This window comes from Ovis canadensis, chromosome 20 (assembly GCF_042477335.2).
Source record: "Ovis canadensis isolate MfBH-ARS-UI-01 breed Bighorn chromosome 20, ARS-UI_OviCan_v2, whole genome shotgun sequence".
Lineage (NCBI taxonomy): Eukaryota > Metazoa > Chordata > Mammalia > Artiodactyla > Bovidae > Ovis > Ovis canadensis.
The window spans coordinates 63,203,874-63,492,231 of NC_091264.1; the positions used below are offsets into that span (position 1 = coordinate 63,203,874).

At 47.2% G+C, this 288,358-nt stretch overlaps 2 protein-coding genes, 1 long non-coding RNA gene and 1 pseudogene across 5 annotated transcripts; 3 read left to right on the forward strand and 1 right to left on the reverse strand.

The window, feature by feature from the left end:
* Nucleotides 1-54,909: 54,909 nt before the first annotated feature.
* On the forward strand, nt 54,910-195,932 carry F13A1 (coagulation factor XIII A chain). Its single transcript, XM_069562899.1, has 15 exons — nt 54,910-55,125; nt 57,085-57,232; nt 70,229-70,417; nt 100,838-101,089; nt 116,375-116,493; nt 118,681-118,788; nt 134,687-134,861; nt 137,597-137,735; nt 156,228-156,331; nt 157,889-157,977; nt 167,372-167,525; nt 172,859-173,146; nt 177,853-178,013; nt 189,096-189,232; nt 194,170-195,932. Exons 2-15 carry the CDS (start codon nt 57,103-57,105, stop codon nt 194,321-194,323), a joined length of 2,199 nt encoding a protein of 732 aa, XP_069419000.1. The 5' UTR covers nt 54,910-55,125; nt 57,085-57,102; the 3' UTR covers nt 194,324-195,932.
* A 46,490-nt stretch (nt 195,933-242,422) lies between these two features.
* On the forward strand, nt 242,423-242,798 carry LOC138425189 (small ribosomal subunit protein eS17-like; annotated as a pseudogene).
* Nucleotides 242,799-262,886: 20,088 nt separating this feature from the next.
* Nucleotides 262,887-271,626, forward strand: NRN1 (neuritin 1). 2 transcript variants are annotated; one of them, XM_069562643.1, is made up of 3 exons: nt 262,887-263,072; nt 267,066-267,210; nt 270,453-271,626. In XM_069562643.1, the coding sequence occupies exons 1-3, from the start codon at nt 263,018-263,020 to the stop codon at nt 270,679-270,681; spliced, it is 429 nt and encodes a 142-aa protein (XP_069418744.1). In that variant the 5' UTR covers nt 262,887-263,017; the 3' UTR covers nt 270,682-271,626. The 2 variants fall into 2 exon arrangements, with proteins under 2 accessions (XP_069418744.1, XP_069418743.1); XM_069562642.1 differs by lacking the exon at nt 262,887-263,072 and having other exon boundaries at nt 266,759-267,210.
* LOC138425057 (uncharacterized) lies at nt 266,484-270,011 on the reverse strand. Of its 2 annotated transcripts, none has more exons than XR_011251073.1 (3): nt 269,772-270,011; nt 268,825-268,878; nt 266,484-267,587 (listed from the first exon to the last, which is right to left on the reverse strand). It is a non-coding gene; the product is annotated as an uncharacterized lncRNA (long non-coding RNA). The 2 variants fall into 2 exon arrangements; XR_011251074.1 differs by lacking the exon at nt 269,772-270,011 and adding an exon at nt 269,050-269,263.
* Nucleotides 271,627-288,358: the final 16,732 nt, after the last annotated feature.

Below are 288,358 nucleotides of genomic sequence, written 5' to 3' on the forward strand. Positions count from 1 at the left end.
TAGGTTGAAAATGATAGATAAGCTAATTGAGGCTTAATATCCTTTTAAATGGGCTTCCCAGGTGGTGCTAGTGGTAAAGAACCCACCTGTCAATGCAGGAGACATAAGAGACACAGGTTCAATCCCCAGGTCAGGAAGATCCTCTGGAGAAGGAAATGACAGCCCACTCCAGTCTTCTTGCCTGAAAATTCCCATGGACAGAGAGCCTGGTGGGCTATAGCTCATGGGTCATAAAGAGTCAACAACAGCAGCAGCAACATTACGTCACTCTCCCTGAAAATAAATTTATTTCCATCTATGCAACACGTAGTTATTAATCAGCTAGTCCATTTAGGTGCCCGGATGGACTAGTCACTTCAACAGCAGTGACTGAACTGACATTTAAGAATGTCTCAGTGACTGGGGGGTAAAAGCCCACACTGGATGGAGCGAGCTGGCATGCCTTCATCTCACTTCTTTGTTATTGATGAGGAGAAGGTGACGATCATGCATGTATTCATTAAATGGACATAGAAATTTGCATTTGACCCAAACTGACTTCTCCCTCCCCTGTGGGGTACACACACCGGGCTGTGCATCCAGTCTTTATAAGCCTCCCTGACCAGCTTGGGTTAAGGCTTTATTTTTTTGGCTGATCACAACCTATCCTGTTCATCTCACGTTCAGAATCCCAAGTGCCAGCTTATGCGTGATCATCGAGAAGCCGGGAGACTGCAGCAGTGGTTGTCAAACCACTGAAACAGAGAAATTGGAGGGAAGGCTGGTCTGGAAGGTAAGATGGGCGGGGTGCGGTGGGGGGCTTGGGCTTAGCGATTTCACAGTTGAAAGACACTGAACTTTCCAGTTAGAAGTTCCAGCCTGGAATTGGAAATACGGGCTTGGCAGGAAGAGTCCGTCCTGGAGGCAGTTTCCCTGTGCGGAAGCGAAGGTTGAAATCGTCAGTGAACAAAATATCGGAAAGAGGGAGCACTCAGAGAGAAGCTCAGGGGCTCCAGAGCTTCAGCATAGGAACACACATATTTATGGGGAGAAATAGCTTTCAGTTCAACTGAACACACCGGTACACAAGTGCTTACTATGTGCCAGGCGCCACGTTAGATGCGGGCACAGACACAGCCAGCTCAGGGACAGTTACGGGCTCTGCTTTCGTGGAACTTATGGTCTAAACTCATTGAAAATATCAAAGATCCAGACATGCCAGAGGTGGAAGCCAGTCCACAGGCTGTTCATTTCAACCTTTGTCTGACGGCTTAGTGGAGCCTCTGTTCCAGCCTGACCCCTCCAGGGGGGCAGCAGGCCTTCCCACTCCGGGGAGGAACTAAACCCGGCCCTCTGACAGCCCTGGGAGGCGCGAGGACAGACAGACGGCACGCCCCACACGTTCCACGCCACGGGTTTCCTGATCCTCTCCATCCTGCTGCTTCCCTCTGAGACCTCTGCTTGCCCATTCATCTTTTTTATTTATTTATTTTTAACGTGGGCCATTTTTAAAGTCTTTATTGAATATTGCTGCTGGTTTTTTTTTTTTAATGTTTTGTTTTTTGGCCACCAAGTATGTGGGATCTTACTTCCCCAACCAGGGAGCGAACCTGCATGCCCTGCATTGGAGAGGGCAGTCTTGACCCTTCCTCGCTAATGGCGAGGGAAGTTCCGCCACTGTCCATCTCAAAGTGCTCGCCCAGGAGGAGTCCATGGAGCTGTGGCTCTGGTCTGGCCAGTGAGGAAAGAGAGAACTGCCTGGCATTGGATGCACGTGCCAGGCAGGCACTCCACTGATTTACCGGCTGCTTCCCAGCCACTGAATCAATCATTATCTCAACTGATGAGAAGAGTTAGACTCCCTTGTTCTATATCCCAAACGTCTCTTAGCAAACCCCCAGTTTCACTCACATCATTTTCCTCATTAAACTCACTACCGTCTTACACTGCTTTTACCCACTTCTCTTTTCCCCACCCTTAATGTGGACCTTGTTTTGGAGGCAGGGAAGATGAAGATTTTGCAATTGGTTTATTGTTCCAATCTTCTGATTCCTCATTGTCCTTATTGTGTAATCCATCGCTTTAGGGAACCTCCTTAGCTTTACAGCAACCAAAAACGTGACTAGCCTACTATCAACATCTTGTATCTGAAATACTATTAAATTTTAACAGGACAACATCCCTTTGTAACCCAATCTAGAAAGTTCTAAAGGCCAGGAGCAGAAACAAAGCTGTGAATTCAGAAGATGAATTTTCAAGTTGGTTAGCAATGGCAACCGTAACAGAGAAGTCAAACTGTAGTATTCCTGGGAAGGTCCAAAGAGTAATTTCATCAGGATGGGTGGAGCAGAAGCTGCACTACCGGGGGGTGAAGGCACGAACAGGTGGAGAGAGACGGCCCCCTGAGCCCACTGTGTGCATGCGAGCTCAGCCATCGTGGTCAACCGTCCATGACTCCATGGACTACCGTCTGCCAGGCTCCTCTGTCCATGGAATTTTCCAGGCAAGAATACCAGAGTGGGTTGCCATTTCCTCCTCCAGGGGATCTTCCTGACTCAGGGATGGAACCCAAATCTCTTGGATCTCCTGTGCTGGCAGGCAGATTCTTTCCCACTGCGCCGCCTGGGAAGCCCCTGAGTGCACTGGGATTCCTTCATTGTGAACCCACTCCATCAGCTCTGATTTCCAGCCACATATGAGTACAGACTTCAGCAAGAAGCTGGTCCTTCATGCGCTTGGAATTCTTGAAAGAGTTTGGATGAGATCCATAGTGCTTCCAGATAATAAAGGGGGTGTTGCTTTTCATCACCAATTTGATTCTTGCTAAAGGAAAGCCGTTTTAAAAAGAAAGGGATGAGACAGAGGGAGCAACGTAAATTCAATTACTTCTATCTCAGATTGGTGTCCTAAAACAGGCTCTGTTCTTTCATAAAAGAAGAGCAAGAGTTGTCTGAATCTAATTACTTACTTGCTTGTGCGCTGCTATTCAGCTTACTCCTAGTCTTTAGCTATGGAGGAAAAGCAGTGAAGCAAAGAACAGGAAGTTTCACCACGTGGCAGAAACTGTCACACTGGTTATCCAAGCAAGAAGCTGCATCTTCACACAACCACAGCCCTGGTCCTGCCGTTTCACTTCCTCTGCAGAATGATTGGCCAGAAAAGAAAAGACGACGCTGAGAATAAAGGCAGAAAGGAATTCTTTCATGTTTTTGGACCCTAAATACCACCCTTAGTAATGATACTGAACATAAATAGGCTGATTATTAAAATAACGTTTTTGACTGTTTAATGTATGATAGCCTTTGTGTTAGGAACTGCGCATGTTAGCTCATTTCACTTTCTATCTTTTTGCATTATTTTTTATTGGGGCGCAGTTGCTTTACATTGTTGTATTAGTTCGTGCTGTACAGGGCAGTGAATCAGCTCTAGGTATACATGTAGCCCCTCTGTTTGGATTTCCTTCCCATTCAGGCCACCACGGAGCATTTAGTAGAGCTCCCTGTGCTCTACAGCAGGTGCTTATTTAAGTTTCACAACCCCATGAGGTCTATGTTGTTATTCTCACCTTGCAGATGAGAATATGAGAGACCAGGCAGGAAAGTGACGGAACCAGACAGAGGACACTGGGGTCCAGATCCTCAACATCACGTTAGGTTGTCTGTATATCACACTCCGTAAGCATGGAGTACACACCCTCCATGAGTGCCTGCTGAACAAAGGAAGAGTGGTCCAACTAGTCAAAGCTAAGGTTTTTCCAGTAGTCCTGGTATGGACGTGAGAGTTGGACTATAAAGAAAGCTGCGAAGAATTGATGCTTTTGAACTGTGGTGTTGGAGAAGACTCTTGAGAGTCCCTTGGGCTGCAAGGAGATCCATCCAGTAAATGCTAAAGGAAATCAGTCCTGAATATTCATTGGAAGGACTGTTGCTGAAATTGAAGCTTCAATACTTTGGCCACCAGATGCAAAGGACCGACTCATTTGAAAAGACCCCGATGCTGGGAAAGATCGGAGTTGGGAGAAGGGGATGACAGAGGATAAGATGGTTGGATGGCATCACCAACTTGATGGACATGAGCTTGAACAAGCTCCAGGAGCTGGTGATGGACAGGGAGGCCTGGCGTGCTGTAGTTCATGGGGTCGCAAAGAGTCAGACATGACTGAGCGACTGAAATGAACTGAAATGGATGAATGTCAAGAAGAGGCAAGCAGCTGGATATAGAACAAAGCTTAAACATTAAGTTCTGTTAACCACGCAAGCAAATCATATTGGTGAAATAATAAAGACACCAGTCAAAAACCTGGCAGGGGTATTATTTTGTGAATCAACTTGATAAGAGCATCCAAAACACTAATGCAAATTAAACAAGCCTTGTAGCCAGAGATCTTTCATTATTAGACCAACTTCGTGAGTGTGGTGGGAGGACCACAGGGGAAAAACACGTTTTACGATCAAAGTGCAGAAACGCAACAACTGAATCGGTGATTCCTTAAGAGCTAACTGGTAAAAAATTTTTTACAAAACTGGAAATATTCCATGTTTGCTTGTTCAGCATGGTAGCTACTAACCACGTGTGGCTGACAACGTGGCTACTGTGACTGAAGAACTGAATTTCAATTTTATGAATTTTAATTAATTTAAATTTAAATTGTCACACGAGGATAACTGCTATTATACTACACTGTGCAGAAATTGAGAATGCAATTATCGTTTTGTAGAGCCATGTTGTCCATTTAACAACGACGAAAAACTTGATGAATTAATTTAGCACCAAATCTGAGCTTGACAATCCCAGAATTCTCTCACTCCCACTAAAAGAGGTAGGGCTGCCTGTACACAAATGCCCAACTGAAACCTGAGTGGAAAGGGGGAAAGCAACGATTGCAAGCTATTCAAACATCATCTGAAGTCTGGAAAAGGGCAGAATTAAGACCCTGAATTGGCTTATTAGGGAGACAGTCCTGGAAGCCAGGTGGGAATCACGACCCAGAATTAAGCCGGTATTTGGTATCATTGTGGGCTTCCCAAGTGGTGCAGTGGTCAAAACCCCAGTGCAGGAGACATCAGAGATGTGGGTTTGATGGCTGGGCTGGAAAAATCCCCTCCAGGAGGAAATGGCAACCCATTCCAGTATTCTAGACTGAGAAATCCCATGGACAGAGGAGCCGGGCAGGCTACAGTCCGGGGGTCACAAAGATCAGACATGACTGAGTGACAAGCACACACACTCCTATAAGAAGAGGAAAGATCACATGAGAAGACAGGGAGACGACCGTCTATAAGCCCAGGAGAGAAGCCTCAGAAGAAACCATCCCTGCAGACAGCTTGATCTCAAGCTCCTAGCGTCCAGAACTGTGAAAAGATGCATTCTGTTGTTTAAGGCCCTCCGTGTTTATTATGACTACCCTAGCCAACCAATACACTCCCAGCTCGCCCCCAACCTGTGTGTTCTTGCTGACCTTCTAGCACCTCGCCTCACCTGCCCACAGGTCCTCAGCCCTGACCTCACTGGCTCCTGCAGGATTCATGGTCTCTGACTTTCTGTCCTGGCTCTGAGGACCCCTCTACATAAATTTTCCTTCCCTCCACCCTTGTCCCAGGATGCAGTTCGTGTCCCACCCCTGTAACCAACTCATAATGCATCCTGGATGAACACTTGCTCTCTGCCCTGCATTTGATCCTCCTGCTCCAAATCCAGTCTCCTTTCCACCTCTCCTTCTCAACTCTGTTGGAGGGGTGAGCAGCCCAGCACCTCGGTAAAATATTCACTTCTCAGCCTCTCTCTCAACAGGTGGTCATGTGGCACTGGCCGGTGAGATGCTAGTGGAAGTTGTTGGGTGGCATTCAAGAAGAAAGCCCTAAAATGGGCTATAGCAACAGCAGCCAAAATGGAGCGTATGTGCTGGGGGTCACAAGCCTGAGACCAAGGTGTGGGCAGGGTTGGGGTCTCCCGAGGCCTCTCTGTGCGGCCTGCCAAAGGGTCCCTCTTGCTGTGTCCTTTCTCGGTGGTTTTTTGCAAATGACACCAAAAGCAAAGGCAACAAAAGCAAAAATGAAGAGATGGGACTACCTCAAACTAAAAAGCTCTGCACAGTGAAGAAAGCCATCCGCAAAATGAAAAGGGAACCTACGGAATGGAACATAATGTTTGCAAAGCACGTATCTGGTAAGAAGCCGGTGCCCAGAATACAGAAGGAACTCAACAGCAAAAGAAGAGAAAAAACCCCAAAACACAACACCCGCAAACATCAACAATCCAATTTAAAAATGGGCGAAGAACTGACTGGACATATTTCTAGAGAAGTCGTACGGACAACCGACAAGTATAAGAAAAGGTGCAAGACGTCGCTAACCATCAGAGAACTGCAAACCAAACCACAGTGAGGTGTCACTTTTCACCTGCTAGAATGCTATCATCAAAAAGACAGGCAATAACACATTCTGGGGAAGATGTGAAGAAAGACGGAATCCTTGTACCCTGAAAGTAAGAAGGTAAACTGGTACAACCATTTTGGAAAACCGGATGGAAATCCCTCAATAAATTAAAAATAGAACAAATATGTGATCTATCAATCCCATTCCTGGCATGTATCCAGAGAGAATAAGAGTCACTGTTTCAAAGAGATAGCGGCCGTCCCACGTTCATTACAGCACTATTCACAAAGGTTTAGGAGCCACCTAAGGCTCTGTTAACAAATGAATGGATAAAACGTGGTGTGAGTACACGAGGGAATAGTATTCAGCTTCTTAAACTGGAATATAGTCGCTTTACAACACTGTGCTGGTTTTCTGCTGTAGGACAGCGTGAAGCAGTCATGTGTGTACATGTGTCCCCTCCCTCGGGGGCCTCCCGCCCACCCCACCCACCTCCCCAGGTCACGGCAGCTCGCCGGGCAGAGCTCCCCGTGGTGCACAGGCAGATTCCAGCTAGTTCCCTGTGTTACACAAGGTAGTGTATGTGCTAGTAGATTTTGTTTCGGGCAACAACGTGGGTGAACCTGGAAAGTATTGTGCTAAGTGAAATAAGCCAGACAAAGACAAATACTGTTACACGTGGACCCTAATATGAAGTCTGACATAAAGTGGCAAAGAGTGGGATGGCGGAGCTGGGGCTGGGAGTGGGAGCAGTGGCGGGGTTGGTAAAAGGGACCAGGCTTTCCCTTAAGGCATCAAGTTCTTGATGCCCTCGTCTGTTGATGGACATCTAGGTTGCTTCCATGTCCTGGCCATTGTAAATAACGCTGCAATGAACATCCGGGTACATGCGTCTTTTAGGATTGTGGCTTTCTCTGGGCACATGCCCGGTAGCAAGGTTGCTAAGTCATATGGGGGGAGAGGAGGGCGGCCCTAGAGGCAGGGGTGTATGGATGACTACGGATGATTTGCGTTGCCGTAGGGCAGAAACCAACACATCGTAAAAATGAAAAAACACAAACTAAAAAAAAAAAAAGAGTAAGTTCTGAGAATCCAAAGTATTAGCATGGATACTCTAACTATAGACTGTAATGTAAAATGAAAATTTGCTAAAAGAGTGGAACTTATGTGTTCCCTCATACACACAAAGTTAAATATGTGAGGTGATGGATGTGTTTATGAAATGTTGAAATGTTGAGAATCCTTGCATAATGTGTACATATAGCAAATCATCAAATTGTACATTTAAGGGTATGTACAATTTTATTTGTGCATTATAACTCAATAAAGCTGAAAAAAATAACATCGTGCTCCATAACAGCTGACTTAAATATAAAACATATTTAACGAATGGAGTAAAAAAGAATGAAGAAAGAAAGAGGAAACGAAATTTGTGGCTGTTTCTCTCTGAACTTGGTTTAACCCACAGAAGACTTGTCCCACAGATAAGATACACCTTTTTCAAGGGGTGGCCCCTGCGGTGGAATAGCTGTGTAGGTGGCATTTACACCTGCAATTCCTGTTTTATAAGGGAAATAAATTTTCCTGTTATGTGAGAAACAGTGGAAAATGAGCAGTTTTTACGGCACGCTGAGATCTCACCTTGAAGTCACGAAGGATAATGGCTCCTAAAGCTCTGGAGAGGGAGAGACGAAGCAGCAGCCAGCCCTCTCCTGATGTGCTGGGCTGGGAAGCGCCTGAGACCATGGAGGTCACGGCACCTGTGACGGCTTGCTCAGCACAGGTCATGAGACAGTGGCCGCCTCTGGTGATGAAACACGAGAGAACTTGTCTGGGATCTTTGGCTCACGTTAAGGGGACGTTATCTATCTAACTCGGCTCTTTTTGGACATTTGTCAAGGGGAGAAGTTGAAGCCAACAACATTTACACATGTCTCCTTGCTTCTCTGAGAGCTCACTTGGTAAAGAATCAGCCTGCAATGCAGGACACCCCAGTTTGATTCCTGGGTCGGATAGATCTGCTGGAGAAGGCATAGGTTACCCACTCCAGTATTCTTGGGCTTCCCAGGTGGCTCAGATGGTAAAGACTCTGCCGAGACCTGGGTTCTATCCCTGAATTGGGAGGATCCCCTGGAGGAGGGAAAGGCTACCCACTGCAGTGTTCTGGCCTGGAGAATTCCATGGACTGTATAGTCCATGGGGTCGCCAAGAGTCAGCCATGGCGGAGGTACTTTCACTTTCGCTTTGCTTCTGCCTTGAGGAAAGCCGTAATCTCAGGTTTAGGGTGGCCCCAAAGCCATCGGTCCTCGCATTCTTGCAGTAGTAGGTGTGGACATCGACCATCTTGAGCTGGGCTTCATCACAGCTCCAGCTCACACCAGCTTGAATAGCGCAATCCCCATCCTCTGTCTCACCAGCCCTTGGAGCAGTCACATCCCTCTGCTGTCGCTGGTCTCTGCATGCCTCAACAGCCCTGTCCACAGCTAGGGATGCAGTCCCTCATTTTAGTTCCTTCTTTGGAGCCATCTGAGTTGAATTCTGTCTCCTGATGAGACTATAGGAGATATGCCAATAAAGTCAGTTTCTGAGAACAGGAGCCTGCTTTTTTATTTCCCTTTATTTTCATTTTAAATTGTGGTAAAATAGTACTGTTCTTTAGTCGCTCAGTCATGTCCTATTCTTTGCAACCCCATGGACTATAGCCCTCCAGGTTCCTCTGTCCATGGGATTCTCCAGGTAAGAATACTGGAGTGGGTTGCCATTTCCTTCTCCAGGGGATCTTCTCGATCCAGGGATCAAACCCACGTCTCTGTCTCCAACATTGGCAGGTGGATTTTTCACTAAGCCACCAACGAAGGCCCAGTTTCTATTTCTTAATAGGACCCAGTCGAGGGGAATAGAATTCTTTTACCACTCCCAAGAACTAGATAAGGTAACCAGGGAGTTGTTACAAGACCAGGTTCCTAATGCTGGCTGTGCTGGTTACCTGTGTTACCTGAAGCAAGTCGCCGGGTTTCTCTGGCGTGTCTTCATCTGTGAAGTGGATAATTACACACACGATCACTCAGCCCTCTAGACCCTATACATCAGACATTCTGTAGGCCACTTTCATCCATCTGCTAAGGCAATGATTCTCAATTCAGGGGTGATTTTACTCCCAGGAAACAGCTGGCAATGTCTTGAGATGGTTTTGGTTGTTCAACCTGGGGGAGGGGTTGCCACGGAATCTAGCAGGTAGAGGCCATGAATGCTAATAAACAGCCTTCCGTGAGCAAGACAGCCCCCACGATAAAGAACTATCCAGCTCCAATGTCAGCATGGCCAAGAAAGAGAAACCCTGTTCAAGGGGGGGAAACCAGTACTCCACAGAGAATGACTCTGCCCTTTCCTTGTATAAGCCTGACTGGGGGAAGTTATGGCGGGTCCCACGCCATGATATACGGAGGAGTACCAGCATGTCACGGGTAGCACGTTGATATGCTCGTCCCCCCGTGGAGAGTGTACACTGTTAAAACGAACTATCATTTCTCAATAGGTTTCATTTAAGATGCTGAGAAGAGCTCTGACTGAATGTACCATCTGGAAACATTGAACTCCATGGTGAGAGCAGTGGGACCAATTTACATCCTCCTCCACACCCCCACTGGGTAAGTCTGAGTGTGAAATGCCTCCTCTAAGGTTATCAGGCCGAGTCTTTTGAAACACGTTTCTATGAAGAAGATCAGAGTGCTACTTTTATGGCAGGAACACCACTGCTCTGATCATCTTAGCGCTCCACGTTGTATTTTAAGGGGAACTGAAGGACAGACGGTATTGCTGAGGTCGCATCACAAAGGCGGTGGTGGACCTGGGATTGGGAATTGGCTCTGTTGGTTCTTGGCTCCAGGTGGACCCATTTGCACCTCTTACCCATCGCCAGTGTTTCTAGCATATGCGCGTGTTCCTTATACGCTGTGTCTCCTCAAGATAGGCTGGTACAAATCCTACGTGGGAGGTTTCAATGAGGTCATGTGTCAGAAATCAGCTCGTGTCTGGTAGATGCTAAGAAGATATTTGTACTCTTTGAAAGGAGCCTGCCGATGCTGAGTGGCAGTGGCAGGGAGATCTTGAAATTAAATGCCACCTCCACGTTGCTCTGTCTCCTCAGCCTGTCTCCAGAATGAAAGCAGGTGGTCCCTGAAAGTTAAGGACGTTTGTTCTGTCTCAGTTGGGATGGGTTTCATGCTTGGTTACTATGGGGGAGTAAGACAAGTAACACCCAAACTGCCTTGTTTCAATGCTCCAGTGACCGTGAGGACTAATTGCTTTGCTAACAAGAATGAGACTTTACCCAGACTTGCTGGGTGGATGGACACATTCAATCTTCTGTGGACACAGCTCAGTTCTGGTCCTGCCTCTGGATGTGTGTTCTGAAGAGGCACTCGGTCAGGGCACCTGTGTGGGATGTTCCTTCTGCCACAGAGAGCCCACAGGCTGGTTTCAGCCCTTGCCATTTTTTTTCCTATTCACTTCTAACTTCTCATCTGTATCCTTCTAGCTACAGAGTTTTTTTTTTCCCCCAGATTTAAAATAAGTTTACTCTAAGTAGGATAACTCCTGAGAGGCTATGTGAAAATCCAGTTCTCTTCTTGCCTGCTGATGGAAGGAAACAAGAACTTGATGGAAGGTTAGGGAAAAAAAGAGAAGAGAAAGCAGCTAGTGTGGAATTTGAAAACATCTCATTTCCTTTACAGAGATGGCCCTCAGCTTGGTTCTGGGTGGATAGTCCAGCCATTCTGCTGACAGCACTTGACCAGGCAAGACCTTTGCTTTTCATTTTGCTTCGGTTCGTTTTTCACCTGTTTGTTTCTGGCTGCCCTGGGTCCTCACTGTGGCGCGCAGGCTTTCTCTGGTGGTGGCAAGGGGAGCTGCTCCCCAGGTGTGGCGCACAGGCCTCTTGCTGTGGTGTCCTCTCAAGCTGTGGGCCCAAGGTGCACAGGTGCCGGCAGTTACAGCGCATGCGCTTAGCTGCCCTGCAGCGTGCAGGTTCTTCATCCCCAGACCAAGGATTGAACCCATGCCCCCTACATTGGCAGGTGAATTCTTAACCAGTGGACCACTGGACCACCAGGGAAGTCCCCAAGCAAATATTTTGTTGTTGGATTGATTTCAAGAAGACCCCCCCCCCCCCCGCCACCCGCCCCAGTGTTTCATAGAAGCAAAGCTAATTTCTAAAGAAGTAGCTACGGCATTGCTTTTCTTGCAGATTGATTTTTACGGGTTGCTCAGATATCAATACCAACTCATTGTCAACACATAAAAAATCCACCATGTGATCCTAGTCACCAGTTGAAATGCTAGTACAAGTAAATGCTCTGCAAGGCATTGACTTGAACAGCCTTCCAGTGTGGCAGGGAGAGCAGACTGAGTTTAATCTATCTTTCCGTTCAGTTCAGTTCAGTCGCTCAGTGTGTTCAACTCTTTGTGATCCTGCAGCACGCCAGGCCTCCCTGTCCATCACCAGCTCCCGGAGCTTGCTCAAACTCATGTCCATAGAGTCGGTGGTGCCATACAACCATCTCATCCTCTGTCATCCCCTTCTCCTCCTGCCTTCAATCTTTCCCAGCATCAGGGTCTTATCCATTGAGTCAGTCCATCAAGGGGCCAAAGTATTGGAGCTTCAGCTTCAGCATCAGTCCTTCCAATGAGTATTCGGGACTGATTTCCTTTAGGATGGACTGGTTGGATCTCCTTGCAGTCCAGGGGACTCTCAAGAGTCTTCTCCAACACTGCAGTTCAAAAGCATCAGTTCTTCAGTGTGCAGTTTTCTTTATGGTCCAACTCTCACATCCATACATAACCACTGGAAAAACCATAGCTTTGACTAGACAGCCCTTTGTCAGCAAAGTAAAGGCTCTGCTTTTTAATATGCTGTCTAGGTTACCCCTCACCCAGACATGTCTGGGTGTATCCAGGACACTGGTGGATTATAGTCCACAAGGATCTACTTACATAAGGGAAAGATTGATCTGGATTATTTGGGGATTGTAAATTTGAGAAAACTAATTTAAGTTTTTTAAGGTGGAAACAGTGTCAGACTTTATATTTTGGGGCTCCAAAATCACTGCAGATGGTGACTGCAGCCATGAAATTAAAAGACGCTTACTTCTTGGAGGGAAAGTTATGATCAACCTAGATAGCATATTAAAAAGCAGAGACATAACTTTGCCAACAAAGGTCTGTCTAGTCAAGGCTATGGTTTTTCCAGTGGTCATGTATGAATATGAGAGTCAGACTGTGAAGAAAGCTGAGCGCTGAAGAATTGATGCTTTTGAACTGTGGTGTTGGAGAAGACTCTTGAGAGTCCCTTGAACTGTGGGGAGATCCAACCAGTCCATCCTAAAGGAGATCAGTCCTGGGTGTTCTTTGGAAGGAATGATGCTGAAGCTGAAACTTCAGTACTTTGGCCACTTCATGCGAAGAGTTGACTCATTTGAAAAGACTCTGATGCTGGGAGGGATTGGGGGCAGGAGGAGAAGAGGACGACAGAGGATGAGATGGCTGGATGGCATCACTGACTTGATGGACATGAGTTTGAGTGAACTCTGGGAGTTGGTGATGGACAGGGAGGCCTGGCATGGTGTGATTCATGGGGTTGTAGAGAGTTGGACACGACTGAGTAACTGAACTGAACTGAAGTTTTTTAAAGCGGGTATGGGGAAAATATCATGATGTTCCAGTTAACATGAGCTTTAGGCTTATCTGGATCCAAGTGCTCAATGTTACCATCAGGAATTTCCATCTCTTGATAGAGTGTTCTCTGTTGCCTTCATTGCTTGACCTCAAGTTAATGGCAAAGTATTTGTCAGTCATATTCACAATTCTAGCAGCTACAAGCCTAGCAGAAAGAGGTGGAAAAAGACATCATTTTTCTTTCAGCATTTGAGCAAGAGTTTGGGGATTGAACTTCACAGGTATAGTTCTCATCTCTATCACTCCACTCTCTTGAAACTGTTCCACTCAGTCACCAGATGAGGATGAACATAGATCTCTGTTTGCCTGAGACGGTCCTTTGTTTATATTAGTTGTCTGGGCATAAATACTAATTACACCCTCTTCTGTAAACAGCCAGAGAGTAATGGTAGAAACAGTCCTCTAAATAGGGTTGTCAGCAAGGGCTGCTATGACAAGGTGACCTTTGAACTGAGACAGAATAAAGTGAGGAAGGGGCCATATGAACAGCAGTAGGGCCAGCATCCTCAGATGATGGCAGCCTGGGCAAGGCCCTTTGCCATTTTGACAGGTGTGCCTCCAGCCTGGGGGCAGTTTGCTCAGCGCCTGCAGAGCAGCAGTACACTTTCCAGGTGCTGTCAGCAGAGCTGGTTGTGTAGGTGTTGGTAGCCCTCATCTCCAAGGCAAACAGGACGGGAAGGGGAGAACAGTTGCTGTCCTGGCAGCCAGCAGAACCGACCCTCAGGTGGGCAAGCCAAGCCAAGCCCTAGGAGAACCCAGAACCCTGCACTAGGGTGTTAGCTCCTTGGGGCAGACTGCTGATGATCCTGCTCACCCCGTGAGTTCACACCATGAACTGAATGTTCACACCATGATAGGTGCTTTCTAGTTGCGGAGACAGTCTAAGAACAGGTTGGAAAACAAGTTCCACGCACAGAGCATTTCAGAAGGGAGTGAGCTTATCAGGAACAAGCAGCAGAGATGATGTGGGCATTGCAAGAACAGCGGGGAACCCTGACGCAGCAGGGAGAGTCAGTGCTTTCCATGGGTTAGTAGCCAATTTTTATAGCCTCAAGACAAAGAAAATTTCTGCTGGAAGGTTGGCATTAGGTGATTGGTTAGGGCACTGTAGGGTGACTTCTGGTTGGGCATTTTTGCTTAATTTGGCATCAGGAAGGTGGGCTGGTGATGGTCAGGGGATTTGGGACAACGACTCCAAACGGGCTTAATTCTGAGCTGATCATGGTTCTGGATTCTGTGTCTGTGGCCCTGGGGCAGGACTCAATAGATACTTAGTCCTGAGTCTCAATAGATACTTATTGAAAATGATCAATAGCTCTCCATGAAGAGCTTGAGGGCAGCCAGAAGTCCACTAGAGAATGGAGAGGTGGGGACCCAGAAATATTCTTTAAAATATCACAAATTGTTGCTTACATCCCACTCTCACGCCCAGATAGATTTGCTCAGAAACATACAGGTATGCTGGAAAGATAATTATGAAAAGTCCTTTCTATTTAAAATCTCTCCCCTTGTGGATTCATAAACAAGGAGTTGTAGTTCATTACCTTTAGCCTTGAAAGTGAAAGTGAAGTCGCTCAGTCGTGTCTGACTCTTTGCGATCCCATGGACTGTAGTCTACCAGGCTCCTCCATCCATGGGATTTTCCAGGCAAGAGTACTGGAGTGGGGTGCCATTGCCTTCTCCAGGGGATCTTCCTGACCCAGGGATTGAACCCAGGTCTCCTGCATTGCGGGCAGACGCTTTACCCACCGAGCCACTGGGGAAGCTGCACCCTTAGCCTTGAAGTTGTGTTCTACTCCTCTTTATACTGTGGCTATCCCTTGGTTTTCAGTTCAGTTCAGTTCAGTTCAGTTCAGTCACTCAGCCGTGTCCAACTCTTTGCAACCCCATGAATTGCAGCATGCCAGCCCTCCCTGTCTATCACCAACTCCCGGAGTTCACTCAGATTCACGTCCATCGAGTCCGTGATGCCATCCAGCCATCTCATCTGTCGTCCCCTTCTCCTCCTGCCCCCAATCCCTCCCAGCATCAGGGTCTTTTCCAATGAGTCAACTCTTCACATGAGGTTGCCAAAGTACTGGAGCTTCAGCTTTAGCATCAGTCCTTCAAAGAACACCCAGGACTGATCTCCTTTAGAATGGACTGGTTGGATCTCCCCACAGTCCAAGGGACTCTCAAGAGTCTTCTCCAACACCACAGTTCAAAAGCACCAGTTCTTCGGCGCTCAGCCTTCTTCACAGTCCAACTCTCACATCCATACATAACCACTGGAAAAACCATAGCCTGACTAGATGGACAGTTGTTGGCAAAGTAATGTCTCTGCTTTTCAATATGCTGTCTAGGGTGATCATAACTTTTCTTCCAAGGAGTAAGCGTCTTTTAATTTCATGGCTGCAATCACCACCTGCAGTGATTTTGGAGCTCCCCCAAAATAAAGTCTGACACTGTTGGTTTTACTGAGTTGAAATAAGACTACTCCATTTCCTTTCTTTAAATACTGTGAAACTTTTGGTGTTTGCTGGGCAACTAGTTGACTCATGCTACTGGAAATCTGAGGATTAAAGATATGAACAGATAACTAAGTCGGAAATCTGTCAAATAAACAACTTCCCCGCTTTCCCTTATTCCTTCCTTAACTGTTTATTGTCAACATGTCCCAAGCAATACATGATACACTAGGACTACAGTGATAAAAGATATCTAATTTTTTAACAAATTTTCTCTTGCTGAGTAAAAACAAAAGGCTGAATCACGCAAGGTGCTTGGAAAGAAAACACAAATTGTCAGTTTAGACTCTGAAATTCTCCCCTGGATTTGGCCTGTGTGTCAAAAGCTAGATTTTGTGAAGTGAGAAAGAGAAATGAATGTACATGGGATAAGATCCTTAATGAGATTGCCATCTAGATGTTAGATCAAAGAGACTGTGATTCATTCAACTGGGAGCTTCTGAAGGCTGAGCCAAGTCTTGGTGACTTTGAGGGTTTGCTTGTTACCATTTATAACGTGCGTGGCTCGTTCCGTGTAAATATTATGCAATGATTTGAAAATGAATACCAGATTGAGAGATGTACTCAAAATGGCTTGTCCCACTGAGCTCCACCTTTGTAAGTAGAGGTTACCCAAAAGACCAGGCTGAATAAACAGCAGCCCACAGGCCAGACTGCGAGTATAACAGGGCTAAATCCTGCCATTATTCCCAGAGTTGGCTGCTAGTTAGAGCACTCCCTGGGTGCGACCAGACTGCGGTATTTCCCTGATTTATTACTTACCGCTGCTTCATTCCTTGTCCATTTCTCTTTACTGACTTCTGTCTGAGGTAGCATTTCTGTGTGCCCCCATTAAAGTATTTCTGTGCCCACATTTTCTACTCAAAATACCAGTCCTTATGATGACGATCAGGTATCCTACTGATGTCTTCCCAGACCTGTATAATTATGAGCCAGTTCTTAGCCCCAAGAAAAAGAAATGCAAAAAGGCAAGATGGCTGTCTGAGGAGGCCTTACAAATACCTTAGAAAAGAAGAGAAGCTCAAGGCAAAGGAGAAAAAGAAAGATATACCCATTTGAATGCAGAGTTCCGAGTATTAGCAAGGAGAGATAAGAAAGCCTTCCTCAGTGATCAGTGCAAAGAAATAGAGGAACACAATAGAATGGGAAAGACTAGAGATCTCTTCAAGAAAATTAGAGATACCAAGGGAACGTTTCATGCAAAGATGGGCTCAATGAAGGACAGAAATGGTATGGATCTAACAGAAGCAGAAGATATTAAGAAGAGGTGGCAAGAATACACAGAAGAACTATACAAAAAAGATCTTCATGACCCAGATAATCACAATGGTGTGATCACTCACCTAGAGCCAGACATCCTGGAATGCAAAGTCAAGTGGACCTTAGGAAGCATCACTTTGAACAAAGCTAGTGGAGGTGATTGAATTCCAGTTGAGCTATTTCAAATCCTAAAAGATGATACTGTGAAAGTGCTGTACTCACTATGCCAGCAAATCCAGAAAACTCAGCAGTGGCCACAGGACTAGAAAAACTCAGACTTCCTTCTAATCCCAAAGAAAGGCAATGCCAAATAATGTTCAAACTACTGCACAATTGCACTCATCTCACAAGCTATTAAAGTAATGCTCAAAATTCTCCAAGCCAGGCTTCAACAGTATGTGAACCATGAAATTTCAGCTGTTTAAGCTGGATTTGGAAAAGGTAGAGGAAGCAGAGATCAAATTGCCAACATCTGCTGGATCATTGAAAAAGCAAGAGTTCTAGAAAAACATCTACTTCTGCTTTATTGACTATGCCAAAGCCTTTGACTGTGTGGATCACAACAAACTGTGGAAAATTCTTCAAGAGATGGGAATACCAGACCACATGACCTGCCTCCTGAGAAATACGTATGCAGGTCAAGAAGCAATAGTTAGAATTGGACATGGAACAACAGATTGGTTCCAAATCAGGAAAGGAGTATGTCAAGACTATATATTGTCACCCTGCTTATTTAACTTATATGCAGAGTGTATCATGCAAGATGCTGGGCTGGATGAAGCACAAGCTGGAATCAAGATTGCCGGGAGAAATATCAATAACCTCGGATATGCAGATGACCCCACCCTTATGGCAGAAAGTGAAGAAGAACTAAAGAGCCTCTTGATGAAAATGAAAGAGGAGAGTGAAAAAGTTGGCTTAAAACTCAACATTCAGAAAACTAAGATCATGGCATCCAGTCCCATCTCTTCATGGCAAATAGATGGGGAAACATTGGAAACAGTGAGAGACTTTATTTTGGAGGGCTCCAGAATCACTGCAGATGGTGACTGCAGCCATGAAATTAAAAGATGCTTGTTCCTTGGAAGAAAAGCTATGACCAACCTAGACAGTATATTAAAAAGCAGAGACATTACTTTGTCAACAAAAGTCCATCTAGTGAAAGCTTTGGTTTTTCCGGTAGTCACTTACAGATATGAGAATTGTACCATAAAGAAAGCTGAATGCTGAAGAATTGATGCTTTTGAATTGTGGTGTTGGAGAAGACTCTTGAGAGTCCCTTGGACTGCAAGGAGATCCAACCAGTCCATTCTAAAGGAAATCAGTCTTGAATATTCATTGGAAGGATGGATGCTGAAGCTGAAGCTCCAATACTCTGGCCACCTGATGTGAAGACCCAGCTCACTAGAAAAGACCCTGATGCTGGGAAAGTTTGAAGGTGGGAGGAGAATGGGATGACAGAGGATGAGATGGTTGGATGGCATCACCGAAGTGATGGACATGAATTTGAGTAAGCTCCAGGAGTTGGTGATGGACAGGGAAGCCTGGCATGCTGTAGTCATGGGATAGCAAAGAGTCAGACGTGACTGAGCGACTGAACTGAACTGAGCTCTTAGTCTTTCACATTAGAAGTGACTGGAGTCACGCTTTTCTGAACCCAAATTAGGCTGAGCATCAGTAAGATGCGTGGTATACTCAAAGCCCTAGACCTATGTGAGAAAATCCAGGGGTATTACTGCTCTAGGTTTAGTTCAGAAGATTTGAGGTAAAAGCAAGGATGTTGAAACTGTTAGGACCAAACTGAAGCCAGGACAGGCTCTAAGGGGCAGGCTAGGCCTGAGGTTTAGTCTCTAGGAAAGCTGAGGCACTGGTAACTCCCGTAGGCAGTGTAGCTCGACCAATCAGAAAAAACCCAGGTAGCCCCCCCTCCCCCCTCCCCGGCGCCAGACCTGAGCCAATCGGGATAGGGATGCGAGGTTAAAAGTTCCGCGCGTGCGTATGGTTTAACCAATCAGCTATGCTGTTACAAGAACAAAGAACCATCTGTATAAAAGTAGATGTGATTCAGTGCTCAGGGCTCTCCTGGAGACTCCACTGCGCTGAATGAGACTTGAGCCCTAGCTAGCAATAAACCTCTTCATGCGTTTGCATTGCTGTGGACGTCTTATTCTCTCAGTTTTGGAGACTCTGACTCTGGGCATAACAGAAGCGTCACAGACATCAAGAGGACAACCTCCACTCTGGACGCCAGAAGTTTCTTTTTCTGCTGAGAGTCCGGGTCAGCCCAACACTCCCCACACGCCTGAATTCTCGTGTTCTGTCATCCAGTGCTTTTCCAGATGACACGTTTACCTCTTAGACTGACTGCAGTCGCTGCTTTCAGCTCTCTACTTTCATCAGTGCGACATGACCAAAATATTTCTAGAGGAGCAAATTACTTGAGCGAAGCTGTGATAAGCCTGTCTTTAAACAAGCTTTTGTAACAGAGCAGGACCCTATGGTCACCTAACTGGTGGCTCAGATGGTAAAGAATCTGCCTGCAATGAAGGAGATCTAGGTTTGAGCCCTGGGTCGGGAAGATCCCCTGGAGAAGGAAATGGCAACCCACTCCAATGTTCTTGCCTGGAGAATTCCTTGGACGGAGGAGCCTGGCGGGCTACCATCCATGGGTTGCAAACAGTCTTACACAACTGAGCGACTAACACTTTCAGGACCCTAAGCGGCTTTCCTGGAACAGACCTTCCTCCAAGATCCGCTGCTTTAGCTCCTCTCTGAAGTACCTAGATAATAATGCTTGATGCGCATTTTCTGAGCTGTTTTGCAGACGTAAAAAAAGTCCCACCAAAGGGAAGATGTTAACTACTTGATGACCTTGAGCACAGAGCCCCAGGTCTCCTGGAGCCTAAGTGCTGATTCAGTTCACCCTGTGACACCACCCACTACCTTACCATCAGCCAATCAGAGAATGGCGCAGGAGCTGATCACAGACCCAGCGACCAGCTCTCCCTCCTCTGGCTTTTAAAGGTGCTTTACCAAAACCCACTGGGGAGCTTGAGGTTTTTTAGGGCCTGAGCCCCCTGTCTAATTCCATGACCCAGTAATAACCCTTTCTCTGCTCCAAACTCCAACTTCTCATTTTGTCCAGCCTCCCTCTGTATCAGGCACAGGAACTTATGTGAAATGCTTTGACTATCTAAGGACAGAGCCTCAGGAAACACTATAGACCAACGTTTTTTTCAAATGGGTTAGAGTTGAAGAGCAATTATTTAAAGTTGAATCATACAGAAACATTTTATAGAATATTTGCATATTTTTATTCTATAGTATTCAGTATGTGATAAAGAAATCAGGTTAGTAAACCATTCAATTAATGCAATCTCTATGTTTAAAGACCTATTTCATATAACTTCTCTGCTTTTGATGTTTCCTGGAATCACCACAGACAGTTAATACAAAATGACTTCAATCCAATGTGTTTTCAATGAATTTCTGAGCTTTCTGGTCGTGACACCCTCACTCTATTGACAAATAATCTGCGCACAGATGACTGCACAACTTTACCCAAAGAAGAACTAAGCGCAGAGAGAAATGGAATAGTTCCTGCCTTATCAGTAGACAAAGGATGTCAGGGTCATCAACGACTGCAGCCACCTCCAAAGGTGAGCTGGTGAGTCCTGAGGGAACTCAGGATGTAAAAACACGGGTTCCTGGCCCCAGAGCTGAAATGCATATCAAAGAAATGATGTCAGGTAGCCAGACTTTTGCATCTTCCCATACACAGCAAAGTGCTAAATTCCCTAACTTCTGATTTCTAGTTTTCTGTAATTACCAATAACCTTTTGACTGTGAGACCACCTGCCCTTTCTTACAAAACTTCTCTGTGTCTCGCCCCACCCCCTGCACCTCCCTGGAGCAGTTTTCTGAGGGTTAGTTGAGATGCTGCCTCTGGGCTTGAAGTCCGAAAAAACTTCTGCCAGATTAAAACACAACTCAACTTTAAGGTTGTGCTTTTTTTTTCCTTTGTCGACAGCATGCTGAGTTTAAGATTCTCTTTCTTACAAAGCTCCTCCAAGGCTACATTCAAAAGAGGTGTGAAAATGTGTAGTAAAGCGTCTAATGTGGATGTACAGGACCCCATTTTATCCTTTTTAATGATTGCATAGCTTTCCACTGTTGTGTGTGCTGTAATTTATTTCAACAAACCTCTCGGTTAATTAACATTTCAGTTGCTTTCTCTTTTATGTAATTTGTAAACAATGACATTTAACATCCTGGGAAACATATCTTTGCACACTCAGACAAATATTTCTACAGGAAAAATTCCTGTAAGTGGAATTTTTGGCTTGAAGAAAACATACATTAAAGCTATAATAGGTATCACTAAAAAGTTGTTCCTTTTCACATTCTTGCCAACTCTGGGTATTAGCATATTAAATCTTTGCCAATTTGATATGTCAAAACCATACTGTTGTTTAAATTTGCATTTATTTGATTAGTAAAGAGGCTGAATGTCTTTCCATATATTTACTAGCCACTTTTGCTTCATTTGAAAACTGTCTACTCATGAGCTTTGCTGAGGATTCCATTGGATTGCTCTTTTTCTCATAAAGTCATTTGAGCTCCTTAATGTTTTAGAGAAAGAAACTGCTTTGTCACACTGTTGTAACTATTTTCATATTGATCAGTTGTTGACTAAATGAAGTATTTTTCTAGTCCACTTTCTTATCAAAGTCACCCTCACCTGGCTTTCTGGGAATGCCCTGTATATTTTTGTGAGAAAATATAATAAAGACATTTATTTTAACATTATTATCAAAAAAGGAGCAAGAATGATTGTATAAACATAAATCAAGTGAGGAAGTGTAAGTTTTTTTTTTTTAAATCAAGTGTGCAAAGGCTATGACAATGCCAGAAAGAATAAAACACATACATTTTTCTAGAAGATTCTTGAAGCCTGGAAATTCTCCAAGGCAGAAGTCTTGCACCTCTAAGGGGAACACCTCCCCTGAGTACATAGACTTCTCAACTCCAGCAGGTGTGGGTCATATCACAGAGATAACATGGGCCATTCAAGCTTTCTGGCTCATCATTTGTCAGTCTTGTGACCTGGTGTCCTAGAATGCTTCCTCATGCGTAAAATGCATATGATTATACCTGACTTGTGGGGCTACTGTGTTTATTAAATTGGCTACAATATGCAGAGGAGATGCTCATTAAATACTTGTGTTCCCACCCAGCCCCAGGAGTTTTGTTCAAGAAAAATTGTACCTATAACTACTCAGCTGTGACAGAGACATCTGAAAATGTAAGATCACTAACAAGTCAAATGTCAATGTTCAGCAGCTTTTTATTAAAACATGGAAATGTCAAGAATCTTCACACATAAGTATGAAGCCAAATCTGGCCTCTGTACCCCAACACCAAATTAATTCTCAAAGGCAGAGTTTTGGGTGAAGTAGAAAAGAACAGCTTTATTGCTTTGCAAGGCCAAGGGGGCCGCAGCAGCGAATGCCCTCAAAACTGTGTCCCAGCGTGGAGGAGGCAGAGAAGTGTTCTACAGTAACGGTTCAAAGAGGGCGTGATCAGCTTGTGGACACTCTTCTGATTGGTTGGTGATGACATAAGTGGGAGTCAGCATCACCACTCTTCTGGTTCCACCGGTCTGGGGTCTACAGGCTCGTGGGCAGCATACAGCTAACTTCTCCCACCTGATGGGGGTGTCAGAGTCTGCAAAACAGCTCAAAGAGATTGTTGCATGTGTCCCTCAGGAGGAACCAGGACTCTACCCCAGGGTTTCACTATTGCTTCTCCTGACTCTTCCTCGGTTGTCTAGAGCCCCCTTCCTTGTCTAATTAGCAACTGTTTGAACCTGTCTGATGGAACTCAGGGAAGGTTAAGGAGGCTGTTTCCTATAAACAAGAAATGGGGGATGCAGACCTGCTTTTGTGTCCAGGAGCCCCACAGGGTCCTGCTTGGTATCAAGAGTCAACTTCAATAGGTGCTTGCCGAGGGCATCTGCCTTCAGCCTCTGCAGAGACTGGATCCCGTGCTGCTGAGGCGGTTGACCTTTGACGTGGGCTGAAGGCAGTTCAGGGTGGAGAGTGAGGCACCCTGTGCTCCAGGGAAACTGGTGGGACAGGTCTTTAGATGGAAATTTTCAGGAACTGACTTCATGATCCCAATCCTTGCATCTCCTCATATCCAGAAAAGCAACCATGATATCTCCTCATGTCTAGCAGAAAACCTCTTATAAACCAAGTGCTTGATTGTGCTGAATTCCCCCTTCACCAAAATCTATGTGTTGACCTTCCCCCAGTACCTCTTTGGAGCAGTTTCTCAGAAATACCTGAGGCGCTGTCTCCGGGGCTGCAGCCTTCATTTTGCCCCCAATATAGCATAACTTGCAACACTCATGTTGTGCCTCTTTTTTTTAGTTGACATAAGTATGTGAACATGTACTTGATTTTCTAGAATGAGTTTGAAACTATATTCTTTGTACAAGAGTAAACAACCTCTGTGCATCCTAAATACTTAAGGTTTGTAATGAAAGATGTTTTCTAGGAAAAGAGCAGGCTGCAGGATACATATTAGGATTCATGAACAAATGAAGTGAAATAAGACTCCAGCTTTAGTCCAAGAAGTGGATCGGGGAGCTTGTGGCAGTGACAGACCCCTTGTAGAACTACTTTTGCCAGAAGGGGCTCATATATTTTTAGGCCATAGCCTACTGGTGGAGGAAAACAAATTGCTTATATGAGAAGTTGTGCTGATATATAGTGGAGATGACACTTGACCTCTGTGATCTTCCGCCCCAAAACACGTAATCCCTGTCTGATCATGAGAAAATCATCAGACAAATCCCAATTTAATTTTATCAAATACCTGATCGGTATTCCTGATTGTTGAGGCCAGCAAAAATAAGCCAAGTCTGAGAAACTGTCAGAGGAAACTAAGGAGACAGGAGGCCTAAATGCAATGCGGTGTCTCGAGTAGAATCCTGGCACACGAAAAGGACCAGAGGCAAAAACTAAGGAAACTCAAATAAAATGTTGATTCTGATGAATAATGATGTATCAAGCTTGATTCATCAATTGTAGCACATGTACTACCCCGGTGTAAGATGTTAATAATAGAGGAAGCTAGATACAAGGCATATGGGAATTCTCTGTACTTTCACACTTTTTCTGTAAATCTGAAGTTGTTCTAAAATATTGTTTATTCTTTTTTTTTTAATAAGGAAGGCTTCTTAGATCACCATCCATTCTACTCCTGCTGCTAAGTCGCTTCTGTCGTGTCCGACACTGTGCGACTCCATAGACGGCAGCCCACCAGGCTCCGCCGCCCCTGGGATTCTCCAGGCAAGAACACTGGAGTGAGCTGCCATTTCCTTCTCCAATGCATGAAAGTGAAAAGTGAAAGTGAAGTCGCTCAGTCGTGTCCGACTCTTTGCAACCCCATGGACAGCAGCCCACTAGGCTCCTCCGTCCATGGGATTTTCCAGGCAAGAGTACTGGAGTGGGGTGCCATTGCCTTCTCCTACTAGCTACCCTAAAAAGCAAAAATGAAACTTCCCCAATATGCCTGAAAGAACAGTATGCTTTTGAGAAGGTTAGCGTCCCAGCCCCACATACGAGTGTTTGATCCTCTCTGAATGCATCTCAGGCTCTCTGCTCCGTCTGGGTTGCTCACTGCTTTGTGAGCTGGTGTGGATGAGGGACATCAGTGGATGCTCAATAAATACTTAATTGATAGAGTGATATGATACTTAAGCCTTCTTTAAGTGAATTCTGAATCCGGGTCAAACCAGAGCTCCTGCCATAGAATAACAATTTTCTAAGAAGCCAGCCTAGAGACTGAGCCGTGGGGTCAACACCCGGGGTCAGCCTGCACATCTGCCCACAGCCAGCTCTGCTCACATCCGCGTCCACACACGGCAGCCAACCAGTCCTGGAAGAGTCAACAATCCACCAAGCTTGGCTTTGAACCGTGGACATGGCGGGGAATCTTGGTCGGGTATGACACCACCTTAAATATAACCAGTTCAGGCAGAAATCACAAACCCAACATTTAAAACCAGCAAGTCAATAGCAGAAGTCTATCTTCTCTCAGCTACATGGTGTGCTAGGAATTTGTCAGCATTTTATTTAAATTAGTGAATCAAATCATGTATCTAACTGACTAATAGAAATTGGCGCCTTCGGATGAATGCATAGTCTAAGCCAGTTTGCCGTATTATCCATCTGCCCAGAGCGTTGTACTGTTTGCAGAGGACGTGAAATACAGAAGAATATCAAGCACGTGTGTGTATGCGTGTGTAAGTGTGCTAGTGAATCCATGTATGCGTTGACGTGATGTTGATTACTAACAAATCTTCCCAGAGGAAGCAATAAAGAGAAATATCTTATATTTAGTGGTCTCGCCAAATCAATTTTAAATGAAATTGTTGCCTACTGCTTTCTTTTACATTGGTAATAACAATGGTGGGGGTGACGACTGAGTGCTGACTTTCCAGGCCCGAAGATGGTAACAGAAGGCGCCCAGCAGGCCTGCCCACTCCTGTGGTTAATTAAAGTGTTTTCACATTCTCCAGGGTATAATGCACTGTGGGCACCGAGCGCCAGAGAGACTGGTGTCGTCTAATGATCACACATTCAAATAAACACGGTGGGGAACGGGGGGAGCACCAGGGAACAGATCACTTCCCCCACCTCATTAACCACCGCAAAGCTCGCAAGTGTCTGAGATGCACTGACTCCACGTCTCATGAATAATAAATATTAGTCAGGCTTCCAATTGCTCAGAGGTTCAAGGTAAGGAGGACCCCTACCTGCTCAGCGGAGACCGATTCGAGGTGGGGAGGGACATTTGCGGCTCAGAGCGGTCTTGATTGCTTCCACTAAGTGATTCTCGCCAAAGCACTTTTCCTCTGACTTATGACATCTCTTTGTCTGAATTGCACTGAAATTGTCACTTGTCGGCACTGTTAACAAGCTGGTCTGCATGTGAAAGATGAAGAGCTTCACAAAGCTGGTTCTGAGTTATCAGAGGGTGGATCTGCACACACCAACGTCATCTCGAGGAGCTCACAGCTTCCGAAGAAAAGACACGTTTTAAATATCAAACGTCCTTCCAAACTGCTAAACTACACTGCATATAAGATTCTCCGACACTTTGAATTTTAGTTGAAAGAAAGCAGGGGAAATTTTATTTCAGAGAGGTATACAGTCAGAAAACGCTCTGTAGGAAATAGATGACAAAAATAATGCCATGATTTTGACACTTGGGGTATTTTTCTTTCAGTTATGATGTCACAAATGCAACTTTATTTACACTGCATATTACACTCTCCAAAGTGCTATTGTTGCTGCTGTCCTTGTTCAGTCACTAAGTTGTGTCCAACTCTTTGTGACCCCATGGACTACAGCACACCAGGCTTCCCTGTCCTTCACCATCTCCTGGAGTTTGCTCAAGCTCATATCCGTTGAGTCGGTGATGCCATCCAACCATCTCATCCTCTGTCATCCCCTTCTCCTCCTGCCTTCAGTCTTTCCCAGCATCAGGGCCTTTTCCAATGAGCCAGATATTCACAAAGGTGGCCAAAGTATTGGAGCTTCAGCTTCAGCATCAGTCCTTCCAACGGGTATTCAGTGTTGATTTCCTTTAGGATGGACTGGTTGGATCTCCTTGCCATCCAAGGGACTCTCAAGAGTCTTCTTAGCATCACAGTATGAAAGCATCAATTCTTTGGCGCTCAGCCTTCCTTATGGTCCAACTCTCACAACCGTACATGACTACCGGAAAAACCATAGCTTTGACTACTTGAACCGTAGTCAGCAAAGTGATGTCTTTGCACTATTTGGCAACATTTTAAAATTGAATTAGACCATTTCTATTTTTACCTGAGGCAAATAAATGTATAGCTTAAATGAAATCTTGCACATCAAGTGCAGCACTTTAACAGCATCATCTTTTAGGATTTGAAATAGCTCAGCTGGAATTCCATCAACTCCACTAGCTTTGTTCATAGTGATACTTCCTAAGGCCCACTTTACTTTGCACTCCAGAATGTCTGACTCTAGGTGAGTAATCACACTACTGTGATTATATGGGTTATAAAGAAATTTTTTGTATAGTTCTTCTCTGTATTCTTGCCACCTCTTAATATCTTCTAAACTCAGCAGTGGCCACAAGACTGGGAAAGGTCAGTTTTCATTCCAATCCCAAAGAAAGGCAATGCCAAAGAATGTTCAAACTACCACAAAATTGCACTTACTTCACACACTAGCAAAATAATGCTAAAAATTCTCCAAGCTAAGTTTCAACAGTATGTGAACTGAGAAAATCCAGATGTTCAAGCTGGATTCAGAAAAGGCAGAGGAACCAGAAATCAAATTGTTAACATCCATTTGATCATAGCAAAAAGCAAGAGAATTCCAGAAAAACATTGACTTCTGCTTCATTAACTACACTAAAGCCTTTGGCTGTGTGGAGCACAACAAACTGTGGAAAATTGTTAAAGAGATGGGAATACCAGACTGGTTCCAAACTGGGAAAGGAGTATGACAAGGCTGTATATTGTCATCCTGCTTATTTAATTCATATGCAGTATTCATCATGCGAAATGCCAGGCTGGATGAAGCACAAGCTGGAATAAAGATTGCAGGGAGAAATATCAGTAACCTCAGATATGCAGATGACACCACCCTTATGACAGAAAGCAAAGAGGAACTGAAGAGCCTTTTGATGAAAGTGTAAGAGGAGAGTGAAAAAACTGGCATAAAACTCAACATTCAGAAAACTAAGATCATGGCATCTGGTCCCGTCACTTCATGATAAATAGATGGGGAAACAGTGGAAACAGTGAGACACTTTATTTTCTTAGGCTCCAAAATCATTGCAGATGGTGCTGCAGCCGTGAGATTAAAAGACGCTTACTCCTTGGAAGAAAAGCTATGACCAACCTAGACAGCATATTAACAAGCAGAGGCATTACTTTGCTGACAATGTATGCATAGTCAAAGCTATGGTTTTTCCAGTAGTCATGTATGGATGTGAAAGTTGGACCATAAAGAAAGCTGAGCTCCAAAGACTTGAACTTGCTTTTGAACTGTGGTGTTGGAGAAGATTCTTGAGAGTCCCTTGGACTGCAGGGAGATCAAACCAGTCAGTCCTAAAGGAAATCAGTCCTGAATATTCATTGGAAGGACTGATGCTGAAGCTGAAACTTCAATACTTTGGCCACCTGATGCGAAGAGCTGACTCAATAGGAAAAACCCTGGTCCTAGAAAAGATTAAAGGCAGGAGAAGAAGAGGATGACAGAGGATGAGATGGTTGGGTGGTATCATCGATTCAATGGACATGAATTTGAGCAAGCTCTGGGAGCTGATGATGGACAGGGAAGCCTGGTGTGCTGCAGCCCATGGGCTTGCAAAGAGCCGGACATGACTGAGTGACTGAACTGAACTGAAATGAAATCTTGAGGAAGTAGATTTCGTATGACTTTCCATACACTTTCATATAAATTACATCACAATTAACAGAATGCTGAGCACGGAAGAACTGATGCTTTTGAACTTCAGTGTTGGAGAAGACTCTTGAGAGTCCCTTGGACTTCAAAGAGGTCAAACCAGTCAATCTTAAAGGAAATCAACCCTGATTATTCATATATATATGAACTTTACACACTCATACATAGACCCGTATATAGATACATAAACTTTATTTTTAAATGAAGCACAGGATCCGGTGTAACAGAGATTTCTGCATTCCCACCCCAGGTGGCACTAGTGGTAAAGAACCCATCTGCCAATGCAGGTTAGATGTAAGACACACTGGTTCGATCCCTGGGTCGGGAAGATGCCCTGAAGAATGAAATGGCAACCCTCTCCAGTGTTCTTGCCTGGAGAATCCCATGGACAGAGGAGCCTGGCGGGCTATGGTTCATAGGGTGGCACAGAGTTGGACGCGGTTGTTACTATCTTACAGAGGAGCACCTCTAGCCATGTGGACACACCCCGAGCTAGGCGACAAAGCACTTGCCTAGGCACACGGCCCGAATGCCCCCAGCTCCTGCAGAACATATGGCTTGGCCACAAGCAGGGCGCTGCCCTCCTTTCAGTCGGGCTCACACCCGGGAGGGCTCGGCGCACAGCGCCAAGTGAGCCTCAGACTGACGTGTTCGCGGGCAGCTTCTGCAGGCGGCGCTGCTCCCAACCCGGAGGTCGCCGCAGCCCCTTCGGAGCAGAAAGGCCCTGGGACGCTGACGCCTGCGGGCCGGTGAAAGCGCTGGTCAGCCGCAGCTCGGACAGCTTTCCAGAAGTGCGATCCAAGCCGCCTCGTGTGTGAGAGAGAAGGGCTCAGCACTGCTGCTGCTGCCTGGGGCACTCTGTGGGACTGAAAAGAGTGTGTGTGGTGTGTGAGGTGGAGGTGTGGTGTGTGTGTGTGTGTGAAGTATGTGTAGGGTGTGTGTGGTGTGTGTGGTGGAGGTATGTTGTGTGTGTGTGTGTAATGTGTGTGTAGGGTGTGTGAGGTGAGTGAGGTGGAGGTGTGTGGTGTGTGTGGTGGACGTATGGTCTGTGTGTATGGTGTGTGTGTGTGTGGAGGCGTGTGAAATGTGTGTAGGAGGTGTGTGGATGTGGTCTGGGATGTGTGTGGTGTGAGTGTATATGTATGTGATGTGTGTGTGTGTAGGTCATGTGAGGTGGAGGTGTGGGGGTATATGGGTGTGTGTGTAGGATGTGTGTGGTGTGTGTGGTGGATGTATGGTGTGTGTGTGTGTGGATGTGTGTGAAATGTGTGTAGGAGGTGTGTGGTGTGAGTGTACATGTATGTGATGTGTTTGTAGGGTGTGTGAGGTATGTGAGGTGGAGGTGTGTGTGTGTATGGTGTGTGTGTGTGGAGGTGTGTGAAATGTGTGTAGGAGGTGTGTGGATGTGGTCTGGGGTGTGTGTGATGTGTGTGATGTGTGTGCGATACATGTGCAGGTCGTGTGTGGCGTGTGTGGTGTAGGTACACTGTGTGTGGGTGTTTCCTCGGCACGTACATCTGTGCTTTTTTCATCTGTGAGCAGTTGGCCTTGCCAGGCTGAGGTTTCGTTTCCAGAGGCATCGCCCCAGCTTCTCTGAAACCCCTGGTAGAATCGAGGGCTCGTGCTGCACTTTGGGGGCACGTCCACAGCACGCGCAGCAGGTTTGAATTACTCACCAGCCAGTCTGTGGTGGTCCTGATACCAGCTCTGAGCAGCGTTCAGGGGCTTGGCTACAGAAGCGCTGGGGCTGATCTCAAAGGGGCAGTCCTCGCGGACACAGCTCTGCAGGGAGAATATGAGCAGTCACAGCGCTCTGACTCTTGCAGAATCGAGGCTGCAGGCCCAAGTCCTGCCTGCCCACCTGAAAGAATCAGCCCCTTGAGGTTTTCCCTAAGTGTGGGTAGATGGCTTCCTTTGCAACTTGGAGAAAGCCTCTTATGGATGGATGATGGCAGAATGAGGCTAAAAGGGTTCCCTCTTATGCTTGGCTGACTTTAAAGAGGGCTTATGAGGACAGTTTGGAATCTGCCACTGAATTCGTATTTAAATGTCAGCCCAGCTGGGGGTGGGAGCAGCTCTCAGCTGGTAGACCAGTTGCCCAGTACGACTAGTCCTTACATAAAACAGGCATAGGTGGATTCTCACAGGGCCAACTCTTTGCCCACCTTATGCAACACACACGCCTCTCGCTCCTCTTCTCTCCTGCCTGATGGACTGTGTGGACCCTGCCCTCCTCGCAGGCTGGTAGCCGTCACCCCAGCCATACGCGAAACTGCACCTGTTCCCTCATAAGTGCAGCCTTCGGGATTTACTGCGTAGGATTTTTGCTTTGCTGTCAGCAACATCAGTGTGCTCCTGTACTTGTGGAAATGCGTGCTGACAGCGTTTGGAAAAATCCCCTGAGTTACAGCCACCTCTGCACCATTTTCTTAGGACAGATGGTATTTTGTGACAGCTGCCAGATTTACAAGACCTTCTGAGTCTATAAAAAAGATTCAAGGAAAGGCAGAAAGCTGACTAGGGAGGGGAGACCTCGCAGGTTTCAGTTCTCTTTTAATTTCACTGCAGATGCCTGGACTAAGGGCCTGTGGCTCCACCCATTCCTATCCAAACGCTCTTGGGGAAAGGGCTTTGCAAAAGGGCCGTCGAGGCATTTCATTCTATTTGATTTGCTGTTCCCAAGGTGAATCCTAGCACTTTTTTTTTTTTACTTCTGGAAATGAATGGGCCAACTCATCTCCATTTTGGGATTTTCTTTCAAGGGAAACGTATTCTGAAGTATCTTCCTGTTTTCGGCCTATCTGAAGTACTATACTAGAAATTACAGTCGCTTCTCACCCTACTTATTATTCCAGGAGAATCTCAGACTGCAACCCTCTTTTAAGAGTCCAGAGACCAGGTGATTGCCTCTTCTCGCTTAGGCCACATGTGATTTGACCAGGAGGGGACAAGTGTCCTCAAGCACTTCTGTACATAACTGCAGTCAACTTAAGTCCTTTCCTAAAAGTATGAGTGGGACCAGTCAGACGTGAGCACAGATCGAAGGAGCCCATGGCATGCTGGCTCTGCTACAGAGGCTTGGTAATCGGGGACGCTGTGTGCACTCATCTGCGGGGCAGGGATGTATGGGAAACAGGACCTTGACAGTTCTGAAAGACGGGCCGTGTCCTTCAGTTTGAGCTTGTTTCAAGTTGCCTCACAATGAGGTCTATTTTGGCAGCAATACCCCAAAGCTGACGTGTTCTCAGAGTATCATATTAGGAGGTGTATGGTGTTGATTTGTTCTATTTCTGGACTTTGATCCCTTGATGAAGGGGGTGTCCACCAGATTTCTCCACTGTAAAGTTACTGATTTTCCACTTTCATCATTCGAGAGCTATTGCTACTGGGGGCTTGTCTGTGCGGCTGTTCCTTTTTTAATGGCCAGCTAGTAATAAAGGATTGTGCAAGGGTAGTTTGCTCTGTGAGGCTCTGTTAGATCATTTCAATGAGCTGGTTGAGCAATCATTTAAATCCTTAAATCACTTAAAGTCCGTGACTGCTTTGTTAAACAGTTTGTTTTAGTGCTATGCTGGCAGCAATGAAATAAGCAAGAGGCCAAGAGACCCTCACTAAACAACTCTTTATTTTCACAAAAGCTACTCTGGGCCAACTGTATATTTGGTGAATGCAGCATTTGCGGCCGAATCCAGCCTTAGTACCCCAACACTGAATTCTCAGAAACAGAGTTTGGGGGTGAAGCAGAAAAGAATAGCTTTATTGCTTTGCAATAAAGGGGGGCACAGCAAGTAATGCCATCAGAGCTGTGTGTCCCAGCCTGGAGGAGGCAGTGAGGAGGTCTATAGGAATAGTTCAGAGAGGGCGTGATCAGCTCACGGACATTCTTCTGATGGGTTGGTGGAGAGGTAAGTAGAAATCAGCATCCTCAACCTTCTGGTTCCACTGGTCCGGGGTCTACAGGCTTGTGAACAGCACACAGCTAACTTCTCCCACCTGATGTGGGGTCAGCATCTAAAAACAGCTCGAAGATATTGTTTCGCGTATCCCTTGAAGGGGAATGAGACCCTTCCCAAAGCTGCACTAGTATTTCTTTTCACTGCTCCCCCTAGTCCCCACATCCTCTCCCTTCCCTACTTAGCATCCGTTTGAACTTGCTCCTTGGACTCAGGGAAAGTCAGTGGAGTCTGAGTGAATCCCATTTGCTATAATCAAGAAATGGAGTACACACAAAGGCTTTTGTTCCCAGGACACCCCACAGGGTCCTGCTCGTTATCACATACATATGCAGAAATAGAAGAGAAACAATGAGGAGAGGATTCTCCAATGACTCAAAGGGTCAGAAATGCTGATGAGGACTGCACTTAGCTTCCAGGGTCCTTTAACCATCAAGGAGGTACTAGATGGACGTTTGTCTGCACCACAAGTGGATGTACAGACACGTAAAGATTATTACTATGTTCGTAATAAAGGGCTTCCCTTGAGTAGCGTACTGTTAGTCACTCAGCCTTGTCTGTCTCTTTGTGACCCCCCCCCCCCCAGAATGTAGCCCACCTGGTTTCTCTGTCCATGGTATTTTCCAGGCAAGAATACTGGACTGGACTGGCACTCCCTTCTCCAGAGGATCTTCCTGGACCAGGGATAGAACCCGGGTCTCCTGCACTGCAGACAGATTTTTTACTGTCTGGGCTCAGTGGTAAAGAATTCAACTGCCAATAAGGAAACGCGGGTTCAATCCTTGGGTCAGGAAGATCCTCTGGAGAAGGGAATGGCAGTCCACTCCAGTATTCTTGCTTGGGAAATCCTATGGACAGAGGAGTCTGATGGGCTACAGTCCATGGGGTTGCAAAGAACTGAACCCCACTAGGCAAATAAACGACAACAATCAGTAGCAAACTATTGCTTCTTAAATTCTGCCCCCATCACCTCTGATTCCTTTAAGACACAAACCTTATGAGGGTGAAAGAACCCGTATCAATATGACTCTCAATTTCTAAAAAATTGCTAAAAATTGTGATTAAGATTGGCAGAGCCCATGCAGAAAGCAGTGCCTGAAGGCGTTTTTGTTTTCAGTCTTCATCTAAGTCAGAGTAGAGACAGAAGAAAGGGAGAAATATTATTTGTCCATTTATAACTCCGTGGTAGAGCAGGAGGTGAAATGGCGAAATGCGTCTGGCAAATGGGTTTAGCAGACCTCCTCCAGCACTGCGCTGCACAGGACACTTAATTATCTGCAGCAATTTTTAGCCAAGCCAGTGGTTTGAAGATGAGAAGTTAAAAGTTCAGCAAATATGAAATTCTCAAATTTCATAAACTTAATGGATACAAATGCAAAGAATACGTTGTCAGAGAGTTCTGTATTCCAAGTACAGCGACCACCAGATCAGAAGAGTGACTGTTTAAACACACTTTGCAGTGTTCATTGTGTTGTTTAGTTGCTAAGCTGCATCCAGTCTTTCAGGGCTCCCTACACAGTAGCCCGTGAGGCTCCTCTGCCTGTGGATTTCCCAGGGAGGAATACTGGAGTGAACTGTCATTCCCTTCTCCAAGGAATCATCCCGACCCAGGGATCAAGCTCGCATCCCCTGCATGGCAGGTGGATCCTTTACCACTGAGCCATTAAAGAGGTAGCATTTGAGCCATTTTGAGAACATATTTAGCTATCTCTATCCAAAATGTATTTCCCTGGAATAATCGAACAAAATCAATATAGACTCTTGATCAAAATCTTTGAAAATATATGCTAAGGAGCAGTGTGTACTTCATTTCTTTAGAGTCTTGTCATTAGGACCATTTAAAAGTTTAATTTCTCATAGTTACTGAGCACAAAATGCAGCCTAAGGATTATCTGGATATTCTCCTACATTGTTGGCTTTCTTTTTTCTTTTTTTGGCCTTGCAGTCTGCAAACATACTCTCTACAGAGAACTCAAATAAGACACCATTTCTATTATTTTTAGAATTCAGAAGTGCTTCTTGAAGAAATTACTACCTAACCAGAGACTACATTCTAACTACAGAATTGGTCTAATTATGAAATTCATTGTAATATCTTACCTAATTACATGACAAGATGGTTGTAAGATCAATAACACGCATTAAATAGAAGTTACATTGAGGTATGGTGAAAAGAGAACTGAAAACCTGCTAGTGTTACCCATTATTAGCTGTGCGGTACCTAGTCAGATCCCTTTAACTTTCTGAGCTTAGATTTTCTCATCTGAAAAAATGTGTATGTGAGTCTTTGTCCTTTCTATCTTGCAGAATTCTTTACAATGACAAATAATACATAGGAAAAGGTGTTCAGTACCCACAGACTTAGAGAACAGATTTATGGTTTCCAGGAAGAAGGATAGAGGGAAGGGATAGTAGGGAGTAAGGGATGGACATGTACACGCTGCTATATTTAAATATATATAACCAACAAGGACCTACTGTACAGCCGAGGGAACTCTGATCAACGTTATGGGGCAACCTGGATGGGAGGGGAGTTTAGGGGATAATGGATACATGTATATATATGGCTGAGGCCCTTTGCTGTCCACCTGAAACCATCACAACATTGTTAATCGGCTATTCTCCAATATAAAATAAAGAGTTGAAAAGGGATTCTGTAGATGAAAAAGTGCTACTTAAATGTGATTTCATACTATTCACTGGTGGAAACTCTTTGAAAGGTTAACAGCAGAGATCAAACACTGATCATTATTGAAACTAAACGTGTTCACAACGTGCTTCTTTCACGTGGGCACTCTCAGCGGCTTTGGTTTGTGTGATGATAAATCATGAATGTGGCACCAGATGCTCCTTGGTCCTGAGGTCTGGGAAGCAAGTCAGAAAACGTCAGGGGTAACCACGGAGAGGCACTCGGAGTGACCTCGCAAAGCTCTTGGTAGCTAATGACTTGGTAGCTAATTACGGTGAAGAAGGAAGATGGTTCTAACTGTTTAGTGCGTAATTTATTGATGCTAACACACTGTGCTTATTTGGAAACTCCTCTATCAAGATATAAGACTTTCCAAATGAATCCTTAATGGATAATTATCTAAATTTACCTCTACAAAAATTATGTGTTTTTTTTAAAATTCTGTTAAGATTTGTTATTTAATGTACAGCTTCTCTCTTCAAAAGTACAGTTGATATAAAACAAGCTAATTTCCTTATTTGCTCGCAAAGCACAGATGCGGGTCTATCCCACTATATTTTTACAAGTGACCTAGTTTGCAAAGGAAAGGTTGAAGAAGGAACAGAGATGACATCATGTCCATCATCACTGAAAAATTAAGAGTTTTCTTTCAGCCTGTAAGAAAACAAAAAAAACCACACACACACACACAACGTATCTTGCACAGAACCCCGAAGTGTTTCATGATAGAAGGAGCTAAATTCCCAGTTGACATGTTGGCTCTTCCAAGCTTGTAAGTCATAAACCCTCTTCGCTTAGCTGTCTCCACGTGAAATTCAAAACTGCCATCTTCCTTGAGTGGCACGAGTTTACTTTTTTCTCCCATGAAGGTGAAAGTTTTGCTATGAAGTTCCCAAATCTTGTGCCCAGTCCCCCCTGTATTTGCAAGGTGAATGGAAAAGGCATGGGCACACTCTGAAGCCATGGCATAGAATTTTGTGGTTATGGAACCCTGGTTTATTCATTTGTCTTATTTTCATAAAAGTGTCATTAAATATACATGCCTTCATAAACCCATGTGTGGAAGAGGTTCAATATGCAAACTGCATAGTGGGCTGCTCTCTCTGCATGGGCAATCAGGTCACAGGGGTGTCAACAGCCCCTCTAGAGTCAGACTCTCTCTCCAGAAAATTGTACAAATATTTAACAGTTTTATTCCACTTGTGAATCCACCAGATCGCAGGTGACCTCAGAGTAAGAAACCCTGAAGAATCAGGAAAGTGTGTATGTCAGTCTCCCAATTTATCCCCCACGCTACTATATATAAAGTAGATAACTGCCTGTAGAGCCCGAGGAACTCTACTCAATACACTGTAATGACCGTTATTGGAAAAGAATCTCAAAAAGAGTTGTTGTTGTTCAGTTGCTCAGTCATGTCTGACTCTTTGTGACCGCATGGACTGCAGCTCGCCAGGCCTCCCTGTCCATCACCAACTCCCGGAGCTTGCTCAAACTCATGTCCATCGAGTCGGTGATGCCATCCAACCATCTCATCCTCTGTCATCCCCTTCTCCTCCCGCCTTCAATCTTTCCCAGCATCAGGGTCTTTCTGAGTCAGTTATTCGCATCAGGTGCCCAAAGTATTGGAGCTTCAGCTTCAGCATCAGTCCTTCCAGTGAATATTCAGGACTGATTTCCTTTAGGATGGACTGGATATACAGTCTCATCAATTCTGTTTCTCACATCCCACTAAGAGGTTCTTGTTTTCAAAGAAAAATAGCTCTGATGTTTTAATAAAGTGTCTAGCTTGTTCATATTTAAACCGAAGGCACTAAATATTCCTTTCTTATCCTCTATGTTTTTCCACTGCATACCGTACCATCTCTAAATATTTGATGAAGGCCATAAAGTGGATTAGCCTGCCACACATCAGTGACTGGTGGATTTACTCCCAGTTGGAAGCATTTCTGTCCTAGGAATTTCGAAATCAGTGACCTTTCAGAAGTCAGTTTGTTACTCCATCTGGCTCACGATGTCGATGTGGGAAATCAGACTGATGCCGTGGAGCCATGTTTCTGCCTTTTAGGTGTCAGCATGCTGAGTCCTGTGTATGAGCTTTGGCAGTTTTTCAGACATGCTCTTTCCCTTCACCTGAGCAAAGATGGACCGCTAGTGAAGAGGGCTCGTGAGGATGGAGCCTAAGATGTGTGACCCATTCCTCCTTTTCAGTACATGGCCTCTCTCGTAGTCTCTTCCTATCCTCTAGCTCTTAACTAGCCTAAACCAAACTATTTTTTTTTCTAGCTAGGTAATGTTAATTTGCGTACTACGACTAGAAAAAGGAATAATGTCAAAGGAAAAAGTGTTTTAATTTTCTAAACTGTTGTCCGTTTGTCATGTGAGGAGTTGGCGCTAGACTGTCTTAACAACAGTGTAGGCCATAATGCTGTTTACTGGCCAATAGTTGAGGATTGAAGGGACCGGATGCATTGCTAATAATTTCCAAGATCACATCACTGATTTCTTTTTACTTTTTTACAGATTTTTTGATGCGGATCATATTTAAAGTCTTTATTGAATTTGTTACAATATTGCTTCTGTTTTAAGTTTCGGTTTCTTGGCTTTGAGACATGTGGGACCTTAACTCCCTGACGAAGGGATCAAACCCACACACATCACTGATTTAAATTAAAGGGGACTTGAACCAAGAAGATCATCAGCATGAGGCTTTATTATAAGTCCTGATTTTATGTCATTATTTTGAGCCTTCTATTTTTGAGTAGATGGATGGGAGGAATGAAAATCACCATATCATTTCTAGCTATTATCCTTCCGGATTTTGGTATATAACACACCAGACATTAATTTCACTTCACCTCACTTAAAAAAATTTAATTCTGTTTCTTATTCAGGTTACTCCTTGTCCTATGCTTCAAAGACTGATGACTTATCACTTTGTATACCTTCAGTTCAGTTCAGTCGCTCAGTCGTGTCCGACTCTTTGCGACCCCGTGAATCACAGCATGCCAGGCCTCCCTGTCCATCACTATCTCCCGGAGTTCACTCAGACTCACGTCCATCGAGTCCGTGATGCCATCCAGCCATCTCATCCTCGGTCGTCCCCTTCTCCTCCTGCCCCCAATCCCCTCCCAGCATCAGAACTTACATAATATTGTACGTCAATTATATTTCAGTAAAGCTGGGAAGGGAGGGGAAAACCTGATGGCTTGCTGTTTGAATTTGAAACTTTAGTTCTTGAAATTAGGTATCTATCCCCGGTTTCATCCCTGACTGTGCCTGTCTTGTTTGTCTGGAACTCGGGGTTTGGTTTCTGATGTGGTCACTCCTTTAGCCTCCACGTCTCAGGTTAATCTCAAAGATAACCTTCCCAAATGATAGCTCCTCATTCTAGGGAGACATTTCAGGTTTTCAAAGTCATCGTACAGGTGGAAATCTTGCTTTCTTCCCCTCAACTACAAACTTCTTGAAGCCTAAGATCGTGTCTTGCCCCAAGAATGAAATCTACCGTGAGAATAATGTGTTAGCCACTCAGTCGCGTCTGACTCTTTGCAACCTCATGGACCCTCTGTCCATGGAATTCTCAGGCAAGAATACTGGAGGGGGTTGCCATTCCCTTCTCCAAGGGATCTTCCAGACCCAGGGATCGAACCTGGGTTTCCTTCATTGCAGGCAGATTCTATGCTACCTGAGCCACCAGGGACGTCCAGAATCTACCATATCCAGATGCAAATGATGATCACAATTCACCAGCGCACATCTGGGGCTTCCCTGGGGGCACTAGTGGTAAAGAACTCGCCTGTCAACTCAGGAGACACAAGGGACACGGGTTCAATCCCTGGACCGGGAAGATTCCCTGGAGGAGGGCACGACCACTCACTCCAGTATTCTTGCCTGGAGGATCCCACAGGCAGAGGAACCTGGTGGGCTACGGCTCGCAGGGTCGTGAAGAGTCGGACATGACTGAAGTGACCTGGCACGCAAGCGTGCGCCTGTTGGCTCAGCTGTAGGATCAACCTACAGACCTGTTTATTTGACCAGAAGCATGTTTTCGAGAAGGAAACATGGAGAAGGAAATGGCAACCCACTCCAGTGTTCTCGCCTGGAGAATCCCAGGGATGGGGGAGCCTGTTAGGCTGCGGTCTATGGGGTCGCACAGAGTCGGACACGACTGAAGCGACTTAGCAGCAGCAGCAGCAGCATGTTTTAGAGAGGGCCTCCCTGGTGGCTCAGTGGTAAAGAATCCACCTACAATGCAGGAGACGAGAGCTCTGTTGCTGGCTCGGGAAGATCCCATGGAGGAGGAAATGGCAACCCACTCCAACATTTTTGCCTCATAAATGTCCTCAGCAGAGGAGCCTGGTGGGCCACAGTCCATGGGGTCGCAAAAGACTCGGACTCAACTTAGCAACTAAACAAAAGCATGTTTTAGAGAAACCTGAGTGCCTTTAGGCAGAGCGTGGATTCTCACGCTTTGAGCATGAATTCCTCCACTCCAGTAGTCTCAGATCACAGCACATTTATATTACCTGCTTGTCCCTGAAGGTATTTGAGATGGAAATGGTAAAGCCTGGCATTTACCATCCAAGTATTTTATGTTAACCCTCTTCTGTTTTTGCTGTTGTTTGTTTTAAAGAGAACTCATCCTTCTATTATTTCTTTTTTTTTTTACTATAACTTTATTTATTTATTTATTTATTTTTAACCCCCCCTCCCACCTCCCTCCCCATAACCTGAGGTTTTCTTGGTGCTGTGACCACATCATGGCTGACATATTTAATATGACTTGACTTTATTCTTGGAAAATACCTGTATCATCCTGTGGGTGTCTACCCCTAAAGCCTATGAGTGTGATGGCTTCCTCCAGAGAAGGAAATGGCAACCCACTCCAGTATTCTTGCCTGGGAAATCCCATGGACAGATAAGCCTGTTAGGCTAGAGTCCATGGGGTCCCAAAGAGTCTGACACGGCTGGACGCAGCAGCAGCAGCAGCATGAGGACTTACTATCTGCAACTCCAGTGAATACGTTTCTGGGTTAATTTAGTCTGACAAAGGCAAGAACAGTCTTACATAGCATAAATGCTCCTGCCATCCTTCTAAGGAAAATGCCGATTTGTTTCTTGCCTTTTTATTATTTCAGTGTACGTATTAGCTAGGATTAGGTTTGGCTGCAAGTGATTTTAAAAAATAATAATGATAACAGCATTTTAACTGGACACTTGTTCATTTCAGTCTTACTTTAAGTGTCTGACTGGGCGCTCCAGGGTTGGAGCAGGAGCCACGGGCGCTCAGACTCTTTCTAATTTGGCAGCTTCATTCGCCACCTTGAAGGCTTCCACTTTGTGATTCATGAGGCTTCTCTGGCTCCAGCCATCACCTTCACATTCCATCCAGCAAAAGGGAAGCTAGAGCAAGAAAGGGTGCATTGCACCTTTAAGGACTCACGCAAAAATACTTCACACACATCTGCATTTATTTCTCATGGGCCAAGGTTCAACCACCTGGACATAACCAGCTGCAAGAAAAGTTGGGAAATAGGATGCTTTAGATAAAAATTGGAGATTTAATTACTGCAGAAGAAAGGGAACATGGGTATTCAGGAACAGCTAGGAATCTCCATTTCAATATATACCACAGAATCACTACTTCCATACCGTACCTTTTCATCTCTTATGGAACAAACGCAAAAATAGTTTTTCCCTGAAAAAAAAAACAAAAAACCTATGTCCAAACATACTCAACACATCTGAAGTCAAAGCTGAAAAGCCCTAGTTTCCAGCTGTATTATTTATTTTGAAAATATCTATGTTCATAGTAAAGAATAAATCTTTGCTATGGATTTTCTAAATGCTAAAGTACTTTGTGGTGAGTGCCTAGGGCCATTTTTCTTTACTGGATTAATCTAATATCTGATGGATTTACCTGTTGAATTTTTCCATGAAACTGAGTCTAAGTGCTGCAAATAAGCAACTGAGAGAGAAAAAAGAAAGGAGGCACCAACACATGACTCTCACTTAGCGAATTGAGTTAGGGGCTTACAGTCCACTGGAGAGCCTGGAGCCACAGCGGGGGTTTCAGAGAGCAAAAGGCAATGGGATAAAGAAAGATGATGGAACTGCCCACAGAAGCAGGCGGGTGGCTAACGTGTTATGCTGCTGTTGTTGTTGAGTTCCTAAGTCGTGTCTGACTCTGAGACCCCATTGACTGTAGCCTGCCAGGCTCCTCTGTCTTCCATTATCTCCCAGAGTTAAGCTGTTGTGTGCCATCATCAAAGAGCTGGTCAAGAAACCTGAAGGAAGGGCATCTCTGATGCAAGATATAAAGTGACCGCCTAACCCTGAGGCCAAAGCATCTGCCGGCAGACGGCGAGAGCAGAGGGAACTCCCCGAGAGCCCCACTGTGGCGTCTGCGGGGCACTGCCAGGGCTACCAGGAAAGCAGGTGGCCTCGTCATCGTCTGGGGCCTGCAGAACTGTAGGATGTCGGCTTGGGTGGCAGAGGATGAGACCTGCGGGATTGCCATTTCCTGCCATCAGCAGAGGCATGGGGCCTGTGGCCACAACCACCCTACAGGAATCCATGGGACTCCCCTCTGTCTGGAGGCCGAAGAGCTTCTGCAGAGAGAACTTGTATGTCTTTTCCCACAAGATCAAGGAGAGAACCGTGACCTTTAGTCCCTGATGCCACCCCAGCAGCCCAGTCATCTCTGCAGAGAGAAGCCACATGTGTGCGTGCTCTAAGTCGCTACAGTTGTGTCCAACTCTCTTTGCAACCCCACGGACTGTCGCCCACCAGGCTCCCTTGTCCGTGGGATTTCCCAGGCAAGAATACCGGGAATTTCCTTGCCATTTCCTTCTCCAGTGGATCTTCCTGTCCCAGGGATCGAACCCACATCTATTACGCTCCTGCATTAGCAGGTGGGTTCTTTACCACTAGCATCACCTGGGAAGCCCATAGCTTTCACTCTATGAGTAGCAATGCAGCCCAAGAATTGGGCTTTACTTGGGGGCAATCAGCCTTGGGGATTATAGCATGAACAGAACATAGAGAGGGCTCCTCAGTACTCAGAACAAAAAGGAAAGGGGCTCCCAAAAGTCACCACCAAAGTGGATTGAAGGTAGAAGCCTGTATTCATAAAATAGGAACAGGAAAATAAAAATGAAGGGGTGGATGACATCAGGACCATCCACAAAGCCCTAGAGTCTAAAACAGAAATGAGAGACTGAATATGTGAACAGGCAATGGCCAGACCACACGTAAAAATAGAGCTCTGAGCCACGACCAGCAGCAAACTGCCCAGGAAACCAGCCCCTTATCTGCAGGGACCTTCCCAGGAAGGCAGTGGCTGGAAGTAGACCTGCGGGAAGTCTGAAGGCCATCTTGAGGAGCAATCCAGGAAGTCAAACAGGGGCCTCTGTGACTATCAGCCCCAAGTGGTCAGGGCTTAATTAGAGGCAGCTTCTCTAATTTTTAATAATGTTTCTTTGTCAAAAACACTCAAGTACTTTATTTGACTGCATCGGGTCTTAGCTGCAGTATGTAAGCACATGGCCTCAGTAGTTGGGCCTACGGACTCTTTCGTCGTGGTCTGTGGGGTCTAGAACTCAGGCTTAGTCGCTCTGCACCATGTGGGATCTTAGTTCCCTGACCAGGGATCGAACCTGCATCCCCTGTGTTAGAAGGCAGATTCTTAACCAATGGACCACCAGGGAAGTCTTAGCGTCGCTAGTTTTTGTCTCCACTTCCAGCTTAGGGGGCTGCCGTGGTGGCTCAGTGGTAAAGAATCCACCTGCCAGTGCAGGAGACTTGGGTTTGATTCCTGGGTTGGGAAGATTCCTCTTGAGGAGGGAATGGCAACCCAGTCCAGTATTCTTGCCTGAAAAATCCAATGGACAGAGGAGACTGCCGGGCTACAGTCCGTGGGGCTGTGAAGAGCCAAACATGACTGAGTGTTAGACTCACCAGCTTAGGAATAAACAGGGAAAAACGGATATGCATCCCTAGTGAGTCACCTAGGATGCCACGCTTCTAACTGGCCATCTGCGGCTCCCTCATGCCCATAGCCCCCCATCAGGGCTCGCCTGAAGCCTCCACTCCACAGCTGTCTCACTCCTCCACCTGCCTCTGAGGCTCTGGAAAAGCCCAAGTGATGGGGGCTGACTCCCTTGCCAGCGCAAGCTCAGAACAAATGACCTGCGTCTGCTCTCATTTGGTTGGTCTTCATTTATTTCCGCAGAAACTGTGTACCCTGCAAAACTAACCTCATCAGCTCTCTGTGCAAACTCCCCATTAAATCATCACCTTTATTATCATTAATTATCACCTCCATCCTCCTCTTCTGGAAAGCCTTTCCCTCTCTTCTCCATCCATCCATATCATGCCCTTTCTCAAAACCCTGCCACCTCTAAGACTAGAGGCCCTTTGTCTGAGACCTTTGCTGCTGCTGCTGCTGCTGCTGCTGCTAAGTCATTTCAGTCGTGTCCAACTCTGTGCGACCCCATAGGCGGAAGCCCACCAGGTTCCCCCATCCCTGGGATTCTCCAGACAAGAACACTGGAGTGGGTTGCCATTTCCTTCTCCAATGCATGAAAGTGAAAAGTGAAAGTGAAGTCGCTCAGTTGTGTCCGACTCTGTTCAATCCCACGGACTGCAGCCCACCAGGCTCCTCTGTCCATGGGATTTCCCAGGTGAGAGCACTGGAGTGGGGTGCCATCGTCTTCTCCCTCTGACACCTTTAGGCCACAGTATTCTCTCACCTCCGGGAGGCGCTTGGCATCCCGTCTCTAGAGTGCCTTTGGGGTCTTGGGTTGTTCGAGTCTGTATAATTGGTTGTTCTTGTTTTCTGATTCGAATGTGTTTGAATGTCTTCCCCCAGAACCCTGCACGTTCATCGAATGGTCTCTTACAGCAGCGCCTCTCTAACAGGGTCTGCAGACCATACCGGCAGCTTGGAGAAATGCAAACAGATCGGACCTGCCCCTACCTGTCCATTCAGAGCCCCTCCGGGCCTCTCTCATGCACACGGCAGTCTGGGAGGCACTGCTCTTCAGCTTCTGGCGCTGCTCACAGGTCACAGGGAGTGTTCAGTGAATACTTGCAGAACCGAATTGACCGCTTCCTTCTGAATGAACCAAGGGTTCAAATAGAAGCTCTGCCTTTCACCTTCAAGGACGGAACAAATGCAGCTGAACCACAGCTCCTTGCCCTGAGAACACACGTTTGGGGGCAGTCCTTCCGTATGCATCCCACCTTCACACACTTGAGAGTCTTCATGCAGCAGAAGCTTTCCTGATCTGTGATAAACGAGTTAAATACCAGCAAATTCGGACTTAGTGGTGCTGAGGCTGCCCACTGGATGGGAGGTGCTTGCAGAGAAAGCAGGCTAATGACCATGGACAGGACTGGTCCTCACCAGAGACTGGATCAAAAGACTCAAGGGGATGAAGTCCCTGTGCCTTTGAGCTGTCACTGCCTGAGAAGGGGAATCTCCAGACACCTAAGGTCCACTCACTCCGGGGAGCAGTCAGGAAATGAGGGAGTTGTGTCAGCAAGGCAAAACTGCCCCAAATGAGGTCTTTCTCCCCACAATACCCACTTATGCCGAATCTGGACTCTATACATAGTTGAAACCAACTGGAGACGCCAAGGATGTGAAGTTCTCTTCCACGAGGACCTTGCCTGCAGGCTGCGCAGAGTCTGCAGCTACAATCACCATCAGGAGAGAACCAGCTGCAGAGGCAGGTCCCCGTGTGCCTCGGAGCTTCACCGAAAGGAAGGCAGGCCAGACGACCAGGGCTTTTCCGCCTTACCTTTCAGAAAGTGTATGAAGGGGGTAAGAAAAAGGACATCTGAAATTAGAGAAAGAGATGGTAGCGCTAGCCAGTGTGTAGACCCTTGGTAACTAGTGACTCCAAAGTCTCTCCTTTTTACATCAAGTGCGTGCATGTGAGGGATCAGTTGCCCAGTTGTGTCCGACTCTTTGCGACCCTGTGGACTGTAGCCCACCAGGCTCCTCTGTCCATGGGATTTTCCAGGCAGGAATACTGGAGTGGGGTGTCATTTCCTACTACTGGGGACCTTCCCAGCCCAGAAATCGAACCTGAGTCTCCTGCACTGGCAAGTGGATTCTTTACCACGGTGCCATCTAGGAAGCCCCTTTTTCATGATGGTGTATTCTGTATTGCCCATGGGGAGCTTTGGTGGGGGGAGAGGGGAACAACAGACAGGATTCAGGGCCAGACTCTGAGAGCTGCTGGCTGGTTGCTTGAAAGGATCCAGAGACAATCGAAGCTGCCGCTGAGGGAACCAAAGGTGTCCGTCGGGTCAACAGACTTCAGGTCACACCCGCCCACAGAAGCACGGTTCATTCCCAGGCCTCAGTTTATTTATTATTTAATTTGTTTGTTTGTTTTCGGCCACACGCCATTCAGCTTGCGGGGACCTTGGTTCCCTGGAGCAGGGGATTACACCTGCGCCCCCTGTATTGGGAGCCCAGAGTGTTAACCAGGGAAGTCCCAAGCAGACTGCATTTTAAACAGGCCTGGCCTCTGTGCACAGATTTCCTGCTCATCTTAAGAATCACATTGAAATCAGAGACTAGAGTCTGAGGTCTGTTATTGGCAGCACTTTCTATGTTAGGATATTGGTGTGGAAAACTGATTTTTTAAAAAAGCAAATATATTAATTGCCCAATAATTCCTTCTTCTCCCCTCCAAAGGGAAAACATTAAAATTCCGCACACAGATGTGAGGCGGCCTCCAGATGAGACGGCTAGTAAATACACCAGAACCGCCTTAAAATGTGAGTCTTATCAAGAAACCATCTCAGCAATTAGACAGGACAGTGCAGAATAAAGAACTAAAAGCCAATTACGGGTCCCCTGGGCCCCAGAGAGGGTTCATAAAAATTTAATGCAGGGTAAAATAGAGAGCATCTAAACTGCAGCTGGTCAACACGTGCCGTGCACTTTGATCGCTGAGACCCGGCGGCAAAGAACATTTTCCGTTAGCATTTGTTAGGCTGGAATGTTCTTCTGTCATGCTTCTTGCCTGTGCTGAAAGGCATTTTTAAGTTAGAAAAGAAGAGATGGGAAGAAAGATTGGAGGCAAGATGGTAGTTGGCCCAGGGTGCTCAGCATAAGAGGCTGTTCTAACCTACTCTGTGTGCCTAAGGGTCCAGAAGATGAGCAGAAATGAGCCAGATTCCATGAGGCTGAGCCATGGGAAAGAGCTCTTGGGGGAGGGAGTATCCGGGTTGAAGGGTCCAGGACTTGGGGTAAATGCTGCTCTTTCCCTTCACTGGTGAGTTTAGGGGCTGAGTATGAGCCTTGACCTCTCTCATAGCTCAGTTGGTAAAGAATCTGCCTGCAATGCAGGAGACCCCGGTTCGATTCCTGGGTTGGGAAGATCCACTGGAGAAGGAATTGGTTACACACTCCAGTATTCTTGGGCTTCCCTTGTGTCTCAGCTGGTAAAGAATCCATCTGCAATGCAGGAGACTGGGGTTCATTCTCTGGGTTGGGAAGATCCCCTGGAGAAGGGAAAGGCAACCCACTCCAGTATTCTGGCCTGGAGAAGTCCATGGACTGTATAGTCCACAGGGTCACAAAGAGTCACACACGACTGAGTGACTTTCCCTTTTTCACTTCAGGAGCCCTTGAGGGAATGGCAGTCCCGCTCCGGCTCCCCTCAGAATCCCCTGTGGCACTGAGCAAACCCCTGGCCCATATGGGCACCCAATAAAAACTAGCTTATCAGCTGACAAGGGTGGGTCGAGGTCCCCCACCCCAGGACAGCCTCCCCCAGGTGCAGGCTGGCCAGCTCACCATGTGTCCCTTACTTGCTGCCCCGAAGCCTGGGCAGGCGACTGTCACCGCTCAGAGGATGTGGACACTGGCGGCCGTGCCTTCCAGGAGCGGGATGGGACCCATGCTCGAGGGACCTTAGAAAAGGTGAGGCTGGGGCTTCGCTGCTGGCTCAGGGGTAAAGAATCCACTTGCCAATGCAGGAGACGTAGGCTTGATCCCTGGTCCAGGAAGACCCCACATACTGCAGAGCAGCTAAGCCCGGGCCCCACAACTACTGAGCCTGAGCTCTAGAACCTGGGAGCCGCGACTCCAGGACTGTAAAATACATCACGGCTGTTAGATTCCAACGGCTAGAGGGCTTCTTTTCAGAGTGATTCTAGATTATTATGAACATTGTACACAGAGTACAGGAGGTAGGGAGGACCACTCAAGACCTCTAATGTTCTAAGTCACAATATTTGAATTTATTGCAAGTGAATCATATATATTTGTGTGTGTGTGTATATATATATATATATATAAACACATACATACATAAATACATACATATAAAGTGTTTTTTTTGGGAACTATTTCTGGCGGATCATGATATGGGTCCATATGGTACAGCTACTGTTTCAGATGCTACTTTCACAACTTCTAGTTGCCATCGTGATAGGAAAGCCACACCGAAAAGATACGCGTTCACAGGGAGGACTCTGGCGCAGTTACCTGCAAGCCTCACTGCAGAAATTGCAGAATGAGCATTGGAGAAAGGAGAACGTGCTCCATTCGCGGGTTTTGTCTTAGCGCCCACACGTGCGGTGATGTGCTGGCCTCTGGCCCACTTTAGAGATTCATCGAGCTGATCCAGAAACTCTGCTACAGCGCGGACCTGCAGGATGTCACATCCATCTCCACTTCCGGCCTGACCTCGTCGGAAGCTCTTCTTCCAGTCTCTACGGTTAGTTTGTCTCTTCGTTGCTCCCTTCAGAATTGCCCTCAGGCTTGGTTCTGGTGCTTTGCTTCATGCCCAGGCAGATGTTGGCGTGTGCCCTCATCGACATCCACATCAGGAAGCGGTGGGGCCCTTGGCCAAGTGACTGCTGTGAGCCGGCTCACACAGGCTGGCATCCTCAGGCCTCATCAGGAGAGGCCAGTGAGGTGCCCAGGGAAGTGGGCCCTTTGACCTACCGGCTGGATGCAGGCTTCCAAAGAGAGCGGGCATTCACTGTCCATCCACTGTCTCACTTCATCTCAGATCCTTCTCTGACCCACTCCCCTGACAGCTCCCTTGTGTCAGCAGGGTTTTCATTTGCTTCGTTTAGAAAGGCACCCATATGATAGCTGGGGAGTTCGGGATGGACAGGTACACACTGCTATATTTAAAATGGATGAGCACCCTCATGCACAGCACAGGGAACTCTGCTCAGTGTCGTGTGGCAGCCTCGATTGGGGGTGGGGGTGAAGAAAGAATACATGTGTGTGTATAGCTGACTCTCTTTGCTGTCCACTTGAAACTATCCCAACATTGTTTATCAGACATAACGATAGCTCCAATACAGAATAAAAAACAATTAGAATACCCCAATACAAAGTAATTTTTTTTTAAAAAAAGAAAGACACCCATATATATATGTTCACATACACAATTCAGTTTAGTCGCTCAGTCGTGTCCAACTCTTTTCGAGCCCATGGACTGCAGCATGCCAGGCCTTCCTGTCCATCACCAACTCCCGGAGTTTACTGAGACTCATGTCCACTGAGTCAGTGATGTCATCCAACCATCTCATCCTCTGTTGTCACCTTCTCCTCCCACCTTCAATCTTTCCCAGCATCAGGGTCTTTTCCAATGAGTTTGTTCTTCGCATCAGATGGCCAAAGTATTGGAGTTTCAGCTTCAACATCAGTCCTTCCAGTGAATATTCAGGACTGATATCTTAATTATTGGCAAGTTAAATATTCACTTCCCTGCTAATGAGGTAAAGATGACACCAATTTTTAGGAAAAGTTAAAATATTCATGAGTTGAGGTTGTTCAGTTCACACCTGCCATTATGGGCAATAGTTAGCATTAGCTTCAAGCCAGGGGCTACACAAAGTGTTTTGCATGTATCCTCTTTTTTGATCTTCATAACATGTGAGGTAGACACTCTGATGATCACTGCTCCACAGGTGAGGGAACTGAGGGGCAGACGCATCAAATAACTCGCCTCCCTACAGAAAACAGGCCGCACAGGAGCGTATGCAGAAGCCAGAACTCTAACTCCAGCTGTCAGAGTCTCTGTGGGAACCTGCAGAGTTCCTGTTGAACTGGAGCCCCCCACACAGACGTGTGAGCGCGTGAAGGTGTACGCATGCACACACACAGGTAGCTGGCATTCTGGTAATTGTAGTGAAGCGAGCCTTGTTTGCAGCGCATCCGGGTTGCGTTTTTCCATGGCTACTGTTCTTTCAATTGAAACCTTTGTGGTACGTGTGTGGCATTACTCTTGGGTTTCACTTCTGTGGGTCATTATGCGCCTATGCATTGCTGTGTTACCATTTTATTTGCTATTTTTCCACAGTGCACTGTTACCAGTGAATGCTTTTTATCCCAAGAAGCAAGCTGAGTGGGAAGGGTGGACATGAGGTCCCTTATTTTCTTCTGTGGTCGTGGAATCTGGGTACCACCAGAGAAAGAGATGGTACTGAACAACACAAGGAGGCTTTGCTGTGTGTTTGTGCTGGTAAAGCTGGTTATAGCTTTGTGTGGGCATTCCTCTCCAATCTTGATCTTTAAGTCATCAACATTTCACAAGAAGATCTCCCCCCTGCAAACTTGAAAGCCTTTATTTGTAAGCTATCCAGTCCTACTTGACTTTCCTTGTAAAGTCTTTCAAAGTTTAAAAACATCTTGAAGTCTCTTTAAACAAGTCTGGTTAGAACTCTGGAGATGCTTGGAAGCCAACGCAGGGCTGAAACATCTTCTGGGTGGTCCTGCAGCCCTCCTGTCACCCCCGGGGCACACACACATCACACACTCACACCGACTGGCACACATTCGCAAATACCTTATACACACACACGCACATGCTCATGTGAGTTGTTCAATGAGTGGAATTTCAACTTTGCAAGATGAAGAAATTCTGTAGGTTGGTTGCCAACAATGTGGTGTGCTTGCCGCTACCGAGTTCCACAGCGGAAAATAATTCAGATGGCAAACTTCATGTTATGAGTTCCTTGCCACAATTAAAACTACCAATACCAACCGAGACAGAGATATTTGCGCCAGTGATGTGACTGCAGGTGCGTTGGTCCCATCTTTCACTCTTAAGGAGGAAACGGCTTTCCTGTGTTTGCCCTCCTGCCACGCGCTGAACCTAGGGAAGGTAAGCTGAGGGCGACGCGGAGCCTTGGGCAGAGAGGACCACACCCAGGAACGCAGACGCAGGGGAAATTCTGTCGTCTGGAGCTGTCACCGGCATGGACATCTCCCCAAGAAGGAGGAAAAGAGCTGTCAGAAAAATGGTCCTTTCTCAGAGCCTGAGCTCTATCGTGGCAGCGGCTGGGACTGTGCTTTATAGATTCCTTCTCGGGGCTTCAGACGTTGTTGTCAGCATCATGAAAACTCCCCTGAGGCTCCTAGGAAGACAAGAACAGAGGCGGAGGGCCACTCCTGCGCCAGCTGCTCACGACCGTGCTTCAGCGTGATTGTAAACTTTATGCCCAGCCTCATCTCACACTGTCCCCAACCCCATCTCCTTCCGGAGTGGAAAGTTTCTCCCCCCAACACCTGCAGCTCAAGGGCACTGGACTTTGGTTTGGCCTCTTTGAAAGTTGACTGTTATTTACATCCACTCACCTCCCCCTGCCACTACATCCATAAAAGCCAAAAAAATCCAGATCCTGTTTCAGCTGGAAAAAACCAGCAGGGTCCAGATGTGACTGAGATTTTTGTTTGTTTGGGTTGTGAAGCTTTGCATGTAAATCAAATAGAGTTTGCTGGAAAAGTCACCCCCTGCGCGAACAGTCTGCTTTCTGTGTATCACCAAGTAGGAGAAGACGGCTATTCATTTGGAGAGAAGAGGGTTGGTATCATATAAATGAAAATTCAGAATCAAAGAATCAAATGAAGGGAGCATGGAAACCCTTCACTCACGCACCTTCTGTTTACTTAAACTCCCAAAGGCTGCAGTGTATTTTCTGACAGAAGCCAGGACCCCTGGGTGATGCGTTCTGGCTTTCTTGCCCTGCCCCTTGAAGAGAGAGGTATGCGCACATGTGCCAAGTCGCTTCAGTCGCGTCTGACTCTGTGACCCCGTGGACTGTGGCCAGCCAGGCTCCTCTGTCCATGGGATTCTCCAAGCAAGAATACTGCAGTGGGTTGCCATGCTCTCCTCAGGGGATATTCCCAACCCAAGAATTGAATCTGGGTCTCCTGCATTGCAGGAAGGTTCCTTACCATCTGAGCCACCAGGGAAGCCCCAACAAGGTGTAGATTGCAGCTTTCCTCAAGGTTCAGGTCACAGGACATTGGGGCCATGGCCCCTTCAGCTGCAGACAGTGAGCTGTGCCAGGGCTTCTGCCCCAGAGAGGATGTCCATCTCCCCAGAGGTCCCAGCCTGAGCCCGTGAGGCCAGGGCCCATGGAGGACCACCATTCCCCAGAGACCTTCCTGCTGGAGCTTCCTCTGTCTCCAGGCCATCATCATGGCCCTGCAGCAAGGCTGGGAAGCGGGAGAGAGGGCCTGGCCATGCTGTGACGAAAGGACCACTGCTGGGTGCGCCAGTCCTGACTGTCTGCCCTGAGGCCACCTTGTCTCTGCTTGAAACTGCCTGGATCCGGATGGAGGAGGCTGAGCAGAAATGGGCCAGCCCAGCAGCACCGACCGCTCTCTTTAGGAAGACACCCCTGTGAGGCTGAGCTGGCTGCATCCTGGACCTTGGATTTCAGGAGTCATCCTCTCCCCATTCCTTGACCTACAGGCGCGGCTGTCAGGGCCTGTAGGGTACAGTCAGATGAGCTTATGTCCAGCCGCTCTTCCTCCTGAGAACCTGGGCACTGGTCCTGCCAGGCAGAGGGGGCCGTGCGACCAGCTCCAATACCATTCCCGGGCTCTGGGTCTCTGACGGCCTCTATGGTGGCAGCACCTCACATATGCGGCCATAGCCCATGGCTGGGAGTCCAGCTGGACTGTGACGCCGCCATTGCACCTTTGCACCTGGCTTCCTTTGACCTTTGCTTTTTCCCTTCGCTGATTCTGATTTGTATCTTTTCACTGCCATGAGTCATGACTATGAGGCTGGCAGTCTGGTGGGTCCACCTTGCGATTCACTGAATCTTGGGTGGTCTTGGGACACTTCCCGCAACACTGGCATGGTAAGGCCATCTTTGCAGGCTGTGTTTCCCTGACTCCTCTGTTAACTGATTTTAGTTGACTTTAGCAAATGGCAGACAATGGAGGGAGTGAGGATGAGGAAAAAAGAGACAAGCTAGAGCGGCCCTTCAGTCCCACTGGACCTCAGTGTTTCTGGTGCAGCTCAGGTGGCTCCAGTTTCCGCCACGTAACCTGGCTCATGTACTGTGAGGACCCCAGCTCCCCCCTTGCTCCTGCTGGCTCACCTTGCCTTGTTCAGCACCTTGTATCTTCCTTCACCTGTGTAACCAATCTTCTGTGTTAAGTTCCCTCTTTAGAAACACCTCAAGGCATTTTTGTTTTTCTGGCTGAATCCCAAATGCTAAGTTCCTTAAATACATACACTGTGCCACTTTCAAGCCAAGCAAGGGACATTCAGAGACAAGACGCTATAGAAGGAGGGTGTGTTCAGTTGTGACCGACTCTTTGGGACCCCGTGGACTGTAGCCCGCCAGGCTCCTCTGTCCATGGGATTTTCTAGGCAAGAAGATGGGAGTGGGGTTCCATTTCCTTCTTCAGGCAGTCTTCCTGACCTGGGGATCGAACCCATGTCCCTTGTCTTCTGCATTGGCAGGTGGGTTCTTTACCACTTGGGCCACTGGGAAGCCCAGACACTCTAGACCTGAATCTCTGCGTCCAGTTGCTCCTGTAGAAGTCCAGCAAGGGTTTGCCCTGCAGTCAGAAAACCTTGGGCTGATTTCTAAGCCACAGGACTGTGGGGAAAGGTCTATGACATGGATGGGCTTCGACCACATGCCAGGGCTTGGTGCCCTCGGACACTCTCCTATTGGCACTAACTGTTGGGCACAGGGAAAGCCATCGCATGTTCAGTGCTTCTGGGTTGGTGGTCTGGTAGAGTCAGAACGTTAAGCAGCACGCACGCATGTTCGCACAATACTCAGTGAATCTCGGGCCAAAAGCATCACTGGGATGGTAGTTGTGAGGGTGGTGGGCTGGTCTCAGATGCACAGCACAGCCAGGAGTCCCAGGGGGTCTGGCGACTGTGGAACCTAGTCTGGAGGGTACAAGGCCGACCGCTCTTCTATAGACCCCACATGGGCAGGGGTATCTAGGAACCAGGACATTTCTGGTCCAGGGTTCTTATCTCATCTTAGACACGAGTGCAAGTTATCACTGGGGCATGCCAAGTGAAGACGGCTGGTGGGCGGTTAGAGAGGGCAGGCTGAAGTCCATGGCTAAAGACCGAGAAGTGGGAGGAGTCAGGACGGAACCTGGCAGCACAGGGGTTGCTGAAATGATTGAGGGAGCCTGGGTAGCTCAGAGCAGAGTCCTGGCAGTGCACTTTGCAGAGGCGAGGGCAAAGGCCTCCCAGGCAGGAGCGGGCAACAGAGCTCAATGCCTCCAAAGGTTAGATAAACGGGAACTGAATCCTGCCCTTTGGGTTTAGCACAGGCCCCCGGTGGTGGCTCAGAAGGTAAAGCGTCTGTCTATAATGCGGGAGACCTGGGTTCGATCCCTGGCTTGGGAAGATTCCCTGGAGAAGGAAATGGCAACCCACTCCAGTACTCTTGCCTGGAAAATCCCATGGATGGAGGAGCTTGGTGCAGGCTACTGTCCATGGGGTCGCAAAGGGTCAGGCACGACTGAGCGACTTCACTTTCTTTCTTTCACTTTCCTGGTGACCTTGAACTACAGTTTCAGTGGAATGAGGTGAACAGAAGCTTGCAGTGAAGAAGGGAAGAGAAAGGGCAGTAGCGGGGGGGTATGGGTTGAGGAAAGGATTTTAAAAACCCTGGAGAGAAGTGACGTTGAGGACAATGCCCATGGGAAGCAGTTGTTCGAGGCATGGAGCACAAGGCCCAGGAGAAAGAGTGGAGAAGCCCTACAGGGGCCTAAAGACGGTGACGGGAACCCAGGGCGGGCGTCAGGGGACACAGCGCGCTTGGCCACAGGCAAGGGGTGGGCGGGGCAGTAACAGGGAGAGACAGAAAGGACGGGAGTCTGCAGGCGAGCTCACAGACTCGAAACTTGAAGCGTTCTCACGATGGCACCTTTTCAGTTTTCTATTAAATCAGATCAAGCAGCAGGGTCAGAAACTGGAAGACAGTAAGGGCAGTCAGAAAGAGCCATGGCTGAAAGAAAGCGTGGCTCAAGACAGGAAGACTCGGGAGGGAGAATACATGGAAAGTTTTAGAGGGAAATGTGTCTTTTCTTTTTTCTCCCATCATTTCAAAAGAAACCAAAATAGTTTTCAGGGGGAAAAAATTTAAAAAACAAACCAACAAGTGTTATTTTCTCATCTTTGCGCAGCGTTCAGGGTATTCTCACCTTCCTTCTGCCCGGCAGCCCCCCTCCCCCACCCCCGTGCCGCCAGCAAAGCTTGTGGCGGGTGCTGGGTGCTGGGTGGTGGGTGCTGGGTGCTGGGTGCTGGGTGCTGGGTGCTGGGTGCTGGGTGCTGGGTGGCAGGTGGTGGGCCGGGGGCGCCAATGTTTGTCCCTTCAGTTTTACACATGCTGCGTGGTCACTGCTGTCTGTGACCAGACCCCTCCTCCTGGCCAGCCAAGCTTGGAACTCTGGAGGGCAAAACTGTCCCCTTGAGTGCGGAGACCCTTCCCCCCCAACCCTCTGACCTAAGGGCCGGTGCGGTCTCCCAGTGGCCGGGGAGGGGCGGCAGATTGCAGGTGGGCGAGGTGAGAAGCAGGACTGGAGGGAAGGGGCGCAGGGAGGCAATGCAGGGGAGAGACGGCAGGACCAGGACGGCGGGGTAAAGAGAAAGTCTCAGAGAGCGCCGCTGGCTCCAGCTGTCAGGCAGTGGGAGGAGAAATCGCTGTGGGACGGGAGGGGGGGCGTTCTTAGGAAGTTATTTAAGAACCAACTTTCTGGTCGGTCCTGTGTCCTTTTGAGGAAGTACCCCAGAGACGCCCAGAGCCGGCCCGCGCTGGGGCACCTCGGAGGGAGCGCAGGTAGGCCGCCCGCCGCCGCCCCTCCTGCCCGCACGCGGGGGTCCCGGGCCGCCGCCTCCTCGGTCCGCCCCCGCCCCTGGGTCTCCGGGCCAGTGCTCCGGTGGTGCTCGGAGAGCAGGGGCCGGGACGGAGGCAGCCCGGCTACTCCACTTGGTTCTTCACCCCTAACTGTGCATCCACTCAGCCCCGCCGGCTTCTGAGCTGGGGCTTCCCTCAGGTACCCGTCCTGGGAAGCTTTCCTAAAGGCGCTGCTGGCTGACCCCTAAGCGGCTCCTAAAGGGCAGCTGGGGTCTCCCCCTCAACACACAGGGGAGCAGACTAAGGAAAGAGGATGCAAAGGGCAGGGAGGCGGAGGGGGCGGGGAGGGTGGAGGAGACCCAGGTAAGAACAGCTTCCTGCTGCAACTGGGGTCCAAGGCTTAGCTCTCCGTCTCCGGAAGCCCCTCCCAGGCGGCAGGCAGAGCCGACCTTGAGCACCTCCCCCGCCCCCCGGACCTGGCAAGGGGGCAGGGCCTGTGCCCACCTGCACCCACCCAGCCCGGCCTGCACTGGCCTCTCTCTCTCACCTGGCAGGCACTTGGGGGTCCCCAGCCTCCAGTCCTCCCTCCCCAGAAACTACTGCTCAGCACCCCTCTCCTGGAGCCCCCACCCCACCCCCGCCCGCACCGGCCCATAGCCACCTTGCAGCCCCCTGGCTGCTCCTCACCAGAGGACGCCTCTGTCCTGCCTGGTCTGTTAATTCTTCTTCTCTCCCCCACCGCATAACCCACAAGATACTGTAAATAGGGCTGCAGGTATTTACGGCCCCTCCGCTCAGACTTGGCACTTCCAAACACTGCTGTCTCCTTCCAAACCCCCGCGCCCGGGGAAGGGGCTCGGGGCCTCCAGTGCCGCAGTCTTTGCTCCGCTAGCCCCTGGGCAGCTTACCCCCAACCCCGGTCCTCCCCTCCCCTCCCACCTTCTCACACCCTTCCCTGGAGCCTCCATAAGGCTGCGCTTCATCTTCAGAGGGTGTGCCTGGCTTTTGGAAACAGCCAGAGAACCCGGAGTCCTGACTGGATAACCCAAAAGCTGGAGACAAAGTCTCCCTTCATTTGGCCCCTCAGTCAACAAGTGCCGACTGGACCCCGACGGGGAGGTGTGGCGTTTAAACTGGTCGTTTGTCTGCCCAGACTCAGAAGGAAAGGGAAGCAGTCTTGGGGCAAGGGCAGTGTAGCCCCGTGGAGGGAGTCCTTTTAAAACGGGCTCTCTAATATTGCAGGCGCCTCCGGGTTACCTGCCCAAACTCTCCTCTCCCTAGTCCTGCTCCCTGGGGTCCCGGCTCCAAAGCAGTGACCACCACGTTCGCACACCCTCCCGGCTTCACTGCTGCACCATGTCAGGCTCGAGTGTAAGCATCCCTAGACTGGAAGCTTTGAGGGCAAGCATCCTTCTCTATGGTTCTCTGCGCATCCCAACTGGCCAAACCGCAGCCTGGCACAGAGGGGACTCTCGATAAATACTGGCTGCATTAACTTGCAGGCATGAATGTTTGAAAGAATGCCACTTATCTGGCGTGAGTGTGTGAGTTTATTCTTCCAGTGAGGACACCTCACCAGTCTACAGAAAATGGGCAGAGGTACCTGCATAAATGTTTCTTCCAAGAGATACCCTTTGGGGGAATGAGAAAAAGACCCCGCTCTCCAAAATCTTTTACAGCTTTCATTGCTCCAAATAAGCCCTCTTTCTTCTGCTTTCCGTGTTTTCACAAACACGAAATCCCCCCGAGGCCTCTGGGGAGCTGTTCTCTGTCATTAGACTGACCCTTCCTGCCACGTCTCAGGGTTTATTTATGCGAAACTCAAAATGAGTTGCTCAAGAGCCGTCACGGACAGATATATCTGTTTCTCCCCTTTTGAATCCTTGTCGCAAAAGTAACTGGCTTCATGTTCCTGTCTGTGTCTCCATTGCTCCCCCCAAGGAACCTGTGAGGCTGAGGATGTCGGAGTCCTCCGAGACCGCTTTCGGAGGCAGGAGAGCCATCCCCCGCAACACCTCCAATGCAGCAGAGAACGACCCCCCCACCGTGGAGCTGCAGGGCCTGGTGCCCCGGGGCTTCAACCCGCAAGGTACGGGCCCCTCCCTCGGCCCCCAGAGTGCTGGGTCAGCCCCCTCCGTCTCTGCCGAGCTCCCACCAAAGCTGGCCCCCTGCCAGTCTCTTGTTTAAAGAAGGGCCTCCAAAACCCTCTCTTAGTGGTAAAAGCACCAAAGATCAGGATTTGTATCCCAGTTCTGCTACTTCATCGCTTTGTGATGTCAAGAGCTTCCCTGGTGGCTCAGTGGTAATGAATCCACCTGCTAATGCAAGGGAGGAGGGTTCGATCCCTGGGTCAGGAAGATCCCCTGGGGAAGGAAATGGCAACCCACTGCAGTATTCTTGCCTGGAGAATCCCATGGACAAAGGAGCCTGGCGGGCTACAGTCCACGGGGTCGCAAAAGAGCCAGTCATGACGAAGTGACTAAACCACCAGAACAGCAATGCCAAGGAGGTCACCTCTTCGAAGCAAGGCCATTAGCGGAGGCCTCTTGCTGCCCTACTGGTCTGTTTCTAAGAATGTTCTCTCGCTGGAAGTTTCCACTTCCGAAACCCCGTGGCCGTTTCGATTGTTTGGCTCCCACCTCCTTCCTACCCTGGGCCGCGTGTCCACCGCTGTGCTGGAGAGAGAGGCTGGGGTCTGCTGTAACAGGGACAGGGGCCCCGGGCACAGGCGCTGTGACTGTGCCCCCTGCTCTCACCTCTACCCGTCCAGAGGGACCTGCTCTGGGAACAGTCGGCCGTGCTGATCCCCTCCCAGCCCTGGCTGCTGTCAGGGGGCCCAAGTGCCAGCGGTGGCTTGGTGACACAGACACCATTCCCTTGGGAACGGCAGGGACACTCAGACTCATGTCCCTGAGCAGAAACCTGCAGGGAACACCCAGGGACCCAAACCCGATTCTGCTCCTGAGGGGCTCTGTGTTGGTTTCTCCCGGGAGTGAACACCCCCTTCTAGGGGAGGTGTTCACGATCACCCTGTGGGGTGTGGTTAACCTGCTCAGCCCGAAAGAGACCAGAGCTTGAAAGAGAATGGCAAGGACAATGCTGGTTATGAGCAAACCCAGCAAGTTGGAGAACAGCTGGGCATGATGGCAGGTTCGATTGTGTTAGTATCATGTCCAGATGACGTGATATCTAATTGTGAAGACGGAGAGAAACCCCAGGACCACCCGTGGGGCTCCATCCAGACTGGGAGCTTGGGCTCACAGAACTGAAGGGCGTCTTCGGCTGAGTTCTGGGGCTGAGACACGGTGTTAACGTGGAGTTCTGAGCCCTGTCTCCCTTCCAGCTTCTGCACACTGTACCGTTAGAGCCACAGAACTGAGTTTAAAAGGACTTGCTAATCCGCTCGCCTGAATCGCCGTGTTACAGGTTGGGAGATTGAGGCCAAAGCAAGCGCTTGGTGTTCACATCTTCACTGCTTAGTCTGGGAGCCCGCCTGCCTTCTTTCTTCTTTTTAAAAGCAGATACAATTGGAAAGCGTGCAGATGTTAAGTTACCAACCAAGGTACCTTGGTGTAACCAAACAAGTTATCTTGTTTCAGTTTTCTAGCAAAATTCCCCTCCTGCAGAGAAGACTCTGGGACCCAGGAGAGGGGGGCAAGGTGCTAAGAAGTGGGCTGGGGGAGCAGAAAGTGAAAGGGGTACAGAAGTGGGAGATGCCACAGAGGCAGTGAGGTGTCACAAAGTGTCCCCTGGTCCAGGACTCAGAAGACCCAGGGTCCTGTCCAACATCTTCCACTTGCTCACTTTTGGGCCATGGGGGCACATCATGAAAATGACCAGAACCTCAGTTTTCCCATCAGCAAAATGGAGCAATATCCACTTCACAGTCGTCATGAGGCTCAATGACCAGTGGCTGTGGGAATCTTGATTAATATGTGCTCACTGATTCAGACGATATAGATTATCACACCTCTGCAAAGTCTGGAACCCACACATGGGAACCTTGATCTAAGGCTAATGTGTGTAGCCTGCAACCTTCAGATATAAAAAATGCAACAAAATGTTGCCAATAAGAAAATTGCCAGAGAACCTGAGTGGTTAGTTCAGTTTTTAAAAATCTAGAAATACTAATTTTTTGGTTGCTTATTTTTGGAGGCAAGGGTGGGGAGTTATTTTGAACTGACTTATTTGGAAGTATCAGTCATTATTTGCTTGGCAGTCAGATGTGTTCACAGCCCGAGTGACATTCTGGGATACTTATGACAGGCCCTGGTATGGGGGTGTGTGTGTCCAGTGAACAGTCAGTCCCTTGAGAACTGAATGACTCATCAGTCCTAGAGTCATTGTAACCTTCTTATTAATAACAGGTTTCTGATTTCAAAACATGTATCCATTTAGTAGTTCTACAGATGAGCTAAGTGCCGCATGCACCGAGGAAGGACCTGTGAGCCCAGGAGGCATAGAAATAAGTTCCAGATGAGTCGAACAGAAAAAAAAAAAAAATTTATATATATATATATATATATATATATATATATATATATCATCTGATCAAGGAGGGCCAGTTCCCAATATCCTTCATATTTCAAAAGTCTGTTTAATTGTACTAAAAGTGAGTTTTCTGGGACTAAATATGTCTTCTTTACCCCAAGTCCCTGCTAAGACCTGGTCACGTGGGTTTAAGTGCCAGCTTCTTGTAGCTTTCTCGGCCACCAGTGGAGGACTTGTATCTTCTCGATCCCATCTGAAGATGACTGCTTCTAGGACTGTTGTTCAGGCGCTCAGTCGTGTCTGACTCTTTGTGACCCCATGGTCTGCAGCACGCCCCGCTTCTCTGTCCTTCGCTATCTCCCGGAGTTTGCTCAAACTCACGTGCATTGAATCAGTGATGCCATCCAACCGTCTCGTGCTCTGCTGACCCTTTCTCCTCCTGCCCTCAATCTTTCCCAGCATCAGGGTCTGCTTCCAGGATAACAAAGTCCTAAGCCACACTCTCTTCATTGGCCTCATGGTAGTTTTCCAAAGTGTCCCTTTAGCAAGCTGCTCTTGTGAGATGGATTGAGAAGGGTGGAGAGGCAAGAGGAGGAAGAGGGGGGAAATGCCAGATTTTCCCCTTTGCATACTCTTGTGGCAGCGGATGTAGACAATATCTATTGAGTGTATGTAATACCTTTACTAGGGATTCCCAGGTAGCTCAGCAGTAAAGCATCCATCTGCCAGTGCAGAAGATGTGAGTTCAGTCCCTGGGTCGGGAAGATCCCTGGAGAAGGAAATGACAACCCACTCCAGTATTCATGCCTGGGAAGTCCCCTGAAAAGAGGAGCCCGGTGGGCTACAGTCCATGGGGCTGCAAAAACAGTCGGGCACGGCCAAGCTACTAAACAACAACGCTTTTAATGCAGGGCTTCAGTGCACATTTGGTTAAGAATGATTTTTGCCTGTATTTCAAAATGTACAAACAAACATAAGGTTCCTCCCATATGGCAGCACGCGCTGTAAGAAACATTGAGATGTTTGAGCTGACGGTGGAGCCCAGGCCGTGGTGGTGTTTGATGTTCTCCTGTATTTTTAGGGATCCTTCGTGGCTCCCCTTTGAACTCAACTGTAGCTGAGAGAAATATCTGGAAATCCCCTCAGCTTGTTTGGATTTGCATCTCTTTCTAATAGGCTGTGCTGCGTGCTCATTTGGTGTTTTTGAAAATCGCTCCACAGCCTTCCCGGTCTCAAAGGTTATTTCAGCAGGAGATGTAATGTTCCGGAAGATAAGCTTGTATTCTTGCTCTGGTTCGACTCTCTGTTGGCAACAATAGGGATCATTTGCAGCAGTAATTATAATTCTCATTTGACAGGTCTAACGCAATTTGAATTCAAACTGGAAAGCAAGCTCAATCTATAAAAAAAAGATAATCAAATGCAGGCAGGATCTAGTATTTTCAGGCTAACGTGGTCTGTGCCTTTCTGATCATCTCCCCCCTCCCTGTCCCTCCCTCCATGTCAGAACTAAATCAACTAATTGACTAGTAGGTCGTCTCTCCTTTGTGCAGAGGAAACCTCTCTGGGTTCAAGATTACTGAAAGAATAAAAAAGACCCTCAGTGTACGATTAAGAGATGATGCTGTGTAGAACCAGTTCACACGTCTCCTCTTGATTTGTGGGAAAATGTTCAATGATTGTGTCAGGAACTATGCCAAGATCTCTCTGGGGGCACACAAATGAACAAGTCAACCCCTGGCCTCAAGCAACTGTCCATCGTGTGGTTGGAACAAATAAGTGAGAGGAGTGACCAGTGGTGTCAGTGGACTGGGGAAGAGGTTGAGGAGCGCTTCCTGATGGAAGGACGCCTGAGTTAGGGCATAGAAGATGAGTAAGAGTGTTCCAGGCAGACGAGTGTGTGGAAGGGCATTTCTAGCGGAGGGAACAGCGTATGTTAAGTAGTGAGGACAAGAGAGGGAAGAGGCGCCTGGGAAAGGTAGCCGAAGTCTCATTCTAACAGGCTTTGAAGACCTTACCTTTCCTTCTCCAGACACAGGACACTTGTCAAGGATTCTAATTAGCAAGTGACATGATCAGAATTATGTTTATTAAAAAAATGCTAATGTTGAGAAAATGGGGAGAAAGAGGCACATTTGGGGGCTGTTGAGATACCTCAGGCCAGAAGAGAAACAGACGAGAGGGGTTTAGCCCCTGGAGAGAGCATTAGACTCAGTTTTCTCATTCTAGCTTTTGCTGAGCATATCTTACGCATTCAGGATACAGGGCATCTTTCTTCTTTTTTCTTTTTTTCTTGGCCATGCCACACGGCATGTGAGATCTTAGTTCCCCAACCAGGGATTGAACCCATGTCCCCTACATTGGAAGCACGCAGTCTTAACCACTGGGGAAGTCCCTCAGAGTACAGGACATTTTAATATTAATAGCCACAGTTAAAAAACAATAAGCTGTTTAAAAAAATGTTGTTAATGATTCTAATGAATGATGGTTTAAAATTCTGGGTATTCAAAAGGAATATGAGGAAGGAAACTTTATCCTGTTGTTTTCACAATAAAGAGACCTAGCTCCCCATAGACAGTATTTATACCTATCGTTTGGTAATAATATTATCAGAGATTGCATGGAGAACTCAGTTCACTAGGGAATTCCTAGAATATGAACCTAAACACTTAACTTATTTAAGGGTTCCATCTGTGACAGGTATAATCATTCTCTGAAGAATATTTTTACAAACTAAGGAGAAAATAATCTACTTTTAATCCAATTTTTTCCTATTAGGAGAAGGGTAGGAGGACAGGGAGGCAGCTGGCTCATGAGGAGAGTTTTTTTTTTTTAGCAGTCCATTTTCTGATGTTTTGGAATTAGGCTAAATTGTGTTAGGTAGACTTTTTGAAAGCTGTCACTTTGAAAGAGAAAGCTGCCAAGTTTCCAGCTACAATATCTCTCTAAAAGACAAAAAATAAAAATAAAAAAAAAGAACGTGGCTTAGCAATGAGTTGCTCCATTCTGCCAGTAAGTGGGCTTGGCCAGGGAGAAGCAAATTCATTTCCTGTTTGTGGCGAATGGAGCCTAGGTGATGAGAAGTTTCCTTCAATCTAAACCGTGTCTTGTTAAGCCAGTAAACAAAGGACGAATCAATATGCCAGCTTAATAAGTGTTTACGGAGGCCCTGCTACATGCGAAGGAGCAATACCAAGCAAAAGGTTCAAGAAAAATATACCACTTTCTTGATATCTTATGACAACCTGTGCTCATATCTGCAGACAACCATCTGCAGAGTCCTTGCAATTATGAGGTATTAAAAGAAAAAAATACTTGATTGATCTGGGAGTGACGAGCTGTGAGCAGTAAAGGAAAAGGGGTTCCTTCAGTGGTGCTGGGGACCTCATCTCCTTCTCCAAGACTTGGGGTAACTCTTAGTAAATCTATAGATTGTTGTTGTAGTTCAGTTGCTAAGTCATGTCCAACTCTTTGCAACCCATGGACTGCAGCGTGCCAGGCTCCCCTGTCCTTCACTATCTCCTGGAATTTGTTCAAACTCATGTCCTGAATCGGTGATGCCATCCAACCATCTTATTCTCTGTCATCTCCTTCTCTTCCTGCCCTCAATCTTTCCCAGCATCAGGATCTTTCCCAATGAGTCGGCTCTTTGCATCAGGATGTTTTCCAGTGAGTCAGCTCTTCGCATCAGATGGCCAAAGGATTGGAGCTTCAGAATCAGTCCTTCCAATGAATATTCAGGACTGCTTTCCTTTAGGATTGACTGGTTGGATCTCCTTGCTGTCCAAGGGACTCTCATGAGTCTTTTCCAGCACCATAATTCAAAAGCATCAATTCTTTGATGCTCAACCTTCTTTATGGTCCAGCTCTCACATCCACACATGACTATTGGAAAAACCATAGCTTTGACTATAGGGACCTTTGTTGGCAAAGTGATGTCTCTATCTTTTAATATGCTTTCTTGGTTGGTCATAGCTTTTCTTCCAAGGAGCAAGCAGCTTTTAATGTCACCATCCATGGTGATTTTTGAGCCCAAGAAACTGAAATCTGCCACTGATTAGGAGATTACATTGGCGAGAGAGCAACATGTCTACCACTTCCTTCTCCTTCTAAACAAAACTCTCCTGCTCATTGCCCTTCTGCAGGTCATACCCATCTAACTGCAGTCTAGAAAATTATTTCTTTAAACTCTCAACTTTTCAGTGGAGCATTTAATCTTCCATATCTTAGTCATTTTATTTTTTAAATGGAAGATTTCTCTTAGTTTCGATGATTTTAGCATGAACTTTTTTTTTTTTTACATGTTATTAGTTTTTTATTTTTTTTAATTTTAAAATTGTATAGGAAAATTTTACTTACCATTGACTTAATTTTTTCCCACTTAGGGTACCACTGTGATTCCCTATAATTTTTTTCTTTCTTTCTGAAGGCATTGACTTAGAATGATATTGCAATAGAAAAGATAAAGATCACTTAGAAAGAACAATGTTTTTTAAAAACGACATGTTTTGAATTAAGCATTGTCAAATACACAACAATGTAGGCTACATTATTTTAAAACAAACTCTTCATGTATCTCTTAGCATATATTTAGTACATATGCTTGTTTTCACTATGAAAAAGGTGTAAAACTACGATCGGTGGGGGTGGGAGCTGAAGTTTTGCAGATGCAAATGAGTTCGTTAGCACTTTTTTTTACCCTTTGCAATGAGTGGTCCAAGTGAGCTGTGAAGGCAGGGCATTTTTATTCCAGTCTGAAACAAAACTGCTGGTCTGGAGCTTCCTGTTTTAAAACCCCTGCATTATCTTTGGCACTATTTATATACTACCCTGAATATTTTGAGAATGCAATTGTCTGATAAATAACATTTAAAGCACTCGTATGGTTAATACTATGATAAATGGAATGCTCTATTTTAGAATGAGCAGCCAGCTCCTCGTTTCAGATTTTCAGGTTTTATTACATTAGTTTGAAGTGAAAAGTGGCATATTTGCTAGGAAATTTTAAAGTATTACCCCAGGCTCAGTAGGGCTTCCCCTGTGGCTCAGCTGGAAGAGAATCCGCCTGCGATGCGGGAGACCTAGGTTCGATCCCTGGGTTGGGAAGATCCCCTGGAGAAGGGAAAGGCTACCCACTCCAGTATTCTGGCCTGGAGAATTCCACGGACTCTATAGTCCATGGGGTTGCAAAGAGTTGGACAGGACTGAGTGACTTCAGGTCTTCAGGCTCAGTAACAAGATGATTAAGACAAAGTCCGGTCCTTAAGGGGTTTACAGACCCCTAGATAAAATCACCTGTATTAGGATGATACTAAGTGGCTGTGATAATAGACATTTTTAAAAAGAAAAACATATTCTGAAAATCTGGACGAGAAAATGACTCCCTCCACCTGTAGAAATTCAAGAAAAGAAAGACAGGCCTGTCTGCTGAGAAGCATTGTCTTACTGAATATGCACACTGTCGTCATTCTGCAGATGGGAAAACTGAGGCACCAGTTTCTGTAACTTGTCCAAAGTCACAAAGATAGTCAGTGTCGGAACTGAGATCTGGGTCCAGGCAGTCTGGTTCCAGAATCCATACTCTTATCCATTGTGCTATTCTACTTCTCCTAGCATACAAATAACAATATAATAATAATTTTTAGATTTTACTATGTGCCAGATACTGTGCTAAAGTGTTTTATATATACTTTTTCTTTTTCATTTAACGCTTACACCAACCCTATGAGGCATTTCATTGCCTTTCTAAAAATAAGAAAACTGGACTCAGATTAAATAACTTCGCAGAGTTCTACAATTAGTGATGTATCTCCCAAAACATATTCTGAAAAATCCTCCACACACACGAAAATACTTCTCATGGCCATTCGACTTTGGAAAGCAGTCTACTATAGGAGATTTGCAGTGCACAGCAGCATATGACAGTCCCGCATAAATTTTGCAAGAACCCTGATTGTGTGTGTGCATGCTAAGTCGTTTCAGTCTTGTCTGACTCTTTATGACCCTACGGATGGTAGCCCGCCAGGCTCCTCTGTCCCTGGGATTCTCCACGCAAGAATACTGGAGTGGGTTCCCATGTCCTCCTCCAGGGGATCTTCCCAACCTAAGAACTGAACACATGTCTCCTGCATTGGCAGGCAAATTGTTTACCACTGAGCCACCGGGGAAGCTCAGGAATCCTGATCAACTCTGGTTAAACCAGCACTTCCCAAACGGATTTAACCCTGGCTATTCCTTCAATCCCCCATGTACATCCCATAGAACTAGAACTTCATGGCACCACATAAGGATGAACTGACTTCAGTCAGACACACTAGACACTAACCAGGTTCACCAGACTGGGGTGTGGAACTGGAAAGCCAGGGTTTTCATTTGCAATGGGAACGAGAGCCACTGAGAGCCTGATAGCAAAGAAGGACTTGCTTCTCTCTCTCTAGCTTTGTTCTTCCACACAGGCAGACCTGCTCGGGAAATCACTTATTTTTAGGGGCAGGTCATCATGCAGGGAGGGGTGGCAAGAGCTGAGGCAGATCCTGGCGGTGCCCTGGGATCAGGTATCGCTCTACAGGCAGACTGGACTCTCCCCCCCTCACCTGGAAGGCCACCCCGACAGCCTGCCAGCTGACCTTTCTGCCGCCAGCACCACCACCCTCCAATCTGTTTTCCTCTCTGTCACCAGGAGAGGCAGTTTCAGTTTGTCTCTGCACCCATCTAACCATATTCATTTGCTAGTTCAGGTTCTTCACTGGGTTCCCAGTGCAGTTAAGAGTCCAAACTCCCTGACAGGGACTTCAAGGCTTTCTGCTTTCTCTTCCACGGTGGTCGCATTGCAACCCTCCAGTCAACCAATCGCTTCAGCTTTGTTTCAAAAAAACATTGATTGATTTTGACGGTGCAAGATCTCCGTTGCCGCATGCGGTATCTAGTTGCCTGGACCAGGGATTTCACCTGGGGCCCTGCATTGGGAGCGTGGAGTCAGCCGCTGGACCATCTGGGACGTCCCCACCTTTCCACTTTCAAAGTGACCCATGCGCTCTCTCCCCTCAGTCTCCGCTCATCCTCCTTTCTCTCCCACCCTTCTTTCTACCTGGAAAACTTGCTTGGCTTTCAGACCCCTGTTCACACCTCAGTTCCTCTGGAAAGCTTCCTTAGTCCGCCCTAGTCTGGGTTAGGGGCCCCTTGCCAGAAACCCTCCCCCACTCATCATTCATTTCATTTATCAGAGTGTTTTACTTTTTCATGACACTGTATCATAATTACCTGTTCACTTTTCCATATCTACCACTGTGCATTTGTATTTATTTGGCAGTGACCTAATGTATCTATATCCATGTCTTGAATGACAGCATAAAATTGCATACTTCCTGGAGGACAGGAAGTTAGGAAGGACATTAAATGTATTGAATATATGTGCCTGCATGCTAAGTCACTTCAGTTGTGCCTGACTCTTTGCTACCCACGGACTGCAGCCAGCCAGGCTCCTCTGCTCTGTCCATGGGACTCTCCAGGCAAGAGTACTGGAGTGGGTTGCGTCCCCTCCTCCAGGGGATCTTCCCGACCCAGGGAAGAACCTGCGTCTCTTACGTCGCCTACACTGGCTGCCTTCTGGGTGGCTAAGATGGTAAAGAATTGAATATACACTTAGGGTCTAAAATTATCTTAAGAATTTGGAACAATTAACCTAATACGATAAGATAAAATTAAATTGAAACTAGTAAGGCCCTAAAATTAGGCTAAAAAGAAAAAAGAATTGCATTGATAGAAATGGTTAGATGACAACATGAGTAAGTGACTTACAGGGATCTGACTTATAGGGATCTGAGTTTTAATCCACTGCTGACAGAAGTGACATCAGAATGTAGTTTTAAAAGTTTTGCTTCACCACATGCTTAATGTAAATGAACAATAAGCGTATCCAAAACACTAATGGTATTTTGGACTGAAATCACAGAAATTTATTTTGGAAGATGCAGTGGTCTCATTGGTTTTCACTGGAAAAATCATAACTAAAGATGTATTTAATTCTAGGAAAAACACTACAAGAGAGAATTTCATAAAATGGAGCATATATATTTCAGAGCAGGTAAAAGGTCTAGAAATAATTTCTTAAAGAACGCTGACGGCTTAGAGAATGCTTTACTCAGAGGAACACTCACAGTCATCTTTATATACAGAAACAGCACCAGATGAAATGAATAGAACATAGTCTATGTTTATGCAGAAGTTAGAACCAGAATCTATGGTTAGAAAAATTATAGGGAAGCAGATGTCTGTTCATCTTATAAGGATTTTTCAAATAATTGGATTATATAAAAATGAACAGTTTGCTTTATATGACAATGGGTTCCCTGTTCAGATGGAGACTAAAGGCTTAAGTACGAGGATTTTCATGGAGGTGTTTCGTACGGCAGGTCTACCAGATGGCCTATCAATACCTCTGCCCTCTGAGAGTCTGTGATGCTGTAATATCAGTATATTCCTTCCACTGGTGCTGATGAATGGAGAGCGGTTAAACTCTTCTTTGAGGAATTAGGTTTTAGACATTAAAAAAAAATAAAACATTATTAAAAGTCAAGATGTTAAGAAAGAGGGCCGAATGAGTTGATTCCTGAGGTCCTTCTCAAGTGGGACATTCATGATTCTTCAGCTCTTTCTGAAGCTCGTTTTACCCTGGGGATTGTGACCTTAATAAGACCAGAGAACTTAGGGGGCAGGCAGCTTGGAAGAGAGAGGTGTAGAAATAAACGTCTTCGGCCCACAGCCTCCTAAAGGAATGAAACTGCACCTCCGGGGACCAGGCACTCAGCAGGGCTCTGAGATGCTGCAAATGCAAAGCTGCATCTTGGGCTCTCCGTGCGCCTCCGTGTCACAGTCAGAACAGCTCGCTGAGGACCGCACCACGCGAAACACAAAGTAACCCCATCACAGCTCGTAGTCAGTGAGCCACAAAGAAGCCTCTGGTCCCAGGCAGAACGTCAGACCCATTCTCCCGTGAGGACGTTGACTCTTTGTAGACCTTCCCAAGAAATTAGTGTCTTTGTTTTAAAGGTGAGAAAACTCAGCTTCTGGGAGGCAACCTCCCTGACCTAAGTAATGGTGAGAGCTGAGATCAAACTCGGGATTACCTGGACTTTGAATTAATTCCAGGTGTTTCCGGGACTCCTAGACTTCAGAACTATAGAGAATCTTAGTGAACCCAATTTCTCTATTTTGCCTATGAGACAAAATGAGCTCGGAGGGGACCAGACATCCTGCTCAAGACTCCTGTGTAAAAGCAAAAGAAGCCACTGAGTCTCACAGGGTGAAGCCCCAGCACCCCATCTACACTGTGTGAGCACAAACCACAGCTGGCACAGTCAGGAAAAGAGAGGGAAGTCAGGATGGCAGGACTCCCTCCCCTGATGGTCAGGAAAAGAGAGGGAAGTCAGGATGTCAGGATGCCCTCCCCCACCCCTCGCCCAATTTTCTCTCCCGCGTGGCCCTTTAGAACCCTAAATGCATACACAGAGCTCTATTTTTAGATCCCATGGGAGCCTGTGAGGCTCCTCTGTCCATGGAATTCTCCAGGCAAGAACACTGGAGTGGGTATCCATTCCCTTCTCCAGGGGGATCTTCCCAACCCAGGGACTGGACCCAGCTCTTCTGCTTTGCAGGCAGATTCTTTACCACTGAGCCACGAGGGACGCCCATCTTTAGACCAGATCTTCTAAACTGCACTGAAGATGGGTAACTAGAGTTACCGTCACATCAGTAATCGTTGCAGACAAATGGGGAAAAAACCTAAAAGAGATCTAACTTTCATCCAGTGTTATCATGTCTCAGATAAATATATAACTGACATTTACACTCCCGATTCCGCACATCAGAGGAAAAACCTGAAGATTTTGGCATCACACCAGGGTTTGCTTCCAGACTGGTCGGTTGGTAGCCAGGCAAACGCGAAGCTTGTTTCTGCCTGTTCAATGTGGAAACAATCCTGCCTCCCTCACAGAAACACCGACACGCTTCCCCCACACCTGTTCCCTCTGATCCCTGCTTTCGAAGGGCAAGAGCTCCTTTTAGAATTATGGAAGGGGAGGTTTACCCTTCCTGAATAAGAGGAGAATTTTGGATTAATGGTCTACTCTGTCCTTAGAACATCCCTTGGAAACTTTGTCAGATTTGATCCCTCCCCTTTTAAAGATAAAAAATTGAAACCTGTTATTCCCTGCTTTTTCCACCGTAGAGACGCTATAGTCACTGTGGGAAGCAGCTGACTGTTTGAACACCAGTGTGAGACATGGACATGAAGCTTTGACTTGAGTCCTGGTTTCTCTGTATCTAGACCTGTACGCTAGGCATCACCATCACTGCCCTCTTACACCCGAAGTGGGATCTGAAGTGGGGTCAGAAGGGGAAAAGGCTTTTTAAAAATCTTCTTTCAATGCAAGGATGTCACAAGAGACCGATTCGGAAATCTACCCACCCCCTGTATAGAGTTTTATGTAATAAACCTATTACCTCGCATCTTCGGGAAAAATAATCTTGTTTTTCTGAGTGTGTGTTTAAACCAAAATTACTCAATGTTTTCCTTGATTGTTTTCTTTGTCTATAGACTACCTTAATGTTATGAATGTTCACCTGTTCAAGGAGAGGTGGGATAGCAACAAAGTGGACCACCACACCGACAAATACAGCAACAACCAGCTGATTGTACGTAGAGGACAGTCTTTCTACGTTCAGATCGACTTCAATCGTCCCTATGACCCCAGAAGGGATTTCTTCAGGGTGGAGTATGTCATTGGTGAGTGCCTTGTGCAAGCTCTGCTCAAAACAGTCATGATACCATGGCTCATAATTGCAAAGTGGTACAGGTGTATTTCCTGGAATCACACTTTAACAGTTGGCTGGAACTGGGGTTAATCACATACAGTCCCTGTACCACTCTACATTCTAGGGTGGGTCTGACACAATGCCAAACATCAATAAATCATTTGCCTAGTCAGGCAAAGAGCTGGTATAGTAGAAGTGAGCTCAGTTGGCATAAAATGCTAATGTATGTAGAGAAAAGCACGCAGTGCTGATATATATGCAATTTAATAACCTGGGAAACAATTTGGCATATCTGTTCATATTAAAAAGATGTATGTCCTTTGACCCCACAATTTCACCCTTAGAAATCTATGCCAGTGATATTTAAAATCTTCAAATCCACTTTTAAAAAGTGGGCATTATTTACTGCAGCGCTGTGTATGGTGACAAAAACATCCTCAGAGTGAGCAACTTTCCACAGCGGAAGGGCTGGCAATACCGTGGCATAGTCACATAATGCAGTGTGAATTCGACCTAAACCAGAAGATGTCAAGAGAGGTGGTGAGGAAACGAAACACAGAGGCGTGTATGCCAAGCCTATGTGTGTGTGTGTAAATGTGCAAGTGCACAGATCAGTAAAGCATTGTGAGTTCAGGGAAAAATTATGAAGCACACACATTGGTGTTGATGTGGGCTCCATGGTGGAAATACGGCCAAAATGAAGGCGAGTGAAGCAAAAGGGAAGGGAGCCAAGTAGGAAAAGGAGGGGAAAAAAGTGAGCACAATGTGACTATATGGAGACGTCGATGTAAAATCACTGATCTGTAGGAATAACTATAAGTAAGAGTATTAAATCACAACTAAAAATGCATGCTGCCCTAGGGAAAAAATCTAAGACTGCTGATCACTTGAGGAATATGGTTTGTGCTCACTTGAGCTTACAATGTGAATTTGCACATAAATGTGGGGAAATTGTTTGAAGAGAGAAGAGAAGGGGGAGAGGAGAAAAGAGATCCCTGAATCAGAATAAAAAATATCAGTGCGGCGATTGAGTTCTACACAGACTTGTTTGTTATCCCAATTGTGCAATGAGAAAAGGAAGAACTAAATTAACCATTCTGGCGTGTTAGGCAAAGTGAAATAACAGTTTAATTACACTTAGGGAGTAGACTCTTATTGTTAATATTTTTTAATAATGGCTACTTCAGGTGAGAGAAGAATCCACAGCTGATTTTTAAACAGTATTTTGAAATACAGAGAAAATTTATTTTTGTTTCTTTCCCTAAGGTCATTCAGTTTTCTTCTGTGTATAGGTGTGCAAGCTTGTGTGGACTAGATATGATTAAAACCTCCTCGACACATTTATAATAAAAGGATCACTCCACACATGTCAATAAATACCCAGTTTTGTTTCACCTTAATAGGGATTTTTTTTTTTTTGCCTTCATCTTTATAACCAAATATTTCAGGCAGTGAGGGGAGAATAGGGAAGCTTGGTCCCTAAACTGGAGGTGTCTGAAGTCTCAGATCTCCCACAATCACTCATAAAAGAATTATAATAATGAAAGTCTCAGGAAGAATAAGATGACCATCTTAGATCAGGTTTCTAAGACACAGACTCTGAGAAGGAGAGCTGTGTGAAACGAGATTTCTGGGGTGCGATCTCGGGGTCACCATCTGAGCAGGAGTGCAGGGGTCAGTGCCGGACAGAGGGAGGAGCTGAGCTCTGCTGGGCGAAGGCGTCAGGGGGTCCCACCATGCCTGCTGGAGCTGGACTGTGTCTTCAGGGTTGGCCAGTCTTGAGGCAAGGGCATAGGCCCTTTATATTCTAGCATGGACTGTCATTGACCATAAGCTACTCCCAGGGAGGGGGTACTTAGTTAGCTGGGGCTCTATGGCAGTGGGTAAACCCCTGAGGGCCTTGAGCCGCCAGCGCTCCCAGCATCGGGGACAAGGATGCCTCCGTCCTAAACGCAGTCTGGACAGAAGATCACAGCATCCACTCTAGTAAGCACTTAGTCTTGCCTTTTTATTTAAAAATAAAAAGAGTACTACATGTGTTCCTTCAGCAAAAGGGGAGGGGGGAAGCATAGCAGATTTACCTTTGAGATAAACATCTGCGTGTTTTAAAGAACAGTACATCTCACATAACTCAATGGCAAGAAAAAGCACTGAATTCAATCCAAAATGGGCAAAAAGACTTGAACAGACATTTTCCAGAGAAAACATAAGAGATGGTCAACAGGCACATGAAAGGAAGCTCAGCACCCCTGCTTATTAGAGAAATGCAAATCAGAACCGCAGTGAAGTACTGTCCTACACCGAACACAGTGGCCGTCACTGGAAGTCTGCAAATAAGTGTTGAAGAGGATGTGGAGAGAAGGGAGCCCCCCGACACTGTCGGTGAGAACGTATGTCGGTGCACCCACGGTGGAAAACAGTATGGAGCTTCCTTAGAAAGATTTTTAAAATGAATACTGCCAAACGATCTAGCAATTCAACTCCTGAATATGCAACCCCCAAACACTGGAGAACACTAACCTGAAAAGATACACACTCCCCAGTGCTCACAGCAGCACTATTTGTATACAATAGGCAAGATGTGGAAGCAACCCAAATCCCCGTGGACAAATGACTGAATTAAGATGATGGGATGTGTATGTGTGTGTGTGTGTGTGTGTGTGTGTGTGTGTGTGTGTGTGATGGTGGAATACTACTCAGCCATAAAAGAGAGTGAAATACTACCATTTGAAAGTGGAAGTGAAGTCACTCAGTCGTGTCCAACTCTTTGCGACCCCATGGACTATAGCCCACCAGGCTTCTCCGTCCATGGGATTTTCCAGGCAAGAGTGCTGGAGTTGGGGTGCCATTTCCTTCTCCAGGGGATCTTCCCGACCCAGGGATCGAACCCAGGTCTCCTGCAATGCAAGCAGACGCTTTACCCTCTGAGCCACCAGGGAAGCACCGTAGACGGACCTAGAGAATATTATGCTTAGTTAAATGTGAGACAAAGACAAATCCTGTGTAATATTACTTATATGCAGAATCTAGAAAATAAGACAAATAAGTGTATATGCAAAGCAGAAGCAGCGTCATGCGAAAAAAGCAAGCCTTGTGGTCACCAAAGAGGAGAGAGAAGAGGGAAGAGAGACAAACAAAGGGCAGGTGATTAACAAACTGCTACATTTAAACTAGGCAAGCAGCGAGGTCTTGCTGCATAGCCGAGGGGATTATACCCACAATCTTGTAATAATATTTGATAGAGTATATTCTGCAAAAACAGTGAGTCCCTACACAGTATTCCTGTAACTCACACCGTGTTGTAAATCAACTCTACTTCAATTAAAAAAATTATTGCCATAATAAGAAGAGACGAGTATTGAATGTGAATCAGAAATGCAATTCAGTGCTCAGACGTGTGTATGCAAGTGTACTTCAGCTTCAAGAAACCTGGAATGTGACGAAGTGATTTAAAAAACAGAAAAGAGAATACTTTGTAAAAAATATGGGACTCATAAGAGTCTTCAGATATTTATCTTAGGGTGTTTAAAGCAGATTTATCAACAAAAATCAATTTATATACTATTTCAAAGAGTGTAACTGTTGCATAGAGAGACCTATTGTCTTATTAAAAACACAGAGAAAATAACCACACATATGTGCTTCCAGTTTGCGCTTCTTTGTTATTGCTCTTTTCTTTCCCTGTGACTTTATATAAGCTGAGCTGGGTTGCCTTAATACCCTGGAGATTTCTTCTGTGGCTATCCTCAGAACCTAGGGTCATGGGATTTATTTATAAGTGATTTTGCCTTCAAATTGAGTTTCTTTCTTTTTAAATATTTAAGTAAATAGCCTCTCAGATGGTCCCAGATTTAACCCATTGCATGCGGGCTTCCCCAGGCAGAGAAAGAAGGTGAGCACAGAGCTGCTGCTTTTCCTGGGCCAGCGCTCCCCTCTCTTGTGCTCAGAGCTTTGATAGCTCATTCATTAGTGGCTGGCGGTGCACAGCCGTCTCTGAGAGTCACGTGGGAGGTGTTAATGACTTGGAGGAGGCGGGTATATGTGGAACATGTGCCCGGTCGTCTATGGGGCCTTTTCCCTCTCTCCACCTCTAGCCTGCAGCCACCACACATCATGGAAGGCAGGGGTTCAGTTCAGTTCAGTTCAGTTCAGTCACTCAGTCATGTCTGACTCTGCGACCCCATGAACCGCAGCATGCCAGGCCCCCCTGTCCATCACCAACTCCCGGAGTTCACCCAAATTCACGTCCATCAAGTCAGTGATGCCATCCAACCATCTCATCCTCTGCCGTCCCCTTCTCCTCCTGCCCTCATTCTTTCCCAGCATCAGGATCTTTTCCAATGAGTCAGCTCTTTGCATCAGGTGGTCAAAGTTTCAGTCTCAACATCAGTCCTTCCAATGAACACCCGGGACTGATGGGGCAGAGCACTAATTATAGGCTTTGTTAGTCTGGAGCTGGAGCTGTGAAAACCTGGGAAGAGCCTGTGGTGTTAATATGCTGTGACTTTAGCCCGGGCTCCCTACTTGTTTGAGACTTCTTTGAGACAGAGTCATTCCGAGGAGAGAATTTTTTTTAAATTTATTTATTTTAATTGGAGGATAATTACTTTACAATACTGTGGTAGCTTTTGCCATACATGGACATGAATCAGCCACGGGTGTACATGTGTTCCCCATCCTGAACCCCCTCCCATCTCCCTCCCCATCCCATCCCTCAGGGTCATCCCAGTGCACCAGCCCTGAGCACCCTGTCTCATGCATCGAACCTGGACTAGTGATCTGTTTCACATATGATAATATACATGTTTCAATGCTATTCTCTCAAATCATCCCACACTCGCCCACTCCCACAGAGTCCAAGAGACTGTTCTATTCATCTGTGTCTCTTTTGCTGTCTCACATGTAGGGTCATCGTTACCATCTTTCTGAATTTCATATATATGTGTTAGTATACTGTATCGGTGTTTTTTGAGGAGAGAATTTGCAGCTCTCTTCCTCTCCAGCTCTCCCTCCTCAAAACAAAAAGATTGACTGCGAGGTCCTCAGGCACATTTCTTTCTCCCTGGAGTCCAGTCACAGGCACACAGGGGCATTGAGGCCAGCACCTCGGATGCTCTCTTGACCTTTTTAGCCCCTCCACGGCTCTCACAGCTCCAGGCTTCATATTTCTGGGCCCCGCAGAAAGAAGAGGGGAAGGATGGTGTCCAAAAAGCCTATTCCTTTTGTCAGAACAGCAGTTTCCCCCGAAGCCCCAGCAAGCTTTTTATGGCTCATGTACTACCCTCCCCTGTAAGAAGAGCTGTGAAGCTAGTCTCAAAGACAACTAAGCTTGGCTGCTGTAGATGCCCAGGGGTGTTTGCTGGAAGTCCCTTCAGCCCAAGAGTCCAAAAGTGCAGCCTTTCCTGAGAACAATGACAGAGGTCATTCATGATCACGGTCATCACGTGCCCGAGCAAGAACGGGACCCTAGGCACTGCATATATTCTGTGTTATTAATCCCATTCAAACCCTGAAATAATCTCTACACTTCAATATTTCTATTTTATCTATTTCTTTTTTATTAAAAAATAAATTTCTTTATTTGACTGCATATGGAATCCAGTTCCCTGTGTGTGCATGCTCAGTCATTTCAGTCCTGTCCAGCTCTTTGTGACCCCATGGACTGTAGCCCTCCAGGCTCCTCTGTCCACGGCCAGGGGTTAAACCTGGGCCCCCTGCATTGGCAGTGTAGAGTCTTAGCCACTGGGCCACCAGGAATTTGTGCCTGCTCAGTCATATCCGATTCTTTGCAACCGCATGGACTGTAGCCCACCAGGCTCCTCTGTCCATGGGATTTTCCAGGCAAGAGTACTGGAGTGGGGTGCTGTTTCCTTCTCCAGGGGATATTCCCAACCTGGGAACTGAACCTGTGTCTCCTCCTGCTTGGCAGGCAGATTCTTTACCACTGAGCCACCCGGGAAGCCCATGAGTTTTATCTTAAGTCATCAAGGGTGTCAGACTGTTGTGTATTCAGGATGGGAGCGACTTGAACGATTCTTAGGGGATTTGAGACTGGAGAGGAGGTGTTCAAAGGAGAGAGGGCGAGAGCCTGAATTCGGGCACCGGTTGAAGAGTTGGAGAGGAGGGTGGGACTTGGGAGACGTGTTGGAGACGGAAGCCTACTGGGCTTGTAATTGGCAGTCTGGGTGGAGTGAGAGGGAGGTAGTCAGATAGCCTCCTGTGTTGCTGGCCTGTGTGCTGCTGACGATAGATGCTGGCATCCTCAAAGGAGACAAGTGCTTGCATGCTAAGTCGCTTCAGTCGTGTCTGACTCTTTGTGATCCTATGGACCAAAGCCTCTTACATCTCCTGCACTGGCAGGCAGGCTCTTTGTTATTACTGCCACGTGGGAAGCCCAAATGAGATAAGGGATGGAGGAAATTCAGGGGAGAAAACCTGAGTGGGAAATAATACTGATGCTAGTGACTCCCACTGACAACGCGCTTACAGGCTCAGGGACTGGGCAAGGGCGCTGCCCTGGGTGGTGCTCATCACCTGGAAAGCGCTGGGCTGTAATGCAAACCCAGGCATTCTCCCCTAATCACAATGCACAGGACCTGTGCCTCCAAGACAGTAGACGTGTAAGGGATTCTGTTTGTTCCTGCTGAGTTTGAAGTGGTAATACTACAGAGACTTCCAGGTAAAATATGTCCAATGGATGATCCCATATATGAATCGGAAGCTTAGGGGAAGAGCTTGGGTTGACATATGGAAACGTGGATATCATTCATACATAGATCATTCAGAAAAAGTAAATCAAGGGAGAAATGGATGGAGGCACAAATTCTGGGGGAAAATAATTTTTAAGGAGTCAGTCCAGGAGCTGGCACCCCTGGAGGAGACAGAGACCATGTGATTAGATAAGATGAAGGGACACCAAGGAAGTGCAGTGTTACTAAACCTGGAAAAAAAAAAAATCGGGTGCTTAAAGAGGAAATTGTTTGAAGTTTTTAGAAGAGAAGATAATTTAGATAATATTTAGAGAAGACTGTGGGTAAGAGGCGGGGTATTTTGTCTTGGGTGTCTGTCTTAGGATTGAAGGTACTTGAACTTGCATGTGGGCAGAGGAGGCGGAGCCAGTAGAGAAAGAGTCCAGAAGATTCTGGAGAATGCCGGAAAAAGTAGAAACATCTTAAAGTGGCCTGGTTGAAGTGTTGATTGGCAGAAGAATTCCTTATCTTCTGAGGATGTTGGGAAGGGGATTGGGGGTGGGTGCTACTATGTTTGGTAGAGAGACAGGAAGCTGATTATCATGCCTGATGACCTCATCTTTCTCAAAGACCTAGGAGGTGAGCAGGTGCTGCAGGAACCTAGGGAGGCAAAGGACCATTTCTTATATCAGAGAGCATCACCCAAGTCCTTTAAGACTAGATGTCCCCATGGATTTGGAGTTCAGACAGTTTAGGAGATATCACCAGCTTTGGTGGGGATGAACATACTCAGTTTCTCTGCTGAGAAATGTTTTGCCCCCAGTCAGACAGCTGGTAGGATGTAGAGAAAAGTTCCCTAGCCTATGCTTTTCCCAATATTTTATGAGGCATTTTTGATGAGAATGGGTTACCTGTTCCATCATGTTAAAGCCACACTGATATGGGATGTCATTTCAGATTTTTGCTGCCGTATGTTACTGCTTGGACGGTCAGCATGTTCTTTCTCAAGCACCTCTGTGAAGTGACTAATAATGGCAGCTGAGAATCTAGGACACTATTTCCCAGAGCGTGCTCTCTGTGAATACCTCTCATGTGAGATGTTCCTTGGAAAAAAAAAAGGTTCTGTGGTCAAACGCATTTGGGCCGTGCTGTATCTCATGCCTCTTCTTGGAGAGCTCCAACACACGTTAGTGTATTACAGGCTCTGAGGAGACACATAGTCAAAGAAAGCAAGCATCTTCTTTAGCCTGACTTTCCCAACATTGTTTGACTCCAAGCACTACTCCATCATATTTTAATTTTTATTTAGTAAAATGCAGAACTCACTCCAGGAAATGGTGTACTACGGTAAAAATAACCTTTATTCCGTAGAATACTGAGGAAGACGGATAGATGGGTTTGTAGTCAGTATGCTCTGGCAACTTAGCAGAATATCTGTTTCTTTTTCTTTTTGACACTTTAGATTTTGTGCCAACATTAAAATAACTCTATCAATTTGGCATTAATATTCAGTAACTTTTCAAAAATGATTACTTTCCTTTTTGATATTTATATATTTACTTTCCATGCTTTTATTTGGCTTCTTTTATCATGAAGCCAATTTGCTTTCCTTTTGAATGTGTTTATTGAACCCTTATTGATAACTTTGTATGTGCAAAGCACTACGCTGGGATTAGAGTAGTAAGATATGTTTATACTTTGCCCTTGAAGAGTCTGGAGAGGACAGCCTGAACACTAGAGGTTGAGTTCAATGCCAGCCTCTAGGGCAAGATGCCTGGAAAGCACCTTGGGAGAGAGATTGTGTGGCTAGTTGGAGGAGATGCCCTGGAAGTGCTATTTGAGCTGGATATCAAAGGAAATGAAAGGAAATTAAAAGATGCTTACTCGTTGAAAGAAGAGCTATGACAAACACAGAGTATTTAAAAACAGAGACATCACATTGCTGACAAGGGTTTGTATTGTCAATGATATGGTTTTTCTAGTAGTCATATATGGATATGAGAATTGGACCATAGAGAAGGCTGAGATGCTTTTGAAGTGTGTTGGGTAAGACCCTTGAGAGTCCTTTGGACTGCAAGGAGATTCAACCAGTCAATCTTAAAGGAAATCAACCCTGAATATTCATGGAAGGACTGATGCTGAAGCTGAAGCTCCAAAACTTTGGCCACCTGACATGAAGAGCTGACTCATTGGAAAAGATCCTGATGCTGGGAAAGATTGAAGGCAGGAGGAGAAGGGGACAACAGAGGATGAGATGGTTGGATGGTATCACCGACTCAATGGACATGAGTTTGAGTGAACTCTGGGAGGTAGCGAAGGACAGGGAAGCTTGGTGTGCTACAGTCCATCAGGTCACAAAGAGTCAGACACGACTCAGTGACTGAACAGCAGCAATCAGAGGATAAGTAGTGGCTGACCCAGTGGAATGGGAAAGGTCAGTGGAGAAGAAAACCTTGGAAGCATATTGACAACCTTGTATACCCAGATAAATCTCTGCAGAAGAGTATTAAGCTGAGTATTAAAAAATCTAAGTTTCTAATTTCTGGATTACTGTGGCAGGGTAAGGAAGATAAATTGGAGATGTGAGGTCATTGTCAGGGACGTAAGTAAGAGACTCAAGGGGACAGTCTTACTGACAGATGCCAAGGTGAATGTGTGATGCGCCAGTCTGTGTGACTTTTCCCCCAGTAAGTTGGTGTGTGTTTTTTTTTCTTTGCACACTCAAATCTTTGATAGTGAAGTCTAGGTGGCTGAGCGATCAGGAATCCCCCTGCCAATGCAGGAGATGAGGGTTTGATCCCTGGGTTGGGAAGATCTCCTCAAGAAGGGATTGGCAACCTACTCCAGTATTCTTGCCTGGGAAATTCCACGGACAGAGGAGCCTGGCGGGCTAGTCCATGGGGTCACAGAGTGGGCCACGACTGAGCGACTTAGAAACAACAATAGTACAGTGATGCCCTTTGGTCAGAGGAGGCAGAGTGCACTGCAGAGCCTGGCCCTTCAGAGTCAGTTCAGCGGTGACAGTTCTGCAATGAAAGGGCTGGGAAGTAGCGCAGAGGACGGGGAGAGTCTTGGAGTCAGAATCCTAGTTACGCCACGTGGAGCCGTGATGGTCTCACTTGACCCCCCGGGTAACCAATTCCTCAAGGCAAACAGGGATTATAATACTTGAAACAGTTCCTCATGGACTGTGGGAGATAATGTCCATGAAAGCACATTTTCATTCTCACAACACAACTGAAAAGCAGGGTGGATAGGAGCAAACCTGGCTGGACGTCTGGAAACCGGAGTTCACAAGGAGTGAAGGATTTATGTGGGGCGGCACAGTGGTGGGGAGTGCCCCTGCGCCCCTACTCCCTGCAAGACCATCAGAAACTTAGTCCAGTGGGCTGTCCACCTTGGCCCTCTAAAAGAGGCCAGACACACTGTGCCAAGCTTGCAAGAAAGGGGTAAAGTTAATCCTAGTTATGCTGTTTGGTAGATTAATCCATTTATCTTGCTCTAATCTCCTTGACTGTCTGCCTGTAAGTGGAGACGTTTGCTGAGACATCGGGCTGGCCTGACTCTTTTAGCCGTTTTCTGTGAGATCCACTTCTCTGTTTTAACTCTAAATATGCCCTCTGTAATGCCCCACCCGATTTGGGGTCTGAAGGGAGGACAATGGAAGAGAAGGCTCCCACCTCTCCCCTTTCGGGTGAGCCCTTCATGACCTTAGGCAGAACCAGCCGCCTTGGGCTAGGTTCTCTGATGAAACGCTATAACAAAATGGGGAAAGGCTGTCAGAAAGGCCAAGAGAAGGCTACTGGGCTCTGTCTTCTCTCTCCTGATAGCAGAGGAAAGGGAAGAGTCACTGAACCTCTAAACAAAACTCTCCAGTGTCTGCACATCCATGCTGACAGCTTAATTAGTCAAATGGGAACCCTGACAAACCACAGACCAAGTTCCACCGAGAACCATTTGCCCGCAGTTCTCGCTGTAGTGACAGAGGCTGTTCAGTCTCAAAGTAGGATGGATTGCCATCTGCATTCTGGTGCCAGAGACCTACAGGGAGCCCCCTTTCCCAGTGCTGTGACCCAGCCCCATCGTACAGAGCTTGAGGTTCTCAGCAAACCTTCGTGCCCGGAGGGAACCAGCACTGTCTGTATGTCTCGTGGCATCCAGGGTCCCCAGGGCCGCACATACAAAGGACCATGGATGCTGAGATGGGAAACCTCACAGACGCCTGACTCCCTCCCTCCCTCCCTCCCTCCTTCCCCCGTCTCCTTTTCATTCCCCTACTTTGCCTTCCCCTTTGCTCCTCTGTTTCTCTCTCCGTACTTGTGTCTTAACATTAACCTCTCTCACTTATGAGAATTCACAATCTTGGCTAATTAGCACTCACATCATTGAAACTGTCCTCTTCCAGCACTGGTGATCTGAACTCAGGGATTGAACAGCGTGGGCATCCCTGGTTTTCCACAAAAATTCTAAGACACTCTTGTAGTTTGTCAAGTTGGGGCTGACGAAAGTGCATGGGGGGAAGAAAAAAAGTAACGAAAACGAATGTGCCGACTGTCATACCTTGCTCTTCAGTTTCCAGCCTGTGAAAAGAGAGAGCAACCAAGAGGAATTAAACCCACTGAAAAAAGGATGAAAGTGGACTAATTATTCATAACCCGCACCCTCTCGTTACTCCTCGAGCGTGTTGTAAGAGCTGATGAGGGAATAACTGGAAAGCTCTCGGAGCTCTGTAGTGATAGTTGGTTGCTAATAAGGTGACCCAGTTACCAGCCTTATTTTGGATATTGCAGCTCTATAGGAAAAGTGAAAGTGTTAGTTGCTCAGTCGTGTCTGACTTTTTGCGCCTCCATGGACTGGAGCCCGCCAGTCTCCTCTGTCCAGGGAATTCTCCAGGCAAGAATACTGGAGTGGGTTGCCGTTTCCTTCTCCAGGGGGTCTTTCCAACCTAAGGATCAGACCTGAGCCACCTGCACTGCAGGCAGAGTCTTTACCACCTGGGCCACCAGGGGAGCCCAGTCTGCATAGGAAAGCTCAGTCTTTACAGCAGCCCTTAAGCAAGTATAACCTTTATAAAGTCTTGCTTAGCAGCAGCCAGAGCCAAACAGGCATCAGGGGACCATAAGACAACCCATAAACAGCTGCACCTCTGTTTGTTATTCTTTAGATAAGAAAAGCTTTCTTCTCGTCGTCTCAGCCTCTCCGATCTTTTCTACCCTTTCTTATCATTTCTCTCACTTCCATTTCCGTTTCTCTCTTGCTGTCTCTCTGTACACACGGACAGTGTCCTGGGGGTGAACGTTTCGGTATTTCTCCTTTAGTTAGGAGAGGAACGGGAGCTATGGCCCCCAGGAGGTGGGAGCAGCAATCTCTGTCTGTCTGGATGTTTCTTCACGCTTCAGGGAGCTGGGCTGATGCTCTACACGCACGGTCCCGTCTCTGGCTGAAGCTTGCCGTAGCCCTGGGTCTTTGCTGTCCTGTGGGAGCTTCTTCAGTTTTGTGTCAACCTCCTCTCCGAGTCTGTTAAAGTGCCTTTATAAGGCCTCATCTCATGTCTGGTCCAGTGAGTTTCTGATGCAGAAACCTCTGCTGTATCTGGCGCCATGAGAAGCAGGATTTAGGATGCTATTCCCATCTGTAAAGAGCTGGCTGGAGTTGGGATGAGAATTCTACCAAGAGTTAAGGAATATAACTGTCCAGTACATGTTCTAGAGCTGGGCTGTTCCGTTATCTACCCAGAAGTATGTCGTAGATGCTGGTCGGCTGGACAGTCAGGAGGGACCCAGGATGCAGCAGAAAAGGAAGGTCTCAGGACCAGGCAAGAGTCCCTGAGGAGGGGGTCCTGAGGCATTGGCAGCTTCACGAGAGGGCCTGGGAGTGTGCACAGAGCTTAGTGTTCTGCTGATATACGCATGTTCTTTTTTTTATTTTGAAAAATGTTTAATGTGGACCATTTTTTAAAGCCTTTATTGAATTTGTTACAATTCTGCTTCTATTTTATGTCTTGGACTTTTGGCCACGAGGCATGTCAGATCTCAGCTCCCTGACTGGGACAGAACCTGCACCCCCTGCCCTGGAAGGAGGAGTCTTAACTACGGCATTGCCGGGGGATGTCCCCACGTGTTTCTAATGAAAAGGAATCCTTAACTGAGTCAGACCTGCCAGTTATGTTGGGGTTTGAGCCCTGCTCACTCCTGAGGTTCCTGAAGTGATATGGAGACAGCAGCGGTGTGGGAGACCCATGCTGGCAGGCCTGCGAGGGATGCTCCTGCCTTATGGAACCAGTCTTCGCTAGCTGGGATTCAGCCCTCAGGTCCTCTGTGGCTGTGGAGGCGGCCTCTGAATCTCTCCACAGCGGAGTCACCCTCCTTCCTCAACAGCCCATTTCATCACGTTCAGCCCTGAAAACCTAGCTTTTGTCAAAGATCAGAACCTCATTAACATGATCAAATGCAACTAAGTCACCACTAGTTTTCGAGAACAGTTTAAAGGGGGCTCGACAAATGGTACATGTCTCGGCACTCTAGAGATCAAGAAATGATACCCACCCCCTTTATCTACCCACCAAAAATGCCTCTGGGGAGAGCGGAGAGCAGAGATGTGTTACCCTGCTTTCCTGCTAATCTAGAGACTCTCACACTTTGAACCGTGAAACCAGCTTCACAGTTCAGGGAAGTAATGTGTAGACTGTTAATAAGATGGATGGAATTAGCTGAGTGTTCAATCAGATCCCCTGGGTGACAGGGTGGGCACTAAAAGAAACTTGGAGCAAATGGGGGAATAAATGGGCCAGAATCCCCATCAGAGTGGCTGGACCAACCTGGAAGCCAGGTCCGAGGTCGTTCTCAGACGTAGGCAATAGTTACAGTCATAATCGACGTCATCAGATGAGGAAACTGACACAGTGGTCTTCAAATGTATCAAGAATTTTGCATCTCCCACTGAGGGGCTCAGAAACACTGATCCTGGGACATCCTCCGGACCTGCCTTCCTTGGTGACAGTGAGCATCTCCACACTGCACCCTGTAAAAGCCTTTGACAACTTATTCAGGGAACTGGTCTTAGCTAACAGCTAACGCGTGCACACTGTCACTCCAGTTGTGTCCGACTCCTTGCGACCCCAGGGACTGTTGCCCACCAGCCTCCTCCGAGTATTCTCCAGGCAGGAATACTGAAGAGGGTTGCCATTCCCTTCTCCAGGGCTAACAGCGAATGACAAGATTCTAATTAATTCATTGTTGCTTAAATTTTAATATCTGATATGACTAATTGCATTTCCTTTTACCTCCACAATTACTCCTTATGGAAATAATTCCCTAACACCTCAAATTAATAAATTGCCATAGTTAAATTCCATTCATTACCTACAGTTTGGAGAGGGGATGGGTTCGTTTCCCATTCAGTGGGCCCTGTATTCTTCTGAGACCTTTTAAGAGCTCAGGTCCAGCATCTAGTCGAGGATATTAGGACCAGCCAGTGATTAGGATCTGAATTCCACTGGTTCCTCCCTGGGGAAACAGGAGCGGCTGGGTTAAGGTGTGACCTGGGCAGGACAACTGAAAGGCCTTTAATAAGGGAGAGGGGATGGAGAAGAAGAGGGAGACACTGATATGGATTGAATGTTTTTGTCTTCCCCGCCCCCCACCAAATTCACATGTGTTGGTATTTGGAGGTGGCACCTTTGGAGAATAATTGGGTTTAGATGAGGTCATGAGGGTATGGCTCCATGATGGGATTTGTATGCTTTTAAGAGGAGGAAGGGGGCTTCCCAGGTGGCTCAGTGGTAAAGAACCCACCTGCCAATGCAGGAGATGGAGGTTCAATCCCTGGGTTGGGAAGATCCCCTAGAGGAGGAAATGGAAGCCCACCCCAGTATTTGTGCCTGAGAGATCCCATGTGCAGAGGAGCCTGGCGGGCTACAGTCTATGCGCTTGCAAAGAGTCGGACAGGATGGAGCCCGCACACACTAAGAGGAGGGAGCGAGATTGGAGCTTGCTCTGCCCACCGTGTGGGGACCAGCAAGCAGGAGGCCAGCCGGAAAGAGAGCTCTCCCCAGGAAGCCAGCCTGCCCACACGCTGATCTTGTACTTCCCAGCCTCCGAGCTGTGAGAGACAAATGTCTGTTACTTAAGCCACCCAGTCAGTGGCATTTTGTTACAGCATCGCCCACAGACTAAGGCAGACCTCGGAGAAGGGCGATCTTTGGGGCCTGACGCTTAAGCAGTCAAGCAGCTAAAGGGAGTGTGTGCAGCGCTTCATGCTGTGGCTTGACCTGGGGAGAAACACGTGTGCAGGATTCTTTGGGGAAGCAGCCGTTAGCTCAAGGCTCTCAGCTCTTCCAGTGAAGGTGCCATGCTTTCCATCTGGACTTGCAATAACTACTGTTATATTTCCTTGACCAGGAAAATACAGAGACAAACTAGCTTTCCCTCTCAACCCCGTAACCTGCTCCCAAAGGGACAAGCCATGTTTGAGGTCCAGCATCTCAAAGTTAGGTTGCTGTATATGCTGTAAGTTTGGAAAAATTAGTGCACAGAATAGACAAGAGCCCCTGATATTCTGAAGCAATTAACAAGACAAAAACAGCCCTTCTCTCACTAAAATGATGGCAGTGAAGCAGTGGAGAGACAGCGAGGGTGGCATTTTCCATCAAACAACTTTTTTTTTTATTTGTGCAGCATATTTCCAAGTGATAGGAAATGACACACTGTCTCCATTACTTCCTTCCCATCATCTCAATCTCTTCTAACTTTCATATTTGTGAAACAAATTGCTTTAAACATGTCAAAGACACTTGAGTGGAGTGTTAGCCAAATTTTAAAAATAAAGATGATTCACAAAGACAGCATTTGTGTTTATCACCATCATGGTAAAATTTCAAGAAAGAAATCACAGTCCTGATAATTTAGGGCACAACATAAGGTAGTCATCTTCAGAGGCTAGAAGGCAGTCTCTTTCTATTCTGCCTCATGTCCCTAGATTTTTACGGCACAGGGAACCTGGCCTTGGGGGAGCGCAGTAGTCCCCGCTTCAAGGATTTACTGAGTAGTCACCGCCATATTGATTTCTTCAAACTTGGGTTCCGTTTCCATTAGCAGGCAAGGAGTTGAGTTCCTCGACATTTTGCCCCATATCAGTCCTAAATTCTCTTGCACCTGTTGCTTCTTGAAAGGTCAGGTTGTATTTTGCCCTTGGAGAGACAGGAGGTTGCCTACTGCAAGGCACCTAGAAGGCCTCCCTTTAGCACATACTTTTGAAGAGTTGATACTGGTGTTCCAAAAACAGAAAGCTCAAAAAGCACTGCTCATCTTAAGAAACTTAAAGACCTACATCAGTGACGTTTTCTTTTCTTGTTTTTTAAAGGGGAACTAAGCTCTAATATAAAATTTTAAAAGGAGAATGTATATATACAAGATAATTGTACAAATGATGGCTACCCATGTTGTCCTGTTGTTTGCTGTTTAAAACATTTTTTTTTTAAATTTCAGAAAAAACTCCATTTTACAAAAAATTTACAAAAGTGATACAGAGAATTCCTGTTTTTCTTCCAGAGCCACTTAAGAGTTTTCAACCCAATGTTCCATCATCATTGAATTCTTTGAATACTTCAATGTGTATTTCTTTGGGGCAAAGACATTCTCCTGTATAACCACCAAAATCAAGACATTATAATTGATGTGTTAGGATCATCTAGTCTTCAGACCCCGTTTGGGTGTCACCAGTTGTCCCAGTAGCACCCTTTATAGCAAGGGCATCCAGTCCAAAACCATATGTTGCACTTCGTCATCATGTCTTATCTCTGCTGCTGCAGCTGCTGCTGCTAAGTCACGTCCGACTATGTTCAGTCATGTCTGACTCTGTGTGACCCCATAGACGGCAGCCCACCAGGCTCCACCATCCCTGGGATTCTCCAGGCAAGAACAGTGGAGTGGTTGCCATTTCCTTCTCCAATGCATGAAAGTGAAAAGTGAAAGTGAAGTCACTAGTTTCCTTCAATTTGGAACACTTCCGTAGTCTTTCTTTGACTTCAGTTCCTTGACACCTTTGAAGATGGCAATGCGTTAATTCTGTACAGCTACTCCCAGTTGGGGTCTGTTCACCCGATGCTTCCTTGTGACTGCAGTCAGGTTATGTGTCTTGGACAGTGATGCCACAGAAGTCGTGTCGCGATCTTCTTGGTGAATCCTACCCAGTTGCACGTATTATTTTGCAGATCTCCTTCCTGATGGCATTAATGTTGGTTACTTGTTTGTGGCAGAGTTCTAGGTCAGTGTCCTAGTCTGTTCTGGCTGCTGGAGCAAAATGCCACAGACGAGGTCCTTATAAACAAGCCTCTCACAGTTCTGGAGTCTGGGAAGTCAAAATTGAGGCCCTGACAGATTTCGTGTGTGGTTGAGGACCTGCTTACGGGTTCACTGCCAGCTGTCTTCTCACTGTGTACTGACATGAGAAAGGACAGGGGAGGTCTCTCCAGGGTCTCCTTTATAGGCACACCAGTCCCACTCATGAGAACTCCACCCTCATAACCTAGTCACCCCTCAAAGGCCCCACCTCCAAATATGTGGGACTCGTAGCAAGCTGTTTAAATGCTGTAATACTAGTATTGAGTTTCTATAAGCTCCCATGAAGCTGTATTTAGCACAGTGTTCTAGGAGTGTGTATAAGTGAAGTCTTTGTATCTACAACATATAAATTTCGTGGGGTTAATACAAATATTCTGTCTATAATAGCTGGGTTCCCCTAGACAGAAGATTTTGAAATTAGCAGGCAAGAAGTCGACTAGGGAGTCATCTTGGGATTAACTTTTGTGAAGGGAGCAGAACTGGGCCGAGGAAGAAGCTGAGCTTCAAGTAGTACCAGTAAAGGCCTCAGCTGACCATTGAATGAGAAGTGAAGAGAGGCATCCATCCCCTCTCCACACTGATGCAACGAACAGAATTCAACTATGGCTACTTATTCATGTAAGATGCTAGGGAATTATTTCCTATAAGGAGTAAGTATGGACATGAGAGGAAGTACAATGTCTTATCATTTATTAAAATTTTAAGAAGAATGGATTATTAGACTCTTGCTATTACCTGTTAGCGGATATCAGTTCCCTTAGAATGAGCAGCCAAATGGCTTTTTTAGGGGGTGCCACATGGCTAATGTGCAGCCAGGGAAGGGAAGCCCAAAGTGAGGATCCTTGGTCACACAGCAAGCAGTGTGAAACTGCAGAGTACATGCTCTGAATTTGGAGTCTTAGAGCAGTGAGAGATGTTTAAGACAAAATTCCCTCACTGTGCCATTTCCCATAGGACTGGGCTTGGTGTCATTCATGGAAGACCAAATTGTACAACTTCAGTCCACAAATAAAGAGGTGCCCTACAATTACCTCTATTTAAAAAGACGTTAGGCAAATCGGTGGAGTTTTACTGATTTAAAACAGTTTACTGGAGGAAATCAAGGAAACTCAAAATATTCCTTAAAGACTTGGGGAAATATCAAGAACAATCTCCCTTGCCCACAAGGAGCCCCTGGCTGGGGCAAGTGGGTGTGATTCCTCATGTCTGTGTGTTGAAACCAGGTCTTCTACGTGGTCACTTAGGTAGTTGTGTATCCACTGGGGTTTCCTAGGCAGCTCAGTGGTGAAAAATCTGCCTGCCAAAGCAGGAAACGCAGGAGACTCAGGTTAGATCTCTGGGTTGGGAAGATCCCTTGGGGGAGAAAATGGAAACCCACTCCAGTATTCTTGCCTGGAAAATCCCAGGGACAGAGGTGCCTGGTGGACTGCAGTCTATGTGGTCACAAAGAGTCAGACACGACTGAGTGACTGAGTGTGAACACACACAAGCAAGCATTGTGGAAACTTGGCTTGAGTACAAGACATTTCATGATGCCTTTCCATGTCATCAGGGATCAGTTCAGAAAGCAACTACAAACATCTATTGTAAGCAAATGAACATCCACACATAAATATATGCATAAACTAATAAGATACCACAGACACGGCACTCTTTCAGCCTTTAGGTTCTTTCTTTGCTGTTATGTCTTTAATAAAATCATCCTTGGCTTCAGTAGCAGTCCACTGCTCTTGGTTTATTAGTCTCACATTAGTCTTCTGACTTGAATTACAGCCTCAACTTGGATATTTGGTTATGAACTCACTGAGGACAGAGAGTATATCATATACACCTTATATACTCACCCTCGTCACCATCAAGTTAAGTGACATGACTTTGCTTATACTAAGAATTAGTAAATATCCTTTTAAATAAGTGTTTATTGAGCTTGTGTTGTCTATATCCTCCTGAAGACTAATAGCAATAATAAGACTGCCTCTTATTTCTTAGAAGCCTTTTGCCTCTAAGCTCTACCAAGCGTTGGTTTACCCTCTGGAGATGTGACATCATTTAACACTTCCTGTTACGTATCACATTCATATTTGCATTCCAAAGACAGGCACGAATTTTTTTTTAGAATTATCAATGATTTGTTCTTATTCCTATTATTGTTGCCATTAAATTATTAACAAGAACCAACTGTTTTAGTGAAAACTTTATCAGAGTTCTGTTTGGTGTTTCAGCTAAACTTTTGATCTTGTCTTTGTTGGCTAATGACATTGCTTCTTAAATCTGCTAAGACCCTTAAGCCTCAGGCTGCCTGCGTGATGGATATAGTGCAAACAAACAGAACTTTAGCTTCACAGAACTGGGGTTTGCTGAGGATATTCGGTTCCCATCAGAGAGACTTCCTTATGGCTTGCTTCCTGAAGCTGACTGAGAAGCTGATAAGACCCGAGCTTATGCCTGGCCGTGCATCTCGTCAGTGATTCTTACCTTCACTCCAATGTGTGTTTCCCAGCACAACCCCCCATCCAAACCTTCCTTCGGCTTCCAGAGCCCAGCTTGAGGATGGCAGAACCAGAGAGATGAGCTGAAATTGTTCCATAACAGTTGGAGTGAGGGGCGACTCTATAGCACCTTTAGCTGCTTCCTTCTCAGAGTTCAGGGCTTCCCGGGGGCCCAGTTGGTAAAGAACCTGCCTGCAGTGCAGGAGACCCAGGTTCAATCCCTGGGTTGGGAAGATCTTCTGGAGTAGGAAATGCCAACCCGCTCTAGTATTCTTGCCTGGGAAATCCCATGAGCAGAGGAGCCACGCGGGCTACAGTCCATGGGGTTGCAAACGTCAGATACGACTTAAGGACTAACCCACCACCACCACCTCTGGGTCTCTGTCACAGCCGACAGCTGTGAAGATCTGTCTTATAGAAGTCCTCGCCACACCCGCTTCCTTGTGGTGGGTGATCCCAACTACAGCTTAGCGTGCTGGGGGCACACTTAAAATGTAAGCAATTTTGTTGAAGGAGTCAGTCCTATTTCACCAACAAAGAGATGACCCTCTCTCCATGTTGTTGACGTTCCCTCTGAATTTTTCCCCATGTCCTTTGTTCCTCTCTGTGCTGTTGGCAACACCCTGGGCCAGGCTCTGCCTTCTTATGTCCAGATCATTACCTTGGTGGGTCATCTGTGGTGTGTGCTTCGTAATGCTGGTCCTCATTGGGCATGGCCTTGTTATTTTTCTGAATCACTCCAAGAGCCTTGCCCAGTGCTGGTTTCATGTATATTTCACAGAATTACACCTTACTCCAAAAATAGTTTAAGAGTCTTAGTAAGGACTGAAAGTGGAATGAGGTAGATAAGACACTTTAAAGAATATAACTATCAAGAAGTTGCCAGACTTATTAAGGTTGCTATGTTCCAAGATGATGCAAGGCACTGGATGTACAAAGTTAGAACAGAAGTCAGTTCGTGTCCTCAAGAAGATTCCCCTTGCCTCTCTGGTTTGCTGCAGTCCATGGGGTGGCAAAGAGTCACAGAGGACTGAGCAACTGAACTGAACTGAGAGCCCCAGAATTAGCACCGCCAGGCTGCTTTCTTCCTTTAGGAAACATCCAAATAAATAAGTACAGATAGGTGAATTATATATATGTGAGAATTGGACCGTAAAGAAGGCTGAGCACTGAAGAACTGATGCTTTCCAACTGTGGAGAGTCCCTTGGACTGCAAGGAAATCAAACCAGTCAATCCTAAGGAAATCACTCCTGAATATTCATTAGAAGGACTGATGCTGAAGCTAAAACTCCAATACTTTGATCACCTCATGCAAAGAGCTGACTCATTAGAAAAGACCCTGATGCTGGGAAAGATCAAAGGCAGGAGCAGAAAGGGGCGACAGAGATGGTTGGATGGCATCACTGGCAATGGACATGAGTTTGAGCAAACTCTGGGAGCTGGTGATGGACAGGGAGGCCTGGTGTGCTGCAGTCCATGGGGTCACAAAGAGCCAGGCACGACTAAGCAACTAAATAACAACATATATACGTGAATACATACACACACACATACACACACATACACACTCTCACCCCTCTGGCAAGGTATTAAATAGAAAGCATAGGTTCCAAGGTCCTTAATGAATGATTCTCTGTTGAACGTTTGTGTTTCTCTCGTTTTAATTGTCATCATCCAAGATTATCATTATTTCTTTGCCTTTTTGATTGCTTCTTTTCTGGTGCTGTTGCTTTGTTTTTGTAGTTAGCAACCTGGTGTTTCTAAAAGTTGCTCAGGGACTTCTTCGGCCTTGCCCCCATGCCTTCTCATTCCACTCTAAGACTGTTGACACGAGGCTCGCTTCCCTCTCCCAGGCTGCTGTGCTCATGCCGCCAGCCTTGCCGCACGCATCACGCTGTCGCGGTAATACTTCAGGGCCCGTTTGGAAAGAGATGGATGATTTTGAACACGAAAGGTGTTTCCTGGGAAAAACAAATGAATCAAATGGAAAAATGAATTAACATCATGAAATTTACCTTCCCAGCTGGCGATATGATATATGCATGAGTTCCTTAGAGACAATCCTCTCATAAGAATTCACTATTAAAAATGTCTGCAGTGATGTGGAGTCGGAGCTCAGCCTGCAATGTATTTATACACAAAAGGAAAACATCCCTTGAAGGAAAAAGTTTAGAACTATGAATGTTTGTTTCTTGTGAGGGCCTCATGGACTTGACAAGTGGTTGCCACAGGCATCTTGTTCGAGGGCTTCTAAAGCCTGTGTGATGTTCTTAATGGGACTTGGTATCTGCAAAATACTCAATTCTGTCCAGTGACATTTACTGAGCACCTACTCAGTACAAGGCACCGGGATAGTCTATGGAGTTATAAAGACAATAAAATAACTTCTTCAGCTCAATTTAATAAGAAAAATAGGTATTTAAGTTCATAAGGAGGAAAAATTTTATTTGGGATTTCCTGGGATGAATTAAAACTCTCATAATCAGAAGTATTCTTATTAAATACAACACAGGAAGAACCGTCAACTGTGGCCACTTGACCTACAGATGATGTGCCCAAGAGATGAGAAACAGGGGTGCTCACGATTCTTCATCTCAGAGCACCAGGGAAAGTGACTGACATGTGCCTGCTTCAGTGACAGGTACTGCCTCCTCCCCCCTGCTGCTTCCTCCCAGGCCCTAGGTCAGAGTGAGGTGAAGCCAGAATAATTATATTAGCAACCTCATTCAACTACACCAGCCATGCTGTAGGTGAATTAGTGGGCTTCCTCAACTACCTGGGACTCATCACCACATAGGATGTTTTATTTAAATGTAAATATATTCCAAGCCATCCACTTTCTAAACCATTGCTTTTTTTAATGCAGCACATTCCTCTGTGGGGTACTACCTATGCAGGGCTCTGCATGCAGTGTGTTCCCAGATCTATAAAATGAATAATTGAGACAAAATCTCCCCCAAAGTCAAAGAGGGCTGAGTTTGAGCTGGGGGTGGATTTCTCTCGCCCACCATGTGAATGACACGAAAAGGAAGAGGCTGTGCAACAAGCTCAGGCACTTTGAGCCAAAGTTGGTAAAGAATAAAATTGTAAAGGAATGAAATATTTTCATCCTCTTCCTCCTGGTTCCAAGCAGTGAGGTGTTAAGGCAGGTGTGTTTCTCTGTATTCACACGTATATGCTACACGTAAAGAGAGAGTCAGGTTATATGTGAGTACAGGCATATAGTTCTGGCCAATTTTGCCTTACCAGTAGTATTCGTGTGGCCTCAAAAATGATTTACAGGTGAAAATAAACGTTTACACTAAGACCATATGTTAATTTCTAGATCACTTGAGAATTTGACACCAATTTTAGTTAAGTGTGAAAGAATGCAATTGGTAATTATATTTTTTCATGGTTAGTAAGTGGTTCAATTGCAAAGACTGTGTTATTAAAAACAAAATGAGAATCCTTTCTGGGATATTATATTTCCTGCTTCTATTTTTCTTGCTTAGATTCTTTTTTAACACAAAAGTTACACAGATTTGTAAAAACAAAACATCTATCCAGGCATTATTCACTTTTAGCTAACGTGTGTATGGTGGTCACCTTTGGAAGCTGAATTTCGCACCCAGATTTGGCCAAGGGAGCCTGGTGGGCAGTCAGGGGTGTTGACGGATGGGTGTTCAGGAGCGTAGGCTGATTGTGGTCTCTTAAACGTGCTACCTCCTGGAGGTGAGAGGGCTATTTAGCGAAATGAAATACTGCTCTGTCACAACTTCCTCGCTCGCGGTTCAATCATGGAAAATTCTTCCCCAGCGCTGTCACTGAAATCATTACGCTCAGAATTAAACATGGTATAAGGGAGCAGCCGACAAGACCCTGCGGTACTATCGACAAGCCAGGTCTTACATGAATAATCAGCTTTCGCATGCAGTGCATGTGAAAAGGCCTGCAAATCAGGGTTCTTTCTTCTCCCTTTGGAATGAATGAAATTGCTTGCTGTTCCCCATGTGTCTCCACGTGCTGGTCTGGCGCCACCCGGCTTGACCTGAGTTGCAGAGCTCCTCACACGTCTCCTTTCTTCCTTCTGCCACTGACGTCCCCTTAGAAACCTCCTAAAGCCACGTCCGCTGCAGCCCAGAGACCCTTTTCGGAAGCCCCCCTCTACCAGGTCTTCTCTCTCGCCACCAGTTACTAAGCCCTTAAATTAACACTTCCGCCTCCCGTCCCTGCAGTCCACCACGGCGCACCCCCGGCTGCCCTTCCGCCTCCCGTCCCTTCAGATCTTCCAGTTTTACTCTTCTCTTGGCTTCCTTCATCTTAATCCCTCCAGCACCCTCCCCACCACCTCCACAGAAGCAGCGGCCTGCAGAGAAAAGAGAATGGACTTCTCAGCCCACAGATCTCAGTCCGTGCCCCGTGTCCACCTCTGCCTGGTGATACAAAGGTCTTGTGCGTGATAACCTCATGGGACCTCAGTTGCCCATCTGTAAAAATTTCCTCATAGGGACTCCAGGAAATAAAGCTTCATTTCTATCACATTATTTCCATCTCTATGTGAAGTGCCTTGGCAACACTCAACACCTTTTACAAAACTGAAATTGAACATTTTAGCTGAGTCCAGTGAACCCAATAAAAAGTTATAACCAACTTCCTATGTCTTCAACACTCTGAGACTGAGGAATTTAACTAGGAGGTTCTAACGAAATGAAATGCTGACCCAATCGCAGTATAGATGTTTGTTCCTGGTTTGATAACATATTTCTCTTTGAAGGAAAAACAAGGCGATGGTATTTTCTTCTTAGTCCCAAGTCTTAGACACTGGTGGTGCTTTAGTTGCTAAGTCATGTCCTATGCTTATGACCTCCCGGACCGTAGCCTGCTAGGCTCCTCTGTCCATGGGATTTCCCAGGCAAGAATACTGGAGTGAGCTGCCATTTCCTTCTCCAGGGGATTGCTCCAGAACCAGGATCAAAGCTGTGTCTCTTGCATCAGCAGGCAGATGCTTTGCCACTGACCCACCACAGAAACCCCTTGATTCAATAGAATACAGAATTCTGTAAGGCAGAGACTGGCAAATTTTTACTGTAAGGATTCAAGCCAAACTGACTGGGTTCAAGTCCCAACCCCTGTTCTTGTTGCATCACCCTGGTTGAGTTGCTTCATCTCATTCTGTGTTCTTTCCTGATTTGTCTGAGTAGGACGATGACAATGCTTTTCCTCTCACTGCTGTTCTGAGGAGCAAAGCAGCAAGAGGAGTATCCTAAGCAGCGCATTCGTGGCTTGTCCGTAGACTGTAAGCTCAGTGAGGACAGGAATCTGCTTTGTAAACTGTTGTGTCTCTAACACTGAATGATGCTATTCATGCTTAGCACAGAGTAGGCAGTACTGTCGCAGGAAGGAAAGAGCTTCAAACAAACTAAGCTTTGGATTAAATCATGACTGGGTTCAAAGCCAACGTGAACAAACATGGCTCTCCTTTTCCTTCACGTGTTTTTAATAACCTGAATTTGCTAGGTAAAATTTAATAGGAGTCTTTGCAATTATAACCTGAAGTATAATAATGGGAGTGAGTGATCATTGGCATTTCAATACCCCTAAACAATAGTGGAGGTTAGTACAAAGATGAGGCTGAAGCTCACAGCACATAGCTTTACACTGGTGTTATTCTTTAGTCGCTAAGTCATGTCTGACTCTTGTGACTCCAGGGACTGTAGCCCAGCAGGCTCCTCTCTATTCACGGGGTTTTCCAGGCAATAATACTGGAGTGCATTGCCATTTCCTTCTCCAGGGAATCTTCTCCCGCATTGACAGGCAGATTCTTTACCACTGAGCCACCTGGGAAGCCCATAGCTTTAGCTACACTCTCACAGTTTTTTTTTTTTTTTTTGCTGTTCTTAAAGGAGGCTGCTTATATAATTCATTTGAAAATGCCTTTCATCTTTTTTTTAATCTAAGTCTCTCATTATGACATAGATTTTCTCTCTGAAAGTTTATTTTTACCAAACTTGTGTCATATTTAATACTTGTATTCTAAATCCAAGTCAGTATTTAGTGGCAACAGCTGCCAGGAGTCACTGGAATAAATGAATTATGGTCCTGTTTAGCTGGCAAGATTGCATTCGATTTCCACACTCCAGCACCAAAGGGGTCTCCAAGAGCAACAGAGAAAGGGCAACCTATTCCCCAAGGCTGAGCTTGTACAGAGAGGAGCATAGACAGGAAGTATGGGGACCTTTGGGACAAACAGCTTTGACAGGTGGGTCATGTCCAGGCTTCCCAGAGGCTGAGCCCCGTGTATTCCCAATAATACCACCTAGACAACTGTCATACCTTGGCAGAAAACCATTTTCAAAGCTTTATTGGATTTGTGATAATGTTTATTCAGGGTGTTGATAAATAGATTCTCCTGCAGCAGCAAAGCACCAAGGTGCTACTCTTTCTCCCCAGCTTGCGCCGTATGCATTGACTTACATTAAGATTAAGCGTCTCACTGAATTACACAGTGGCAACTTACGCAGTTACCTCCTTAGAATGCTCTGTCTGCAGCAATAGACCTACCAAAGAATCCTTTAAAGATCCCGGTAATTGGAGAAGCCAAAAAGAAGCATTGTTTTTATTTGTTTTAATGTAGAATTCTCTACATGGTTTATGTAAAACAATTGAAGTAAGTTTTCAGTAAGTTTCTTCTGCTTACAATCAAAATAATTTTCAGACGTATTAGTCTGATTTGTCATTTTCTCCATGTCTAGAATTGAATGCCTGATGCATTTTGGTAAAGTTTGTAAATGAAACATTTGCTCCAGTTTAAAATACCTAGGTATTTGACTATCAGGTAAACCAGACTATACATTGAACTGGAAGCTAAAGAGTTAAAGAATGCTGTGAGGTTGAATACTCTGCAGAGACTGTTTTTCCAGGAACCCATCGGTAAAATTTAGTTTTGATGTTGATCATGAAGTAGAAATTTAGCCCAAAATGGCAACAATAAAGAGAAAAAAGATTTGCTCTGAGGTAGCTTATACATAAAGTTTGATAAGCCTGGACATATGGTAAAATGCTCTGATGTTTAATTTTCTATTGAAATAATTGCCAAAATTTGTTATATATGAAAAATTATGTGCAAAGCATCTTACATGTATTATTTTATTTCACCATTGAGTAGTATTATTATTCTCATTTAATGACAGAGAAAAAGGAAAATAGAGATTTGTAAAGGTCATGTAATTTATTGTGATTATTTTATTTTTTAATTGGAGGATAATTGCTTTACAGGGCTGTGTTAGTTTCTGCCATACAACACAAATCAGCCATAAGTATATACATATCAGTTCAGTTCAATGTACAGTCCTGTCTGGCCCTTTGCGACTCCATGGACTGCCAGCGTGCCAGGCTTCCCTGTCCATCACCAACTGCCAGAGATTGCTTAATCTCATGTCCATCGAGTCGTGATGCCATCCAACCACCTCATTCTTTGTTGATTCCTTCTCTTCCTGCCTTCAATCTTTCCAAGCATCAGGGTCTTTTCTAAGGAGTCAGTTCTTTGCATAAGGAGGCAAAAGTATTGCAGCTTCAGCTTCAGCATCAATCCGTCCAATGAATATTCAGGACTGATTCCTTTAGGATTGACTGGTTTGATCTCCTTGCAATCCAAGGGACTCTCAACAGTCTTCTACAGTATTATAGCTCAAAAGCATCAATTCTTCGGCACTCAGCTTTCTTTAAAGTCCAGCTCTCACATCCATACATGACCACTGGAAAAACCATAGCCTTGACTAGATGGACCTTGGTTGGCAAAGTAACGTCTCTGCTTTTGAATATGCTGTCTAGGTTGGTCATAGCTTTTCTTCCAAGGAGTAAGTGTCTTTTAATTTCATGACTGCAATCACCATCTGCAGTGATTTTGGAGCCCAAGAAAATAAAGTCAGCCGCTGTTTCCACTGTTTTCCCATCTATTGGGCACGAAGTGATGGGACCGGATGCCATGATCTTCATTCTGTGCATGTTGCATTTTAAGCCAGCTTTTTCACTCTCCTCTTTCATTTTCATTAAGAGGTTTTTTAGCTCCTCTTCACTTTCTGCCATAAGGGTGGTGTCATCTGCATATCTGAGGTTATTGGTATCTCTCCTGGCAGTCTTGATTCCAGCTTGTGCTTCATCCAGCCTGGCATTTCACATGACCTACTCTGCATATGAGTTAAATTAGCAGGGTGACAATATACAGCCTTGTCATACTCCTTTCCCAATTTGGAACCAGTCTGTTGTTCCATGTCTAGTTCTAACTGTTGCTTCTTGACCTGCATACAGATTTCTCAGGAGGCACGTAAGATGGTCTGGTTATCCCATCACTTTAAGAATTTTCCACAGTTTGTTGTGATCCACACAGTCAAAGGCTTTGGCATAGTCAATAAAGCAGAAGTAGATGTCTTTCTGGAACTCTTTTGCTTTTTCTATGATCCAGCAGATGTTGGCAATTTGATCTCTGGTTCCTCTGCCTTTTCTAAATCCAGCTTGAACATCTGGAAGTTCTTGGTTCATGTACTGCTGAAGCCTAGCTTGGATAATTTTGAGCATTACTTTGCTAGCATGAGATGAGTGCAACTGTGTCATAATTTAAACATTCTTTGGCATTGCCTTTCTTTGGGATTGGAATGAAGACTGACATTTTCCAGTCCTGTGGCTACTGCTGAGTTTTCCAAATTTGCTGGCATATTGAGTGCAGCATTTTCAGGATCATCTTTCAGGATTCGAAATAGCTCAACTGGAATTCCATCATCTCCACTAGCTTTGTTCGTAGTGATGCTTCCTAAGGCCCACTTGACTTCACATTCCAGGATGTCTGGCTCTAGAGTGATCACACCATCGTGATTATCTGGATCATGAAGATCTTTTTTGTATAGTTCTTCTGTGTATTCTTGCCACCTCTTCTTAATATCTTCTGCTTCTGTTAGGTCTATACCATTTCTGTCCTTTATTGTGCCCATCTTTGCATGAAATGGTCCCTTGTTATCTCTAATTTTCTTGAAGGGATCTCTCTTTTCCATTCTATTGTTTTATTCTGTTTTTCTGCGTTGATCACTGAGGAAGGCTTTCTTATCTCTCCTTGCTATTCTTTGGAACTCTGCATTCAAGTGGGTATATCTTTCCTTTTATCCTTTGCCTTTCACTTCTCTTCTTTTCTCAGCTATTTATAAGGCCTCCTCAGACAATTGTTTTGCCTTTTTGCATTTCTTTGTTTTGGGGGATAGGTTTGATCACTGCCTCCTGTACGATGGCAAGAATCCAACCATAGTTCTTCAGGCACTCTCTCAGATCTAATCCCTTGAATCTACTTGTCACTTCCACTGTGTAACCGTAAGGGATTTGATTAGGTCATACCTGAATGGTCTAGTAGTTTTCCCTACTTTTTTAGATTTAAGTCTGAATTTTGCTAAGGAGTTCATAATCTCAGCCACAGTCAACTCCTAGTCTTGTTTTTGTGATTGTATAGAGTTCTCCATCTTCAGCTGAAAAGAACATAATCAATTTGATTTCAGTATTGACCATCTGGTGACATCCGTGTGTAGAGTCGTTTCTTGTGTTGTTGGAAGAGGGTGTTTGCTATGATCAGTGCATTCTCTTTGCAAAACTCTATTAGCCTTTGCCCTGCTTCATTTTGTACTCCAAGGCCAACTTGCCTGTTACTCCAGGTATCTCTTGACTTTCTACTTTTGCATTTCAGTCCCCTATGTTGAAAAGGACATCTGTTTTTTTTGGTGTTAGTTCCCATGGACAGAGGAGTCTGGCAGGCTACAGTTCATGGGGTTGCAAACAGTCAGACATGACTGGAATGCAAAAGTAGGAAGTCAAGAGATACCTGGAGTAACAGGCAACTTTGTTCTAGGAGTACTTATATACATGTATATGTATATGTATATGTATATATATATATATATATACACACACACACACACACACACACACACACATATATCTCCCCTCCCTCTTAAACCTCCCTCTCAACCCATGCCATCACACCCTCTTTTAATTTACCAGAGATTGCAAAGGTAATAAGTAGCATAGCCAAGATTCAAGCCTAGACAATTTGCCTTTGGAGCCTAAATTCTTGCCCAAGACATAAGCCTGAATTTACTAAATACGACATTGGCAATAAACATGTTTCAGTTAAATAGAAAATTTATTACATATGGACCACTTATAAATGGAGCTCTGTTATAGGTAGTATGACAAATAATGAAATTGCATTCAGAATACACAAAAACGTTGGCCTTGTGCCCCTTATGTGTGTTAATTCGCTTCAGTCGTGTCCGACTGTGTCCAGCCCCATGGACTGCAGCCCACCAGGCTCCTCTGTCCACGGGACTCTCCAGGCAAGAACACCGGAGCGGGCAGCCACACCCTCCTCCAGGGGATCTTCCTGACCCCGGGACGGAGCCTGGGTCTTTCAGTCTCCTGCGTTGACAGGCAGGTTCTTTACCACTACAGCCCCCTGGGGAGCCGTTATGTCCCTGAAAAAACCATTCTAAGTCTTCAGAGAGCAGAATTTTTGGTACTGATGGCTTCACATCACCCTATAAGCTCTGTTTTGGTTTCACATCCAAGATTAGTATTTCTACATCTTATTTGAGTGCATTGACCAACCAACAAAAATCTTTGTAAGTACTGTCATTCTTTTTTAAAAAATATAGACCAGATGAATATGACCTTCAAAAAGTTATGAAAACTAACTGCCATCAGACAGCAAGTTGGCAGCAGAAGTGAAATTCAAAGCCAAGTTTTATTATTTCAAGTCTAATGAATTATTTCCCACCGTCAGCTACTAAGGGGACAGAGTGAGAACAAAGGTAGCTTGTGAAATCTCATGGCTGTATTTCTTCTTTCTTCTCATAGGTCGCTACCCCCAGGAGAATAAGGGAACCTACATTCCAGTCCCTGTGGTCTCTGAGCTGCAGAGTGGCAAGTGGGGGGCGAAAGTGGTCATGAAAGAGGACAGGTCTGTCCGTCTGTCTGTCCAGTCTTCTCCAGACTGCATTGTGGGGAAGTTCCGCATGTACGTGGCTGTCTGGACCCCCTATGGGGTCATCCGCACCACCCGAAACCCTGAGACGGACACATACATTCTCTTCAACCCTTGGTGCGAAGGTAAGGGCCTGGTATTTGTTATCTCACTACAAAAATAGTTCATATATTTCTAATGCATCTCTTTTTGGGTCAATAGCAAAATTATTCTAGAAGGCATGTTCCTTTCCTACATACACTTTCCATGTTTTAAGGACAGAAGATGATGCAAAATTTGCTTTCGTGTATGAGGCTATAACTTAAAGTTAATGCTGCTATAAATTTACTTCAAGAAATAATTGAAGCTTGCCTAAAATTGCACAATTGGTTAATTGTGAAGTTAATATGCTGATGGAATTACCTCTGCGTATGTTATTGCTCTGTTAACAAAATGGGCTTCTTTGCCTTGACTTTCAAAATGGATAGGGTCCAGAAGATAAGACATAGAAATGTACTAGATGTTAGGCACTTAATTGTGTCCGATTCTTTGTGACCCTGTGGATTGTAGCCCACCAAGTTCCTCTGTCCATGAAACTCTCTAGGCAAGAATACTGGAGTGGGTTCCATTCCCTTCTCCAGGTGGATACAATGGAATACTATGAAGCTATAACAAATGATGTGAGTTTACCACTTGCAGAAACATGGATGGACTTGGAAGGCATTATGCCGAATGAAATAAGTCAAAAAGAAAAAGGCAAATACTGTGTATCACTTATATGTGGAATCTAAAAAATATAACAAACTAGTGAATATACAGAAAACAAGCAGACTCTCAGAGAACAAACTAATTTCTAGTGGGGAAAGGGAATAGGGAGGGGCAATATAGGGGTTGGGAATTAAGAGGTACAAACAATTAGGTATAAAGTAAGCTACAAGGATGCATTGTACAGCACAAGGAACATAGCCAATATTTTATAGTAGCTATAAATGGAGTATAATCTTTAAAAATTGTGAATTACTATATCATATATGTACACTTCTAATTTATATAGTATTGTACAGCAACTATAATTAAATTTAAAAAAACTATTAAGATGCATAATCTGGCTTCAGAAAAATAAAATAAAGTTGACCTTGTTTATAGTGAAACTAACTTTTATCTCCTTAATTCAAGTACAGAAAGCATAAGTCTAATGAATTCTGTCAATTTGTTTAAATGCACAGTGGGTGTAAACTTTATAAATCATAACGCTGGATTTGCAAACATGTAACTTCAATATAATTCAGCTTAATCTCTACTGCTATTTTGAGTCTTTCCTTCTGGCTGCTGCAGAAGCTTGATCTAGTTATATTCAAATAAACTTAGTCAAGCCCAAGGATTTCTCTACCAATCCAATTTCAGAACTCTATCACACACAGTATTTCTCCCTGTCCCCGCCTCTGCCCTTCCTTACTTCTGCCTCCATACTTAGTGTGAGGCTGATCTTAAGTTTCAGAGGCAAATGCGAACGCTGCGGTGACACTCGGGGGAGAGTCCACTTTTAGATCTTGAGAAATAAGGTAACGAAACGAAAGAGCTGACGTAAGACCAGAGATTTCTCACACCATCCCATCCCATATACGCTGCTCTCCAGTATCTTCCAAAATGAGTCTATATTAGCGCTGATTCTGAATGTGAAAGTTGCAGTTGGATCAGGGTGGATATGAACTTACACACAGACCACCAGTGAGCAAGGTTTTCTGCCTGGGTATAACATAAACCTGGATCCCCCTGACCCTTTGTTTGAATGATCTATTCCAGTATTCGAGCTAATCCTATGCTCCCCACCTGCCACCTCCATCCTCTTATACCCTCTAATCCTTATCTAGGAGACAAGGTTCATGGCTGATGATAACAGCCTGTGGTTTGCCCAGCCTGGAACCCAAAGCACAGCCCAGCACGGGGGCTGTATAATGAACCCCACACACAACCAAATACACCGCGGCTTCACAGTCCCCAGTGTTATGCTTGCGTGTGTGCTAACGCGGAACATAACACATGTCATAACGCGGGGCTCGTGGAGATATGGTCTGGCATCTATAGAGGAGACAAAAAAAGAGACCACTGCCCAGGCAGAAAAGATCACACAAGAGGGAATCAGACGTTGTCCAAATGAAGCCAGGTGGGCCAGGTGCTGCAAATACCACACACGCGCCGTGGAAGCGAAGTCCAAGGTGACTCAGGACACTGGGCTGAAACTCACGCAGGCAAGTACAGCTCTGATTGATAAAGAATGTTCTGCTGTGTGGCTGGGGGCCTTTAGCTTGCTTTGCATTCATAGGCAATTCATCCTCCTTAATCACTAAATCATTAGTGGGGATCAATAGTCATACCACGTTACGGAGGCCAGGGGTGGATGGAGGGAGAATTATTGGTTAGCTTTTTAACTTAATTGTGCTAACCAGGCTTCCGATCCATCCCAGAAAGGAGCCCTTCTCTGGGTGCTGCAGAGAGACAATGAGCCCACAAAGGCGGCAGGAGTGAGTCGGGCACTTAGTGTGAAGTCCTCTCACTTTTCTGACCACTCAGGAACTCTGAATTGTTAAAAGCATTTTCCTGTTTCAGTTCAAACCTTTCCAGATTGGTCATCTAGAATTAGAGTCAGATCGTGTACCCTGAAAGATGTCAGCATCCCAGCCTATGCTTAGCCCTCAGGGCAACATTTGACAGCTCTCTTTGATAGGGCATCAGTCACTTTCATGGGGCTCATCTTGTCTGAACATTTCCCACCTCATTCCCCATCACTGATGCAGACTTCATCCTAGCACAGTATCTGGTACACGCACGCTTGCTCAGTCACTTAGTCATGCCCAACTCTTTGTGACCTCATGGACTGTAGCCCATCAGGCTCCTCCGTCCCTGGGATTGTCCAGGCAAGAATCCTGGAGTGGGTCGCCATTCCTTCTCCAGGGGATCTTCCCGACCCAGGGATAAAGCCTGCGTCTCCTGTGTCTCCTTCATTGTCGGGTGGCTCTGTGGTCTGGTAGATACTTAATGTGCAATAAACGCTTGCTGCATTGATTTCCTCATTCCAAGTAAATGCTTTCTAGGTTCACTGCACCTATCACCACAGATAAGCTGTGAGTGACACCCCAAACCTTACCATTTGAAGGGAGTCAAAGTCATATACAGTGCATGGGGGACATGTGCTGTGGGGATGTGTGTGTGTAGACGCCTCTCTCTTTTAGCATCTGATGCTAAATTAGCATCTGGTATTTCTAACGTTTGCCCCAAGTGATTGATTTCTTTCCTCGTTTCCTTATTTATTTTTTACCTTTGGCTGCACTGCACAGCATGTGGGACCTTACTTTCCTGACCAGGGATTGAAGCTATGACCCCTGCTTTGGCAGCTTGGAATCTCAACCACTGAACCACCAAAGAAGTCCGTCTAACTTTTTATTCACTCTGACTGTGGCATTTTCCTTTAAACAGAGAAATCAATTAAATTCAATGTAAGGAAATCAGTTTCTAATATCTGGATGCTTTTAATAGGAAGTAATTAATATGAACAAATTGTATAGTATTTCGACATTCATTCTTATACTGTTTGCTCTGTAATTATGCATGGTCTTTTAGACCCTTCAGTACAGAATGAAGTGAGGTACCAGGCCTGGTGTTCCCAGGGTAACAGTGACCAACACCCCTTCCTCTTGGAGACCGTTGAGCCCAGACCAGAATTTACACCCTCAGGCTAGAGCCCTTCATTCATCAATCCACAAATAGTAATAGTATATCTCCCACAATGCTCATGACCACATAATTACCCATGGGTACTACAGCACTATTATTAATTCATTCACACATATTAGGGATCAATGCTGAAGCAGGCACTGGGAATATGTTAGTGAAAAAGACAATCTTCGTCCTCAAAGAGCATCTGGCGACGGTTTCACAAATGAGCTACTAATAAACATGAATTTCAACACTGAAAAGCACGGAAAGGAGTCGTGGCAGAAAAAGAACATGCAATAGGGGTGCCGGCCTGGCTGCGGAGGGGGTGGGTTTAGGGGAGCTGGCCTAGCTGGGGGGGATGGGTTTAGGGGAGCCGGCCTAGCTGGGGGGTGGGGGATGGGTTTAGGGGCACTGGCCTAGCTGCGGAGGGGATGGGTTTAGGGGCACCAGCCTAGCTGGGGGGGATGGGTTTAGGGGCACCAGCCTAGCTGCGGAGGGGATGGGTTTAGGGGCATCAGCCTAGCTGCGGAGGAGGGGGTGGGTTTAGGGGCACCGGCCTAGCTGGGGGGGGGGGAATGGGTTTAGGGGCACCGGCCTGGCCGGGGAGGAGGGGATGGGTTTAGGGGCACCGGCCTAGCTGGGGGGGGGGGATGGGTTTAGGGGCACCGGCCTGGCCGGGGAGGAGGGGATGGGTTTAGGGGCACCAGCCTAGCTGGGGGGGGTGTTGATGGGTTTAGGGGCACCGGCCTGGCCGGGGAGGAAGGGATGGGTTTAGGGGCACCGGCCCAGCTCGGGGCGGATGGGTTAGCGGCTTACCTTTGCACCCTGGGCAGCCCCTAGGATAGTGCGTGCACACAACAGCACTCAGATATGTGGCTAACTGAATTTCAAGGAAGTTCTAATGGAGCTTATGTGACAATTTGGACCCCTTATGCATTCAGACCTTGTACTTAACGAAATAGCATCTATCTCTCTTGCAAGTGTCTGAATCAGTAGAGGCCCATTCATCCTTACAGCAAGTGAGTGTTATTTGGTGTGGCATCAATCAGAAGGGAACCCAGGGAGCTCACAGTAGACTTTATTTTCAGTGGCACATAGATGACCCCGGATTCAAGGTCTGAAGCTGTTTCTGGAGGGAGCATTTATAATCCTTAGCTGAGTGGTTCATTTTTTTTTTTTAATCATTGGAGTACAATTGCTTTACAATGCTGTGTTGGTTTCTGTTGTACAAGAAAGTGAATCAGCCATAAGTATATACACATCCCCTCCCTCTTCACCCTTCCTCCTACATACCTTCAAAGGATGCTCAAAGCTGGTGTCTTCCTGCATTCTGTGTTTCAGAAAGCAGGATCCTTCTCTCTTTCAGTCTAACACGGCACAGAGGTAAGGCTCGTGAATGTTCGCTGAACTGAATTGATAACCACCACTCTAAGAGGCAGGGAGGGGATTATTAGCTTCACATTTCAAAAGAAAAATCAGACTCTCTGGTAATACATAAAATTTTCAAGGTCATCCAGAAAATTGAAACAAGCTGGGGGTAAAACATGGATACGCTGATGCAGGGAGAGATTGAGGGCAGGAGAAGAAGGGAGTGACAGAGGATGAGATGGTTGGGTGGCATCACTGACTCAGCAGACATGACTCTGAACAAACTCTGGGAGATAGTGAAGGACAGGGGAGCCTGGCATGCTGCGGTCCATGAGGTCTCAAAGAGTCAGACACGACTGAGCAACTGAACAAGAGGCTCTTTTATTTTCAGAACCAGAACCACTGGTATCCTGTATTGTGGAATAAGAGAAATAGGAAGTAGATGCCAGCTGGGAAACTTCTGTGATGTTCTAATCAACGCTGGAAAAGCCTACTGTTAAAAATAAATAAATAAAAATAAAACCAGGTTGATAGCTAAAAGATCAAACAAGTTTTCTTTGCAAAAAAAGAAAAAAATTAAACATCCCAACAAGGGCACAGGCTCCCTTTGAGAATATGTGCTAAGTAAAGGATATCTGGCATTTTTCTTTGTAGAACTGCTTCGTGAATAATAGTCTGTCTTCTAAAGATACTTTACACTAAAAAGTCCTTAACCAGCAAAACTGGGAATATAGCACAAATCAACTAAACTCCCCAAGCTGGCCTGAGCTGTGAGACGACGCAGTGTCTTCGCAGGAAATAGACCCAACAGTTGCGAAATCGCTCACCGGTGTCTGCTGGGCTGGTTTTATTCCAGAGTTCACAGGCACAAAGGCAGGCCCCTAGGGAGGTTGAATTAAACCATTTTAGGAAGACAGTGGCTCTGGACCCTTCCGGAACTAAAGCGCAGATGCTGGAAATGCCAGTCCTGACTATACTCCGGGCTTTCTGGGTGGCTGAGTGGTAAAGAACCCGCCTGCCAATGCAGGAGACACAAGAGATGTGGGTTTGATGGCAACCCACTCCAGTGTTCTTGCCTAGAGAATGCTACGGACAGAGCAGCCTGGCGGGCTATAGTCCATGGGGTCGCAAAGAGTCAGACACGACTTAGTGATTGAGCCCAGGTGGGATGGTGGTAAAGAATCCTCCTGGCAGTGCAGGAGACCCAAGGGACTTGAGTTCGATCCCTGGGTCAGGAAGATCCCCTGGAGTAGAAAATGGCAACCCACTCCAGTATCCTTGCCTAGAGAATGCCACGGACAGAGGAGCCTGGCAGGCTATAGTCCGTGGGGTCGCTGAGTCAGACACGACAGCAATCTGAGCAGTAAATAGACTCCAGTGTTTCCCAGATCCCATAGGTGGGAATCATCTGCCTAGAGCACAGCCTCAGGGGTCACCACCCCTTCTGATGTCCTTGAGATGGAAAAACACACCGTGATGACACCAATCTGGAGTCACAAGTGCTCCACAGAGAGGGTCACTCCCTGGAGCGCTGATGACACCCACCCAGCAGGTCTTACCTCTTTCTTTAGTGGCGCTCAGCTTTTGTATAAAGGGGAGGGGAGTAAAAAGTGTTAGTCACTCAGTCGTGTCCAACCCTTTTTGACCCCATGGACTAGAGCCCGCCAGGCTCCTCTGTCCAAGGGATTTCCCAGGCAAGAATACTGGAAGGGAATTGTTCCAGGAGATTATGCCAACCCAGGGATCGAACCTGGGTCTCCCGCATTGAAGGCAGATTCTTTACTATCTGAACCACCGGGAAAACCCCAAAAGTTGTTTCTAATTCCTCACTCAAAATCCTTTTACCAAAAAGGTGAAACATTTCGCCTTTTTGAAGATGTCAAATCACCATTGCTTCTAAAGGATCTCAAACAGAACCAGACTGTGACTTAAGCTGTTCAAGAGTCTCTTTGGAGATAAAATATGGGAGAGCATTCTAGCTCCACAATTTTCTCTGATCCCTTTGCCAGGCTTGACTTTAATGACCTTAGAAATGGGGCTTGCTTTAACTTTAAAATCGCATGAAAATAAGCAAAAGGAAATTTTCAGCCCAGGTGATGATGAATAGCTCTCCTTCGCCCTCTGAGGTTAAACAGATACTGAAATCAATAGGCTTAACTTTCATTTTTACATGTTTGTTATAAATTCTTGCTTTCTCTGGGTGGGGAGGCCAGTGGTAATTTCCACAGGGGCCAGAAATCAGCCCTAGAAGTGAGTCCTAGCAGTTCTCAGCTCACAATTTGCTTTTCTTAGCTGCCCTACTCCTCCCACTGGAGGAATTATAAAATCAAGGAGGCCGTTCTTCTTTACCCCTTGCCTCCCGGTAGTCACCCAGGAGGAGTGGTGGTTCACAAGGCATGCTGAAGATCTGCTCTGGGCAAAGTGCATGGAGGCATGAACCCACACTCAGCAATGGCGCCGTGTTTCCTTTGGGGTTTCACCGTTGGTTGCTGGTTGTTGGCCAGAGGTTGCTTAGGATCAAGAGGTTGTCCGCAGGTCCGCGGTGCCGCCATTCCAGCTCTACAGCCCTCTGGGCCTGGTTTCTCCTATCAGCTCTCACACAGTTGAGAAGCGTAGTCCCCACACTTGTGCACACACACACACACACACACACACACACACACTCTACTTTCTCACAGTTCAGATTGTTGGTTGACTAGAACAGTGAATTGCTTGTCAGCTTGTTTTTCCTTTTAATAAAATAATAGTATCCTTCATTTTACTAAAGTGCAAAACCAATCTCTTCCCACCCCCATCATCGGATCTAGAAAACCTCACTACGCCTTTCAAACTAATAAAAAATTTTTAAAAAACAAACAAAACCCACACCCCCTGAAACCAACAACATCTCAAGAGGCAAATGATTGAGTTTTCCTGTTTTTGTCAGCCTATCAAACACAGAGAGTTTTTCAGAGTTTCCATGGTGATGAGATTTTTTTTTTTAATCCTAGCTTTGGACAACTATATTTTAAAGTGACATATCTGAATAAAAAGAGGGGAAAGAAAGCTCTGCTTTCCACATTCAATCTTCCTTTAAAATCATAAATAAATTTAAAATGAAAATCGAGGCTCTGCAGTTGATCCCCCTGCCTTGTTGTGGAGCCATGATTATGCCTGCCTCTTCTGAGGCAAGTTTTAATTCAGCAGCTGGAAGGAAACAGGTGGGCTACTGCCTTCCTATTCATGACGTGCCACCTAAATTTATGACTTCTCATCAACAATAACCCAGAGCCCCAAAGTAAATCCTTCATTTTCTTGGACTTCTCTCTCACCCTCCAAGCCCTGGACATCCATCCCCGTCTCTCATTCTAGCAGGGGGCATTTATGTTCCCAGGCGCAGTGCGCCGGGTGCTGTGCAGACAGTGACTTGATGCCTCCGACTCAACATCATAGTCTATTTGGGGGACAGCTTGGTATTCAAACCCTAGCTTCACCTCTCATCTGCACAGTGACCTTGGGAAAGATACTTTCCTTCTCTCTTCCTCAGTTTCCTCATCTGTCACATGGGGAAAATACAGCGCCTTCCCCTGGGAGACATTATGAGGGGTTTTTTAAGAAACAATTTTACGTGTTTATTTATTTGGCTGTGCTGGGTCTTTGCTGCTGCTCAGGCTCTTCTCTAGCTGTGGCGAGCGGGGCTCACTCCTCCTGGAGGTACACGGGCTTCTCGCGGATCGTCTTCTCTCGTTTCAGCTCCTGGGCTCTGGAGCAAAGGCTCCGTCATTGGGGTGCACAGTCTTAGCCACTCTGTGGCACATGGGATCTTCCTGGATCAGGGACTGAACTCGAGTCTCCTGTGTTGGCAGGTGGATTCTTTACCACTGAGCCACCAGGGAAGTCTTCACTATGAGTTTTAATAAGTGTGTTTTTGCACCACATTAGAAAGTTCCAGGCATGGAGTAAACACTATACACATATTTTTTCCAGAAATAATGAAATCACAGCACGGAGTCAGTGTAATGGGGGCGTGTCACTGCAGCATCCATGGGACACTACAGAGCAAGGCTGCATCCAGCCTGTGCTGGAAGGACAGAGAGACTTAAAGGAGGGGGAAGTGTTATAACTGTATAAAAACACATCTTTTGATGATAAGGACATTGATAACAAAAAGAGCACACCGTATTGTTCTGGAGGAAAAAGTAATGCAAAAACACCCTGAACTTGTTAAGCTCTCCTTAAACAGGTAGTTTCCGTAAATGCAAGCAGATTTTTAAAAATAACTTTGTTTTTCTCATGATGAAACTCTTATTACAGACACAAAAAATAATGAAAGCATAAAAAGAACTCAGATTTACAAATCATTGCTACCGTTTTGGTGCACTTCCATCCATTTACTGTATTTTTGTATAGTTTTATTTTTGTGAGAGTGAGTGAAGTCACTCAGTCGTGTCCAACTCTTTTCGATCCCATGGATTGTAGCCTGCTAGACTCCTCCATCCATGGGATTTTTGCAGGCAAGAATACTGGAGTGGGTTGCTATTTCCTTATCCTAGGGATCTTCCCGGCCCAGAGATTGAGCTCAGGTCTTCTGCAATGCAGGCAGACTCTACCATCTGAGCCACCAGGGAAGCCAAGTTTTATATTTAACTGACCATTAATTGAATACACTATTCTTTAAAATATATACATATGTATACATATAAAGGGGGTTTCCCTGGTGGCTCAGTGGTAAAGAATTTGCCTGTCAACGCAGGAGATGCAGGAGACACCAGTTCAACCCCTGGGTGGGGAAGATCCCCTGGAGGAGCAGATGGCCACCAACTCCAATTTTCTTGCTGGGAAATCCCATGGACAGAGGAACCTGGCAGGCTGTAGTCCATGGGTTCACAAAAGAATAGGACGTGACTTATTAACTAAACCACCACCACCACAGTCATTACAGAAATGCAAATTTAAACCATAATGAGATATCATCTCACAGCTGTTAGAATGGCCATTACCAAAAAGATGAAAGATAGCAAATATTTGCATGGGCATCGTGTTTCTCTCACCCTTGTATTTTCTATGAAGCTGTTAGTTCTACTTAGAGGCTTCCCTGGTGGCTCAAACAGTAAAGAATCCGCCTGCAACGTGGGAGACCTGGGTTTGATCCCTGGGTTGGGAGGATCCCCTGGAGAAGAGAACAACTACCCACTTCAGAATTCTGGCCTGTAGCATTCCATGGACAGAGGAGCCTGGCAGGCTACAGTCCATGGGTTGCAGAGTCAGACATGACTAGAGACTCAATCAGATTCATCTATAAGTGAATTGTTTCCTTTTTTCTTCGGAGCAGGTGTGGAGAGAGCACTGAAGAAGCATCTACTTCTTAAGTCAGATGCTATGTGCTTCCTGGAGCGTTCATCCTATCAGGAGATTTAATGTCTGCTTGTCGATTCTTTTGTGATGCTCAGATTTACCAGTGGGATCAGGGTTATCACTCTCATCCATCCATTATGAAGTTCCCCATTAGCCTTTTAAAAATGATTTTAGCCTAGATCCATCAATTCATTAGGGATTGCAAAATGGTGATAGTCTCATCTCCCACTCATTTTGCATTTATTAGCATCAGTGATTTCGGTGCCTCGAGGTAGTATTCATATAAGCAAGTCTAGATACGGGGCTCTTTCCTTATTTCTAAGTTCTCAGAATAATGGGTTGATTTGTAGCACCCTACAACGGTGACCAATACATTTCTTAAATCACCATGAAACTATGAATATTAAAATATTTAATGTATCCTAATCTTTTGCAGTGATATTATTTTTGATATTTTAATTGTCCCATTCTTGGCCGGTGGGAGTCTCTTTACGTTGATTTCTGATTTCTTTGTCATGAGTCCTAGAATCTTTAATAGCCTTCTTGTTTTCTGGCAGGAAGAAGCAGTTCAGGCTAGCCTTGTACATTTCCTGACCCAGACCTCCAATCATCTTTCTCAAGGAGCCCAGATACCTTTTAATGGGGAGGGGAAAGGAGGAGAAATGGTGCCCAGAGGTCATAATCAGGCTCAGGGGCACTTACTGCTATCACACTGGTTGTTTTTTCGAGTTCTTTTCAGTGGACAGAACTAAAAAATTGTGATTCTTTAAACAGAAAATGCATCATGAGTTTTTATGCTCTTTTTTTTTTTTGCTAAAATCCTTTTATTTGTTATTTTCTTATAATCGATTTAAGTTTTTGATTATTATAGTACGCTCTGTTTGAGACACTTCAAAGTATTGCAAGTACAGTGGAAATAGGAAAATCTGTTAATAATAATGTTTGCTGGTGAAAAATCGTAATGTTAGTCTCTCAGTCATGGCTGACTCTTTGTGGCCCACCAGGCTCCTCTGTCTATGGGATTCTCCAGGCAAGTATACTGGAGTGGGGAGCCATTCCCTTCTCCAGGGGATCTTCCCAACTCAGGAATCGAACCCAGGCCTCCTGCATATCAGGCAGTTTCTTTACAGTCTGAGCCACCGGGGAAGCAGCAAATGCAAAAATTAGTTTATGAAAAGCACAACTGCATGGGAAAAATAAACAGCCTCTCCCTTCATATATATTCTTTCTTATTTTCTTTCTGTAACTTTCCCAAATAGAGATATTCAACAGTAGCTTAAAATGGCCATCTCCCAACATTTAAATGAATCAAATTCTCCAATGGGTGAATAAAATTATGAGTAGTAACCTGGAGCTCAGCTGAATCAGGCACTTTGCAGCCTTAAGTGGGAATGTCTTCCAATTTCAGAGTGATATGTCCTCAGTCTGTACCATCATTTTAGTGAAAACTCAGAAAATAATTCTGGTGGAATGAGTTTCACCTCCCAACAGGATTAATAGATGCATTCACTGAAGTTCCTATTCTTCATTTGTGGACTGTGAAGACATGAATGGTAGCTGGAAGATCCATAGGATTCTAGGTCCAGTAGCAGATGGGATCACAATATACCAGGACAAAGTCACCTACGTTTTGACTTACAAAGGCAGCAGTAGCTTTAAATTTGTGACTTAATTGCAGACCAGCTGCACTACAACTTTTTCAAATGACAAAAATACAAAAAAAGTGTGTTACAAAACTATCTCAGGAAAAGTGTAGTCTAACAAAACAACAGCACTGAAAAGGTATCTTGCTCCAGAGGTCAGCTTGGAAAAGTCATTACCAAATCTAAACATCTTCTATTTCATACAAACTCTACTCAGAAATAGTTCTGAGACTTATTTCTGGCTGAAAGTATCAAAGGGTTTATTTGTCAAGAAAGGAATAGCTTAATTGACAAGGATGGATAGAATGAGTTCATACTCATCAAGATTTCTGCAGTGTTAAGGTACTAACAAGCATCCTTTAATGGCAGAATGTGGTAATCATGGAATTAATTATTGCTAAAGTAGTCTTCAGATGAAAAAAGAGAAAAAAAATCAAATTAAACTTGACACAACCTGACAAACACATGTCAATTTACAGTTTAAAGGTTATTTTACTAAATATCTATATTTACATAATAAGTTCCCCATAGCATTTTAAGATGAAGGTTCTTTTCATTTATCCTGGCAAGCTATAAATGAATAATTACACTGTTTAAAGACTTATTTAATATGCTTTTTTAAAATTAAATTTGCTGCTGCCATATAGTCACTAAGTCATATCGCTTTACGACCCCATGAACTATACTTATAGCCCTCCAGGCTCCTCTGTCCATGGGATTTTCCAGGCAAGAACACTAGAGTGGGTTGCTGTTTCCTCCTCCGGGGGATCTTCCCGACTCAGGGACTGAATCCAAGTTTTCCGCATTGGCAGGTAGAGTCTTTACCGCTGAATCACCAGGAAAAGCCTTATTAAATTTATTTATTCAAAGATTCTTCTTTCTCTTGAGTCCCAAAGAGAAAAAGGAAAGATCTGACATTTAATAGATCAATAAGCACACTGGTAACTGACGGTGACAAAAAGCAGAGTAATGGTTCCCTGGTAGGGGTGGGAGGCCTGAGACAGGATTGGGAGGGAAGAATTACAAAGAGGAACAAGGAAACTTCTGGGGTGATATATATGTTTATTGGGCTTCCCAGGTGCTGCTCATGGTAAAGAACCCACCTGCCGATGCAGGAGACATAAGAGGCAGTGGTTCCATCCCCGGGTCGGGAAGATCCCCTGGAGGAGGGCATGGCAACCCACTCCAGTATTTTTGCCTGGAGAATCCCTTGGACAGAGCAGCCTGGACAACTACAGTCCATTGGATCACAAAGAGTCAGACACAACTGAAGCAACTTAGCACGCACGCGTGCACATGTTTATCATTCTGGTTGTGAGATTATATGCTTTAAATGTGTGCAGTTTGTTGGACAGCAGTACATATGTAAATGTGTGTGTATGCGTGTGTCAGTGCATGTGTGTATCAACAGCTGCGTGAAACTGGGCGAAAGGTAACCCAGAGGCAAAGAATGGAAAGGAAGTCACAAGACAGTGCTGGAGCACAGACCAGACCATGAAATCTCCAGAAGATTTGATCAAAGCTGTAACACGGCCCAGAATGGGCCCAGGCTGGTTGGATGGAGCAGTGCTGGGCAAAGTTTAATATATACACAGATCCCTGGGGACCTCGTTACTATACAGATTCCGACTGGATCTGAGCTGGGGCCTGAAACTGCATTCCTCACAAGGTTCCAGGTGGTGCTGACGCTGCTGGTCTTTCCACCATTCTGTGAACATCAGGGGGCTGGGACATTTGTTCTCAACTGTGGCTGCGCATCAGACTCACTGGAGAGCTTAAATTTAACTCATTAGTTAATTAATTCACTTTTTAAAAATCTGATGCCTGGATCTCACTGCCGCTCCCAGAGATTCTGATCCAATTGATCTAGAGTTCAACTCAGGGTTAGGGTTAGTACAGTTTTTAAATCTACCCAAATGATTTTAATGTGCAACCTTGAATATTCATTGGAAGAACTGGCACTGAAGCTGAAGCTCCAATACTTCGGCATCGATGCAAAGAGCTGACTCATTGGAAAAGACCCTGATGCTGGGAAAGATTGAGGGCAGGAGGTGAAGGGGTCAACAGAGGGATGAGGTGATTGGATGACATCACCAACTCAATGGACATGAGTTTGAGCAAACTCCGGGAGATAGAACAGGGAAGCCTGGCATGCTGTGGTCCATGGGCTGAGAGAGAGTCAGACACGACTGAGCAACTGAGCAACAACTACTCCAGAGGGATGGTTAAAAGCCTTACCAGGAAATGGGAAGGAAAGATCCCCGATAAAGTAGCAGGATGGCAAGGATGACCTGGGCCGGAGAAATGTGATGAGCCACCTCCCTGCTCAGACCGGAAGCTGAGCATCGCCTAGGCTGCACACTGACCAGAGTAGGACTTAGAGCTGTGCAGGCCTGTGTGTGTTAAAGATGCTTTTGCTGCTTTCATGCCTGGCCTGGGAATAAGCACCAGGCTGATTCCTCAGTAGGCAGATGGGGAGCAAGGCTTTCCTGAGATTAGGGCCACAGGCAAGAAGAGTCCTTATGGGCTTCCTGGCTGCTCAGTGGTAAAGAACCCACCTGCCAGCGCAGGAGACGTGGGTTCGATCCTTGATCCGGGAGGAATCCACTAAGGCCAGGAGCCACAGCTATTGAGCCTGTGCCCTCGAGCCCGGGAGGCATGACAAGAGAAGCCCTCTGATCACATCTAGAGAGGAGCGCCCGCTCTCTACAACTAGAGGAAGCCCTCACAACAACCGAGACCCCGCACAGCCAAAACTCAGCAAACCAACTGTTTTTAAAAAAGATGAGAAAAGTCCTTGCGATGGAGGAAGATGGTCAGAGAGGCCAATTGGACAAACTCTTACCAATGCGTGCACCAAGACTGCTCCTTGAAAGGAGACAACACCCAGCCTCCCATCTCTCCTGGGCGGGCCACAAACCAGGCATGACCCATGACGCTCCAGCCTGCTAATATGCCCCAGATGTGTTATAAAATCATCTCTGATTCTTTTAACGTTAATACTTTGGAAATTAGTTTTTTGATCTGTGTTACAGGTTTTTATCTGCCTTATAGAATTCTGATTCTAAAACCACTGATGCACCAGAATCCTAAAATGTTTCATGAGACTTATCAATTTAATTGTGCTACTTGGAACTTAGAGAGCCAAAACTTGTCAGCATTTTGACAACAAATGTCATCGTTTCCAGACTGATCTTGGCCACTTTCGTTCGCCGTTGTTAAAATTACATATTGTGAAATGAGCTACTTTTAGTGAAACAAGACTGTTTCCCATTTGGTTGAGTAATTGCAATTTATGATCAGAATAAACTTTCAAGTGTATAAAAACTTTCTGGCTTGGTTAATAGTCATTATGTTTAAATTCCAATGCAGAGGATGCTGTGTACCTGGATAATGAAAAAGAAAGGGAAGAGTACGTCCTGAATGACATCGGGGTTATTTTTTATGGAGACTTCAATGACATCAAGAGCAGGAGCTGGAGCTATGGTCAGGTGAGCCACTTAACTTTTGTCATTGTCAAGGACATCTTTACTCATATTTTCAGTCCCATGTATCACTGCAGGGTGGTATGTGTCAATATTGGACAAGCACAATTTCCTGCTTTTCAGGATCTGAGGCTCTAAGACAGCCTGGGTGCAGACTTAGAAGGGCACCTGCATAATTCATCAGCTGAAATCACATATTTCTGGTTATCACAGTGTTACAGAGATTGGAGCCTGTGTGGTTGGCATGGCATTCCAGTGAGAAATGCTGTGGCGCTTCAGAACAGTGAAATCCCAGGAGCTCAGAGTCTGGTATCCAGCCTGCTTTCCCGCCGTTGTGCTGTGCTCAGTCACGTCCTTCTCTGTGACCCCGTGGACTGTAGCCCACCAGGTTCCTCCAGGCGAGGATACTGAGCTGCCATTTGCTGCAGCAGGGGATTCTCCCGATTCAGGGATCAAACCCGTGTTGCCTATGTCTTCTGCTTTGGCAGACTGGTTCTATGCCACCAGTGCCACCTGAGCAGGCTCTCCATCTTAGTTGGTTCTAACTAACTTTGAGAATCACACACCCACTGTTCAGCTTTGCCCACCTGCATTTCTGATATCCCACTGGGCTAAGGATCAATGTTCTTCCCCTGTTTGGGGATCCTTGCCTGTCTCCCCAGTTCCAAGCCCTCCGCTTCCTGAGTGACATACAACCCGTGACCATCGCTTATTGTCTGATGTCCTTGCCTTGGGTCCCTAATTCCTAACGTTTAGATGTGATTCTATTTACACCCCCAGTGTGACAACAGAGAGCGAGGGCTAACAAGGAAAAAAAAAAAAAAACTGATACAGGTGGGTAGCAAGGAGGCCTGGGAAAGGGTGCCCAGCATGATGGGGGCCCTTAGCCAGCACGGATAGATGCCCTGGAGCACACTTGCCACTTTCCTCTGCTCTCATTCAGAGTCCATTAATTTGGGTATTTCAGCCCAAAGCCAGTAGTTTGCAACGAGGCAGGGTAACTAGTTCTCTGACGATGTCTTTACCATTCCTGTTGGCCGCTGTCACGCCCCACAGACACAGCTGAAAGATGCTGCCTCACAGGAACCAGAGTCATGAGTTCTTCACGTACCTGGAGAGCTAGTGCGATAACCCATTCCTGCAGCCATCACGTCAGTTTAGGATACACCCAGAATTGGTCTTCTAATTGGATTTTAATCGAGAATTACATGGTAATCAGCCATCAAGACAGCGGTGTCTGTCCTGACCACTTGGGTGGATAACATACAAGGTTTCTGTATTCAGGGAACTTTCCTGTACAATGAGGTGCAGTATGGGTATCATCCTCCAATTTTACCATTTTTAAAAACTATTTTTGTCTTTGCTCCTTTTTTGGAAAATTCTGGTGTTCTGTGTAGTTAGGAGTTCTTTCTAGGGAAATTGAACGGACTACCAGACTTGATCGTATAATCTTTCTCTAAACCTTCCTGACCTCTCTTTGACCCTGGAGTCCCCCTCGTCTCAGGAGAGAGTGAACTGTAGGTAGAGGCTCGCTGTGTGAGGTCTCCGGCTCTTGCCGGTGCACGCGCTGCAGACCTGAAGTGCCTCCCCGAGCTGGACCTGAGAGCCGTGTATTTCTGAGACACACAAGCACTCATGTTACTTTTGAGGTCTTGAGACTCTGGCCTGATTTTGGTAAATGGTTTATCCCACTGCCTGATATCCCAGGAGCCAGTACTCAGGAGAGATCCTCTGAATTAACCCTACAATTAACCCTACAATTTTCTAAAGAACATCAAGCCAGTTCTTGATTCTTTTTCCCTTTTTTTTTTGGCCCCATGGCCTGGCATGTGAGATCTCAGTTCCTCACAGGGGTTGAACTTGCGCCCTTTACCCTGGAAGCAAGGAGTCTTACCCACTGGACTGCCAGGGAAGTCCCCGTTCATGATCCTTGAGCACAGCAGCTTGCTAGTAGTTCCATTTATATTTCTAGCTAGCTTTTAAGTTCTTATCCATTTTACTGAAAGATAAAAGAAGCTGCCTGCTTCCTTCTACCTTAAATATTTCACGCTAAAGATCATGAGTGATTTCCGTACAGGAAATACACATTTCTAAACATTAGGCTGTGGTCTCATTTTATTTTTTTGGCAGAGAATGAAGGTCTTATTTGCAGATTGGACATTAAGTAGTTTCTCATTTTTTTCCCCTAAATAGTTTGAGGAGGGCATCCTTGACACTTGCCTGTACGTGATGGACAGAGCGAATATGGACCTTTCCGGCAGAGGCAATCCCATCAAAGTCAGCCGTGTTGGGTCTGCCATGGTAAGAGCAACTGCTGGTGGCTGGAATCATTTAGATATGTCATTTGCCTCCATATGGGTGTCAGTTCAGGAAGAGCCGTTGAAATGGTGACTTACACGCGATACACTTTTCCTTGGAAGAGTCTGTAATTCCCCGAGCTTGTCATGTGCCATGAAACTAAATTCTTGTCTCAGTACTGTATGTGGCTTTGGCTTCAGACACATGCTAATAGGTGATATGATAGTACAGATTGCTTATTCTTAAGCATCTTTGCCTGGGGAGTGAGAGGGACCATGACGAAATGTCAGTAACTGTAATCAATTGATCAATCAATCAATTGATCGAACACCAAGGAGCAGCAAAAAAAAAAAAAAAAAAAAACACCACACACTGTAAAGCATAATTTATCTCATTCACATCCACAGTAAGAGTGAAGAAATAAATGACTAACTATTCTGTTCCAGCGATACCTCACCATAGGACTGTATATTGACGGTTTATGAAATGGGTGTTGATTCTTCAGAGTAAACACATGAGAGAAGGCGGGGAAGGGCTGGCATTACTCAAGCCATTTTGCAAGTTAGAACTGTCAGCAGCGTGCTGACAGTTTGTCAGTGACGAAGCCTCAGTCCTCAGCTGGATCCCAGGTCGGCTGACTCCAGACCTAGGCATTTTCTACCTTCCCTGCTGGTCTCGGCAGGAGATCCTGAGGCGTCTTTGAGAACGCACAGACCCTGCCCTGGAACCGCTTCCTGAGGGAGGAGACACTACTGTCACGGGCGAGGAGGCTGGGAGTCCGGGGGGATGGGGAGTGCAGTGGATTAAACGTGTTGTCTAGGTCCTGGGCAGCCCTGGGCTGTACTGACGTGTGGGACACACAGACGCTGCCCGTGTTGCGTGAAAGCAAGTCACATCTGGCAAACACAAGCGGTGTGTACACGTGGGCTCAGTGGCTTCAGTCCTTCCGACTCTGGGACACTACGGACTGTAGCTCCTCTGTCCATGGGATCCTCCAGGCAGGAATATTGCAGTGGGTTGCCATGCCCTCCTCCAAGGGATCTTCCCAACCCAGGATCAAACTTGCATCTCCTATGTTTCTTGCACCCACTGAGCCACCTGGGAAATCCAAATATAAGCAGAATATTCCTGAAAAAAACACTAAGCTAGGTGCTACTGATACTTCATTCAATCAAAGACTAAGCAAAAAATACTCCTTTTGCTACCAGTTTTCTTAAGTTCCTCTTTAAAGACCTTTTTTAATGTGGACCATTTAAAAAGTCTTCACTGAATTTATTACTATATTGCTTCTGATTTATGTTTTCATTTTGTGGCCATGAGATCTCAGCTCCCCAAGGACTAAACACACACCCCTGCCCTGGAAGGCAAAATCTTAACCACTGAACCACCAGGGCAGTCTCCCAATTTCCTCAAGTTTTATTTTTTAAAATCGCTCTCTGAAAGACTGCTATCTTTGAGTCTGATTTGAGTGAAATAAAATCAAATATCAATTTCATAAAAATATTAGATTGAAAGTAATAGGAAATGCAATTTCTGGTTAGCACTTAAGAACAAAGATTGTTAAATTAACAACTAGGCTATGTGTAAATTTAAAAGTGGAATTTAAAGAAGAAGGAAAGGTAAAAACGATCATCTGAAGGCAGTTATTTTCGTTGTTGTTAGTTTATGTCTGTGACATAAAATATGCAAGTGAAAAGACAATGAATTCTAAAGAATCCAGGAATTTCTTTTTAATAACTATTTATCAACAACATACACGAGACCTTCGGTCACTGTTTTTCCTGATTCACAGATAAGAGCCCCTTTTTCTTCTCTGAAGTTAACGTGACAGTTTTGCAGTGAGAAAGGAAGCAGTTACTGGCAGTGGTTGGATATAAGTGAATTCCTTCAGCGCTCTGAAACGATGCTCACCAGCCCGAGCTTACTCGCATGTCATGTGTATTTTTACGAGTGTAGAGATCATAAGCAAAGCAATCGGGAGGTGAACAGGAAGCAACGAACCCAATACTTCCTATGGTGCCACCTGGCCAAGTGAAAGCTGAGGCTTGAATGAAGCACATCTATCCTAATGCAAATTGCCTTGCAATTTTACTAGTCATAAAAGGCCTATGAAGTTCTGATTTTGAAGATATTTAACCCACTTACAAGATATAGAACTGGGCAGGATCTATTTGGGGATTTGGTTTGGTTTTCTTTCTGGAGGGGGAGGCCTTGGGTGTTAGGGGAGAACACCCCCCCCCCACTCTAGGCAGTATCTTTTTTTTCACCACCACTGTTGTTTACATCCACAAAATGGATGTTTGATAGTTTTCAAAACCGTTTTACATCTCCTATCTCCTTTAATCCTTAGAAGAGCTCCAAAATCCATTCAGTTTTAGTGATTTTAGAAATGAAAGCACTGAGCCTCTAAAAATCAACAAAAAACGTGAAACTTTCCCAAGAAATCAATTTTTTTTCTGGTCACTCTGGGAGCTCCTCTCCTGTTCACAAGTCCTGGAAATCTATCATGAAATCGCTGAGGGAAGTTAGGCAAAGACCAAAAGAAAAATAAATAAATAAAACAAAACCCCCTCAAATTTCTCAGTAAAGATTTGCCTTAAAATATGAGAAGACGTATATAGGGAGCCCAGAAAGAAAGTGTTGTGAAGTTGCTTCAGTTTAGCCAGAACCCTGGGTCCGAGCAGATGGGCCCGTTTCTGAGCAGATGTTTTCTAGGGAGTTGGTCCCGTCCACTGGAAGAACAGAGGGAGCTGTGTGCGGTCGCTTTCAAACTTCTCAGCCCTCTCCCCAGCCTGGTCAGAGGCAGGAAATTCTTTTTATAGGAAACACGTTTTGGAACCAGATGTATCATGATATGCAAACTCTCTGGGAGGGATAACACACTGGCCACGGTTCATGCCAAGATGAAAGGGATGGCAGGCAGAAATTTCCTGGGATCAGCTATTGCCACGAAGGAGTGGAGGAGCGGCCTGGTGCTGGCTGGGCCCCTGAGGAAGATAGAGGCAGGAGCAGATGACCGGGGCTCCAAAGACAGATTTGCTCCCTGAGGTCACGGCCAAGGCTGGCACTGAAGACAAGCCAGGAATCTGTGGAAAGAAGATGGGTTCTCAGTGTGATCTAAGCACAGATAACAAATAACTTCAGTCTTCTAATGATGATGACGATAATGACAGTGTCAGTCCGGCTTTACAGTGCCCAGATAAAAATCTGTATTGCCTAGTATTTATTGCCTGGGATGGTTCTTTTTAGAAATATTTATTGGTCTGTGCCGAGTCTTAGCTGAGGCATGCAGGATCTTGGACCTTTGTCCTGACGCTTTGGGTCTTTTAGCTGTGACATATAGGATCTAGTTCCCTGACCAGGGATCGAACCCAGGCCTCCTGCACTGGGAGCTGGGAGTCTTAGCCACTGGACCACCAAGGAAATCCCCTTTGGTGGTTCCTTGTCATGGAGGCTGTCCTACACACCACAGGACGTTTAGGAGCATCCCTGGCTTCTGCCCCAGAGATGTCAGGAGCACCTTCCTCACCAGTTGTGACAACCAAGAAGGTTTTTTGATTTTTCCAAACACCCCTGAGGTCTGAGTCACAGCCCCGAGCCCCTCCGAGGCTCAGTCTCCCTGCCTGTGCAGTGGTCCCGGCCCTTTCTTTTGGCCTGCGTGGATGATCTACCTTCTGACCTTGTTCAAAACCTGTGCATTTCCTTTCTCTGCTGAAGAGAAGGTGGAGACAGCATCCCCGGGGGGGCCTGGCCCAGGTCACATCAGGCCTCTCGGTTCTGACCCTTCCTCCCACTTCCTGTGTGAGCCGGGGCCCAGTCCTCAACCTCTGCAGGCCTCACCTCGACTTTAAAATGGAATTCTGTCTCTGTCCTCAGATCACATTTGTTATTCCCGGTGGCAGCAAGAGCATCCTTTTCTTCTTCAAAACAGTGTTCTTTTTTCTTCTTTTTTTTCCCCTTTATACATTCCGTATTCCATATCTTATTTAGTTCTTATTTTGAGTTGCTATTACTCCACTTTGATGTGAAAATCGGAAAAGTTTAAGACAGTCTGGACAGCCTTGGGCTACTGGGTTTACCCAGGAGAAAGAAAGCTTAAAACTCCTGTGATCTCATTGTCTGGGGATTGGTCCTGGGATCTGTAACCTTACATAAGTGAACTTTTATTTAGGATTTTCTAACTACTGAGTGGGGCATTTTACCAAAGCTACACTGCAGATTGATTCAAGATAGGAAATTGTTTTTAAGAGATTAGGGAAAAATAGAAGAAACTTGCCCCAAATTACACTTCCTCCTTTAAATTACCTTGCTTGACGGCTGTTTGCTTTCCACCTCGTATCTGTTGTGACCGTCCCCACCAAGACAATAGCCAGGAAATGTGCCAGGAAAATTTTAGAAGAATGTTTTGTGCCATCCGAAAACTTATTTTGCTCACACCCACTAATAAAGCATGCCATCCTTGGCCTTGAATTACTGAGAAGTAACCTGACATGGCCAACCTAAAGACAGCTCAAATGGCAAAGAGTCTGCCTGCAATGCAAGAGACCTGGGTTTGATCCCTGAGTCAGGAAGAAGACCCTGGAGAAGGGAATGGCAACCCACTCCAGTATTCTTGCCTAGAGAATCCCACGGACAGAGGAGCCTGGGGGGCTACAGTCCATAACTTTGCGAAGAGTCGGAAATGACTGAAGCTACTTAGCACCCACGCATGACCTGACATGGAATCTGAGCTTGGGTCAGATTATCAAAACAGGTATGCTGCACCTCGTGACAAGAACTGCAGGGCCCTGGGGGGAAGGAAAATAGCCCGCTCCTTAACTGCTGGGTGGGCCCTGGGGCCTGCCTGTTTCTGCCCCATGAGTGACTGGATCTGATAGCAGCTATGGGCAGAGAAGTTCTCCAGGGAGGGCACTGCCCCTGCTGTGGCCACCACGCCTGCAGACGCTGCTCAGTTATTCCCCTTGGAAGTCCTAGCAGGTTTGGTCCTTTGAGTTGAGACTTATTAATAGGAAATCTGTGTCAAAATGCACACAGAACCAGTACATAAGATCTGGAAGACTCTCCGGGGGTCTTGTAGGTAAAGGGGTGAAGGCCCTTGGAAATGATGTCATTCAAGGTCACATGGCCAGTAAGTGGCTGAAACAGCGTTAGATATTGTCCTTGCTCTCAAGTCATATTAGGCCTTAGGGGGCAAGCACCAACACACTCACACCAATAACACAATTCCTACATCAAGTTATGTAGCTATCTCCTAGAAAAGGAGGGCCCAAGGGAATGGGTTCTAGAACAGGTGAAGTTTGAAGTAGGGGATAAGTGAAGATAGTCATAAATCAGAGACTCCCAAATAGCCAGAGGCATTGAGCCCCTGGGAAAGATTCCCCGAAGAAGACTAGGTACCAAATGTGGTTTGATGGTGGCACAGGTGGTTGTGATGCCGTGATGGTGGTGATGCTGATAACAGGGATGATGGTGGTGCTGCGGTTTGGTGATGGGAGGACTAATTGCCGTAAAGACATTGATGGTAGGAAAGCACTCAATATTAACTCATTCATTCAACAAATATTTATTGAGAATCTCCAGTCTAAGTTCATTTTGGTTCAGTTCAGTCACTCAGTCTTGTCCAACTCTTTGTAACCCCATGGACTGCAGCACGCCAGGCTTCCCTGTCCATTACCAACTCCCAGAGTTTAAACTCATGTCCATTGAGTCAGTGATGCCATCCAACCATCTCATCCTCTGTTGTTCCCTTCTCCTCCCCTCTTCAATCTTTCTCAGCATCATGGTTTTTTCAAATGAGTTGGTTCTTTGCATCAGGTGGCCAAAGTATTGGAGTTTCAGTTTCAGCATCAGTCCTTCCAATGAATACTCAGGACTGATTTCCTTTAGGATGGACTGATTGGATCTCCTTGTTGTCCAAAGGACTCTCAAGAGTCTTCTCCAACACCACAGTTCAAAAGCATCAATTCTTCGGTGTTCAACTTTCTTTATAGTCCAACTCTCACATCCATACATGACTACTGGAAAAAACATAGCCTTGACTAGAAGAACCTTTGTTGGCAAAGTAATGTCTCTGGTTTTTAATATGCTGTCTAGGTTGGTCATAGCTTTTCTTCCAACGAGCAAGCGTCTTTTAATTTCATGGCTGCAGTCGCCATCTGCAGTGATTTTGGAGCCCTCCAAAATAAAGTCTGTCACTGTTTCCATTGTTTCCCCATCCATTTGCCATGAAGTGATGGGACCAGATGCCATGACCTTAGTTTTCTGAATGTTGAGTTTTAAGTCAACTTTTTCACTTTCTTCTTTGACTTTCACCAAGAGGCTCTTTTCTTCTCTGCTGTCTGCCATAAGGGTGGTGTCATCTGCATATCTGAGGTTATGATATTTCTCCTGGCAATCTTGATTGCTTGTGCTTCATCCAGCCCAGCATTTCGCATAATATACCCTGCATATAAGTTAAATAAGCAACATGACAATATATAGCCTTGACATACTCTTTTCCAGACTTGGAACCAGTCTGTTCCATGTCCAGTTCTAACTGTTGCTTCTTGACCTGCATACAGATTCCATGTATTCAGATTCCATGCATGCTAAGTTGTTTTGTCGTGTCCAAATCTTTGCGGCTCTGTGGACTGTAGCCCACCAGGCGCCTCTGTCCATGGGATTTTCCAGGCAAGAATACTGGATCTAGTTGCCATTTCCTCCTCCAGGGGATCTTCCCAAACCCAAGGATCAAATCAGTGTCTCTTATGTCATCTGCATTAGCAGGCGGCTTCTTTACCTCTAGCATCACCTTAAGTCTAGTTACAATTGTAAACAAAATAGTTTCTGCCTCCACAGAGCTAACAGTCTAATAGAAAAGACAGACTTGTAAGCAGAACTTGCCAACAGAGTATAGCAAAGTCTCTGATGAAATAAGCATAGGGTTGTAGGAGAAAGCAAACCCCTGAAGCTTTGCTCACAGTTTTCCAAGGACAAAGCAGTATCCTGACAAGTGCTGGGACACAGAGTGAAAAGGCAGAATGATTAACCAAGACCCATAGCAACGATAAACCACATGATTATTCATAGAAACCCTTTTTTCGTGGTGGGAATTATACCCAAATAGCCATCACTCAAAGCACTGCAGGAAAACGTAGTCAGAGGGAAACTTTCTCCTCTGGGGACTTACTTGATTCAATTGCAATTTTTTATTTAAAAGGTGACATTAAGAGGAAAATCTGGAAGGAGAGAGAAGAAAAAGTGTCAATATACTAGCTAGGTATTTTTAAATTCCAGTCTTTGCACTGTTGCCAGCCTGGACTTGCCTGCTTCCCTTGAGGTGTACACATTTATTTTTGACCCTGGACTTTTGCTAATATCGAACCACAATGCCATCATTAATCCCCATTAATACCTTATTCTAGCTGTGCCTTTTGGGAACTAACTCAAGATTGGACTTTTTTTTAGCCAATCGATGTTCAGTACACACTTTAACGTTATAAAAAAATATATATCTTGAACTCCAGCTACTAAATCAAGCTGATCGCAAGTGGAGTAGGTCCTGGAGTTTCCTAGAGCCCAACACAAGATAAATGGCTGTAGGCCTCGGAGACAAAATGGGCTTCAGGGCTGCTGATCCCTGCGCTTACGTGGTTTCACAGATGAGCTGAAAGTAAAGCTACTTTTCACTCTGTCCATCTTTCTTCCTCTTCATCTTGTCCCAGTACTACGACTGTTTTTTTTTTTCCCTTCCAAGTGTGAAAAAGACAGTCACGACATTACTGCTTCGATATTTCGCTCAGCAGCTCCTCAGAAAGCTACTGCAAAACGCTGCTTAATTCTTCCCCAGTTGTTTGCTCGGCCATCTCATGGAAAGCTTCACATTCAGCAAACCTCTTCGTGCAGCAAACTATTTCAAGTATTCAGACTACATTTACAAATTCACTTGGATTGGGAATTCCATGCACTTACCTCAAATGAACTTTCGAATCACAAGTAAATACATGAAGTCTAGTCCCTGGTCATATATATATAGACCAGCCGCAGCGCAGCTCCCTAAAAGTTTTATTTAAAAAAATTAAAATGTTAAAGCACTATATAACTGCTCCTTTGGTTTATAAGCAGCTAAAATCCCTTTCTTGGGGTGAACTGTCCTGGAGAAATCTGAGGACTTGGGTGCCCCAGGGTCATTATCCCCAGCCATCTCCCCACTGAGGAGCTTCTTCACATTTCCCCATACGAATCTTACATTTGGAAAAATTTCATCTATCAAAAAAAAAAAACCGATTATTAAAAACAGCTTGTTTCCCCATTCTTATGTCAGAGATTTATCCAACTGCCAATCAAAACTTCTAATGGGAGTGGTACCACTCCCGTTAGACCCGGTACCACCTTTGTGAAAGTCAGGATACAGCTTCCTTTGGTGTTTAGAAGAATGGCCATGTCTCACACACCTGCACGGTCCTGCAGATGCCCAAGTTAAAATTCCCAGGCTGGTGACCATTGCCAGATGTAGGATCCTCCATGGATTTCTGCTCCGATCCAGAGTTTCTGGAGCTCTGACCCTATCTGTTTTCTTAAAGTGTTGTTTTCTCTCTCTGCCATTCATGCCCGGGGATGCCAAGAACGGCATTCCTCACTCAGGGAAAGCAGGAATAGCTAGGGGCTTGAGCTAAAGGTGTACTCAGAGACCTTTCCAATGGTGACACAGCTCAATCGGGAGCTCCCGAGGGTGGCAGCTTTGGAGAATCTACCAGCTAGGATTCATGAAAAACCTGATTGTAGCCCAACAGGGTGAAATACTAACTCTAGTCAGATTTTATTTAACTCTTAAAGTTGGATTCAAGGTACCCAGAAGCGCAGGAGGCCTGCCTGTGGTCTAGGAATAGCCAAGGGAATCCAGCGATGAACAGCGGGGTAGAGAGTCAAGACCATGTCCAGTACATTTCAAACTAAGCATAATGCTACCTTATTCAAGGGTTTCCCGGGTTGCTCAGCGGGTAAAAAATATGTCTGTCATGTAGGAAACAAAGGTTCGGCCCCTGGGTGGGGAAGATCCTCTGGAGGAGGGCATGGCTGCCTACTTCAGTAGTCTTGTCTGGGAAATCCCACGGACAGAGGAGCCTGGCGGGCTACAGTCCATGGAGTCGAAAAGAGTGGGACACAGCTGAGCATGCGTGCATTCACCAGGAATTTACGTTTCTGTTTATTGAAGAACTTGAAACAATTGACAAATATATTGGAAGCCAGTAGAAAATTTGAATTTACCTAACAGAAATTGTTTTCATAGCCAGTTTTGAGAAATTGTATCCATTTCATAAGTAACCGATGTGCAGACGCAGAGCAGGAGTAGCGGAAGTCAGATGACATGTCCAGGGTCAAATGAAAGGATCTCAGGGTGCCGGGCCCCACCCCTCCACAGACGCCGCTGCACGCCCCTGTGTTTGTCCTCTGCCTGCACCACATGAGCTCCTTGGATACAGATGTCATCCTTTTACGAGTCCTGTCTTTTCCAGTCCCTCGCCCTTAGGCTGGGGTGGAGGAGGTGGATGAGACAATGAACTGTTCAGACATCATTTTTTTCCCCTCCTATGATAAAAGCCAGCAACGTAATGAAGTTTCCATTTGTGGGCAAACAGCTTGGTCTCTCGGTTATTAAGGTTGCATTTCTTATGCCCGGGCTCCCCATATTTGGGGAGGAAAACAGACATTTATTATAAGCCAGCTCTCGAATGTGATGATCACAGTCAATCTAAATGTCTGCTTTCCCTGAATTGCTTCCTGGAATGAGGTCTCAATGCCGCATCTATTTTGTAATCACATCGGCTGTTTCTGAAACATGGGGACGCTTCTCAGCGGCCCTTCCGAGCTCTGCAGCCGGGGCTGCTCTGGTCTCCTGGGACAGACACCCCCAGGAGGGGCAAACAGAAGTGCAGCAAAGCCAGCATCCCGCTTGGGACAGGCCCTCTCGGGGCACGCACTCTGCATCCCCTCCTGCCCTCCCTCCTTCCCCTCTCCTGTCTCTTGACGTCCTTTCCCATCTGCTTCCTGCTCTGCTCTTTCCCTTTCCCACCCAGCCATCCATGTACCCATTCATCCATCCATCCAGGCTTTCATTCAGACTCTTTGGGAGGCCTGTTCTACATACCAGCCCTGCACCACGCAGCAGTGGACTAGCAATGAAAAAGAAGCAGACAGTGCTTGGAAAGCTGAAAATCTCAGTATCTCTGCTTCTCTCTCTCTCTCGGTCCACCTTTTGTTATTTCTTTCATGATTGTCAATTAGTAAAATACGTTTGGACCAAATAGGGATCCTCAGTTACTAAGGAAGACAGATCAATAATCTCTAGTTGTAATGATTTTCATGAAAAATGAGTCTCATTACCCACGTCTGTCAGCGCGTGCGTGCGTGCCCGGTGACTTTAGTCGTGTCTCACTCTTTGTGACCCTATGGGCTGTAGCCGCCAGGCTCCTCTGTCCATGGGGTTCTCCAGGCAAGCATGTTGGAGTGGGTTGCCATCTCCTCCTCCGGGGGATCTCCCCGACCCAGGGATCAAGCCCGCATCTCCCGCACTGGAGGCAGATTCTTTACCCACTGAGCCACCTGGGAAGCCCAGCTCCTGTGAGAGCTTGTGTCAAATATACAAAGCACAGCACATTTGAATCGTGGTTGTGTGCTTCACAGCAGAAGTTAGGGTTAGTTCCTGTGGTTTGTTGATGTCATTGTTGTTGAACTAAAATTTACATGCAATGAAACATATGGATATTAAATGTAAAATTCAATGAGTTTTGATTCGGATAATCGCCACCCCAACCCAAATTCAGACATTACCACCAGCCCAGAAATTCCCCTTGTGCTCTCTTATAGTCAACCCACACCCCCAGAAACAACTACGATCCTGATTTCTTAGAATAGGTTAGATTTGCCTGTCCTTAAACTGCACATAACGGGTTTATACCCCAGGCACTATTTGGGCTGGCGTCCTTTACTCAGTCTATTCTTACACAGGCTTCAGCTTGCTCCTTGGTATTGCTGAGCAGTGTTTCACCATGCTCTGTACCCCAATCTGTCATCCACTCACCTGAGGATGGACACTTGGGATGCTTCCAATCTGGGACTGTTGTGAATTAAGCTATTAAGAAGACTCTTGTCCAAGTCCCTTTGTGTACATATATTTTTGTATTTCTGAGACAAGCAGTTAAAGCAGGCATGTCTAAATCATAGGGCATGTATGTGTTTAGCTTTATAAGAATCTGTCCATTTTCCAAAGCGATTGGAACCCTGGAGTGTCATGGAGGCAATTTGACACCCACTGTGCAACTTCCTCCTACAATTAAGACTGACCTTCACCAGACTGTACGTGGGAGCTTGTTCACACGCTGGATGGGTTCTTCTTCAAGGAAGAGCTCTTCTCCCTCCCAAATTTAACCCTCTGCCTTTGAAACTAGCTCAAGTTGTCCAAAATTTATATCCAATGGTCTCTGAAAAACTATTACAGGCAAAATTAGGTATAAAATTACATTCTGCAAGAATTACAGAAATCCTACCCTTTGAGAACATAATATAATTGAACAGAATATAATAGGTTTATAACAGAGAAAAGTCACCTTATCAAAGCCATATAAAATGTGCTCACAGGATAAGAAAAATACCTTTGCATATTTAAAAAGAAGCAGAAAAAATAGTAATTATGCAAAATTATGCAATGGACCTAAGCCTGAATTCAGAGAGGCAGCCCACCCTGCTGGGCACAAAAGGAATTTTAACTATTCTTTCCTCTCAGGTAAATATTTGAGAAAATTCTAAACATGTTTAAAGAAGAAAATAGCAATTATGTGTATTCTCATTGCAAGAACTGAGCACAGCATATTGGCATATCTGCTTCCAGTTTTTTTTTTAATGAAAAGTTATTATAATTTTTGCTTAAGAAGATAATAATGCTCTCTAAAAAAGAATTCAGACAATCAAGAAAAATTTAAAGATAAAAGTTCAAAGAAATCATACTTGCAAAACTCTTATCCAAGTGTTCTATTTGCTGTAATTAATAACTGTAGATGAAATCTTGACTCTCCAGTCCAAGACTAGCTTGATTTCTCCTCTGAATGGCTGTTTCAAGCCAGCGTATTTCATTCCACCCTTTTGTACCCTGAGACAGATTGGAGCAGAAAAGGGCATTATTGGTCTCTGCTCTTTCTTTGAGGATCCTGTTAAATGTCTCATTCCAGAATCCACTCCACCCACCTGGAGGCAGATCTCATTCCCACGAGGGGACGACTCCGGATTTCCGTCATTTCCCCACTATAGTCCCAGACTCCTACCTTTTTAGGGCTGTAGACCCTTTTCCACCCCTTTCTACACCACTGTTATTTCCCATGAATCCCACCAGAACAAGGGGAAAAAAAAATCTGCATTCTAATTCAGCTTGCTTCTTTCCAGATTTTGAAATGCAAATGTTCAATCTCAGGATTTTGTTGACTTGACAGTTAGGCTTCTGAAGTCCTGGTGCTGAAGCTGAGCCATGCTGCCCCTCTGTCCACTTCTAAACCTTTGTCTTTTCTTGGACCAGCTTTTGAAATGTCCCTGAATTATGTTCTGCCACTGAGGCCACTGATAGTGACTTTTGAAGGGTCTGGTTTTTAAATTTTTTCTTATATCATAGGTTTTATGAGAGGATAATTTAGTAAACCCTTGCTGAAGCTGAATAATGTCCAAAGTTCTGGGCTCATCTTGTCTCCTTGACCACCAGTGATGCAGGACCAAGACATTTCATGCTGTCATTCATCCGACTCTGAGCTCGTGGTAGGGTGTCAACAGTCAGCTGTGGCAGGAAAAGGGACCAACACGCCCTTGACCTGCCCCCCAAACTGATCTGTTGTCTCAGGAGGAGAACATGACTTTACCCCTTTATATATATCACTTAAGACTTATCTCTTTCAGTATCTAGGCTCCCTAGAAATCAATTTCCTAATTAGAAAACAGTGGCTAATCTGGCCAAATGCTAATAAATGAGAAGTGTGATTTGTCTAGAATGGGGGAACAGCTCAGCATTAACAATTAAAAGGACTACAGAGGAGAGAGCTCCTTTTTTTTTTTTTTCTTACTCTTCCCTTTGGCTGATTGGGCTCAGCTGTAGGCTATAAATAATACTTTTAATTAATAGCTTTTTGAAAGTCAGTCATCAGAACCTTAGCTTAGGAACTTTTACCTCTGAGATTCATTGCCCTATTCTATTTCTTAATGATAAGGATAAATAACTGGTAATGTGAGTTAAAGCTGGACCCACTTACAAATCTCAAGCTACATCACAGCACTCTTCAGGCTTCACTATAACAGATGCAGATTTAGATAATCAATTCAACTGCAAGGAGAGTTATCAATCATGAACAGAACCAAAGTTGTCGGCTAAACGCTGCTGCGTGGCAGTCATTTCATGGACTTACAGGGTAAAGTCAAAGTTAATGTCAAAGGCATGAGTTTGCAATTAGTTGGGTCTAAAGACTAAATTTTTCTGTATATTAAACAAATTAACTGGGTATTTGTGGTGGTTTAGTCTCTCAGTCGTGTCTGACTTTTTGTGGCCCCATTGACTGTAGCCCACCAGGCTCCTCTGTCCATGGGATTTCCTAGGCAAGAATAATGCAATGGATTGCTATTTCCTTCTCCAGGGGATCCTCCTGACCCAGGGGTCAAACCCCGGTCTCCTGCACTGAAGGCAGATTCTTTACTGACTGAGCCACCGAGGAGCCGGGTGGCCGGGTATTTACCTTCACTTTAACCCAGCTGTACAGAGTCAAAAGGGAAACCAGTGGAAGCTGCGAGTGCTTGCATTGCTTGAGCATTTTCTTCTAGTGCTTTCTACTTCTCCAATATTGCCTACTTACATAATTCTTCTTGCAGGTCCCTGACCTTGTCATAGTTCTTCATGGTCACCAAGCAATTCTCCAAACTCTGTCTTCCATGTAGATAACCTTTGCTGAACCTCAGCCTCTCGAGACCTGGCTTTTGCGTCATTTTCTCTCCCCGGCTCACCACAGCCACCACCACCCTCCAATCTAAGAAAGCTGATGACTCCCTCTGTTGGGAGTCCACTCTCCCTGGACGTCTTTCTGTATTAATATTGGAACCTTTCCTTCTGCTTGATGGGTTCCTCTTCCATCTCCTTCCATAGAGAAGGTCTTAGTCTTATTCAGACGCACAATGCCTACATGCTTGTTGGATATACCACGGATTATTCCACAACTATTGAACACCTGCTCTTTGCCAATACTTGTTAGAAGTCAGAAAGGCATAGATTTTTATCTCTGTTCTCAATATGCTCACGACCCACTGGGGAATAGACGCTTATAAATCTAAACTCAGTAAGGCTAAGAGAGGGGTCTGGGGAAGTGCTGAGGCTGAGCTGGTAATTGGCAAAGCCAGGAACACATAAAAACTCTTCATATTTTAGCATCTCTTCTATGATTTTCATAATCTGAATCCACCTGCTTTAATCATCTGTTCCACTTTGTTTACTAATGCCTCATCAGTGTCATCTGAACCTATGCTTCTCAAACTCATGTGCACACAGATCACCTGGGGATTTTGTTAAACTGCAGTTTCTGATTCAACAGGTCTAGGGAGGGGCCTGAGAGTCTGCATTTCCAATAGACTCCCAGCACACTGTTGCTGCTGGTCCATAGACCACACATTGAGGAGCAAGGCTATAAACCATTGTCATATTGACATACAAGCATTGTTAAAGGGGCATCAGTTTTTAGTGCTCCCCACCTAGGCATTCTTCCGACTGTAGTTAAACATGATGCAAGTTACAGCAAGAGAAGTTAAGATTCAGCGGGGACCCCCAAGAAACTGACAGGAGGCCTTGAAACTGTTCATTCCTGGCCTCAGTTTTATCATCTAAACAAAACAGCTTTTTTCCTGCACTTGCTGTCTGTTGCTACCAAATGACTGTCGTCTGAGAGTGTAGCAAGTTTCTCCCAAATATTCAAGATTGCCATTCTTTGCTTACATCTCCCTTATATGTAAACTATAATACCCCAGGCCCTTAATGTAACTGGAAATATCTGTTAACAAAATTTTATAATCGCCTTAAACAATTATTTCCCTGGTGGCTCAGACGGTAAAGCGTCTGTCTACAATGCGGGAGACCTGGGTTCATTCCCTGGGTTGGGAAGATCCCCTGGAGAAGGAAATGGCAATCCACTCCAGTACTATTGCCTGGAAAATCCCATGGATAGAGGAGCCTGGTAGGCTACAGTCCACAGGGTCGCAAGGAGTCGGACACGACTGAACGACTTCACTTTCACTTTAAACAATTATAAAGAAAATACTTCTGTTCATGCAATTTTTTAAAAAATAAATTCTGCAAGGTACCCATTGGGAATCTAATTTCTTGTTAATTCTTAATGGCTACTATGACAGGATCTACATATTTTTTCAATTTATTAGAGTCAGCTACTCATCATCAAAGTCAAACCTCAGACCATCAGACTTTGGGCCCCCATGCTAACATCTAACATCTTTTGTCGATTCTTAGCTTTCCTTCTATCAAGACAAGACCCCTCCTTGACCCATCTTCTCTTGTAAGTCTTCTTCCTCTCTTCCTCACACATTCTCCAGCGCTGTTCCACCCAGACCAAGGGCCCAAGTGCTTGAGGAGCCATGATAACTCTTCCTGCCAGCTACTCAGCACCACCTCACCAGAATCCTACGCTGTTTAAGAAGCAGCCTTGGCCGTCTGGTTCGCCCTCACACACTCAGCCATCACACCGCTTTCCCTGATAAGTAGCAGTGAACGGAAGTAGAACTCTTCATCCTGCAGGAACACGGAAGGCGCTGGGAGCCTTAGCTTGCCCAGAGTCAGAGTCCGGAGAGGGCTCTCCTAAGGGACCTTGGCTCCTTCTCACCTGCCATGGTCTCTTAGATCAATGCCAAGGACGATGAAGGCGTCATCGCTGGCTCCTGGGACAACGTCTACGCTTACGGTGTTCCCCCATCAGCCTGGACCGGAAGTGTGGACATCCTGCTGGAATACAAGAGCTCTCAGAAACCAGTCCGCTATGGCCAATGCTGGGTTTTTGCTGGTGTCTTTAATACGTGTAAGTAACCAGTTGAGTAAGTATTGTTTTAATGTAAAGGAAATGTCACCTCAAGACATTTAGTCTCTAACCTGGTGAAGGGACCTAGCAATCTCTGTTGGATCTATAGAATTTGTGGATGGCTACTCTGGGATGTAGTCAATGCCTGGTTAAATCGTGCTGGGCCAGTATGCTCATAATTTCTCTTTGATTGCAGAACCTTTATAGAAAGAATGAGGGACAATTTCCTACATAATCCATCGTTCAACCCTCAGCAAAATGGAGAGTTTTGGGGCCAGGAAAGGGTGGGAGGGAAGGATATACAATTTTTAATTAGTAATCTCCACATTTAAAAAATGGTTAAATCAGCAAAATTTAAAATAATAAATAATAAGATGTAGAATTCTTATTTGTTATTCAGAAGGTTTATAAAAATGCTTATTTGCTCACTGTGTATCCGTGAGAATTTTGTGAATATGCCCACTTAGTTTTTACCTTAGCTGCAGAGGGTGGGTGGCAGATGGGCTTATCTCAGTTCTTATATGAGTCTCAATGCCCCTGAGCAATTATACACCAGAAATTAATGAACGATCTTTACTCCCTGGCATCCCCTCTTGCCTTTAATCTACCCAACATCCAAACCATAGAGGAAAACACGCAGGAACAGAACCGTTCTCTTCCACCTCGTGCATTAGTTTCCAATATGGCATTTGTCTGTCCCGGCCCAGACAATGTTACTGTTAATTCAGTGAATAGTTTTTTAAAAATACATTTGTTTCAGTACGTCTTCATCATTGTTAACGATAATCATTCTCATGCTATTTCTATAGCCCTGTAAGAAAGACGTGAAACTCAAGGCAAAGTGTCCTTTCTGCTTACTCACTAATAAAGACTGTTTTAACCAGTTAGCATGTTTTTTAATCAGAAAAATCAAGGAGGGTCTGAAGGCTGGAAGCCAGGATGAAATAATGTTTTTATAAATGATCAGGAAGACTGTCCATTTCAGCTCAAAGTTGTGACCATCTGAGAGTCAGTCAGAGGTCCAAGTGGGAGGAAATCACAAGTGTTCTGTTGTGTGTTTCTTTTTTCTCAATGGCATCAAACTGAGTAGGATTATTTTCTTAGCCATTCCCATATACTTAAGAGCTACAGGAACATGTATTTCCTGGGAGCAATGAAGGGCAGTGGAGCCAAGGTATCAGTGTCCTAGGAAGCCTGGTCTGCGGAGTTCCACGTGGAAGCCTGAACTTCAGGAAAGCTAACAGCTGGAGGAAGGCCCCCTCCTCCGTGGCTCCCAAGACAAGATTGTGTGCCAGGCGCTTGGTGGAGACAGCCTCTCTGATGAAATGTTCCCAGGAAAACACACAGCACTCCCCACGTCCCCTTGATGCCTGCAGTTTTGCTATCCCAATGTGATTCTTTAGTTTCAGAAACAGATAAAGTAGTCACAACTCCATCCATGTATTGCTGTTGTTTAGTCGCTAAGTCATGTTCGACTCTTTTGAGACCCCATGGGCTGTAACCTGCTAGGCTCCTCTGTCCATGAGATTCTCCAGGGAAGAATACTGGAGAGGGTAGCCATTCCATGGGAACTTCCTGACTCGGGGATCAAACGTGAGCCTCCTGCATTGCAGGCAGACTCTACCACTGAGCCACCTGGGAAGCCCTCCCCCCGTGTATGCTTTCTGTATAAAAGGATCATCAGGTCTAGTCCAGAAAACAGACTCTGGTGATAAGGCAGAGGCCCGATGTAGGGGATGCCACCATGAGGATCAACCTGAAAAGGGAATTTGGAGGGGAGGAGGTCCTGGTGCCCCGTGTCAAGCTGCGTCTGGCTTAAAATTATGAGTTCAGCAGACTCTGGGACAAATCTCTCTGCGATCACATGAATTGGTGCTAAGCCAGGAACAGAGCTGGAGTGCCATCATTTTGTTGGTAAAACTGTAGTGTGTGTCAGGGTTGTAAATCAAGAGAGGAAGATGGAAGTGGGAGGCAGGTGGTGGTTGCCATCAGTGTCATTTGGGGTATGAAGATTAAGTCATTTAATGAGGACCCTTGAGTCTCTACCAGACTTGTGTTTGGATTTCCAAGGTTGTTCTATTGAAGAGGGTGGATAGGCTTTGGTTAAAAATGCTAAACAATTCTGGGGTGGGGGGGGGAGGCAAGTCATTAATCTTAAAATTGTCAGCTGAATTATTTTCAATGAGCACTGATGTCTGGCGTCCTGGGAGCCAGGAAGGGCATTTGGATTAAGTTTGATCAATAGGTACATATGTCAAGAGGCGCATCCAGGTAATTTATTATCTGACAATTAGAATGGCTGTGGTGCCACCCTCTACCAAGTGCCACAAGAGCAAGTCCCACCCAGGAAATCAAACCACACTGAGGGTCTGCTTGGTAAATTCCTGATTTCCTATTAGCTGGGTTTTTTAAATTTTTATTTTCAGAAACACAGGCCATTAGCTAGATTAAAATAATCCTACTTTGATGATCATGTGATTAGCAGCTAAACAACTAGAACCCTGTTACTGGGATTCCATTCCCACCGGTATCATTTGGCGCCCACCGGTCCAGCAGAAAGGCTTCTGTCTGCTTCCCTGATCCTTGACGACAGGCCCCTTTCTGGCTTTGGACACCTGAGAACAACCTGTCCATGTTGGTCAAGAAGAAAGTCCCTTCTGAGAAGGGATTGCTCACTCTATGTTTATTAGATCTTGGCGATCTGTTTAATTGTGGTCCATCTTTCCTTCCTGCAGTTTTGCGATGCCTGGGAATACCAGCGAGAGTCGTCACCAACTATTTCTCAGCCCATGACAATGATGCCAACTTGCAATTGGACATTTTCTTGGAAGAAGACGGGAACGTGAACTCCAAACTCACCAAGGATTCGGTGTGGTGAGTTTGATTTGCAAGGGCACTGGCTGATATCAAATTGAAGTGCATAACACATTTACCACCAGACAGAGTCAGTCTGATGTTTCTTTCTGTTCTATTTTAAGGACTATTCAATACCATAGGCACAAATGTCTGATTGTCAGAGATTGGTTTTAGCTAATGAATGAGAAATGTTACTGAACAGCAGTTTGGGCTTCTAGTAATAAAGATCGATCACCCCATTACAGCAGCAACTCCTGGAAGAGGCCGCAGCTTTAGTGGCCAGAGCCTATGCCAGTCCCTCTCTAGCTTTTGTTATTGTTGCTGTTCAGCCACCGAGTCGTGTCCAACTCTTTGCAACCCCAGCACATCAGCCTGCCCTGTCCATCACCCCCGGAGTTTGCTCAAACTTGTGTCCATCAAGTCAGTGACGCTACCTAACCCTCTCATCCTCTGTTGTCCCCTTCGCCAGTTGCCTTTGATCTTTCCCAGCATCAGGGTCTTTTCCAATGAGTCAGTTCTTCTTATCAGGTGGCCACAGTATTGGAGCTTCAGCTTCAGCATCAGTCCTTCCAGTGAATATTCAGGGTTGATCTCCTTTAGGATGCACTGGTTGGATCTCTTTGCAGCCCAAGGGGCTCTCAAGAGTCTTCTCCAGCCCCGCAGTTCTAGCTTAGCGCATGACTATTATGGTCAATGGCAGAGATACAGAAGCCGTGTCTTCTCTACAGTAAGAGCAACACAGCCAACGTTTATTACGCACTTACTGTGTACTAGTCTCTGTGTGTACATGAGCTTATCTAATCCTTTTAGGTTTAATCAGATAGGAGTTTATTACCATTCCATTTACAGCTGAGCAAACTGAGGCATAGAGAGCTTAAAATACTTTTCTCAAGGTCACATATCTGGTAAGCTAAGAATAAAACCAAGACCATCTGACCCTTCTGCTGCTAAGTCGCTTCAGTCGTGTCCAACTCTGTGCAACCCCATAGATGGCAGCCCACCAGGCTCTGCTGTCCCTGGGATTCTCCAGGCAAGAACACTGGAGTGGGTTGCCATTTCCTTCTCCAATGCATGAAAGTGAAAAGTGAAAGTGAAGTCGCTCAGTCGCGTCCAACTAGTAGCGACCCCATGGACTGCAGCCTACCAGGCTCCTCCAACCATGGGATTTTCCAGGCAAGAGTACTGGAGTGGGTTGCCATTGTCTTCTCCAATCTGACCCTTAACCACAACCTTTATTGTTTTTGGCCTTTGCAATATAAATAGGATTGCCCTTTGCATGTAAAGATGTGGTTCTCCTGATCTGTGACCTCATCTTTTATTCAGAGATAGAAGTGGAAATAAAGTTAGAATTATTACCAAATACCAGCCCTATGGTTTTTTCACTGCCCTGAATCTCTGTATCATAAGCTGGCTGCAAGGAGTTTAGGATTCCAAAGAAATTTCCTTTATTCATGGGGACCCACTTACTCCAAAACAGTATTCTAAAAAGATGTGGGGGGGGGGCGGATGGAAATCCCAAGAATCCAGACGTAAAGGGTATTCACAAAGGTCTGTATGGAGGGAAACTGCCAGGCATGAACTCAGTGGAATTTCCAAGCCAAAAAGATGTCTCCTAGAGCTGTTCTTTATAAGTAATAAAGCTAAAACACTGTCAGCGGTGAAAACATCCAAGTGGGCATGGGAGGAAGTTGGAAGCTCATTTTAGAAGAAATTAAAAGTTAGAAGTGTCTTAACTCCCCCATGTCACAGGAATGGAGCACAGATGCAGGGGCAGAATTCACTCAGCAGTCCCAGTAGACGTTCATTTGAGAATGAGAAAAGAAGCAAAATTGCTGAACTAGTGGCAAAATGCTCGTATGAATAAAAAAAAACGCTGCAGTTCACTTGAAGGGAGCAAGCTGAGCAATGACAAGCTGGAGACTATAGTCAAGACAAAACCTCTCCTCTGTAAACTGAACGGCAATTGAAAGCACCATTTAAGCCCTTGGAGTCCCAGTAGAGCAGCCCTGTGTGTATATGGAATGACAAAAAAAAAAAAACAAAAAACAAAAAAACAGGCCCAAATAGCCACCCCCGACGCTGCTGTGACATTCGAACATGGCAGATAAGAAAAATGATAGAACCTACTCGCAGAGCAAGCGTAGACAGCGCTGGAGAAAAGACCATGGACACGGGTGAGGGCCGAGCTGGGCGAGTGGCACCGGCAAGTGTACGTGACCACGTGTAGCACAGGCGGCTGGTGGGGAGCTGCTGTCCAGCGCAGGGGCCTCAGCTCGGCATGCCGTGATGACCTAGGGAGTGGGAGGCCCCCGAGGAAGGGGACGTAGGCACACAGAGCGCTGATCCACTTCCTGGAGAGCACAAACTACACAACCTTGTAAAGCAATTATACGCCGATTGTTTCAAAGAATTATTTGGCATTCTGCACTGCTCATCTCTTCCTTTTACTCTCTCTCTCCACGCACACACACACACACACACACACACACACACACACCACTCAATGCCCTTGTAGCTAACTGCAGCTCAGAATTATTCCTTCCGATTCTTTAACCCAAATGCCTCCCACCATAAATCCCCACAGGCACCCAACAAATAACCTCATGACGCCCCTTGTTCAATTGATACAAAGGCCCGAAGCTGACAGACCTTTCCTTGGTAACCCTTTCCTCTTTCAGCTCTCTGCTCCAAATTCCTTTCCCAGTTTCTCCCACTCTCTTTCCCTCACTGTGCTCAGCTGTGTCAGACTCTTTGAGACTCTGTGTCCGTGGGATTTCCCAGGCGAGAATACTGGAGTGGGTTACCGTTTCCCACTCCAGGGGATCTTCCTGACCCAGGGGTCGAACCCACACCTCCTGCGTCTTCTGCTCAGGCAGGCGGATTCTTTTCCACTAGCTCCTCCTGGGAAGCCCAGGTGTTCCTGGGCTTTTCGCTCCTTCATTGTCGTCCCTGAAGATCCCACCACCATGGGACCGTGTCCTCTGGTCTGGGGCCCTCCCGCCTCCTCCACAAGCAGACCACCACCCCAGTATCCCCGTCTCCCCTCTGCTTGGCTCACAGTCTGACTAACTGAACAGCGGCTGCTCACCCAGCTCGGGCCATGCCAGACCGTGGAGTGCAGGGAATAAAGGGGTTCAGTCAGCCCTGGGTCAGGCTGTGTGACCTTGGGCACCACACACCCTCTCTGTGTCTCTCTTGCCCCCTAGGGTGGAGCCGGCAACATTTCCAAGCATAACAGGTGCTTAATGAGTGTTAGCTGCTGTTACTGCGTTCATTACTAGTCGCACAGCTGGAATTTCGGGGAGGCAATGTGTTGCCATTGACCTCGGCACTGGAGTCGTCAGGAAGAGAGGGCGCCCAGTGGTCTAGGATGACTTGCTATTTCTGTCACTCTGGTTTGTTTTGTTTTGTTTTGTTTTTTAAATAACGAAAGCCAGAAACTGCCTCCTGAGTACAAACACCAGTGAACCCTAGAAGTGATAAACGTTCTGGAAAGCCAGACGTATTTCTGAGACCCTCCTTGGTCGAGGAGGCTGGTGGAGACTGTCCCTGGACGCGTCCCCCAGCACGGGGTCACCACGGCCACCCCTGAGCCAAGCTCTGACTTGGGCAGTCACTGGCCGCGGGACCTTGAGAAGGCAGCTTCACCTCGCTGAGCTTCCTCATCCGTAGACTGAGTCTAACTTCGTAGTCACCGATTAAACGACAATGTAAGGAGGCAGGTAGAGTGCTCCCCACAGTGCCCGGCGGGCGCCTGCAGATGGGACTGGCGATGGCCGCTGGTGAGAAGCAGGGCCCGCCTGCAGGGTCGGCAAGCCGGGCAGGGCTGAGGGCAGGAGGCTGCCAGAGGCCGGGCCCCGCCGACCGCGAGAGGCCAGGGCTGCACGCGGGCCGCAAGCGGCCTGACGGGCTTCCGAGTGGGCGTCTCGCAGCTAGGTCGAGCCCCCCTAGCCGCCGGCCTCACTTGCCTCCTCCGGCTCCTCTCAGACAGGCAGCCGGCTTGTCCGCGGCCCCGCGCCCCCTCTCTAACAGCACCCACGAGAATGACTGCCTGCTTTTCTCAGCGCCTCCACCATCTCTCCAACACCGAGGTGCTGATGGTGGCGAATCAGAGTCCAGCTGGTCCAGCTGACTCTTCTCCGTGGCTGTTGAGTCCCACATGCCCGAAGCAGAAATACGCCCGGACGGGGGATCAGAGGGAGGGTGGTGTGCGGCTCAGAGCCAAGAGGGCTGAAGTCAGGCTTCCCCCCGGCTCTGACCTCCTTTACCCGTGCAGACCACCCAGTGCCGACCGCTGGCCCGCCAGCTTCCTGCTCTGCCAGCCTAGATCCCTGGGTGTGGATCCCCCTCCCAGAGAGCCTCAGCTCGCCAGGGGCAGCAGTTTGGCACCGAGTGGGCGTCTTCTTGATGCCCGTGGAGGGAAGAGTGGGCTTCTTGCGGATTCAGGAGAGGGAGGGGCCCTTACAAGGGCACAGCTGGGCAGAGTAATTGGACCTCGGGCTCGCAAATGCAATTCCGGGAGGGCCAACGCAAGGTAACATATCCTGGAAGGAGCGGTTTAAGCCGCCTGCCCCCAGTGTGTTGATGGGTCTGGAATTATGTGTAAGCTCTGGGGGAAGGCATCCATGAATCACTGAGGACAGCTTAATGAAGATGCTGGTGCCACGTCCAGCTGCAATCCAGGCAGTGAGCAGGGACGAGGGGCTCACGCTGGGCAGGAGTAAAGTAACCATTTGTCCACATCCTGAACAAGCTCAGCTTGCTCACCTCAATCATACCACAGTCACAATATAAATGGAAACAATTTTTTTATGGGAATTAGGGCTCCGACACAGTAAAAGGTGAATGTGTAATAGTTTGGGTTCCAATCAGTTCTCATGGATTTGGGGTAATTACCTGATGCCACTTTTGTAAAAAAACTTTTTATTTTGTTTTGGTGTATAGCTGATTAACAAACAATGTGGCAGTTTCAGGGGAACAGCAAAGGGACTCTGCCATACATATACATGTATCAGAAATGGAAACAATTTTAAAAGAAAGGGATGCTGATGCTGATTAGGGTCATGAAAGGCATTTCAGTACAAGGCTCCTCTCCTAAATGGAAGTGTGATCCAGTGTCCCACTGCTGGAGAGGAAGTGGTCAGACGGGATGATTCTGGGTAAAGGGTCTGTGCCCACCTCTAGACCTGTCGCCCTCTGCAGGGGAGCCATGTCTGGCGTGTTTTACTTTTGCTTTGCCAACACGGTGCAGGGCAGAGAACTGGTTGGAAAACATTTTAAGTACTCATTTAGATGACTAATCTCATTTAATTCATTCAACAAATGCTATTATACACAAATACGTCCAAATGTCAGATGCTAAGGATTCAGGGGGAAATTAATCAGGTCACTGCCCTCAAGGTGCTCCGTCCGATGTTCACCAGCAAGACAACCACACACAGTACACACTATAAAAATGTAAGGTGGGTGGCAGTGTGAGCTAGGAGTCCTGGAGGTGAAGGGAAGGGCCTTCCATCCTAAACCCAGGGGTGGAGGAGAAGATATCCACATGGTCAGTGAACAAAGCCGTTGTCCCCTTGCAGTCTTCCGGTCATGCTCTTCAAAGATGAAATGCCCAGGAAATGACCTTGACCCACATTCGAAACTCAAGGTAAAAGTCTAAGGGGCTGATGTGAGACAATCAGAGATGAATTTGCTTCAGGGTCAAGTGGGAAGGAATGGAAGATGGCTCAGTAGGTAAAGAAATCGCCTGCAATGCAGGGGCCACAAGAGACAGGTTTGATACCTGGGTCAGGAAGATCCCTTGGGGAGGGAAAGGCAACCCACTCCAGTATTCTTGACTGGAGAATCCCACGGACAGAGGAGCCTGGTGGGCTGCTCTCCGTAGGGTTGTAAAAAGTCAGACACGACTGAAGCAACTGAGCATGCATGCACACACATCTTATATTATTGTGACTGAAACTCACTCTCCGTATGTCCAGCCCCTCACCACTCCTTCATGGACGATCTCAAGAACCTCTGACCCTTTGCCCCCTTCCCGAAGGGGCTAATGCCCCCAAGGCTGCACGTTCACGGGAGGCTGATGGACTGACTACTGTCTGGGGCCGGGGTGGGTTGCTCTTACCATCCGCACCTCTCCCGCGTCTCCACCTGCCAGGCACTGTCCAAGCCCAGGGGCTCGCTCCTTTAGGACTAACCCACCCCTCACTCAGAGTTGCAAAGATCCCAACAGTCACCAGCGTCCAGAGGCCCTCTTGGAGACAACAGCTTTCTAGACCCTGGGACTCCTTCCAGCCCATCCAAGCCTCATGCTACAAGTGTCCCCTTCCATTCTACTCACATTCCTGGGGAAAGTCTTCATCTCTAAACAGTGAGTTCCAGGTGGGGTTGGTGAACGCATGTGCTACTCGTGCCATCGGGGTGTGAAGAGAAGGGTCTGTGTACCTGTGTGCTCACCTAGGCCCTTGAGCCACCCATCTGCTTCCCAGAGGCCAGCTGATAGACTAGCTGTCAGATGTAGAAAATGGCATAGCTCAGAGGTTAAAGCATCTCATGATATTAAAGATAATTGGAAAGATGATGAATGCTAAAACATTAGCAAGAGTCTTTCCTTTATTACCTTTTCATTTGAAATTAAGTAGGTTTGATGAAACTGGCTTTCTCAATTTAATTTTTTAAAAGAATTGTGAGTTAGCAAATTTGTATTTATCAATTTCAGCTCAAAGTTGGGACAATCTAAGAACTAGTCAGTGACTCACATGGAAAGAAAGTATAGTTTTATTTTGCTTTTCCTTGGGATCTCATGGAAAAACACCAACCAGATCAAGTCAACCTGCTCTTATAATTTTCTTTCCTCTCTTTCTCTCCATGGCTCAAGGCAATATGATTAGCTCTGCCACCAATTAGCTGAGTGACTTTGGGCAAATTGCTTGAATTCTCTGGGCCTTAATTTTCTCATGTGACTTTGAATTTAACGAGGTATAGGGTCACTTCCAGTATTCTTGCCTGGAAAATTCCATGAACAGAAGAGCCTGGTGGGTTACCATCCATGGGGTCACAAGATTCAGACGGGACTTAGCAATTAAACCTCCACCACCACCAGCTCCAAAATGAATACTTTTTGAATGAATGTCACTGTTCTTCCAGCCAGGCCTTTCTTCCCACGGTCGGTAGTCTCTGCCACAGGAACCCTACTCATCTGCACAGGCCAGGCTGGGATCCACTCACACACGTGTAGGTGCTGCTTTGCAAACTGGCTCCCCAGGAAAAAAAAGACACAGAAGTCAAGCACGCCACAGAAAATTTCTGTAATTCTTTGGCTGGCCTCAGACCATCTGCTTCTTACAAAATTAAAAAAAAAAAAATCCTAACTTCCCTCAATACTTTTTGGAAAGAGTACAGTTGTTATTGTTTGTTTTCCACTCCAAATGCAAAAAAGAAAAAAAAAAAACACCTCTGCTGCAACGGATAGTGTCAAATCTATAAACAAAGCTCTTTCTAAGCAAGTTTTAGAGCAGAAATTCAGCAGCTTTCCTGCTGGGGAGCCAGCCCTGGATGGAACACAACCCCACAGAGCCTAATCTCGTTGGTCTTGTACTTGCCTGCTGGTTTGCCCAGCATAGGTGCATTTTTGATGTTCAGACTGATACACTCTTTTTTTTGAAAAAAATGCTTTTACTTTGTATTGAGGTATAGCTGATTTACAAGGCTGAGATAGTTTCAGGTGAGCAATGAAGGAATTCAGCCGTGTATATGAATGTATCCGTTCTTCCCCTAGCCCCCCTCCCATTTAGGCGGCCACGTAACACTGAGCAGAGTGCCTTGTGCTGTCCCGTTCTAGCCCATTATCGAGTCTAAATGCCCCATGTACCTGTCCATCCCAAACTCCCTAACTCCTTCCCCCATCCTTCCCTCTGACAACCATAAATTTGCTCTCTAAGTCTGTGAGTCTCTTTCTATAAGTCAGTCTGGTTTTGACCCCTGTTTGGGGAACTAAATCCCACGTGCTGCATGGCCAAAAAATATAAACAAATATTTTAAAAAGAAAATCTTTGCAGACTGATCCACTTTGTATGTTGTTTTTAGAAGCTCAGTGTGTTCTAACTAGTGGGACTTTCCATTGTTATATTGTAGTTGAGTTTTAATCGTGATATGCAAAAAGAATTATCCAAAAATGAATTCCAAGAAAAACAGAAGAAAAATTCTGAATGTAAGCCAAACTGCTTATGATGCGTAGAGTTCATAAAATTATCTTGTGATGTATCCAAGTTACCAGTCTTGAACTGCTACCAAAGTATTTATTTTCAAATAACTTATCGAGTTAACCACACTCTTGTCAGCCAAATTATTTTTGGGAAAATTACCTGGAGCTAGATCGTGAGAGCTGTCATTTGAGACTAAGAATATATGCTGTGAATCCACTCCAGAGTCTCAAAGGGAGGACTGAGAAACTTATCTGCCACCTCCAAGAATCAAAATAGCTCCCTCTTATGGAACGCTTTCTTTGTGCCAGGACCTAAGCTAAGTGGGTGACATGTTTTGCTACTAAGTCATTTAATCCTTTTGACAACCCAACAGGAGAATGGCTATTATTGTCCTCACTTCTAGAGGAATAAATCGAGGCACAGTAACTTAACCATGGTCATCAGCCTGTAGCCTCCATGATTTCTGGTTGGAAATCCTGTTTAATTCTATTGATAATCCACCGTACATAATAAATCACTGTTTTGCGTGCTGTATTCCAAGCCGTCTCTGGCTTCAGCTTTTGACAGTTTGACTCTGAGGCATTTAGGTACAGATCCCTTTGAATTCATTCTCTTTGGGTCTTTTAACTTCTACGGTGTGTATATTACTATCTATCATCAAATCTGGAAAAGTTATCAGCTATTACTTCTTCAAATATTCTTTCTGCTTCTTTCCCCTCTTTCATTTCCTTCCGAGAGGCCCATTATGTGTGTGTCCCACGTGCCTCGGGGCTCTGTTCATTTTTCATCATATATTTCTTCTGTCATTCAGACTAGACCATTTCAGTTAACTTCTCTTCAAGGTCACTGGGTCTTTACTCTTTCTACCTGCTCAAATCTGCTTTCGAGACCCTCCAGTGAATTTTTGAAATTTTTATTCCAGCCGCTATACTTTTCAGCTCCAGAAATTCTATTTGATTCCTATCCACAATTTTTGTCTCCTCATTGATATTGTCTGTTTGGTTAGACATTGCTTTCAAAGGGCTGCCAAACAGGTTAATAGTGATAATTCATTTGCTGAAGTTTAGGGAGTGCCAAGCCCATTTTCTCTTCTTTTTGTTCTTTGATAAGCTGCACGTTTTTATAGCCACCGTGGCTGTAAGGGTGTTCATGTTCAAGACTACCGTGGAGCTACAGAGAGAGGAGTAGAAATAAGGGAAATTAAAACGCCCCACAACTCACAATTCTTACTGAGATTCTTTTGTTTTTGTTGAGTAAATCCTCCCTATATTGTTGCAAATCTTTGGTTCATTTCCAGAGTTCTGGAGAAATTGGTTTTGATCATGTTTGTTACGATTTTCCTTATTTTCATGAAGGAGTAGATTTTTGGAAGCCCTTCCTTTGCCATTCTGGGAGTTTTTCTCCAGAGCACACTTTTAACCACTGTACAAGTGGTTAGAAATTTGGGGCATACCAGACCCCTGGAGGGTTTTACATTCTGTAGGAATAGTTTGGAGGCGGGCATGGCAACTCCTACGGTATTTTTGCCTGGAGAATCCCCTGAACAGAGGAGCCTGCGGGTTGCATGTAGTCCACGTAGTCACGAAGAATCGGACATGACTGAGCAACTAAGCACAGCACAGGAATAGTCTGGGATCTAAAACCATCTTCCTGACATGCATCTGCTGAACTACAAATTATTTTATGTATTTTTTATTTCATCAAGTCTTCTGTACATTATAAGGCATTATATTATCTTTTAGGACTTGTGTATATAAATCTGCGGACTTTGTTTCAGTATAATAAGTGGGGTGTTACGAAACATTTGTTTTAAAACTAGGAAGGTACACTAATTTTTGAAGGTTGAAAACCGCTGCACAGGACTCTCCCCGCCCCTTCCTTTCATATTTCTGTCCCAGTCCTGCAGCAATAATGTCTCCAACGTTATCTCCTAAATACTTGTTCTACTCAGATCCCACGTGAGAGTGACAAAGAGGGGATTTGTGAGGCAAAAAATGAGAGAGCATCACAAATGCTTCTCATGAGATTAGAATGAAAGAAGGAAATGGAAGCCATCTGATAAACCGCGTAGAAAGCACTAAGGTATCTTTCACAACAAAAAAATGTCATGTTTGGTTAGTCATAAATTCTGCTTAAGAGAGTCATCTTATACACAGACCAAAGGTTACCAGTTTTCAAATAATTAAAAGCTAATAAAATATGTACCACCTAAGCTATACTGAATGGAATTTAATTTCTTTTGATGATTAATAAGGCCTCTTGAAAAACTTCATATAAATATGAGTTTTCAGTATAGCATACGCATAAACAGCTGTATAATGGAAAAAAAGTAATTTTGGTAACGACTAAGACTGTTGGCTGTATTTTTTAAAACTCCTTTCAATAATTATGGATAAGCTTGCTCAGAATTTATTATAAAAAGCTTTTTAGATGTTATTCTCAAAATCCAGTCTCTTCTCCATTTTCGGCAGGAATATTAATTGATAATTTGCTATGCAAGAGAGCAGTAAAGGTGTCCAGGGTCGTAGTAAACCCACCAGAGGGAATTCAGCAGAATGACAGAGGCCCTCCTGCTAAGTAGTGACGTCAGATGTGGCTCCTGAGTGGGTGGTGTCTACCTCCTGAACATTTGGGAGGTTCCATTTGGTCTCTTCCATTTCTGGGGCCACAGTTAAAAAATAAAACAGATAATCAAGAGGGAAAACTATCAAAAGAGGAGAAAAAATAAAATTTACATGATTATCTCCTAATGTCCTAAAAATCATTGCTAATAAAGCTGCTGCAAAATTCTCTCCATAAATATTCAAGATCTCAGTACCTGGGATTGAGAAGAGAGGGGAAAGGCTATATACTTTCAAGACTTAGGCAAAACACATTTCCAGGAGAAGTTGTAAGCAGAAGCAAACTTGCTGAGTATTAGCACACTGTATGTGTAACTGAATACATATGGGCTGGCATTTATCCAGTAGAGCCTGGGAGGACCAAACCAGCGTTTAGACCATACCAACTTTCTGACTGGTTCACATTCACTTCCATTGAGATGGTGATGCTATCTAACCATCTCATCTTCTGCTGCCCTCTTCTCCTTTTGCCTTCAATCTTTACCAGCATCAGGGGCTTTTCCAGTGGTCAGATTCTCAGGAGATAGTGGAGGACAGGGAAACCTAGCATCCTGCAGTCCATGGGGCACAGAGAGTTGGACATAACTTAGTGACTGAACAACAACATTCTGATCCATTGCAGCTTCCAACTGGCTTACATCTGTGTCTGAGCAATTATTACCTGTTTTAATTATCGCCCCTACTATAACTGCACCTCATAATTTCGTTTTGGTAGTTACAGCGCATCCCCAAGGCCATGCCATCTTCAGCCCCCTTGACTGGGGCCTCATGCTGCATCAGGGGCCTCCCTGGTGGCTCAGCTGGTAAAGAATCTGCCTGCGATGCGGGAGACCCGGGTTCCATCTCTGGATTGGGAAGGTCCCCTGGAGAAGGGAAAGGCTACACACTCCAGTATTCTGGCCTGGAGAATTCCATGGCCTGCACAGTCCATGGGGTTGCAAAGAGTCGGACACGACTGAGCGGCTTTCACTTGACTTCATGCTACTTCAGATGGTGCTTAAACTGCAGCTTCTTAATGAGCATCGTAGGATTCCTTCCCTGTGTATAACAAGCAAAACCAAACACCTTCATTGCTTCTCTCTTTTCTTGATGGGTGATTTGTTCCTCCTGGGCATATTGGCTTGACCTCCACCCAGTTGGACTTTTGGGAGCCTTTGGTGGACAAGACCCCAGAGGAACTCAAAATGCCCCTCTTGGTTTTAGCACTCCAGCATCCCCTAACCGTGAATAGCTGCATTGGTAGAAGCGCGGTTCCCCCAGCTCCACAGAAGATCCCTGAAGCATGCTGCTTCCTCTGAATAACTCCCCTCTGTTGCTGGCTTCATTACCTTTCCCAACTGACAAGGACTTTCTTGATCCAGACTCTTATCTCCACTTTGGAATGTCTTGTAGACAAGCCTCAGGGTCAATCAACTTGTCTCTGCTTCTCTCCCACAACCCCCAGCCCATCCCACGCCTTCATTATTGGAATGACCAGACGTCAGCAAGTCCAAGATGTGTGGCCATTATTGTGATCAGTATCACTGCCTGTTAGGAGTGTATCAGCAGGGCTGGAGAGGGGGTGTGTGTGTTATTCGCTCAGGCGTGTCCGACTCTTTGCAACCCCATGGACTGTAGCCTACTAGACTCCTCTGTCCATGGAATTCTCCAGGCAAGAATACTGGAGTGGGCTGCAATGCCCCTCCTCCAGGGGATCTTCCCGACCCAGGGACTGAACCTGGGTCTCCCACATTGCAGGCAGATTCTTCACAGTTTGAGCCACCAGGGAAGAGATGAGGGTATGCCCTCATCTCCTACAAACACAAATAGTTTGCAAGACAGACCAGTAGCTTTTTTTCCACCCCCCTGCCATTTTTCAAATGAATTCAAATACTTGGTTTACATTTGAAGTTGGTCCAAGACATCTCTTCCAGGGCTTTCTCTCGATCTTATTTGTGCTCTCCCTTGAGCCCTAATGAAGCTGCAGAAACAGAATTGCAATCCCACGTCTCTTTCTTTTTAGGGAAGAAAACCTTTTTGCACAGATTGCAGAAAAGATGACCCTGTGGAATGTTTAAGCAGTTAGCCAAGTTAAAGGCAGTAAAGGACACCTTGCTTAAACTATTCACTCCATTTGAACAAACAGCACGCAGAGCTCAGAAGCCCATCTTGGTCTCAGCTGTCTTTTTGGTCCACTTCTGCACCCTCCCACGAGCTCTCGTCACTCTAGATGTGACCTTAGCCAGTTGGAACCAGGACAGATTCTGAACTGTGTTCTTTCTTCTTTAATAAAATGTTTGTTTTCTTTTTCTGTATATATTTATTACAAAAATTTCAAATGTTGCAGAAAAAAGTATAAAAATAAGAGTCATCCCCTTTCTAGCTACTCAGAATATTTGCAACACTTTGTTAAGCATTCTTTAACAGGTCCCTTTGCGCACTGTATTCATTTTTTATTGTTGCATAACAAATTACCAGAACCTTGGCAGCTAGAACGGCACACATGTATTATCCAGCAGTCTCTGTAGGTGAGGAGTTTGGGCACAGTGTAGCTGGTCCTCTGCTTAGGGTTTCAAATGATGGCGATCAAGGTAGTGACTGTGGGCCCCTCTGATGCCTGGTGCTCTCTTCCAAGTTCACGCTGACTTCTGGAAGAATCCAGCTCCTTCCCACTGCAGAACTCGGGGAAGCTGCCATTTTCTTCCAGGCCAGTAGGGGAACGTATTTGCTGCTTCAGATCTCTGGTTTGCTCTGTCTCAGACCTCTAGACCCAGATTTAAAGGCTCACGTGATTAGGTCAGGTCCACATGATAATCTCCTTTTTAATTAACTCAAAATCAGCAGATTAATTAGCTTAATTACATCTGCAAAATCCTCTTTGCCAGGTAAAGTAACATAACCCCAGGAGTGACAACCCATCCGATTCATAGACATCACCCATATTCAAGGGGGAGGGATTCATACAAGAGTGGGGCTCACTGAAAACTCTGCCTTCCACACAAACGGACATCCCCAGTGAACACTATACTTTGTGTTCTGTAGTGTGATTTTTAAAGTGGATATGCCCTGGTTATTTTTTTTCCTACCTAATAAATACAGATCAGATTTTTATGGCTGAAGAGTGTTCTACTTTGTGATTTAAAATAGTTAATTGCATATTGGATGGTTTCTGATTTTCCTTCTTAAAAATTATGGATGGATAAACATCCTCATATACATGTCTTTGCATCTGCTTGATTATTTCCTATGCACAGTTCTAAGGAAAGGGCTTAACCAAATCAGAGAATAAACTAAGCCAAGGGTCCTCCAGCAGGGCACGGTGCTGCTTTGCGAGTGAGGATTGCTTCAGGAGAAGACCTCTGTGTCCTTTGCACCTATACCACTGAATCATTATTGATAGCATCCTTGAAAGGAGTTCTAGAAATTACTAGCTGCCACTGCAGGAAACATACAGGAAGTGACATAAAGAAACAATGTGCTTTTCGCTTCTCGCCTCCATCGTTATCTGCCCAAAGAAGTCCTTTTCAATTTGATTAAATAATTCTCAACAAAACAGGGGCTTTATGTTAATGTCTACCTGCTTCTTTAGAAAGATGCAACACGGATATTAGATCACAGAGAAGGTTTATAATCTTTTTAACTTTAAAAGGACACTGCATATTTCGACAGTATAGTGGAAAGTCGGGTTCCAAGTGAAGGCTATGAGAAAATACAAAACCGTGAATCTTAAAAACAAACAAAGATTTAATGATGCCTGCCTTGCTGAAAGATCCTCTTGCCTTTCAAGAAAACAGTACCTGGTGAGCAGCTGCCAAGGGCCAGATCTGGTGCTGGGAATGTGATGGTGAACAGGCAGGCCACACCCCTAGAATGAACCCAGCACTCTGACAGTGCATGATGAAACTGAAAGGTGTATTTATCTAGATAGAGATCTAGGTTAAAAAGCTCTAAAATTAAAAAAAAAGACTTTCCAGGAAGCATATCTATTTCTAACCTGGATAGAGGTAGATGGAATTCAGCCATGTCCGTAAATATTAGTTCCTTTCGCAGAGGAACGTGAGATGTGAAAGGCAGGCATGTGTACCCAGAAGTGCTGACCGCCCAGACAAAAAGGGGCCCGCCGTGGCGTGGTGGGCCATTCCTGAGCGGAGAAAGAGGTGTGACGGGACAAGGCCTGCGGCCACAGAGGGTGCAGCCCTGCGGCTGCCCGTGTCCACTCTGGGAGCCCAGCTACTGGCGTTTCCGCCTGCTGACCAAGGCCCAGCACCTCCGGAACACAGCGAGTCACCTTCACCTCGGCCACTGCTACAAGTTCCTGGCCCTCTTATTAAACTCTTCCACCTTAAACACACCTTAACCTTCCGCCTTCCGTCCTGAAACTGGAAGAGATGTGAGTAGCTAATGAGATATTTTACTCAGGGAAAAGAAGCTCTCCCCCCATTTCCTGGTCGTTTGAAAAGAAAGAAAATCCTCAAGGCAAAGTCTTTACCTGAGGTTTGAGAACAACACTTACATCTTGTTCAAGGCTAACCTGGCCCCGGTATTTGAATTTAAAATAGGAGGTCTGGGGCCTATTAATCTGGGGCGGTGCTGGGGAAAGCCGGGCTGCGAATCACTGCAGGCTGTGCAGGACGCAGGCCTCTCTGCCTGCTGGTGTTTAACCTTCACCATCTGGAGGGAGGCTCGCGTTGTTTAATACGTGCTCACGGTGACCTTCCTTCCAGCTTCGGAGCAAAGACAGGGGCTCTCAGGTGAGAGCTGACCCCAGGCCCCCGCCCCAAAGCCCCACACCCCGCACCGTGACTGTGACCTCCATCTGCGCGTCCCTCCCCGGCAGGCAGTGACGCGCTCCCTGTATTTGTCCATGGCGCCGCTCTTGACCTACACCCCCTGCACCTTTGGTATCTGAGCCTCTTTTGATTCCATCTCTCCCTTTATTCTGCCTTACTCTCGCTCCCTCTCTGCCCACTGGCTCCTCCTCCGTAGACACAACACTCTCTCCTAATGGAAGAATAATCAGAACAATCTTCCTGTGTTGCGCTGTTTTCCAGGCACTGGCCTGTCTTCTCGTCTTCCACTTACAACCCGAGTCACTCTTGGGGTAGAACTCGACTCAGCGCGTCTCCCCGCCCACACCCTCCCCACCTGGCCTTTTCCTGGTCACTCCCCTCCGTCCACAGTAAAGACGCCCCCTTTAAAGTAAGTAAAGGCTCCCTCCTTGTCAAATCCTGAGTGTCATCTGTGTGTATAAAGATGCCTCTTGGGTTTCATCCTTAGGGTTTCTCACAGGCCCTGAGTCCATCATCTCCCAAATGAACCTGTCACCCACCCAGCACCCGGCCCCTACCCCCGACACAAACCTTCTCTTCCTCCTCCAGAGGTCTCGGTAAACAGAACCATCACACTCCCTGGAAATCGGGAAGCTTCCTCACATGCACAGTCCCCTCCTGACAGGTCCTCTTCTTCTCTACAGTAATGGGGAGCTCAGTCCCTAGTCCTCACCCAGCTCTCTCAAGTACAGATTTGCAGATTTAACTGACCCAAGGAGAAAGCCCACATATTCAACTTGAGATAAAAGGGTCTCGCAATCTCATTCTCACCAAACCATAGCTCGGTGCTTCAAAGCGTGGATCCTGTAGCTCTAACTTGCTGTGTGACCTCAGGCAAGATTCTTAACCTCTCTGTGCTTCCGTTTTCTCCCTTGTAAACAGGGGTCAATAATGCCAGCAGCTTTCTCCTGGCATGCTGGGTACATCAGGTGTGCTCATGGACAGTGCCGGCCGCACAGGAAGTGCCGTGTGTACCTGCCAGTCTTGTCATGCACTGCCCACCGCTACCTGCCAACCCCTCTTCCCCCAGATATGCAAACGTGCTACCCACCTGCCACAACAAACAGCATACAGGTCGCCAAACACTCTGTGCCTCCACAACTTGGGTTCTTAGTCCTTTTTTGACCTGCTGAGCTCTCATCTGTCTGGGGGACTCAGCTCAAACATCACTTCGGCTGTGAAGTCGTCCCTCCTGCACCCAGGACTTCCCCACTGAGACCCCACTGGCCCCACCTGAACTTGCCCTCAGTCAATTATTGTTAACGTCAGAGAGTTGCCATGTTTGAGCACTCATCCTGCACCAGGTCTTGTTCCAAGTGCCTTAAGCTTCATGCAGAACCTATGAAATGTTCTAACAGTTGGTTTCTGTCTGTCTCTCCTCCTTGATCGTGGAGTTCCTTACGGACAGGAACCTATGCTTTGATCAGGGTGGGGGTCCAGCACGGTGCCTGCTGCATGACGTGTGTGTGTGTGTGTGTGGTGTGTTCAGTCGCTCAGTCGTGTCCGACTCTGTGAGCCCATGGACTCTAGCCAGCCGGGTCCCTCTGTCCATGGGATTCCTTGGGCAAGAATACTGGCGCAGTATTCTTCCTGACCCAGGGATCGAACAAGGGTCTTTCGTGTTTGCCGCGTTGGCAGCAGGATTCTTTACCACTAGCTCCACCTGGGAAGCCAGTGCATGGTGGGTGGTGCGTAGTTAAATAAATGCTTCTGAGCTGAGTCAATCAAAGATGAGCAGGACTCAGAGAGGGCTGGGAACATGCACGAATCCCTGACACTGAAGGACACTGAGGAAAGGAAGGCTGGTAGCCGGATCCGAAATTCATCAGTGCTATAAACAGAGATGGCTGTAATTGCCTCACGCCACCACTAAACTGCTATTACGATCTGAATATTTTCTGTAGTGCCGACAGGTTAATGTGCTCTCATTTGTTCCCGTAATGTCATATAATTTCAGTCTTTCCAAGGATGTAATCACGCGATTCCTGATGATAGCTTATCCCGTGTTCTTGCTTCATAGGTCCCACACTAAGTCTGAAAGTTCTGCAGGGCCCTGAGCTCAGGGGTTGCTCACCTTTGACAAAACGTAAAGAGACACTCCCCTCGGCCACCTTTTCTTCTTGTTGGACAGGAAATGGAAATTCGCCACAATGTTATAGTTTCTAGGGGGATGGTCTAAGCCCATAAACAAAAGCATTTTATTGCTTAATTGTTACAAAAGGCTGTGCTTTTTATAAGTCTTATATATATATGTATATGGAATTCAAAGATACATGTGTTTCGATTTTAATTAACTTGTCTTCTCTACCATGTCTCTTGAGCCCATAGTAAACTCTGTTTCACTAGGCAGCAGACAATGGGTAAGATTGAAACTGTTTAAGGCATTGATTAGAACCTCTCTGGGTGGCCTTAAAGCTGGGGGGAGAGCCACGTGCCACCATGCGAGTGTCCCCCCCGGGGGTACCAGTGGAAATGGACCTGCCCAGGAAACTTGCATCCAGATCCTCAGTATGTCTCTGGGAGGCTTCCATTTAGCTTAAACCCTTCCAATAATTTATAGGCTTCTGCAGTGGCTCAGCAGTAAAGAACCCGCCTGCAATGCAGGGGACGAAAGAGACACGGGTTTGATCCCTGGGTTGGGAAGATCCCCTGGAGGAAGAAATGGCAACTAGTACAGCAATTATCCTTCAGTTTTAAAAAAAAATTTTAATTAAAAAATAAAAAGAAATAAAGAAATGGAAACCCATCCCAGTATTCTTGCCGGGATTTCCAATTTTTTATAGATAGCATATCCGCAGGATTTTTGGTCCCTTTTTGATTTCCTGGAGCACTGACTGTGACGGAAAGTCTAATCTCACTGGGGTGGTGTTTTCTAAGGAACTACCACTGCTGGAACGAAGCCTGGATGACGAGGCCGGACCTTCCCGTTGGGTTTGGAGGTTGGCAAGTCGTGGACAGCACCCCCCAGGAAAACAGCGATGGTAAGGCTGCAACCTCTCTTTATATTCCTGATCTTTATACTTTGCTTTTATGATTGTGTCTGATGTGTGGGAAACACGCCTGCCTGGTGGAAACCAACATCAGCCATGTGCTTCCTGGACAAGCACAGCATCAACCCCCCGCCAGTCCGGTTTAATCTCATTTCAATGGCTGTCTTTACTCTGATTACTTTGTAACTTTTAGAGGGGAAAAAAAGCATAAAACTTAACATATATAATTCATTGACTCTTGCTTTGATAAGCAGTTTTGAAGACAAGAGGAAAACTATCTGTGTAAGCACTTTCACTTGGCTATAAAGTATATTTCAGCCCTCCCCGACACACAGTGCTAAGATAGAAGGTGGTGAAGAAAATAACTCAGGAAATAATTACAGATCATTCTTTAAATTGCTCTCTTTTCAGAACCTGATTTCTTTCCAGGTTGTGTGATTTCTTTCAAAGCTTGAGTATGTGGATACTCATCTTCTAACTTACAAACTCTGCTAAGTAGTGGCAGCTATGACACCCACCCCCACCTCCAGATTTTTCATAAGCCTCCATTTTCCTTTAATATGATGATAAAAATCAGTGCTATGGGACACTACTTTTATTTCCCCAGGTATTGATGTAAGAAACTGATGAACTGGCAATTAGATCTGGAATGCATGAAGTGCTAATAATACATCCTTTGATGTACAGCCCTTTGTCTCAAAACACTTACATAACTGTGTCCTGGCCTCTAGTGGGTGGAACAGTTCTTAGAGCTGAGACGACCTTCCCGGGTTATAGTCCTCAAATGAGGCTCAAATGGAATTTTACATTTCCTTCCTTTAAAGAAGATATTGATGTCTGCATATCCAGATATACACAAACATTCATTACATACTCATGAGGGAACATTAGCACAATACTGGATTTTGAGAGAGAGTTCAGCACTTCCTGGTGTTCTGGATTATGTCATGACAAGGTATTTGAGTGACTAATGACAGCTAGCCTCTTAGTAACAAGAGAGAGAGTTGGCAAAAATTCAAAACGTTTTGTAAAAGTCGGCTTGGGCCTACTAACTTCCCAAAAGCATGCGGTCCGTGTAGCGTGGCTAGTATCCAGATTCTTATTCCATATGTTAAACTTGACATATGCCCACAATGTCTGAAAATTAAAACAAACAGCACAAGTCCTGGGACATGTCACCGTTTCCAGCATTCCAGATGCCACCTCTAACAGGATAAGCCCTATGTCAGCCGACGGCTCAGCCCCCACACGCTTGTGGCTGTTTATAGTTGGAAGAGTAGATGCAGGAATGGTGTGCCCTTTGCTCTTTTCATGACTTTGGTTTGGGGCTTGCAGAAGCATTTCCACCATGCCCCCCCCTGTTGATGGTGCATGTGGGTGACTCACCCATTCTGGCCATGGAAAGAACTGGGGCTGCATCGGTGATGACCTTGAGGCGCGGTTGCCCCTACAGCCTGCTCAGGGCTGTGACCTATATGCGGACCAGTTCTGTAACTGGAAAGACCCAAAGATGGGGAACTCACACTCTCCTTCCTCTGTGTGGTTCAGGGATGTATCGGTGCGGCCCCGCCTCTGTTCAAGCCATCAAGCACGGCCACGTCTGCTTCCAGTTTGACGCACCCTTCGTTTTTGCAGAGGTGAGTGGAGAGCTGTGGGAAAGCGCCTCCTTCCTCCCCAAGCTCTGAACTCATCAGAGAATGAGGCACTGGGCTGTTAGGTCTCAATTTCCCGGGAACATGGTGTGTGCTTCCTGTTTACACAGTTAAATATGACAGACACCGTTCCAGCCTCCGGGTGCTACATGCTAAATGCAGTTCTTACTTAACATTTTTCTCCCCTTGATGTTCTGAGATTTCCCCACCTGAAAGCAATCGCTTTAGTCACCTTAGCTTAGGTCTCTGCACCCAGGAAGTAGGTACCAACTGCTCCCAAGAAATTAAGTGACGAAGTGAATCACTCAACTAAAAACTGGTGGAGACGACCCATGAACGGACATGGGAGAGTGCCCTACTTCACTCAGAGACTAGCCAGCGGCTCACACAAAAGAAAATCCAAACACACCCCGACTGTATTTTTAGTCTGGGAACTCCAGTCCATTTCCTGCTATTCCAAGCCATCCTCTGCCAGAGTGGACAGAGTAAGCTGTTACAATACGGATGGGAGAAAGCAGATCTGGAACAGAGCTCACTGACAGGTGGCTGGGGACACTTTGGGAAGAGGCTGGAATTCTGGAAGAACTGGGTGGAGGCTGGAAGCAGAGAGGGCAGGTCAAAGGTGCTCCAAAGGAAGCTCTGGAAGTCAGAGTAAATGTAGCAAGTACCAGGTAACGGAGAAGGCCAGGTGGGAGGCTGCTGGGGGCAAGGGGGAGGAGCAGAGAAACAAGAGGCTGAGAGGCAGGACTTATCCTGGGTATGATCTCCCCAGTAAGTGCAGTGAAATAATGTCTATCACTAGGTAATCACTTTGCCTGCCATTTGATGCTCTCAGCAACTCTTTAAAATGGGTGTTATAATTCTTCCCATTTTACAGAAAAGAAAAGTGAGGCAAAGAATGATTACAGAACCTTTCCATGATCATCTAACCAATAAAGAGTAGTGGTAAGATTTAAAGCCAGGCAAGCCCAGGTTCAATCTCTGGGTTGGGAAGATCCCCTGGAGCAGGAAATGGCAACCCATCCAGTATTCTTGCCTGGAAAACTCCATGGACAGAGGAGCCTGGCAGGCTGCGGTCCACAGGGTTGCAAAAAGTCGGATGCGACTGAGCGAAGCACACACGTAGGCACCCAACCTCACGCTAGTAACCACCACATTCTGCTAGTATTCTAGAATGAATACATATATATTACTAACGTGCGTCCAGAACTGCGGGAATTAAGAAGCCCGAGTCCTTAAGAAACTTGATTCCTGATGGAGGTAGTGGTACATAAACACAGCAACATTTTAAAAACTACGATGCAAGTGTTGCTAGGGAACCAAAGGTCAAACGAGTGATGTAGGTGATAAATGACCGGCATTCATGTTAATTGGGAAATATGAGCTCAGGCTGCAGCAGAACAGCAGAGGCCACCAGACCCTGTCCTGGGAGAGAGGGTGACCGGGAACAGACACGGACACAGTTGTGCGACGGCCACAGCAGGTCGAGCGGAGCGTCACGGAGCCCACGGAGGGGAGGGCCGGGGATGCTCCCTGGAGGGAGTGGAGCCCAAGCCGAGTCTGGATGCATGACTAGTAGCTATTCCGCTTTCCTGGGGGCTCAGTGGTATCCACCTGCAGTGCTGGAGGTGTGGGTTCAATCCCTGGGTCAGGAAGAGCCCTTGGAGAAGGAAGTGGCAACCCACTCTAGTATTCTTGCCTGGGAAATCTCATGGGCAGAGGAGCCTGACAGGCTACAGTCCACAAGGTCACAAAACTGAGTGGGCGTGAGCAGACAAGACAGTATTCAGGCTAAAGAGGTAAGGAAAAAAAAAAAAGCCAGAGGACGGGAGGAACTTCAGACAGAGGAGACAACTTGAGCTTCCAAAAGGTACGTGCAGACAATTAAAAACTGTTCAGGAGCTTGCCTGGCAGTCCAGCGGTTAAGACTCGGAGCTTCCAGTGCGAGGGGGTGTGAGTCTGATTCTTCGTCAGGCGGCTAAGATCCCACATGCCCTGCAGCATGGCCAAGAAAACATACAAAATGAATAAATAAAAATGAAAACCACCAAGGCTCACGGACAGGGATGTGTCAGGAGGTGTTAGACGATGACAGCTGAAGGGCCAAGACGAGGGGCGTCCTGACCTGAGAGTGGATACGAGAGGCTTCCCAAGGGGGAGGAGAAGGAACGGAGCCTGTTCAGCCCAGGCTGGAGGGGAAGGCCTCTGGGTGGAAGCCCCGGGGCGACCGTGACTTCACTCCTCGCCTGAACTGGGTGAAGGACGACAGGCGGGGAAGGAGAAGGCCGTCCTGGGAAATGTCTCGGAAATAAAATAAGAATAAACACGCAGACCCCAGGACTGAACATGTGAGTTACACGAGAGGGATGATGCCTCTTCCACTGCACCTGCCGTTGCAGTTTCTGGAAGCCTTGGGAGAACAGGCAGACTGCATTCGGAATTTTCACCCGCTGGATTTCATTTTGAGATTTCAAGATTTGTGCGTTCCTCCCCAGCTGCCATCTGATTGTTTCCGATGCCATGAGGACTTCTTAACGGGAAATCACTCTAGAACTCACCAAGCCTTGCGCTTGTAGTTTTATTATGCTTTGTTGCTGCAGAGGAGAGAGGAAGACTCCCTCCAGGAGCAAAACGCCCAATAGCTGCTAATGCAGACGCTTTCCGCTGTTATTAAATATAGATCGGGGTGTTGGGAGTGTCATCGGGACCCGCAGATGGTAATTACTCCTCTGTCACTCGATGCAGACTTGTCTGACAGCGCATAGGATTTGTTGCTTTGGTGTGGGCTGGGCTCTGGGGCTGAGCCCTTAGTAAGAGATGCTCCAACGGCTTAAAAGTATGTGAGGAGTGCGCACGCTTTTTTCTCAGGGCTCCTGAAGCAGGACTCCATGCGGGGCGTCGTCTGTGCCTTTAATGAGCGCCTGCATGGCTCAGGTCCCAGAGCACCGTGCTCGCCTCTTCCCGCCTCCTTGCCGCGTCAGCCTGCTTCTCGCCACCCCTGCTACGTCAGCCGGAACGTGCCTGCTCTCGCCTCCCAGCAGGCTGACTTTCTTGGTCGCTCTTGACTCATTTCCGGGCCGGATCAGGCCTCATGCTCGTGGACTAGCCTTTGGTTTTCTCCCTGAGTGGAAGCAGAAGCCTAAACGAGAACTGTGCACAGGAAGCAGCCGCCTCTGTGCTCTTCCCATCTCCGGATTTCTTCCTGGGACCGGGGCTTCTTTCTCTGCCCTCCTCCATTCTCTTGCCCTCAGCCCTGCGGTAGGCTTCTTCGGCCTGCTCTGGAGGTTCCCGAAGAGAGCAGAGCAGGCCTCAGCGTCCGGGGCTCCCGTCCCGGTTCCCGGGTCACTAAGCGCTCAGGAGCTGGTGCTTCTCCTCTGGCTCAGCTGCTTCTAACTGTTGTCCCCTTCACATCGTCCCGCCAAACTCACACACACTCACACACACACAGTCTCACACACAGACACACTCAAACACACAGTCTCACACACAGACACACTCACACATAGTCTCACACGCACACACTCACACATACTCTCTCGCACACACTCACATGCTCGCACACTTACACTCACACACAGACACACTCATACATACTCTCTCACACACACACATACTCTCACACGCACACACAGACACACATAGTTTCTCACATACTCACACATACACACACTCACACTCATACACACTCACTCACACACACACACATACACAGGCACACACACACACATACATACAGACACATTCACACATACACACACAGACACACAGTTTCTCACACACTCACACATACACACACACTCACACACACACTCACACATACTCTCACACACATTTACATGCTCACACACTTAAACACACACATTCACACACACACTCTCACATAGACACACTCACACACAGACACACAGACACACAGTTTCTCACACACACACACTCACACATGCACTCTCACACACACATACACATTCTCATACACATTCACATGCTTGCACACTTACACACTCATACAGACACATTTACACATACACACACTCACAGACACACACTCACACACACATTCACACACACAGATACACACTCACACACACAAAGACACATTCACACATACACACAGACACACAATTTCTCATACACACATACACACACTCACACTCACACACAGACACACTCACATACACACTCACACATACTCTCTCACACACATTCACATGGTTGCACACTCACACACACACAGATGCATTCACATATACTCTTACATGCACTCACACACTCACACAGACACACAGTCACACACAGACACACACTCACACACAGACACATTCACACACTCACACACACACTCTCACATACACATAGACACACACAGACACACACATTCTCTCACACACACAGAGACACATTCACACATACTCTCACGCACTCACAGACACACCCACACACATGCACAAGTACTCTCTCACACACATTCACATGCTTGCACACTTACACACACACAGACACATTCACACACTCACACACACACTCTCACACAGACATACACACACAGACACATTCACACATACTCTCACACACACAGACACGTAGTTTCTCACACACTCACACATACACACACTCACACACACAGACACTCACACACAGACACACTCATACACACATACTCACACACATTCACATGCTCTCACACACACATGCAAACACATTCACACATACTCTCTCACACACACACAGAAACACAAACACACAGACACGCATACACAGACACATTCACACATGCACACACACTCTCACATAGACACACTCACACAGACACACATACAGTTTCTCACACACACACATACACACACACACTCACACACAGACACAATCACACACACACACACTTACACTCACACAGAGACATACACATATTTTCACACATTCACATGCTCACACAATTACACACACGCAGACACATTCACACACACAGTCACACACAGACATATTCACACATACCCTCTCACACACTCACAGTCACACAGACACACACACACTGCCTCACACACTCACACACACACACCCCTTCCCTCCTGGCACCGAGCTGGTTCTTGCAGAAGTGACGGGCCCCTTGGGGTCACCGTCGCCACCCCATGGCTCCAGCAGCCGCGCCTCCCCTAGTCTGGGGCCGGCAGTTCTCTGGACTCAGACTGTCCAACAGCTCCTCTGCCGATTCTTTGGTCTCAGTTCAAGGTTGTTTATTTCGCTGCTGGTTATTAGATGCAGTCCATTTGGGGATATCTCAAAATAATCCACCCGTTCATTCAAATCACATATAAAACTCTGGAATCATCTTGGTTTCTCTTTCTAACCTCCCTTAAGCATTTTGCAAGAAATACCTTCCAATTATCCCAGATCCAGGCATGCCTGCGCCTCCATCATGACCCTCTGAGCTTTGCACAGCTCTGAGATCTGGGACATCACGTCCTAAGTCACTTCTTCCTCCTTGTTTGCCCCTCTGCAGTTTACTCTCCACAGAGCAGCCAGAATTACGCTTTAAAATGTAAATAAAAACATGCCATTCCCTTGCCCCAAACCTTTGAATGGATTCCCATCACCTTTACCATTAAGCATAAATCTTTTTAAGATTCTATGTGATCTGGCCCCAGGTTTCCCCTCCACCCCCATCCCTTGCTTGTTTCTCTCCAGCCACATAGACCCCCATGCTCTTCTGGAAACATCAAACACACTCTTTTATCAGTCTTCACACAGACTGTTCCTTTGGCCATGAAAGCTCTTGTCCCACCCTCTGGCTCTCTTTGCATGTTCTGCAGCCTTGCTGCATCCAGGTCTCTGCTCAGCCCACCTCCATAAAGAGACCTCCACTCCCCACATCTCCCACATGAAGCATCCCTACCCATCCCGCTGGTTCTGCTCTTCTCTGACTTAGTGTTATCATTTCCCTCCCTTCTATAACATAAGTTCCTCGGAGATAGGATCTGCTGGACTCTCGTTGCTGAAAGCAGGGTCTGGCACACAGAGGCCACCAGTAAATACATGAGTGAATAAAAGAAACAAGAGCCTGTGCATGGTGCACTGCTGAGAAGAGGATCTCAGAGAGATGGGCCAGATGGCGCCTTCACGCGCGGGCAGCCCTGGTGGGAGAGGAGCTCACGTATGCAGCCCAGGGCACACACACAGGAGCCCCTACCGGAAGAAGGAAGGCAAGCACAGGGTGGACGTCTGGCAGTTGTGCCAGGAAGGCTCCCAGACAGGCAGGCACCCACTGCCCCCCAAGCCCGTGAGCCCTGGGAGCACCACCACCTTCCGTGCCCCACCTGCGATGCAGCTACCTCCACCTGGGAACAGACAGGCAGAGCAGACTCTGTCCTGGGTCCTGAAAGCAAGGGCCTCCACCGTGAGCGGTGAGAAGTGCACACACCTTTACAGTCCGTGGACACAGGCGGCAGTTTGCAGAGGGGCCCCTCTAGCCTGAGGACCCGGCCCATCCTAGCTGAGGCCCCCGGGTGCTGAAACATCCAAATACATCCTCATATTGGTCTTTACACATACTGCTCCTCCTACTAGGAAAGTCAAGTGTTAGTCACTCAGTCATGTCTGACTCTTTCAGACCCCATGGACCATATAGCCTGCCAGGCTCCTCTGTCCATGGAATTTTCCAGGCAAGAATACTGGAGTGGGTAACCATTTCCTTCTCCAGGGGATCTTCCTGACCCAGGGATGGAACCCAGGTCTCCTGCATTGCAGGCAGATGCTTTACCGTCTGAGCCACCGGGAAAGCTCTCCCATTACTCCCCACTCCACTTTGGAAGAGCCTGTGTTGTGTGACCATCGCCCTTCAAATCTGTGTGCAGGACTAGATGGTCTCTAAGACTCCTTTCCACTCAGAAGAAATTAAACATAGGACGTTCACAGGTGGTTCTGATCTACTTGCCAACCTTGCAAGGAAGGTATAATTAAACCCAGGCTCAGAGACATTCAGTAACTTGCCCAAAATCACACAGCCTGGGTCCAATATTTCTTCCACTTGTGACTGTCCTCCCATGGAGATGCAACTGGTCTTGGATAAACTTTCTAGGCTCCTCGGTGCTTCTCATGTGCAGTCAGGATGGAGAGCTACCACACTAGTGGCTAAGACTGAGAAGAAAGCTTGCAGATGTCTCCTGGAAAGAATCCTTTCCCTCCAGCATGCGCAGAAGTCACTTCATGTGTGAGTTTCTCCTCTCCTTTTCCCACATGGGCCGGCCTGAGGTTTCAGCTGACAGAATCACCGCTGACCCTGACTTCAGCCACGATATTAAAAGATGCTTGCTCCCTGGGAGGAAAACTATGACAGAGGTTTTTCACAGACAGTGTATTAAAAAGCAGAGACGTCACATTGCTGACAAAGGTCCATATTGTCACAGGTATGATTTTTCCCATAGTCATGTACGAATGTGAAAGTTGGGCCGTAAAGAAGGCTGAGCACCGAGGAATTGATGCTTTTGAACTGTGGTGCTGGAGAAGACTCTTGAGAGTCCCTTGAATAGCAAGGAGATTAAGCCAGTCAATCCCAAAGGAAATCAACCCTGAATATTCATTGGAAGGACTGATGCTGAAGCTGAAGCTCCAGTACTTTGGCTGCTTGATGGGAAGAGCCTACTCATTGGAAAAGACCCTGATGCTGGGAAAGGTTGAAAGTGAGCAAGAGATGGTGAAAGATGGGGAAGGCTGGTGTGTTGCAGTCCATGGGGTTGCAGAGTTGGACATGACTTAGCGACTGAACAACAACGAAAAATTTCCTAAGCTTTGCTCAAGGGAACACAAGGATCTAGCCACTTCCACATGCAGCCTTGTCTCCCTGGAAAGCTGGAAGCGGCCGTAAGGGCTGTTGATTAAGAAGAGCTTTGTCATCATTGCTGCTGTCTCTTGCAGCTGAGGAGGGAGCAGTCTGTGCCTGCGTGGCCTCCTCCGGGGGAAGCTTGAAGCTCTCAGGAAGCTCATTTAAAGTTTCCTTAAACTTTTTTGCCCAAAATGAGAAATACTCCTCAGGTGTCTGCTCGGTCTGCTCCCGTCCTGATTCCTGATTGGACTTTAGTCTGTCACGCCATGTGCCAAGCACCGCCAAGCCCTGGGCACTGCCTGGAGGGGCAGGGCCCGCGCCTTCATCCTCAGAAATCTGAGGCAGTGCAGGACCACCCGGACCCCAGCCTGGAACCTCTGCTGCGTGGTGCGGTGGTCCTGGGGGGTCAGGCAGGAGAGGCGGTGTCCTGTGATAATCCAGCAAACAAATATGGGCCCCTCAGTGGGAAGGTCAGGCTGTGTGCTCAGACCACCCTGGGTGAAGATCAGGGCCTGTGCGATGCCCACCCAGGGGAAGAGTCGGGGCGTGTGCCATGGGCCTGCACCCGCCCACGTGTGCACTTCTTCTCCACCACCTCCCCGTGTCTGTGTGACCACAAACACTCTGCTGACCCTCTGACTCGTAGCGCCTCATCTGTAAAGCAGAGATAATAGGACCTACTCGCAGGATTGTTGTGGTGGGGTTTAAATTAAATCATTTAAAATGTCCTGAAACACTATGGGTCAATAAATGTTGATTGCTTACTTTCCCCTGGGCAGAAATCAGACTTCTTGTAAATTCGGAAATTTGTGAGAAAGTAGAGAAAAGTTGCTCTCTTAAACCTCATCTTTAACCTCATCAAGTTTCCCAATACCTGGTAATGATCGTTGCATTTTACTTGATTTTGATGTTTACTAATCTAAGTGAGAATCATATCCACATAGATTTTACCTCGCTTAGTCCCAAAGTGTTCCTATGAAACTGGCAGAGCCAGTGTAATCATTTTCATTTTCTGGAAGCAGGAATGAGGTTCCGAGGGTAAGGTGTGTACTTTCTAACAGCACACACCCGAGATCAGAGCCCACGTTCCCTGCAGTTGATCCCATGCTTTGTAGCTGCTGGTCTCTCTGCCTATCACGGGCTTCCTTCTCTCCGTTTATTTAATTATTTTAAGCTTTAATGGGGTAAAATTGATATTCAGAATGCAGACATTTAGTGTATACATCTTGATGGGTTTGAACATATACATATACCCGGAAAAAAAATATTTCCCAGAAGCCACCTAGCTGACTGCCTCTCCTCTCTAGAAGTAGGTCACTCCGTTACTGTCAGCTTAAAAGAAGCTCGAGAAAGAGAGTAACAGACAGGGCGCTTTCCATTCTGCCTTAGGAGGTAGAATTTGCCAGCAAGAAAAAGGAGTGAAAGAAATGGTTGGTGCTTGAAATGACTTAGCACGGTGGATAATGTCATCTGCAGGGCTCTTAGACGCTACACTGTTGAGAGTTAGAGATTTTGGTGACGAGGACATTTGACGATGGCTAATGGCCTCCTCTCGTTTTTTAGGTCAACAGTGACCTTGTTTACATTACAGCTAAGAAAGATGGCACTCATGTGGTTGAAACCCTTGATAGCACCCACATTGGGAAATTAATTGTGACCAAAGAAATTGGAGGAGATGGCATAAAGGACATCACGGACACCTACAAATTCCAGGAAGGTAAGCTGCTGCAGTCGCACGAGGATCTCTCTGCCCGCGTCGCTGTGGGCGTCACCGTCACGGTGAAATGCGTCCCGGAGAAGGCGTGGCCTTTCCCGCATTCGAAAGTTAGAAGCCGAGCAACTACGCCCCACACCCACAAGGCTTCATTTCTTTTTTGTTTTACTTGTTGTTGGCTTTGAGGAGAATTCCCCTTTAGTGGCTTCTGAAATGACTGGTTTAAAGTCACATCTATTTTAACAGAATATAGAATGCATTCTTATTCATAAAAATATGAAAGAATCTTAATTTTAATCTTAATAGAAATCATTACATAACTAATATAATTTTAGTTCAATGATGAATTTTAAATAACGATTCGCAGTTGTTTTCTCTTGGTGTTGTTTAGTCGCTAAGTTGTGTCTGACTCTTTGCGACCCCGTGGACTGTAGCCCACCAGACTCCCCTGTCTATGAGATTCTCCAGGCAAGAAGACTGGAGTGCGTAGCCATTTCCTCCTCCAGGGGATCTTCCCGCCCCAGGGATGGAACCCACGTCTCCTGCGTTGTCAGGCAGATTCTTTACCACTGAGCCACCTGGGAAGCCCTCACATTCGTTTAGAGCCTTGCAAGCTTTCTTCACATGCATTGTTTCATTGAAGTATCTCGGAAATTCCTTGATAGGAAGTATAGGGAATATAAATGGTGGTAGATAATATAAACTGAATAGGCCATGACAACTTCACTAATTAGGGCCAATTAGGTCGAAGTCCTGCTTCAACCATAAAGCAGTGCTAGGGTGGCTTTGTTAACCTTTGGTGTGCGGAGTGTCTCACGCAGCACAGCTGAGTCCAGCCCCGTCTCAGTCACTGCTGAGTGTCTACTGTGCGCCTGAAACTGGGCTTGGTACTGGGCACCCCCACAGTGAGAAGGACCCAGCTTCTGTTTCCGGCCAAGCAATACGTTCATTCTGCTGAGGGGGTTTTGGAAACAAAAAGGGACGCTCAGTCCAACCAGGAGATTCAGAAAAAGCAAAGCCCGATCAGAGAAGTCACGGACCTCAGTTAAAGGAAACTGGACTCAGGCTTCTAGAAAATGGGAACATGATAAAGGCATGGTGTGTGAAACAGCAAGTGTGTTCAGGGTCCTGCAGGTAAAGAATCCACCCACAATGCAGGAGACTCGGGTTCGATCCCTGGGTCAGGAAGATCCTCTGGAGAAGGAAATGGCAACCCACTCCAGTATTCTTGCCTGGAAAATCTCATGGACAGAGGAGCGAGGCGGGCCGCAGTCCATGGGGTTGCAAAAAAGTCGACATGACTTAGCAACTAAACAACAAGGCGTTACTAATGCACCAGGCTCAGAGCGCCCAGAGGCTGGAGCGCAAGTTCCCCAAGGTCAGTTGTGGACAGGAGGTGAAGGAGCTTGGGGGTGTTGATGGGGACATGGAATATATGCTACCAATGATTCACCACCAGAGCTTCTTAGGAATGGCATTTATTTTAGTGAATGGATAAAAAATGAAGAGTAATTAGCATATACCTAAACATTCATCAGTATTCCTGAAATGCTGAGTGCAGAATGCGTTTTAAATATTTTAGATCCTCTCCCTACTCTTGTTTACAAAAGCAATTTGCACTATAAAGAGAAAGTTTGCTGAATTGAGAACTCTTCTGCATAGTATTAGAAATGCAGGATTTGTGTCACCTGAAGCAGTGAATTTGTGCTGTGCTCCTGAAACGGTTAGTTCTTCTCTTCTGCTGGCTTTCATTCACTGCACAACAGATACAAAAGATTTTTTCTTTTTGGCTTTTTTTTTTTTCTAGAAAGAGTGTTTTTGAAAACATAAACACAGTGAAACAGAACAGATGAGCAATGCCCTTTCGTGATAGAGTGTCAGGCGGAAAGGTTCGGAAAGGAAAAGCAGCCCACGGAAGACGTGAACGAAACTGGCTGCAACACTCACTCACTCATTCATTCTTGCTTCCAGCAACTGGCTGTTAACCACCCACCATGTTCCCAGCACTGTGTCCCCCTGGAGACTCCCATAGCCCTGTCTCCCATCTAAGGGAGAGACGGGCGGGAAGCGAGCCCCCACCTTGCCGGGTGGAGGGTGCCCAGGACAGGGGTGGATGAACAGATGCCCGGGGACCATGGGGGACGTTAGCAGTGGACTGTATTCCTTGTGTTGTATACATGTCCTTGTAGCTTATTTTACACATAACGGTTTGGACTTTTTAATCTCCTGCTCCATGCTGCCCCTCCCCCTCCTAGTTGTCACAAAGCAACAAGTACTGGGAAAAGGAAAGAAGACCAGGTCATGTGTTAGTGCGAGACGAGGGGACCGGGGTCATGGAATTAGGGGGCACCCTGAGAAGCTGACATTTGAGCTAAGATCCAAACGATGAGAAGAGGCTTCGTCAGACATAAAGAGGACTCTCATGACACCCAGGTCATGAGGAGGTGGTTTTGACCTTGGTTCTGAGCCACAGGAGAGCTGTAGGAAACGGGATCTGGCTCTAGATCATTCCCTCAGCCCCCAGCTCATGGCCCTGCGTTATGTGCGACATCAGAGCATAGAACAGAACTGCAGAGAGCAGGCGTTCTGCCCGACTGGGGAGGCCCTGCGACTCCTGCCTCCTCCCTGGGCCTGCGCTTCCTGGCAATGCCAGCCTGCCTCACTGCTCACAGGGACGAGCTGGTCCCCAGAAAGAAGCCAGAGCTTCCTCCATCCGTGACCCACAGTGAAGTCCCTCCTGGTGCCCGAAGCATCCGCCACCCCCCCACCCAACTCGGTCGGCTCAGCCCTTCCCCGTAGAGGCAGCTCTCTGCCCAAGACCACGCTCCCACTGCTGGTGCTCACCTCCTGCGTTCTGCCTAAATGCGCATTTGGTGCCTGTCCAAAGCGATAATCATTAATGCTCTCTGTCTTGGGCAGCTCTCTGCCAGATGCTTTCTGCTAAAATACTTCACTGCACTTTGCTTGTCACGGCCCCTCTTCCCTTTAGAATTATCTCCCTCTTATCGATTGTAAACATGTGCCCTAGCCAATGCTTGTCCTGGACCAGTTGTTTCTGGCTCATTCTTGCAGTCTTGACAAGCAGGGAAATTGCTAACACACACACACATGCACACACATGGAGAGAAATATACATTCACTTGGTTGGCAACACCTGCTGGCATTTTCTCTGTCTCTGAAAGATCCTGGAATCTTCCGACTCTTATGCACGTCCTGCCTCTAAACCACCCACCAACCCTGCCACACAAGGAAACTGATGGTAGTAATGGCGCCTGCTTTGCAGAGTCGTTCTGAGGATTAGATGAGATAGCACACAACGTACACTTGCCACGACACTCGTCACAGTTGTTGTTGTTCAGCCACTGAGTGGTGCCTGACTCTTTGTGACCCCATGGACTGCAGCATGCAGGCCTCCCTGTCCCTCACCGTCTCCCAGAGTTTGCTCAAACTCATGCGCATTGAGTTGGTGATGCCATCCAACCATCTCACCCACGTCATCCCCTTCTCCTCCTGCCTTCAATCTTTCCCAGCATCAGGGTCTTTTCCAATGAGTTGGCTCTTCATATCAGGTGGCCAAGGGGTTGGCGCTTCAGCTTCAGCATCAGTCCTTCCAGTGAATATTCAGAGTTGATTTCCTTTAGGATTGACTGGTTTGATCTCCTTGCAGTCCAAGGGACTCTCAAGAGTCTTCTCCAACACCACAGTTCAAAAGCATCAATTCTTCAACGCTCAGCTTCTTCATGGCCCAGCTCTCACATCCATGCATGGCTACTGGAAAAACCATAGCTTTGACTAGACGGACCTTTGTCTGCAAAGTGCTGTCTCTGCTACCTGTCAGGGTTAGCTCTTAATGATAACTGTTACCATCACTGATTGACCTCTTCATCTCCGTTGCATTTCATTGTTAAGTCAAGTGGGAGAACACAGCTTAAAAGGTAATGTAACTATGAACGGCAGCATTCTTATTTCACGGTGAGTCTTCTTTTGCTAGCCACTGGCAGGACTAGCTTCTGGTTTTGGTTTTTCTAGGTTTATATTATTTATTTGTGCATCTTCATTGCTGGCTTTCTCCAGTTGCAGAGAGCAGGGGCTCCTCTCTTAGCTGTGGCCTCTCCTGTTCTGAAGCGGAGGCTGTAGCACATGGATTCAGCAGTGTGGCACGCAGGCTTAGTTGCTCCAAGGCGTGTGGAATCCTCCCAACCCAGGGATCGAATTCACGTCTTCTGCATTGGCGTGTGAATTCTTATCCACTGAGCCAGCAGGGAAGCCCCAGGATGAGTTTCCACAAGCCAAAGAATTTGCCTCTGTGCCACACACGCACTGAGATACGTCCAGAGGAAGCCAGACAGTAAAGAGTGTTGAGGAGGGTCAGCCCAGCCGGGAGTCACCAGCAGTAGCCCTGAGCCCGCCGTGTGCCTCCTCAGCTCCCCACGTGCATAGAGCCGCTTTGTGATTCTTCCATCTCTCACTCTGTTCCCATCTCTCCCACTGCCACCACTTTGGAAACCCTACTTAAGACATTTTCCTATAAACAGCACACACGTCTCAAACTCCCCCACCAGATACCAAAAGATGTCCCTCAAAAAAGATGTATTCGGTGTCAGATGAGTTTGGGAAACCTTGTGTGAAAGTAAATAATTCTCAAGACGTCCCTGGTGGTCCAGCGGGTTAAGACTCTGCCTTCCGTTGCAGGGGTGAGGGTTCAATTCTTGGTCAGGGAGCTGAGATCTCACGTGCCTCGGGGCCAAAAATCAAAACATTAAACAGAAGCAATATTGTAAGAAATTCAGTAAAGACTTTAAAGGGGTCCACATTTTAAAAAAATAGCCTTAAAATAATCAGCCAGGGGGCGGGTGAGCAGGAGCACGTGGGAGAGGCCCAGGCGGAAGGAGACACGAGGAAGAGAGATCTAGCCAGGCAGACCCCTGAATGGGAGAAAACTCCTGTTGTAGACGGCAAGAGGCAAGATGCAACTGCTCCAGCGGTGTGGCTAGGAATCTGGGAGGGAAACAAATAGATTCCACAGTGTGAGAGTTAGGTTCTGCCTGATGAGCCCTGAAACAGTGGCCGTGGAAAAACAACCCGTAGAGTAAGCTCTGTAGCAACCTCTGTTCAGGTAGATTGAACCCAGCGGTCCGGGCAGGTTGACTCTCCGGGAACTTGACTTTGCAGAATTCATAACATAGGATGATGAAGATCCCCATAAAGGGAAGCTGTGTGGCTTGTAGAGGCAACCCAGCAAGTCCAGCACGTGTACCCGCAGCCCTCTCTTCATTAGGGTGACTTTCTCGTGGGTGGCTGGTGTTCCTTTGTCCTCATCTCTGCACCTCTCCTAGGTCAAGAAGAAGAGAGGCTGGCCCTGGAAACCGCCCTGACGTATGGGGCAAAAAAGGCCCGCAACACAGAGGGCGTCCTCAAATCCAGGTCTGATGTCCACATGAACTTCGAAGTAGAGAACGCCGTGCTGGGCAGGGACTTGAAGGTCATCATCACCTTCCGGAACAACGGCTCCACGCGCTACACTGTCGCAGCCTATCTCTCCGGCAACATCAGCTTCTACACCGGGGTCTCCAAGGCAGAATTCAAGAACGAGACCTTCAATGTGACCCTGGAGCCCTTGTCCTGTAAGTTGACAGGGGGGTCTGCTCCCTCCAGGATGTGGGAAGAACACCGCACCCACCACGGGTTGTTGATTCACCCCACCACCGCGCCCACCCCCCCGACACACACACAAACCTTTATTTAGTGCCTGTGAGTCCAGGTATTATTTTGTGCTGGAGACATAGCAGAGTTGCTCATGGAGTTGATGGTCTCCTGGAGGAAAGATGGGGCCTGGACAGGAAACAAGCAAACAAGCGAATATACACGGTTCTGCATGGAATAGGAAAACACGGAGTGGGGTAAGGAAGACAAGAAGTGCCGGTAAGGGGTGGGTGGCCAGGGAAAGCCTCTCTGACAGGGTGATGTTTCACAGAAACCGAACAGAAGGGAAAGAGCTTTCCAGCCAGGAAAAAAAAAAGAGAGAGCGCGAAGGCCCTGAGGCCAGGGCTTGTGTGCTGGGTTCATGAGCAGCAAGGGGATGAGGGTCGGGAACAAAGGCATCAAGAGAAGGACGGGGGCTACCAACCAGGCAAAGACCTGCGGGACTCTGTGAGCACTTCAGTTTTGACTCCAGTGAGCTGCAGGGCCACTAGAGGGTTTTGAGAAGAAGCGTGCCCTGGTCCAACTTGGGTTTGAAAGATCACTCTGGCTGCTGTGTTGAGAACAGACCACGGGGGCAAGGAGCTGAGCTTTTGGAGTAGTTACGATGCTCTTGCAACAGTTCCGAGAGAGTCGGCGGTGAGGGTGAGCGAGGCGCTGAGAGCCGTCCGGTCTGCGCGTGTTCCGAAGGCTGAGCTCTCAGGACCGGCTGACCGGTTGGGTGCGTGACGTGAGAGAAGGAGGCTGTGGAGGAGACTAAACGAGATGATATATACGGAAGGCTTTCTGCGGGTAGGCTGCCAGTACGTGCTAACTTTCAACATGTTCACACTTCGGGAAACCAAGGCCTGAAAAGGTGAGCGGACAGGTTCGAGGCCACACAGAGAGCAGTACCAGAAGCCTCACGCCATTCAGACAGGGATGGTGAGCCAGCTCCAGGCATCGCTGGGCCCTAAGGGGGCTAGTTCCTGTTGCCTGGGGTCCCGCGACCCCTCAGTCCCCCAGACCAGGAACTGTACACCGTCCTCTCCTGACCACTAGAGTTCCACCTCTCAGACTTCTTCCCCTCCTCTCCCTGACCCAGCAAAAGCGTGAGCTCACCTGAGCTAGCAGACTAGAACAGCATGAGAGCTTAGCCATCTCAGCCATCCACCCCGGGACGTGGGGCCGGACCCAGTATCAGCACAGCTCCCACCACTCAGCCCGCCCCAGGCTTGTCCTGAATAACCTGGAGGGAGTCGGAGGCTGTTTTTCGCTTTACCCTGCAAGCAGGGGCACTGACTGCATGCAAGAAACTGCCCGTTGCAACTGAAACTGCATTGCAGCGGATTGCCAAAGCCACAGGATTTAGACCTGGAAGCAGGTCAGGGTACAGCCTGTTGTCGGAGGGTCTGTTGCAGAGAAAGTTTTCCAAGTAAAACAGGAGCCATATCTTCCAGACTGATGATTAAAGGGGATGTGTGAGCTAGAATCAGCTGGGAAGACGTGAATAACTTAAACCTTTCAGTATCTTCCAGGGTGCTATGCCTTCCACTCGGCTATATTTAGTTTTCTTTGCATTTTTGGAAAAGAGACGAGGCAGCCCCTGTCTGTGTCTCCCTTGGCTTTCCCCAGACACAGTCAATGGTGCTGGCAGAATCCCAGCTCCACCACTCAGAATGAAAACCTATTCTTTCTCTTGCCGCGTTTAATAAACTTTATCTAGAACAATTTCTTGTGCAGTGGCAAAACACAGCTCTTACATAATGTACTATTTTAGGAGCCTGGTCTCTGGGGCTCAGAAACACAGCCCAGTTTCTTCAGTGCTAAGATTTAGAGGATATTCCACCTCAGAGAATAAAGAGACCCGAGGCCAACAGGATCAAGGCAGAGCAAGTCTCTGTAAAGTTGTCAGGCACATCTCAGCAGCCTAGACATCCCGGTGGTCAAACACGGCCCTCTAGAAATACCAGAGGATGTCCATTATTATTATCATTATTACGGGAAGCTGCTAGAGGTAAAATGCGTGTTGAAGGCCGCTCACTTTGCCGCCCCATCTGGCCCATCTGGCCAAATGGAAACAGGTCCCACGTGCTCATCTGAGATTGTCTCCAACTGAGGGAGAGAGTGTTAGTCTTCTGGATAAGTCACTGCCCTGGGAGCCATGGGGAGAGCAGCGTCCGTGCTCAGACGCAAAGAGGCAATAGGTGTGCGTCACCCAAAAAGGCAGAATTGGAGAGTCAAAGTCAAGGCAAGTTCACGGATTCAAAAGGCGGCCCTCAGTAAGATAGGATGGCTCCAGGAAGCAGGCTGAGTTGTTGACTGCTTGTCCAGGGCAGACCAGTGCCTTCTAATAACTCTGTGTAGCCCATGGCTGACTCTCAGCCCGGGCACTGTGCCCTTTCAGGCCTGACTGTTGTGGGGCTGCCGGGTGCGTGGTCAGATGTTTAGCGGCATAGACGGCTTCCCTGATGGCTCAGATGGTAAAGAACCCACCTGCCAATGCAGGAGACACAGGTTCGATCCCTGGGTCAGGAAGATCCCCTAAAGAAGGGCATGACAACCCACTCCAGTATTCTCACCTGGGAAATCCCATGGACAGAGGAGCCTGGCGGGCTACAGTCTGTGGGCTCGCAAAGAGTCGGACACTGAACATGAGCAGCTAAGCCCCTGGTCTCTACCCAGGAGATACCAGCATCTCCCACCCAGTGGCGACAACCTCAAAGGTCTCCTGTCATTATCAAACATTCCCTGGGGGCAAAACACGCCCCGCCACACACACACCATTGACAACCACTGGTCCAGATGACCATCCTTCCCATTTCACTAGGAACTGCGTGTGTTCCGGGGACAGGACTTTCAGTTTCAAAACTGAGACCATCCAAGTCCACTCAAGTCTACCCTAATACCACCCCATCTCCTGCTAGAACCCCTCCTGGGACTTCAGGAGCCTTTCAGCCTGGAATATGCATCATCTCATCATTGTACTCAAATATAGATTCTGATTCCCTAGATAGGCTTGGGGCCAACAACCAGTATCTGCAACCAGCTCCCAGGAGGCAGAGCTCCTGCTGGTCTGCAGGCCATAGCCTAGCTACAGGGACCTGGGTTAGGAGGCCCACCCAACCTTCCACTGAACTGAGGTTCTTAGAGGGCTAATTCCAAGGGGTGAAGGGCCCCCAGTTGTCAAGCAGTGCTTCTCAGGCCCTCTGTACATAAGGGTCAGCTACAGAATGGTCAAACAAGACCTAGACCCCAAACCTCCAAGACTCTCATTGAGTTGGTCTGGGGTGGGATCCAGCAGGGTAGGTTCTTAAATGTCCCCCAGCAACTGCTAGGTGGAGCCAAGACTGGGCCGTCTTAGTGCCCAGTCCTCTGTGCAGAGACGTTGAAGCAGCTGGTGGGCACAGCCTGGCGCTCCACCGCCTGGGCACCCGCAAGGCAGGAGGCCTCCCTGTGCCCTGATCGGTGCTCACCCCACACAGCCTTCCGGCCCCGGGTCCAGTTCACCCGCTCACAATGGGGGGCCAATGAGAAGATACACGTATATATACACGAGACATGCGCGTATAACACTCTGCACTTAACTACCCACTTTGGGAATTGTTTCCTTTGACAACTTCCACTGAGGGCAGGACTCTTTGGCCAAAAGCAGACAGTGAGCAGGGCAGCCGTGGCGGAGACATTCAAGTCCGTGCAGGGGGATGGAGGCATGAGTCCCCCGACCCCAGCGGCTGACCACAGCAGGGGCACTGGCTCTGCCCAGCGTGGGCTCAGCCTGCAGGACAGCGGCCCTTGGCCCCCTGGAATCCTGCGCTCTGGAAAACGAGAGTAAGAGGAAGTGGGCAGGGCAGCCAGACAGAAGCCCACCGCGGCGGTCAGAGCCACAGGACAGAAGCCCCCTCCCCAGCCCAGATGGTGAGCAGAGGGGAGCCGGGACCAACTTCCCGCTGTCCAGATGGAGATGCCATCCTCCTTGGCTTGTCCCTAAGAGCTCACACACATTTGGCACAGAGGTCTTTTAAGCTGCAGATAGCAGAGGGGGTGGGAGACAGTTGAACGTGTGTGTGAAATAGGTTTCCACCACTTCTTTCTCTTAAATAGAAAACTCAAATCAGGTTGGAACGGTAAGAGTTGGAGAAAAAGTGTGGTGCCAAGGAAACGAGGAAAAGCTTCAAGTAGTCAGCAGCTGCACTCAAGCGGGGCCCGTGGCCACCGTGAGATGTTTCCTATCTCAGGAGGGCGCTAGGCACTGGGGCCGTGGGCATCCCTGCCCCATCTGCTGTCGCGGAGCTGTTTGTGCACAGGTCCAAGCAGCCGCAGCTAAAGCCTTCCGGTCCTTGGTTTTAAACCTCTTGGTCGTGTTGCGTTTTATTAATACAAGAGCAAAAGCACTGCTGGGAAAATGGGATGCATTTTTTCTAGGAAGACTTGACTGAGTGTTCCATTTCCAGCACATTCTTTACCCCAGAAGCCGGAGTGCTCCTTGTCCCTGATGGACTCTGTGTTCCGCTCACCCTCCCCTGGTGGAGGCTGTGCCAAGGGGGAGAAGACGGGGCCCTCGGGGAGGCAGGGAGCATCTCCTCCTCGGGGAAGCAGGGAGCGTCTCTTCCCGATTCTGACGCTGGCATTTTGTGTCTCTTCTCTCCAGTCAAGAGAGAGGAGGTGCTGATCGGGGCAGGCGAGTACATGGGCCAGCTGCTGGAGCAGGCCTTTCTGCACTTCTTTGTCACGGCTCGAGTCAATGAGACCAGGGACGTTCTGGCCAAGCAGAAGTCCATTGTGCTGACGGTCCCCAAGGTCATCATCAAGGTCAGTTGCTGTGTCTCAGCCGAGGAGGAAGGCGAGGCTGCTGCTGAGGCCCCCGGCCTTAGTGCTTGTGAATGTGCGTTTGCGAGTGTGTGTCTTGTGTCCTGGTCCCCCTGCAGAGAAAAGGAACTAGAACCCTCCTGGTCTTTGAAAGGAGTGAACTGCCCTATAAATAGATGTGCACATGTAACGCTTTTCTCCCTCTCCAGATTTAAATATATACATGTGGCTGCAGATATAAATATAACCTGTGGGTATAAACACACTTGTGGATAGAACTCAGTGTCTCCAGAATCAAGTGGGTCAGGCGTGGCCTCAGACAGCAGCCTCCGGGATCGCCTCCCACGTGTGCTGCTGCCCGTGGAGTGCTCACCGCACAGTGGAATGCACAAACCGAAACGCCCGCCTGGAGACCGCGACGTTTCGTGTGTGATACACCTGGCAGCCACCGGCCAGAGGCAGACACAGAGGCTTTCACCACGCAGCTCCCTGGGACGCTCCCTCACGCCTCTTCCAGTCAGTTACTCCCAACCCCCATCACCGGGACAACTGCTCTTCTGACTTTCCCACGTATTGCCTGTTTGGCTAGTAGTTCATTCTTTTAAATAATTTTAAATTTAGCTCTTGGTCCCTTTTTCTTTTATTTCTTTTATTTATGTGTGGTTTTGGCCTTGCCACATGGCGTGTGGGATCTTAGTTCAAACCCACAGCTCCTGCATTGGAAGCGCAGACCCTCAGCCACTGGACCGCAGGGAAGTCCCGCCAATAGCTGTAACATTTGCCTCTCCATTTTCACCATTTAACGTCTGTCTCAGCAGAAATCTCTGCCCAGATGACTTAAAGGCACTTGGCAGAGGGGCGCTGGGCACAGGTGGGGGGAGAAATAAATGTGGCAGCCTGCTGTTCCCACCTGTCAGGAGCATCAGCAGCTTCAGCACCCACATTCCGGAGACCCATCCTGCCCTGGGAGCAGAAGCCTGGGCCTCCAGTGGGGTCTTTGGGCGTGACATCTCATGTCAGCCTTGTCCAGGGCTCAGAGACTTCCCAAGCAATTAAGAATGATGAGCACAAATCAAGAGGCATTCCTCGAACGCGGTGGATAATCAAAGTCTTAGAATCACCCGTATTTTAAAGCCTCTAGAGGGGGTGGGCGGGGAGGGGCAATGAAGACCTGTGTCTTTCGAATTCCTGCTGTGAGTCGCTTGTAAAGCTGGTCACTGTTGTGCAGCGCTCGGAACGGCAGCCTTCCCTGGGCCCAGGCCCTGTGGATGGTAATCTATCCGAGGGCTACCCTGAGATGGGTGCCACTAGGCCGAAACTTGGGCCCCCAGAGGCAGAGAACCCTGGACCCTCCTTTTCTAGAAAGGCTTCAATCTTGACACCGCCTTGGTTCTTTCACCTCAGCCCCTTCTTCTGGGCCCGTCAGCATCCCACCAGAGGCCTGAAGACACAGAACAGAAATGAGGGCTGCAGGCTCTGCAGACAGAGCAGGAGAATACACAAAACGGAAGGGTGGTGTTGGGGGTCCTCCAGAGGCGCCGCCACTCCCCTGGGAACAGGGACTCAGGGGTGCTGTGGCCAGGGCTTGCTCACCATGCACAGGGCACCCCACTCCTGGTGGGCTCTCCCAGAAGCCACGTGGTCCCCTTCAGGCCCCTCCCAGGGGTCGGGGAGGCCTCCCTTCCTGCTCCTGTTCAGAATTCCACCTCCGAACCTTGCCGACCAGAGGCAAGGCCCGCCTGCTCACCTGATTAGGCACCGACAGCTTGTCCCCGTGAAGGGCTCAGGAGAGAGACTTCCCAGATGGGAAGTGCTCAAACCGCAGCACAAAATAGAATTTAATTGCACCGCTGATAATAAACTGGGCGTATAAAGGAAGCTGATAGCTTTCATCTTTTAGACATTATTAATTGAAGGATTATTGGTGAGTTGTCTTCCGAGTGTACTTAGATGGCAGCTCAATTCCCCAGGGGCAGAACCCAAATCCCTTCTCCTCCAGTTCCAGTGACCTGGGCCGGGATGGTATAGTTGACCAAGAGCTGCAGGGGGGCTTGTTCTTATTTTTGTTTCGTCTTTTATCTCTATAAGCACATCAGGAATGCAGTTCTTAGAGGAGATTTATTTAGAGGTAGGACTTCCCCGGGGGCTCAGTGGTGAAGAATCCACCTGCCAGTGCAGGAGATACAAGTTCAATCCCTGGGTCGGGAAGATCCCCTGGAGGAGGGCATGGCAACTCACTCCAGTATTCTTGCCTGGAGAATCCCATGGACAGAGGAGCCTGGAGGGCTACAGTCCATAGGGTTGCAAAGCGTCAAACACGACTGAGCTACTAAACCAGCAACAACAGGGCCACTTGGCTGGACTCGAGCAGGAGAGAGAAAGAAAGCCTGGCCTCCGTTCAGGTGTGTTCAGGAAAGGAGGCAGGAGCATGATCACGTACGTGGTTCCCTAACCACTAACCTCACTGACCACATCAGCCCCGAGGATGATCTCAGTGGGAGCAGGTGAAGAGGTGCTCCTGGGTGAGATGCCTCAAGCCCTGAAAGCCACCAGGGCTCCCTGAGCTGTGAGAGGCCCTGATTGCAGAAATGGGCTGCCTGTCTGGGGTCCCAGAGCCTCTTGCCTTTCTCTTTTCTCTTCAAGCCTGTGCCCAGAGGTCTGTCTCCTGGGCACCCCGGCTCAGCCTCAGGGCTGGAGCTGCCTGAGGGCGAGTTTGCAACTGTTCTTGCCCACCCCCTCCTTTCTGGAGCGAATAGAGACCAACCTGGACCACGATGGGGCCCGCCTGTCTGGATCCACATCAAGTCAACCAAAGCGCTCAGGCCAGTGGACACGTCCTTGCCACCTAAGAACCCCATCTCGCATGTGACCATATCGCTCATGTCTCCTGTGACCACAGAGATGGGAACTGGGTTAAATCATGCTCCCAGTTAACTGTTCCCTGCACCCACCACGCGTGAGTCACAGTGTGTGAGCCTCATATGGAAAACGGCAGGAGAGACAGTCATTAAACTTTAATGAGTGCATATCTCTTTTCCCAAGCTATCAAAATATTTTGATGAGAAAAGTATATTTTATTAAAATCGGATGTAGAATTTTCCTCTGCCTTCCCATGTGTTGATTGTTGTAAGAGGCTTTAAGTCAGGAAAAGATTCTTCAGCATTTTGATGGTTGAAGTGAAAGTCACTCAGTTGTATCCAACTCTTTGGGACCCTATGGACTATACAGTCCAGGGAATTCTCCAGGCCAGAACACTGGAGTGAGTAGCCTTTCCCTTCTCTGGGGGATCTTGCCAACCCAGGGATTGAACCCAGGTCTCCTGCATTGCAGGCAGATTCTCTACCAGCTGAGCTACCAGGGTTAATGAAGGGCTATTTGGGGGAGAGGAGAGGGCAGCACAGGGGATTCAGCTGGCCTGCAGGGTGGAGGCTGGTGCAGGACCTGGAGTACTGTACTGGGGCTTCCCCCGGTCTCAGAGAGCAGAAAAGGGTCCCAAGGTTCACGTCCTCACCCAGGTCAACCAGAGCAAGAACACCTTTTGTGGAGAAGCCCCAGAGCACGGAGGCTTGGGTGGCTGGACCCCCGGGTTCCTCATCCTACCTGGGCAGCTTTGGGTCAGTTCCTCAACACCTCAGCTGTGTAAGGGTCCAGTAATATCGCTGACGTGTAGGCTGCTGGGAGGGATAATAGAAGCAACTCTCACGAAGAGCTGAACATGGTCCCTCTGTCACGGTAAAGGCACAATGGGGTGGCCAAGTGGTGAGGAACCCACCTGCCGAGGTAGGGGACGTAGGTTTGATCCCTGTGAAGACCCGCTGGAGGTGGAAACAGCAACCCACTCCAGTATTCTTGCCTGGGAAATCCCAAGGAGAGAGGAGCTTGGCGGGCTATAGTCCCTGGGGTCGCCTAGAATCTGGCACAACTGTGCGACTGAACAACAGCTGTAATCTTATCAATCAGAATCATGTATAAACACAGCATTGCCGGGGACTGAGTGTGTGCTGTTTCTGAGCGCTCAGCCCGGCCCAGGACCTGGTGGTTGCCGGCAAGAGTCCACTCCTGCCCCGCCCCGTCCTCTCTGCGCTGGGATCCCACACAGAGAAGTGCTCCAGGCGGCAGGGCCCAGGGCTAGGGGGAAGGTAAAGCTCGCCTGGTGGCATTGGACCTGAGCCCTGGGTGTTGAGCATATGTGCGGTTCCCTGTGGGACCGTCCTGAGAGAGAGGCCCGTCCCAAAGAGCGTGGAGGAGACCTTAGTGGCGGAGGTGGGCGAGGAGAGGTGGTCACACATCTCAGACCTCCTGCTAAGACCTCCTCGCAGTATCTGGGAAACGGACCCCTCCCAGTGCCATTGAAAACAGCTCAGGTCCCACCGCCTCCTTAGGGTCATCTCGTAGGAGCGTCCTGCAGCGGCTGTAGAACGTCCTCAAACACCAGCAGAACCCGTCCCCTCCTGTGAATGAGGAACGCGTGCCAGGGGAGAGGGGCTCCCTCTCCTAACAAGCACAGAAGCTCGGGGCTGGCTGCTCGCCCAGATGACTCCAGAATCAAGATGCTCTCTTAGTTTCTCTTAACAACCCCTGTGTTCCCCCTGGGGGCCACCACTCACCTGAGGTCACCCATAGCATCCTCCTCGCCTGCCTCCTGCCGGCGCTCTTGGAAGCCCTGATTGTAACCAGAAAAGAGCCAGGCGGGCCTGGGGGCCGTGGTGGCTGCTGAAGCTGGCACCCCAACATCCCAGTTCATAATCTTTATCCAAACTGGGGAGCCCCCTGAGGACTAACTAGTGTCCCCCAGATGCTGGACAGCCACCAGGCAAATTGTGAGACTCAACTGCGGTTTCACTTTGTTCTTGTGGGAGCCCAAATACCTGGAAATTTCCATCAAGGCAAAAAAAGAAAAAAAAAAAACAAAAATGAGCAAAACTCTGAACTCTAATTATTCCCAACCCCAAACCCTAACCCTTCTCCCCTCCCAGCCTCCCACGGTTTCTCCGCGACTCTGCCGGTACGGGTCCCGGTCACCAGGACGCAGCCCTGTCACGCGTGGCCCTGTAGCGGGCGGCAGGGCAAGGCGGCTGGGTGGGCTTCCCCGCATCCCTTTGGAAGGCGCCGGTGGAAGCTGCTGCCTTCTCTCCCGTGTGCTTCTCAGCTTCTGCCCCCGAGAACCCAAACCCACGTCCCTCCCCACGGGGAAAGTGTGGACTAGAAAGTTCTCCTGGTGGCCCTGGCAACATGGCCTCCCTTTGAACCTCCACAATGTCTAGAGTCAAGAAAGGCCGTGTCTCAGATGCTCTGCTGCACACAGGATCACGCGGAATCCTCCCAGGAACCTCGTAAGAAACCGAGGCCCAGAGAAGCCAAGTGACTGGCCCGGGGACACACAGCGGCAGCCGCCGGTCTTCAGATGCCGAGGGCAGCCCGCCTTCCCCTCAGCTTGCCCACGGTGGTCTCTGTCTCTGGCTCATCCCCAGCAGGGGTCTCCTCAGCACTGCCCTGAACCCCCCGGTAGAGAGAGATCAAAGTCCGCGTGAGGGCCCACCCTGACGGGCTCCGAGCAGGTGAAGCCCAGATCAGTATTCTGATTGATCGATATTCTGGGACCTGGGAGGGTCCAGACCAGCCTTGGCTTCACTGGCTCAGGTAGCTGCGTCTCTCTCCATCCTCTGCCGGTCCCGGAGGGTCAGGCCGTCGGCACCCCACGGCCAGGAGCATGCACCCCGAGGGCTCCACTGTGGGGCGTGCCTCTCCAGCTCCTTCTCAGTGTAGGTTTGAGAAGGAAAGTGAGAGCCGCGGGTAGCTGGGCTGCCTCCAATGTGTTCTCTCTGCATTCCTGCTCACTATTTTTTATTCTTAAAAACAACCACACAGGCAAAGTAGAACATCAAGGAAAAGGAACCTCGTCTACCGCGTCATACGATCGCACTGTGCTGAGTTACTAGTTCTTTGAAATGATAACTCTATCTTTACCCCACTTAGAGAAGACTGTTATTGTCAAGTAAGACAGCTGTGTCAGAGCCCCAGGGTTACCTTGCCACGTTTGACTCTGGCATAGAGATCTGATTCTTCCGCTGTAAAGTCAGAAAGAAGGAGTTGAGTTGCGTACGTGTTTTCAAATGTAGTTCAGGATCAAGTTGTAGTCACCGAGTTCCACTGGCCGTTCAGCGACGGCACAAGCTAATACTGCAAATGACTCTTCGGTGGATTTCAGGAAATAGACTCCTTTCAGCGAAGAAGGAAGGTGCTATTTTTGCCCCTCTGCTGTCAGAGATGACAAGGTGTGCAGCGATTAAAGATGAATGCCCTGGTGTCAGAAAGACCTAGATTCCGATCTGGATCCTGCCGACATCCAGGGTCTGTAATGCGGGCATTTTGTTTCTCTTCAGTGTTTTCATTTCGAGTCAGTAGAATGAGGATAATGTTACTGCCCACCGCCGAGTCCACAGAGGATCACCCAAGATACAGGGAGTGACGCGGTGAGCAGGGCGCCTGCATCACTGTGTGGACACTGGACGTGCCATGCGGGGCTGCCCTGTCATTGCGAGGCAGAGTCGTGCAGAGTCGTGCAGAGGCGGGAGGCAGGGACTCTGGCACCAGCCTGTCCCCCACTTGCTGTGTGACCTGGAACAGGTCCCTTCACTTCTCTGGGCCTCACTTGCCTCATCTCCTTCATAGGGTTGTGAGGATTAAATGAGTTAATGTAAGTAAATCCCTTACATCAGCATTGTCCAGGAGATGGTGGTGGTGGTGGTTTACTCGCTGAGTCGTGTCCAACTCTTGCGATCCCATGGGCAGGGGAGCCTGGCAGGCTACAGTCCATGGGATTCTCCAGGCAAGAACACTGGGGTGGGTTGCCATTGCCTTCTCCAGGAGATCTTCCCAACCCAAGAATCGAACCCGGGTCTCCTGAGCTGTAGGCGGATTCTTCACCAACTGAGCTACACGGGAAGCCCAGTAGGATGTTCCCTAATTACTGGAATGCCCTAAATATGCACCATTCAGTACGAGAGCCACTGGACACGTGTAGCTGGCTGAGGACTTGAACTGCAGCTCGTACAAGTGAGGAACTGAGTTTTTACTTAATTTAATTTAAATTCATTTAAACATTTAAATAGCCCCATGGGGCTGGCAGATACCATACTGGACAGTCTTGGAACCGTGGCTGACTGTTGTAAAACCATTTGCATATTTAGTCTATGCCAATTCAGCTGGGCTAGAGAGAAACAGCCCTGGTGGTGTTGGTGAGTGTGGTTCACAAACAAGCAACCGCTTATTACCAGCAGTGATGATGCCCCCCGCAGTGGGAGGAGGGAAAAGTTCATTTTCCGGTGATAAGTCATGGAAGACGTGCCTGGCAGCACCTGAAGTAAGCACTATGAGGTGAGCTAATAATCACGTGAATTATATTGACAACTAGGTTCATTCTTTGTCAAACTTTTCCTTCATTTCAGTTTTGATTTTGAGTATAGCTATATATATATATTGTAAAGCATATACTCCATGGAAGAGATCTTGTGATTTCCTAAAAAGTAGTTCTTTCCCAAAAGTTTGTGTGTGTGTGTGTGTGTGTGTGTTAGTAACTTTCTTGTTTACCAAAGAATCAGAATATTGATCTTTATCATAAAAAAAAAAGAACAACAAAGACTCAGTATGTCAATATTGGTGAATTGTGTTTAACTTGAAAAAGTACCATATTTTATGTCAACATAAAAAACGGAAATGCTTTCAATGGAATATTGGGAAAAATCGGAGCACAGAAGTGCTTGCTGTCACTGAGGATGACGGTATGCTTCGTCCTGCCCCCTGGTCCAAGTAACGGCTGGTCATCTGTACAGTAAAAATACACTGTGCATGGCACATCGTGTAAACCAATACATGCTATGAAAATCCTATGTATATTCTCCGTTTTCCTCAAAAGGAGGAGGAAATACTGCCTAAGCAGAAGACGGTGATGTTGAATGTTGGGTTTTTAATGTTCGATTTGGTTTGAGTTTCTAAATTTCATTGTCTTCTCAGCAGTCAGGCTGAAGACGTTTAAATTCCAGGGGCAGGAGACAAATGTCAGGAAAGGGACGCTGGGATCTTTGTCAATTGCAGAAGAAACTCTCCACAATCTGAGAAGGGCCCCTCCTTTCATCGCAGCCTGCTCCTTGCTCCAGTATCAGGCGAGGCTGAGAAGTACTTATTTATGTACCCCTCCAGCAGCTAATAACAGAGACCACATATAGGAGCAAACTGATTAGGCACAATACATGAAATTATCTAAGACTTCATATTCTAATCATACTCAGACCTGCAGCCCGTCTCTGAAGGCCCAGACACTGGGCCAATCTTTCAAATACTAAATCCCCCTATCTCTGCCATCAGTCACCTGTGACCCACTTGCCACAGCAGAAGGCTTTTCCTGTAGAGCTAGCCTACCCGTGTGTAAAGGGTCCTTAACCTGGAGACCACCAGGCCCCTGAGGCCACAGCCGCCCTGGCCTGTGATGGGCCCCCTAAAGCCACCTGCAAGGTGCATGCGTCCTGCGTTGTCGCTGTGTTTGTAGAAGGAAGGGGCAGTAGCTGCAATCAGGGTTTTCTAAGGGGTTGTCCCTGTAATTGCAGTATCATGCCACAAAGAAAGCAGATGGCTCCAAAATATTTTTCCTCCAAAATCAAAGTGATCATAGCAAATGCTTTCGCCAGTAGTGTCTCTGAAGCGGTTCTACTTTCTTCAATTTAGACAGCTTTTGTAAATGTTATCTTTATCCTCTATTTTTAGAAACCAAAAAGTGTTCCGAGATTTTTTTTTTCCTTAGGAAAAATATGTTGGATGAACTTGAGAATTAAACCAAAGATTCTACGTAAAGTATTCCAATAATACACTTTTATACATCCATCCCTTAGTACCCATGGGGCTTGGCTCCAGAACACCTACAGAAACCAAAATCCAAATCCACAGGTTCAGCTTCCCCAGATGCGACCAGCTTTGCGTTCTGCTGTGCATGCCAGGTTGAGGACCGCTGAGGACACTGCTTGGCACACAGTCCGTGCTTCGCGTGACACCACCTGCTGTCCTCTCCACCATCATCCAAGCCCGCTTCACCCCTGACTCCTCTTTCCAGCTCTCCACCCATCCCACCACAGGGGGTCGAGATTTGAAAGTAATAACCATGGAGAATTGGCTACAATTTTCATTTTTCTTATAGATTTTTATTTATAATTTTAGTTATCAATGTGTCCCAAAGAGTAAAGTCAAAAGGTTTTACCCTTCACTCTGGTCTCCCAGGTTCAATCCCTGGGTTGGGAAGATCCCCTGGAGAAAGGAATGGCAACCCACTCCAGGATTCTTGCCTGAGAATTTCCATGGACAGAGGAGCCTGGCAGACTACAGTCCATGGGGTCACAGAAGCGTCGTACATGACTGAACGACTAACGCTTTCACTATCACTACTCACTAGAACCCACTCCAGTACTCTTGCCTTGAAAATCCCAAGGATGGAGGAGCCTGGTGGGCTGCTGTCTATGGGGTCGCACAGAGTTGGGCACGACTGAAGTGACTTAGCAGTAGCAGCAGAGTCCATAAGGGAGAATCTTCTTCTTGGGGCAAAGTCCCTCCTTTTTCTCTCTGTTCTAGCAAGGCTCATTTCCATTTGACTTTTCCTATGTTATACACTGCTTAAAGAAATAACGTAGTATAATGGCTAGGTTGCTACATGGAAAACTCAAACAACCCATACATTTCCTTTTTAAGCAGTTGATTTAATATAGCACATATTTACTGGACACCAGCTAGATGCTGGAGTTGAAAGTGGGCTAAGACAAAGTGAATATAGTAAAGTACCCAAGCACTGCCGATCCGAACGATGTAATTGAGCCTGTAATGTCTTGAGCCATGCATCGTGTTAGCTGATCCTTTCCTAGGAGGGAAGAACTAGTCTTATTATCTTGTTCCCCAGTAATTTAGAGTTTGCACAGATCCCTCCATTTGGCATACCAAGCCCCTAAACCAACACACAAATGCTCCCTCGCCATTTTCCAGCACCTGGCGTCAGTGTTGGGGAAGCAGACAGTCCCAAGTGCGCAGTACTATATACATCGTGAACACGGTGTAAGAACCAAAATAATACTAACACCAACCCTAATAATAGCGTTCTACAACGATTACCCCATAGTTGTTTCAGAAAACTGAGTCTCAGAAAGGTTGAGCCCTTACAAGACCTCACAGCTAGTGAGGCTTGAAGCTGTCATGGAACTCTGGCCACTTCGCCACATACCCAGTGCTTCTTTCTTTGCAACTTTTTGTTTTTATTGATGTGTAGCCAGTTAACACTGTTGTGATGCTTTCAGGGGAGCAGCAAAGGGGCTCTCAGCCATACACGTACACGCATCCACTCTCCCCCAACTCCCCTCCCATCCAGGCAGCCACATAGCATTGAGCAGAGCTCCCGGTGCTGTCCCGTAGGTCCTTGCTGGTTATCCACTTTGAATATAGCAGTGTGTACATGTCTGGAACACACCCAGTACATCTGAGGCTTGTGATATGTAAACTCTACCCCAGACAGCCTTCTAGCTTCAGCTATCCAGACTGGGGAGGAAAAGTCTCTTTTTGCCTACTGTAGCATTCAGATTCTCCTCTTCAATGATGAGGACTCCCTCCTTGGATGTATTTCTTTGTCAAGTACCTCCAGGAGCGTGTTCTTCCTCCTGAACTCAGGGATCCCTCCCGTCCTGGCGGGAAACCAGAACCCCTTCCAGGAGCAGAGTCCACCTGTCCTCCCTGGCTGCCGAAAGCTGTTGCTACCCTGAGTGCACTTCCACTTCCTGCTGCTGGGAACAGCCAGTGGCCGAGGTTGTTAACCCGAACTCTAATTAGGGTGGTTTTCATAATGAGGAAAAGACTGTGATTCTAATTAGCAATTTTCCGTCTTTCTCTCAACAAGTATCCCCCAGTCAAAGCAATATCCTCATCACATTGGCTCCTTTGCCAAAAAATGGCCATGCTGTAAAACAGAAGGAAAGGCAAAGATGGGTAAAGATATAAGGGTGCAGAGAGAGGCTTTGTGTGCGGCTAACATGCTTCTTTCTCCCTCAACTCGCTCCTCAGGTCCGTGGTGCTCAGGTCGTGGGTTCCGACATGGTGGTGACGGTTGAGTTCACCAATCCTTTAAAAGAAACGCTGCGCAATGTCTGGATCCGCCTGGATGGTCCCGGAGTGACGAAACCCTTGAGGAGGATGTTCCGGTGAGCACTGGGGGAGGTGGGGACATGGGGTAGGATTGTGGGAAGTTCCTCTTTCTGCATCTTTTCCCAACTCACATCCAACTCACATGTCTGAGAAGCCGCTACCTCCTTATTTACAAGTCCGTGGGGCTTTGGGTGTTGGTTTGACGAGCACCGTCATTCAGGTCTTAAAACCACTCTAATGGGGTGGGTACTGTTATTAGCTCCCTTTGGCAGTGGAGAAATCTGAAGCTTTGAGAGACTGACTGGTTTGTCCCAAGTTGTACAGTGTGTAGAAGTAAGCTTGCATCCAGAAGTAGGTTGGCTGACTCCAGATCCCCAAAGTCAAGAGTTTTGTAAACTGCCTTGTTCTCCTAGTATTTACAGAGTTCCCACTATGAGTCAGGTGTCATGAGTTAGGACCCCGGCAGGAGTCCTTTCTTTCCAACCCTACTCCAAGATCTTACCAATCCGAGCACTCTCTAGAACTCTTGCTTTCAGTAGGAAAAAAAAAAAAAAGGTGAGCCTAGAGAGTTCTGATGCTGGGAAAGACCCTGATGCTGGGAAAGATTGAAGGCAAAAGGAGAAGGGGCTGGCAGAGGATGAGATGATTAGATAGCATCACCAACTCAGTGGACACGAATTTGAGCAAACTCCAGGAGAGAGTGGAGGACAGAGGAGCCTGGCCAGCTGCAGTCCATGAGGTCACAAAGAGTCGGACACGACTTACCAACTGAAAAACAGCAGAGAGTTCTAGACTTGGTTTCCTATTTAGGGGACCAACAACCGCCCCAGGCCCGTTGCTGGAAGGCCTGCTTTTGGCATACCTCACACCATCGGACTGTGCCTACAGCTCTCAGCTTCTGTGACTTCTGGTGACAAAGAGTGTCACAGACAAGACAGCCCATTCCGTGGTCAGATAGCTCTAGTGGCTAGAAAACAATTCCACCTTTCAGTCCTACCAGTGGACCTAAATCTGTCACCTGGACCCGAACAGAGAAGAAGGTACATTTGTCTCCCACCTAATGGCTTGGAAATGTCTGCAAACCCTGTCTGATCTTCCCGCGTCTTCCCTTTTCCTCCCCAGCTTCATTCTCCTCACCCCTAAGGTGGTTTCAACTCCCTCCCTTGCCCACATCCTCCAGTTTGTCAGTGTTCCTCTTAAAGTGTGACGCCCAGAATGGACCCCAATCTTGGAGGTTTATTACTTTCATTTCTACTGCAAATAAGGCCCCGTCAGCATCAATCAGTCCAGCATATTTCCTGTGGGGTGACCTTCTAAGGCAGAGAGAGAGGTGGAGGTATGTGGAAACTGCCTTATGACCCAGATATGTGAGGAATTTCCCCAGCACCCTTTGTGGAGGACTCTGAGTCTGTAAGACAAGAGCAAGGCCCTCCTTCACCCTCTCTGAGACGTCTTTAAGACGATGTGCCCCCTGAAGACTGCATTTCTGTTGAATCACAGCACTCACAGCTTCTGCATCTGAGCATTTAAGACGGGCCTGATGCCAGCAGATGCAAGAAATAACAGAGAAAATAGTTTGAGTGCTTTAATTTAAAAAAAAAAAAACACCAGCACAAAATATAACAACCTTTCTATGCTAATAGGGAAGCTGCAAAAAAAAAGGAATTAAATTAGAAATCAACACCAGCTAGCAGAAGAGGTCAGAGGAGCGTGCCCCACTTTCGTCAGAAACGACAGTCTCGCTCACCCGTTCTCACACCTTCCCACTCGACTCAGATGCAAGAATCGCTCAGGCAAAGTGAAACACGTTTCTTCTTCAAAGCAGCCCCCTGCTGGAGCCAATTTTTCCTCCTCCAACAGTAACCCCACAAGCTTCATCTGAGGGTTCCAGAGCCTCCTGCCACCTTGACGCTGTGGCCGTGCAAGAATCCCACCTCGGTCTCAAGCCAATGCAAGAAAAGAGGCAGCCTGTGCATTAGAGGAGAAAGACCCAGCACTGGGGAGACATGCGACTCAGCGGGTTGAGTGTCCAGGGCGTTAGGTGTGTCTGTGTGCTCAGCTGTGTCTGACTCTTTGTGACCCCGTGGACTGTGGCCCACCAGGCTCCTCTTCCATGGGACTTTCCAGGCAAGAATACTGGAGGGGGTAGCCATGCCCTCCTCCAGGGGATCTTCCCACCCCAGGGCTCTAATCCATATCTCCTGGGTCTCCTGTGTTGGCAGGCAGATTCGTTCTCCTCACTGAGCTGCCTGGGAAGTCCAGGTGCATTGCTTATGGCTAATACCTGACACTGGGGAAGGGTAAAGGGGGCTGAGCTGGGGAAAGGATGGAGGAGGACATTCCCTACATGGTGGACCCAAGGCAATGTCCTACCACACTCTGCCTTAGGCTCCATCAGTAATCACTTCAACACAGAGATCCACAGCACATCAGTAGCAGAGCCCGGTCCTCAGTCTCTCATGGGAGTACAGGTCCAGAGGGTGGATCTCTGCAAAGCAAGGGAAGCTCTGTTTCTCAGAGAATGTCAGAAATTGGAAATAAGTTAACAGAGGAAATGTTTTATGATCCAGGCTGGGCTTGGGACTTTAGGGAGACCACTGCTTTCCCTGTTTCCCCTCCTCACACTTTCACACGCAAGACAGGAGCCAGCCAGCACCCACATCCATCTTGTCAGACGACTGATACACAGCTGTGCACCCTGTCCTGTGAAAACCCGATCAAAGAGTGGCAGGTCCGTGTAACAACTTGGGCTCTTCAAGTGTGATTCTTTGGGACCAACCAGAACCCTTCACAGGGCTGTATTCTTTTCTCAGATACACACCTTGAATAGTCAAGGGAGTGCGCACTCCACTTGGCCATCCACACCCCTGCCAGGGCCCTAGGCGGCAGGGAGTCTGGAGCTCCAAGCAGAGGCTCTGGTAGGCGGGTGCTGGTGAGCAGAGAACTGAGCGGGGAGTAGGTGGTGCCGTGTCCGTGGCCCACTCGGCGCGGCCGACTCTACTCCAAGACGATTCACCTCACCGCTCTCTCTGTGCCTCCTCCTGCCGTCCTTGGATACTCAGAGGTGCTGCCCCCAGAGACCCACAGCTGTCAAGTTTCTGCTCTTGATAATTCCAGAACACCAAAGAATTCATCTTCCAGATGCATTGTTTTTTCCTCTTTAAAAAATGACCAGGTTCCATAAGTTATCTTGGGAGAAAAGTTCCCCGACTTTGCACTTTGTTTGAGATTTTGAATCTTTCAGGGAGGACAGAGCGCTGGACACATGGAGGACAAGCACAGACAGTTGCAGTTTACTGTAATCATAATCCCCTAAGCCTGCCTGCGTTCGGGATGATAAATGGCCGGCACGTCCTGATAGCTCAGCACATTACTGAGAGTCATTTATCACCACACCTATCCCTGGGAATACAGGGCTCTTCCAGTATTACTCCACTCACCCAGATGGGGAGATGATTCTTTTCTTTCTGCATGCATGCCTTTGTCTGTAGGAAAATGCATACTTTGACATGGAGGTGTCTCTTTGTGCGTATCTTGGATGATACTCATGAGCGGGCATGGGTACGTGGATGAATACCATTATGGGGGTGAGCTGATGAATTAGGGCAAATAATGAAGCCACCCCAGCCTTCTAGCCTGGGAAATCCCACAGACAGAGGAGCCTGGCGGGCTACAGTCCATGGGGTCGCAAAGCGTCACACACTGCGCTACTAACGTTCAACAAGTCACTGAATGAAGTGAAGCTCGGGGGTACAGTTTCTGTTTGAGGGAGTTACCTCCCTTCTATGGCCCTAGGCCAGATCCTTAAACCAGACAGCTATTTCACAAAATGTTCCTGATGGATCACTTAGGGGAAACAAAGGAAAAGGGAATGAACGAATCAGGGTTTGCTCTTGAGAAACAAATATCTAAAAACCTATATTCGTATTGAAACAACTATTTAAATGAAGGGTAGAGAACCGTTTCTCTGCATCCAGGCAGGAAGAGCCTTCCTCAGTTTTGTCACAGAGAGTGCAGGCAGAGCAAACAATGGCCAAAGCTGATGGTAAATAATAAGTCAGTAATAACACGGCAGCAGCAGCATGTATCTAATATGTGGCATTTGGACAGATCTTGCCATCGTTCCAAGTGCAACGTGAGTCCCAGCTCGCTCACCCCTCCACATCCTCTTCAATATTTCACAGTGCCCACCGTTTACAGGTGAGGAAGCCCATGGTGAGGTCAGCGTGTTTCAAAGCTTCAATCATAAAATCAATATACTGAGTTGGAAAAATTCTCCCATTTGTAGGCTATGTGTGTGCACTGATCACATAATTTGGCTTTTCTGTAACTCAGTGAGATCATGTATATAGCCACATTTCTAAAGAACAAATGCCAAATTAATGGAGACACCGAGATTCTCAAAACCAATGCCTAGAGGAGCCCCAAAGAGAGACGCCCCCAAGCCTCAGAGGCATTTCCCAGGTCACCGGCCACAGATGACAAACATACCACAGCAAGAAGCGTGGGCAAGTGACCCACGCTGGGTGAGGCAGGGTCGTGAATAACAGGGCGGGCAGGCAGTGCTCCAGATCCGGGGCCTAAGAACAGGTCTGTCCCAAGGGGATTGGCCAGAACGCATGAAGAGCATCACGACCTCAGTATAAGTTAGAAGCTGCAGATTCAGATAGAAGTCCCATCCCAGGAGGGAGCTTTAGCCCCCACATGAGCTGAGAGAGATCAGTCATGTTCATGAGGCTACTGCAGAGGCCTGCCAGGAGGCAGAATGATGCATCCAAGTGGAAGGAACCATGACCTGTGGGGCTGTGGCTGACCGAGCCTCAGATAGGAGCCTTGATCGGGTGGTGACTGGGAAACCAGCCGACCAGGCCCTTCTGTCTTCCAGTCACCATCAACTGAGAGAAAGACCACCGGTGACCCAGACCATCACAGTGGGAAACGCGATCTGCCTCTCTGGGGCGTAAAACCTTTCCTGCCTCTTCCATCCTTTCAGGGAAATCCGGCCCAACGCCACTGTGCAGTGGGAAGAGCTGTGTCGGCCCTGGGTCTCCGGCCCCCGGAAGCTGATCGCCAGCCTGACTAGCGACTCGCTGAGGCACGTGTACGGCGAGCTGAACTTGCAGATTCAGAGGCGACCTTCGATGTAGACGCACGGGGGGCCGAGCTGGACCCAGGCACCTGGCCTCTTGTAGTCTTGGCTGAGGAAGTTCTAATGCAAAAGTAGTCAGCTCTTGCTTTAACTTAGCTGTGAAGCCCTGGACAGGACTGGAGAGGGTCCCAGAGAGGTGACGGCGTGTATTTCAAAGGTGCGCTTTTCAGTGTGGCTGTTCAATGTGCAAGATAGTTTTTAATCACCCCACCTTCCAAAGGATTCTGAGCATTAGCTTTAATTAAGGCCTAATTAGGCTCTCGGAGCTCATAAGAGTAAAAGTCATCATTTATCATCTCAAATGGCTGCAGCTCCAACATCAGAGGACTTCCTTTGCCTGGGGATTTGCTCAATACATGGCCTCATGTAAAACAGGGCTTCTCATCCCCCTACTCAGCCTTTTGGGGATCACATACTCCCCAAACGGGAGGAAAGGACATGATTTGGGCCCTAGAATTCTATTCCCCTTTCTTGGAATCAGGTTTTAGCCTCCATATCAGAATATTTTCCCCAGGAATTGAGTGCAGCTTCATTTTTCTTCTTGGCAAAGCCAGGGAAAGGTCTTCCATCTTGCACCTGCGGCAAAGCGACCGCCTGCCAAATTTCACAGATTTACGTTGTGAGAAGAGGTGGCTCCATATTAACAAATTGCATTTGCGGGGAACTTAATCCCCGAAGACGAGATAAGGAGGCAGGTGCGATACTCAGATCTATGAAATAATGTAGTTGTATAGTGCTTTTTATAGGAGGTGTCACACCATGGCCAGAACAGGAGGAACCAATAGCCCTAACTTTAACCCTTTGGGGGCTGTAGTATTAGAAATTAACCAGACTGACTTAGGACAGTGGGGATAAGGAATGAACTTCCTTTATTAGTGATTATACTTCACCTGTCTCCCTGGAAGCATCTCCTTGGCACAATGACCCAGGTCTAGGTACAGTTTTAGAGACAGAATAAAGCCAACAAGTTGGAGAAGCTGGCAGATTTAGTGACCAGATGTGTAGAAGGGCAGCCACTATTTCTCTCATCCTTCACGTCACCCACGTTGAGACCTCAGCTCAGCACGCAAGTACTAGACGCTGATACAGACTCCACCCCGCAAACAGCCAGCGCTACTGTACAGCCGATGACAGAGGACACGGGTGTCACTGGAATTCGGCTCTAAGGTTCCAACAGGCAAGGCGACCAAATATGTATCTGCAAGGCTGATTGTTTTTGTCCAGATTACCAAATTGATATGCCTAGAGTGTGATTTAGGTCAGTAAATTGTGATTCTTAGCAGAAGAAAGAAAAGATGAATAGTGAGAAGGAACCAGGGGAAACGTCAGAAGGGAATTATATATGGTCTCTGCAACCACATTTCTAGGCTTTTGAGATGGTTCCTGAGCCTTCAGCACTGGAATCCACGAGGATTAGCCAGTCCCCTTCACAGACACCTCATACCTAACTCTACTAAGTAATCTCCCTGCATTTGCCAAGGCTTCCAATACTCAGTTCTAAAATGAAATGCATTTTGCTGGACTGTTAAACTGGCTTACTGTAGTATATTCTTATTAACTAGAATGTAATCAAAGCTTAAAATAAAGCTAATCTGATTGTATTTGCATCCGTATGGAAGTGAAGGCTTTTGCTTTTCAATACAAAACAACATACTACTAACCACAGCTGCTTGAGAAACCACCCTTCCTTGGCAGCAGGTGGTTCACCCTGGAGAGTGAAACAAGCATCTCTCCTTGAGGGAAAATAACTCAAATGGGTAATGACGTTACAGTTAGCTTTCCTCACGGCTCTCTCTACATTTTATTAACCTCACTCAACTAAGGAGGAAGTTTGGTTCAAAAATCAGCTTCCCGAAACTTCAAAATCTCTGCAGACACTTTTTTCATGAGTAATCTCATGAATCATTATGATGACTCAGTGGACAAGCCAGCATGGACACCTATCATGACGAACACCTTTTGTGGTCTTAGAACAGAGATGGAAACTACATGAAAAATATGGACGGGAGGTCCTAGATTCATGGCTGACATTACTGAACAACCGCATCCTAGGGCCTCACGCTCCTTCTCCACGCAGAGCTCCAACCAGCTGTTACAAAGTGTTATGGAGCTGGCATTCAGAACAGAACCTATTCTACCTGCGTTAGCGCCAGCCCTGTGACTCAACCTAGGACTCAGCCTATGACTCTACCTATGTTAGCGTCAGCCCACCCCCTTGACAGCTGAGACTCTGGACTGTGCAATAATGCCACAGCTCTAAAAAGTCACAGTTTAGCCATGGTAACAAACAACGTGGGCCTCCGTGCTGGCTCAGTGGTGAAGAAGCCACCTGCCAGTGCAGGAGAAGCAAGAGGCTTAGGTTCAATCCCTGGATCAGAAAGGCCCCCTGGAAAAGGAAATGGCAACCCACTCCAGCATTCTTGCTTGGAGAATCCCATGGACAGAGGAGCCTGGAGGGTGACATCCATGGGGTTGCAGAGAATCGGACACAACTGAACAACAACGAACAGCAACGTATCTCAGGCCGCAGCAGAGACTCTGAAGTCCAGTTTCTGCCTGTGCAGGTCCTCTATGCTTTGAACAAATCCTTATTTGTGTTTATAGGTGTTACTCTTTGATAACTAAAGAGGGGTGACAATACTTTTATTTCCACAAGGTTCTTCTGGGGATGTATCAAGCAAGACATAACAACACACGCAAAGAGATAGATAATAGAGAGATATGTAGATAGATGATAGGGAAATATGACAGTTGAGCAAGAGCGGGAGAGATGAAAAGATTATATAAATATGTGTATTTCAAATAATTTTCTTTATCAATCCTTTAAAAAAATAATCATTTCCAATCTTTGACGAAGAAACTAAAGGGACCTCGTAGCCACACATCAGGGTAAATCAAGTGGGTAGGAGTTGAAAGTGAAGTCAATCCCTGCTTTGCTGTGCATTCTTTAAATCTCATTTTGTCTCTCAGAGTTTAAAGAATGCTGAATTAAAACCAACTCAAGACTCTTCAAGGGCTTCCCTGGTGGGTCAGCTGGTAAAGAATCCGCCTGCAATACGGGAGACCTGGGTTTGATCCCTGGGTTGGGAAGATCCCCTGGAGAAGGGGAAGGCTTCCCACTCCAGTATTCTGGCCTGGAGAATTCCATGTACTGTAGAGTCCATGGGGTCACAAAGAGTTGGACATGACTGAGCGACTTTCACTTTATTTTCAAGACTCTTTGAAGAGCTGCAGTATAGTAACAAAAAATATACAAATTTATGATAGGAATATGAGGGAAAATGGAGTTTGTGCTAGACTCATTGGCAACCCAAAGTCATAAAATTCCATGTATAAGTTCATCATTCGTGAATATCCTTCCAATGTTATTTTTGAAAAGTAATAGTCCACACAATCACTTATTCAGCTTTTCTACCCCCTCCATCCTCTCAATATCCAGCCAGCCTTCCAACCATCTATCCAGCCTTTTATTCCAGCCATTTGTTTAACCATCCATTATTCATTAATGATTGTGTGCAAGCATGAATTCAACAAGTGTTTATTGACCAGCAAGCATCATAGTAGAGATTCAAAGATAAAAAGTCTGTGCTGCTTGTTCACAAGCCAGATGCAGAGCCAGATACATCAAAGTGTCCATAAAGTGCGTGTCTATAAATCTGCAGTTAGATGGGGAGAGGTGTGTTAATAGAGCTATGTCCAGAGCACCACGGAAATGAAAAGAAAAAGATGCCTGGAAGAGCCCCCCGTAATTCTCCAAGCATACTGGAGGGAAGATTTAAGGTTCACCTTGAACAAAAGACTAGGAGGTAAGGTGGAGAACACCTGGCAGAGACGAGCTCGCGTAGCAGAGAGAAAGGCCAGCCCTTCCGGGTGCTGTTGCTGCTGCCTGAGGAGACGGTGAGTATGCAGCAAGGAGGGCGGGCTCTTCGTATTCCCCATCAGAATTGTTCGTGGGAGCATTCATTGAAAGTATCTATGGAGACTTTAGCCACAGAAGGGCAGGTATGAGTCAGAGCTGGAGCACTTCCAGGAATAAGAAGTTCTTGTTTCTTCTAGGCTGTGTGGTGGAGAAAGGCTAAAAGTGGCTGCTGATTTAAAACCTGGACCCAGAACTGAAAACTACAGGCAGATCCAGAGGGACAAGAGCGTGTGGGGCAGTGAGCCTAGCTCAGGTCATGACTGAGTCCCAGGGTAGATGACCAGGGTGTGCCTGTGGTTGGTTCAGGGATGGGAAGTGGAATGTCTTAGGGTCCAGGAGAAGACTCCTGAGAGTCCCCTGGCCTGCAAGGAGATCCAAGCAATTAATCCTAAAGGAAATCAGTCCTGAATATTCATTGGAAGCTCCAGTACTTTGACCACCTGATGCGAAGAGCTGACTCGTTAGAAAAGACCCTGATGCTGGGAAAGATTGAGGGCAGGAGGAGAAGGGGGCAGCAGATGATGAGATGGTTAGATAGTATCACTGATTTGATGGACACGAATTTGAGCAAGCTCCAGGAGATAGTGAAGGACAGGGAAGCCTGGTGAGCTGCAGCTCCTGGGGTCACAAAGAGTTGGACACGACTCAGTGATCGAACAACAGGTTCCCAGGAGATAAAGTGGGAGAGGAAGCAAGTCAGGGGAGCCATCTGTCACACAAACAGATACCAGTGGGGGACAGACCAGTTCCTAGAAACTCAGCTTTGAGAATCCAACTAACTACCATGGGCAAGGACTGCTAAAGACCCAAGAGCTTATTCCTAGGGCTATGCTCATCTCTCTCTTACAGGCAAAGCTCTCCACCTCACTTAGACTTGGTTTTGCCTTTATAAATCTCTACAGAAGCACGAAAACAAGAAACCCACAACACATAAATAAATGAGAAGAAAGACAAAGAACCTCAGTTGCAACAAGAAAAGTTACTAGGAGACGGTGTTTACCTTTGTTGTCAAGAGCTCAGGAGCATTTTTTAGCTTCAAAGACAATGGACCTTTTTAAAAGATGCTTGGTAAGCTTGCTGCTAATACAATTCATGATCTCCCATTAATTTTCAAGCTAATCATGGTTCTAGGACTTCAGTAATTATCTAAGCAATATTTTACCACCCTAAAGCTAATTCAAACTTAAGGGGTCCTAATGAGTCCTTCCTATTACTAAAAGCAAGTGCCTAAAACACCCAAGAAAGGGTTCTTTCCTCTTCTTTCTGGTTTGAGCAAGTTTGGACAGAGGGAAAGTCCTGCATGATAAAAATTACAATCAGAATTTCTTATCTTAAGGCAGTGGACTGTGAATAGCCATTAGATCACTGCCGCTCCTTTCCTTGAAAGCTGGTCATCTTTCCTTCTCTCCCCTTGATTCTAGGCTAGCTTTCTGGTGCTCAGACCAATGGAATGTGGTAGTAAGAACTCTGTTGGTTTTCAGACCCAAGGAGATGGGCGGCTTTCACGTATTGTCTCTTGAAATCCTTTCCACAGAAGTCGTGAGCTTCTGTATAAAAGCCCAGCTTCTTTGGGACTGCCGAACTGGAGAAGCCACAGGCAGATGTTTCTGTCAGCTGTCCTAGCTGGATCAGCTTCCAGGTCCCTCCACCAAGACTCTAGACATGAAAACAAAGGCATCATAGCCTAAAAGGAAGACCTAAAGGAGCTGGCAATATTTAACCTGTTAGCCCTGGGAGGACACATGCTAGATCTCTTCAGATATATAGAAGTTGTTAACACACACCGTGCAGCTCTACACATTTTTCAGATAAAAAAGATGAAGTTCCAGCACCGAGCATTTCCTTCCAGCAGGAAGAGCGTCGACTGCTCTCCTTTCTGAGCCTGTTGGACTAAGCTTGTGTGATGCTGCATTGCAGGGGACCTGGATTTTCAAGCTGTGGTTTTCTAGGCCTTTCCTCACCCTCATCCCATCAGCATTTGATTGGATGCCTTTAGGGATAACTTGAAGTTGAGAGAGAAGTCAAGACAATGAGGATGGCATTGCTCTTTCTCAAAACCTTGGGAAATAAGACGATTCCACGGAGAACCTCAAAGAGACGTCAGTTCCCTATCACCCCTGAACCTGTTTTTCCCGTGAAGCACCAGGGACAGTTAATAGCCTGATCATGAAACTACATGCCATTTTTCCCCTTGAACGTTCAAAAATGCCTTGACTTGCACATATATATCATAATCAGCCATCTATACTGATTCGTCTCTAACCACATGGAATAAAGTAACTCGTTTTTCTGTTAGCTATGTGCTTAGTTCCTCAGTCGTGTCCTGCCGTTTACAGCCAGGATCGTCTGCCCATGGAATTTTCCAGGCAAGATTACTGGAGAGGGTTGCCATGTCCTATTCCAGCTATACCTAAACCCCAAATTTGTGGCCACTGTTACAGGTTTAAGTGAAATAACTGCTTAAAACCTGGAGTATCTGGTCCAAGATGAGTTGGAAATTATCAAGGAACAAAGGAATGTCACTCTCTTGCCACAGTTGATGGAAGTGGCTCTGGACCATTCTTGCCTTCTAGAAATGTGTCCTGAGGATTCCACCAGTGGCCATAATGAGTAATCTTCCTCCTGCCCAGACTCTTGTTTGCGAAGGCCTTCGTGCCATAGCTGGGTGCCGGGTTTTTGCGCAGAATCTTGCATCAAAGCACCATCCAAAACCCAGCCATATCCAGGTGACTCCTCAGGGTCCCTGGCAGGACAGTCTGGGAGGTCCCAGCCCCACAGACGACCGCTTCCTCAGAAAGCAGAGGACATCGCTGCATCTTTGTTTATGCCCTTCCCCAGAAAAGATTCCTAAACGGATCAGAGCGTGCCCTTACGTTACAAACCATGGCGTTAATATGGATTTTGAATATTTTCCTACCAGAATGACTTGCTTAGTCTCTTACTTTTGATGATTTTTTATCATTTGCTTATTCTTCACGTTTTGTGGAGGGGCTTCCCTGACGCCCCAACAGGTGAAGAATCTGCCTGCAGCGCAGGAGACGCAGGAGACGAAGCTTCAGTCCCTGGGTTGGAAAGATTCCCCTGGAGAAGGAGATGGGGCGACGCGCTCCAGTATTCTTGCCTGAAAAATCCATGGACCGAGGAACCCGACAGGCTGCAGCCCAAAGGGTCACAAAGAGCCCGACACGACTGGCGCCTTCAATGTGCTCCTCTTTTAGTGGTCTTTCATTGTTTGCCTCTACTGTTTTCTGGGGCTAGTTTCTCGTGGCTTACATTGCCCAGTTTCGAATTTGAACGTCTGTAATCGGCAGGGCTTTGTTTTTTTTTTACGTCTTTATTGAATTTGTTACAATATTGCTTTTGTTTTCTGTTTCGGCTTTGTGGCCACAAGGCACCCCAGCCGGGGATCGAACTCACACCCGCTGCTCTGGAAGGTGAAGTCTTACGCCTGGACCACCAGGGCAGTCCCCTCTCCTGGGGACCGTTCAGTGACAGGCTCACATGCCCACCAAGTGTTTCGGTGCTCACACGACGCCTGTCCAGGCTGAATTGCCCACGGTGCTTGACCACCGCTGCCAAACTTGGTTTTCTGTGCACTGCTTTTATTACGGATGCAAGGCTGAGCTCATGAGTGTGATTCTTTTTCTTGGCTATAACCGTGAATTCACAAAATATGACTCTAATAAAGAAATCTGCTTTTACGCAGATCATTAAAAGAAATGCTAGATATCTTCCATAATATCCCAATTAGCTTTATCGAGTATACAATGCTAAAAACTCATATAGATCAACAAAATGTTATTACTGATATAAAATTGAAAAACAGGTATAATGTGAAAATAGTGCTCTCTGTGATGAAAAACAATAGGCTCCCAAGATCTCCTGACTAGCAATGTTAAGCAGCAAATGAAGGCCATTATCTGCGAAATTTAAGCTTAAAAAAAAAAAAAAAAGCCCAAGCTCACTTAAATAGCCTAAATATTGAAAGCATAATATAAAAGTGTTCTACTTCAACTGGTTCTCTCCGTTAATCCTGGTCATCCCCTAAGAAATCTGATTTAAGGACAGCCATGGTGCCTCTGCACCCTCTGCAGTGCTTAATATTTAGTTCTATCAGTGCTAACTACACAGAAAGTGATAATGCATAATGAAGCCCTGGCTATATATTGCTTTTTGAAAACTAAAACATCAGATAATTAGGTATGCAAAAGGTTACCTTTGCTGTTATTATTCTTCCCGTTAGTATTACTATTAATAAGAAATGCCATTAAAATCTCACGGCACACCTGGCCCTGTGCTGAACTGAAAGGCAGCAGAGTCCTGCCGAAACAGTGAGATGAGAGCCTGGCCCTGGGCACCGCTGGCTGGAGTGTAAATGGGCAAGGCCCCTTGGAAAGCTTTTGGCAGCGTCTCCTGAATCTGAATACATGCCATGACCCAGCAATTCCGTTCGTAGGTATGTACTGAACAGAATTAGGATGCGTATATGCACCAAAAGATGAGCGCTCAAGAAGGTCTGTAGCGTTCACACAGCCGGATGACTGCAGCAAGCCAGGCAAGGCTTAGCTGGGCTCTTCGGCTCAGGACTGGCTGCCATCACAGTCAGCCAGGGCTAAGGTCTTAGCGGAAGGCTCAATCCAGAGGCTCTGGTTTCGAGCTCATGTGGGCACCCCTCACGGACGCTGGCCTGCGGACCTTAGTTCCTTGCTGCCCGTTGGCCTCCCCGGCTCCTTGTTACGTTGGGCCATCTGTAGGGAAGCTCACACCTGGACGTCTGGCTTCCACAGTGAGGAGAACACGAGGGAGCAAGGCAGAAGTCCAGCTCTCCTTGGAACCTAACCTCTGAAGAGACACGCACCATTTCTGTTACATCTGTAGAAAGCAATTCACTGGATCCAGCCGAGGGTCAAAGGGAGGGAGTCCCACAGAACGCAACGGGAGGTAAGGATCACTGGGCCCATCTTATGCTATAATATAATTTATGATTTAAAAAAAACCTATTCTTAGAACTGCCAAGTGGAGTCACAGGGTCTGAAATACACAAGGCTTTTTGGTTTCATGCTGTCTTTTTTCTTTCGCTTAAAAAGCTGTCCATGAATACTTCTTACATTCTAATTCAGTTTTTTGGGTTGTTTTTTTTTTTTCCTGCTTAATGGAAGACTTCAAGCTTCCAGATTTACTTCTTGACAGACCACTATCTGATCAGACCCAAATGAACATCTTTTTTTTTAATTTAATTTTTAACTTTCTTTGGCATGCAGGATATTAGTTCCCCGACCAGGGATTGAACCCATGCCCCCTGCAGTAGAAGCATGAACCACTGGACCTCCAGGGAAGTCCCTCAAATGAGCACCTTTACCCTGCTCACCCGTCTCCTTCTCTAGCTGCAAAGGCAAGGTCTGGATGCCAGAGACAGGGGAGTTGCTATTTTCACTTCAATCTCACATTACAGACACAGCTTAGAAAATAACCTGGAGAACCAACATCCTTCACGGTTAATATTTGGGCCACCTCAATTGGGGTTCACGTCACTGCACACAGAAGGCAAGAGATACAGTAGAGATCGCATGGCAGACCATATGTTAGCACGTGGGAAAAGAATAACCTTTAAGCTTAAAGTAGATTTTTCTCTCTCTCCGTCTCTGTTGTGCCTTGGCATGGCTTCCCTGACAATTTCTACCAAATGTTGAAAGACGCTGTAGTATCTGGCTGACCCATCACGACGATTTCCTTTGCCAAAAATGACTAACAGTTTCAAATGATTAAAATAGATCCCATCTAGGCAACCGTCCACTTTTCATCTTATAAAAGGAGCTCTGTGACTCTACGGCATACATCGCTGCGCACCCGTTCAGAATGATCTGTCGATAAGCACTGCCGAATGAATGAGTGGCGACAATGGCCACCCAGTGGAGGAAGGAGGCAGGGCTACCCTCCCTGGCACTCAGGGTTCGGGCTCCCCTCTCATCTCTGTTACTCCTATTCATTTTTCCTGCCAGTAAAACCCTAATGGGCTTTGTCTCCAGGCAGTCCATTTCCTTCTCGCCGTTTCACCTTCTAGAGTTGACCTAAGCATTAAAGCCAAAATAATATCAAAGGGAGCAGGGCTTAGAACTCGGCCGTTGAACACAGCTTGTTTGAGCATAGCCCATTGTCTGTCTGCTCTTCCCGGGAATGAAGCATCTGAAGCCTTCAAACCTGAATTGCCCTAACCTCGTTTCCCCAGAAACCACCTCCCATTTTCCCGTACACAAGCGCCTTCGAGACAATAATCAGAGAGTCAGAAATAGCCCCATGCCCTCCTCCTCTTACTGCCAAAGTGACTTGAAACAACTCTGGAAAGTATCTCACCCTGCAGCGCCTTCCGCCGCTGGAGTTCAGAATGAGGCTGGGTTTAGGGGATTCAGAGATGGTGGCTACAGAAGGGAGAGAAGATGAGCTTTTGCGTTCTGTCTCAAAATGAGGCCCCATGGGCTGAACATGTTCAGTTGCTCAGTCGTGTCCAACTTCTTGTGACCCCATGGACTGTAGCCCACCAGGCTCCTTTGTCCATGGGATTTTCCAGGCAAGAATACTGGAGTTGCCACTTCCTTCCCTAAAATACGATTTCCCACCATGGACCAAACAACCAGTCAAGGTAGTGAGCCCTCAACTCGGTCCCCAAGGTGGAGGTTGGGTAGCCAGACCACCGACCAGGAATAGTTGCATGAGGTCGTAAACCAGACATGAGGATATATAAGGTGATTTCTAAAACGTGAAGGTGATAATCACTCAGTAGTGTCTGACTGCGACCCCACAGGCTGTAGCCCTCCAGGCTCCTCTGTCCACGGGATTCTCCAGGCAAGAATACTGGAATGGATTGCTATTCCCTTCTTCAGGGGATCTTCCTAACCCAGAGACTGAACCCAGGTCTCCTGCATTGTAGGCGGATTCTTTACCGTTTCAGCCACTAGGGAAGCCGTGCAATTTCTAAAGTTAGTTCCAAATCTAAGCATCTATATTATAAGATCTGCGTTTGATGTAGCACCTGACATTTCCCCATAAACTCCTCTGAAACGCTCGCTGTGTCACTGTCCTTCCTGTGACCGAGATGGCTGTCACGCATTGTGTGTAGCAGTGTGTCCATAGATAAAAATGTCGCTACTTCATCCTTAGCCCATAACTTGAGCCTCATTGGGACACCGTTCGAGCCAATGCTTTTTATCAGATAAAGACCATACGCTCTTGGACTGCCTGCCAGTAATGAAAGAGGGTAAAAGTGCCAAAAAAGAGAGAAGTTTACCAATTTATAAGCTGGAATCTCAGGCTTTTCCACATCACCCGAGGCCCAATTTTTAATGTCAATTGCCTTCCAGTTAACATCGATGGGATATTATAAAAGCAGGTAAATACAGGTCTGGAAGCAAAGATATGTTTAGGACTCAGCAACGAGTAATAATCCAGGCTCCAAAAATGACAATTATATTAGAAAGTTGGAAGAGATCAAGGTTTCAAGAAGCATTGCGTATAGAGAGAGAGACATAAATTCATTGGGAAGCTCATTGACTCTCCTAGCCACCCACCATCCCGAAGATGGTTAAGCTGTGAGATGGCTGGGAGTGGGAAAACAGGCCTGGGAGGAGATGCTGTCGGGAGCAAGACAGCTGGACCGCGTGTGACGAGCTGGAGGCTTATGCCACATCAGTTAACTGGGAGAGGAACCTCTCCTTTTTGACGTGGGACGTGCCGGGACCCTGGGATAGGAAGGGTATGCCTAAGTGGAAGGCCAAAGGAGTGAACACGCCTGTGAGGGACCTGGGTCCGACAAGGGAGGGACCCACTTTACCCCCTCCTTCCTTGCGGCCCATCCACCCCGTAATGCTCCTCCTCCCAGCGTCGCAGCCTCCACCCTGGGACCAGTTAACCTATTTGTTGGTTCTTCATCCTTAGCCCTTAGAGACCGTGTTTCTCTTACTCCATCCACCAGGGGGCGGTAAAGAGTCTCCCATGCTGCGGAGCTGGGCTGGTCTGAAGCGGTTCAGACCCGCCGTCTACAGTCCCACCAAAGGGGGCAGAGAACTGGCATGGTCTGTTCTGCGAAGAATAAGGCATTTGGGCTGATGACACAGTTCCCGCTTTCTGCGTCACTCGTCTTAAGAGGGCACAGGAGACACACCAGCTCCAGAACAAACAAGAGTGAGGGCCAAACTCCATCCTCGTGTCCCTTTGCCTCCCCTGAAGTAATTTTCCGGGAAAGAAAAAGCTCGTCATTCCAGGTACACGGAGTTCTGATTTAGAATGAAATACAGGTGTTGATCACTTCCAAATTCTTAGGGCTTTACATGTATGAGAACTACTACGTCCTCAGAGAAATATGAATTAAAAGAAATGATGCTACGAAAAAAGGAAAAGTGTTAGATCTGAAAAAGATCAGTGCTGACACCATGTCTCCTGATAGCAAAGTTATAGCTTTGGCGCCAAGTCATCAGAAAGAATGGGAGGGCTTGAGAATTGACCCACGACTACTCCCGGCCCTCTGCAGACACCATCCCAGGCTCACGTGGCTCTCTCCCCTCTCGCCCACCGGCCCTCGGAGGCCCTCGGCATCCTCACCTGCCCTGCCCATCCCCCCTCTACTCTGGCTTATTTACATGTGCACGTGGCAACATTAGCGCTCGAATTCTAGGAAAGGATGATGAAAGTAGACGGAGGGCCTCACGGCGGCTGATCCTCCAGTGAGTCCAAAGGAAACTGTGGGCAGTGTGAGCACCAAAGCATCTCAGCTTCAGAGGTCACTGAAAGGACCCTAGGTTTAGGGATTAAGGTAAAGATTAAGATAAAGACAATAGTCCTTCTCTCTGGAGCTGCTGAAGCTGAAACTCCAATACTCTGGCCACCTGAGGCAAAGAACTGACTCACTGGAAAAGACCCTGATGCTGGGAAAGATTGAAGGCGGGAGGAGAAGGAGACGACAGAGGATGAGATGGTTGGATGGCATCACCAACTCAATGGACATGAATTTGGGTAAACTCCGGGAGTGGGTGATAGACAGGGAGGCCTGGCGTGCTGCAGTCCGTGGGGTCACAAAGAATCAGACACGACTGAGCAACTGAACTGAACTGAACTGGAGGTGTAGTCCCTCTTGTGTGTGTGCTAAGTCATTTCAGTCGTGTCTGACTCTTTGTGACCTCATGGACTGTAGCCCACCAGGCTCCTCTGTCCATGGGATTCTCCAGGCAAGAACACTGGAGTGGGTCGTCATGGCCTCCCCTACTCCAGGGGATCTTCGGGATCCAGGGATTGAACCCACATCTCCATGTCTCTTGCACTGGCAAGTGGGTTCTTTACCACTCATGCCACCTGGGAAGCCCGCAGTCCCTCTGGCTAAGTCGCTTCAGTCGTGTCCGACTCCGTGCAGCCCCAGAGATGGCAGCCCACCAGGCTCTCCCGTCCCTGGGATTCTCCAGGCAAGAACACTGGAGTGGGTTGCTGTTTCCTTCTCCAGTGCAGTCCCTCTTAACAGGACCTAATTTCATTGACTTTAATGATCATTTCCCTCTGATTCTATTACATTAAATTCTGTCTCATACATGGAGAGAAAGAAAAGACAAAAAAGATGAGTGAAAAGCTATTTCTAAGTTTGGTGGCAAAGATATGCTTCTTTTTTTTTTTTTAACTCCTGGTGGTCTGTTCAAGTTTTCTGTTGCTTTATGATTCATCCTTGATAGATTGTATGTTTATAAGAATTCACCCATTTCTTCTAGGTTGTGTAATTTTTTGGCATATAATTGCTCAGAATAACCTCCTTATGATGCAGGAAGACCACTGACGTCTCATCAAATGCAATGAGAGGGCATGGTTTGATTGGAGGTGTCATTGCTTCAGCCTCTGGCCCTTAAGTTTATACACATCAGTTAAGAAATCATCAGAGGAAGGAAATAACTTTAAAAAAAAAATCGAAGCAAGTCTACCTTGTTTCTTGGCAAGAAGTCATGCAAAAAATGAGAAGGATAAACAGGAAAAGAAAACGTGAAGAATCGTGGCTTCACCTTTACTTCTCTTTTTAGCCCACATGCCCCCAAATGGCAGCACTTTTTTCTTTACACATGACGGTCGGGAAGGCGGAGGAATGACTCGGTGATGGGCGGGACTCCACTGGCCTCCTCTGGACCCATGAATTCCGAAGGAGAGAAAAGTTTCCTAAAATTAACCAAAGGGAGTCAGGAAGGTGACTTGTAAAGTAGGAGAGATGTTCCCAGAAGGCTGTGGAAGGATGAGAGGAGATCCTATGCCTCAGTTCCGTTAGGAAGCTGACCCTAGAAGAAGAGCGGGGCTTTGTGCGCAGAACTCATCCATTAGCTACAAGGAAAGGGAGAGAATACTGCTGGAAGGTAGTCAAGCTCGGCATTACGCCCTTGCAAGGCTCTTCGAGTTTGGGTGGCGTCTTGCAGCTGGGGAAATTAAAGCGCCGCGGACACCCGGTAGGTCCAACACTGTGGTCTTACACAAAGCGAGCAGGAGACACGCGGGCAGAAGTCTCTAGGGGAGAAACCATTCATTTATCGCGGGCACCTCTCCCCGCACCGGAGAGATGCTTTAGGGCTGGAGACCATCAGATGTCTCCTGTCCCTGGTGTGGTGACTGCTCATCAAAAGAGCTCCTACGAAGAGAGTCCTGATCACCTTGCTGCTTGGATTACCCGTGGAGGACACGTCTGTCCCTGCTGGTGCTGGAAGCAGGGCACCCACCCTGAGGGTGGCTCGGGAATCAGTCGGAAGCGGACTGCAGAGGGTGGCCAGGAACGTAAAGTACGTGGCGTGAAGGGTGTTGTGTCCTGGCGCGTGGCCGTGGGGAGCATGCAGACCCTGCTCTTGCTCTGCTTCACTGTTTCACAGGCGCAGTCAGGACGCGAGGGGGAAAAGCTGAAACTGGAAGACTCTCGTTTCCTGGGTTCCATCCAACGGCAGGACACTAGTAGGCATTCTGAGTAGCCCCCCGAGGTGGAACCTTACAGAGTTGGTGCTCCTCTTGCCAGCTCCTCACTCCCAGGGGCGTGATCACTTCGCACTATGAACTTCACATGTGTTGGGGGTTATTTTCATCGGGACTAAAATCCTTTGACTCACAAAATGGCTCCAGGTGCTGGCATCAGACTCTCCGGAAGCAGCAACATGAATTGGGAAGGTTCAGTGCCATTACAACCTCCGCAGCACTCTAGGCTTCATCTTCCGAAGAAACCATTACTTCGTGACAAATGAAAACGCGGAGGCTCTTTGCCTCAGGGTGTCGACTTGCCCCTGGTTTTCTTTCAAAGTATCCCCTGGGTGCTTGGGGGTGAGGAGTGACCCGTGTGCCCTGCCATTTCCATCTTGGCCTGACTCTTACGTCTCTATGCAGCCCCCTTGCCTTTCTCTTGCCAGGACAGTGTGCTAAGGAATCAAGCCTTGCTGTTACTCTGATTTTACTCCTATTCTCTCCCCTTATAAAGACTGCAGGTTGACTTTTCATGTGTTTGCTAAAAGCAAAAGCAACCATCTTTATTATCTAAATATGAAATGTATTATCCCTGGTGGCTCAGATGGTAAAGAATCTGCCTGCAATGCAGGAGACCTGGGTTCAATCTCTTGGTCAGGCAGATCCCCTGGAGAAGGGCATGGCAACCCACTCCAATATTCTTGCCTGGAGAATCCCATGGACAGAGGAGCCTGGCAGGCTACAGTCCATGAAGTCGCAAAGAGTCAGACACGGTTGAGCGACTAACACACACACAGCGAACAGGTATACTAATCCATGTTTATTTCTCTCAAAAACTGTATAATTTATTCGATTGGGCCTATTTCATAGTGTCTACAAACTTGGGAAGCTGTCACTGAGAATGACCTCTGACCATGTATTCAACCATGAGATGTTATTCTACAGTCTTGCTTTCCTACTGTCCTCAGAATCTCCAAAATTCGGAGTGTACTCTGCGCTTAGAGCACATCTCAGCTCCAACCAGCCACATACCAGCCGTCCCACACCCGCATGTCCAGCTCCCAAACTGGGCAGCAGAGGTCTAAAGCGATGGGCCTCAACCAGGGCTTCACATGAGAGTCATCCAGGGGCTTTTATGGGCTCCTAGTTTGAAGATTGTTTATTTATTTACTATAGAAATGTGAATGGACCTAGAGTCTGTCACACAGAGTGAAGTAAGTCAGAAAGAGAAAAACAAATCTTGTATATTAATGCACAAATGTGGAAACTAGAAAAGATGGTACCCATGAACCTCTTTGCAGGGCAGGAATAGAGACACAGACACAGGGAACAAACGCATGGACGCCAAGGAGGGAAGGTGAGGGTCAGGCAAATAGGGAAGCGCAGGACCGATGTCCATACACTGCAATGTGCAAGAGACAGCGAGCGGGAACCTTCTATAAAGCAGGAGTGAGTGAAAGTCGCCCAGTCGCCAGACTCCCTGTGACCCCATGGACCCAGGCTGGAATACCGGAGTGGGTATCCTATCCCTTCTCCAGGAGACCTTCCCGACCCAGCAATCAAACTGGGGTCTCCTGCATTACAGGTGGATTCTTTACCAGTTGAACTATCAGGGAGGCCCATAAAGCAGGAGCGGTGGGTTCAATCCCTGGGTCGGGAAGATCCCCTGGAAAAGGAAATGGCAACCTGCTCCAGTATTCTTGCCTGGGAAATCCCATGGACAGAGGCGCCTGACAGGTTTACAGTCCATGGGGTTGCAGAGTCAGACACGACTGAGCGACTAAACCACAAGTAAGTCCAGGGAGGCTGAATAACAAGAGAGCTACTAAAATGAGATCTGACTTGCGAGCCCGAGAATTTCCACAGGGCTGTGTAGCCTTTCTGACTTTGCAATACAATGAGCTAAGGCCCAGGGTGGTACCCAGATGCGCACGCAGACTCACAAGATGGCAGTCTCATTAGCAAGAGTAGACTAAGAACATAGGGGGACCCCACCCCCCGACTGCATCCTGACTGTCCTGGTCTGCAGAGCAGAGCTGAATAAGCAGCTGGCCTGCTGGATAGAGAGCTCTGGGGGGTGGCAGCCAGCAAGAGGCAGAAAGCAGCCCTGCCGACTTCCCCACCGTGAGCGCCTTACGGGAAGGGCTGGCGCTCTCCGAGCTGTATTTCCCTTTTTTCTCCTCCACTAAGGCCCGTATGGTTTTCTAATGGCGTTTTAAGCCAGCTGTTAATGCGGGTAATGTAGTTTGGGAGAAAGCAAAAAGGCCCAATTATAAGAATCAATATATTGCGTGAAGGGAGAACAGAAGCCTCTATTAAATATGAAGCAGGGCTTCAGTTCCAGCCAGAAGTAGGCCAAGCGAGGAAGCGGAAAGCATCCTGCGAGACGGAGGTGAGGCTGACGGAGGAGCGTTTCTGAGCGGAGCTCACTCATTGCCTCCTGCAGGGCGGGAACCCTGCGGCGTCACCCAGCGAGTCAGGTACGCTGGTGGTCCCGGGCCCAGAGCACTGGCCGAGTTAGTTCACGAACTGTGGATGGACACGTTCACTGATGAACCTCCCTGCCCTCCCTGGTCTCTTTCTTTTAGGCCAGGACTTTCTGAGTGTTGTCCCCGGAGCAGCAGCAACAGCATCAGCTGAGAGCATGTCCATTACAAGAGGCCCCTCCTCAGAGCTCAACAGACCAGCAGAATCAGCAGTTCTGAGCACGGGCCCCTCGGAGCTGCATTCTCCATGCCCCCTACATGCTGCATGCAAAGCCCGGGGCTCAGCCACGAGATCTACCACTCAAGAGCTACCCACTCTCGGGACTTCTCTGGTGGCCCAGTGGTAGAGAAGCTGCCATGCAATGCAGAGGACGTGGGTTCCAGCCCTGGTCCGGGAACTAAGACCCCACGTGTCGAGAGGCAATGAAGCCCTCACGCCACAGCTGCTGAGCCCTCGAGCTCTGCAGCTAAGACTCCGGCCGAATAAACACATTAAATCATTTTAGATAAAGAGCTATCCGTTCTGGCTGTGAAAGATGGAAAGGTGACTCTGACATGCTCTCCACCCTCGAGGAGTCCGTGGCAACCACTTGTCTGAGTCAGTGGCACTTTTATAGAGTCCGCTCAGAAAACCACTATGCCTTTAAGTTAGTAAGTGTGTTAGTCGCTCAGTCGTGCCTGACTCTTTGCGACCCCATGGACTGCAGCCTGCCAGGCTCCTCTGTCCACGGGATTTTCCAGGCAAGAGTACTGGAGTGGGGTGCCATTGCCTTCTCCCACTATGCGTTGAAGGGCAGTTCAAGTTTAACCCTGGGCTAGTGTGTTCCTGGCTCCTGGATGAAATCTCCTGCAGGACTCAGCACCCTTCCAGGTCCTCTCAGATAATGGAAAGATTTTGGTCCACTTTTGTTAGAGGAACAGTCTTCAAATATCAAGTTCAAGGTCAAAATCCTGGCCAAACCTCAGATCCAGACACACCCTCTGTCCTATGAACAGAAAACCTATAGGGAATTGAAGTCTGTCCCCAGGACCTCACCCCCTTTCTGGCCCATTCCAGAGAGCACAGCTAACTGCCACATCTTGGGTTCAAATGAAATTTATGACTCAACCAGAATCCAGGAGCACTAGACCCGGTTCCCTGGACCCTGAAGAAGTCCATCCGCCTGGCTGCATGTCGGGTGCCTCCCCTGGGAACCAGCCTCCAACAAGCCACGATCGGGGTCTACCAACAGGCAGACCTCAGCAGAAGCTCATGCAGAAGCTCTGTGCTTAACCAGAGATCTCATATACTGCTAGAGGCTGCCCCCTCATTGCCCAGGCCCTGGCCAAAAACCATTAAGGATTCAGGAAAGTGCATAAAGCTAATTGCTAAGCAGCACTCCAGAGCTGGGCTCGCCATGTGACTCATTTTACAGCATAAATGCATGGGCTGGGACTGTGCAGGGTATACGCGAGAGGGCTGGCTCACGGGCTGACCACGCTCCCTTCCTTCTTTCTTTCCCACCCACTCACTGCTTCTCTGTAGCTGCTTCAATGGCTGGGATAGCCAACTCTGACATCTTTAGAAAAGGTGTGGATATTTTCCCAGGGAGCGGCGGTTATCACCTTGTACCACACTTGCTTAGCGCACTCCACTCCACAGAAGCTCTCTCTCCCTTTGATGAATTTTCCAACTTAGCTGACACCTCTTTTTTTCCCTCCTCCAGCCACCCCCAAAGTTTCTCCAAGTGTCAGTTCTCAGCCATCCTCTATCTACCTTCTATCTACCTGTCATCTATGTATCATCTCTTTCCTATCATCCGTCTATCAGGTATCTATTACCACCTACCTATCACCTATCTATTTATCTATCATCTATCTAGTTATCTATCATCTATCTAGTTATCTATCTATCATATATCTATCTCAGTTCAGTTCAGTCACTTAGTCGTGTCCAACTCTTTGCAACCCCATGGACTGCAGCATGCCAGGCCTCCCTGTCCATCACCAACTCCCAGAGTTCACCCAAACTCATGTCCATTGAGTCAGTGATGCCATCCAACCATCTCATCCTCTGTCGTCCCCTTCTTCTCCTGCCTTCAATCCTTCCCAGAATTAGGGTCTTTTCCCAATGAATCAGTTCTTTGCATCAGGTGGCCAAAGTATTGGAGTTTCAGCTTCAGCATCTGTCCTTCCAATGAATATTCAGGACTGATTTCCTTTAGGATGGACTGGTTGGATCTCCTTGCAGTCCAAGGGATGCTCAAGAGTCTTCTCCAACACCACAGTTCAAAAGCATCAGTTTTTCAGTGCTCAGCTTTCTTTCTTTCTTCTATCTATCTAATACATCATGCCCAAGATGCTCTACTCTGGGGAAAAACCCAGCACTGTATCACTAACCCCAGCCTCTCCCCTGAGCTCCAGTCCAAACTTACTGAGCCCCTTATAGCAGGGCTCCTCAACCCCCAGTCTGCCGTGGACTGGTGCCGGCCTCCAGCTTGTTAGGAATAGGGGTGCACAACAGGAGGGGAGCTGTGGGCAAGCAGGTGAAGCTTCGTCTGCACTCCCCATCACTCCCCATCACTCCCCACCACTCCCCATCACTCCCCATCACTCCCCATTGCTTGCATCCCCTCATCATCTCCCACCTGTGGAAAATTTGTCTTCCGTAAAATTGGTCCGTGGTGCCCAAAAGGTTGAGGACCACTGCCTTATAGGAACTTGTACCTGTTTGCTTTTTTGGTCTCTAGCATATGACTCTTTTCCTATTAATACCTTGGGAAACTTGCAAGAACTAATGAGCTTCAGTATGGGACAGAGGCTACATCCCCCTCAAGAAGCTGGAAATCCCAGACGCTTGCTCTCCCAGCGGCCCTTGAGTCAGGAGCCTGGGGTGTAGGGAGGCAGGGGCTGAGAAGCAGGCAGCGCTAGTGACTGGCGCGGTGGCAAAGAGACCAAGGAGAGCAGAACCCAGCGTCAGTGACCTGCAGGGCTCAGCGGCAGTGCCACGGGGACCCCGCATTGGGGCGTTGTCCCAGGGTGGCCCTCAGCTGGTCCTGTAGATCTGAAGACTCTGAAAACTACCCAAACCTTCTGGAAAGTTCCTGGCCACTTAAGTCAGAATTGATTTTGGTTGCTTCCAAGGAAGAATCCTAACTGATACAGTTTCTTATCCATCATCTCGAATTCAACTTGCCTAAAATTGAATTCTGGCCTTTTCTCCCTGCTGCTGCTGCTAAGTCACTTCAGTCATGTCTGACTCTGTGCGACCCCCTAGATGACAGCCCACCAGGCTCCCCTGTCCCTAGGGTTCTAGAACCTGTTATTTATTGGAACTCTTCATTCCAGTGACATCATTCTCTCCGTCGCCCAGCCTGAAACCGCAGAAGTACCCCTCACTTTGCCCGCTCTCTTGTCCCATTCTGTCGCCAGATGCGGTTTGGATGTTCTATGATGACACCTTCCTCACCTGTCTCTTCTTATTTTTACGGCCACAGTCCTGGCTTCTGAGTGAGTCTAACTTTATCTAGGGTCATCCTAAGGCAACACACAGTGTTCTAACTGCTGGCCCTGCCTTCAAGTTTTCCACCTTTCATTTCCTGGGCTTATCACTTAAAATGCCCACCAGGCTTTTTTCGCTGTTTTAGTATTAGCCTTTGCTCATAAACTTAGGGAGGGCTTCCTAACCGCAGAGTAAGCTCCAGACCGCTATGTGACCCAGAGGCCATCCTGCCCTTCTCCCGTGGGTTCTTTCCTCCAGATATGCAGTCTCTGTGTTTGCTCTGGATCAAACCAAGTGAAACGTTTAGCCCTTCTTTGCATCTTCCCCAAACATTCCAAAGTGTTAGTGAGAGAGTCAGACCTTGAGGGTTTCATAGACTTGGAATGACAGTTAACACTGCACACCCGTGAACAAACATATGGAAATTCAAATTAGAATTGTGTTTCCCGCCTCCTTTCTAGGCCACGGCCATGAAGACACAAGTTATCACTCAACGGTCTATTTACTTCTCTGCATCCGTTTGCTCATCTGTAAGATGAGAGCAGGGACAGAACCCATTTCACTGGGGTTGTCATGAGGCTTAAGTGTCGACAGGTGTGACGCCCTCAGACCACTGTCTGGCCTTGTATGGGTTTACTCTCATCACCCCTGAACTTCCCAGCTCCGTGAGCCAAACTTCCTCTATTTGCTGAAGGAAATTTGAGTTGGGTTCTTTTCCTCTCTCCATAAAAGACCTGGCTATGAAGATCATAAAAGGCATAAAAGACACAGCCCTGTGCTGTAGGTTTTATTTTCCTCCATTTTATAGGGAGTTAGTGAAGCCAAGTAATATTCTCTGGCAGTCCAGAATATTCGGTTTTGGCCTTCAGGGCCATTTAAATCAAGAGAAATTGGGAAATGTTTGTTTTATGGTCATCATAAATATTTTGCCCCTTAAATTTTCTGAAACCTCCCCCTGCAAACAGTATAATTCTCCAAATATCTGGTTTACTTACTTCTTTCTTAAATAATGTGTAACTATGAAATATCTTAAGCTTATAGAAAAGTACTAAAAATAACAGACATCTTGGGTTTATTTCTAGAATGCTTACAGTTTATTGTTCACGATAGGTCTTTAACCCACCAGGAATTTTTTTTTTTTTCTGTGTAGTTTTTCTGCTGGTAAGGAGTTAAGATCTAATTGCATCCTTTTTCATATAAATAATCCATGTATTAAGGATCCATCTTTTCTCCCAATGATTTGTAATACCACCTTTGTCCTTTAAGTTCCCTAATACTTGTGTGCCTGTTTCTAGATTGTTTTGTCTCATGACACCCCCTTACATTACTGTTCATTTTATTTCTTTAAAGAGTCTTTTGATGTGAGGTCTTTATTGAATTTATTGAATTTGCTACAATACTGCTTCTGCTTTGGCTTTTTAGCCCTGAGGCATGTGGGATCTTGGTTCCCCCACCAGGGATCAAACCTGCACCCCTTGCCTTGGAAGGTGACGTCTTAACCACTGGACCGCCAGGGAAGTCTTGTGTCCATTCCAATTATTATGCTTAGAGAGCATCTCCATTTCTCCTGTATCTCCATCCTCCTCTTTCAGCTTCTGCTTTCACTTTTACCACTGATGCTGCTGCTTTTCAAAAAAAAAAAAAAATTACTGTTCTTGGCTCTTCACTTTCTCACATGAATTTTAGGAAAAGCATATTGAATTTCACAAATAATTTTAAGAGAGTTTTATTGTTGAGTTAGATTTTTATTGGAATTATATTGAATTTATAAATTGTTTGGGAAGAATTAAAGCTCCTGCAACATTATCTTTTCACCCAGAGATGTACTGTGTTCTGACATTTATTTATACCTTCCTTTACGTCTTATAGTAAAGTTTTTCATGTTCTCCATGACAATGTCATATGTTTTGGAGTTGTATTCCTGATAGCCTTACAGTTTGGGGTAATACATAAATGCCGTCTTTCTTAAATTCACACTGTCAATCAGTTGATAGTGCTGTTGAAGAGCACTGTTGATTTCTGTATATTGATCAGTATCTGACAACTTTTCCAAATGCTTTTATGAGTTCCCAGAGTTTACCTGTAGTGTTTCTGGAATTCCCATAGAGACATTTGTTATCAGCAAAAAACAAAAATAAGAGTTTCTTTCTTCCTTTTCTGGAGAAGGAAATGGCAACCCACTCTGGTACTCTTGCCTGGAGAATTCCATGGATGGAGGAGCCTGGTGGGCTGTAGTCCATGGGGTTGCAAAGAGTCAGACACGACTGAGCAACTTCACTTCACTTCTCCCTTTTCAGCCTTTATGTGTTGTATGCCAGTGTCCAGCCTCACTGCTTGGTAATGACCTTCAGTTAACATTCGGCAGACAGACTGAGAGCTGGCGACCGTATCCTGCCACCAAGACACGTTTGAAATTGTTATTGTGGTGGAGATAGACCACACTTGACCCCATATTTTCCATTTACTTACCTTTGCTCTTGCACACCACCCCTAACTACTGGATTCAACTTCTTTTGCCTGAATTAAAACTTTGAAGATTTGCATCCTCAGTTAAACTGTGAGTTAGAACAGGAAAATAAAACTTGTTTGCACCTAACGGGTTCCAACTGAAAAAAAAGAAAAAGTCTTTTCTGAGATTTCTAAAACCCACCCTTCAGCACCAGACAAGTTGAGATTCCAGCTCCACTACTCTTGTGGTCAGAACCTCAGGCCAAACGAAGATATAATGAGAGAAAATTCATCTTGGGATACAGATACCCCTCACGTTGTACCAGAGCCAAACCCAAAAGTCACTCTGGAAGGGTGCATCCACAGCCCAGACCACAAGGTGTTTCACAGGGAAAAAAAGTCCACATAAAAGTTACAAAGCTGATGAGAAAGTAATTCGTCATGGCCAAGAGTCAGCAGGCATAGACAGTAAGTTTAGAGCTCTCAAGCGTGTAAGATAACAGATTATCTAAGAAAGAATATTGGAGAAGGCAATGGCACCCCACTCCAGTACTCTTGCCTGGAAAACCCCATGGACGGAGGAGCCTGGTACGCTGCAGTCCATGGGGTCGCGAAGAGTCGGATACAACAGAGCAACTTCCCTTTCCCTTTTCACTTTCATGCATTGGAGAAGGAAATGGCAACCCACTCCAGTGTTCTTGCCTGGAGAATCCCAGGGATGGGGGAGCCTGGTAGGCTGCCGTCTATGGGGTCACACAGAGTCGGACACAACTGAAGTGACTTAGCAGCAGCAACAAAGAATATACATTAAATAAGCAGGTTTGATCCCTGGATAGGGGAAATCCTCTGGAGGAGGAAATGGTAACCTGCTCCAGTTTTCTTGTGGGACGATGCCATGGACAGAGGAGCCGGGGGGGCTACGGGGTCACAAAGAGTCAGAGAGAGCTGAGCACACTCGCACAAAATAGTAAAAGACACAAAAGAACTATCGGTGCTTGAGAAGTGAATACGCAGACTTGCAAAGGTACTAATTCAGGTTCTAGAACTTAAAGATATAGCCATTTAATTTTTAAAACCCTCTTTGTATATTACGACCATTATGAAGAGAGAGTTAATGAAATAGACAGTAAATAATAATGGATAATGCTAATATTTCTAAATGTGGTTGTAAGGAACTCTTGAAGGAGACCCCACGAGAGGCCACTTCTAAGAGAACGCTGCGGAAGCGCAGGCTGGTTCCTGGGGTCTGGAGCACTTTTCCCCTCATGCCAGTCTCCTGAGGAACTGCTCAAATCTGGTACGAGTAAAGTTTATTGAGGAAATTCAGTTCTGTGAAAATCCACACCACTGACAAGAGAAAAGTGCCCAGGATAATAGGCAGAGTGCATAGCTTTATCAAATAAAATGATTGAATGAACCTCCAAAGCAATCATTTCAAAGTGTGACTTCCCCTTTTAATATGAAAAGGGGTTAATAAAATGTGAAGTCTGAAAAAAATAAATGCATTCACAATGCACTGAAAATATGAGCAGAGAAGGACTCACTCATAATCCAACAACTCAGGGACACCTACCCAGGGATACGCACTATCCCTTCAAAGGCGAAAGAAAGTGAATCGCTCCGTCGTGCCCAACTCTTTGTGGCCCTATGACCTGTAGCCCTCCAGGCTCCTCTGTCCATGGGATTCTCCAGGCAAGAGTACTGGAGTGGGTTGCCATTTCCTTCTCCAGGGGATCTTCCCAAGCCAGGGACGGAAGCTGCGTCTCCAGCATTGCAAGCAGACGCTTTACCCTCTGAGCCACTAGGGAAGCCCTCACTATCCCTTCAGTTCAGTTCAGTTCAGTCGCTCACTCGTGTCCGACTCTTTGCGACCCCATGAATCCCAGCACGCCAGGCCTCCCTGCCCATCACCAACTCCCAGAGTTCACCCAGACTCACGTCCATCGAGTCAGTGATGCCATCCAGCCAGCTCATTCTCTGTCGTCCCCTTCTCCTCCTGCCCCAGTCTCTCCCAGCATCAGGGTCTTTTCCAATGAGTCACCTCTTCGCATGAGGTGGCCCAAGTACTGGAGCTTCAGCTTCAGCATCATTCTTCTATCCCTTACTTATATTTAAATAAAAATTCTGCGAAAGTGTTAAAAAACCCCACAAAACTGTAAATAAATAAGCACAAAACAGAGGTACGGAAGAGACTAAAAGTATAACGGAGCACAATGCAGAATTTTTGCTTAAAAAATTAAAATCACAACAAAATAAACCACTTTATGCAAAAATGAAAGCTGCCAAAATGACGCAAGAAGACGTTGAGACCAGCGTGACTTGATAACTTTGGAAATATCTGGAAAAGGAAGTATCGCCTCAAAGACTTCAGATTCAGAATGCTTGACAACTAAGTTTTTCAAAGGTTTAAGAAGTAAAATTCCCAAACTATATAAGCAATTTTTGAGCCTGGAAAAGTCAAAAGGGGACACGCCAAATGGTTTCAAAAACTAGAGACTCAAGAAGATATAAAACTAAACTTAATACGGACAACATTATTAGCATATTCTGATGTATGTGCTGTCAGTATTATTCTATACAAATCACTCATGGAAGTGTCACAGATTTATTATCATCCCGTGTTATTACTAGGTTGAGAGTTTCTTAACTCTTTCTGATAATGCTGCTCTCATTCTTGAGAACTGAGTCCCACTCGGGTGTAAACGGAACTTTCATTAGGGGTCTACACTTTTCAGGTTAATAGAGTTTCACAGGACACATTAAAGGAGGCTGCTCAATGTGACTTTCACTGAAGGACAAACGGGCTCAAGTTTATATTCATTCCAAAGCTGTTAGTTTCTCTCTCATAATAATAGCAATCTGGTGGTTTTTTCCTTTCCTATTATCAAAAGTTCTGGGTGTCTAGTTAAAATATTTAGTTTTATCTGTTCAAAGGTGATTAATCAAGATTGTCAATCGTAAAGGGAATCAATCCTGAATATTCATTGGAAGGACTGATACTGAAGCTGAAGCTGCAATACCTTGGCCACCTGATGCCAAGAGCCAACTCACTGGAAAAGACCCTGATTCTGGGAAAGATTGAAGGCAGGAGGAGAAGGGGACGACAGAGGATGAGATGGTTGGATGGCATCACCAACTCAATGGACACGAATCTGAACAAACTCTGGGAGATAGTGAGGGACGGAGAAGCCTGGTGTGCTGCAGGCCATGGGGTTGCAATGAGATGCATACAACTTAATAACTGAAGAAGAACAACAAAAACCAAGATGACTGCATCTTTTCCCATTTCTTTCTCTTTTAAATCAAACTGTTTCACGAAATTTCCTACATACTTCATGATGACTTTCTTTAGTTACATGACAGTTACCTAGAGAACAGAGATTGTCTCCTTCCAAGTATTGTTACCTAACCATCTACCTACCTACCTAACTAACTAAATGCCTACCTAACTAAATACCAACCTACCTAACTAACTAAATATCATTTCCTCCCAGTAGGTGTAATATGGCATCTGGATTTCACTATGCTAATAATCTTAAAATGTTTCAGTTCAGTTCAGTTCAGTCGCTCAGTCGTGTCCGACTCTTTGTGACCCCATGAATCGCAGCATGCCAGGCCTCCCTGTCCATCACCATCTCCCGGAGTTCACTCAGACTCACGTCCATCGAGTCCGTGATGCCATCCAGCCATCTCATCCTGGGTTGTCCCCTTCTCGTCCTGCCCCCAATCCCTCCAAGCATCAGAGTCTTTTCCAATGAGTCAACTCTTCGCATGAGGTGGCCAAAGTACTAGAGCTTCAGCTTTAGCATCATTCCTTCCAAAGAAATCCCAGGGTTGATCTCCTTCAGAATGGACTGGTTGGATCTCCTTGCAGTCCAAGGGACTCTCAAGAGTCTTCTCCAACACCACAGTTCAAAAGCATCAATTCTTCGGCACTCAGCCTTCTTCACAGTCCAAAAAATGTTTAGTAGAAGCAGTTATTCTAGCTTAGTCATTTAAAAGTTAGCCATAATGTTGGGCAAAATTAAAGTCCTTTGTAAAAAGTGTATAGCCTTTGAGTACTTTAGGGAAAATATTACAGTGGATGAAATTATCCAACCCTCAAAAAATTCTGAAAGATTAGATGGATTTTGGTTCAAAAAATCCCTTTATAAAATTAATATTCTATTTTCAAAATTTTAAATGATCTTATCTTGTGCATATAATAAATATTTAGCCTATTAAGGCTTCAACGGTATGATGATATATGCTCTTTGAAATCTAGAGATGAAAGACATTCAGCAGAGCAAATTATTATTTTTTATTATTTTGGGCATATAATATAGCTACTACTACTGTATTAAGAATGTTTTGAGACATCAAAAATAAAATTTGAAAATTAGAAGTTACATTGAAGAGCTAAGTTCTTTTTTCTTTATTTTTCTCCATCTGTCTGTAACTCTTGGAGATCATTCTAAGCCAGGACATGTAGCCTGAACCCATTCTTTTTAATGATCACTTAGCATCACTCCATAGCAGGGAGTAGTCACTAACGAACGCTTTTTATTTTTCACTATTACAAATAATGCTACAGTGAACAAAAAGATGTACATATGTTTCTTATATACGTGAGCACTTCTTCCAAAGAAGTTTCTAGAAGTAGAATTGCTGTTCAAAGGACATTGAATTTCTGTCTTGATAGATGTTGTCAAATGGTTTATAATAAGGCTATACATAGGTAAATAACATGAAAGCTCAGTAAAATATAAAAGGTATTAATTCACGTTGGGAGAAATGGCATGATAAATGGGATTTGCTTGAAGATACTTCAGCAAAAATCATGAAGGAAGAGGCACAAAAGTTGCAAAATTTTGAGAGCTGTTAAATCTGGGTGATAGGTATATGGAAGTTCATTCTATTCCTCTACTTCTGTGTGTGTTTGAAATTTTTCGTGATGAATTTCTTTAATGCTATACACACTGCTCCTTCAGAAAACCTCTCAATTTCCATTTCATCAGGTTCTAAATAGACACCAAGACAGGGTTTGCTTACCTGGGCCAAGCTCCATTCATTTCCTAGTCTAGATGGAGTCCAGCCAAAATCCATTATAAAACTAACATTTCAGTTAATTCACTGGTACCTAAATCTTTGTCTGTGCTTCTTGGTACAATACGTTTATTTAAGGGTAATTCCTTGCTCATACTGATTTTTTTTCAGAAAGGTAAGACCTGGGGAAATCCCCTAGAGTAGGAAATGGCAACCCACTCTGGTCTTCTTGCCTGGGAAATCCCATGGATAGAGGAGCTTGGAGAGCTACCGTCCATGGAATCTCAGAGAGTCATACATGACTGAGTGACTGAGCAAGGCTACAAGGCCAGGTAAATTCTGTCCAGCAGCGGGCAACGTGCCTTTTTCACCACACACCCTTTAGCCAACACGGGGTTGTTGTCTTTTAAAATAAGTGTTATAAGTGTGATGTAGAAAGATAAATAGGATTGAACCTGGCTTGGGCAAGGGGGGAGGTCCTTTAAGGCCGCAGAAACAGCACCAAAGGCACAGAGGTAGGAAAATGATCTTATTTCTCTAGTCCTGTGTTACCAGAGCTCACTCATTTAGCAAATATTTATTTGCCCAGAGCCTCTGTATTTAAATGGATATTAATGGCATTAGTTAAAAATATATTTGTAGCTTTCAAAATAAATGAGTCACAGGATGAAATGTACAGCATAGGGGGAAATAGTAACAGTGTAATGTGTTTGCATGGTGACAGATGGTAACTAGACGTCGTGGTGATCATTTTGTAATGTATAGAAATATCAAATCGCTATGTTGTACACCAGGAACTAACAGTGTTATAGGTCAATCCATTAAACTTAAAAAAAAAAAAACTCATAGGAAAAGAGATCAGATTTGCGGTGGCCAAAAGTAGGGGGTGGGGGAAGGGGAACTGGATGAAGGCGGTCAAAGGGCACAAACCTCCAGCTATAAGATAAATAATTCCTAGGGATGTAATACACATCATGATTAGGACGATTAACTCTGCTGTTTGTCATGCATGAAGGTGGTTAAGAGTAAATTCTAAGTTCTTATCACAAGAAAAATTTTTTTCTTTTTTTATCTACGTAAGGTGATGGATGTTCATTAGACACATCATGGTAATTATTTCACGATGTTCATAAGTCAAATCATGTTGCTGTGCGCCTTACAGAGTGCTGTATGTCAACTATATCTCAATAAAACTGGAAAAGTATACTGGTAACTAACTGAAGCTTTATCCCTTATAAAGTAAGAAGAAATGAGGGCGAATGCTTCTTTTAAAAGCTGGCAGTTTTCCAAGAAGGAGAGTGCCCTTCTGCAGACTTTCTGGAATATCTAGCATTCCGTGGAGTCCAGCCTACATCTTTCCCCTCTCTCCCAGGCCTTCCCTCAATGTCCTCTGGCCAGGAGAACTTTGGCGACAAAATATTTCTCAATATATTATCAAGATCGGTGACATCCAACATTTTCCGGTATCTCGTTACACTTTAGGACACTGTCACAATGGATAGCCCTTTCTGCAGCAGCAGATTTCTCTAGCAAACTCTTCCTGAAGAATTAAAAAGCAAGCTCGCTTTTAACAAAGACAGAAGAAGACATCTTCATTTTCCAGTGGGGCCGAAATTCAGAATCCTATTCTCCAGACTGGAGAGAGAGGGCCTTTCCCTGTCGGGTGCTCGCAGCTAAATGAGCCCAGCACTGCAAAGCCTCCTTGCCCTGCTCCTCACCTCTAAGGAGCTGCTTGGCTGGGCGGAGTACTCTGGCTGTTTCAGCTTGCTGGGCAGCCGGCGCATTTGAACAGGAATGATTGGGAAGGAGGAGCGGGGAGCAGGGATCGCCAAGACAAAGAGCCCGAGCAGGGGCGGGGGTGCGTTCTTCCTCCGCAGCATCTCCCTGCGATGTCTTCCGGGGCTTCGCCAGCCCCGGCCGTCAGCGCCCCTGCACTGCGCGCAGGCCGGGAGCGCGGCACCGCGGCCCTCCCGCGCCTGCGCCCAGGCTGCCCGCCAGTGCTCTGAGGGCCGCAACAAGCGAGGAAGAAAGCTTAAAATCAGCAGTTATCCTGACATGTTTAGCCATGAAGTCGTTTTCAAGAAATTAACCTTCTTCTCCTTGAAGATGAAGAAAATGTAGTCATCCCTTCCCTTAAAAGCCAGAATCAAGAAAAACAGTGATTCTTAAAAGAAAAAAATACATATCGGACTCCAGAAGTGCGTTAATAAGGATGCGTAAATACACAGCAGGGCAGTGTCTGCTTTTCATCTAAATGCTTCACCATGTCCATTCGTCTACAAGCCATGTTCTCATGTCTTAGCAGTCGCTCATCCTTTGGGGAAGGATGTTCATAAAGGAATGTAAAATATACATATATGCTCCGTGTTATCTTACATTGTTGCAATATAGGGCATATTTAATAGTATATAATATTCACGTAAATGTATACACATAAGAACAGAGATATAGTGCCCTCTACTGGATCAAATTCAACTAGGTTAACCCCTCCCTTGAAATAGTTAATGTAACTTTCCTCCAAGTGACTATCAACACCAGAATATAAACCCTAATGCTAGTGATTCTTCAGGTCTGGCAGTTCCTCCCTGGCTTATACTAGCAGCAAGATAACTGCCTTTTCGCATGCTGCTTGTCTTAATGATGCTTGCTGACTGGACCTTGTGTCCCAGCGCTTCGGGTTCACAAAGGTTATTCACATTTATGCTAGAGGTGCGCTTGCGTCACACTCTCTGATGTCTACGGAACAGCGCACAACACGAAGCAAGGGAAAATCTGACTGATTAATTGATTTGAGTCATCTAAGCAAATAATCCAGGCTCTGTAAGTCTCAAACCAAATACAAGCTTTCTTTAGTGTGTGCTACTTGAACCAATCAGATGTAACTTTAAGAACCGGACAGACAGGGGTTCAAGCACAGTGTCCACGTCCGCAATGCTGGATGGTGGGGAGGGATAAACAGGAGGTTGGGATGGACATATACACACCGCTACGAAACATAAAATAGATCACAGGGCCCACTGCATAGCACAGGGAACTCTACTCAGTATTCTGTAGTGACTTCTGCTGGAATAGAATCTAAAAAAGTGGGAAAAAATAAATGTTCTGAAAAGTTGAATACCTCAAGACAGTAGGCAAATTGAGAAGTACTGGTTTAAAAGCAACATTATCCAGACAGCTTAAATAAGACAGAAATCATCATTTTGAATAATTTGTTCTTGAGTAGCGCAGAGACCCCATGGTAAGACACATCTGCTCCTCAAAACTGGCAACCCAATCTCTTACATGGATTTTTGAAAATTGAGACTAATGATGGGTTTAGAAGTTTGTGGGTAATCATTAAAAATCACAGAAAGATTATTTTAAAATAAGAATAGTTTCGAAAACTCCACAATTTAACATGCATGCAACATTGAGGACCAGCTGGAAATCAGGATTCTTAAAACACAGGGGCTATGATTGCCCTGTAAGAGTCTCCACTGCCAACATTTCTTTTTCTGGAGGAGACCCTTTTCCTGACCTGAATCTTATCTCCTGGCCACTGAGGGCAAAGCTCCACATGGCTAACCCTCCGCAGATATTCAGAAGCTGACATAGCTTGTTATGGAAGTCCACAACCCACCCAGAATAAGCTAGCTGGAAAACTAGATGCAGGACATTTAAAGAGAAGATACCACTCTGGGAAAGACTGAAGGCAAAGGAGGAGGGCGTGGCAGAGGGAAAGATGTCCATCACTGACTCAATGGGCATGAATTTGAGCAGACTCCAGGAGACAGTGGAGGAAAGGGGAGCCTGGCGTGCAGCAGTCCATGGGGTCACGGAGTCGGACATGACTTATCGACTGAACACCACCGCCAGGCCGACAGCTTTCAACCTCTGATGCGCAGAAACACGGGAGAGGACCTGTTAGTAACACAGAGGAGAAGACTGGGCGCAAAAGAAGACCCATGGCTGGCGGTGAGGTTATCCCGACCCACCCAGGTTTCCTAGGGAGGCTCAGGCAGCCACATGGGCTATTTTTAGCTTTACTTCAGCCATCACATCAAAGTGTTTACTCTCCTAGGAAACTCAGTTCTGTCCGAGGTCAGAAACAGTGAGGACAGGCCACGCCCCCCTCCCAGGGTTGTGTTCTCACCCTCCCATAAGTATAGGGACCCCCAGGTGGACCGGTGGAAAATCTGCAGTCCACAGCTGCCCCCGGAAAGTCCAAAGCTGGCTCCTCACTCTGGTTCAGTGAGCCTGGAGAAACATCCAAGACTCTGCATTTTAGCAAGCAGCCCAGGTGACTCTGGTACAAGCAGTCCCTGGACCACACGCTAGAAACACTGCCTCAGGAAGTGAGGAAACGTACAGTTAGCCAAATGCACTGGCATCTCAAGGCCTTCTGTTTATGAGCATCCATCTCTTAATGAGATCCTCGTGGAATAAGAACCCCCTTGGACTCACTTTTGTCCTTACATAAGCAGCATTATAATAAATGCAGCGATTACTTTGAGACTCAACCTTATGACAGTACACACGAGTGTAGACCCCCCGTGACCCCGAGCCCTAGACTAGCCCCTTTTATTTTATGCACCAGTTTCAGGAACTGGGTTATCTGCTCCTTCCTTAAAACTGTCTCCACCTATTCCTTCTGACCAGAGTCCTCTCCCGGCAGTGCTGCAGAGGAAGAAAGCACGTGGGTCCTCCTCACCAGATAATGCCCCTGAAAACGTGCACAAGACTTTGCAGGCTTTCCTTGAAGGTTTATAGCAAATAACACTGAGGAAAAGACAAGGAGGGGGTGGTAAATAGGGACTTAGAACTAGAGAGAAATCTCAGTTTCATATAAATTTAGCCCCCAATCCAGCTTTTCTCCTGATCAGCTGTTGACGCTACACCTGTGGTACCCTTCTTTCCTTCCCGCCTCCCTTCTTTCCATCTTCCTCCCTCCGTCTCCCTCTCCCCGGCTGGAGCTTGTGCAGCGTGGCACTCTGGGCTTGAGGGCACACTGCCCATGTACTCCACAAATGCATCAAAGTGCTGGGGCCGCATCAAAGAATGGAGGTTTCCAAGTGAGGCTTCACCAAGGGTTAGCATGAGAAGAGACTGGAAGAAAGGACGATCGACTGAGCAGACTGTTAGGGAAATAAACTCCCTTCAGAGGAGAAAAGAGCCCCCACAAAGCCTCAGAGAATAAAGCACGCCCTCTTCTGAGAAGGAGTTCCTGGGAATTAGACTGGACTAGTAGGCAGGACCAGCTCATGAAGGACCATGTGGGTCAAAGAGTGACCATCTTATAAACCGTGTAGAAATGACCACTGAGACCTTCAAAAGCTACAAAACTCGCAATTTTAGAAGTCTAAAATTTAGTAAATTTTAATTTATATTTGAAACACAGATAATACTCAAAATATCTCTATACATTCTGGTCGTAAACTCTGAAGCATCCTAGCACTCAGCATCATCCCAGCTTGGACATGAGTCATTTTCCCACTACAAATCTGTTTCCTTTATTAAAACATTTCTGTTAAAAGTCTTTGGAAATGTGAATAAATCAATTATGGCTATTAAAAAATTTAAGGTCCATCCCAAGTTGGTAGAAAGAAGAGATGGGCCTGATAATTATTACTCCAGTATAGCAGACACAAGCCTGGTGTGTCCAGGACAACCCAGGAAGATGACTGCTCTGACCACACGGTGTCCTGGCTCAGGTGGACGGTTCCTTGACTCATCTCCCTCCTCTTGGTGAGAAGGTCTTCATCTTAAGAGCTTCACCCACTTTGAATTGAAACACGGTGAGTCTAACTACATGGGGGCAAACCCCAGATGTACTAAGCTCTTTTCTTCTCCCAGGTAATTCCTCAATTTAAAATATAATAGCTTGGAGAAGGCAATGGCACCCCACCCTAGTACTCTTGCCTGGAAAATCCCATGGACGGAGGAGCCTGGTGGGCTGCAGTCCATGGGGTCGCTACGAGTCGGACACGACTGAGCGACTTCACTTTCACTTTTCACTTTTCACTTTCATACATTGGAGAAGGAAATGGCAACCCACTCCAGTGTTCTTGCCTGGAGAATCCCAGGGACGGGGAAGCCTGGTGGGCAGTCGTCTATGGGGTCGCACAGAGTCAGACACGACTGAAGCGACTTAGCAGCAGCAATAGCAGCTTCTTGAAAGTCATGCAGATGGCCAATAGGTACATGAAAAGACCTTCAACATTGCTAATTATTAGAGAAATGCAAATCAGAACTAAATGAGACATTACCTTGCACCAGCCAGAATGGTTATCATCAGAAAACTCATCACAAACAGTAAATCCTGAAGAGCGTGTGGAGAGGAAGGAACCCTCTTACACTGTTGGTGGGAATTTGGTACAGCCTCTTCGGAGAACAGTATGGAGGTTCCTTTAAAAACTAATTATAGGGCTACCATATGACCCAGCAATCCCACTCCTGGGCCTGCATCTGGAGAAAAGCATGACCCGACAGGATACACGCACCCCAGTGTTCCTTGCAGCACTGTTTACAAGAGCCAGGACATGGAAGCAGCTAATGTCCATTGACAGAGGAATGGGTAAAGACGGTGTGGTGTGCTTGCACGCACGCACGCACACACACACACACACACACACACACTACTCAGCCATTAAAGAGAATGAAATAATGCCATTTGCAGCCACACAGATGGCCCTAGAGAGTGTTCTCCTGAGTGAAGGAAGTCAGACAGAGAGGAGAAATATGACATCCCTTATATGTGGAATCTAAAAAGAAGTTATACAAATGAACTTACTTACAAGACAGAAAGAGTCTCACAGACCTAGAGCATGAACTGATGGTTGCCAGTGGGGAAGGGATAGTGAGGGAATTTCAGACAGACATGCGCTCACTGCAGTATTTAAAACGGGAAACCAACAAGGACCTGCTGTAGAGCACAGGGAACTCTGCTCGGGGTTACCTGGCCTCCCGGATGAGAGAGGGGTTTGGAGGAGAATGCATACATGCCTGAGTCCCTTCACTGTTCTCCTGAAACTATCACAGCATTGTTAATTGGCTATACCTCCAATACAAAATATAAAGCTCAAAACAAACAAAATAGTAGCTTCTTGAAAGGCAAGATGTAATCCTTCAAGATATTGTTTATGATATTGACCACAATGCTTACTTGATCAACCTTTTTTTTCTTCTTCTTCAGTGTTAAACGATGAAACGGACTGAGTTACTAAGATCTTATAAAGACACAAGGTGTGTTGGGATTTTTTAGGTACAAGGAAATCCTGATATGTTTATGAAAAGGTTCTGCACTTCATATTAAGTTCTACAGTAGACTGTCATGGGGCCCTGATAGGGACCCACCTAAAGTCATCAACATCATCAAGGGAGCCAATGAGGGTCAGTTCCTAGCTCTTCTGACTGGGAAAGGGGGCTGTGAGTCATCCCTGGGCTGGAATAGGACCTCCCAGCTGCCAAATCCATCCAGACATTTTTCTGCTGGTGAACAAAAACATCACAAATGAAACAAGTATTTGGGTTTGCTCCGGGATTTAGAGGGAAATATCTTTATCCAAGCACTAAGGAGTCTCCGTAGCAGATACATTGTGATGTTGTTTCCCTTCTGAAGCTCTTAATCCCTCTACCAGGGAGGCCAGATGTAGCCTAAATGAACCACATTAGCCAGAGCCCACTCAGGGCCGTGTCAGGAAGGAGTTCAACTCTGGTAGCGAGAATTACAACTGCCTCTGGATCTCTCTACAAAGGTTACCCGGTCCTGCTCTGACAGTTCGCATCTGTGCAGCCCTCCCTGAGAGGCGCTCTGGAGACCAGGGGGTCTTGCCCATGTGCACTTGCTAGGTCTGGGATGGGCCTGAGCGTCTCCAACAGGGTTCTCAGTGAGGCCTGTGCTGCCAACCCACAGGCCACCGTTGGGGCCCCAGGGCCTTAGAACATACTCAGAAACTGAGACGGCAGTGTTTCTGAGATGTGTCAGTGGTGACAGAGACGTCAAGCCAGGAGAATTAAGATGTTGAATCATCCTGGAGTGTCTGAGATGTGTGGTGATCTCCTTTTGTTCCCAACATCTCTAAGGCTCGAGTGGTAAAGAATCAGCCTGCCAATGCAGGAGATGCAGGTTTGATCCCTGGGTCAGGAAGATCCCCTGGAGAAGGGAATGGCAACCCACTCCAGTATTCTTGCCTGGAAGATCCCACGGACAGAAGAGCCTGGAGGGCTACAGTCCATGAGGTCACAAAGAGTCAGACACAGCTGAGCATGCACATACTCTCTTAGACCTGTGTGTGGGTTACAGACCTTCACAGTTTCCTACACAATTGTTCAGGCAAATCTTATTTTGGATTCTCACCAAGGCTACCCATAAGCAAACTGATAAAAAAGTTTACTTAGGGCACTGAACTCACTCGTATTGGGCACCCTTTTCTTGTCTCATGGTGCCCATCCCCTCCTCTGCATCATCTGTGCCCCCCAGCCCTGCCCCCTTCCTTCATCTGAATCCTCTCCAATCCTGATCCCCGACCCCCAACCCCACAAAAACATCTTCCAGGATGAAAATCTAACTCACTCACATGTGAATAATGACAGCCTAGGGAGATGTTAGCTAAGTCAAGAGCCTGTGTTTAGTGGTACAAATTCCAAACCCCATCCAGAGGGGAGCAGTGGTCTGGGGAACATCCATCCCAGCATCTCTCGTCTCCTTCTAGACCCTCCTGTGGCATAGAACCCCTCACACCTACCCCAGGGGAAGCCTGTGCCCCAGAGTGTCCTAGAACCTGGCCGTGGGTCACCATGGTCCAAGCAGACCCCAGGCCAGCTCAGGGTTGGTTTTATGAGGGCATCTAATGCCTTGTTGGACATTGTGTTTCTGTTTGTTGTTCAGTCTCTCAGTCATGTCCAGCTCTCTGCGACCCCATGGACTGCAGCACGCCAGGCTTCCCTGGGTTTCACTATTCCCCGGAGTTTGCTCAGACTCATGTCCATTGAGTTGGTGATGCCATCCAACCATCTCACACTCTGTTGCCCCTTTCTCCTCCTGCCCTCAGTCTTTCCCAGCATCAGGGTCTTTTCCAGGGTCTGTGCCTGTCATTCAACCCAAATACCTAAATAGGAATTTTCAATCTCAAATTTATTTATTTATGTTTACCAAGTTGCCTGGGTACAAAATCCCTCTATGTGAAGTCTTCTAACTCTAGAATGTCAGATTTTGCTACAACCGAAAGGAAGGGCCTCTGTTTATTCTTCATCTTTAAGTGCTTGACTTTTGTCAAAGGTGTGCAGGCTTGGGGAACCAGGGACACACAGCTGCCCTCTGTTCCCTCACCTTTCTTCTCTCCGTGTCCTCCAGAGCACTCCTCCGACTCAGCTCAGTGGAAAAGTACAGCGATTCTTGCATCACGTGGGCTGGATCTCTTGCCTTAACTCGCTGGGACCGAGTCACTGGGACCGAGACTAAAGATGCTTCTTGCCGTACGTTGCCCAAGCTGTCCAGCATGTCATTTATGAAGCCAAGAAAATATTGAATTAGGATACACGAGGACTGTGGATCCAGATGTCCAGCCGGTAGAAAGATCGGTAATGAGGAAACAGCTGACCTCTTTCAGCAAAGAGAGGAAGTGGCAGGGGAATGTGAGAGGCAGCTGCTCGACATTGGCAGCTGCCTCGAAGGGCAGTGCTACGGAATGTCAGCAAACGGCATATTTCACGGCTGCTTCTCCACTGCCCTTTAATGATTCAGGAGCAGAGCCATCTTTAACGGCGCTTGGCATGCTGTCTGGTTAAAAGGCAAATAAAGTGTCCTCATTCCAGCGGCCTTTCCAGAGAAAGAGCTGATGGTCAGAATGTGTCCTTCTCATGGGTCACTGGAAAATCAGTTTATCTAGAGGCAGCACGGGTACACTCCCCTCCTCCACCTGTGCCTGGGAAATAATCCCCCACGTGGCTTTGAGAACACCTACTAAGCTATTTTTAGATCCCAGTTCCACCGTAGCCTCTAAATACTCTAACTAATGTGGATCATAATTTGAGGTTATAACACCACGTTAAAGCTGAGAGAATTTCTACAGCCAAAAGCTCTAACTAGGGCTTTCCTAATTTAACAGAGAATAAACTTGATTGTCATTCATTGTGACATATTCATTTAAAATGAGCTCTGTCCTTAAAAGTGTCCTCCCCACAGAAGTCACTAAGTCACAAAGATGTCACAAAAGCCATAAAGATATTTCCTCCTAGTTCAACTTTGTATGCATAGCATGAATAAGGCGGATTTAGTGATTAATCATATTTGATCAAACTCAAAACAAACCAACTAGTGAGCTGTTAAATAAGTCAGTCATAAGGTATAACACTTATAACTTTTACTGGATGTTGACTAGACCCGAGTTCCACAGAAGAATCTCAAGGTTCTTTAATTGATGGCATTTCTGTCAATGTGATGCAACCCAACACATAAAATGTGTTGCGGGAAGTGTGTTGTGTTGTATGAAGTCACTTATGTTCATGCAAGATGCTAGGATTTTGAGACAATTGGCTTGTCAATATCAATTCTGAAGTGCATCGCAAATAACTTGTCGCATTTAATTATTGAAGCAGCTGGGTTTTTAAGTAATTTGCCTTTTATATTGGCCATGTTTATAAATTACCATTTGTGTGTGTGTGTGTGTGTCCCACTATTCCCATACATATTCCCTTCGAATTGCTCAAAAAAGAGAGAGAAAAGAGTGATATTGGAGAAATAACAATTGAGTCAAAACGGAGTATAACCAATGGTCAGCAACCATTGTAATTGCCTCCAATAATACTTTCAAATAAGCTCCTCTAATTACCATCTCATCCAGGAGGCCATCTCCCACCTGCTGGTCCTTGCTGGTATGCCCCAAACCCAGCTGCTCTCACAGCCCCCACATCTGAGGGAGCCGCCAACCACGGGCTCAAGGTGCTGCCTGCCCCTGCTGGGGATATGGAAGGGAAGGAAGCCCTTCAGAAAACAGGCAGTTGTCCCCATAACTACTGACAGAGAACATCTTCCAGAACTTGCCAACCTAGATGATGACCTTTAAAACTCAAACATCTGAGGCGTGGAGACGATTGGCTCCCTCCAAAGCTGAATTAAAGCAGTGATGGACACAACTTCTGAAATAGTCCAGATTGAACCCACAGTGAGACCTGAGAAGATGGGAAGACGAAACAAGATCAACAGAGGAACAGAATGGAAACAAGAACAAACTCTTGGGAAGACAGAACGAAAAACAGATGGTATGACTTTCCACCTAGAAGAATAGTAAAGGCTAGCTGGAAAAAACTTTTTAAAGCTATGTGTTTTGGCAAATTGTTGAGTAGAGGTGATTATAGAGCTTTTTAAATCTCCATGAATCCCACCACCACAGAAAAAGAGAAACAAGGATCACATAACAAAGAAGACAGTGATAACGTCCACAACAAAACTAGACGATATGATATCCCCAAGAGCCTCCAACAGGAGCCAGTGGGAACAAATAGGGCCACAAGATCCCTGTGGAACCAGCAACTGTGCAGAAGGCCCCAGAGGGAGGGGACAGGTGTCTGCCAGCCTCAGAACAGAAGGACGCCACCACAATCGCCAGGAACTTTTCATCATTCAAACTGACCTTCAAACATAACATCTGCAGAGAAGCTGTCGTGTACATTTGAGAGCTCTGGTATACGTCCCCATGATCCTTCCCTAGAAACACACAGGACAATGAGCTACAATCAACCAAAAATGACCTAAGAGACCTTGACGATGGGACTGGAAGGGACACAGGCCACAGGGGAACATGGCGAATGACACCATTGGATTCAAACATGAAAATCAATGTATGGGGAACTCTATAGGAAAGGGGGTGACTTTGTCAACAGCAACAAACAAAAAAGAATTGGGGATGAACCTATAGATTAAAAAAACACCAAATAATCACCATGTGTTGAAACTGCGTGTGTGCAAAGTCACTTCAGTCGTGTTTAACTGTTTGTGACCATGTGGACTGTAGCCCACCAAGATGCTCTGTCCATGGGATTCTCCAGGCAAGAATACTGGAGTGGGTTGCCATGCCCCTCTCCAGGGGATCTTCCCGACCCAGGGATCAAACCCACGGCTCCTGCATCTCTTGATTTGCAGGTGGATTCTTCATACACTGGGCCACTTGAGTTCTGTGTATGTTTGCAGTTTTCTATGTTAAAAGCAATCAGAAAAACAAAAATAGATAAATTCTTTAAAATCAGAGACAAATACTAATCCACAAATTATCATTTGGGTAATATTATGAGAAAAGGAGGCAGCCATCTTAGTAGCAGCAAAAAAAAAAATGTATATATATATATGTGTGTGTATATATATATATATATAAAACATCTAGAAATTAACTTGAGAAGTAGAAAAGACCTATAAGGGAGAAACATAGAAGAGCTTAATCAGTAAAGAGACATTTTATGCTCCAAATGGGAAGTCACCATTTAAAGATTTTTCCACAAATGTATCTATTAATGCAATACAACTCCAATCAATATGTAACTAGATTTTTTGAACTGGACCAATTAGTTATAAAGTTCACCTATAAAATAAAAGATAAAATGAGGAGAAATTTTTGGAAAAGAATTAAGAAGAAAGAATATTTGAATTACCAGTTAACAAAATACATTGCAATGCTGGAGAAATTAGAATGGTGCTGTGCTGTTTTGGCCTAGACAAATCAATCAGTGAAATAGAACAGAGATTTTGGAAAGAGACACAGTCATTTATAAGAATTTATTATAGAGTAAAGATGGCATTTCAAATCAGTGGGAAAAGGATGGATTATTCAATAAGCCCTGTTGGTACCACTGGATCTCCTTTTGAGAAAGAAATAATGTTAAATTCAATCCTCTGCAAAAATAATTTCCAGACATTAAATATACAAATGCAAAAGTTAAAACTCTCAAAATATGAGGAGTTATTTTTATAATTCTAAAAGATGGAAAGCTTTTCTCATCAAGACACTCTGCAGCTTTAAGACTGTATGTACTGGTATGGAAAGAACTCCAAGCTGTACTGTTAATTTCTTTTTTTTTTTAAAAAAAAGGTACAGAATAATGTATATAACTTACTATCATTTGTGTATAAATAGAGGAAAATAGGCATCTGTATTAGCTATATTTGTTTGGTTCTGTGTGTACTAAGTCACTTGGTCATGTCTGACTCTTTGCAACCCAATGAACTATAGCCCTCCTCTGTCCTTGGAATGTAGGCAAGAATATTGGAGTGGGTTGCCATTTCCTCCTCCGGGCGTCTTCCCGACCCAGGGATCAAACCTGGATCTCCTGCATTGTCAGGTGGATTCTTTATCACTGTATCACCCAGGAAGCCCATCCATTTCTATACACAAATATAAACTCTGGAAAAATACTTAAGGTACTAAGAATAGTATCTGTCACAACTGGGGAGTACAGGTTCTGAATAGGGGATGACAGGACTGGGAGGAAGATTTTTCACTATACAATTTCACTTTGTGTTTGGTTTTTGAATTCCATCAGTGTATTGCTCATCTCAAAAATTAGAGAAATAAATTCATGAAAAAATATTTTCATAGCATATTATAAACAAATTGAATAAACAAATGACAGAAGAGAAAGTGTCGCCTCGATGACAAAGAGTTTAGCTCAATATACATAAATCTCTCTACACTAAAGAAGAGAAAAAATAAACACCTGAAGAGAAGAAAAAAACACAAGCAAAATGTACAAACAATGTACTCCCTAAAAAACAAACCAAACAAAGCTCAAAGCCTTAGAGAACTTGAATTCGGACAGGTATGTTTGCATTTCAAATCAGCAAGGAACACCTGGTTAAGCTGCGGAAGCAGCTGGAGCCCCATTCATTCCCCAGATTCCTTCTTGTCTTCCGTCCACGCAGTCTTCATACGGTGGCCCTCGGCTTTAGGGATGTAGGGCTGATCCTGTGCCGCCTCTGACTAAATTCCTCCAGTGGCTTCTCATTGTTCTTAGAGTAGAATCCAGACTTGGTACCAAGCCGCCGGGGTCTCCTCTCAAACTGCTGTGCTTGGAGCTGAGTCAAAGGATGTGGTAGCTCTGTGTGTATTGATATAGAGACGGATCTGTGCTGTTTTCAAGTTTTAAAAGCAGGTTACTTTTGAAGAAGACTCTTGAGAGTCCCTTGGACAGCAAAAGGATCCAACCAGTCCATCCTAAAGGAGATCAGTCCTGCAATGTTCACTGGAAGGACTGATGCTGAAGCTGAAACTCCAATACTTTGGCCACCTGATGGGAAGAGCTGACTCATTTGAAAAGACCCTGATGCTGGGAAAGATTGAAGGCGGGAGGAGAAGGGGACCACAGAGAATGAGATGGTTGGATGGCATCACCGACTCGATGGACATGAGTTTAAGTAGGCTCCAGGAGTTGCTGAAGGACAGGGAAGCCTGGTGTGCTGCGGTCCGTGGGGTCACAAAGAGTCGGACATGACTGAGTGACTGAACTGAACTGAACAGGATGATCCCACTTGGAAAAAGATTTAGAGAGATAGATAATGTATAATACATTATACGTTATATGATAGGTAATGTGTATGTTATATGATAGGTAATGTGTATGTTATATGACAGGTAACGTGTAGTATATTGTATGTTATATTTTACATGCTGCATATTAGATTTTATGCTATATGCTATTACATAGTACATAGTATATATCTGAGAGTCTCCAAACTGTTAATCGTGTTTTCTTTGTGGATGTGTTTCTGTAGGGGGGAATCATTTTTCTTCCTTATATACTGCCCGTAGATTATACAATAAACATGTACCGTGTTTGGTGATAAAGACAACATTTAATCCCATATAAAATGCATTTAGATTCTGCAGTTTTGTGGTGCTTCCAGCTTGCAGTTTCACAGTTCATGCTGTTAGATTTTTCTGTTGACCTGAGGAGGAAGTGATGCAGCTATAGGCAAAGAAACATGCTTGACGGGCGCGCCCACCTCTTCAGAGCACACGAGGGAGAAGGGCGCCACCAGCAAGCTGGCTAGCCACACGCCAGCTCTTATTTCAGAGTCAAAGGCAGACAAACAATGAAATGAATGAAGTGGTCAGTGACATCATCATCATAAGAGCATTCTGAAAATTAATAAATTCTCAGGCAACTTTTGCGTGAAATAATTTTTACTTGTTCTTATTCTTTAACGACACATACTTTCTATTTTGTTAAAATTACTTACGGAGTGAGACAATCTGGAAGCTTGAAGTCTCTTTTTATAAATTCAATCCTGTTTTCAAAATTAGATAAGCCATATTTTCTTTGTAAAAGGACAAGTTTTGAGATCTTGAAAAGACTGATTCATTACTCACACACTTATACAACATATTTTATGAAGGCCATAAAAATGTGATGTCATTTGCTTTACTTCTCTGCAACAGCCTGCGGGGATTCATCAAAATCCAGAAGGATACATGCCAATGCGTGCTATCACCATCACGCATACACAACCGAGAAAGGGAGGGGGCTTCAGAACTGCTGCTGGTCTAACAAGCAGAGGTCAAAGCCTCACATTTGGCATCTTGACCTTGGCACCAGTTCCATGACTGACTTCTGGAAAGCTGAAATTCTACCGTTCTTTTCCCTCCATCAATTTATGGTCAGAATGCCAACGTTGCAGCATCAAAGCAGTTGCTTTAAAGATCCTCTAAAGGATTACACACACACTGGGTTTTTGCCTACAGACACTGGAGGCTTTTGCCCAGAGGGAAGCCCTTGATCTGACCTTAGTTATGAATCTGTGGTGGAACAGCTCCCTGTAGACCTGGGGAAAAGTCACACCATGGATCCATGTGCCACCTGCCCCCCCTCCAAATACCCACAGTGACGACAGTGGTCACCAATAACCGTAAATCCTAAGCAGTGTGACTCCAGAGCTTAGGAAGGGCAGAGCCGTTCTCGTTAAATCTCTGCCTGCTGGTATGGCACTTCCAGTAAAGGATCTGCCTGCAATGCAGAAGGTGCGAGTTCGATCCTTGGGTCAGGAAGATCTCCTGAAAGAGGGGATGACAACCCACTCCGGTATTCTTGCCAAGAAATTCCCACGGAGAGAGAAGCCTGATGTGCTACAGTCCATGGGAGTCACAAAGAGTCAGACACGACTAAATCAACTGAGCATTCTGGGGGATTAAAAATAAGTTTATGAAATAAACGTAAGACGTTAAACAGTTTCCTCACCACCGTCTCTATCATTTCTCAGCTAATATTCCATTCCTCCTGAAAATGTCATGGGCAATTGTTTTGTTACAACACAATCTATTTTCCATCTCCTCCAGCTGCTTAGAACTCCTGAGAGAAAATGGCACAGGAAGAGTTTATTTTGTTTTTTCACTTCTGTATTTGTTGTTTTTAAAAATGAGGCCGTTTCAAGCAGTGGTGATGGGGGAGTTTGTTTCTTTGCTTGGGGGTTATTTATTTATCAGTTACTCGTTTGTCCTTCCTTTCAGCTCCCCTGTGACGCACAGGTTGCCTGCATGAACAGCCCTCTATAGCAGGGGTCCCCAGCCTCCGCCATCTAATGCCTGATGATCTGAGGTGCAGCTGATGCAATAATAATAGAAATAAAGTGCATAATACATGCAATGTGCCTGGATCATCCCCAAGCCATCGCACCCCCTCCCCAGTCCGCGGCAAAATTGTCTTCCACAAAACCCGTCCCTGGTGCCAGAACCGCTGGGGACTGCTTCTCTGCAGTGTCTCAGCTCTCCCGATAGATGCACTTCAGCCAGCTGCTCTACCAACAGGAAAAGCAAAGAGGGGGGCCCCAAGTTTGGGATCCAGTCTGCACACAGAACCGTCCTGGCCTTCAGTTTCATCTTCCTCCGTCTTCACTGCCTTGCCTCGCCCGGCTTTGTCAATGATCCCTGAATGTTCTGAGTGCTCCAAAATCATGTGATCATTGGCGTGGGCTGCGCCTGAGGTCTGAGCGGCGCCTGGTGGTCTGTGACTCGGTACAGTGACGCTCCAGTGCCCAGGTTCTGCTCAGGGTCCACCCACAGGGGCCAGTGAACCTCACCCGGCTTTGGTCCCCACCTCTTCAAGTCTTCAGTCGGTTTGAACATCCACTTGGAGTCACTCAAGATGCCCAGTCTCCTGGCACAGGGCCTCCTTAAAAACCCCAAGTCTGCACCTTCTCCACATTTCCTTATTTCTGAAATAATGATGGGCTCCCCTGAGACTGAAAGGAGGGGAGACTGTGACACCCACACACCACCCACAGCCACAGGTGGCCCTAGAATATCCAGACCCAGCCGGGGTGCAGGGGGGTCCCTGCCGGCAGGTCAGATCACAGCCCACTTCCCCTCTCACGGGCCACGACCGCAGAACAGCTGCTCCCTCCAACTGCAGAGATGGACAGAAACATGCCTCTCGCGGCCCTCGCACCCTGCTGTCCCCTCTGGCTCATTCTCAATGCAGGATGACCGTTGGCAAGGGGCCGCGGCATCCTTTCCAGCTCAAGGGCACAATGAAAGGAACTGCTACACATTTTTTAAATGTATGCAGTTGACCTTTGAACACTGCCAAGCGTAGAGGCACCGACCCCCCAGGCTGTCAAAACTCTACATGCAGCTTCTAGAAGGCCCTGGTATCCACAGCTCAGCTCCCACAGACTCTACCAACACCAGACCACACGGTATCGCAGTGTTTACTATTGAAAACAATTCACCTAGAGGCTGACTCACACCCTTGAAGTTCGAACTCTGTTGAGGGCCAACCACAGTTGTGACCACTCCATTTTCCAGTCCCCAGTTTCTTCCTCTGCAAAATAAAATAAGTGAATTAGAATAAATGATCTTTAATATCATTTCCAACACCACCCACACGGACTTTTTGTGAGTGAAGATGCTGTGTGTGGTCACAGGACCCATTTCTGGAAACTTCTGGACAACATGCAAACCAAGTCAACTTAGCTTATGTGTTGCCTTCAAGCTCTCTGTCATAAGCAAACAATCTCTATCATTAGGGGCTTTTTTCTGCGTATCTCTAACGCTAAGTTAACAAATATTCATACCTTCCAACTTGAAGCGCGACAAAATCTTGTCATGGTCAGAGGGAAAACACATTCAGTTTAGTTCTGTTAGACTTGAATATAGTCTTTGGAAGATCAATTCTGTCTTCCCTATACTATCAGAATGTTTTATTTTAAGCATTCTGGAAAACAGCTAGTTACCACAAATTAGTTAACCTGTACTTCTATCAGTGACGCAATGAGAACATTTTGGCATTCTGGAATTAGGTCTTTAAGACTACTTTTTAATAATAAGCTTTTCCCTATCAAATGTCAAGAATTATTAAACATTCACAGGAAACTCATTTTGATCCTTTGCCATAAACTGGTAAATTTTGATAAGTCTAATAAGCCTCAAATCTGAAATACTAAAATAGGACCTATCTTTTACAAATGTGAACAAAATACTAAAAAAAGCAATGGGAGCCAGCTGAACATCGCAAACGGTCTGCAGACTCTCACTGGACAGGCCCCTTATGGAAAAGCTCTGGGGTTTTCCCTGGTGGTCCAGTGGTGAAGACTCTGTGCTTCCAAAGCAAGCAGTTTGGTTTTGATCCCTGACTGGGGAACTAAGATCTCACATGCTTCATGAGAAAAAAAAAATTAAATTAAAAAAAGAAAAACTCTGCAGAAAGGCTTTGATTCTGTCCTGCTATGTGTGCATTGACTGAAGACTGAGCCGTACAACCCCCTCATTGACAGTCTTATAACTGACCAGATCTACAATGCCATCAATCAGACTTGGTTTTCACATAATTACGATCCCAAAGGCGCCATGCTTTTGCATCCCTTCATCTCGAGAGTCCCTTGGACAGCAAGGAGATCAAACCAGTCAATGCTAAAGAAAACCAACCCTGAATATTCGTTGGAAGGATTGTTGCTGAGGCACTTGGGCCATCTGATGTGAAGAGCCGACTCCTTGGAAAAGACCCCGATGGTGGGAAAGACTGAGGGCAGGAGGAGAAGAGGGCAGCAGAAGATGAGATGGTTAGATAGCTTCACTGACTCAAAGGACATGAATTTGAGCAAACTCCAGGAGATAGTGAAGGACAGGAAGCCTGGCGTGCTAAGAGGCGGATACGACTTCACAACTGAACACCAACAGCATCAGTCATTGGGAGCAGCAGGTTAGCTGGCAGGGAGGGTGGACATACTGTTCCTAATCTGTGGACAAGAGGCTCCTGTGGGTGGAAGGAAGGCTCCAGACAAGGCTGTAGCCGCACGCCATCAGCAGACCACAGGGGCTGGAGGCCCCCCCAGGTCCATGTCCCAGGCAGAGCCCCGAAGCCTCCACACCAGAGGGGCCACCACCAATCTCCTCCGGGGCTGTGGGGACAGAGGGATGTTCCTCCCAAGGCCAGCGCGAGCTGTGTGCTCAAACTCATGGGAGAGCCGCAGTGCTTCCCAGTTGGGAATTTTGTGAGAGTTTGTTTTTTTTTCACGTAGGAAGAGAGGGTAACAATAAAGTGCTACCCTTGGAAGCTGTCAAGTTCTTCCCCGAGTTGATAGACTCAGAAAATACGTCCTGAGTGCCTGCTTTCTTCTAAGCCATCTGTGGAGCTGCAGAGGTGAAGAGGCCTTGCCCCTGCCCTTACGTTGCTTGCCGCTTCTTGGGAGGGTGGCCATGGGGACAGATCATGGCTGTTGACTTGGAGATGTGTGATGGCAGGGATGCGGGAGCACCTACAGGGGAGAATGGCTGCCTTGCTCTTGTACCAGGGACCTGCCTACACGGGCTGTGTTCCCAGAACACCATGAAGAAGTCCGCCCGGGTTATCACTGAGGAGTACTGCATGCGCCTGAGCAATGACTTCCACACCAACAAGCGCGTGTGCAAGGAGATCACCATTATTTCCGTCAAGAAACTCTGCTGCAAGAGTGCGGGCTACAGCCACCTCTGATGATGCAGGTTCAGGGAGCCCCATGAGAGGGGTCTCCTTGGAGCTGCCGGAGGGCCAGGACAGAGGAGAGACGATTACGTGCCTGAGGTCCCAGCCCGGGGTCAGGAAATCACTGACGTAGGTCCTGATGCTAACACTGAAGCCCTTGGACTTGGGCAGTCTGTCCAACCTGCAGGTCACTTGGCCTACAAGTGGGATGAATCTCAAAACACCACGTGGAGGCGCTTGAGTCTTTCTGCTATGCTGTAATGGTGCCCCACTCCAGTGTTCTTACCTGGAGAATCCCATGGGCAGAGGAGCCTGGTAGGCTGAAGTCCATGGGGTCGCTAGGAGTCTGATACAACTGAATGACTTCACTTTCACGCATTGGAGAAGGCAATGGCACCCCACTCCAGTGCTCTTGCCTGGAGAATCCCATGGGCAGAGGAGCCTGGCGGGCTGCCGTCTATGGGGTCCCTCAGAGTCAGACACGATTATAGCAGCTGTGCTATAATATTTTCAATAAACCTGACAACAACAACACAAAAGGAGACAGGAAAGGAGAAGAAGAATCGCTGCCTTATTCTGTGTTTCTCTGTTCCAGGTGCTAGAGACATATATGTACACTGTCGTTTAACCGCCACAATGGCCCTATCAGATGAGCCTTTTTTTTTTATTCCCCTAAAGCATTTGAGGGCTGCCCAGGTGACTCAGTGGTAAAGAATCTGCCTGCCAATGCAGGAGATCTGAGTTCGATCCCTGGGTCAGGAAGATCCCCTGAAGGAGGGAATGGCAACCCACTCCAGGATTCTTGCCTGGAGAATCTCATGACAGAGGAGCCTGGCGGGCTGCAGTCCATGCAATCGAAGAGAGTCGGACACGAGTGAGCAGCTATTCAACAACAGTGACGCATACGGGACCCACAGAGATTAGCTGACTCGCTGGCAGTCGCACAGATGGAGGTCTGGTTTCCTAACAATTCCCCAAGTCCGTGCTTCTGACCACACAGATGCTGTCACGCGGTATGCTGGGAGGGCAAGGAGAAGGCACAGGAAAAGAAGCCCCTTGATAACTTAAGCTGGGAATCCCACTGTAGGGAGTCAACTGGAAGGGGGCGGGGGGATGGGTTGTGCTCAGATGGAGCCCAGTGAAGTTCATGGTTTTCGCATTCTAAGCAATTGGCATATTTTAGGAGCAGTCTTGAAAAAGAGCAGGACCCTGTGGTCCTTGCCCCCTCAATGTCCTTTGCCTGCCTTTTGTCTATGGAAAGCGTTAGTCTAAGAATAAGCTTAATCAGAGTAATAAATGCAGAAACAAGGGGAAACAGTCGAAGGAGACCAGATACTAATACTGCGGTCATTAAGCATGAACAAGGACAGTCAGCTCCTTCTCAAGGGCTGTAGGTAACAGTCAGAGCCACATGCTATGAGCTGTCATATAGATGCTAAAACCTCAAATGGAGAAGTTAACTACACGACCACCGGACTGTAGCCGCGACATGAGCCGCTACAATTCTGAGAATGGGCCTCGAAGAAATGGAACAAACGGCCCCTGGAACTGTAGATTAACTGAACCTGAAACAACCCAGGGGACTCTGGGCAGACCACCGACGACCAATTTCAAGACGGCCGACAGAGACGACTGTGCTGTTTCTGCATGAACCCCCCACTCTATGCGTAAAAGTCCTCGCCCCAGTGGTGGCCAGCGTGGGGGAGTCGGCCTGTGGACAGTCGCCGGCATCTGAAATAAAGCAAATTTCCTTTCCGCCAGCTTGGTCTGCTTATTCGTTTTTGAGCGGTGAGCAGGCGGACCCCACGCCTTTCGGTAACAGTTTCACGGACTGCTCCACTAACAGTTTTGACAAAGAAAAATAAGGTCATGTGCCAGCCCGATACGTCTTATCTGCTGAAGCAAGGTAAAACTCTTGCCTACATGGTTTTGGGGGTTTTTTTCGCTAAAATAAGGGAGATATATTATCACTGTTGCAATCAAAGTGTCTGTGAATGCAGAAATGTTCATTATTTATACAGCAACGTGAATGCATTTGGCAATTTACCATACGTAGCACCTGCTGAACAAACATTCCTCTCCCCCAAAGAGCTGAGAGAAGTACATTATAGGGCAAAACAATGCAGGAAAAAGATAATCTCAGAAAAGCAGAAGGGAGTTTGTGGTCTTTATGGCCAGAAAGCTGCATGGAACAGAAATCATTCCCTGTTTAAGTTTTCAGTGCTGAGACTCGGGACACTGTATTTGTAAAACACAGAGTTGCCTGATCAAATCTATCATTTTTACCTTCTTCAGGAAACCGATGAAACCGCATTTCAGAATCACCTCTTTGGAAATCAGAGTTGAGGAAAAGCCAGCGGTTTAGGAAATGGAGCTGAGAAGTGGACATAAAAGGCAAAAGGGGATTTAAAATTAATGCAGAGGGGTCATGATTTAGAAAGGATTTGCTTAACAGCTTAGAGAAGGGCTGTGTGTCTTATAGAAATGTGTTCCTGGGTTGATCAGAGCAAGATCAGCTGGCTCTCTGCAAGTTACTTACCTTTCCCAGTGGCCGCTGATTCCGGGTCCATGGTCTGCCCAACCAAGTCATAAACGTGGGTAGTGGATCACAGCAGGAAGTGGGCTGGAATGTGGCTTGAAGGACAGAGGTCATCACTATTTGAGACAAGTAATTCAAAGTAGCTATCATGATGGTGGTAATGAATCAAACTAGCCACTACTGAGGAGTTATTTTTAAACTGGTAGCGCTAAAGTTGAGTAATGCATATTATTTAAAATGGTGTGGATGCATGGTTAAAATACCCATTGGTCAACTGATACTAAGTTTATAATATTAATATTAATTTGTTATCTAAACCAGGACACTTTTGTTGATTAAAACAAAGAGGTACTATTAATAATCACCCCAATACATTATGGGCAAACCATGACTGTTTCCAGCAAATCTGGACCGATGGTCACCACAGCCATTTGTGAGCCGTGTACAAAATGAAGAAATGACCAGGTTACCAAGAAACAATCTGTGAAACCTGAACCTTCTTTATTCATCTTCAGCCGTCAGGGAAGGCATTTACCCTCCAGAGAGTATGAGGAATACTAGACTGCACTCCACAGAGCCTCCTGGATGGGAGCCAGAATTAGGTTTCAAACAAGTTCTTACAGAGCATTTGTCCTTATCGCCCACTGCATTTCTTAACCAGTTTCACTGACTTCAAAGAAGCTTTGAAGAAAAAAGAAGAACCTTTGAGATGTGTGTGAAAACCACAACAGAAAGGGCATGTTTGGCAGCATTTCTGGCTCATCGCTTAAGAAAATACTACCTGGTGAATGTGAGTCAGCGTTTATCCATTCAGCAGCGCTCATTACTGTTCAACAGACGTTAAACTGCAGGCCAGTGTTCCTCAACCTCGCCAACAGCGAAATTGGAGCCGGATAATCCTGTGTTGGAGGGAGGCTGACCTGTGCATTATCGTGTTTAACAGCATCCTTGACCTCTACTCGCCAGATGCTAATAGCACCTTCCCCTGAGTTTTAATGATCCAAAACGTCTCCAGCCATTGCCGAGTGTTCCCTGGGGGTGAAAGGGCCCACAGCTGAGAACCACTGGTGCAGACCATGACCTCTCCGTGCCATTTTGTTTGCTACTAACTTGGCCCATGCTCTAAAGGAGTACAAATCCTCACTCTTTCAGCAGGACGGGTCTCAAAGGAAATGACTCCTCTCTTCCACATGTTTATTAAAGCCCCTGTAGCATTCCCGCCATTGGAAGGACTGAGGCTGAAGCTGAAGCACCAATACTTTGGCCACCTGATGTGAAGAGCCTGATGCTGGGAAAGACTGAGGGCAGGAGGAGAAGGGGCAACAGAGGATGAGAGGGTAGGATGGCATCACGGACTCAACGGACATGAGTTTGAGCAAGCTCTGGGAGATGGTAGAGGACTGGGAGCCGGGCATGCTGCAGTCCATGGGGTTGCAAAGAGTCGGACACCACTGAGCGGCTGGACAACAACAACAACAGCAACATCCCAGGCGGGTGGTCATCCAGACTCCACTTGTCTCTTCCAACACCAGGAGCTCACTTCCTCCTCGCGACACAATCTCTTTAATGGTTGGCACTTTGAATATGAAGACGTCTTTAATGCTGAGCACAAATAAGCTTCCATCCTAACTTTACCCAAGGGGCACTGAGCAAAGTATCTCCTCCTCGGCTAGTACTCTGCCCTTATGCACGGAGCCTCCTTTCTTCCCAGAGAAGCTCCCCTGTTTCCTTCCACAACACCTTTCTTGATCCACCAGCATGTCTCTGCACCTCAAGACTTTCCCAATAATCAAAATGATTACGGTGAGGAGGAGGATGACAATGAGGATGACGGTGGTGGTGTTAACCATCTTTTATGGAGTTCCTTCTATGTGCTGTAGGCTCTTTATCCATTACAATGCCATCCAGTGTACCAAGCATAGTAACTGTTTGCTTCAGTCGCCAAGTTGTGTCCAACTCTTTGCGACCCTGTGGACTGCAGCATGCCAGTGTCCTCTGTCCTCCACGATCTTCTGGAGTTTGCTCAAATTCATGTCCGCTGAGTTGGTGATACTATCTAACCATCTCATCTTCTGTCAGCCCCTTCTCCTCCTGCCCTCAGTCTTTCCCAGCATCAGGGTCTTTTCCAAGGAGTCGGTTCTTCACATCAAGTGGCCAAAGGATTAGAGCTTCAGCTTCAGCAACAGTCCTTCCAATGAATATTCAGGGTTGGTTTCCTTTAGGATCTACTCGTCTGACCTCCTTGCCATCCAAGGGACAAACATAGCAACTACCCCCAAAAGAAACTGGCAGGTTGAACTATGATTCCCACCACGTCTTGCCCTAGCTCGTGAGCCTGACCTGGTTCTCCGCAGCACAGCTTCCCCCCACAGACTTCCAGAACACTTCCGGAGCTGTCTGAGCCCATAAGCTTCTCCACTTTACCGCCCGTGAGCATCCAATGCCATCTCCCAGTCTCGTCACATCCCACCACGTGACACATGAGCCCACATCTACGCACACCCTGATTCTTATTTCCCTGGAACCCCTTAGGAGGGGGTGCCTCTACCCCCACTCAAATACTGCTCTTCCTTCAAAGCCAGGTAGAATCCTCCTTGATCTACTTCAACAAATCAAATACTTCTTGAGTAGCTCTCTGTGCCAAGCACCGATGCAGAACTCAGCCTGCCTCTCAGAGAACTTGAGACAGAGAGGACCTTTAGTTGCCGATCAGACTTCTCAGCCTTCCCTCGTCTCGCTTCCAGCTGCTCAAGACGGCTCTGGCCGGTTAGGAATCTCACCCCGCTCCACCCCGGAAAGAGAGTTCTCCCATTGCAGCTTCACGAAGCGGAATTAAGGGAATGGAGAAAGAAAAGGGAAACACCCAGACAGAGAGGGAGAGGGAGGAAAGATGGAATAAAAGGTGCACGCTTGTGTTAGGAAAGTCGGGCTGTTTCGTTTGCAAATTTTCAGAGCAGGCACTGTCCCGGGGGCACTTAGAGAAGAGAGGAGAGTGACTTTCGAAGAATGGCGTGGTAGATTGCATAGTCTTCCATGTTCCTCCTGAAACACAAGAAACATTTTAAATTACTTTTAGTTACTAGATTGTGTTTATTTGACTGCAAGGGCATAAAAACCCTGGATTATGTGGTCCTCAGTTTATATTTCAGTGATATCTACAATCTAAACTTGGACTTGGGACGTAAAAGGGAGAACCGTTTATAATTATTCTGGAATAGCAGACAGAAATCAGGACCGCACTGGACAAACCAAGATGTCCCGTCACCCTGCTTACACTCATCACAAAATGCGGCAAGTGGAGGCGTGTCATGTGCCAGGACGACTTTGGGGCCCAAAGGATAAGCACCTTATCCAGCGAGTGGCAAGAGAGGAGAAAATATCTGGAGAAGAAGTCTTTCCAACTCCAAGGGCCTCCTTCGAGCTCTCTCTCTTCTGAATTAAACACTCTGTATCATCTAAATTACACCCTTTCTCTTGTTAATGGCTAATTCTTGCCAGTAATCAGAAAAACAGTTTTTAAAATGTGAAACGTCAGTCTTTAGCATCACCAAAAGGAGGAAAGAAAAGAGCATCATTTTCCTACACATCAAAAGTTCTGGGCAGCATGTAAAGTCCAAAAAAAAAAAAAAAGGAGCGCAGTAAGTACAGGTTGTCTGAGCAGCCTTTCTCCCCTCGACTGGGGGTGTGCACTCGTTTTCCAGTTGTTTCATAGCAGCCTCTGAGCAAATGCTCAGTAGCGGGGCCCGAGTCTGATGTCCATGCTTTCAGGCTAGCAGGCATACATGTCTACTTTTGATTAACAGAGACAAGAGTGAACTCGAGTCTCATTTACCAGGCTTCCCCAACACCCCCAAACATCACTTAAGAGTCCAGCACATCCATATACCTACACTGCCAAGTGGAGGTAAACTCTATCTGTCTTCAGCTCTGGAAAAGAACAAGGCTCACGGCACTCACCACCCTTTTTCTCCCTCCACCCCCAATCTGCTCTGAAGATGTGCTAGATGGCTTGAGGATAGCATTTCAAAGGCCATTCTGTGACCAGTGGGCAGGATCCAAGAGAAAACAGACCATCTCTCTTATTCAGTTAAATTCAATGTGATGTGATAGAAAACCCAAGACCCAGGGAATCCACACTGCACACTGCCTTAGCAGCTCGCCTAGGGTGCAAGCAACTTTCTGGCATTGGTTGGGGCCAGGGTGTGTAGACTGATGCAAAATCATCTCTTTGGTTCTCCAGACGGCAGATGGGGTGATGATGGTAGGGAAAGACCGGTGAAACGTGCCAGGGTAAGTGCCTGGACTCAGACAGGAATGCCACAGGCAGGAGAGGGAATCTCTGGCCACTCAAAGTGGGTCTTTTGATTTGAATGTCAAGCAAACACTGACTTTTCGCTGACAAGTCCAAGAATGTTCTCTTCCCTGCCTAACCCGAGGTGGCACCTTCACTGACTGGTCAACTCCATTATAAATTATTCTTTGGCTGCCGAATTTCATGACGTACTACTAAAGACAACTTTCTAGGTTACAGGGAGTCTTCCTGGTAGCTGGTATTTATTCATTCATTTATGTGTGTATTTAATATAATAAAACTCAAGCATTGTATTAAAGGAAGGGAGGAGGCAAGGGAAGGAGGAGGCAGAGAACACGGGAGGAAGGGAAGGCGGAAGGAGGGAGGAAAAACCTTTCCTTACAAACAATGCAGGCTGGAAACAGAATTGTCAACAACTCACTGGCTTCTAAAGAATGAAAGACACTTAGATAAACCGCTGGGCAAGTCATACCATCTCCACCTTCTGTCCGCATTATTCCTTGAGAAACATAAGGGACTCCAACCAGACGGATCCTGTCTTCCAACATTAATATTAGGAAGGAGTTCTGCTTCTAACCAAACTGAGACACATACATTAATAACAACCACCTTCCAACTTCTTCCAACTTTTGCCATCATTTAATGGAGGCTATAAATGTCACCTCAACTTCAGGCTCGATTCAAGGCATATTCGAACTAGGAACAATCTGTCATATGTATCTGGTACGTTTTATCCTGTTTTGTGACAAGACACTAAACGATTAGGCCAAAGGGTACAGGGAGGAAACCTCAGTGAGGTTCTCAGAATCTAAAGAATAATCTGTCTTTTTATTTGGCGGCCGATAAATATTTTATGGTTGTTCAGAGGACATGTAAGTGGAAACACCAATTTCCTTTCTGCAACTCTCCCAGAGCTGGTTGTTACTTCTTCATGAGCAGAAACAAGAATTCCCTTTTAGCTGCTCACCTGTGAATGAAAGCCCACTTATCTATGCAGCCAGCACGCTTGTAAAAGGCCTGGTAAGAGGTCATTTCATGTCAGCTTTAGACATATCTCCGAAGAAATAAATGTTAGACCTTGGGTGGCCTTTGCTAAGAAGCCATTTGCTCCCATGCTGAAGTTTTAAGCAATGTGCAGTCCCTCGTGGTTTCATAATTTAGTAATCAGTTCATGGGGGAGATGTCCAAGTTAATTTTCTAAGGCACTTATAATTCCTGAAATTCCTTCTTTCCAGTAATACTCAGGAAAAAAAATGTGTTCTAGGAAGATTAATCTCCTTGAAAACTGGAGCAGAAAACAGCTTTCTTTTTTAAGATTTCATTATGTTTGTGAAAATCCCCTCAAAATACATTATACATTTGCCTGCTTTCTTAAACAGAAGACGGTGTGTCTACTGTCCCTGGTGATTTGAAAGGCTGTTGTGACCGATTTCAGACAGTACCGGGGAAAGGACTAAAGCCTGGAGAAGCGAGAGAGTCGTCAGATTCAGTCCTTGAATCTTCATGTGAGAATCAGTCAGACCCCTTTCTGGATTTGTCATAGTTCTCATCAAGTTTACAACATCTCTCGAGAGGAAGACGTTGAGCCTGAATCCCAAATACCCTATCACCTACCCACCCACCGCCGCACAAGCTCACAAGGGGCCACACACAGCAAAACCGCTCTGCATGTCATAATCAGCAGAGGAGCAAACTCAAGTCCCAGAGGGGCCAGGGAGGTGATGAGAGAGGGACATAAGACGCACGGGCTTCCCTGGTGGCTCAGCAGTAGAGAATCTGCCTCTCATGCAGGAGATGCGGGTTCCGTCCCTGGATCGAGAAGACCCCCTGGAGAAGGAAGTGGCAACCCGTCCCAGTGTCCTTGCCAGGGAAATCCGATGGGTGGAGGAGCCTGTCGGGCTATAGGCCATGGGATCGCAAAAGGGTCGGGACGCCACTCAGCGGATGAACAGCAACAACATTGGCTATATATCAGAACCCAGGAGCAGACTGGGGGACCCGAGAGCGGTCTGTCTGAAGGGCATGCTGTGTTCAATTCCAGATCATTGGACCAGGCAAGTCTGCAAGCCCCTTTGCTGCCAGCTTTCCTGACTTGGCAAGAGCAACTGGAGCTCTAGGTGGTCATGTGACCTATCCCCACTATTCAAACACTGTGCAGAATATACACAAAGATTATCTCAGGTCAAACCAGCTGAGATGGCCTAAGACCAGCTTTTGTCAACACTGAGTAAAAGGCATCGGACTCAAGCTCTAATGTGGCTACTACTTAATTTTTATAAGTTAAGTTGATGACCTAACTTACCCTATGTGCAAGACACTAAAATCTCACTTTGTGCCTCTGGACAAGGACCTATATAAGAAGTCAATCAATCCAGATCCATCCTGTTGATTCGCTCTCCTAAAGTCTCAAGAATGCATCCATTTCTTTCCAGCTTGCCTCACCTGCCACCTTGAGAGCCGCCTGCACAGACTCCCCGCTCGTCCTGGCCCCTTTCACTCCATGATGCAGAGACCAGGTCCTGTCCAGATCAGGTCACCACCTCACCTTCCTGGGACACTCCCCTCCTTTGAAACACTGCAATGGCTTCCCAGGACGTCTGGAATAAAATCCAAATTCCTTACGGTGGCCTACACAGCCTCAACCTTTGTCCAAACTCACCTTGCACCGCTGTCTCCTCACTGTACTCCACCTTCCCCGGCTGGATTCAGCGAGACTCACACATGCAAGGTCCTTCCTGCCTCAGGTTCTATTTTCTATCCTGGTTCTTTGCCCAGCTATCACTGTCTCTCTTTCAGGTCTCAACCTAAGTATCAACTCCTCAGAGAAAACATCCTTGATCGCTGAAGTGTCTCAAGAAAGGGTTCGTTCAAGTCCTAACCCAGATACTCGTGAATGTGGAAATTCGGCCTTTGCAGACATAATCAAGATGAGATGAGGTCGTGCTGGGTCAGTGTTAGTCACTCAGTCATGTCCGACTCTTTTCGACCCCATGGACTGTAGCCTACCAGGCTCCTCTGTCCATGGGGATTCTCCAGGCAAGAAGACTGGAGTGGGTAGCCTTTCCCTTCTCCAGGGGATCTTCCCCATCCAGGGATTGAATACAGGTCTCCTGCATTGCAGGTGGATTCTTTGCCATCTGAGCCACCAGGGTAGCCCTCGTGCTGGGTTAGGGTGGGTGCTAAATCTAATGACGAGCGTCCTTATAAAAAGAGAGAGATTTGACAACACAGAGGGAGGACCACCACCTGAAGACAGAGGTGGAGGGGAACTACCGGCCAAGGCCTGCCAACGATGCAGCAACCGCTGGGAGCCAGGAGAACTCGTGGAAGGACCCGCTCTCAACCCCCAGAGGGAGCCTGGCCCTGCGACACTGTGACGTTAGGCCTCCAGCTCCCAGAACCTGAGCCAACAGACGTGTGTCCTCTTAATCCACCACGCTGTGGTAGTTTATTGCCGCAGCCCTAGGGGACTGATACAGTTCCCCAGTGTGGAGTAGCTTCCTCCTGTGGCTGCTTCTTTCCCACCCCAGGAGTGTGAGCTCCTTTCGCAGTTCGGAATTATTCCTCAGTGTGTTTGCCTGGGTCTTTCTAAACGCTTAGAGGCCTGCGGTTGGAAACCAGGTCCGATTTGCTCCCCTGTTACACCTAGAGGGCACCTGTCTTATAGAAGATGCTTAAGGCTCTGTGATTTTTTTTTAGCAGAAAATATTTTTAAATAACTTTTTATTTCATTATTTAGTTGCTTCTGGCTGGGCTGGGCCTTCGTTGCCTCACTGGCTTGCTCTGGGTGCTGAGAGCAGGGGCCGCTCTTCTCTGCAGTGTCTGGGCTTCTCAAGGCGGTGGCCTCTCTTGTTGCCAGAGAAACCAGCAGGATCTAAGCGCGCGGACTTCGGCAGTCGTGGCACAAGGGCTCAGGAGCTGCGGCACGTGTGCTTAGCCACTCTGTGGTAGGTGGGGGGGTCCCAGACCAGGGATTGAACGCCCCGTGTCCTCTGCACTGGCAGGCAGGTTCTTACCCACTGCACCACCAGGGAAGCCCCAAGGCGCTCTGACTTTACCCATGGATGTTTATACTCTTTGGGGCTCTTACTGTTTGGGGTGGTTTGTCCTCAGATTGAATAGCCTCAGATTGTTGGTCTGATATCTACTAGTTCTGTCCTCCCAGAATCTTGGAATGATAGTGCTGGAAAGACTCTTAGAAATCACCCAGCTCCCCACCACCACTGGCCCCCAAGGATTTTTTAGATGCGAAAATGGCCTCCCGCATGTGCGGCCAGCTGTCACTCCTCACAGTGGCCAGTAAGTCCTGATCCTGAGCAGCCACCCTGAACTGGCTCTGACCTCCTTGCCTGAGGGTCTGAAGGCTGCCCTCCTTCACCTGCAGAACCTAGTCGCTGCTCGGTGGCAGCTTTGTTTAATTAGAACAATAGAATTTTAAGCCTGGAATCATTCTCCTTGGACATCATTTAAGCAAAGACATGCGACATGCCCTCATTCAACTGAATATGTCTCAGTTATACACGGGCTTCCCTGGTGGCTCAGAAAGTAAAAGGAGACTCCCTGCAATACCCGAGACCCAGGTTCAATTCCTGGGTCTGGAAGTTCCCCTGCAGAAGGAAATGGCAACCGACTCCAGTATTCTTGCCTGGAGAATACCATGGACAGAGGAGCGTGGTGGGCTACAGTCTGGAGGGTTGCAAAGAGTCGAAAGCGACTGAACAACTAAACCACCACTACCAGTTATATTCACTTCAAATGTGGCAAGATTTCTTGCTGTGAATTATCCATTCTCAAAAAGTTCCCCCAGATATTTCTGAGCATTTCCCAAAAGGCCACCCCTCAACGGGCCACGGACAAGGCCTTCAAACTTGCCTGCTCGAACCCCATCCAGGTGCCTGCCGGGGCCCCAAGACACCACTTGTGCCTCTCGTGGTACCTACAGTGCACTTCTTGTCTCCTTCATCCTGGATGTAGATCATCATATCTCACAACACAGCTGTAAACTCTTGCGACACCTTCCTAGGATCAGGAGCGATGGAAGGGAAATACAACACGGAAAACAGCGTGCAGCCGTGGCCCCAGCCAGCGACCGTCCTGGGCGCTGTCTGGCTCCGGCTGTCCCTGCGGTCAGAGCAGCCGGCGGGCTTCCACCAGGAGAGGAAGCACTCCAGGCCTCCCCAGGCCTCAGCGTCTCCGCCCATTGGACCTCTGGCCACAGAGAAGGTGGGAAGCCCTTCCTTCAGCTCGGCGAAGGCCCACCTCACCTGCTACTCCGAGACTGATTCCGCCCCAGACTCTGCTCCCTCTAGTGAGACACCCCACCGCCACCAGCATCGTCTGGTCCTATGGGCTAGTTTGCTAAGGCTGCCATAACCAAGTGCTACCGACTGGGTGGCTTGAAAGACAGAGATTTAATGTCTCAACACTCTGGAGGCTGTAAGTATAAGCTCACGGTGTTATCCGGGTGATTCCTTCTGAGGAAGGGTCTGTGAGGGAGACGGTGCTAACTTCAGGAGGTTTTTCCAGAAATCTTTGGAATTCCTTGTCTTAAAGATGTCACATCTAAGATGTGACATCATCGCACGGCTGTCTTCAAACCCTCTTCTTTCTGGGCGTTCCGGTCACTGTATTTAAATTTGCCCTTCTATAAAGGTAAGGATGTTATTAGATAAAGGGCCACACTAACCACCTCTCTTTAACTTGATTACCTCTATAAATAAGATCCCATTCTGAGGTCCTGGGGTTAAGACTTCAACGCCTCTTTCTGGAAGAAGACGATTCAATTTATAACCTATAATCCCAATGAGACAAGCACAGAGCAGCTTAACATCCGTCTCAGTCCGTGAATGATTTATGTTGAAGTGAAGCTCTATCAACTACAATCCCGCTTTGTCTGCTTCAAGCTCATTCAAATTCTTCAGCCTCCGTCAAGGAAGCCAGGGGTCCAGGTTAACCCAGGGTTATGTGTTTAATACACACACATGATGCTGTGATCAGTGATTATCTGTAACATATCAGGGGTTTGGGGCACCGATTACCCCTCCCTCGGCCCAAGGTGCTGAGCAGAGCACACACAGAAACACAGATCTGATGAGAAACAGAGAAGAGCCTCATCCATCTGAGCAAACGCGTGACATCTCAGAGTAAACTTCTAATAAAAACTTGAGTAGAGAAGATGAAGAAATCTCTTTTTTCTGCATGTAGTGCTTTGTTTAAAAATTTATTTAACTTTTACATGATTTTTAAAGTTTATGCTCTATTTACAGTAATTACAAAATATTCGCTATATTTCCTGTGCTGTACAACACATCCCTGTAGCCGTGAAGATGGCTTAACCTTGAGGCTAAGTGGGTCTCCCACTTTCCTCTCCAAATTAGGTCTTGGGGCCAACGTGCCTCTGGAAGAAGGGAGGGGTAAGAAGAATGCAGAGCAGATTCCAAGTTCACGAACGCAGCAAGCCTCCCAGAGGAGACCAACTTCAGAGGCTCCTAGAAACAAAGGCCATCGTCCAGCATAAGACATGACCAAGAGCACAGTGATGGACCCACGAGGGAGAAGTGACTCCAGGAAAACAGGCGCTGAAGAACTAGGAGGAAGTTGAGACTGAGACACCGTGCCACTCCAGAGCATCCGCCCCCCAAAACCACACCCCTGCCAAGGGAGGAGGGCGAGAGTTCTCTCTACAGTCTGAAAACAGGAGCCCAGGATGCAGAAAAGGTTCCACACCCCCGCCCACACACACACACTGAGCTTGTTAAATACAACACTGCGCTTTCTTCTCAACAGCTCCCATCTGGTCAATATTTTTACACCCATTTTAAAGATAAGTGAAACTGAAGCTAAGGAAGTAAATTACTGGACCATATTTTTACAGCAAATAAGTTCAGGGAGGAAGCCAGAACGCAAATCCCACGTCGATCTGTCTGACTCCAAGAGTGACCTGCAGTGTGATCATTTCCACTCTGTGTTAATAAATGATTCACGATCATCAGGAACTTACTGGTTGAAACCCATGAGGCTGGATTTGCTGGTTTGTCAGGGCGAGACGGATTGACGTCGAAAAGCTTATCGCCAGGAGCCTCTTTATACCCACAAGCGGAAAGGAAGTCTATCCAAAAGTGTGCTCATAAACAGCATCCTGGAGCCTCTCACCAGGATGGAAATGAGAGGATGCTCATGCGGGCTCCCAGCCAAGCGCCCCTCCAGTGAGCTCACAAAATAATGGATGACATTTGCAGCCAGCCTCGCCTCCAGGTCAGGGCTGTCTCTGTGTTTGAACCCTTGACGAAATCACATCGTTCAAAAGCACAGTTGGCAAAAATATGCATCTGGTAAAGTGACACTCTAAACAGATGAATTAATTGAACACAGTTTTTAAAAAGTAGATAATACTTTAAGAGGAGGAGAGGTGACAGCCAGATGCCTTGGGGAAAAGAGCTGGTCTTTCTCGTGTTGGGCACAAGATCCTGACGGGCAGGTGGAGCGTTCACTCTCTGACAACAGATAACTACCTTATAATTGTCTCTTTCAACCCTTCCTCTGGGTGTAAAAGAAAATAATGGAACCAAAGTATATCCCACTGAAGGAAATAAGGAAGGAGGGAGGGGAGGAGGGAAGAAAGGAAAGGAGGAAAGGACGTGTGCAGGGAAGGAAGGAGCTCTCCCTACTGCAAGATGTCAAGTAGCAAGTTTAGAAGAAGCGAGGAAAATAGAGGCCCACCATTTGCTGACCACCACTGAGGTGGCGACTTAGACAGGAGCGGTCGGTGGATGCTAGGGCCTCTCTGTGGAGTCATGAGAAGGACCAGGAAGTCCACGTACTCTGGGAACGCTTCCCCCAAAACACTCACCAGTTACAAAGAGGGAGAGATTAATTTGAGGGAGAGACACCTGGCCAGCCAGGCAAACCAGGCCAACATCCCCCCGGGGTGGGGGTGGGGGGGGAAACGGGTCACACGCTGTCACTCCCCAAGAAGACTCGCTGAGAAGAAGGCCCCTCATTTCTGAAGTGCCCCCCTCCACGACTGTTTGGTCTGAGTGCAGTGGTAAGAAAACATCAGATGGACCAGGGTGAGGTCATCCCAGAAGGAAAGGCTCTCAGGAGGCCAAAGGCCCCGAGACACTGAGCACTGTGAACATTAAGCCAGTTTTGCTTACATTCCTGTGATAAACCATACATGCTTTCTCTTCTGTGAAATACCTTTTCATGTCCTTCGCTTGGTTTTATTTCAAGGTGTGTGTGCGTGTGTGTGTGTGTGTGTGTGTGTGTGTGTGTGTGGTCTAAGGAATTCTTTAGTTCTTGATACCAATCTTGATGATTTGGGTAATGTATCCTTTCATTTCCTTTAAGGTGTTACTTGGTGAAAAAAAGTTTTTCATTTATTATGGTCAAATGTATTAATCTCTTCCAGTTTGTGCTCTGTATGCTTATTTAAGGTTTAAGAGGGACTTTCCCGATGGTCCAGTGGTTAAGACCCCACACTTCCAGCGCAGGGGGCACAGCTTTGACCCCTGGTCAGGGGATTAGATCCCACCTGCTTCAACTAAGAGTTCAGATGCTGCAACTTATGATCCTGGTGCAGCTAAATAAATAAAAATTTAAGAATATTCATCTATATATTTCATTTAGTTTTAAAAGATTGTGGGGGGAGACTATTCAAGTCCTTAAGCCACCTAGAATAGATTTTTTAAATAATTAAATTGAAATAACTTTAAACATAAAGAAAAGTAGCCAGAGCATTACAAAAAGCTCCCACATACCTTCATCCAAAGACTCCCTGGGTTTAACACTTGGCTGCGTTCTTCCATGACTGCCTATTCATCCCCATTATCGCTATTCCTTTTCTGAACCTTAAGAGAACAAGCCACACATATGATGTCTCATCTCCCCTAAGTACTCCAGTGTGTGAACCCCCAAAGCGAGGACGATCTTGCCTGTGATCACTATGCAACTCTCCAACTGGGAAATCAACATCAGTACCAACTGATGTCCAGTTCACAAACTGCAATCAGATGTTGCTAACTGTCCTGACAGTTTCTCTGATTTTTTGACTGAGGATCGTACCTAGGAAGACACCTTGCATTTTAGCTGTCTGCACTGTTTCAGTGTGAATGAGGACCACACAGATAATTCGATTTATGATCAAGCACACCTTTGTTTTGTGACCTCTGCCTCTTTGTTTTGGGCATGGCTCTGTGTGTATATTTCATAACAAAAATGTTGATTTTTTAAAAATAAAATATGTATTATTAAGTACGAAGCTAATCACACACATACATTTCAAACATAACATTTGCTCCCAGGATTCAGATTTCTGCACCAAAGTCAAATTTCTTCAGCTGGTCATATATTTAAGCCCTAGAAGTTTCAACTAACTTTAAAGTGATGATCAAACATGAAAAGTCACCTTACCAAGCAGTAGATGCAAGCCTCTCAAAGCTGATTTTTATTAGGCCCCCTAGCAACAGACGTCTGCAAAAATTCCCTCCCCCTGTATATGTTAATTCATATACATATTTCAATATGGTGTAGTTGTCGGTTTTTAAATTAAAAAGACATATACGTTCATAGTTGTATTTTGATTAAGGATTTTAGTTAAAGGAATAAAAATGACAGAGCTTCCCTGGTGGCTCTGTGGTAAAGAATCCACCTGCTAATGCAGGAGACCAGGGGTTCAGTCCCTGGGTCAGGAAGATCCTCTGGAGAAGGGAATGGCAACCCACTCCAGTATTCTTGGCTAGAGAATCCCATGGACAGAGGAGCCTACAGACAAATCCCATGGACAGAGACGGGCTACAGTCCACAGGGCTGCAAAAGAGTCAGACATGACTTAGCGACTAAGCAACAGCAAAGAACATAAAAATGACAGACTAAATTTACGAGCGGCATGCACTGTTAGACCAGCCCATTTTAACATTTAGCAATGGATTTTTTTTCTGACCCATGAAAAGGTAGAATTTCCTAACAATTGCTCTGGCAATTGCTCTTGCAAATAATTTCAAAGGCTTTTTTTTTTTTTTAAGTGGCAGCATCTGGAAGGTCCACTTATGGTGGACTGGTAGAGAGAGCTGGGACATGGACTGCTCAGAGCTCTGCCCCGTTGCCAATGCCAGGACACTCGCACCCTCATCAGGTGGCTACGTGTGTGTGGAACCCTGCCTGCCGCTGAGACGGGGCTTCAGGACCGCCAACTGAGAAAGAAAGGGAGTGCCAACCAGACTTAGAGACCATGGTCTCTTCCTGGTAGACTTGGGGACAGGGAGTTTTGCATATTCACGTCTTAATTATGCAGACTGACTTCCAGAGGTACCTCTGGTTCAATTTGATATGTAGATCCAAACAGCACCACTGACTTTTTTTTTTATCTTATCCTGAATAGTATTTGTTTCTTTAAGTTTAAATGAAATGATTTATCAAAAGGAAACATGTTCTCTACAAGAAGGCGCCTGTAACTAGCATCCTTTATTCCTTGGGGGGCACCTCCACAGTATTCTAGAAAACCTCCTGTTCACAAAACCCCGAAGGTGAAAACCACCTTGGAGATCACCTAGTCCGATCTCCTCCGTTTTTCAGATCACCAGACCGCAGCTCAGAGAAGCAGGGGCGGGCGGGCGGGCGTGGCTGCGGGGAGGGGGGGCGCCGGGGAGGGGGGGCGCCGGGAGGCGGGGGAGGGGGGGCGCCGGGGGGCGGGGGACGGGGGGCGGGGGACCGACAAGGGCCGGTTATCACGGAACTGACCACACAAGGCCTGGTTACCTGCGTCTTCCCACTCTAGTCCACTGCTCTTTCGCCTCAAGTATGATGTGGAGTGGACGTTTCAAATTACAAAAAGAAAGGAGGAAACTTTCTCCAAGTCCACCTTCTACCGTGGGTATTGCCCGCAATGTTCGCAAACAGCCAGCATGCGTTGGTAACTAGGGATTTCGTTATCCTTTAACTAAGAATTTGGGGGAAACAGCCTCGCAAACAGTACCAATTGCAGAACGACCTGGACTTTTAAAAATAAATAATTTTTTAAAAACCAGCATCTGCTTTCAGCCATTCACCCCATATCATTAATGCGTGGTACTGACTCTACTCTCACTTTCCAAACGACCCACAGCAGCGAGGGGAGGCTAGGCGAAAGTGAACGAAAGTGGAGAGAAGGCCCGCGGGGTCCCAGGGGCGGCGCCCCTTCCCCCTCAGCAGGCGCCCACCAGACGCTGGCGGCTGTGCGCATGCGCAGGCCGCCCGCACCCCCGCCCCCCGACTTCACTCTGCTTTATTTAGGCCTTCAGCTCTGCCTGCTCGCACGCCCCCAGCGCCCCAAGTTCGGATGACAGGGGGTGGGGAGGAGGAAATCCCAGGGCACTCTTGGAAGCTCCTGAGTGGGTGGGCAGGAAAAAAGGCAAGGACGTTGAGGACAAATATATCCTTTTCCCGCCGCCCCCCACCGCGGGCCTCGCAGCAATCTGGGCCGGGCTCGGGCGCCCCAAGTCTGGGCCGAGCGGGGCCGGGGCGCGCGCGTGGGGCCCCGGGGGTGGGGCGGAGCTGTGGGCGGGGCCGAGCTGTGGGCGGGGCCTGCGGCGGCTCCCCGAGGCCCCGCCCCTCGGACCAACCTCTCGCCTCGCCATTGGAGGGCGTGGGGGGCGGGTCCCAGGGACACCCCCCTCTCGCCACCGGCCCCCGCCCCGCCCCCCGCTGCCCACGTTTTCGGCTCCTCCAGGCGCCCTCCCTGCGCAAGGAAAGGAAACACCCGGGGCGACCACAAGGCTCCGGGACACTGGAAAGGCGCGCCCCCCGACCCGGCCCGGCCGCCCAGACCGCAGGCCTGGAGATGTCAGGGAGGGTGGGATACGGGGCCCCGCCCCCAGGCCCCCACCTCTGGGTGCGGGATCCGGCGGGTGCGGGTAAGGGCCCACCTTGTGCAGTCACACGGTGCCGCAGTCAGGCCCCGCGCTCCCCTTTAGCGCGTCACCCTCCACCGCCCTTCTTTCGCCCCTTCTTGCCCTTTCCCCGTCTCTGCATCCCCGAAGAGACGCGAGCGCCGATGGCGCGGCTCCGGGGGAAAGTGAATTCGACTCGATGTCACCTTAACCACGCATAGCTACTGCTCACTTAACATCTCGTTTTCTCCTGTAATTTGGGGAGATTTAAGGGGTCATTTTCATTTTTCATTTCTTTTTTCTCTTCATGCGCTTAAAGTTGGCCGACTCCTTCCTTAGCATGTGATGAAAGAAGCTAGAGTTTAGGCTTCTCTTGGTGCAGAGAAAGGGAAGGAAACCAAAGCTTAACGGCGTTTAGGAAGAACGCCTCATCCTTAACTCACGCTGCTGGGTAACAGCACCTCTCAGGAGCACAGGCGCAGCTGCAGAAGCGCTTGGTTGCAGAGAAGGCTGCGTCTACAAGGGTGTGCGCCAGAGCACCGAACAGTGCAGGTGTGTGTGGACCGGGTGTGCGTGTGCGTACGTGAGGTACGTGTGCGCGTGTTTGTGCGGCCCAACAACAACAACAACAAAACCTCAAGAGGCGCATCAGGATCAGAAGGAACCCCTCACACTGGTGATGGCCTCGGAAATTTCCCAAAGGTCTGAGAGTTAGTAAATCCCTTGATCCGAAAGTCGCCTTTGCAGAGCTCCTTCCTGCCGGCTCTCCCCGCTCCCCAAGATATGTGATGCAGCGTCTCTAGAAGCGGCCTCTTGCCTGCGCGGGCATCACGGAGGGCACGCGGTGCACATTTCAGGGGCCCCGCAGGGGCAGAGTAAACCCCGGGGCCCCGGCGTGTGCGCGCGCTCCGGGCCCTGCGCGCGGGAGGGTCTGGAGCGCTCCGCTGGGCTCGCGGGCACGCGCGTGTGTGTGCGTGTGTGCTCACGCGCTCCAGACCGTGCCCCCGAGCCCAGCCGCAGGGCTGGAGAACGCGAGCAGGCCAGCACAGGGGGCAGGTGGGGGTATCAGATTCTTAGAGCTGAGCTGTTTTCCCCTCCAGCTCCCGCTCCTCTGAACCCCGCTGCAACGTAGGGAGGGGGCTGGATTAGCCCAGGAACTGGTGGAGGAGCGGGCTGAAACAATCGAGTGGGCGCGCCAGGACTACCCGGCTGCAGGCGGGGAGGGGAGAGGGAGCCCCGGTTCTGCGCAGAGAGGGGGCGGGGTTGGGGGGGCCCCGGGAACAGCGAGGAGGCGGGGATGGCCGCCGAGCTGGGGAAGTGGTCCCCCCCCCACCCCCGGGAGGCGAGAACTCTTCGGACAGCACATTAATTGGAGATAACTGATTAATTCGAGCTGCTGATGACTATAAATGGCGATTCTCTACCAAGGTGTCTTTATTTAAAAAAAAAAATCGTTCCGTGTCATCCCCCACGTCAGGCCGGCTCGTGGGCGTGAGGCTGTACTTCCTCCGCCCCCTCCTAATGGAGTGAACCATTCCCAGCTCTCCCCCTCCCTCGGCCTCTCTCTCTCTCTTTCTCTCCCTTCCTCGCTCCCTCTCTTTCTCTCCTCCCTCTGCCTTCCCCGTACATAAAGTCTCCGTCGCTCCTGGAACTTGTTGGCAATGCCTATTTTTCAGCTTTCCCCCGCGTTCTCCAAACTAACTATTTAAAGGTCTGCGGTCGCAAATGGTTTGACTAAACGTAGGATGGGACTTAAGTTGAACGGCAGATATATTTCACTGATCCTCGCGGTGCAAATAGGTAAGTGGACGGCGGGCCGGGCTCGCAGAGGGCGGCGGGCGGCGGGTGGCCGGGCCCGAGGCACCCGGGGGGACCGACTGGCCCGCGGTCGCCGGCGGGTGCGGAGAAGCTGGCAAACCCCAGGGATGGGGGCATCGGCTCCTAGGGACTGGCGCGTCCCGGGTTGGTTTTGCTAAAAAAGAAAGAGAGAGACTCCAAATATTCGCCAGGAAGTGTGTGCGGCCGGCTGTTTTCTGGAGGGGCTGTCCCCTCTTTTTACAAAGCGCACGTCCGTCCGTATTTGCTTCTTTCTCTTGGGTGCACCAGGTTTGTGCGCTTTGGGGAAATGCATTGCTCCCTGCCATACTGCAAGGCTTTATTTTGAAGGGTCGAAAGGTGAATGCAGGAACAAGATGGCTAGGCAGCTAGAACTGGAAAGTTTATGTGCAGAATGCAAAGATATTCTGGGGCTCAGACTGCTGCATTTAGAACTTTGTCATTCTCCCGCCCCCCCTCCCCATATCCTAACTGCAGCGTTCACATCGGGCAGCTCAGACAGGGCTAGGGGGCACATTGAGTATGATAGGAAACCCCAGAGTATATCTTTTAATACGCTTATCATTAAGGAGCTTGAGTTCAGCTAAATATATATGGATATAATTTTCTATGCACATTTGCCTCTTCTTTTCCACACAGGCATCTGTGTGTTACATACAGGAAGGGGTTAAGAAGTGTTTGCAATGGGTGGTGTTGGGTGTTTGTAATTTTTGCTAGTTTGGGATTGCTTATGGATGGATTCCCATAGTCCCCATTTCATGTTAAGGAGCCTTGAGTCCTAGTTCCACTGTCGTTGGGGCTTTTGAAAGTTCCTATTTTTTTCCATCCAAAATGAAGGAGGAGTAATGGAAGGGAACACGAGAAAACTCCCTTCTCTGTTGCTGGGTCAGAGCATTAATTAATGTAGCCTCAAAGTGAAAGTGAAGCAGATTATTAATAGAATGGACAAGAGAAAAAATAGAAACTCTTCAAATGGGTTTTCTGGAGAGGAGGGAATTGTTGGCTCCTTTCATTTGAGGCTGTAGCATTCTTTGCAGACAAATCCTTGCAGTATTGCGGGAGGGGGTTGCTTTAGGGAATTGGTTTGGTTGGGGCAAGAGATGAAATGCATAACATTCTTCTTCATGAGAAATGTGGAACAAACAGGCTTTGGAGTTATCTAGACATTAACATGGATTCTTTGCAATAGGTTTTTATGCATTTGACAGAATTTTCAGAATCTGATTTTCTTTTCTGCATGAACATTGTAGGGATTTTAGAGTGTACAGATGCAGGATGTCGGCGGCATTTCCTTTAATTCCAAGAAACGATTTGATGTTTTGAATCTTTGACATTCATGCAAAGAGCTGCAATAAATAAAGAACATTTCTGATTGCAACAAATCCCTTAGATCTTGGAAATAAGTGGATGTGGTTTTTGCAATGACTGCAGATTTTTAGAGAGCAAGACAGCAGTTGTTTTTTATATAGGGCTTGTAATCGCCAAAGGTTTGGGACTCTGCATTGCCTGTGAAAAATAACCTTACTTTGAACGGAGACTGTGCATGTGAAATACGCTTGAAACACATTAACCTCGGCCGGGAAATGACCATTTGTTGGCTGTGGAATTAAAACTGAGCATGTTTGTTCCCGAATGCCTGCCCTTTCCCGAACCGGAGGCTCGATCTTTATTAATTCATGGCTGGGAGCTGTCCCAAATCACTGACATTTGGCAAGAAAAATGGGGGCTGGGCAAAGACGGGGAGGTGGAGGGGTGGTGAAGGCGAGTGAAGACTAGGCGGGAGGAAGTTTGGAATGAATGAGAGGTCGAACAAATGAATGAGCGGAGGGAAAGGGCACAAGACACGGACACGGTGGAGGACAGAGAAGTAGCCCAGGTCACCCGCCGGAGCCTCGGTGAGCCAGGGCTCAGGAAGGACAGCAGGGCGGCCTGGACTGACACCTGCCCCGATGCAGGAGCCTTCCAAACGCGCCCAGGGGCAAGCCCCCGGCCTCCCCAGCCAAATAGAGACCGAGGAGTCCGAGTTGCAAAAGACAGAAATTTTCACGACTTATTTTACACGCGCGCGCACACACACATGCGCGCTGTGGAAGGTTTTCCAGCAGCCCCTGAAAACATATCACAACAGAAGCGCTTCCCGCGTCCCCCCCAGCCCGCTCCGTGACCCCAGAGAACCCAGTTTCCCTTTAAAATATTGTCAGTGCATCTTAGGGGCTGCTTTTTCGCCTCCAAGTTTTGCGGGTGAAGGTGAGAAGAGATTGGGGGCCAGGGAGAGAGGATGGACCGTATTTTATTTCCTTTGCTCGCCGCAAAGCAGCGCTTGCGGTGTGGTTTACAGGGGACGCCGCGCAAGGCTCATTTCATCCGCCCTCGTTCTGTTAGAAAAAAAAATTCGTTTATTCCTTCATTCTAGCTCAGTGTTCTAGCTGATACTGCAGTCCAGGGGCTCTTGCTATTTCGTGAGGGGACCGGGAGATTGACGAAGGTTGACGTATCGGCCCGAGCTTCCCGTTCCGGATTAGAAAGCTTAAGGCCCGCCCCGCTCTCCCTGCAGCAATTTGCAAATGGTGCGCTCTCGGAGGCCTCTGCGGGTTCGGTCACCTTCCCCCTAGCCTGCTCCTGGCCCAGGGACCGGCGGCTGGGAACGGTGAGGTGTCCGGTCCTCCCCGGAGACACACGAGAGCGATGGAGCCCTGAACGGCGCCTGGAAGCGGCGGGCGCTCAGGGCCCGGGCCCTGGAGGCCCCTCTCTCCCCTTTCCTCGCCCGGCATCGCAGATCTGCGCTTCGCGTGCGTACTCCAGGCGCCCAGGGTGCTTTTGGCCGCTGGCTTAGGCATCTTCAGCTCGGGATGGAGAGAAAGGGCCTTGGCAGCGCAGCTGCCGCCTGGAGCCCGTCTCTCTCTCGGTCCCGTGCCTTGGGGCTTGGCTGGCCTGAGACCGGCATCAAGGACTCGGTGTCTCCTGAGTTTCCTCCTCCACCTGCTGCCTCCACTCTGGCTTCGACCCCCGCCCCTCTGGGGGAAGCCCCGAGCCAGAGGCCGAGAGCCCCTGGTGGCAGCCACCCCGGCCCCCAGCTGCAGAGCTGGGGCTTGGAGAGGAAGGGTCGAGCCTCGTCGATGGCTGGCGGAGCTGGGCTGGTTTTCCCCGAGGAGCTGAGCAAGGCAGAGGGAAGCAAGGGACCGGCCTCAGGGATCTGGCCTCCGGGGAGGTGACCCAGGGTCACTAGCTCGGACACATCCTGACCCTGCTGGCCCTAACTGCCCGGGACCACCCTTCCCCCTCCCAGTCTAGGGGTGTAGGGGTGCAGACGGGGACCTCACTAGGAACTCCACAGTAGACAATCCCTGTTATAATGAAACAATCCAAGTCGGTGGCTGCTGGGGGCTTCCAGAGAATTTATTTGTTTATTCATTCAGCAGTACTTGCCCAGCGCCCACTCTAAGCAGCAGGCCCCAAGCCCAGGGATTGTTCACAGACACTCGGCTGGGCTGCGGGGCCCAGCTCTGAGCCTCCCAGCCCCTTCTTCACCCCTGCACTGTGCCGTCACACCCCTCCATCACCTCACAAAAGGGAAACCGCACTTCGAGAGCCTTGATGGGCCGGCTAGGGGGAAGCTAAGCAGGGAGCCAGGAGAAAGAAATAAAGAGGCAGGGGAGGTGAGAAGAGGGAAAAAGATGCGGAGAGCGATGCAGGCGGGGGTCGCACGGTAGGAAAGGCCTGGACTCCCCCGCCCCCATACCTGTGCACGCGGGCCACCTGCAGAAGACGCTGGGTTGCGTGCAGCTCGAAAGTTCTCGGGCCCCACCGTTCATTCACCTTTCGCCCTGGCGCGCTTGGAGCCTGGGCGCCACTGGACACGGCTGGATGGGGCAATGCTCACTGGGTCCCGACGGGCAGGCTGCGGGGCTCCGGGGCCGGGTGGTGGCACCGCTGACCAGTGTCCCCTGCTCCCCGCAGCGTACCTGGTGCAGGCCGTGAGAGCAGCGGGCAAGTGTGATGCGGTCTTTAAGGGCTTTTCAGACTGTTTGCTCAAGCTGGGCGACAGCATGGCCAACTACCCGCAGGGCCTGGACGACAAGACGAACATCAAGACCGTGTGCACGTAAGTGTCCTCTCTGTTGCTCGAGGTTTCGGTGCTGGGGGGCGCATTGTGGAGGTGGGAGGGCGCCTCACCTCCCACCCTCAGGCCGTGGCTGGGGCCTGCCCTGTCCAAGGGGACCCTGTGGCTTGGAATGGGCAGAGGAAAATCCTTTCCTTGGGGCCCAGTCCCACGCTCCACAGCCTGACCCGTGTGCACAGAGGCACGCGCAATCCACACCCTGGAACCTCCGGACTCGGGGGCGAGGGGGCACCGACAGCTGCTCGAAGCTCCTCTTCAGGCTTTGAGGCCCTCTTCCTCTTCCGCTGCGGGAATGAGCACTTCAACCGGGACACTTGGTTTGGCTTGAGGGGTGTTTTAGGTAGTTCCACCAGGTTTGCCTGTAAGGAAAGGAACTCCCCTATTTTGTCCCCTTCCTCTAATACAATTCCGCTCTGGCACAGGCCAAGAAACTTCACTGGCAGCAAGTGAGTGCAGATCCCTCTTTTTCTTTCGAGGAGAGAAACTGAAAGTATTTTATTTTGTGTGGATGGCTTTGCCCACATGTCCAGTAACCATCTCTGTGGAGTTTAGAGCCAATTTGGAGCTTTTGGGTAGCTATCTCCCTCGCTTATCCGCACCACCCCCCCTTCCTGCATCTGCAAGGTATCCCCAGCCCAGGGCCGCTAAGGGCCCAACAAGGCCCAGGGGTGTTTGCCCAGAGCCTGGCTAGAAAGCACAGCTCCCACTGGCAAATGAGGGTAGCAGAGCACTGTGGAGGGTCAGTCACATCTCAGCTAAGGCAGACCTTAGAAATACCCCCATCTTCTGCAAGACACATGCACACACACTTTCATTTTATTTTTCAAAAACAGCTGTAACCCTTCCCACCCCCATCACGGCCCTTCCCGTAAAGCCCAGGCAAAAGGTGTTCCTTGTTTCCCATAGGTTGCGGTGACCACTTTCTGCACCCTCCTTTGTATACTCTCAGGTCCCTCCTCTCTCCCTAATTCCTTGGGGGTGGCATGTTATTTGTTAAGCACTGAGTAGTTCGATGGGGGTAAATTTTGCTACAGGCTTTCAATACCCTGGTGGTCACCAGAAGCCACAGCAGCCAAGTGGCTGCTACTTTCCTATCTGGAAAGGGACAAAAGGCTGCGTCTGGGATGCACACACACCTGTTTTAATCCTAAATGTCTGATGACAGGGAAGAAAGTACCTATAAAGATGGGCAAAAGCGTAAATAGAGATCAGCTCTCAATTCCTCCATCGTTTGCCCAAATTTGCTTATTCCAAGCTGTTGGGTCTTTAGCAGGAGAATGGAAATGGGGTGGGCCCCTCCCAGAATTGGCAGAGACCACAGCTGGGCCGAGAGCCACTCTGTTGGTGGCACTAAGGCCACCTCTCAGTGCCCTGTGCTTAGTCGCTCAGCCATGTCCGACTCTGCAACTGCATGGACTACAGCCCGCCAGGCTCCTCTGTCCCTGGGGATTCTCCAGGCAAAAATACTGGAGTGGGTTGCCAACCCCTCCTCCAGGGGATCTTCCCAACCCGGAGATCGAACCCAGGTCTCCCGCATTGCAGGCGGATTCTTTACCATCTGAGTCACCAGGGAAGCCCACCTCCTCTCAGACCCACCTGGATTCTGTCCTCCTCTGCCCAATCTCTCTTCCAGGAAGACCTGGTCCCCATCTGGGCATGCAAAAAGAAAGGAGAGATTGAAATGTCCTTTGGGAGGTGTAATTATGCAGAGAGCTGTCCTGAGGCCTCTCCATTTCTGTAAATCTCAGTATTTATTACAAATTGAGGAACATGGAAGGCCTGTGCCCCAGGCCCTGCAGTCCTCATAAATCAGAGACTCACGGAGGTCATTAGAAAGCAGCCGGAGCTCAAGGCAGTCCAACAGAAGTTTATAACTTGACTGTCAGCCGGAAGACGGGGTTGGGAGTTGGACACCAGGACAAAGCCTGCCTTCAGCGTGCTTACAGTCCAGGCCGGTGAGCAGAAAGGAGGGAGGGGAGGAAAGAAAGCACAGATTTCGTGGAGGGCCCTCGCTGGTGACCTGACACCAAGGACCCTGGCGAAGGGGGAGCCAGACCGGAGTTAGCAAGACGGCACGGATCGACCCAGCCCCGAAAGGAGACAGCGGCCCAGGAATCGATCACGGGTTGGAATTATATTTAGTCTGGAGATCTATTTTGGGTTTTCAGAGGAAAAGGGGGACAATTAAAAAAAAAAGGACAAATTGGATGAAGGTTGTGGGGGCGGGGCTAGGAGCCAGGCCCCGGAGGATCGAGCGGCCGAGGACGGCGCGGGCTCCGGAAGAGGCGAGCAGGGAGGACCGGGAGCTGGGCCCCTCGAAGGCCGGCGCGGCGGGCTCTACGCTGGCCCCGGGCCCTGCGCCTGGGGGCGGGGGGCTGGCACCACCTCCCGAAGGTCGCGGGGTCCAGGGCCGAGGAAAGGCCTGGGGGTGGGTGAGGGGTCGGGGAGAGCAGGGACCAGGCGCCCAGGGCCTGAGCTCTATAGGTTAAGGAAACTGGAGGAGGCGAGGGAGCCGGCCCGGGGGCACGGGCGCTGGCACTCACCGACTCCGGGGAGGCAGAGGCGGACGGCCGTCTCCGCACCGGATCCGAGCCGGGAGGGCGAGGCGAGGGGCCGCGGAGGACCGAAGCGAGCGAGGAAGAGGAGGGTGCGACGAAGGGACCCGGGGGGAAACCCGAGGGGAGGAGAAAGGAGGAAGACAAAGAAGGGGAGAGAAGGGAGACGAGGAAAGAGGGAGACAAAAGGCGGAGCGGAGGAGACGGAAGGCCGAGGCGAGCGGGCGCGGCGGCTTGGAGACGGAGGGAGGGGAAGGCAGGGCGAGGGGAGGGGGGCGCGGAGCCGCGGGGAGGGCTGCGCGCCGCGCCGGCCGGCCGTCCTGCAAGCTGAGAGGCATTAATGCGCGGCAGCTTGCGCGGCTTAGCGCTGTTTTCCTAGCTGTGCCCGCGGAGGCCCGCAATCTGTCAGCGCAGGCCCAGGTGCCAGCGCGGCGCCGTGGGCGCGGAACCCGACCGGGAAGGGGCGGCCCCACCTTGGACAGCGGCTCCGGGGACGGGACGAGGTCCCGGGGGAGGGGGTAGAGGGAAGAGAGAGGGGGCGCCCCGGGCTGCAGAGAGGAGGGTCGCGGGCAGCTTGGCCGGGCCGCGAGGGGGACGCTCGCGGGGCGCAGGCCCGGAGTTCTGCCCGCGCCCACAGTGAACCTCCTGCTCTGTTCTGTTCCTCGCCAGATACTGGGAGGATTTCCACAGCTGCACGGTCACGGCCCTTACGGATTGCCAAGAAGGGGCGAAAGATATGTGGGATAAACTGAGAAAAGAATCAAAAAATCTCAACATCCAAGGCAGCTTATTCGAACTCTGCGGCGGCGGCAACGGGGCGGCGGGGCCCCTGCTCCCGGCGCTGCCCGTGCTCCTGGTGTCTCTCTCGGCAGCTTTAGCGGCCTGGCTTTCCTTCTGAGCGCCGGGTCGGCTCCCCCTGCGCGCGCCCGCACTCACGCCATGCTCCCGGAAACCGAGAGGAAGATCCATACGTTCTTTGGGGACGTTGTGATTCTCTGTGATGCTGAAAACACTCATATGGGAATTGTGGGAAATCCTGATTCTCTTTCTGATTTCGTTTGGTTCCTTGTGTTTCATTTGCCAAATGTTACCGATCAGTGAGCAAGCGAGCACAGCCCAAACTCGGACCTCAGCTTCAGTCCGTCTTCACACAGAAACACGAAAACGGCAAACCCACCCCATTCTTTTTTTTTTTTTTTTTTTTGGCACAAGAATCTCAGGAACGGCCCTGGGCCGCCTACTATATTAATCATGTGAATACATGACCAATGATGGGCTCCTCCTAACAGGAAAGAGGAGAGGAGAAGGCCAGGGAAATGCACTGAACAGAACAGCATCTCGTGAATAATTCACGCTCACTGTCTTTCTAACACAGAATCTTGTTTTGATCATTTCCACTGCACATTTCTCCTCGAGAAAAGTGAAAGGACAGATGGTTGGCCTTGTGTTTCAAGGCTACGATGGGGAGAGGGAGGGAGTTGAGGAAACCTCGGGTCAGAGGTACAGGCTGCCAGAAGCAACGCTGCTGAAGTCACTGAAAGGTTAAGCTTTACCTGCTCGTGTTGATGCATCTTTCGAAGTCCACTGCCTTGGTTTTCCCTCTTGTTTTAGCTGTTCCACATACAGTAATACCTGAATATCCAACGGTATAGATCACAAGGGGGGGATGTTAAATGTTAATCTAAAATATAGTTAAAAAAAGATTTTGACATAAAAGAGCCTTGATTTTAAAAGAAAAAGAGAGAGATGTAATTTAAAAAGTTTATTATAAATTAAATTCAGCAAAAAAAAAAGATTTGCTACAAAGTATAGAGAAGTATAAAATAAAAGTTATTGTTTGAAATAGGGGTGTCCTCTGTTTCCTGCCCCAAGCCTGCTTTCTTGGCCGAGTTCTCTTGGGGTTCCCTGAAGGGACACAGGATGCCAGGTGGTAAATTCACCAGCTCACCAGCCATCTGATAACCTACAGTCCTCAAGCCTTGGGTTACCAGAACATCTTGCCGCTTCCCTGAAATCGTGTTTGCTTAAGAGAAAGGGGAAGCTATATTTTACTTCTGTAAGCCAAAAGGCAGGGGTTCTTCCTAGGGGAGGTTTGGGGGCGCTGGCCTTGGGCGCCTCTGAGAATGCACACGCGGACCCACGCGGGTCAGAAGCCCAAGCACCGGCCTACGGGCCGAGCCCTGCTCGCGACTCGCCGCTTCCTCTGTCGTGGCCGGAGGCAGCTCTCGGAGGAACCACCATTAAGGGCTCCAGCGGAGGGGCCAGAGGCGTGGTCCCTGGCAGGGATCAGGCGAGTCCTTTCATAATTAATAAGACAGCTCAGCTGAAACGGCGAGGGCCCCGTCGATCCGGCCGGCGAGCTGCTTCCACGTCTCCTATTTTTGGCCCGCGTGGTCTCACGGAGAAGTAACGGCCCGCGAGTAAACTCGGAGGAGCAGCCCCGGGTCTGGGACTGCCGGAGGAGAGCAGGCTGCGGGAGGCAGAGCCGAAGGTGGGTCCCCGGGTTCCAGGGCGGCGAAGTCGGATTTCCTGGACAAAGTGAGGGTGGAGGTGGGCGAGGGAAGGGGAGGAGGGGCGGAAGCTGGCGGACCGCAAAGGAGGCTGCGGAGGCGGCCGCGGGTGCCGGCGCCGGCTCCTAAGGGGGTGCGCGGGGGCCCTGAAATGCAATGTGTAAACAATCGCTGGAGTAACCGTTCATAAATCAAACCCAGTGGGTCGCAGCGCAATCTGCATTCCCCCCCCCACGGATTGAAGTCCAGCAACACATGCGCCCCTGCGCCCGGAGCGCTGGGAAGCGGCGAGGATTCTGAACCGCGGCATCTATTAGCGCGGCCGGTCCACGCACGCGCCGCGCCCGCCCCTCCGGGGGATATTCCCCCGCCGCCTCTCCAACCCGCCAGCTCTCCTGCCCATCCCTAGTCTCAAGCCAAACCCAACGAGATCTAGCTGCCTGCGCGCAGTGGTCACCCACTAAGGAGCTCTGGCTGTTTGGTAAAATAGACCTTGGTTCTAGTTGTTTCGATGGTGATTTTCGGTATAAATGGCACGATTCTAACCTGAGCTCAGCGCCTGGAATTCAAATTAAAATTTCTGAGCCTGTTTTAAATACGAATCTACTTAATGAGGGAGGGAAGGAGGGAGGGAAAGAAAGAGGGCTTACACCGGCCATTCTTGTTTTAACATCTTCCCTCCTAATCATGCCTCTTGCTGCCCCCCAAACGCGGGCGAACCAGCGCGCACCACTGGGCCCCTTGCTCGCCAAAGGAAAACGCAAGCGGCGTTCTCCCCAGGCGTGAGAGGGCAGTGGGGAGACCCTCGGGACACATGGAAGACGCACCCCCCCCCCCCCCCGCCACGGCGCGGGCATCCCCCTGAGAAGCGACCTCTTCCGAGGTCTGGAAGGAGACCAGGAGGAGGGAGGGGCTCCGTCGCCCTCGTCTGCCGGACCTGGTGCTCCAGCGGCCTCCCAGGTGGGGCTGCCCTCGAGGGAAGCCTGTCTCGGATCGTCCCACGGAGTCTCCCGAAAGCCGGGTGCCGCGTAGGGGCTCCCTCGCCTTGTCTCAGGCCCCGGGCCCATCCTCACGTGCTCCTGGATGGAGCCCAGTTTCGCGGGGCGCACCTGGCGGGTTAGAGGCCGCTCCTTCTAGTTGCGTTGATTGTTCAGTTATTATCACGCCGTCTTCGACTGTAATTTGTTTAACCAGGATGACATCTCCATATGTTAGCTGGTGTTACCGGGTTTTTTTGTTTGTTGTTGTTTTTTTTTAAAGCAGCATCGGGGGTAAGCCCTGATCCCAGCTCAGGGAGGTATTAACGCAAGTCAGTCCAAAGGCGGAGAGGGGGTGGGCGGGGGTGAGGAGTGACGATCAAGCAGGAAGGGGATGGGGTCTACCGTGCCGACCACCTGGGCCCGGTACTGCACTGCACGCACGCTAGCTGCCAGCCCTGGAGGACCTGGGACAGGGGAAGGGGCCTCCTACCCTCCACCCCCTGACCAAGTAGACTCAAGACACAGGAGTCCGCCCACCTGAGTGTGATGCTTGGTTATCTTCAGGGAAAACTCAGAGAGGCCCGCTCCAGAGTCCCCGCTCAGCCCCGAGCCCTCGGGAGGTGGCTGTGTGGGGGGCGCAGAGGAGAAGTGCAAGGGAAGGAGAAGCCCGAGGGCGTGCCAAATGAGGACTCAGGCCTGGGAGAAAGACGGGGAAACCTGAACCTGGAGTAGGGCGACTGGAGGGGCTGGAGGGAGGCAGTCGCCTTGGGCTGGAGACCCCAGAGCTGTGGGCCAGAGGCGGGGGTACAGGTGAGCCTGCGGCCTGTGCTCATTCAGGAACCTCCCTGAAAAGCGAATCTGCACGAGGCTCCCCACGGAGATTTTCTTTCTGTGTATCTGGAAATTCTTTCACTCTGACGGATTCTGGGAGGGAGAGGCTAGTTGCCGCGCGGGTGGGGGTGGGGGCGCGGTGCGGGGCAGGCTGAGCGCAAGCACCAGGAGTCCAGAGTTCGATGGATGGGTGGCCAGGACAGAGAGGCCTTTTCTCCCTCCCCAAACTCCCTCCAAGCCTAGCAGAGTTGCTTCCGGAAGGTCTTCAGCCCTCCTCTCTCTCCCACTCCCCGCCCCCGACAAGGGGCTCCATCCTGGCAGGACCAGCTGGCGCCTGAGGGAGAGGTCCACACTCTGAAACAGTCCCCCACCCTGTCCCCTGGGGCCTGAGGGAGGGCTCCCGGCCACCCCTCCCTTCCTTCCCAACACCCACCAAAGGAGATCAAAGGACTGTGGCCTCACCCCTCGCCTGGGTGTGAAAACAGAGTGGGCAGCTGGAGCCACGCGCACACTGGCCGTGGGGATCTCACAAGAGTCACTGGTGGCCACTGCCCACGCCTGCCGAGGCCTGCGTGGCAGGAGCTATGCAATGATGTAGTTCGGAGCTTTCCCGGAAGAAGAACAGCATCTCCTGGGACCATGGCAGTCTGGGTACCAAACCCAAATGCTGGAAAGAAAACAATGGGCCCATCGAGAAGGGAATCGGGATTGCCAAGGAGGGAGGGCGGGGTGGGGTGGGGAGGTGGACTGGAGGTTTGGGATGAGCAGATGCAAACTACCACATACAGGATGGATAAACAAAAAGGTCCTGCTGTACGGCACAGGCAATTCTATTCAGTATCCGGTGATAAACCATTGTGGAAAGTTACACTAATGAATATACGCATATATCTGAATCACTTCACTGACCACCAGTAACACAGATTATAAATCAACACTACGTCAACAAAACGAAATTTAAAAAAAATAAATAGAATGAGCCAGGAAGAAAGAAAGAAAGAAACCGGGAGCCGTGCTGCCTAGCCGGACTAAGGCAATGTCCCCCACTCAGCCCTGGTGCGGGGAGGGAAGGACAGGGGCAAGGAGGCATGTAAACCCTGCATCCAGATTCTCACCCTGGAAGGACACGCCTTCAGGGAGCTAGAAGAGCTCTGTCGCTGGCCACATAACCAAGGCTGGACTCCTTACCCCCTCCAGACCTCACTTTCCTTGGGGATGGTCATTCCTGCCTCATGCGGTTGTACTTTGTCTCAAATGTGATATAGACGAAGCACTTTCCTGCTACTCGCCTCTTACCTACTGTTAGGTGTTATTATTCTTGCTCACTCCCGCCTCCACACAGGCTTAACCCCATGGTCTTAATGAATTCTTTAAAATAATCTGGAGTGGAGAGCTTCATTATGACCTTTAGTACTGTGCGGCACATTTCCTTTATAGAGCTCTGTGTGTGTGTGTATGTGTGTGTGTGTGTGCGTGTGTGTGTGTGTGCCTGCACCTGTGTGCACTAAGTCACGTCTAATGCTTTGTGACTTCGTGGACTGTAGCCCGCCAGGCTCCTCTGTCCACGGGATTTCCCAGGCAAGAATACTGGAGTGGGTTGCCGTTTCCTTCTCCAGGGGATCTTCTCAACCCAGGGATCCAACTCACATCTCCTGCACTGGCAGGCATGTTCTTTTCCACTGAGCCACCTGGGAAGCCCCTTCCTTTATAGGCCAGCAACTTAATTTCCTCTTGCTACAGGCTACCCAGTGCTCCAGCCTGTGCTAATCTTCTCAGGAAGCTCTAAATAAGCTTCCTGAGTTGTCAGCCTCTGGACAGGGTCTGTGTCCCTAGACCCTACCCACCCAACCTGGCATGGGAGCCCAGACCAGCCCCCTGTCCCTCACTGCTTTCCAACCCTCAATCTGGGGTCCCTAGTTCTCGAAACACTAAAGGGTCTGCTCCAGAAGCCTCCCCTACAGCTTCCCTCCCCATCTTCACTCCTGCCCCCCGCCATTTATATTAAACCACTCTCTCAAAATTAAACCAGAAAAAGGAATTCATTCCTTGTAATCAGCCATGTGATACAGTGCTACACAGAGCCAAGAATATTAACCCACCCTGCACTAATGTTAACAAACATGTGTATTGTCATACACCTCTCCCCAGCTCGTGAAAACACACCCTGACGTATACTCATATGGAGGGTGGGCTTTTTTTTCACTTTCACAGAATTATGATATACTTCTCTTCTACTAATTCTTCAAAATAAACAGCTAAACCTTCTCTTAAATAGTTACACAATGTTTCTTAGACAACCATACTACAATTTATTTCCACCCATCAATGGACATTCAGGCTTTTCTGGTTTTATCTGTGTGTCCTACAAATATTGTTGTAATAAAGATTCCTGTAGAAACAACGTTTCTCCATTTACTAGCATTTTTGTTTCTTCAGTAGATCAGATCCCCCCAAATTTGGATTGCTGAACAAGAAGGTATGTATATGTGTTTATTTTTTATTTTTAAATGTGCATGTCCTTTTAATCTTTTTAATGTTGGATTACATTCCCAAAGAGTATATGGCTCGTTTGCCCACATCCTCATCAACACTACATGTCAACACTTTCTTGGGGCTGTCCGTACAGTAGGTGACTGGTGGCTTTCCGGAGGCCACACTTCACAGCTCTGCGTCGGGTGCTCTGGGCCCCCTCTGCCTTGATTGCCACCAGCACCATCACCCAGCTGGTGGGGAAGGTCCAGCTAAACTTTCTGTCCTCCTCCCTCTAGCAAGGGCAGAGTCAGGCCTAATTATTCCTGAAACCCCAGACTTCCTCGCTAATCTAACAGGCACACCCCCTGGAGCCGAGGGTGTGGATCCTGCTGTCCTTGGCCAGGGACCAAGGGCATGTGGAGTGGGGACTCGGCCACTTCCACTAAGGCATGCCCCCCATGGACCCATGGGCCAGTACCACGGCTGGAACTCCTGGCCTGAATGGCGTGGAGAGAGAGGAAGGGAGGCGTCCCCAAAATGACAGCTGAACTCTTTTCCATCCAATGAGGCCAACTGGGAGCAAACCAGGAGGATGGGGCTACAGAGACCTAGATTACACTGTCTCTTGCCTCTTCCCTACTTACTCTTTCGCTCCTCAAAAAATCTAACTTACTTTCAAGGAGCACATAATACACACTAACCATTATGCTAAAGCTTTGCCAACATCATCCCATATTTGCACTAATTTCTGTAGGAGATTGCATTCTCCTCACTTTACAGATGAGGAACAGGTTTAGAGAGAGGTTAGAAATTGGCCCCAAATCAGCAGGCAGAGCTGAAATGTGAGCATTCATCTGTTTCGGGAACCTGTTTTAAGACTTCACTTTGCTGTTTCTATTACTATTTTGAGCCAAAAGCGAGATAGATAGCACAAGTGAGAAAGAAAGAAAGAAACAGGAGTTCTGTGATAGGGAGAATAATGACGTTGAAAAGAGTGCTAATCCTTGGATCCTGTGACTGTTAGTAACGTGGCAGAGGAAAGCGAACGCTGCAGATGGAGGTAGGTTGCTAATGGGTTGACCTCAGAATAGGGAGGTTAGCCTGGGTTGCCCCTGAGGACCCAATATTATCGTGAGGGTCTTTTAGGTAGAAGAGGGCGGGGTCAGGGGATGTAGGAAGGCCTTCATTTACCTTTGCTGACTTTGAGGTTGGAGGAAGGTGCCCACGATCCAAGGAATCTGAGCAGCCTCTGGAAAGTGGAGAAGGCAAGGAGACAGATTTTCGCCTGGAAGCTTCAGAAAGTCATGCAGCCCGGTGAGGTTAGACCAGTGAAATCCATGCCAGAATTCTGGCCCTCAGCACTAACTCTGAGATTAGAGATTTGCATTGCTTAAGCCACCAAGTTTATGGTAATGTGTCACAGCTGCAAACAGAAAAGCCAGACAAATTCTAATTTGGGGGGATTTTATTTACATTTTTTATTCGCATTGTCGATTGACAATGATAGTTTCAGTCGAACAGCAAGGGGACTCAGCCATATGCACACATGCATCCGTTCTCCCCCAAACTCCCCTCCCATCCAACACAAATCTGATTTTTTATGTTACAGGTATCCAGAGAACACTTGCTGGGATCTGCTCAGGGCCCTTCTCTGAGTTTTTGGGGTACATGGGGATGGGATGGTGGCAACCTGGCTGAAGTGGCACGTGTGAAGGAAAGGAGACTTCAGGGACCAAGTTTCAAAGGACAAGCTATCAAAAGCTTGCGCTGACATTTTACCACGTGTTGGCATAGAAGCTTTATCTTCTCCTCTGTGTTGTGTCCCTTTTAGCTGCAAAAGCCTTCTTTTCCTCCAGGAATTTCGGAGACAGGCCCGTGAGTTACTAGTTTTTGTACCAGTCACTCACAGGCCTGCTCAGGTATGAGAAGTTCATGTACAGAGATAGATGGTTTGACGGGACTTCAGTGAAATGAACGTATCACCAGGTGGTTATTCTCTTGATAAATTATAGCATCTAATTTTAGCCACACACCTTATCACCTGGAAAAATCAGGTGTTGGGATGATTTTTGTTTTCTTTTTTAATGGTGGTAGGGTTTCCAACTTTGTATGTGACCTAGAGGACAGAAGGAAGTGGATGAAAGGGAAAGTCACTCAGTCCTGTCTGACTCTTTGCGACCCCGTGGACTATACAGTCCATGGAATTCTCCAGGCCAGAATACTGGAGGGGGTAGACTTTCCCTTCTCCAGGGGGTCTTCCCAACCCAGGGATCGAACCCAGGCCTCCAGCATTGCAAGCGGATTCTTTACCAGCTGAGCCACAAGGGAAGGCCGAAGTGGGTCCAATTTCCGTGGAATTCCTGGAATGAGTCCCTTGCCCTGGGAGTCTAGAACAGGAAGTGAGTCAAAGAAACACAGGGAAAAGCAAAGCCACGCGGCCACAGGCAGGCACTGCCTTCCACATGGAGAGAAACGCCTTAGACGAGTCCAAACCTGCTAAGGAGAGGAGGAGAGAAAAGGACACACTTGTCCATCTGGGCTAATCAAGTCACAAATTGGTTTGTTGACATCAAGACACCACCTCGGGAGTCTCTTCTTGATTAAGAAGGAAGCGAGAGGAGGCAAGCAAACCGGAGGGGCAGGCCGGGCGGGTCGTTAGCTCAGGCTGATGGACAGGCGGAGTGGCCCAAGGCTCCTGTCCGCGGGCCTCGTCTCTCCCAGGCCTCAGAGGGTCTGTGGCGCTTCCGGGCGTGACAGTGAGAAATGGCTCTGGGACCCTCCTCTTCCATCGTCCCTCCCCGGGCTGGGGAACTGCGCCTCCCTCAGGCAGGACGGAAATCCCAAGCAAACCGGTTCATTTAACTCTAGCAAAACACAAATTCTTCAAAACAGGCAACCTTGAAAGGGACAAAGAGAATCCCGGGAGTGTGAGCCGCACATTCGTCAATGCCAGCTCCACCAGGAGCTGTGAGCATCCCTGCCCGTGTGCCAACCAGCCTCTGGGCGTTCTCTCTGCCCAGCGCGTGCTCTCCACGCCCGCGCCATGCACACTGGCCGCCTTTCGCGCGCAGCCTCATGCACACTGGCCGCCTTTCGCGCACAGCCTCGGGCCAGTGCCTTTTCCTGCAGACCTGTCCTCCTGCCAGGTTTCTGCACTATTTCCTGCTCTTATGAAGAAAATGAGAGATCTACCTGCATGTCCTCAATTGCTTTGCTTATTGGCTGTGTTGTATAGTTTTTCCCCTTTCTGAATAGCCCTTGCCACTTTTATAAATGGCAGGAAATAAACGGCTCAAATCTTTATTTTCAGGGATGGCTATACATGAGTATTCAAATCCAAAATTCATAATGACACAGTCCCTTATCCCTATATTCTCTGCTTCATATGCATCCTCTCTAAGAGAGAGATACAAACACACACACACAGTCACACTGTACTTGGGAAACTGACCTTATTCACTCTAATTTGCTCTAGGGTCCTGCCTCTTAGGCCCTAAATTGTCTCTGCATTTTCTATCTCATTCTCCAGATGCTCCTTTTCTTCAGCTTACAACTTACACAAATCTCCGGTAGCCTAAAAGATACCCTCCCTTTCCATCCTTCTGTCCCCCCCATACGACCCGTTTCTCCATCCACCTCCTGGAGCAAAGCCCAGCCCACAAAGGACACATTGGAAAAAACGTGGGAAAGACTCAGCGTTCCTTCCCTCTCTGCCAGCCCCGCCCTCACAGCCCCGCCCCTCACAGCCCAGTCCCGCCCCCAAAGGTCCACCCCTCACAGCCCTGCCCCTCGCAGCCCCGGCCCTCTCCTCCCAGCCCCACCTCCAGCTTCTCTCCTCTCAACTACAGAACATCCTTCTCATTGTCCTCCTTCCTTCACCCTATTTGCATTTAACCATATAAAAATTATTTTATGTATTCTATTTTAAAATTTAGCAAGAATCCACACTCACTGTAGGAAAATTAGCAACCGCAGGTGACCCAAAAGGGGAAAATTAAAATCACCGGCGTTTCTCCAGCCAGGAATATGCATTTTGGTCTCAGTGTATCTTGAATTCTCTTCTTTCTGCATGATTCTCTTCTTTCTGCGTGATTGTGATCACGTTATTTCCTTTCTCAGGAAGCCTCACTTCCTTCCCTTTGCTGAATCATTGCCCAATGATTCAGGCTCCCTGCATGGCACCCAGGATCTGGTCCCTCTCATCTGGCCAGACTCCTGCCCGTCCACAGCCCTCCACACCTCCACCCGTGCCCTGCAGCCACTTGGGACTCCATGCTCCTCCCTGAGCTGTCCCCCAGCTGCACTCTGCTCACTTAGTTCCCCCATCACCTCCCTCCACCCATGGGTAGCCTGCTCTTCAAGACTCCTTCAGGCTCCATCTTTCATGAATTCTTCTCTGACCCCCTGGTCAGAATTACTGGGTATCCCCTCTGTTGACTTCTGCCTTTTCTTAATTTTGTACTGGAATTAGCTGTCTGCTGATCAGCTATGTATTTAAACCAGAAGTTTCCTGAAGTCAGGGACTGTGTCTCAATCATCTTTGCATCTCCCACGATGCCTAGCACTGCACCTGGCACAGATGTTTATGGAGAAAAGAACATTTCCAACCCCTGCTGCCTCACACACATGTAGTACACCATAATCGTGGAAGGATAAAGAAAGGTATTGTTGCTGTCAGTCCATCTGAGATGCTTCTTGTTAATGCCTTTTCTCCCTCAGAAACTTCTCTGGCAACCTGGGTGTTTATCCTTGTGAGAAGAGAGACATAAAACTCTTGGACATGCAACAAAGTCCATCCAGTGATTAGAATCAAAGGAACAGACATTCCCATAGCAATGCGGATAAAATGAAATGAATGAAAAATCGCTAAAACAGAGTAGAAAGAGAAAGGACTTCCCTGGTTGCTCAGTGGTTAAAAAAAAAAAAAAAAGTCTGCCTGTAATGCAGGAGATACAGGTCCAATTCCTGGGTTGGAAAGATCCCTTGGAGAAGGAAATGACAAACCACACCAATATTCTTGCCTAGGAAACATAGAGGAGCCTGGCAGGCTACAATCCTAGGCTCTCAAAAGAGTCAGACATGATTTGGTGACTAACAACAATAAGAAAGAGAAAAGAAGCAATTCCTCCTTGGAATATCCTTTCCGTGCTTCTCAGAACAACTTCCTACACATTTCATTAGCTTTTATGTTCTCTCATGTGCTACAGGGGGTCATGAGAGTCTCATGTTCTTCCCTTCATCCCCTCCCTCTCACCCAAGGAACTCTTGAAATCAGTAACGTTCCTGCTCCCTTGTTTGATGAAAAAGAGAATTCTCCATGCTTCCCCTTCACCCAGATTATGAGCTTATCCCCTCAAGTGTGGAAGACGACCGTGCATGCAGTGGCCAGCCTCTAGGATGACATCCAAGGGTCTCTGACTGCCAGACTACATGCCTGTGTGTAGTGCGTAGCCACTTTGCACAATGAACCAAGGCTGGCCTCGTGTGACCAGTAGAATATCAATGGAGTAGTGATGCATTGCTTCCAAAGCTAGGTCAGAAAAGGCCTTGCAGCTTCCTCCTCCATCTCTCAGATCACTTTCTTTGGGGGAAGCCAGCTGTCATGCCATGAGGCCACTCAAGCATCCTTGCGGAGAAGTCCACAGCGAAAGGAACCGCATCCTCCCCCCAGCCCCCAGCACTGACTCGCCAGCCCCATGAGGGAGCCCCGGGAAGCAGGTCCCCCAGCCACAGTCTTAACCTCACATGGCTGCAGCCCCAGCTGATCGCTGACTACGCCTCCATGGAGACCTCAAGCCAGGACCAGCCAGTGAAGCTGCGCTCAAACTCCACACCCAGAGAAGCCATGAAGGATGATAAAACATTCCTGTTGCTAAGGTGCTGTTTGAGGATGATTTGTTATGCAATGAGAGCTAATAAAATGCATTTGGTATTTTCTTTCATTTTATTCTTCAGGGTCTGTTTGTCCATATGTTCATGTGAATCTTGATAGGTTTTATTTGTGAGACTCAAAAAGACAAGACTTCATCGAGTATTGTGTAGTGAATAGCAAAGTACTTCCACCGGGCTGTCAAGCATCTACGTACTTTAAACAACGATTGCTGTCAACTAGGAAGCAGGTACCACAAGGCAGCTTAGGAATATCAGTGTGTCCAACAGGAAAAAAGAGGAGTCCAGGTATGTCAGACGCTGCTGCTGTTGTCCAGCCGCTGAGTCATGTCCAGCTCTCTGTGATCCCATGGCCTGCAGCACACCAGGCTCCTCTGCCCTTCACTATCTCCTGGAGTCTGCTCAAGTTCATCTCCACTGAATCAGTGATGCTACCCAACCACCTCATCCTCTGTCATCCTTCTCCTCCTGCCCTCCGTGTTTCCCAGCATCAAGGTCTTTTCCAATGAGTCGGCTCTTGACATCAGGTGGCCAAAGGACTGGAGCTTCAGCAATAGTCCTTTCAATGAATATTCAGGGTTGACTTCCTTTAGGATCAGCTTGTGTTTCAGACAGAGGTACCTTAATACAAGGGAATAGTTAAAATGTGTTAGAAAGGCTGGAAGAGGGAAAGGAGTGATGTCACCCGAGGAAACCGCTGCAATGCTTAGGTCTGAAGGAGCCAAGGAGAGACAGCATCATGCAGAGCCCGTGGCCACTGACAGCCGAGACTGTGAAGCTTTCCTTCCCGCCTTCCAGTCTCCTGCCAGAGCCTCCCGTTGGCAGAAACGAATAGGAAGCAGTAGGCAAAGGAGTCTGGGAATTGTAGTTTGTGAGCCTTTGGTCCTATTGCAGAGAAAAGATAAAAGACAGGGCAGAGGAGGAGTAGAGAATCCATAGGCATTATTTGTCACGGGAAACAATAGCAGAAAAAGGGAAATAAAGGTGTGTGTACTTGACAAGGTTTACTCAAAAATAAAATGTCTAACGTGCGGTCACTGTTTGTGATCAGAGAAAGAGAAATCCAGGTCTCCCCACATTCACCTTCCAAGATGCAGTCCAGGGACTCCTCTGGTGGCCCAGGGGTTAAGACTTTGCCTTCTAATCCCAGAGGTGCAGGCTCAACCCCTGGTCGGGGAGCTAAGATATCACAGGCCGCATGGCCCAAAATCCAAAACATAAGACAGAAACAGTATTTTAACAGATTCAATAAAGATTTTTTAAATGGTCCACTTTAAAAATCTTCAAAAAAGAGACATTGTTCAGTAGCAACAGGGTCAAAATTCTAAATTCTTCTAAAGTGCCGCCACCTTAAAGCCCGTTTGATATATCGTAGAAGAGCTGTTCTGACTACTCTGCAGTCGTTAACTCATTTACCTGCTGCACATCTGCACAAGGTCAGTCCTAGTGGGATCCATTCTGCAGGGGAGCAAGCTCAGTCCCAGGGGAATTAAGTCCCACAGACAGTGACTCGCAGAGGCCAGGTCCCAACATGGTTGCCTGGTTCAGAGAGTCCACGGCGCGGTCCTTCGTGCTTTCATCAGCTTGCCTAAAATGCGGGGGCTGCTCATCACTGCTTGTGCCTATGCCCAGAATGTTCAAAATAATAGTATTAAATTATAATAATACTGAAATACGAATATTATAAAATAATGAATATGAAATAATAATAGTGTTGAAAGGAACAAAAGTCAAGGCCTGTCCAAGCTCAAGCCCTGAGCTTTAGGGCCAGCTTTTCACCCAGCTGGTGCAAATGTTCCCGCTACAAGAGTGCAGCCCATGAACCCCTTTGGAATTAGAAAGACCACGGTTATGGAGTGATGCGGGTCTCTCAGAGCTTTCTGAGTCTGGAAATAGCCAATCCAAATCTGGAGATGGTTAGTAACTGGTACCCAGGGAGGGCTTGTAAAACAGACCCAAATATGGAGCTGGTTAATGGCTGGTACCCAGGGAGGGCTTGTAAAACAGAGAGCCGTGTGCTTGGGCAGTGACGAGACTCCAGTCAGAAGAACGCTACACTCGGGGGGTTGTTTCCATCCAGTCTGCGCCCCTGCAAAACCCTCATCATTTCAACAGGCTCACTTCAGTTCCTCTGCTAGAGGGGCAGAGAGGAGGAAGAGATTGGATCCTCAGAAACTTTATTCCAGCATCTGGGGCAACTTTATTTCTTTTCACACTTTGAGGATTTAATCTCATTTTTAAAAGTGAGATATAATTGATATATACAACATTATGTTACATCCAAGTGTACAACATGAATTTTCCTTGTTTGTAAACAGCTGGTGACTTGCACCATTTTGAAATAACAAGTGACAGGGTCATCATACCTTGAGCGATTCCAGGCAGAAGGGGGAGGAGAACAGAGCATCGCGTGGGAACACCAGACCCTCCCGCCCTTATCTTCTGAAGATGCTCTTTTTTCCGTGGAGACTGCACGCTGGCTCTACTTGGCATGCTTTAAAAGGAGGGAGGCAGTAGTGGAAGGTGTGTATTCCCAAATGAGTTTAGATGGCAGACCCGCAGTACCTGAGTCCCTCTGAGTCCAACACCAGAAGCACAGATGCTCCTGAACCTGCATCAGCGGCTCATGCAGAGCGGAAGGGCAGGCCTCACTGTGCCCAGGAGCCACCACCAAGTATTTCAGAGCATCCTTGTGTGCTGGGTTGCACTGTTCAAGGTGACCAAAATGGATCCAATTCCTGACTGCCAAGAGGGGCATTCAAACAGAAATCAGCAACAGGGCAACATAGAGAATTACATGAGCTTTTTTTAAAAATTGAAGTATAGTTGCTTCACACTGCTGTGTTAATTTCTGCTACACAGGAAAGTGACTCCGTTATACATAACCACATTCTTTTTTATATTCTTTACCATTAGCTTTGACTGTAATGAAAGGGATTGATTTTCATGTAGCTTATAGAAAATTAATCATTTTATAAACCTATTTTTTGATAGCCATGCAGCTGTGTGGTTATGAATGGAGGTACATGGAAAGAAGAATTAATACACAAAAGATCTTCTCAGAATGAATGGCATGTTTTAAAGAATACATGGTTCTTCCTTTGCAAGTGTGGAGCTAAAACAAAGCAACCATCTCTGCTGCAGACTTGCACCCCAGCAGGCAGGTGCCATCTCTACTCATGCAAAGGACACGTCTTCTCTCTGAACACCCAACTCAGAGAGGGGGTAACTCCCAAGCTCACGCTCACTTATACCAAAGTAGCCTCTTCGGGTTTTGCCCCTCTCTCTGTAATCCTCTCATTGTGTGCCGAGTTGCTCAGTCGTGTCCAACTCTTTGCTAGTCCATGGACTATAGCCTGCCAGACACCTCTGTCCATGGGATTTCCCAGAGAAGAATACTAGAACAGGCTGCCATTTCCTCCTCCAGGGGGTCTTCTCAACCCAGGGAATGAACCCGAAACTCCTGTGTCTCCTGCATTGCAGGCAGTAGTCCTCTCCTTAGGGTCTTTTTATAATACCGCTGTCAGTATGAAAAGGAGTTGGCTCAGCACTGCCGAGACTGATTTCTGAGCAGGTGCGACATTATGAAACGGGGTGAAAAATACCAAGTCACAGGTGTATGTCTGCTACAGGGAAGGGAAGCAAAGAGATGGGAGGACCCTTCAGGGTTTGAATTTTCACTTGCTGTTTCTATAATAGGCCTGTCCCTACTTGGCCCAGCATCTGCCTTATTCTCTGACCACACCACAATTTCTCTGCCCCAGAGGCCCCAAGCTGAAAAGGTTTTATAGGTTGACATTAACATCTTGCTTAAAATGTCTCCAGAGATAATGCATTTTAAGCTCCATTTGGTCAAATAACATGACTACATATCTCATATACTAGGTTCATTTTCTTTGCGAAGTGGAACACCCTTTTTAACTTGTTTAATTGCTATTTATCCCAACTCCTGGGGAAGTACATGACAACCACTCCAGTGTCCTTGCTTAGAGAATTCTATGGACAGAGGAACCTGGCAGGCTACAGCCCATGGGGTCACAAAGAGTCCGACACGATTTGGTGACTGAACAGTCACTCCAACTAGAAGAGAAGCTTCTTAGAACATTGCCTAATCTAGAGTAGACAATCAATATGCCTTGAATGCAGAGAAGGCAATGGCACCCCACTCCAGTACTCTTGCCTGGAGAATCCCATGGGCAGGGGAGCCTGGTGGGCTGCAGTCCATGGGGTCACCAAGAGTCGGACACGACTGAGCGACTTCACTTTCACTTTTCACTTTCATGCATTGGAGAAGGAAACGGCAACCCACTCCAGTGTTCTTGCCTGGAGAATCCCAGGGATGGGGGAGCCTGGTGGGCCGTCGTCTCTGGGGTCGCACAGAGTTGGACACAACTGAAGCGACTTAGCAGCAGTAGCAGCATGCCTTGAATGAATGAATTCAGGCAGCTAGGGCCTGCCTGGTGGTTCTTATAAGCAGAGCGTATCTCTCATATATGTTTCTGTACCTACAGTCTTGGCTAGGACCTTTGCATAGAGAAGAAACTCAATACTGACCGCTGAGTGCACATAACCACTGATCACGAATCAAAGAATGAATGAGTCAACAAACAGCCCAACATCTCCGTGCCCATGTCCCTCTGCGAGCACGCGTGCCACTTTAAGTGACTTGAAAACTCACGGTGCACTGACGGCTTTGTTGCCTCGTGCTCCCGGTCCCACTCCTTAGAACCATCTCGCAGGAAGTCAGAGGGGAGCGTGTCGGTAGAGTCCTAGACATGGTGGCTCTTAGCAGAACTCCAAGTCCAGATCAAGGAAACACTTACTCCCCTCCCTTCCAAACCACTTTCTAAGAATGTTTTGGCACTCTGCCATCAAAGGATGACTGCCTCATGCGGTGTAAGTTAGTAATATGGGAAATCTGATGATTCAAATGTCTTAAAGGAGGCAAAAAAAGGAAAAAAACAGACTTGTGACAGTCATCTCTTTCCTGTTCTTTCTATGGAGAACACATTGATTTTTATGAGCTGTTAGGACTTTATAAACTTCCTTTCTGGAGTGATCTATCAGTGTCAAGCATTGTTACCATCCTGTGGTTCCCAAATTCCTCTCTGGTGGGCAGTAATTTACCCTTATTTTTTTTCTCTGTGATAAACCTTTGCATGATTAGTGAGTCTCTAATTAGGGATTATCATCACCTTGGAGGTCCCAGCAAAGAAAAACGTCAACAACCTCAGATGAGAAGACTAAACGGTCCCCTCGTACTCATTTCTCTCCGAGCCAGACCCATCCAGGATCGTGTCTGCAGCCACTTGCCGCGTCTCTTCCTGCTGCGCTCAGTCGCTCAGTCATTTCCAGTTATGTGTGACCCCATGCACTGCAGCCCGCCAGGCTCCTCTGTCCATGGGGATTTTCCAGGCAAGAATACTGGAGTGGGTTGCCCTGCCCTCCTCCAGGGGATCTTCCCAACCCAGGGATCAAACCCTTTAGCCTCCTCAAATTTCATGGCACACCAGCTTGGTTAATTGGAAAGCTTTTCATAATCATTTTCATATGTGAAGTTAAGAGTTTCCAAAGGAATCATTAGAAATGCGGGGGTTTACTCTTGAAATACCAGATACTTATTTTCTCATCAGCTGACAATGGAATTTCAACATATAAAGCACCGTAAGAAGGCTTTCACCCAAAGTTGTATGTAGAGCGCTTACTTCTGATTGACTGTTCAGATACTGACAGTATAACCGAATGGCGTCTAGTTCATCTCGCTGATTGCATGGCATAACACTCCAGTGCTTTCTGATCACGCCAGAACTGACACAAAGGTTGGGACTGTATGAGTTGTTTTGTAGTCTTTTATTCACCTAATATCATAGTTTAAACATTTTCCTATTTAAGA

What these genes read in the sequence shown, in the direction of transcription:
- F13A1 (XM_069562899.1), top strand. Translation starts at nt 57,103, where the DNA reads ATGTCGGAGTCCTCCGAGACCGCTTTCGGAGGCAGGAGAGCCATCCCC. An exon ending in CCGGGGCTTCAACCCGCAAG is followed by an intron (nt 57,233 to 70,228) that starts GTACGGGCCCCT and finishes CTTTGTCTATAG; the next exon opens with ACTACCTTAATGTTATGAAT. An exon ending in CAGGGTGGAGTATGTCATTG is followed by an intron (nt 70,418 to 100,837) that starts GTGAGTGCCTTG and finishes TTCTTCTCATAG; the next exon opens with GTCGCTACCCCCAGGAGAAT.
- NRN1 (XM_069562642.1), top strand. Translation starts at nt 266,981, where the DNA reads ATGCTCACTGGGTCCCGACGGGCAGGCTGCGGGGCTCCGGGGCCGGGT. An exon ending in AACATCAAGACCGTGTGCAC is followed by an intron (nt 267,211 to 270,452) that starts GTAAGTGTCCTC and finishes GTTCCTCGCCAG; the next exon opens with ATACTGGGAGGATTTCCACA.